The sequence below is a fragment of the Balaenoptera acutorostrata genome, chromosome 7 (assembly GCF_949987535.1).
Source record: "Balaenoptera acutorostrata chromosome 7, mBalAcu1.1, whole genome shotgun sequence".
In the NCBI taxonomy this organism is placed as follows: Eukaryota; Metazoa; Chordata; class Mammalia; order Artiodactyla; family Balaenopteridae; genus Balaenoptera; species Balaenoptera acutorostrata.
The window spans coordinates 18,838,275-19,126,632 of NC_080070.1; the positions used below are offsets into that span (position 1 = coordinate 18,838,275).

General features: G+C 39.6%; 2 protein-coding genes and 1 non-coding gene across 13 annotated transcripts in view; 1 reads left to right on the forward strand and 2 right to left on the reverse strand.

Annotated features, from left to right (window-relative positions):
• AGBL3 (AGBL carboxypeptidase 3) overlaps positions 1 to 39,718 on the reverse strand; it is a 133,076-nt gene extending 93,358 nt beyond the window's left edge. The window contains 3 exon segments of the mRNA XM_057550113.1: positions 36,577 to 36,637; positions 37,968 to 38,072; positions 39,056 to 39,718. Coding sequence (XP_057406096.1) covers positions 36,577 to 36,637; positions 37,968 to 38,027 — 121 coding nt within the window. The 5' untranslated portion in view covers positions 38,028 to 38,072; positions 39,056 to 39,718.
• A 5,624-nt stretch (positions 39,719 to 45,342) lies between these two features.
• On the reverse strand, positions 45,343 to 228,152 carry CALD1 (caldesmon 1). 11 transcript variants are annotated; one of them, XM_057550106.1, is made up of 15 exons: positions 223,284 to 223,452; positions 159,625 to 159,716; positions 137,775 to 137,886; positions 80,816 to 80,962; positions 76,385 to 77,345; positions 75,011 to 75,088; positions 69,698 to 69,840; positions 65,614 to 65,872; positions 62,914 to 63,054; positions 58,254 to 58,297; positions 58,074 to 58,155; positions 56,119 to 56,256; positions 55,555 to 55,650; positions 50,349 to 50,472; positions 47,808 to 47,902 (listed from the first exon to the last, which is right to left on the reverse strand). In XM_057550106.1, the coding sequence occupies exons 3-15, from the start codon at positions 137,843 to 137,845 to the stop codon at positions 47,823 to 47,825; spliced, it is 2,364 nt and encodes a 787-aa protein (XP_057406089.1). In that variant the 5' UTR covers positions 137,846 to 137,886; positions 159,625 to 159,716; positions 223,284 to 223,452; the 3' UTR covers positions 47,808 to 47,822. The 11 variants fall into 11 exon arrangements, with proteins under 11 accessions (XP_057406082.1, XP_007177185.2, XP_057406089.1 ...); XM_057550102.1 differs by lacking the exons at positions 75,011 to 75,088; positions 223,284 to 223,452 and adding an exon at positions 228,039 to 228,059 and having other exon boundaries at positions 76,943 to 77,345; XM_057550104.1 differs by lacking the exon at positions 75,011 to 75,088 and having other exon boundaries at positions 58,074 to 58,152; positions 76,943 to 77,345; positions 223,284 to 223,438.
• A 4,777-nt stretch (positions 228,153 to 232,929) lies between these two features.
• LOC114237060 (small nucleolar RNA SNORA67) lies at positions 232,930 to 233,079 on the forward strand. The gene has a single exon (XR_003622855.2). It is a non-coding gene; the product is annotated as a small nucleolar RNA SNORA67 (small nucleolar RNA).
• The last annotated feature ends 55,279 nt before the right edge of the window (positions 233,080 to 288,358 follow it).

Below are 288,358 nucleotides of genomic sequence, written 5' to 3' on the forward strand. Positions count from 1 at the left end.
TTTTGTTGTTTTGCCTTGCACATTTACATCTAGAATCCACTTGCATTGACTTTTGTGTACAGTATGAGAGTGGAGTGAGTTTTCATTTTTAAAATATGGAAATCCAATTATTCTAGCACTATTCACTGAAAAGACTACCTTTTATTCTTCTGAAGTTCCACTTTTGTTATAAATCAGGTGTCCATTTCATCACTTTCCAAAAAACCCTGTACCCTTTGGCTATCACTCCCTAATCCCCTAGCCTTCAAGCCTCTAGGCAACCATTAATCTACTTTCTGTATCTATGTATTTGCCTATTCTGCACATTTCATATAAATGGAAACATATAACATCTGTCCTTTTGTGTCTGGCTTCTTTTACTTAATGTTTTCAAGGTTCATCCGTGTTGTAGCATTGATCAGTACTTCATTCCTTTTTATGGACAATTAATATTCCATGTGGATATATAATACCACATTTTGTTTATCCATTCATCCATTGAGGGACATTTGGGTTGTTTCCACCTTTGACTATTGTGAGTAATGTTGGCATATTAACACTCATGTACTTTTTTTTGGACATGTGTTTTCATTTCTCTTAGGTGGAACTGCTGGGTCAAATGGTAGCCCTGATAAACTTTCTAGAGAAGTGCCAAACTGTTTTCCAAAGTGGCTGCAAGATTTGAGGGTTCTGATTTCTCATCAACATTTGTTACCTGATTTTGACTCTAGACAGCCTAGTGATTGTAAAGTGGTATCTCACTGCGGTATTAATTTGCATTGCCCTGGTGACTAAAGATGATGAACATCTTTTCATGAGTTTACTGACCATGTGTTTATCTTCTTTAGAGAAATGTCTATTCAGATCCCTTGCCACTCTTAAATTGGGTTGTCTTTCATTGTGAGTTACAATAGTTCTATATGTTCTTTACAAGTCCTTTATCAGATACAATCGTTTGCAAATATTTTCTCCAATTCTTTGGGTCATATTTTCACTTTTTTGATAGTTTCCTTTGTAGCATGGAAGTTTTAAATTTTGAAAAAGTCCAATTTATTCATTTTCCTTGTTTTTGTTGCTTTTGCTTTTGGTGTTATAGCTAAGAATCCACTGCCAAACCCAAGATCATAAAGATTTAGCTCTGTTTTTTTCTAAGAGCTTTATAGTTTTGGCTCTTACATTTAGGTCTTGATCCATTTTGAGTTAATTTTTTATATGGTGTGAGGTAAGGGGTCAAACTTATTCACATTGCAAGTGGCTGTATAGAAGTGGCAAAAGCAGATATCCTTGTCTTTTTAGATCTTACAGGGAAAGCATCCAGTCTTTAACCATTAAGTATATTAACTGTGGGATTTCATAGATGCTCTTTATCATGTTAAGGATGCTCCTTTCTTTTCCTAATTTTTTTTTTTTCAAGAGAAAGGGCATTGGATTTTTTTTTAATACTTTTTCTGTATCTATGGAGATGATCTTGTGGTATATGGTTTTTATTCTATTGATATGCTATATTACATTCATTGATTTCATTACATCAGTTACATTAGTTGATTTCTGGATACTAAACTAACCTTGACTTTTTGGATAAATTCTACCTGGTTATAGCGTATAATTCTTTTTATTTGTTGCTGGATTCAGTTTTCTAGTATTTTGTTGAGGAATTTTGCATCTATATTCATAATTGACATTGGTCTGTAGTTTTCTTGTGATGTCTTTGTCTGGTTTTGTAACCAGGATAATATTGGTTTCACAGAATCACTTGGGAAGTTTTCCTTCCTCTTCTATTTTTTGGAAGAGTTTGTAAAGAATTGGTAGGAACTGTTTGGTAGAACATTCCAAACATTAAATGTTTGGTAGAATTCAGCAATAAAATCATCTGGGCTTGGGCTTTTCTTTGTTGTAGTTTTTCTGTTATTAATTCAATTTCTTTACTTGCTATATGTCTATTTAGACTTTCTATTTTCTCTTCAGTCAGTTTCAGTAGTTTGTATCTTTCCAGGCATCTGTCCATTTCATCTAAGTTACCTAATTCATTGGCATTCCTTATTAGTCTGTATCTGGTTTTAATCTAATTTGATAATTACCATCCTCTTAGTTTTCTGGCACAGTCTTCTCAGCACAGTTACATAAGCTTCAAAGTTTAGAGTACTCAAGCATGTAGAAGTGTTCTCAATTATAGCAGTGATTGTGTTTTGCACTTGAGTCATCTGCCACAAACTTATATGATTTCTCCTAAACAAGGGTATCCAAAATGTAGGCATTCCTCCAAAAGGCTTCACAGCACATCAAAAAGTGCAGCAGTGCCAAGGAGCCACTTTATTTTCTCTTAAGTGGTTGATATCAAAGATGACTGTCTCATAAGGAATATTAAGTGACATTGTTAAGTAACTGCCAGGATAAGCCATTTCTACATGCAGTATCAAGTACTAGTTCAAGTTACTTCACTGTTACATGAATGAAAGAACATTTAGGAGTAGAGGGCCCTGCAAAATTACAGTTGTTGCATATACTGCTAGTTGCCCTCCCAACATTCATTCTGTCTTCTTGTTTTTACTAGCAAAAACCCGTCTTTATCAGGTTGGTAATGAGCTCCACTAAAAATCTCGATTTTTCAGGCATAGCTGTGGCTAGGAGTAGATACATAATATAATGCTAACCAATGATACGTAAAAAGAAAACTACTTGCAAAATTTTTGTGACATGTTTTTCTCATAAAAAGGGAAAGAATCAGGTAGCATGCACACTTAACCTTTGTTTTTCTTCTTCCACTTATATTTTCTTTCTCTTAACAGGATCTTTCATAAAGCAAAAGTTTTAAATTTTGATGAAGTCCAATTTATCAAGTTTTCACTTTATTGTGGTTTTTTGTTTTTGTTTTTGTTTTTTAATATTTTTGGCCATGCCACGCAGCATGTGGGATCTTAGTTCCCCAACCAGGGATCAAACCCACGCCCCTTGCATTAGAAGCATGGAGTCTTAACCACTAGACTGCCAGGGAAGTCCCTATTAATTGTGTTCTTGCTGACAATTCTAAGGACTCTTTGCCTAGCTCTAGATTGTGAAGAATTTCTATTTTAAAAAGTTTTATATTTTACATTTAAGCCTGTGATCCATTTTGAATTACTTTTTTGTATTCAGTGCAAGACTTAGATTGAAGTTCATTTTTTCATTTTTTTTTTCACCTGTGGTTGTCCAACATTTGTTGAAAATGCTAACTTTCTGCCATTGAATTGCTTTTGCACTTTTGTCAAAAATTACTTGGGCATATTTGTGTGGCTCTGCTTTTGGGTTCTCTATTCTGTTCCACTTATCTATGTATATATCCCTCCACTAATACCACAGGGCCTTGACCACTGTAGCTATATAAAAGTTCTTGAAATCAGATAAGCTTAATGCTCCCACTTTATGCTTCTTTTGAAAATTATTTTAGCTATTCTAGTCATTTTACCTTTCCATGTAAATTTGTCTATATCTTAAAAAAAAGTCTTGATAGGAATTGCCTGGAACCCATATATCAATTTGGGAAGAACTGACACCTTTACTAGATTGAGTTTTCCAATCAATGAACATGGTATATTTCTTGATTTACTTAGATCTTCTTTGATTCCTTTCATTAGCATTGTGTAGTTTTAAGCATTCAAGTCTTGTAGATGTTTTATTAAATTTACACCTAAGTATTTAAGTTTTCTGAGTGATTATAATGATAATGTATATTGTGGTAGGGGTTTGGATTACACAGATGTATGCATTTGCTAAAATTCACTGACTGATACACTTAGATTTGTGCATTTCATTTAATGTAGAATTTACCTCAAAATAGAAAAAGAATCACAAACAAAGACTTAACTTTAGAGGAGAAATGTAAGAATGTCTACAATTTACTTTGAAATAAATTGAAAGAGGTGTCCCTCTTCTTGCTCTGGGCTGAGAATGTGTGGGAGTTTCTATTCATGAACTTGATCAGACATCTGATTCTTACTTCAGGACCATCTCACCTAAAATACTCACTCTTTCCTCTTAAATAAGACATCTTGATGGACTAATGACTAATCAGCCCATGCTCACACATAACTGTGATTTCATGCATTCGGTATTTTTTAATTTTTAAGGGATGCTATGACTCAACTATGGCCGTCTGAGGCCTTAACACAGTCAAATAAATTGTAGCTGGACTTTAATTGAATATTATTTACCAACATCATCAACCATAAGGTGTTATTCAGTCAGTGGTTACAGGACATAAGGATAATTGCAGACACACATACATGTACACACATATGCATATGAACAGGTAAAGGACCTGTTTAACAAACCCCCTTTACCCCCCACTAAATCCCATGCTCTGCATCCCTATAATGCCCTGTCAAGCCCCCAAAACAAGGCAAAAACACACAAGTACATAGAGCTTAGCCATCTACCCAATAACATGGACAACTTAATGCCCAAGATTAGACAGACCTAGAAAATAAACCCCAGTCGTACCAATAAACTACTTATTCACCATTTATATAGACAGACATCTCCCTAGATCTACCGACCATTTTAATCAAAATTTTAACACTAAATCTAACATAAATCACATAAAACAACTATATACATGTTACTTCAATATGTGAAAACAACTTGTTAATGTAGCTTAAAACCTTAAAGCAAGGCACTGAAAATGCCTAGATGAGTTTACTAACTCCATAAACACATAGGTTTGGTCCCAGCCTTTCTATTAGTTTTTAATAAAATTACACATGTAAGCATCCACACCCCAGTGAGAATGCCCTCTAAATCATTAAGATTAAAAGGAGAAGGCATCAAGCACATTAACATTAGTAGCTCATGACGCCTTGCTTAACCACACCCCCACGGGAAGCAGCAGTGATAAAAATTAAGCCGTAAACAAAAGTTCGACTAAGTTATACCAACAAGGGTTGGTAAATTTCGTGCCAGCCTCCTCAGTCATACGATTAACCCAAATTAATAGAAATATGGTCTAAAGAGTGTTAAAGAGTTACATAAAATAAAGTTTTAATTAAGTCATAAAAAGCCGTAACTAAAATACAAGTAGACTACGAAAGTGACTTTAGTATTTCCTGACCCAAACTGGGATTAGATACCCCACTATGCTTAGCCCTAAACCCAAATAATTACAAGAACAAAATTATTCATCAGAGTACTACTAGCAGCAGCTTAAAACTCAAAGGACTTGGAGGTCCTTCACAGCCCTCTAGAGGAGCCTGTTCCATAATGGATAAACCCTGCTAAACCTCACCAACCCTGGCTAATCCAGTCTATATACCGCCATCTTCAGCAAACCCTAAAAAGGAGTGAAAGTAAGCATAATTATTACACATAAACACGTTAGGTCAAGGTGTAACCTATGGGATGGGAAGAAATGGGCTACATCTTCTACTTCAAGAATATATTTTCACCACATTTTAGTTTTAGTTTATGAAAACTAAAAACCAAAGGAGGATTTAGTAGTAAATTGAGAATAGAGTGCTTAATTGATTAAGACCATGAAGCATGCACACACCGCCCGTCATCCTCCTCAAGTACTATAATAACTTCCTATAATCTATTAGCAAATACTAATCATATGAGAGGAGACAAGTCATAACAAGCTAAGCATACTGGAAAGTGTGCTTGAATAAATCAAAGCATAGCTTAAAAAAAGCACCTAGTTTTCACCTAGTAGATTTCATAATTTATGAATACTTTGAAATAAATCTAGCCCAACACCCCTTCCCATTCTACTAGTACAAGCAAACTAAATAAAACATTCACTCAACATTCAAAATAGGAGACAGAAATTTAAAATATCCCTGGCGCTACAGAGAAAGTACCATAAGGGAATGATGAAAGAAGCATTAAAAGTAACAAAAAGCTAAGTTTACCCCTTGTACCTTTCACATAATGATTTAACTAGCGAACATTTAACAAAGAGAACTTAAGTTAAATATCCCCAAACCAGACGAGCTACTTATGAACAGTTTATTAGAACAAACTCATCTGTGTAGCAAAATAGTGAGGAGATTCAGAAGTAGAGGTGACAAGCCTAACGAGCCTAGTGATAGCTGGTTGTCCAGGAAAAGAATTTCAGTTCAACTTTAAAAATCACCAGAAACCTTTTATAAATTTTAATGTATTTTTCATTGTTAGTCTAAAAAGGTACAGCTTTTTAGAAATGGGTACAACCTTATTTAGAGAGTAAAAATAAGCAACACCATAGCTGGCTTAAAAGCAGCCACCAATTAAGAAAGCATTCAAGCTCAACAATAATTTTACCTTAATACCAATAACAAGCAAATCGACTCATAGATTTATACTGGACTAATCTATTAACCAATAGAGGCGATAATGTTAATATGAGTAACAAGAAGTATCCCTCCTTGCATAAGTTTACATCAGTAACTAATAATATACTGATAGTTAACAGCAAATAAATACAACTCAACGTTAAACTATTTATTAAACACACTATTAATCCAACAGCCATGCACCCAAAGAAAGATTAAAAAAAGTAAAAGGGACTCAGCAAACATAAACCCCGCCTATTTACCAAAAACATCACCTCTAGCATAACAAGTATTAGAGGCACTGCCTGCCCAGTGACAACTGTTAAATAGCCACAGTATCCTGACCAAAGGTAGCATAAACCTTTGTTCTCTAAATAAGGACTTGTATGAATGGCCACACAAGGGTTTTTTTTTTTTTGTAATGTCTGAAACATTTATATTAACATATTTCCATACATATTTCCATACAAATACAAATATAAGATTTTTAGAAATTTCATGTAATGTCTGAAACAATTATATTAACATACTTCCATACAAATAACCCAATGAAAGTTTAGTATTAGTTGTTTTGTTTGTTTTTTTTATATTGCAGGTTCTTATTAGGCATCAATTTTATACACATCAGTGTACACATGTCAATCCCAATCGCCCACACAAGGGTTTTACTGTCTCTTAGTTTCAATCAGTGAACCTGACCTTCCCATGAAGAGGCGAGAATAACAAAATAAGACGAGAAGACCCAATGGAGCTTTAATTTATCAACCCCCCCAAAAATAACTAAACCATCAAGGGATAACAAAAATTTATATGGGTTGACAACTTGGTTGGGGTGACCTCGGAGAACAAAAAAGCCTCCGAATAATTAAAGTCTAGACTTACCAGTCAAAACATATTATCACTTATTGATCCAAAGAGCTGATCAATGGAACAAGTTACCCTAGGGATAACAGCACAATCCTATTCTAGAGTTCATACCGACAATAGGGTTTACGACCTCGATGTTGGATCAGGACACCCCAATGATGTAACTGCTATTAAATGTTCATTTGTTCGGGCTTCCGTGGTGGTGCAGTGGTTGAGAATCTGCCTGCCAATGCAGGGGACACGGGTTCGAGCCCTGGTCTGGGAAGATCCCACATGCCGCAGAGCAGCTAGGCCCGTGAGCCACAATTACTGAGCCTGTGCGTCTGGAGCCTGTGCTCCGCAACAAGAGAAGCCGTGATAGTGAGAGGCCCGTGCACCACGATGAAGAGTGGCCCCCACTTGCCGCAACTGGAGAAAGCCCTCGCACAGAAACGAAGACCCAGCACAGCCATAAATAAATAAATAAATAAAAATAAATAATTAAAAAAAAAAAAGTTCATTTGTTCAACGATTAAAGTCCTACGCGATCTGAGTTCAGACCAGAGTAATCCAGGTCGGTTTCTATTTATTATACATTTCTCCCAGTACGAAAGGACAAGAGAAATAAGGCCCACTTTAAAAAGTGCCTTAAAACTAATTAATGATATAATCTCAACTTAATTAACAGATACAAAACATCTAACCAAGACTAGGGTTTGTTAAGGTGGCAGAGCCCGGAAACTGCGTAAAACTTAAACCTTTACAACCAAAGGTTCAAATCCTCTCCCCAACAAAATGTTTATAATTAATATCTTAACACTTATTAATCCCATTCTTTTAGCTATAGCATTCCTAACATTAATTGAACAAAAAATTTTAGGTTATATGCAACTTCGAAAAGGGCCAAGTATCGTAGGACCACACGGTCTAATACAACCCATTGCTGATGCAGTCAAGTCACTCAGTAAAGAATCACTACGACCAGCTACATCCTCCATTTCTTAGCAGAATACGCCAACATTATCATAATAAACTTTTTCACAACAATCCTATTTCTAGGAGCATTCTATACCCCTATATACCAGAGTTATACACAACCAACTTTATCATCGAAGCACTATTACTAACAATCTCTTTCCTATGAATTTGAGCATCCTGTCCTTGATTTTGATACGATGAATTAATACATTTACTTTGAAAAAACCTCCTCGCACTAACGCCAGCCCGATGCATATGACATGCTTCATTACCTATTACAATATCAAGCATCCATCAAGAAATATGTCTGATAAAAGAGTTACTTTGATAGAGTAAATAATAGAGGTTTAAATCATCTTATTTCTAGAATCATAGGAATTGATGATTAAGAATTCAAAATTCGTGCTACCACATTACACCATATTCTATAGTAAGATCAGCTAAATAAGCTATTGGGCCCTTACCCAAAAAATGTTAGTTTATACCCTTCCCGTACTAATAAATCCCATCATCTTTATCATCATCCTAACAACCATTATCTCAGGAACCATAATTGTAATAACCAGCTCCCACTGACTATTAATCTCAATCAATTTCAAAATAAATATACTAGCCATTATTCCCATTATAATAAAAAAATTTAACCCACGAGCTCTAGAAGCATCCACTAAATATTTCCTAACACAAGCTACCACATCAATATTACTTATAATAGCCGTTATCATTAACCTGTTATATTCTGGCCAATGAACCATTACAAAAATCTTTAATCCAACAGCATCGACAGTAATAACCACAGCCCTAACCATAAAACTAGGACTATCTCCATTCCACTTCTGAGTACCTGAAGTTACATAAGGCATCTCATTAATAGCAGGCTTAATCTTACTAACATGACAAAAACTTGCACCCCTGTCAGTATTATACCAAATCTCACCATCCATCAGCCTAAACCAAGTATTATCTATATCCATACTATCCATCATAATTGGGGGGTGAGGTGGATTAAACCAAACCCAACTAAAAAAAATTATAGCTTACTCATCAATTGCTCACATAGGATGAGTATCAGCCATTATACTGTAAAACCCAACTATAACAACCCTAAACCTTCTAATCTATATTACAATAACATATTACAGCTCAGCTACCACTATACTATCGCAATCACACACATGAAACAAAATATCCATTATTACAATCCTCATCCCCATCACCCTATTATCAGTGGGAGGCCTCCCACCACTATCAGGATTTATGCCAAAGTGAATAATCATTTAAGAATAACAAAAAACAACATTATTTTACCTAAACTAATAGCTATTACAGCACTACTCAACCTATACTTCTACATATGACTCACATACTCTACAGCACTAACTATATTTCCCTCCATAAATAATATAAAAATAAAATGACAATTTGATTTTGCAAAACAAACAATTTTCCTACCAACAATAATTGTAATATCCATAATACTCCTACCCCTTACACCAATACTCTGAGTAATGGATTAGGAATTTAGGTTACACAGACCAAGAGCCTTCAAAGCCCTAAGCAAGTTTAATTTACTTAATTCCTGCTTAATAAGGACTGCAAGACTATATCTTACATCAATTGAATGCAAATTGAACACTTTAAGCTAAATCCTCACCAGATTGGTGGGATTACACTTCCCAAGAAACTTTTAGTTAACAGCTAAATACCCTGGTCAACTTGCTTCAATCTACTTCTCCTACCACCAGGAAAAAAAAAGGCGGGAGAAGCCCTGGCAGAACTGAAGCTGCTTCTTTGAATTTGCAATTCAATATGTAAAATTCACCACAGGACTTGGCAAAAAGAGGACTCAACCCCCGTCTTTAGATTTACAGTCTAATACTTACTCAGCCATTTAACCTATGTTCATAAACCACTGACTATTCTCAACTAACCATAAAGACATTGGTACTTTATATCTACTACTCGGTGCTTGGGCTGGGATAGTGGGCACTACCTTAAGCCTACTAATTCATGCTGAACTAGGTCAACCTGGAACACTGCTTGAAGACGATCAGATTTACAACGTAGTTGTAACAGCCCACACATTTGTAATAATTTTCTTTATAGTTATGCCCATTATAATTGGAGGCTTCAGGAACTGACCAGTTCCACTAATGATCGGGGCACCCGATATAGCCTTTCCCCATATAAATCATATAAGATTCTGATTACTTCCACCATTTTTCCTACTACTTCTTTCATCATCTATAGTTGAAGCCAGTGCTGGTACAGGCTTTAGCCAGAAACTTAGGCCATGCTGGAGCTTCAGTAGACCTTACTATCTTTTCCCTGCATTTAGCAGCTGTTGCCTCAATTTTAGATGCTATTAATTTTATTACAATAATTAACATAAAACCATATGCTATACCCCAATATCAAACACCATTATTTGTATGATCAGTTTTAATTACAGCTGTGCTACTGCTACTATCATTACCTATACTAGTAGCTGGAATTACTATGCTATTAACAGACCGAAACCTAAACACAACCTTTTTTGACCCTGCGGGAGGGGGAGATCAAACCTTATACCAGCACCTATTCTGATTCTTCAGACATCCTGAGGTCTATATTCTAATTTTACTTGGATTTGGAATAATCTCACATATTGTAACTTATTGTTCAGGAAAAAAGAGCTTTTTGGGTACATAGGTATACTATGAGCTATAATATCAATTGGACTTTTAGGATTCATTGTATGAGCTCACCACATGTTTACAGTAAATACAGATGTTGAAACATGAGCATATTTTACATCAGCCACTATAATTATTGCTATTCCAACAGGAGTAAAAGTATTTAGTTGACTAGCAACCCTTCATGGAGGTAATATCAAATGATCTCCAGCCATAATATGAGCCCTAGGCTTCATCTTCCTTTTTACAGTAGGTGGACTAACAGGAATTGTCCTAGCTAACTCATCACTAGACATTGTCCTTCATGATACAGATTACATGGTTGCACACTCCCACTAAGTATTATCAACAGGAGCTGTATTCGCTATTATGGGAGGCTTTGTACATTTGATTCCCACTATTCTTAGGCTATACACTCAACTCAACATGAGCAAAAATTCACTTCGTAACTATATTTGTAGGTGTAAATATAACCTTCTTCCCACAACATTTCCTAGGTCTATCTGGAATACCACAACGATATTCCGACTACCTAGATGCATACACAACATGAAACACTATCTCATCAATAAGCTCATTCATTTTACTAACAGCAGTAATATTAATAATTTTCATAATTTGAGAGGCATTTGCATCAAAACGAGAAGTCTTAACAGTAGAGCTAACTAGAATGACTAAACAGATGTCTACCATATCACACATTCAAAAAGCCCACTTATGTTAACTCAAAATAGCTAAGAGAGGAGGGAATCAAATCCTCTTCTACTGGTTTCAAGCCAACATCATAATCATTATGTCTTTCTCAATAAATGAGATATTAGTAAAATTTTCCATAACTTTGTCAGAGTTAAATTATAGGTGAAAGTCCTATATATCTCCATGGCATATCCTCTCCAATTAGGTTTTCAAGATGCAACATCACCCATTATAGAAGAATTACTACATTTTCATGATCACACATTGATAATTGTGTTTTTAATCAGCTCCTTGGTCCTCTATATTATTTCACTAATATTAACAACTAAACTAACACATACAAGTACAACAGAAGCACAATAAGTAGAAACTATCCAGACAAACTTACCAGCCGTTAGCCTAATTCTAACTGCCCTGCCATCATTACGAATTCTTTACATGACAGATGAAATTAATAATCCTTCCCTTACCGTAAAAACTATAGGACATCAGTGATACTGAATCTAAGAATATACAGACTATGAGGATTTAAACTTTGACTCCTACAAAATCCCAACATCAGACCTAAAGCCAGGAGAATTATGACTATTAGAAGTAAATAACCAGGGGCTTCCCTGGTGGCACAGTGGTTGAGAATCTGCCTGCTAATGCAGGGGACGCGGGTTCGAGCCCTGGTCTGGGAGGATCCCACATGCCGTGGAGCAACTAGGCCCATGAGCCACAACTACTGAGCCTGTGTGTCTGGAGCCTGTGCTCTGCAACGAGAGAGGCCGCGATGGTGAGAGGCCCGTGCACTGCGATGAAGAGTGGCTCCCGCTTGCCGCAACTGGAGAAAGCCCTCACACAGAAACGAACACCCAACAGAGCCAAAAATAAATAAATAAAATTTAAAAAAAAATGGTTTCTAATATTGGTAAAAAAAAAAAAAAAAAAGAAGTAAATAACCAAGTAGTATTACCCATAGAAATAACAATCCGAATACTAATCTTCTCAGAAGATGTTTTACACTCGTGAGCCATGCCTTCACTAGGCCTACAGACAGATGCAATCCCAGGATGCCTAAATCAAATAACTCTCATATCAACACGACCAGGTCTGTACTACAGACAATGTTCAGAAAATTTGTGGGTCAAATCATAGTTTTATACCTATCGTCCTTGAACTAGTACTACTAAAATACTTAGAAAAATGATCCGGGGGCTTCCCTGGTGGCGCAGTGGTTGAGAGTCTGCCTGCTAGTGCAGGGGACGCGGGTTCGAGCCCTGGTCTGGGAGGATCCCACATGCCGCGGAGCAGCTGGGCCCGTGAGCCACAATTGCTGAGCCTGCGCGTCTGGAGCCTGTGCCCCGCGACGGGAGGGGCCGCGATAGAGAAAGGCCCGCGCACCGCGATGAAGAGCGGTCCCCGCACTGCGATGAAGAGTGGCCCCCGCTTGCCGCAACTGGAGAAAGCCCTCGCACGAACCGAAGACCCAACACAGCCAAAAATAAATAAATAAATAAATAAATAAGAAAATCCTTTAAAAAAAAAAAAAAATGATCCGCACCAATACTATAAATTCATTAAGAAGCTAAATAGGGATACTTGGCAAGATGGAGGAAGAGTAAGACGTGGAGATCACCTTCCTTCCCACAGATACATTAGAAATACATCTACATGTGGAACTGCTCCTACAGAACACCCACTGAACGCTGGCAGAAGACGTCAGACCTCCCAAAAGGCAAGAAACTCCCCACGTACTTGGGTAGGGCAAAAGAAAAAAGAAATAACAGAGACAAAAGAATAGGGACGGGACCTGCACCAGTGGGAGGGAGCTGTGAAGGAGGAAAGGTTTCCACACACTAGGAAGCCCCTTCGTGGGCGGAGACTGCGGGGGGCGGAGGGGGGAAGCTTCGGAGCCACGGAGGAGAGCGCAGCCACAGGGGTGCGGAGGGCAAAGTGGAGAGATTCCCGCACGAAGGATCGGTGCTGACAGTCACTCACCAGCCCGAGAGGCTTGTCTGCTCCCCCGCCGGGGTGGGCGGGGCTAGGAGCTGAGGCTTGGGCTTCGGTCGGATCGCAGGGAGAGGACTGGGGCTGGCGGCGTGAACATAGCCTGAAGGGGTTGGCGCACCACAGCTAGCCAGGAGTGAGTCTGGGAAAAAGTCTGCAGCTGCCGAAGAGGCAAGAGACTTTTTCTTGCCTCTTTGTTTCGCGGTGCGCAAGGAGAGGGGATTCAGAGCGCCGCCTAAGTGAGCTCCAGAGACGGGCGTGAGCCGCGGCTATCAGCGCGGACCCCAGAGGCGGGCATGAGACGCTAAGGCTGCTGCTGCCGCCACCAAGAAGCCTGTGTGCGAACACAGGTCACTATCCACACCGCCCCTCCCGGGAGCCTGTGCAGCCCGCAACGGCCAGGCTCCTGTGATCCAGGGACAACTTCCCCAGGAGAACGCAAGGTGTGCCTCAGGCTGGTGCAACGTCACGCTGGCCTCTTGCCGCCGCAGGCTCGCCCCGCATCTGTACCCCTCCCTCCCCCCACCTGAGTGAGCCAGAGCCCCCAAAGCAGCTGCTCCTTTAACCCCGTCCTGTGTGAGCGAAGAACAGACGCCCTCAGGCGACCTACACGCAGAGGCGGGTCCAAATCCAAAGCTGAACCCCCGGAGCTGTACGAACAAAGAAGAGAAAGGGAAATCTCTCCCAGCAGCCTCAGAAGCAGCGGATTAAAGCTCCACAAACAACTTGATGTACCTGCATCTGTTGAATACCTGAATAGACAACAAATCATCCCAAATTCAGGAGGTGGACTTTGGGAGCAGGATATATTAATTTTTCCCCTTTTCCCTTTTTTGTGAGTGTATATGTGTATGCTTCTGGGTGAGATTTTGTCTGTATAGCTTTGCTTTCACCATTTGTCCTAGGGTTCGGTCCATCTGTTGTTTTTTTTTTTTTTTTACTTAAAAAATTTTTTCCTTATTTTCTATTTTTAAAAATTAAAAAAAAGTTTCTTAATAAATTTTTTCATATTTTTTATTTTAAAAAATTAAAAAAATTTCTTAATATTTTTCTTAACAATTTTTTCTTCTTTTTTATTAAAAAATTAATAACTTTATTTTTAAAAATTAAAAAAAATTTTTTTCTTAATAATTTTTTTTCTTATTTTTTATTATAATAGCTTTATTTTATTTTATCTTCTTTCTTTCTATTTTTTCTCCCTTTTATTCTGAGCCGTGTGGATGAAAGGCTCTTGGTGCTCCAGCCAGGCATCAGGGCACTGCCTCTGAGATGGGAGAGCCAACTTCAGGACACTGGTCCACAAGAGACCTCCCAGCTCCACGTAATACCAAATGGCGAAAATCTCTCAGAGATCTCCATCTCAACATCAAGACCCAGCTTCACTCAACCACCAGCAAGCTACAGTGCTGGACACCCTATGCCAAACAACTAGCAAGAAAGGAACACAGCCCCATCCATTAGCAGACAGGCTGCCTAAAATCATAATAAGGCCACAGACACCCCAAAACACACCACCAGACGTGGACGTGCCCACCAGAAAGACAAGATCCAGCCTCATCCACCAGAACACAGGCACTAGTCCCCTCCACCAGGAAGCCTACACAACCCGCTGAACCAACCTTAGCCACTGGGGACAGATACCAAAAACAACGGGAACTACGAACCTGCAGCCTGTGAAAAGGAGACCCCAAACACAGTAAGATAAGCAAAATGAGAAGACAGAAAAATACACAGCAGATGAAGGAGCAGGGTCAAAACACACCAGAACTAACAAATGAAGAGGAAATAGGCAGTCCACCTGAAAAAGAATTCAGAATAATGATAGTAAAGATGATCCAAAATCTTGGAAATAGAATAGACAAAATGCAAGAAACATTTAGCAAGGATGTAGAAGAACTAAAGAGGAACCAAGCAACGATGAAAAACACAATAAATGAAATTAAAAATACTCTAGACGGGATCAATAGCAGAATAACTGAGGCAGAAGAATGGATAAGTGACCTGGAAGATAAAATAGTGGAAATAACTACTGCAGAGCAGGATAAAGAAAAAAGAATGAAAAGAACTGAGGACAGTCTAAGAGACCTCTGGGACATTAAACGCACCAACATTCCAATTATAGGGGTCCCAAAAGAAGAAGAGAAAAAGAAAGGGACTGAGGAAATATTTGAAGAGATTATAGTTGAAAACTTCCCTAATATGGGAAAGGAAATAGTTAATCAAGTCCTGGAAGCACAGAGAGTCCCATACAGGATAAATCCAAGGAGAAACACGCCAAGACACATATTAATCAAACTATCAAAAATTAAATACAAAGAAAACATATTAAAAGCAGCAAGGGAAAAACAACAAATAACACACAAGGGAATCCCCATAAGGTTAACAGCTGATCTTTCAGCAGAAACTCTGCAAGCCAGAAGGGAGTGGCAGGATATACTTAAAGTGATGAAGGAGAAAAACCTACAACCAAGGTTACTCTACCCAGCAAGGATCTCATTCAGATTTGATGGAGAAATTAAAACCTTTACAGACAAGCAAAAGCTGAGAGAGTTCAGCACCACCAAACCAGCTCTACAACAAATGCTAAAGGAACTTCTCTAGGCAAGAAACACAAGAGAAGGAAAACATCTACAATAACAAACCCAAAACATTTAAGAAAATGGGAATAGGAACATACATATTGATAATTACCTTAAATGTAAATGGATTAAATGCTCCCACCAAAAGACACAGACTGGGTGAATGGATACAAAAACAAGACCCATATATATGCTGTCTACAAGAGACCCACTTCAGACCTAGGGACACATACAGACTGAAAGTGAGGGGATGGAAAAAGGTATTCCATGCAAATGGAAATCAAAAGAAAGCTGGAGTAGCAATTCTCATATCAGACAAAATAGACTTTAAAATAAAGACTAATACAAGAGACAAACAAGGACACTATATAATGATCAAGGGATCAATCCAAGAGGAAGGTATAACAATTGTAAATATTTATGCACCCAACATAGGAGCACCTCAATACATAAGGCAAATGCTAACAGCCATAAAAGGGGAAATCGACAGTAACGCAATCATAGTAGGGGACTTTAACACCCCACTTTCACCAATGCACAGATCATCCAAAATGAAAATAAATAAGGAAACACAAGCTTTAAATGATACATTAAACAAGATGGACTTAATTGATATTTATAGGACATTCCACCCAAAAACAACAGAATACACATTTTTCTCAAGTGCTCATGGAACATTCTCCAGGATAGATCATATCTTGGGTCACAAATCAAGCCTTGGTAAATAAGAAAATTGAAATCGTATCAAGTATCTTTTCCAACTACAACGCTATGATACTAGATATCAATTACAGGAAAAGATCTGTAAAAAATACAAACACATGGAGGCTACACAATACACTACTTAATAACGAAGTGATCACTGAAGAAATCAAAGGGGAAATCAAAAAATACCTAGAAACAAATGACAATGGAGACACGACGACCCAAAACCTATGGGATGCAGCAAAAGCAGTTCTAAGAGGGAAGTTTATAGCAATACAAGCCTACATCAAGAAACAGGAAACATCTTGAATAAACAACCTAACCTTGCACCTAAAGCAATTAGAGAAAGAAGAACAAAAAAACCCCAAAGCTAGCAGAAGGAAAGAAATCATAAAGATCAGATCAGAAATAAATGAAAAAGAAATGAAGGAGACAATAGCAAAGATCAATAAAACTAAAAGCTGGTTCTTTGAGAAGATAAACAAAATTGATAAACCATTAGCCAGACTCAAGAGAGAAAGGGAGAAGACTCAAATCAATAGAATTAGAAATGAAAAAGGAGAAGTAACCACTGACACTGCAGTAATACAAACGATCATGAGAGATTACTACAAGCAACTCTATGCCAATAAAATGGACAACTGGAAGAAATGGGCAGATTCTTAGAAATGCACAACCTGCCGAGACTGAACCAGGAAGAAATAGAAAATATGAACAGACCAATCACAAGCACTGAAATTGAAACTGTGATTCAAAATCTTCCAACAAACAAAAGCCCAGGACCAGATGGCTTCACAGGCGAATTCTATCAAACATTTAGAGAAGAGCTAACACCTATCCTTCTCAAACTCTTCCAAAATATAGCAGCGGGAGGAACACTCCCCAACTCATTCTACGAGGCCACCATCACCCTGATACCAAAACCAGACAAAGATGTCACAAAAAAAGAAAGCTACAGGCCAATATCACTGATGAACATAGATGCAAAAATCCTCAACAAAATACTAGCAAACAGAATCCAACAGCAAATTAAAAGGATCATACACCATGATCAAGTGGGGTTTATTCCAGGAATGCAAGGATTCTTCAGTATACGCAAATCAATCAACGTGATACATCATATTAACAAATTGAAGGAGAAAAACCATATGATCATCTCAATAGATGCAGAGAAAGCTTTCGACAAAATTCAACACCCATTTATGATAAAAGCCCTGCAGAAAGTAGGCATAGAGGGAACTTTCCTCAACATAATAAAGGCCATATATGACAAACCCACAGCCAACATTGTCCTCAATGGTAAAAAACTGAAATCATTTCCACTAAGATCAGGAACAAGACAAGGTTGCCCACTCTCACCACTATTATTCAACATAGTTCTGGAAGTTTTAGCCACAGCCATCAGAGAAGAAAAAGAAATAAAAGGAATCCAAATCTGAAAAGAAGAAGTAAAGCTGTCACTGTTTGCAGATGACATGATACTATACATAGAGAATCCTAAAGATGCTACCAGAAAACTACTAGAGCTAATCAACGAATTTGGTAAAGTAGCAGGATACAAAATTAATGCACAGAAGTCTCTTGCATTCCTATACACTAATGATGAAAAATCTGAAAGTGAAATTAAGAAAACACTCCCGTTTACCATTGCAACAAAAAGAATAAAATATCTAGGAATAAACCTACCTAAGGAGACAAAAGACCTGTATGCAGAAAATTATAAGACACTGATGAAAGAAATTAAAGATGATACAAATAGATGGAGAGATATACCACGTTCTTGGATTGGAAGAATAAACATTGTGAAAATGACTCTACTACCCAAAGCAATCTACAGATTCAATGCAATCCCTATCAAACTACCACTGGCATTTTTCACAGAACTAGAACAAAAAGTTTCACAATTTGTATGGAAACACAAAAGACCCCAAATAGCCAAAGCAATCTTGAGAAAGAAAAACGGAGCTGGAGAAATCAGGCTCCCTGACTCCAGACTATATTACAAAGCTACAGTAATCAAGATAGTTTGGTACTGGCACAAAAACAGAAACATAGATCAATGGAACAGGATAGAAAGCCCAGAGATAAACCCACGCACATATGGTCACCTTATCTTTGATAAAGGACGCAAGCATATACAGTGGAGAAAAGACAACCTCTTCAATAAGTGATGCTGGGAATACTGGACAGCTACATGTAAAAGTATGAAATTAGAACACTCCTTGACACCATACACAAAAATAAACTCAAAATGGATTAAAGACGTAAGTGTAAGGCCAGACACTATCAAACTCTTAGAGGAAAACATAGGCAGAACACTCTATGACATAAATCACAGCAAGATCCTTTTTGACCCAGCTTCTAGAGAAATGGAAATAAAAACACAAATAAACAAATGGGACCTCATGAAACTTAAAAAGCTTTTGCAAAGCAAAGGAAACCATAAACAAGACCAAAAGACAACCCTCAGAATGGGAGAAAATATTTGCAAATGAAGCAACTGACAAAGGATTAATCTCCAAGATTTACAAGCAGCTCATGCAGCTCAATAACAAAAAAACAAACAACCCAATCCAAAAATGGGCAGAACACCTAAATAGACATTTCTCCAAAGAAGATATACAGATTGCCAACAGACACATGAAAGAATGCTCAACATCATTAATCATTAGAGAAATACAAATCAAAACTACAATGAGATATCATCTCACACCGGTCAGAATGGCCATCATCAAAAAATCTAGAAACAATAAATGCTGGAGAGGGTGTGGAGGAAAGGGAACACTCTTGCACTGTTGGTGGGAATGTAAATTGATACAGCCACTATGGAAAACAGTATGGAGGTTCCTTAAAAAGCTAAAAATAGAACTACCATACGACCCAGCAATCCCACTACTGGGCATATACCCTGAGAAAACCATAATTCAGAAAGAGTCATGTACCAAAATGTTCACTGCAGCTCTATTTACAATAGCCAGGACATGGAAGCAACCTACGTGCCCATCATCGGATGAATGGATAAAGAAGATGTGGCACATATATACAATGGAATATTACTCAGCCATAAAAAGAAATGAAATGGAGGTATTTGTAATGAGCTGGATGGAGTTAGAGTCTGTCATACAGAGTGAAGTAAGTCAGAAAGAGGAAAACAAATACAGTATGCTAACACATATATATATGGAATCTAAGAAAAAAAAAAAAAGGCCATGAAGAACCTAGTGGCAAGACAGGAATAAAGACACAGACCTACTAGAGAATGGACTTGAGGATATGGGGAGGGGGAGGGGTAAGATGTGACAGGGTAAGAGAGTGGCATGGACATATATACACTACCAAATGTAAAATAGATAGCTAGTGGGAAGCAGCCACATAGCACCGGGAGATGAGCTCGGTGCTTTGTGACCACCTAGAGGGGTGGGATAGGGAGGGTGGGAGGGAGGGAGACGCAAGAGGGAAGAGATATGGGAACATATGTATATGTATAACTGATTCGCTTTGTTATAAAGCAGAAACTAACACACCATTGTAAAGCAATTATACTCCAATAAAGATGTTTAAAAAACAAAACAAACAAAACAAACAAACAAACAAAAAGAAGCTAAATAGCATTAACCTTTTAAGCTAAAGACTGGGAGTTAAAACTTCCCTTAATGGTATGCCACAATTAGATACATCAACATAATTTATTACTATTTTATCAATAATTCTGAGATAATTATAATAATCATAAATTAATGAATTAGAAAACAGCACACAGAATAAATGTATTCAAACATTGACTCTTTGACAAAACAAGATAAATCCCACTAATATAATCAGGGAGAAGAAAATAAGAATGCACAAATACTTAACATAAAATATGAGAACAGAGAAAAAAATCTCAGGTGCAAAGGAAATTATAACAATTATAAGAGAATTCTTTGCCTAAATCTATGTAAATAAATTAGAAACTCTCCATGAAAAGCATTATTTTTCTAGGAAAATACAAATAACCAAAACTGCCCCTAGAATAGATAGAAAACCTAAACTAACAAAGAAGAAATATAAGTTGTATAATAAAAATATTCTTTGTAACTGTAAAACAACAATAACAATTATGTCCAGATAGGTTTAAGGAAATTCTATCAAACTTAAAGGAACAGTTAACTGCAGTATTATTCAAATTGTTCTAGAACACAGGGAAAGGACTTTGAGAAATGTTTATAACAAAACATTTAAAAGTATAAAAGCTAGAAAATTACAAATGCATCTTACCTATGAATATTAAAGCAAAAATACTGTGTAAAATATTAGCAAACAGAGTTCAGCAACACACTAAAAATAATACATAATGATTAACTGTAGTTTATTCCAATAATATTGACCTAAAGAATCTACTAGCATAATTCACCAAAGCAATATACCAAATGAGAATATTATGATCCTTTCTCCCCAGCGACGTTGAAAAACCATTTAATAAAATGTAGTAATTATTCCTGGTAAATTTTCTTAATATAAGAATAAATGGACACTTCCTTGATAGGATTGAAAGCAAATTTATTTCAAACTAGAAGCTTATAGTTTGCTTAGTGGAAAAACACAAAAAGCCTTCCCATTAAAATTAGGAATAAGATGAATGTAAAATTATTAAATATTTTTTGAAAGTACCAGTCAATGCATTCAGTCAAAAAAAATGTGAGGTATTAACAACTGGAAATGAGGAGATTTAATTACATTACTACTAGATGATGTATATCTAGCACATATATAATAATTCAAAAATTAGAAACAATAGGTAGGTAGTTTCAAAATTAATACACAAAACTTAACTTTCTTCTACAAAACAAATTAGAAAATAATACCTAACAATACAACTTAGAAAACATGTGGGAAAAAGATTTTAAACTATATTAAGGGAGATAAAGGAAAACCAGAATGGAATAAACAGTGAGACATACCTTGTCTTTGGATAGGTAGATGCAATATTGTAAAGATGTCACCCTTCCTTAAATTAATCTATAAATGTAATGTGATCACAATAAAGTTACCAATGTTAATTTTGGGGCAACTAGAAAAGCTTTTAAAAAATTCCATATAGAAATACAATAAGGCAAAAATAGCCAAGAAATTGGAGAATTAAAGAAAAAGAAAAAAGTTATGATGGGAAACTAAGTCATCATAACAAAACTTACAGTTTTAAAGCTATAGTAATAAAGGGTTTCATGCCATTATATGAATAGACAAGGTAATAGAATAGAATTCAAAATCAGACCTAGGAGTCTCGTATATAACAATTGTGGCTTTTCCAATCAGTAGAAAAAATAATAATTTACTTACTAATCTTGTTGGCACACTTGGCTAGACGTTAACAGAACTAGATTGGGAGCTTACTTCTTGCATCAAAATGGATTCCTGGGCTTCCCTGGTGGCGCAGTGGTTGAGAATCTGCCTGCCAATGAGCCCTGGTCTGGGAAGATCCCACATGCCGCGGAGCAACTAGGCCCGTGAGCCACAACTACTGAGCCTGCACATCTGGAGCTTGTGCTCTGCAACAAGAGAGGCCACGACAGTGAGAGGCCCGCGCACCGCGATGAAGAGCGGCCCCCGCTCGCCGCAACTGGAGAAAGCCCTCGCACAGAAACGAAGACCCAACACAGCCAAAAATAAATAAATAAATAAATAAATAAATAAAAATAAAATTTTTAAAAATGGATTCCTGATGAATAAAAATTGTCACAAAAAAATACAACTTGAAAAGTGTAAGAGAAACATGAGAATTTCAAAACCCAGAAGTCATAGAAAAACAGTAGATATACTGATTACATAAAAATTAAAAATTTCTAAATGACAAAGATAAAAGGTAAATGACAAACTAAGAAAAAAAGTATGCAACGTATACGACATAGTAAGCCAATCTCCTGAATATACAGAGAGCATTTACAGACCAAGAAGAAAACAAAAAGTACAACCGACAACAAAATGGGCAAAGTATTTTATCAAACAGTTCACATAAAAAAGTCAGTAAATATACCTGTTGTTCATTTGTATGTTTTCTTTAGAGAAATGTCTATTCAAGTTCTTAGCCCATTTTTAAATCTGGTTATTAGTTTTTTTGCTTTTCTTTATATATTTTAGAGATTAACCCCTTATCAAATATATGTTTTACAAATATTTTTCCCATTCTATAGGCTGCCTTTTCACTATCTTGATTTCTTCCTTTGCGTGCAGATGCTTTTTAGTTTGATGTATTCCCACTTGTCTCTTTTTGCTTTTGTTGCCTGAGCTTTTGGTGTCATATCCATGATATCATTGCCAAGAACAATGTCATGAAGCTTTCCCCCTTGTTTATTTCTAGCAGTATTACAGTTTTAGGTCTTAAGTTTGTCTTTAATCTGTTTTGAGTTGATTGTTTTGTATAAGGTTCCAATTTCATTCTTTTGCATGTTGACATCCAATTTTCTCAACAACATTTTTACAGACTGTCTTTCCCCCATTGTGTATTCTTGGCACTCTTGTCAAATATCAGTTGACATATATGCCTGGATTTATTTCTGGGCTCTCTATTCTGTTCCATAGGCCTATATGTGTGTGTTTATGCTAGTACCATACTGTTTTGGCTACAGGAGCTTTGTAATATATTTTGAAATCAGAATGTGTAATGCCTCCAGCTTTGTTCTTCTTTCTCAAGATTGATATGGCTATTTGTAGCCTTTTGTGGTTCCATCTGAATTTAGAGTTGTTTTTTATTTCTGTAAAAAAATGCCACTGGAATTTTGATATGGATTGCATTGTTAACATCAGTAATCTTCAGGGAAATGTAAATCAAAGCCACAGTGAGACATCATCTTGCACCTGTTAGGATGGCTATTATCCAAAAAATAAAAGACAAGTTTTGGCAAAGATATAGAGAAATTGGAATTGAACTGAAATGTAAGTATAAATACAGACCAGATTTTGAAGACATAATATTAAAAAAAATGTAAAATACTGTGATTATATTTGGATTAAATAAAATATATTTTGAAATCAATTTCACTCCCCCCCCACCCCCACCCCTTTTTTTTTTTTACTGGATGAATTCTATTTATTTATTTATTTATTATTTATTTATTTATTTGGCTGCGTCGGGTCTCAATTGTGGCACGCAGGATCTTTGTTGAGGCACGTGGGCTTCTCTCCAGTTGTGGCATGTGGGTTCTCTCTCTAGTTGTGGCGCAGGGGCTCCAGGGCACGTGGGCTCTGTAGTTGTGGCACGTGGGCTATAGGGCACATGGGCTCTGTAGTTTGCAGTACGTGGGCTCTCTCATTGAGGCACGTGAGCTCAGTAGTTGTGGCGCGCGGGCTTAGTTGCCCTGTGGCATGTGGGATCTTAGTTCCCCTACCAGGGATCAAACCCACGTCCCCTGCACTGGAAGGCGGATTCTTTACCACTGGACCACCAGGGAAGTCCCTTTTTTACCTTTTTAAATGTGACTACTAGAAAATTTTAAATTATATACAAGGCTCATGTTATATTTCTGTTGGAACACACTGTTCTAATACCATGATTCTTCTCATTGAAATCAAGTGTGGCAAAGTAAGTTTGCCAATGTTTGAATCCCCAAAACTAAGCTCAGCGGACCAGAAGAAGAGACACCATATAAATCTCGTGGTTCACGAAGACGAGGCACCCATCTCCCTAGCTGATATTCCAATAGTATCTGTGTAGTCCGGGGGAAAAATGGGTCACTAATAGAGTCAGCTGTAAAAGGATTCAAACACAATCATGAGTGATAAGAAGGAAAACCCCAATTCCTATAATTTTTTTACATAGTTTATTTTTTTTCCAATAACATTAATTTATGAATACTTGTGGATATTGTTATAAATATGTTATACTTCATGGCATTTAAAAAAATAAAAGTACTAATGAAATTTTGTAATAATTAGTTTTCACAACAGCTAGAAAATAGTTGTTGACCTCATATACTATAAATTTATGCTAAATTCTCACTGTTACCCCAAAGACATTTGTTTCTTGCAGCTTTTCTAGCAAACTGTCTACTGCTGAGCCTTCTTAAACTTAATCACACTGAGGCAACATTTGTCTAATGCGTTAAATGACACTCACTGACCATAATTCCTCACCACCTACTGGAACTATATTCTCAGAGGTTGCTAGTGAACTCTCGGTTACAACTTCTCAGTTCTCATTCTAGGGCCACTGTCTGACACAACACCAGGAACATAATTTGCATAGAATACAATGGGGTTGCCCCAAGTAGGTAATGCAGTGGCCCTCTTTCAATGGGATAATTGTGGGGCATCAATTTGATGTTGATAATCATCCCTCCTTAAGCTCATTTCCCTTGTTTTTTATGATGCTACACTTCCTAGTTTTCTTTCTATCTTTCACATACTTGGTTCTCCATTTTGTCTCACTGACTCCTCTTGCTCTTTCACCTCTGAAATGTGGCTTTTTAGCTAGATTTAATTCTTGGTTATTTTTTGTACAATAGCAGATATAGCAACTGGACTAAGAGTCAGACAAACTGAGTTCTATTCTACCACTTTGTTTCTATATGATTTTGGTTGGCCAATGCAGCCTCTTTGAACATAAATCTTACTATATGTAAATAAGGGGTAATATTACCTTCCCTTGCTACTTCTCAGGATTCTTATATAGATCCATTTATCCAACAGTTATTAATCATCTAGTATTCCATTATGTGAATAGAGCACATTTTGTCTAATTTACAGTATGACTCAAAAATGGCAAGGTAGCTATTTATGAGTTGGAAAATAAAATTAGATCCATACCTCTTACTATTTGTAAGTCATAGAGAAATTAAATACCAAAATTCAAACAAGTAGATAAAAGTACTTAAAGGAAATTTAGATGATTATATTCATGACCTCGGTGTAGGGAAGGTCTTTGTAGCTTAAACAGATATAAAAATAAAGAGCCACAAATGAATAATGATAAACTTAACATCAAAATAATTCTAAACAACAGAAGCAACAAAAACAAAGTTAATAATGGATTACTATGAATGGGCAGTTCATAACAAGGTGGAATATAAACAGTCAAGCATATGAAATAATTCTCAATTTCTGTAGCAATCAAGGAAATGTTACTTAAAATAGTGAGGTACCTTCTTTCTTCCAACAGACAGGCAAAATTTTAAAGACAAAAAAGTGGGCGAAGAAGTCTGCACAATACTACTATAAACTTTCTATGAATATGGGTATAGGTATGTGTATAAATGCAAAGAAAAAGGTCTAGAAGGATACATACCAAACTGAGAACAGTTGTTATCTCAAAAAGGAAGATTTGTTATAGGATGGCGGTGAAAATTATCAAAAAAAAAAAAGGATAAAAACCTTATCTTCAATTTCAGAATATCTTCAGATAGATATGTGAATATTTAGAAGAAATATTTTCATGTGTCTTTGAAAGTACTCTAAATGTATAAAATTTAAAAAATCAAGTATACATCAAAATGGCCATATACATATACATTCGCAAATGAATGACTTTATTAAGGAAACTCTTCACACAGGCATACTTCATTTAAATAAAGATGTACTTCCAAAACATTGTGTCCATAAAAATTTGAATCATACTGTAAATGCATTTAAAGAGCTAATTATTTAAAGAAATGTCAAGGTAAATTCTTATGTTAAGTGAAGTCCTTTATAATGACCACTTTCATTTAGTTTAATTAAAAATCAAACCTTAAACAAACCTTAAAAGTTTGAACTTTATGGGAGGGTCAAGAAGACAGAGTAGGAGGACGTGGAGCTCACCTTCCTCAACAAATACATTAACAACAACAACAAAAAATCTACATGTGGCACAATTCTCAGAGAAAACTAACTGGAAACTGGCAGAAGATCTCCTATACAACTAAAGCTGCAAGAAAGATCTCCATGTAACTGGGTAGGACAGGAAAAAAAGGCATCAGGTCAGGACCTGTGCCTCTGAGAGGGATCTATAAGGAAGAGAAGGTCCATATGGGCAGACCCTTACTCTGGGGAGGGAGCAGACAGACTCACAATCTGGGCACAATGTCCTGGGGTCCTGCACAAAGGAGACAAGCCCTCTCGCCTGGGGAAATCCACTGAGACAGAGAGAAGGGCTGGAGAAGCCTAGACTCTACTTGTGAGGAGTGCACGTGAGCTGGCTTGCTAATAATCAAGGTGGAGAGAGCCTTGCACTGGCAGCTGCTGCCTTCCTGCACTTCCCAATTGGAAGGGGTGAACGCCCCGTCTCTGCTCAAACCACACCACAGCCTGGTGCGAGATCAGGGCAAAGATTTGGTCTAACTGCACAGAATCAGTCCAGGGTGCATGCGGTGTGACCCAGGCATAGCTGTGGTGACCACTGTCAGCACACACACAAGGCAGTGACACAATAACGTGCAGCAGCTATGTGCTGAATCTTGGGCAGACAGGTCCTGGTGAGGAGTGTGAAGCAATCTGTTCCCCAGTGAGAGCGTGCTGGCTCCGCCCACTCCACGCTGCAGCTCAGCACCAGATACGTGGCAGACAGATCCAGGGAGAAGTGTGCCACAGAGGCAGCCCAGACCCCAGGCAGCAGCACAGCCACCTCAATTTCTGCAGCCACAATGCCCGCATCCTCAGCCCCAGCCTACTCTACACCACAGCCTTGTACTAGACCTGGGACAAACACAATGGAGAAAGGGATACGACCTTGGGCTGCATCTGAGAGGAACCGCAGAGACCTACACAGGCAGTGCATAGGTTTGCTGTGACCACAAGAGCCTCACTTCCTTCAGCAATCACCTCCTTTGGGGAAGGGCACGCACTCAAGGGCAATGGAACCTTACTGAACCCAACCCTCAGAACTTCTACTCCAAAACCAGGGAGCAGACCCAGAATCCAACGAGGCAATGACAACCACGGAGAAAGAGGAAACCCCACCTCACATCAAGCACAGACTCCAGACACTACAAAACAAATCACACCCCTTATCAAGGGGATAATGGCCAGCAAACTCTGAAGAAAGACGTGGCTGGTATCCATACCAAAACCAGCTCTCACACCAAAAATACTGAACTCACACAGTCTACACAAGGATGCTCCCACATAAAAACACCCCTTCAGGACCACAGTAGATAACTGTTTCTCCTAAATTCATAGAGACAGAGAAAGTTAAGTAAAATGAAAAAGCAGAGGAACTACTCCCAATTAAAAAAACAAGAGAACTCCCCTGAAAGAACAACTAATGAAACAGACCTCACTGGTCTTCTAAGCCCCAACTTCAAAAAGGAAGTAATAAAAATGCTAAAGGAATTAAGAAAGATTATCAATAGAAATGCAGATCATTGTAATAAGGAACTAGACTATAAAAATGAAACAGTCAAAATTAGCTAATTCAATTGCCAAGTAAAAAACCAATCTAGAAGCAATGAATAGCAGACTAAGTGCTGCAGAAGAATAAATAAGTGATCTGGAAGACAGAATAATGGAAATCACCCAATCAGAATAGCAGACAGAAAGACAACAAAATGAAAGCAACACATGAGGTTTACAGGATAATATAAAGAGTGCCAACCTACGCATAATAGGGGTTCCAGAAGGAGAAGAGAGAGAAAAGGGGATTGAAAATGTACTTGAAGAAATTATGGCTGAACACTTCCTAAAATCTAAAGAAGGAAACCGATATCCAGGTACAGGAAGCACAGAGGGTCCCAAACAAGATGAACAGAAACAGACCCACACCAAGACATTATCAGAATTAAAATGGCAAAAGTTAAAGATAAAGAGAGGATTCTAAAGGCAGGAAGAGAAAAACAGAGTCAGTTACAAGGGAACTCCCATAAGGCTATCAGCTGATTTCTCTGCAGAAACTGTGCAGATCAGAAGGGAGTGGCATGATATATTCAAAGTCCTGAAAGGGAAAACCCTGCAACCTGGGATACTCTACCCAGCAAGATTATCATTTAGAATAGGAGGAGAGATAAAGAATGTCTCAGACAAGCAAAAACTGAAAGAATACAGAAATATTAAACCTAACCTAAAAGAAATATTGAAAGGTCTTCTCTAAATAGAAAAGAAGCAAGTATCTATAGGAAAGGCAAATATATGAAAGGATTGAAGATCACTTAAATAAGTCAGTACATAAATTTTTAAAAATCCAAAAAAATTGTAAGTGATTATAACTACTATTAATGGTAAAAGGATAAGCATGAGGATGTAAAATAGGACATCAAAATCACAAAATGTAGGGGAGGGGAGTATAAAAATGAAGATCTTTTAGAATGTGTTTAAACTTGTATGACTATCAGTTAAAAGCAAGTAGATATAGTTATGGGTTAACATACTTGAAAACCAGGGTAACCACACATCAAAAAGATACAATAGATTCACAGAAACCAAAAAGAAAGGAACTCAAGCATAATACAAAAGAAAACCATTAAACCACAAAAGGGAAAACAAAAAGAAGAAGAAATGAACAAGAAAGAACTACAGAAACAACTAGAAAACAAGGTTTAAAATGGCAATTAAGTGCAGCTCTATTTACAACAGCCAGGACATGGAAGCAACCTAAGTGTCCATCGACAGATGAATGGATAAAGAAGATGTGGCACATATATACAATGGAATATTACTCAGCCATAAAAAGAAACGAAATTGAGTTATTTGCAGTGAGGTGGATGGACCTTGAGTCTGTCATACAGAGTGAAGTAAGTCTGAAAGAGAAAAACAAATACTGTATGCTAACACATATATATGGAATCTAAAAAAAAAAAGGGTTCTGAAGAACCTAGGTGCAGGACAGGAATAAAGACACAGATGTAGAGAATAGGCTTGAGGACATGGGGAGTGGGAAGGGTAAGCTGGGACAAAGTGAGAAAGTGGCATGGACATATATACACTACCAAATGTAAAACAGATAGCTAGTGGGAAGCAGCCACATAGCACAGGGAGATCAGCTTAGTGCTTTGTGACCACCTAGAGGGGTGGGATAGGGAGGGTGGGAGGGAGACGCAAGAGGGAGGAGATATGGGGATATACGTATATGTATAGCTGATTCACTTTGTTATAAAGCAGAAACTAACACACCATTGTAAAGCAATTATACTCCAATAAAGATGTTAAAATAAATAAAAAATAAAATAAAATAGAAGAAAAATAAATAAAATGGCAATAAGTACATACCTATCAATAATTACTTTAAATGTCAGTGGACTAAATCCTCAAATCAAAAGAGTGACAGACTGGATTAAAAAGCAAACACCAACAGTATGCTGCCTACAGGAGACTCACTTTAGGGCAAAAGACACACACAGATTGAAAGTGAGGCAATGGAAAAGGATATTTCATGCAAATGGAAACAATAAGAAAGTAGGAATAGCAATACTCATATCAGACAAAAGAGACTTTAAACAAAGGCCATAAAGAAAGACAAAGAGTAGGCTTCCCTGGTGGTGCAGTGGTTGAGAGTCTGCCTGCCAATGCAGGGGACACGGGTTCAAGCCCTGGTCTGGGAAGATCCCACATGCCATGGAGCGACTAGGCCCGTGAGCCAGCGTATCTGGAGCCTGTGCTCCTCAACAAGAGAGGCCGCGATAGTGAGAGGCCCGCGTACCGCGATGAAGAGTGGCCCCCACTTGCCGCAACTAGAGAAAGCCCTCGCACAGAAACGAAGACCCAACACAGCCATAAATAACTAACTAACTAAATAAATAAAATTTAAAAAAAAAAAGAAAGACAAAGAAGGACAGTATATAATGATAAAGGGAGCAATACAAGAAGAGGATATTATACTCATTTACATATATGCCCCCAATATAGGAACACCTAAATATATAAAACAAATACTAGCAGACATAAAGAGAGAGATTGACAGGAATACAATAATAGTAGGAACCTTTAACACCCCACTGACATCAATGAACAGATCTTCCAGACAGAAAATCAGTAAGGCAACAGAGGTCCCAAATGACACAACCAGTTGGACTTGATACCTACAGGACACTACATCAAGCCCCCCACCCCTGAATACACATTCTTTTCAAGCGCACATGGAACGTTCTCTAGGATAGACCACATATTAGGTTACAAAACAAGTCTCAACAAATTTAAGAGGATAGAAATTATCTCAAGCATCTTTTCTGACCACAATGGTATGATACTAGAAATCAACCACAGAAAGAAAAATGGGAGAAGAATGAACACATGGAGACTAAGCAACATGCTACTGAAAAAACCAATGGGTAAGTGATGAAATCAAAGAAGAAATTGGAAAATACCTGAGCACAAAGGAAAATGAAAACACAAACTTACAAAATCTATGGGATACAGCAAAAGCAGTTCTAAGACAGAAGTTCATAGTGATATAGGCTTTCCTCAAGAAGGAAAAAAAAAAAAACTAAAAAAAACAACCTAACCTACCACCTAAAAGAATTAAAAAAAAAGAACAAGGAAAAAACCAATGTCAGCAAAAGGAAGGAAATAATAATGTTAAAAGAAGAAATAAATAAAATAGAGATCCAAAAAACAATAGAAAAGATAAAAAACCCAAGAGCTGGTTTTTTTGAAAAGATAAACAAATTGACACACCTCTAGCCAGGCCTGCCAAGAAGAAAAGAGTGAGAACCCAAATAAACAAAATAAGAAATGAAAGAGGAGAAATAACAACCAATATCGCAGAAATACAAAAAACTGTAAGAGAATACTATGAGGAATTATATGCCAACAAATAGTTCCTAGAAACACAGAGCCTGCCAAAACTGAGTCAAGAAGAAACAGATAACTTGAGCAGACCAATCACTACAAGTGAAATAGAATCGGAAAAAAAAAAACCTTCCTGCAAACAAAAGTCTAGGACCAGATGGCTTCACTGGAGAATTCTACGGAACATACAAAGAAGAACTTACACTGATCCTTCTCAAACTATTCCAAAAAACTGAAGACGAGGGAACACTTCCAAACTTATTCTATTAAGCTACCATCGCCCTGATACCAAAACCAAAAAGGGACTACAAAAAAAGAAAATTACAGGCCAATATCTTTGATGAATATAGATGCAAAAAATCCTTAACAAAATATTAGTAAGCCAAATACATAAAAAGGATCATACACTATGGTCAAGTTGGATTCATTCCAGGTTCGCAAGGATAGTTCAACATACAGAAATCAATCAATGTGATACACCACATTACCAAGAGGAAAGCCCAAAACCACATGATCATTTAAATAGGCACAGAAATGCACGGATCATCTAGACAGAAAATCAACAAGGAAACACAGGCCTTAAATGACACATTCACCAGATGGACTTAATTGATATTTATAGAACATTCCATCCAAAAGCAGCAGAATAGACTTCCTTCTTAAGTGCACCTGGAACATTCTCCAGGATAGATCACATGTTGGGCCACAAATCAAGCCTCAGTAAATTTAAGAAAATTGAAATCATATCAAGCAACCTTTCCAACCACAACGTTATGAGATTAGAAATCAGTTACAGGGAAAAAACTGTAAAAAACACAAACACATGGAGGCTAAACAATATGTTACTAAACGACCAATGGATCACAGAAGAAATCAAAAAGGAAATCAAAAAATACCTAGAGACAAATGACAATGAAAACACGATGATCCAAAACCTATGGGACGCAGCAAAAGCAGTTCTAAGAGGGAAGTTTACAGCAATAAAATCTTACCTCAGAAAACAATAAAAATCTCAAACAACCTAAATCTTACACCTAAAGCAACTAGAGAAAGAAGAACAAACAAAACTCAATGTTAGTAGAAGGAAAGAAATCATAAAGATCAGAGGAGAAATAATGAAATAGAGACAAAGAAAACAATAGAAAAGATCAATGAAACTGAAAGCTGGATCTTTGGAAAGATAAATAAAATTGATAAATCTTTAGCCAGACTCAAGAAAAAAAGGGAGAGGGTTCAAATCAATAAAATTAGAAATGAAAAAGTAGAAGTTACAATGGACACCACAGAAATACAAAGGAACATAAGAGACTACTACAAACAACTATAAGCCAATAAAATGGACAACGTAGAAGAAATGGACAAATTCTTAAACGGGTACAACCTTCCAAGACTGAACCAGGAAGAAACAGAAAATATGAACAAACCAATCAGAAGTACTGAAATTGAAACAGTGATTGAAAAACTTCCAACAAACAAAAGTCCAGGACAAGATGGCTTCAGAGGTGAATTCTATCAAACATTTAGAGAAGAGCTAACACCCATCCTTCTCAAACTCTTCCAGAAACTTGCAGAGGAAGGAACACTCCCAAGCATATTCTACATTAAAAGGATCATACACCACGATTTATCCCAGGGATGCAAGGATTCTTCAACATCTGCAAATCAATCAGTGTGATACACCACATTAACAAATTGAAGAATAAAAACCATATAATCATCTCAATAGATGCAGAAAAAGCATTTGACAAAATTCAACACCCATTTATGATAAAAACTCTCCAGAGGTGGGCATAGAGGGAACTTACCTCAACATAATAAAGGCCATATAAGACAAACCCACAGCTAACATCATTTTCAATGGGGAAAAGCTAAAAGCATTCCTTCTAATATCAGGAACAAGACAAGGATGTCCACTGTCACCACTTTCATTCAACATAGTTTTGGAAGTCCTAGCTACAGCAATAAAAGAAGAGAAAGAAATAAAAGGAATCGAAATTGGAAAAGAAGAAGTTAAATTACCACTGTTTGCAGATGACATATTATACACAGAAAATCCTATAGATGATACCAGAAAAGTACTAGAGCTCATCAATGAATTAGGTAAAGTTGCAGGATACAAAACTAATACACGGAAATCTCTTGCATTCCTATACACTAACAACAAAAGATCAGAAAGAGAAATTAAGGAAACAATCCCATTCACCATTGCATCAAAAAATATAACCTACTAAGGAGACAAAAGACTTGTACTCCGAAAACTATAAGACACTGATGCAAGAAATCGAAGATGATACAAACAGATGGAAAGATATACCATGTTCCTGGATCGGAAGAATCAATATTGTCAAAATGACTATACTACCCAAGGCAATCTACAGATTCAGTGCAATCCTTATCAAATTACCGATGGCATTTTTCACAGAACTAGAACAAAAAATTTAAAATCTGTATGGAAACACAAAAGACCCTGAATAGCCAAATCAATCCTGAGAAAGAAAAACAGAGCTGGAAGAATCAGACTCCCTGACTTCAGACTATACTACAAAACACTGTGGTACTGGCACAAAAATAAACACATAGATCAATGGAACAGGATAGAAAGCCCAGAAATAAACCCGCACCCCTATGGTCAATTAATCTATGACAAAGGAGGCAAGAATATACAATGGGGAAAAGACAGTCTCTTCAAAAAGTGGTGCTCAGAAAACTGGACAGCTACATGCAAAAGAATGAAATTAGAACATTCTCTAATACCATATACACACATAAAGTCAAAATGGATCAAAGACCTAAATGTAAGGCCAGACGCTAAAAAATTCCTAAAGGAAAACATAGGGAGAAGACTCTTTGATATAAATTGCAACAATTATGTTCTTTGATCCACCTCTTAGAGTAATGAAAATAAAGCAAAAATAAACAAATGGGATCTAATTAAACTTAAAAGTTTCTGCACAGCAAAGGAAACCATAACCAAAACGAACAGACCCACAGAATGGGAGAAAACATTTGCAAACGAAGTGACCAACAAGGGATTAATCTCAAATTATACAAATAAAAACAAAAACAAACAACCCAATCAAAAAATGGGCAGAAGATCTAAATAGACATTCCTCCAAAGGAGACATACAGATGGCCAACAGGCACATGAAAAGATGCTCAACATCACTAATTATCAGAGAAATGCAAATCAAAACTACAATGAGGTATCACCATACATCAGTCAGAATGGCCATCATCAACAAGTCTACAAACAATAAATGTTGGAGAGGGTGTGGAGAAAAGGGAACCCTCCTGCACTGTTGGTGGGAATGTAAATTGGTACAGCCACTATGGAGAACAGTATGGAGGTTCCTTAAAAAACTAAAAATAGAACTACAGTGATCCAGCAATCCCACTTCTGGGCACATATCCAGAGAAAACCATAACTGAAAAGCTACATGCACCCCAATGTTCAGCACTATTTACAACAGCCAAGACATGGAAGCAACCTAACTGTCCATTGACAGAGGAATGGATAAAGAAGATGTGGTACATATATACAATGGAATATTACTCAGCCATAAAAATAATGAAATAATGCCATTTGTAGCAACACGGATGAACCTAGAGCTTATCATACTAATAAGTCAGACAGAGAAAGACAAATATCATATGAAATCACTCATATGTGGAATCTAATTTTAAAAAATGATACAAATGAACTTATTTGCAAAACAGAAACCGACTTAATAGATTTTGAAAACAAACTTACGGTTACCAAAGGGGAAACGTTGGGCAGGGAGGAATAAATCAGGAGCTTGGGATTACATACAGATACCACTATATATAAGATAGATAACCAGCAAGGACCTACTGTATAGCACAGGGAACTCTACTCAGTATTCTGTGATAACCTATATGAGGAAAGAATCTGAAAAAGAATAAACATATGTATATGTATAACTGAATCACTTTGCTGTACACCTGCAACTAAAACAACATTGTGAATCAACTACACGCCAATAAAATTTTAAAACCAACAAACAAACAAAAAACAACCCAGTCAAAAAATGAGCAGAAGACTTATTTAGATATTCTTCCAGAGAAGACATAGAGATGACCAACAGGCCCATGAAAAGATGTTCAACACCGCTAATTATTAGAGAAATGTAAATCAAAAGCACCATGAGGTATCACTCAAACAGGTCAGAAAGACTATCATCAAAAAGTCTACAAATAATAAAGCTGGAGAGGGTGTGGAGAGAAGGGAACCCTCCTACACTGTTGGTGGGAACGTGAATTGGTGCAGCCACTATGGAAAACAATATGGAGGTTCCTTAAAAAGCTAAAAGTAGAGCTACCATATGATCCAGCAATCCCATTCCTGGGTATATATCCAGAAATAACTAAAGCTCTAATTTAAAAAGATACATACACCCCAATGTTCATAGCAGCAGTATTTACAATAGCCAAGACATGGAAGCAACCCATGTGGCCATCAACAGATGACTGGCTTAAGAAGATGTGGTGTATATATATACATATATATATATATATATATATATATATATATATATATATATATAATGGAATATTACTCAGCCATAAAAAAGAATGAAATATTGCCATTTGCAACAACATAGATGGACCTCGAGAGTATTATACTTAGTGAAATAAGTTAGACAGAGGAAGACAAATATTATATCACTTATATATAGAATCTAAAAATGATACAAATGAATCTATATACAAAACAGAAACAGACTCACAGACACAGAAAACAAACGGTTATCAGAGGGGAAAGCAAGGGGGAGGGATAAATTAGGAGTATGGGATTAACAATCTACTATATATAAAATAGATAAGAACAAGGATTTACTGAATAGCACAGGGAATTATGTTATCTTGAAATAACCTATAATGGAAAATAATCTGAAAAAATATATATATACAACCGAGTCACTTTTCTGTATACCCAGAACTAACAGAATAGTGTAAATCACCTATACTTCAATTTAAAAAAAAGTTTGAAGTCCAAAATATTCTTATAAAAGTAAATACATATCTCCTTACCAATAACAGAATAATAATTCCCTATATTATTCACTGACTTTTTTTTTTCTAGCGCTCTCTCATTTTTCATCCACTTAAGGTACTATCAGAAAGAGAAGGGGGAATATATGAATAATCTCAAACCTGTTAAAAGTGCACACTGATGGATGTCTTCATTTACAAACTTCATAAAGGTATCCTCATCCTAAAACAAGAGAGTTTTAAATTATTTATCTTTTAAAAACCAGCGGTTTCCCAATCCAGAAATTTTTTACATCTACCTTAGTACTTAGAATTGAGTGTGTCTTTAATCTTTAATAAATGAAAAAATTCAAGGTTATTATTGGCTATTGGTCTCAAAGCACCCAACACTTCAAATATCCTGAAACAAAGTTTTCATCTTTCATTTCTCTTCTTCCACAAGGTAAGGTCATATTAATGATTATAGAGAAGGAACAGTTTAAAGATTCTTGGTAAACCTGGCAAAACAGGTTAAATTAGGACTAAAATTAACCAAAAAAAGAAGAAAAAAGAAACACAAAAAGCCATTGACGGGACTTCCCTGGTGGCTCAGCGGTGAAGAATCCGCCTGCCAATGCAGGGGACACTGTATTGAGCCCTGGTCCGGGAAGATCCCACATGCCGCGGAGCAACTAAGCCTGTGCGCCACAACTATTGAGCCTGCACTCCAGAGCCCGCGAGCCACAACTACTCAGCCCGAGTGCCACAACTACTGAAGCCCTCGCGCCTAGAGCCTGTGCTCCCCAACAAAGAGAAGCCACCGCGATGAGAAGCCGGCGCACCACAACGAAGAGTAGCCCCCGCTCGCCGCAACTAGAGAAAGCCCGCGCGCAGCAAGGAATGCAGCCAAAAATAAATAAATAAATAAATTTATAGGGGTGGGGGGAAAAAGAAAGCCATTGACTTAAAGGGTTATACATCATTTGGGGAGTTTATTTTGGGACCTTAACTTACATAGATAATTTATACTTTACTAAAATGTGAAGGAAATTTCTTAGAAATAAGTGCTGGGACCAGACAAAATATTTGTAACTACTGCATTTTGTTTCTCCCCTCCCCCCTTCTTCCTCCATGTACTTTCCTTTGTTACAACAGTGCCACATGAAACCTATGATGGTGACACACAGGAGGTTTAGAAATAGGTTTCACTATTATGATACACATTATAATGTAACATAGAATTAGTACACATAAGAAAATAAGTGGACATGAATTATAAAAATAAAACCCTAATAATTACTTATTACACACATTTTAATAAAACTCAGAAGAATCTCAGCCAAAATATTTTCTCAAAAAAACCCCAAAATTAATATAGATTCTCTTTCTAGATAGGGCATACTGCACACATTAATAGCTTTGCTTTCAATCAATTTATTTCCCAACTTCAGTGAAAAGTGATTTAAATATCCAACGGATTTTTACAGCCAACTGAATTTATAGTATTTTTACTGGGAATTTATATTTTATAACAAGTTTTATTTCTAAGTAGGATTAAGTTGAGAAAAACATACTGATTCATCTTTACTGATTGTTCTGTCTGAATAGTCTTCCTTTTCTGAATCCTCTGACATCTCTTCCAATATTTGGCTCGAAATTTCTTTTATTATGTAGGTAGGCTGTAAAACAATTTGTAAGGAACTTATTTGACAGTTTTCTTTTTAAGTACACATTAAATGTGTACCCCCAAATATATTCAATTTTATTTAATTAACAGTGACAACAGCCTTCTCTAAAAAGTAAATTAAGACACAGTTAATTAAACCTTTAATTTCAAAGATTTGAAGAAATTTTCCATTTTTATAAGATAGAGACAAGTCACAATAAGATAAATCACGTAAATAATTTAATTGAAAAAGGAATTTCCAGGGTACATAACCAAATCATTACATCCTAGATTTACAGTTAAATGCCACACAGCAATAGCGAGTTCAGAATGATTCTGAGGCATTGAAAAGATCATGCATCAGAGAAAAATTACAGTTACTTATTCAGGCAGTGAGTTGTAGCAATACAGTTAATTTTTTTTTTCGGCTTAATTTTCATTTGACCAAAAGTTCAAATGACAGAGGTTTTTTTCTCTATATTTTGGTTAATATTCTGTAGAATGTCTCTGTTCTAATATTCGATCATATTAGTCTTACTGGAATTTCAATAGTTATCAGAAGGTTGTATCGACAATGACCTCTCAAGTGGTAATTAAGACAATGAAATAATAGAAATTCCTTGTCAAGAGTCTACTGTTTTTGAGAGACCAAAGGAATTTACTAATTTCGAATCTACTAGTTTATGCTCCTCTCTACAAAAAGCGGGTTTTCGAGCGTGGACCACAAACAATAAAGCCCAAGCTCCATAGCGAATAACTTTACGAATGCCACAGAGAAGTCTGTCTTATGGGTGACACCTTCAGTAGTAAGAGACTGAAGTTTCCGTCTGGGGATCACAACTCCGAATTTGGAAAACTGGGCTGGCATAAATCTTGATTCTGTTTCCTTACTTGAGCGTTATGAGGCGCACCAACGTGCTGACCTGCTGCGGAGTAAAACCTGAGCTTCAGGAGCGGCACACACACAGATGGATCTAATAAGCGCTCCGTGCCTACCTTCCACGTCAGAAGCGAGAGAGGCCACAGCAGGCGCGGCCTCGCCCAGCGGCGCCGCGGCAGTCTCGGGGCAGGAACGATGACTTCCCTTCTTGGCGGGAAGGACGATGAAGCCACGATTCCTGGTGGCGAAGTCTTCCTCCCACACTCACTTCGCGACACGACAGTGGAGGGAGGGGCGCCTTTTCCGGGCGCGCTCGTTTCGCGCAGGGGCTTTCCCTCTCGGCACTTCACTGACCCGCCTCGGCCTCCTCACCCTCGCCTCGAGTCCCACGGCCAGGCCAGTAGTCCCTTCCGCGCGCCGGGAGCAGCCGTCCTGCCCGTGATACCTACAGCCCAGCGACTGGAAGGAACGCTACTGCTGCCGTTTAGCAGCCGCAGCCACGCCCTTCACCACGAAGCGCAGCACTCGTTACCAGGGCAACGGGCTCACCCTCGCGAGACCTCAGACGGGCCAGCTACGCGGGATTTCGGCTGAAGGAAAGGGAGATCCCGGAGGATGACGCGAACTAGCAGCAGAGGAGTGGGCGTCAAAGGGCATCCCGAGGGGCGGGAAGGTAGAGAGCAGGGGGCTGGCGGGAAATTTTAGGGGTGGAGGCAGGACAGCTAGCTATTTGTCCCTAAGGTTCTGCACATCGGTTGTTTGCCATGTTTGTCCCTTCGAGCAGACACTAGAGCAAACTGGTTAAGACTTTTGCTTTGTTGATCTTTAGTTGTATCCACAGCGAGTTGCGTTTTGCACAGTTGTGTGACTAATGATCTTTATTGGATTCGGAAAAAGAGACTTTTCTCTTTAAATATTTGATGGAAGAGTCATAGATTTTCTTGGGTGAGCTTGCAAGATTCTTATCAGCTCAGAGATTCTTTAAGTATAATAATCGTTAGCTAACGTATCAAGCACATCTTCGGGGACACTATGCAAATCACTTTACATGTATTGTCTCATCTAATTAAATATGATCTTCCCATAACAGATTTAGTCATTATTCCTGTACATCCCATCTTGATTTCCCCCTGGTCTGTAGCTTAGTGGATAATTTATTTGGAATAGTTTTCCAAGTAGAGCTAAAAAAAAAAGTCTTTAAGTGTTTGGTGCCTGCACGAGGCATTATGTGTCATGAGATTTGTAATACTGTAGAAATGGAGATAATGAAAAAGTAAAATAAAGGGCAAAGCAATAGCTTAAACATGAGGTTAATAGCCTCTGCTTAAATTTTGTTAGTTTCCGAAAAGTAACATGTTCTTTGAGGTCAGTGATTTAGAAAATTGGACCTTCCAGAAAAAGAAATAGAGCAGGTATTAGATCACACTTTCTTGAAAATTAATTACCCTTTATAATTGTACCTTGTTTTATGTAATACATATGTTACTAAAGGTGACATGCATAGAGAATTTTTATATATGGAATCTATTTTTCTGTTGGATTTTAGAGTCATGATTGCAAGCCATAGTGTCAGACACACAAGGTGAAACTCCAAGAAATGATCTAACCAGGTTACACAAATTAATGGCAGAGCTGGGACTTAAATCTCAAGATTTTTAGTCCAAATATTTACATGATCATATTTCAAGTAATCCTACAGAGAAAAATTATTTTAGTGCATAATAAAAATAGGAATTCAAAAAAACCTTTGAAAATTGTATTTATTCATTCTTTCATTAATTCAACAAATAATTATTCAATGCCTACTAATTGCCAGGGACTGTTCCCGGTGTAATAAAATGGACATTCCTTGTGGAGGTTATGTACTACTGAGAGAAGAAAGACCAATACTTGAAAAAAGCACTCAGGTGATGAAAATTGCTGTGGTGAGAAATAAGGGAAAAATAAAGAGCATAGGGAGTGCTCTGGTGGGTGGGCCTTGGTAGGGGTGGCTCTCTTGATGGAGTGTCCAGGAAAGTCTCTCTGACCAGGCTTTTGAGCAGAGACCTGAAGCAAGTAAAGGGATGAGCCACATGGATGCCTAGGGGAAGACCTTGGCAGGCAGGGGAAACAGCAAGTACAAAGGCTCTGAGAGAAAATCACGTTATGAATTATACTAGGCAGTACTGTTTAGTTGAAGCTTAGCTGGAGTCAGTACATTTTAAGAAAAGAGATTTCATTAGGACCTCTTTCTTCCCCAGATAAATTTAAAATGATTTTCTTAAGCACCTGTTCCTTTTTAACTCTTTTTTTTTTTTAAACTTACTCTCCTATTCTAGACAGAATACAGTGGAAATAAATTCTTTGCCTTTAAGTGCAAGTGGAAGGAAGACCTGCAGTAAACTTCAGCCAAGGACTTTGATGTCGGTCTGCGTTTTTGTTCTCCTTTTCTGTGATCTTATCAGAGAATGTTATGGGACATACTCCTTATGGAGCCAGCTTCTGCTTCCTGGGAAGGCAGCTTTGCCTGTGCAGCAACCTTTCCTCCTCCAATGTTTTGATGCATTCATCACCTCTAAGCCTGCAGTATAAAAGGCAATATAGTAAGAGTAAGAAAAGAGGAAAAGAAAAACCAAAACAGTACTCCAAAAGGCACAATTATCGGTGTGGGAATCAGGAGGAAAAAGGTCATGTTAGCAACATGGCCAAATGTAAATTGTGTTAGGAATGTGATTTATTTTGTGTGATTATATCATTTTGAATTTGTTGAGCAGAGGCTTACATGAGCATATGAGGTGACTAGGGAAGTCAAAGTTATTTATGACATCACAGAAGTTAGTGGTTATGTGGCTGTAGAGGCCTCGTCATAATTTGGCTGAGGAAGCCATACTGGATCCTGGGAGCCCTGGGGTCATCTAGTACCCGTCAGGCCTTCCTCAGACTATCGGGGTCTAGAATGTTCCAGTGTAAGGCAAAACCACTCCAACAGTTTCCACATCTTAAGATCTGTCCCAGCCAGTCAACTAACCAAGACTTAGCTCAAAGGCCATCCCCTTAGTGAAGTCTTTCCTGATCCCTGTATCATTGGTAGAATATTTATACTGTTAGTTTACGTACTATGTCTAAATTTGGGGACTATAGTGAAGCATTATTCTTCTGAACACTTGGAAATGAGGTAGTAAGAATGCCCCCAGCCTGTTCAACAACGAACAGATAGGATAAATCACCTCAAAAGAGAAAGTTGGCTCCCAGGCTCAGGGTGAAGTTTCATGATAAAAATCAAGAAATGGTACCCACCCCACTGCCACCAATAAGTGCACCTGAACTGTGCAATGGTGAAATCCCCCTTCTCATTAAGGATGTGTTGGCCAGATCCCACAACTTTTCAGCCACTTCCTTTCATTTTGGTATTTAAGATTTCGTTCTGGTATTTGGTATTAAGTAAACTTTAAACTTCAATTTCAAACTCGATTCAATGCCCTCCTTCTCGTTACCCCCTAGATCTGTCCCTAGCTCTGGTTGACTGAGGAAGTGGGAGGGAATTGGACTTTTGCTATTTACATTCATCCCCCCTTTCTTCTGAGTGCTAGTTCCTTGTTGTGTTAGGATGAGTAAGGGCTGGGGGGAAAAGGGCAGATATCTCCTTAACTGGGCCAAATTGAAGTCTGCATCATTGGTCTCCAGTGCTGCTATTGGTCTTTGTTCGTGTGCTTCAGGAGGAGCATGGTGGCCCCAACCTGCCCCCTGACAAGGGGCTGTCTTCAAGGCATGCTCCTAGGAAATAGCAATCTCTTGTGAGGAATTATGGGGAACAGAGGTTAGAATCTTTGATTCTTTATTTACTACCTTATAATTAATTTGGTTTGGATAAGGATCCAAATTTCTGTTTCCATTTACTTTTCTTCCAGCATTTGCTTATGTTAGTGCTTGGCAAAGGTAGTTTGTAGAAAATAAATGTTTTACTGAAATAGTAATGTTGATTTTGGCAAACACTTTTCTCATTAGGAAGGCAAAGCTAATAGCCATTGCATTTATCCATGGACTCTAGTCTAAATGGACCTGCATCTAAAACTAAAGATATACAAAGGTTGAAAGTGAAGGGGTGGAGAAAGTTATATCATATATACAAATACACACACACACACACACACACACAGATTGAAAGTAAACGGGGAAAGTAAAGTTATATCATGCAAGTGCTAACCAAAAGAAAGCCATGGTAGCAATGTTAAGAACAGAAAAAATAAACTTTAAGGCGAAAATCTTTGCTACAAATAGAGGGTCACTTCATAATATTAAAAATATTCAATTCACTTGGAAGATAAAATGATTCTAAATTTGTGTATGCACCAAAAACATGACTTTAAATATGAAAGCAAATTTAACAGAATTACAAGGAGAAATAGACAAATCCATAATTATAGAGGGAGATTTTCACATTTCCAATTCAGTAACAGCTAGAACAAAGGCACAAAAAAATCCAGTAATGATATAGAATGTTTGGACCACATGATTAATAAGCTTGAATACAAATAGACACAGCACTCAGATCAAGACCTTGTTAGGCCATCTCCTCACTCCTGTGGAAGAACACATATTTAGGGTCATGAGATTTTCATTTCTTAACCATCCTTCCATTTGGAGCACACATGCAAGCAAGAGTAGAAAAAACCCCTACAATACAGACCAGTTTCTACATCACACAGAAGACTGTAACATCTTTGAGCTCAAACCCTGAAGATGCACAAGATTAATGTTCATCCAGCCCTAATCCTATCAGTTTGGTATTAGTACTACAGATTGTATTCTTTTCATTACTTAATTTTGTGATTGACTTTGATGATAACATTGTCTAAACTTAGACCCCTTCTTGTTAGAATGTAGAAGTCAAAAGTATTAATTATTGGGTTGGCCAAAAAGTTCGTTCGGGGTTTTCCATAACATCTTATGGAAGTTTTTTTTTTTTTTAAGTTAATTAATTAATTTATTTATGGCTGTGTTGGGTCTTCGTTTCTGTGCGAGGGCTTTCTCTAGTTGCGGCAAGCGGGGGCTACTCTTCATCGCGGTGCGCGGGCCTCTCTTGTTGCGCAGCACAGGCTCCAGACGCGCAGGCTCAGTAGTTGTGGCTCACGGGCCCAGTTGCTCCGCGGCATGTGGGATCTTCCCAGACCAGGGCTCGAACCCGTGTCCCCTGCATTAGCAGGCAGATTCTTAACCACTGCGCCACCAGGGAAGCCCCGGAAGTATTTTTTAAGTTACCATAATTTTGTTAACTCGTCAATCTTTTTTTTTTTTTTTTTTTTAATAAGAATTTTCTTTTTCTATTTATTTATTTATTTATTTATTTATTTATGGCTGTGTTGGGTCTTCGTTTCTGTGCGAGGGCTTTCTCTAGTTGCGGCAAGCGGGGGCCACTCCTCATCGCGGTGCGCGGGCCTCTCACTATCGAGGCCTCTCCTGTTGCGGAGCACAGGCTCCAGATGCGCAGGCTCAGTAATTGTGGCTCACGGGCCCAGTCGCTCCGCGGCATGTGGGATCCTCCCAGACCAGGGCTCGAACCCGTGTCCCATACATTGGCAGGCAGACTCTCAACCACTGCGCCACCAGGGAAGCCCTCGTCAATCTTATGAACAGGATTTAGGGGACTGTTCAGGGCCTCCCGACTCACAATTTAAAACCTTTGTGAGAAAAGCCTCAGATTTCAAGTAGTGCTACATAAATAATATAAAATTACTGGGACTTCCCTGGTGGTCTAGTGGTTAACACTCCACACTCCTAGTGCAGGGGGACCGGGTTTGATCCCTGGTCAGGGAACTAGATCCCGCATGCCTCAACTAAGAGCCCGCATGCCGTAAGTAAAAGAGCCTGCATGCCGCAACTAAAGATCCCACATGCCGCAACTAAGACCCGCGCAGCCAAATAAATAAATAAATATTAAAAAAAATAAAATTACTATGAAAAAATATCTCTGGATTTAAAGGTAATCGCCAGTGCCTTGCAAATAGTAAGTATTCTACAAACAAACAGTATATATTAAATGGGTATTTCTACTGTAAAAGACAATGCCTTTGGGAAAACAGTACTGCCACCATAGGTGCCAGAGGGGTGACATGTGACTACACTGGGAATGAGAAGGAGGATGAAGGAACATTTGATAATGTTTTTTTGAATAAGAAGGTTTTCAATCCCTCTTTTCAACCTTTTCTATATATGTTTGGTCAGTTGTCTCTACCAGAGCAATTTTTAATATTTTGTTGGAAAATTGCCTGTAATAAGTATTTAAAAATATGAAATGGCTTTCCTCTTTAAAGAATGAAACCAAGACTTAATCTGAAATATGCATTTTGCTATACCATTATCTTTATTACATCAGATAGAACTCTTGTAATCAATATAGTACATAAAAATAAGTGAGGCAAAGACATTTGGAGGAATTCCATTTATTGTGGATGCATTTTCACAATATATATTTATTGCAGCGATCAATTATCAGTGAAAAATATCGTGTTTATAAAATTTTTAGGAATGGCAGATTCACAGAACATGCTAGTCACCTTGCAGTTTTACTTCTTAAAAAGATAACAAAGAGAATTGTAATCAAACAAGTAAACAAGGAATTTATTTTTCAAAAAATTAAATCCAAACTGAACAAAATTCTACCCTAAAACTTATTCCATCCAAATATTGGAATAAAAGTCAGGATTGATCGATATATTCTCTTCTTAAATTTAGACTTTCTAGAAAAAAATATATAATAGTGATCAGGAGAAGCTCTTATTCAAAAGTACAACAAAGAAATGTTATCTCGCCATAGGCCTTAATTCAAACTTTGATCCATTTCACTCGAATGCTGGGAGTCAATGCCAACTCAGGCACTGCATGTGAATTCTAGTTTATCTTATCATAGACTCATGTCTACTCTGTCATGGATGGGTGACTTGTGCAATATTGCTGGCTTTACTTTCTTTGGCCCAGATGTGCTAAAAGCTAGAGGATTCAACAACTCTACTGATTTATGAGGAAAATGGACTTTGGAAGGCACTGGTCACTCCTCATGCCAGCCCCATCCTGGCTAGCTCTCCCAGGGGAACACTGTGGATTAGAAAAGAGTCATTTGGGAGGCTCCCTCATTGTGGTAGGAATTGAGACTAAGACGATTTTGGTAAGTCATGAGGTATACGTTTATAGAACTACACTATATGTATATCTCTATGCTAGAACATATTGCCAAGACACTGGAGTACTCTTTTATCATCTATTGTGAAGAATAGATGAACGCTTATAAGCTAAAATAAGATCTGATACCTGGATTGTGTGTGTACAAATGACGAGTTGATAGACTCTTTGGGAAAAAGGTAAAACTAATAAAAATTACATATATTTTTTGAAAGTTCAACACATTATCAACTTATGGCAAGTGCCAATGACTAATAAAGGTAGAAAAGTTTAACTAAAAAGATGTTTCAGTATGTTAAAGATGGAAGTACTGTCATGACTCCTAAATATTGGCTTTTGCTTACTTTTCTGCTTCCAGAGATTAGCCAAAGTTGGTCGTAGTACACCTATTCATGGAATTCCAATCTGTACAACTTTGTCACTAAAATTCTCGTCTTTAAATTTTAGAGAAGGAAGAGACCTCAGACATCATCTAAGCCAACCAATTGTGAACTTGATTCTTAAGAATAAAGTTTGGAGCAAGCTTTGAGATTTAGTACAATTCACACTGGACTTCAAGACTGCTTTTAATTATAAACTAAATACTATGCTTTATAGAAAATGTCAATTCATTTTGACACTTCTAATCTCTTTCTTATAGGTTATTGGGCATTGGAAACATATCGATACCTATTCTGCCATGTTTCTATTGGCAAATATGAAATATTAATATAATATTGTGATTTTTAATTTTTAAAAAGCAGTGATATTGGCTAGTTACAGGGACATACTGCTAAATATAATAGCCTAGCACATAAAAAAGCTTTCTACCATTAGTGTGTTTGTATATGTGTATGCACATACATACATGATCACGTCATCTAAAATGTGGTTCACTATCACTACCAAAGAAATCCACAAAGCAACCAACCTAAAGAAATCAGTACCACTGTCAGCTAACATCAAAATCCAATTTAGATATTCATCAGCATGAAAAAAGTAATACCTTAACAGTACATCTTTTTTTTTTTTTTAAAGACAATCATTATTGTAGTATCTAAAATCTGAAATGGGTTACTTTCACAAAGTGTTATAATTGCCTACTAAGATAATTTCTTCCATGCTTTATTCTAAAGTGCAGAAACAACATGATTTCTGTATTTAAAAAACAAAAAAACAAAAAAAACACTATGGTTCATTTTTCTGGATACTGCACACATTCCTCAGGCAATTTTCAACTTGAATCTCCTTTTGTTGACTTCCGATGTGGTTGATATCACTGTTCAGACACAGAGTTATGATGATCAGTAGAAAAGTCTCTATTTCACAGCATGGGTTTCTTTAGAAACAGGCTCCTGTGCAAAGGCAATACTTTTACCATGAACATCTCTAGACCGTGATTATTAAATATAGTGATAATATACATGGGTTTACTGGGATAATGAAAAACAAAACAAAAGGAAATGAACCCAATTTAGTAAATCAACATAAATATAAAACAGAGCAAATTAGGCCTCTTCAACTGAGCTGGTCCAGCATCTTGAGCGGCTACTTTGGGTTCTTTCTTGAACTGTCTCAAACCTGCTAAGAGAAGAGAGCTTTAAGTCGTCAGGCCATGGTGTTTCAGCCAGACATTTTGTGTCAGAATTAAAAAAAAAAAAAAAGAATGATAATATGGCAGGAATAAATGTCTATGAAAGGGAGGATTATTTTTGGCATTCTATTCAAATATGCTCCTCTTCTTTCAGTCTATTGTTTCTTCTGTTGGTTTTTTTGCTTTCCTCTTTCTTTCTTCTTTATATTCCCCTTTTCATATCTTGATCTTGAGCCTTGCTCATGGCATTCAGGGTCAAGGAGGTTTTTTTTAAACACTACTTACTACAAGGGCCAGGACTCTATAATGTGTGTTCCAGGACAGGCACGCATGACTGAATGGCTGTCTCAGCCACATCAAGGCATGATGGTAAACTGGACTACGCTTATCTTTAGTTTTCTCCTATTTTTTCATTTCCTACCTCCTATTCTTATGCCCCTACCCTTGAAACTTATCTGACCAATGGTCTTATTGTACACCGTTTCTTTCCCTCAGCTAGCTGCTAAAAATTCTTGCTGAGGTATTCACAAATGTTAAAGTGTTATGAATCTGCAATTTCAAATGTGTTGTATAGTTTCATTTCAAAGGAATTACTGCGTGATACTAGTGAATTTGACATTTTGGACCAAAGGAGCTACCTACTTTGCTACCTCACAAACTCAGCTCTGGGCCTGCTGGTTATGTTATTATTATTACTGTAGAAAGAGTTTTGTGGTATAGACCAAGGAGGAGGGGACAGTATGTATGTGTATGAAGTCTCACCCTGTCACCGTCCCACATTGTACCACACACATTATTGCATAATTCCAGGGAGTACCATTCATGTTGTATATGAGTTGTGTTCTCTGAGACCTACCATTCCAGATCATATCTTTTTTTTTTAAATTTTTTAATTAATTAATTTATTTATTTATTTATTTATTTATGGCTGTGTTGGGTCTTCGTTTCTGTGCGAGGGCTTTCTCTAGTTGCGGCAAGCGGGGGCCACTCTTCATCGCGGTGCGCGGGCCTCTCACTATCGCAGCCTCTCTTGTTGCGGAGCACAGGCTCTAGACGCGCAGGCTCAGCAATTGTGGCTCACGGGCCTAGTTGCTCTGCGGCATGTGGGATCTTCCCAGACCAGGGCTCGAACCCGTGTCCCCTGCATTGGCAGGCAGATTCTCAACCACTGCGCCACCAGGGAAGCCCCCAGATCATATCTTTACTCTACTTCCTAGAACCCTGGTTCAGAGGAATGTTGTCCAGAGGGGATCTATTAAACCTGTGATGATGGCCTATGGACAGCTGACACCTCCTACTCAGAAAGGAGACTATATAAACATTTAGACTGTCATTTCTGAAAGGTCATTTCGCAAAGGGTCATAATGGCTTAGGCCAACAAAAGTTCATTCTTTGTTTAAAAAAAAAAAAAAAAAACTAAAAAATGATTCCCCTCCATTCCACCAGAAGAAAATTGTACAAGGAACTTTAGAACCTTACATTTTCTGCTGAATATGCAATCCTAAAAAAAAGCAGCATGTATAATTAAGAATGCAGGCTCAGAACAGACTGCCCGAGTTTAATCCAGGCTTTGCTCCTTATTTGCCGTGTGACTTTGAGAAAGGTACTTAATCTCTCTGTGCCTCATTCGCCTTAGCTCTAAATGGGGGTAATAATAATGGTGATTGGAGGGTCAAATGAGATAATGTAGGTTGAGAAGGCATATAGTGGGTGCTCATTACATGTTAGTGGTTTGTAATGGTGAAAATTATTACTGGTACTTTGAATATATTTAGAAAATTTAACTAATAGAGAAGATGTAACACACTCAGGAAGCTGCACCAGACTTATCAGCATGTCGTAGAAAGTAGGAAAGAGGAAGCAATTCTCTTCCTTCGGTGAGCTGTACAGATTCTTCAGTTGCCTTTGAGATGTTCTTCAGTCCTGAGTTTGCTTAAAAAGTGCTTCTGGGTATAGAGCTCTACATCAGCCCATAAGCAGTCTATTCTAATCTTACTTATTGTTGCTCTCTGATTTTTCCCTTTTCAATTTTCCCTCTACCAAGGGAGAAGACTGGAATTATTACTTGAATGGGGAATTAGGAGTTGAATTAGCTCCTTGTACAACAAGGGGTCCTATTTTTAGTTTGTGCATCATTTAGATATTGACCAGAGGCCACTTTGTCAAGGATGAGCAAAAGGCCAAAGAAAGACAAATCCAAGCATTCTTAGCCATTAGTTTTCATAGGGTAGCAAATTTTGCTAACTTTTGAATATTATTTCAATTTTTTTGCCATATCAGCCTTGAGTCCTAGGCTGCTGGCAATGTAACCCCTTAGAATGGTTCCAGAAAGCAGCTTTGAAACTACTCAAGGAGATAGACATTCTTTCCTAGGCGATCTGCAAATTCTGATTTCCAAGCCTGGACCTTGTAAGGAAATGTAGACTATGGTTATACCACACAGCCTTCTGTTTTCAACACCCCTACCACTATGGTGTTTCTAGAATGTCTTACTGGGAACCATCCCACGGATCTAGACTATTTACCTTGTATGACGGACAAACCTACCATGCTGAAGGCTCCGTGACATTGCCTTTCACTGTACCATATACAAGTCTTTAGAAACTGATGGTTACCCAGACAAGACTCTGTGGATCGGCACTATTTCTTTTTTGACCCTGGGACAGCATACTGCAGGATACAGCAGGAAAAGAACCTGTGAAAAACAAATCTTCGGTAGATTACCTTAGTGGGGGAAGTGACCTTGTCCACAGATTGCTTTTCCCAGAGGTTCCGCTTGCCAGATACGTCTCCTGGCCTCAAATCCTAATGAAGAGAAAGCAGACAAAATTGATGGGTGGCTCTTTATATTTTCTAGCCAGGTCTAAATAAATCACCACATCTGTTGTTTGTGTATTTGTGTAATACACTTTATCCTAGTCATCTGAAATGGGTTAAATCAAAAGGATCGTTAGCCATTGTCTGTTTTTATACGGACCCTGACCTATGCTGTGACACGAGAGTGGGCTGAAACTATCCAGCATTTAGGTCCTGTCATTCACCAAGGACTTACTGTTTATTGACCAGTAAAATTGGAATATAAGCATATTTAAAATGAGATAGCCAATTTTTAACTTTCTATGTCCTTAGAAGTGAATCGAGCATAGGTTAGTTTTAAATAATTTTGGGGGGGTTGGATAAGGACCTCACCCCTTGCCAATTAACTTTTCTTCGGTGCCTTGCCCACGGCCCCCAGCCCTTATGACTTTAATGCGTACCAGCTGGACTTCCAATGGCCAACACTGCATCTCTTTGCATGAGGACTTCCTCTGGCTGCAGATGCCCACTTTGCTCCCAGGAGGCAGGCTGGACATCCAGAGAGTTAACAACACCCCCAGGAGCAGTCTTCAACCACTCACCCATGAGATTTGGTGCAAGAATATTTCTCAGACTCTCTCACGCCTCAGGTAGGATAACTCGGAAGCATGTGTTTTGTGGTGGCTTTCAGGATTTCCCAGCAGGATTATGTTTAACAGCCCATGTAGTGAATTGCTTAATAAACATTCTTTATTGGCTGCCTCACTTCCTGTAGTGTTTTCTTCATGTCTCAAGTAAACTACTTGCACACGAACCAGTATTTTAGGGTTTGCTTCTGGACAGCCCAATCTAAGACATTTTTCTAATTGCACTTTCCTCAGATTAAAATCATTTTGTGTTTCCTGAGGAGCAAGGGGTAATTCAGAAGTGTATCAGGAGCACCTAGCTCCGTGAAATTAAACATTTACTACAAAGTGTACCCATAAGAGAAAGTGACAGTTGATGACATACGTGAGAACATGTAAAGATCTTGGGAAGAAAACACTAAAATATGGTCGATAACAGCTATATATCTTTGAATCTTTATTTACTACCTCATAATTAATTTGGTTTGGATAAGGATCCAAATTTCTGTTTCCATTTACTCTTCTTCCAGCATTTGCTTATATGAGTACTTGGCAAAGGTAGTTTGTAGAAAATAAATGTGTTTTACTGAAATAGTAATGTTTATTTTGGCAAACCCTTTTCTCATTAGGAAGGCAAAGCTAATAGCAACTACATTTATCCATGGACACCAGTCTAAATGGACATGTATTTTTTTTAATAGATACTATTGAGACTGCAACACTAGAAATGCACTGGTTAAAAACAGTACCATGTGAAGCAGTTCAGATTTGCCTTAATCTTACTGAATTTCTGGATTTTCACTGTGACATGGATTCCTGATATTCTATTAGAGAGTTACACCTATTTAACTTGGAACCAGTAAGCAACAAATCAGATTGTTTTTGAAGAATTCCACTACATATGCCAATGTAAGTAGAAGCTGCCAAATTGTCTGGAAGACTGTTTTAAAAATTTGGAAACTATAATTAGGAACATGCTAATGGAAGCTCTGGAAAGTGGCTATTACTACTTTATTTGATTCATATAAGAAAAATATTTTTCTTTCACATGAATACCCTTCTACTAAAGAAAATGAATTGTATTTTCCTTGAATCCTACCTATGAATCTTTTGAGATCACTTAAAGAGTTTAAAGAGTCCATTTTAAGAAAATATTAACATCTGAGTGGTAAATTGGCATCTTAAATCAAATGGGAAATATAAATGAAATTACCTGACCAGCCTACATTTTAGAGAAAGACCCACTCCAGAAGAAGAGGGAGAAATGAAGGCAGGGAAGCAGGTTTCCAGTCAACCAGAGATCAAAGAATGAAGCAGAAAATTCAGCTGAGAAAGACAATGCTGGGTTTTTTTTAAACAGAAAGAAAGACAAATTAGCATTTTAATTGCTGTATATAACATGTAGTTTAGACACAAAGAACAGACTAACCAGATACAACAGACATACTTAGAATTGAATTCCAGTTACAAAGTTACAGTGAAGTCCTATAAATTCTACCCACGAATAGCAATAGACGTCCCAGTAAAGAATCAGGTGTAGATCAATGTTTAAATAAGTTACTAGTTTTCAGAGACCCAAATAATATTGATTTGACAAGCTTTTGAGCACTTTTAACTCTAGGAAAATTAATGCATAACTAGTAGCAGAGGATGGGTTTTCTCTTCAGTGAATTTTAGAACTGGACACTAATCCCATGGATTACTCTTTTCCTGGTTCTTGAGGTTTCACTGGGTGAGCACTATTTTGGTAAAAGAATTTCTCTCTGATTTTTCCTTAATGGCCACATGCCATACATCGGCAAACACAAACCCAGGCTTTCCCTTTCACCCATACACGCCAAGGAATATAAACAAGGGGTTGAGAATAAATCACCTCTGGTCCCAAATTAGAAGGGAGCCTTTGGGAGCCTCCTATTTGCTGCTGTCTTTAGGTAATCCTCTGACATCCTGGGTTCAGGGTCAGTCTGACCAGAATCCCAAGGGTGTCAAACTCACATGCCTGCCATGAAGGGCCAGGCTGGAAACACATGCCTGAAGAGGCTGGTGTAAGAAAATTTTAAAAAAAAAGGAATCAACAAGTTAAAGAATGCATGCCTCCACACCTTAAAAACATGTTCAAATTATCATTTAAAAGAAGGAATATAAAGCACAATGGCCCTGACTGCACAGATCTTAGCTGCAGGCCGCCAGTGTGAGACCCCCCTGGACAAGACCTAGACAAAAATCTTTGCTTGACCTGTCTTTCTAAGCTGCCTTCCGGGACTTAACCTTTTGCCTGACAAGTTTTATGTATCTGCAGGATCCGTCCAGCCCTTTCCAGCAGTTCGGACATTTTCATTTCTTTTCTGCTGGATCCGTAGTGTCTGTGAGTTACCCTCCTGCCTTACTAAATTCCAAGTTATATCTTTCCCCAAAGAGACTGCCATACTGCTATTCATGACGGGGAACATTGCTGGGCCTACTGCTCTTGGGATGTGCACAAAGCTCAACGTTATATATTAAGTACGATCTACTCAAACTGCCCTTTTATTTACAACATCAATTACACATTGCTTTGTTTCAACCTGGCCTTTATTCAGGAAGCCACACTAGTCTACCAAATCCAATGGGACATGGGGAAAAAGAGATCATTATGATGTATACTACTTGCCACATTCTTCTTGCCTTTTCTCCTCTATCCTCTAGTAGACGGTCTAGCAAATTACTTACTAAATATTAGATAAAGCAGGCAATGATTTTGTAATTTCCCTGTAATGCCTTTTTGTCCTGCCACTTTTAGGAGGCCATCAATAACTCCAGAAAATGGGGCTTTCTGTGGAAACCTTGACTCATTTATACCTATTGTTATAATAACTGTATTGAATCTTTTTAACCCTCCCATTAGGGTGACATAGATGATAGGCTTATCAGTTAAAGTGTTGATAGAAGAGTATGGGTCAAATCCTGAACCAAATACATGAGTATAATCTGGGATAGAAATGAAACAGGTTGCAAATACATGTGAAAAAGTGACCATCTCCTTTAGCAATGTACCATACTCATCAAAGAAGAAAAACATATACCCTTTTCTCTTTATCTTTGCTGTCATAAGAAACCTTCAGTGTGTCCACGAACTTGCTGAACTTGTATTATATGCAGTGTTTTGGGGGAGAGGGTCTTTACATTTCATTGGGTTTTCAAAGGCGTCCATAATTCAAAAAGGTTAATAATCACTGATCTGGAACCACAAAACTTTATATAACTGCCATTTAAAAAATAATTTCCACTCTTTATGTCACCTGGGGTGTTGGGGAAACTTGAGGCACTGAAGATCACATACCTTGTGGGTATGATCCCTCACCTCGACTGTCTCCTTTTATAGGGCCCCTTTCCTATATCTACTGGGAGAGGAAAAAGATTTTCTTTTCAATATATTAAGACTGTCCAATTGTAAATTGGGTTTACATTAGTTTTATACCTCTTGAGAGGCCCGTATGCAGAGAATCTCAAGCTGAATATTAATTGACTACAAGGAATTGTACCGACGAAAAGTATGGAAATATTTCCATTCTTTTCTTTTTAAATTGGAAAAGTGATAAAACTTTAGTGAATTTGGAGATTAAATATAGAGCAAAGGGATGCAATTAAATGCTCAACAGTGCAGAGGCCTAGGATTTGGAAAGCTTTTCTTCTACCTCTGGAATGGGGTGGTTGTGACCAGAGTTTTTGCTGCCTTGGGCACCAGCAAAGGTATAAAAGCCAACTTCACAGAGAAAGTTCACCAGTATACAGTAGGGAGCTTAATAAGTTTTTGATTATAACGATAAATGCAAGGTAATGATCAAATACATTCAATGAAAAGGTTAAAAGAATATTTTTATAGTAAGATAGCCACACTTAATAAGAAAATTTTAAATTTCCAAAAATAACATTCATAACCAGATTTTATAGTTTCTAGTCTTACGTTTTTGTTTTTTTTTTAAATGGCTTTCCTTTGGAGGTGTTGACAAGAAAATTACAGCAATTATTTCAACAACTACCCAGTAACTGTATTTTTGTGTTAAGTTACAGAAATTAGGCAAATTAGAAAACATGGGTTCAAATAGCCAACATACACATTCTTCTGGGAATAAGTCTAGGGGTGCTCTTGACAGAGAAATGGCCAAGATAATTTGACATTTTCATTTTCAAATTCCTATCTGTAATTTATAGAATAGAAGCTAAACATGCAGACCAGTTAAGAGTGTAAATCTGAACTGCCTCAACGTTCTGGGTGGAGAGGTGATGGTCCCATTTTACCTTCTGGGTAAATATAGTGCTCGGGACTGTTCTCTCTCAATCTGAAGCCCTCCTTGTTTGTTATTCAGCAGTCACGACCAAGAACAGGGGCCTTGTTTTTCCCAGGCAAATAGACCAACAGCCTGTTTTCTTCTGTTGCTGGAAGCTGAGCTATGAGAGAAATTCAGAAGAACCTGGAGCTACTTACAGAAGGTTTGGGAGCAGGTGACTTGTTTCCATCTGGGGTTTTGGTTAGCCATTCATTGATGCGGCTGGAGACCCCCACCTTTAAGCCAGCTGTTTCCTACAAAAGGCCAAGCATCTAATATTAAAGAAAAAAAACAAAAAACCTACCTGGAAAGAAAATTTCAAAGCAACCTCAAAATATTATCCAGTATTGTTTCACATAACACTGATCAATTATTGATCATTATATTGAATATTTTGACAAAAATAAACCTTAAACCTGATATTTAAAGAGTATGTTATCTGGTGTTCTTCCCCCTGCACTTCTCCTACCCCCAACCCCAAGGTCAGTGATTAACTCCGGGTACCGTATTTAGAGGCCTGTAGCCAGAGCACAGTGCATAGTCTATTAGCCCTAGGAACACATTCTCCCTGAGCTTGCTTTTTGGTCATTGCAAAAGAAAGTAAGAATTATACCTTTTTCACTGCTTTTGTAATTAACTATGTGATTCCTAAAAAAAAAAAAGAAAAAAGAAAAAAGAAAAACCCAACCTCCAAAATTAAAAGACGGCAATCCTCTGCTCACCTTATTTGGCGTGCCTGATGCAGTGGGTGATGAGAACACATTGCCTTTCTCCCACATGCTCTTGATGTTGCGGACACCTTCGGCAGGAACAGGAAGGTCCGAGGCTGCTGGCTTCGTAGGTTTTGCAGTTTTTGTTCCCTGAAGTATATGAATTATTTTTAGGATTGGTGCTGGTAAGTTTGCACTCGTAAAACTATAGTAAGCTTGTCTTCTTCAACACTATCACTTAACAAATTCACTGTGTAAATGCCTTCACCAAAAATGAGAGTCATAATTTCTGTTGTGAAAGTACATTCTGATGACATCTCTACCTCCAAATAAACCATTGTATCTACTTCAGAGAATCTTTCGAAAGTGAAATATGCTTTTCATTGGGACTCCATTTCTTGTTAAGGTGATATGCTACTTCATTGCTACAACAGACACTTCTTGAATGCCTGCTGTGTGCAGGGCACTGTGCCAGGCCCTGGGGACGTGGTGGTACGCAAGACAGTCCGCTCTGTAAGCTGCAGTGGACTGACGTTAATAGGAGAGACAGTAACTAGTTATACACTATTATTTCACATTGCAGTAAGTGCTATGAAAGATGAGTGTGGTGCCGTAAGCACGCCAAGAGAGCACACGAGAGGACAACGGTACTTAGTTTAGGGGGCAAAGAAGGCTGCTCTGAGGATGTGACATTCAAACCCAGATCTGATGGAAGACTTGAAAGAGGCTGGTGAAGGAAGGAGAACACACCGTTCCACACAGAGCTAACAGTACATGCCAAGGACCAGAGACGGGGGTGTGCTAAAAGACTGAAAGACTGAGAGACCACCGCATGGAGATTGGAAGGAGGAATGAATGGGTGTAAAAAGAAAGGTGTGCATTCAAGATACTTTTCCAGCAGTAGTGATAGGCATACCCCAAATCATGCAGTTTCTCTGCTAGTCCTGCTTTGGGGCCTGTGGCATGTGTCATCAAGGTGGGCAGCCAGGGTGAGTGGCACCATTGCTGGACTATGTGAAGGCTGAAGCCACAGTTTTGGCTTCATTAACCCTGTTGGAGCTGTGATCAATTCAACCACAGAAAATAACTATCTGCAGTTTGTCTTATAATTTAGTGGCCATTTAATCTTCTGAAAATCTCCTCTTGAATGTTAAGACTTGATTATTCACTTGATAAATCATCCAGACCTCTCTCTTTCTTATTCCCTCTTATCATTTGCTGTGAACTATTTTATAGGTATCTCCACTCTGCAGTACAAAGGAGAGGAGAAATCAAATCAAACTGATCCAATTACTTCATAGCAGGCAACTAAAACCACTGACTAAAGTCTACACAAAGGAGAAAAAAACCAGGATCACGCCTTGATCAATGGCACCCTACCCTCTTAGTGCTTTGGTACTTGGAAATATAGTACATTATTTCTGAATAGAGTAACACCCCTAGGTCAACTGGGTAGAAAAAATGTTGGATTAGACAGAAGCATAAAACTATGATCCTTCATGTATAAAACAATTAATTTGAAATTCATTAAATTCCAGCTGGCTATCATCTTTATATTAATTTATACTACCAATTTATTTGATAATAAAATTTTTATAGATAAAAGAGGACTAATCATGGTTGTAAGGGACCTGTTTAAACTATATATGGGAACACCTTTTATAAGGAATTAAGAATATTGAAGATACACTTGTGAACACATAAATAATATATTTAAATAACAATAAACTCATTCTTTAAAAAAAGTAACATCTTCACTAAAGAATACAGGTGGAAAGTAGTAAACAATAATTTATTTAAAACTCTTCTATAATGTGTCTTTATTATTGTTTTCTCTCTAACTAGTTATAAAACATCATTAACATTCTAACACTACTGGACTTGATTATTGTCCTAAGTGTTTCTATGATTATTTATATAATCAGAGTTGATTTCTGTTTGACCATAACTCTGAGGACATCTCTCACCTCAATTGCACTGGTGTATTGCTCCAGTCTGCTGTCAATCTTGGAGACGACTGCTGCTTGATGAGTTGATTTAACACCACTGCTAAGTAAATAAACACACACATACATACATAAAAATGGGAGAATTTTTCCATACATATAATGGCTGATGATTCGCAATTCAACAATCAACCATATTACCTTTTCTGCACAGACTTATTCAAAAATTCTGCTCGCTCTTCTATCTAGGAATTGGAAAAAAATAAAACCAGTTAATATTTTCAGTTTATAAACAGTGTTTCTCAGCCCATACTACTATCTTCCCTGAACCTGGGGAATAAAAGTACCAGAGAGTGTCAAAGAGTATGAGGGTGCTGTGCACAGCCCCTCTGCTAGAGAGGAAAACTACGTGCAAGGTATTTGATAATGAGGTTTGGGAGACGAAGGTAGGACTGGAAGAAGATAGAGAAATATGAAGTTCTGGAGACAAAGACTAGACAAAATGGAATTAAAATGCCTCTGAAATAATATAAATCAAGGGCAAAATAATTACATTTCAAGACTAAAACAATTTTTTTTTGTTTTCTGATTACTTTAAATTTTTTTCCATTATTTTTTATTGAGGTATAAATGACATATTACATTACATTAGTTTTAGGTATACAACATAACGATTTGATATTTATATATATAAGAAAGATAACCAGGAACTGTGAACTATTCACTTACTGCTTAGCCTGATTTTCTAATTTGACAGCTGTCAAACCTATTGCTGAACTTAATTTGCCCTGAATATAGGAGATGGGGGTGGGGATGAGTGAAACTGGGGCTCAGCTCATCAGGAATGGCTGAGGCCTCTCATGAAGGCCCTATTAGTCCAAGTGGGAAATAAGGAAATAAGCCCAGAGAAACCGCTATGGATATACACCAATAGGCAGTTTAGTCATTTTTAATAAATTCTTTTTTTAAAAGCCAGAAATTTTGCTACAACTAAAGCTGCTAAATCAAACATTATATTTTACTGAAACTGCATCACTGAAATCCAGATGTTCTTTATAAGTCAGCAAATATTTGTTGACTCCTCATGATACCCAACTCCAGGCTAGAAATATCCTCTGCCACGCATCACCTATCATCAGCAAATAGTAAAAGCTTCTTTGCATATGACTACATGTGCAAAGCACACAGGTCCATTTTCTGCCCTGTTCAGGGCAGCCAAGGAATCTACTAGGCTACAGTTACCCTAGGCTGGTGTGGTTGACCGTCCCCTACAATCTTTAAGATGTCATGGCTTTTTCTGGACTGTTGGCCTGGGACTCATGGATTATTAATAAATACCCTTAAGCTTTTTGGAAAACATGCTTCACTCCTAATATCAGTCGAATAATACTTTTAAAGATGTTAGTTAGGGCACTTCATCCTTTCCAATGATTTCTTACAAAGATAAAATCAAACTCATTAAACATAAAACTTTATGCAAAAGAATGCTATAGGTATGCCTGAGTTTATGAGATGTAAGGGGTCTTAAATCTTATTTTTCTGATTTTAACATAAACTTAGAAGTGCATTTCTGGAGAAAAAGTTCCCAGTTGAATGATGTAAAACACATTAGAACCACGCAATGCACTGGCACTTTTAATATTATTCATCCATCTATCCATCCTGATTTAACCCTGCCAACCTGTCAGTCAAACAACCAACCAACCAATAAATTATATGTGAGTACCTATTATATAAAGTTGAACACCCAACGATGTATAAGACAGGGTTCCAATTCTTTAAGGAGTCAGTAGGGGAGACTAGTAGAACATATAAATGAAAAATTTTAAATTCAGTGGTAGGTACCATATTAAAGATAAGAAAATGGGGGAATTCGAGAAGGCTTTTCAGATGTTCTGGTATTTGAGCTGAGATCCGTAGTTTATAGTTTACACAGCTTTATAAGTGAGTTCATGAAAGTGAGGGTGGGAGTGCATGAGTTAGAGGGGGGAGGACATTTCTAGCAGAGCAAACACATATACAGAGATTTGGGGAACCAAGAGGCACGTAGAGTGGTGGGACTGAAGACTGGAGAAGCGGTCAGCGTGGGGGAAGGCCAGTGGAGACGGGAGGCAGAGGTGAGACTTGTTCTTTGTAGCACCTCTAGCATCATTCTGACTCGGGGATCATCTTAACCTTGGCCATCACATTTATTCTCATTACAGAGGCTCTCAGACTCTACCTTCTCCTTTTGTATCTACAATATTCAATACAGCTTGACTTCATTATCACATTTTATCTGGATTTACCATCCTTTACTGATGTACTCTTGTTGGAAAATTCCTGCCCTTAGTGACTCTGGGTAATGTAACAATTTGTACTAAATTTGTAAATTAAATCTCCTGCCTAAGGAGTTTAAAGGGGGAAATTGGTTCTTCTGAAGACCAAGAGGTGGCAGTGTTGTCCCAGAAAAACTCAGGGGAAAACCCCCACACATTTCAGCAAACTGGCGCTCTCCTTACTCCACACTCCTTCCACCACCAGTATATGAAAACAATAATAATAAAAACAAAATTCTAAATTTAAATTACTTAAAACTTATTCTTTGTATGTCTTATGTAAGAAAAATCATTCACTGCTAGCATAATTTAACCATGAGAAACCAGGTTCTGAGCTTCTCAGACAAGGAATATAAGTCATGAGAAATTAACAAAATACACCAGTTGATAATATCTTGAGGTCAAATATCAAATGTTTCTCCTCCCACTGGCATTTGACAATGTTAGCTTGTGACCATTTATAAAAGTTGCAGGGCCAAGAGTACCAATAGTTGCAGGAATTCAATTGTAGGACATGAAATTAAGTTCTAAAACAAGAGCCACAGCAGGTTCTTCAAGGCACATACTATGGAGAAAAGCACTAGACTGTCTGTTCTTGAAAGCATGTCTCTGTTACACAGAAATTAAAAATGTGTTTTTTCTTTTTTACATATCAACTTTGATTGCTCACATGTGCCTCTCTACCAGAGTGAGTAGACAAATGGCTTTCTGGGAACCCAGGAGTCTGGCTGATGGAAACACTAGAGAAGTTAAGTTGGAAACTTGGTAGAGAGATGGCTGGAGGAGGATGGGTTGCAGTTTCTTCGAAAAAAAAGAGTACAAATTCGAAGTCTAGATGACTACTACTTTCCTCATGTTCCCAAGACAGTTCAAGGAAAGCTTAGCTTGAGTGGCATTTGAAGGAAGGTTGAAAGAGAGAGAACATGGTTTTCTTTAATTATTGATGAGCCAGGAATAGAAGGACCCAGACTGAGGAGGGACCTGGTGCCTGCACAGAGATGGTCTGAACTGAGCAGGGTTTGCCTTTCTGCTCTTTCTCCTACAGCAGGGGTACGCAAACTATGGCCCATTTGCCCATGTCCTCCACCCACCCAAAAGCTAAGAACATTTTACATTGTTAAGTGGTTGGAAAAAAATCAAAAGAATATTTTGTGACATAGGAAGATGTTATGAAATTCAAATTTCAGATCCGTAAATGAAGCTCACCTACTCAACAAAGCCTCTCTCTCTTCCTGCTCCACTCAGACACCTCACTGAGCTGGTAGTCTGCACTTCATTACCTTTGTAATTCTTGAATTCTCCTGAGGCAGTCAATTATATTAGTGCCCTAGAGGCAGTGACCTTGCTTTGTGCTTCTCGCCTTCATAGCACATAGCGCACATTAGATTTGTTATAAATATCAAACATTAAATAAGAAAATCCCCCTGTGGTTTAGTTTGGAGTCCCACTGAAGCTGCTCTTGAGACGAGGGTTCAAGTATAAGGAGTTTATTTGGGAGGAGTTAGAACTATGGTGGACTGGGACCCAGACCATTCTAAAGACTAAGTGAAGTTATCTGGGGATAAAACATACTGTTTTTCATGTGAAACAGGTAATAACTGTAAAATGTAAGTAACTGGCTTTTGATCATTTTAGTGTGGACATTAGACCTCACACACAATGATACACACATGCACACATTAACCAGCTGGAGCCTGGCTATGATTCTATACTGGCTTTACCTGTTGTCAGTGCTTTGTAACCTAACTAGGTTGATGGAAAATGAGGGTAAAATAAAAATTGCTCAAAGTTCCAATCTCTGAAGATTCATTCATTCATGCATTCATTCAATAAATACTTGTTGAGTATTTTCACTGTGTCAGGTACTCAAAACATGCTAACTGTATAAGCAAAAATAAGTATTTGAGTCTGCGCTCTTGTTCCTCCATGGCAACCATCCCATCATCTCCCTGAGTCAGCTCCTTCCTGCTCATTCTCTTTTCTTTCAGCAGCACTTCCAAGTCACTAGGAATTATGCTCTACGAAGGCAGTAGTCGGACCAAACTCATCCTGGGAAAGGAGCCTATCCGAGTCACATTTCATCTCCTCCCATGATAACAGCTTTAAAATTTGACATGTACCATTTCCAGTCTGTGCTGCTCTTAATAATGACAAAGGAAAAAAATGAACATTAGCATGAAAAGCAGCTTAAACCTTTAAAATAAATTTGCCCACTTTATAAACTTTAAATGTTTCCATTTTTATTTGCTCAAAGTAATAAGGCATGTGGAGGGCGTGGGTCAGTGAGATCCAGAGATAATCACCAAAGGTCTTTTTAATGTATACCAAAGATCTAATAAACAACAGACAAAAATTTCTCCACTTTATTTCTCTCCTTTCCATATCTTGAAAACAAAAAGAAGCTGTGAAATTGCTGAAAGAAGGAGCAAAAAGATAAATGAAGCAAAACTTCAAATAATCAATAACTAAATCAGGGGCTAAAATCACATTTCTATTATATTTTAATAGACATATTATACGAAGGTTTTCTGGGGAAAAAATACCTTGAGAGATGACCCTTTAGGAGTGAAACACTTGAAGGGCTTCTTGTCGTCTGATAAGCCATCTTCTGGCATCTTTTGGCGTTTCTCAGCAGCTTCTGCCCTTCGCCTTTCAATCTCTTCCTTTAGCCTCCTCTTCTCTTCCTAAGAGAGAAAGAACAAATAACAAGGACGTCAATATCAGCTTCAAGCCAAAAGGAAAGAGTGCTGTAGGGGAAAGCATAGTCCCAGAGGAAAAAGACCCAGGTTCTAGAAAGGATGCTATCCCTTCCTCAAGGGTGGCACCAGAGGTTAAGCCTGAGCTTTTGAGTCTAACTGTCGACAAGCACTCTGGGCTGCCCCTTCTCAACTGTGCGACCTTGGCCATGTTACTCACCTGCTCTGTGCCTAGGTTTCCTCATCTGTAAAATGGGGATGATAATAATATCCACTGACGAGGGCTTCTACGAGGACTAAATGAGGAAGCCCCTGTAAAATGCGTGGACTAGCGCTCAGTGTGACGATCGGCATTGCCATCATCATCCTGTCAAGTCATCTGAGACTGACCTTCCATTTTGTGCATGTAAAATAAGTATCCCTTCTGCCTGCTTCCTAGGAGTGTTGCGAAGACAAATGAGATGATTTATGTGCAAAGTTATACAAATGTATGTTACTATATTTACTAAATTGTACAAAAGACAACTTCATGGTTGTCCCCACCTCAGTTGAGTAGATTATTTTAGATGGTTTGACAAACCTGAAATGGTGTAGATATTGCACCCTAGTGGTGAAATCACAGATGTTTACAATCTGTCTCATTAACCCCTCTGTGCCTTCACTCCCGGCCTAAAATACTCTCCCCTGTCTTCTCATCAAGCTGCATAACCTCTATGAACAATTTTCTGAGAGATTTATGTAGTCTTTGTAGTTTTCAAACTGGATGTTCTCAAGCAGGGACCGGATGTTCATCTCTCAGAGGATGTTGCAGAAAGATCCTGTGCGTTATGGACTGAATATCTGTGTCCCCCCAAAATCCATATGTTGAAATCCTAACCCCCCCAAAGTGATGGTATTAGGAGGCGGGGCTCTGGGGAGGTGATTAGATCATGAGAGTGAACATTTATGAATGGATAGTGCCCTTGCAAAAGAGGCCCCAGGGAGCTCTCTTACCCCTTCTGCTCTGTGAGGACACAGTGAGAAGACTGCCATCTGTGAACTGGGAAGTGACGTCTCACTAGACAGAGAATTTGCTGGACTCTGATCTTGGACTTCCTAGCCTCACAACTACAAGAAATAAATTTCTATTGCTTATCAGCCACCCAGTCTATGGCAGTTTGTTACAGCAGCCAGAACTAAGACACTGTGCTTGTAGGGGGTTAGACCAAATCATCTTCTAGGTCCAATCCACTTCTCAGAGTTCACATTTCTCTTCTGCTTTCATTGATATTCTGCTCCTCTAGATAACAATAATAACAATAATGATAACCATGACTTCCTGAGTGCCTATTATGTACAAGGCACCCTGAATATAATGATTTAATCATCGCCACAATCCTGAAAGTAGATATTTCACAGTTAAGGAAAAGAGGTCTCAGAGTAGTCCAGTGACTCTCCCAAGGTCCCAGCTTGCCAGTGCCAGAGTGTCTGATTCTAAAGCTCTATCATCCCAATTACTTCCTATCCAAAGATCATTGGCTCATTAAGAGCTGGAGTTGAAAGAGACCTTGAAATAATTTATCCAAACTTTCCACAGTTCAGGGAATGTTTGTATAGGGTCCATGTCGGAAAGTCATCTAAAGTCTTTTTACATATTTTTTAATGATGGGAGAGCACTGTCTCCAAAGATTTGTGGGAAAAGCTCTAGGCTGAGTTGGAGAAGCTGGGTCTCAGTACCAATTCTATCACTTATTAGTCAAGTAACTTCACACAGGTTACTCAAACTATTTGATTCCAAACTTCTTTGTCTATAAAATGAGAATAATGTACCTTAGGATGAAAGGAAAAAATGCACCTTGTGAACTGTAGCAATGCTTACAGTAGTTGGTTAAGCACTTGTTCAGTTTTCAAAATTTGCCTTCTTGTAACTTTATCTGTTGTTTTCAGTTCTGTTTAAAAAGACGGAACAAATTCATCTGTTGGTGATTACGGGGTTGCTGCTACATGCCTGGCACTGGGCTGGGCCCTGGGTATACAGTAACGAACCTGTGAAAATCTAGCTACTTACTCTTCCACTTAAAGCACCCCAAAACTATTTTTGAAAATCTTCTCTATAAAACCTCTTCAAATATCAAAAAAACAACTATCATGATTATGTGACTCGGTTCTTGTAACCAATCTGCAGACTTTTTCATCCTTCTCTGCTAACTGTTCTTTATTGGGGGACATTACAGGGTCATGGATTCAGACAAGTGGGACCTGGGGAAAATGACAAAAACCTCTCTGTGCCTCAGTTTCCTGATCTGTAAAATGGGGATGAGAAGATTACCCATATCAGAGAGTTCTTAGAACTGCATAAACTAATGTGGATAAAAGCTTTAGAACTATGCCTAGCACACAGCAAGCTGATTAACCTTCAAATGTATTTGTAAGAATTCATGTTCAAAAGAGCAGCAGCAGTTCACCTGGGAAGAAACTATTTCCGGGGCTGGAAGGGTCACCGGAGACACGTCCGCAGGGGCTTGGGGAAGACACGACGCCCGCCGGGCCGCGCTGCTCCCGCCTTACCTCCTCTCTGACCTTTCGCTCTGCTTCCTCCTGCCTCCTCCTCTGCTCCTCCTCCTCCAGGACCTTCCTCCGCTCCTCCCTCTTCTTCTTCAGCTCCTCCAGCTCCAAGGCTGCCTCCTGCTGCTTTTGCTTGAGCTTCTCGAACTCCTCGCTTTCAGTTTCCCCGCGGCGGCGGCGCAGCTCCTCCAGCCGCTTGCCGGCTTCCACTTGGGAAGCAGCTTCAGCCTCCTTGGCCTCGCTGGCCCTCCCTCCAGGGCGGCTGCAAAGGAGTTGGACACACGTCTGCCTTGCAGCTCCCCTCCTCCCGCCTTAGGGAGGGGATGTCGGTCTGCAGGCTTTGCATCCCACACCGAAATCTCCTCTGCCCTCACTGGACAGTGGGTCCTCACACCTGTCCAAGGGGTAAGTTGGGGTCCACCTGGAATCTCCAGGTCTGAATCTGAGCCCCTGCTCTGCCACTTACCCTGGGTTTCCTTGACTGAACAATGGGGGCAAACAGGCACTGTTGGTGGGATTCTAAATTGATGCAGCCACTATGGAGGCTCCTCACAAAATTAAAAGTAGAACTGCCATATGACCCAGCAATTCCACTTCTGGGTATTGAGCCAAAGAAAATAAAAACAGTGACTCAAAAAGATACATGCACCCCCATGGTCGTGCAGCATAATTTACAGTAGCCAAGGTATGGAAACAACCCAAGTGTCCATTGATGGATGAATGTATAAAGAAAACGTGGTAAAAATACATACAATGGAATATCATTCAGCCACAAAAAGAAGAAATCTTGTTTAAATACTCATTAACAAGTAGTGAAGGCATTCTTAACTGTATCTGAACATAGCCCATTTCTGACACTTTTGTAACAGATGAATTACTACAGTCTAGTATCATTTATTCCATGTAGAGAATGGCACAGTGTTTCTAGCTATGAAGCAAGAAGAATAAAACAGAAAATGAGTTCAAGATTACACAGTTACCAATATTGATCTTATGTGTACGTCTCATGCTTTTAAAATAATGAGGTACGTCTCATGCTTTTAAAATAATGAGGTAGTTCTGAATAAACTATGTCCTTTAGGACTATGCATTTCAAGCTGCAGGTTGGAAAATCTATTTAGTGGACTGTAATTAGTGTTTAAAAAATGAACTAGAAAACATCAGAGGGCATTGCATGGAACAAGGGAAAAGACCATTTCTTGATGTGCTTGTTTCGATTATAAATATATATGTAGATGTGTAATGGGTTATGATGTAAAATTTCTTACTAGAAGTTGAGGTTAAAAAGTTAAAGAATATTGTGCTAGGTTCTTGATGGCTAAAGATGAACTTTTATTTTTAACTCATTCAAGGTTAGAGCGTCCCTTAGAACTTGGTATTGCTTTTTCAGTCCTAAAGGCCCATAGGCCTGTGCCTACAGACAGGAACTCTCCCCTTTCAGTTAAAGTCTCTCTATCTTCAGAGATGAGTTTGCTCTCTCTTTGTGTTCATCGTGTTAGTGTCTGGTAGGACTGGCAAACACATGCCCAGAGAAACTTCTCTGGATTCCACTACGTGTCACTCAGTCTTTATATTGGGCATTCAAATGCCCATCATTAGGGACTGGTTAAATAAATCATGACCCATCCACCCAGTGGGACACTCTAACATTAACTGTAGGCTTATATTCACTGGTATAGAAGGCTAGCTAAGACACATTGCTATGCACAAAGCAAGAATCACTTTAAAATAGAGATTTATAATTATATACACATATACATACTATATGTATATGTGTGTGTGTGTTTTGAATGTATATACATAGAGAGCATCTGGAAAAAATGTTACTGGTGGTTTCCTTGGGTGATGGGTACTTAACTTGCTCCTTGAATTGAGATTTTCATGTCACGTTTTAGAGAAAACAATTTAGCTATAAGAAAACGGGTCTATCAAACGGAACAGTAATTAAATCAAACAAAAGGAGCTATGCTCAAAACAGGAACAAGAGTTCTGTCCACATCACCTCTGCTCAGATATGCAGGCATGCCCTCAGCATTAGGGTAGCACTAATATGGAAATTTCTTCCAGAAGGTTCTTTCCTCTATCCTTGGCTTCGCTAGGTGAAAGTTGAGATGAACATCAGACCTTTCACCATGAACACAGTTTGTTTTCAGTTAGACTATTAGGCACTAAGCTAAGGTAAATAGAGGCTCTTACTCCCTTCCTGGCTCCTCACCTTGTAACCATATGGAGCAAAACGAGGCGTCTCTGCTTCTATCGGCATCAACTTCTAATTGAAACTAAAACTAAGGTATGTTGGCAGCTAAACAAAAACTAACACTATGGTGGCAGCTTGTTTCATTTTTCTTCTGCCCAGACATAGAAAAATTAAAGCAAGAGTCCCATTTGCGGGTTCTCACTGCTTAATCTGTTGCCATCCCTTGTGACTTCTCTCTTTGAGTTACCCAGTTATCTGGATTTTCAAACAATGGGCATGTTAATTATTAATTTGAGCTTTGACTGAAGCTGGTTGACAAGTTTGCCAATTGTTAACCAAACTTCTTTCTACTGACAAATTTTTTTAATGTTATTTCTCTTAACAAAATTGTACTCTTATCTACAACACGTTTTAAACTATCAAGTAATTATACAATAATATTATTAGGTAATATTCTTTGAACACTTTTTATGAACCTGACACTGTTCTAGTGCTTTAACACATTAAACTACTGGCACTTCAGCAAGCTCTGCACTCAGCTTATCAGCCTGAATCAAACTTGATTTCTAGATTTTCTATGAATTCCTAATAAACTTCATTTTTACATCTACTTTTTTGCCAATCCCAAGTAACATCTATAGGTTCTACCCTTCTCACTCCTTCACACTTTATTTAGTCTTTGAATACACACCTTTTCTTCCATGTGCTTTCGGCTCTCTTTTGGATAATTGTGACTAGGTTTCTGCTCAAATTTTTGTGCAGAAAAATTGTTTGGGAACAACTATATTTACGTAACATCTTAGAGCAGCTGGAAATGTCCATCCTTAGTAGTTCCGTTTGCTTCTGGATATTACACATGCTTTGGTGTAAGGAGCAGTCTGACTTCTATACAATACCTACTTGGAACTTTCTTCTTTGAAGTGTTCCGAAAAACAGGGTCTACAGGCAAGGCGGCTGCCAAAGAACAACCCCATGGGAATCCATGATACAGGGACCCAAGACTCTTTTCCAGAACACCTGGCACAGCAGCCAGTGACATAACAGAGATTGGAATTTGGCACTAGCGGTTGGAGGGAGTGTGTGTGTAGGAATGGGGCACAGAGAGTTAGGTAGCCAGGTGTCCGTGGCAGGCTTCTGCAACTTGAGTCCTTCTACAAAGCTGATGGGGGGCTCTCCATAGTCAACGTACCTAGAAGTGAGGATTTGCCTGCATATACTTGTCTATCTGTCCTAAAATCAATCGCCATAATGGGGGAGGGGATAAGGAGGGGAAGCTGAAGCTCTGCAAGAGGGTTTTCCAAACTGGAGCATTAGTTGCATGCCCTCTTTCTCCCTCTTAGAGATTCCCAAGGCAAATTAACATCAAGGGCTCTCAAACTGGTAAAGAGATCTGACTCATTTAGTTTAACCCAATGTTTCCAAAGTATTTGGCCACAGGGAAATCTAAGTTTTATGCAGCAATTTATTTACAACCTTTAGAAAATACATTCTTTAAAATGGTACTGAGAAGGGTCTCTTATGAAGTTGGCTGGACCATACAGAGAATGAGTCAATGACAACTCCAGTCATAATGTTTTCTAATAAACTGATCTTACATGAACATATTAGATCCGCGAACAAAAACATGGATGCCAAGCATGATCTGCCTTGCCAAATAATGGGAAAAGCAGATCAAACCTTGTCTGAGCAATGCCTGCTGGTCTCCTGTTAGTGACTGATAGCCAGACCTGCTGACTGAGTATCTCTAAGACAATGGCCAATGACCTCACAACAAAAGTATGTTGCCTGTTAGCACATTTCTGTCTGGAAGCAAAGGGTAGGGAGACTGATTATTATTATTATTTTTTCACATATGAACACAGTCACTGTTAACTAGCCACAACTTCTTACCTGAAAGTATTCTCAGTGTGTTTAAGTTTGTGGGTCATGAATTCTCCATTCTGCGACTTCATTTCTGTAAATCCCTTCTTTCCATCCAAGAAGCTCTTAACTTCTTTGCTTTCTTTGTCCTTTTTAGTCTTCTCATCTTTGATCTAACCAATGGTACATATCAGGAAGAAACATAATGATAATAATCTTAATTAGGTTTTGGTTGGTATCACCAAATAAGACCCAACATCGTTAGGAAGCCAGAAAACTCAGAAGTAAAACAAACTACTGGAGAATGATGTGGTAGAGCTGGAATCAGAGGAAATTCTTAGAGCATAAGCTATGGTCCTCCAGCCTCAGAGCAAAGACCTTGACCACAGTTTTAGGAGGTCAAGATCATCCCTTATTTCATTGAGGTTTTATCTTCAAAAGTAGTGGAGGTGTTACCACTTAGAAACTATTGTGTTCTGGGAACTCCACGTAAGAGTGGTTGTTTTCAGTTCCCACTGGGAGGAGCAATTATTAGTGTGGCCTTGATGGGAGAATGGCCAGGTTGCTTGGACAGATTTCTTCTTGGATGAAGGGCACTTCTTTGAGAAGGACACAGATGTGTTGAGGAGGGAATAAGAAACCTACTGAGCCAGTTCTGTCAAGCCAATTTTGGCAGATGTCAGAGGAAGACCACCCTAGTATTTTAATCAAATGAATAACTAGGGTCCTCAGGATAGAAGACATAATAACCCTACCTTTAGTGGGATGACTCAGAGACCTATAGGGCCATGTTTGTAGTCATCTCAACCATTAAAGATAGAATGGAACAGGAAAAATTCCAGGGTTGACTTTGACTTCCATTGAAGGTAATAATTTAGTCTCTGGAAGTGGCTTTATGATTGTTGTGGAAGACAGAGGAAGGTGATACATGGAGAGCAGGTGTTAGCTTTAATATTTTTTTGTGGGTTTTGGGTTACAAGTTCCTCACAGTAAGTGAGACAGATTATTTCAAAGTATACTGAATTTACATAGCTTTTTTGGGGGGTAAAGGAGTTCAGATTACTTTATCATCTCACCCATTCTTAAAAAATGAGTGTGAAAACAGGTGAGGCTCATTATTTCTCATTTCAAGACAGTGACAAAGCACTAACCTTATAAAGAAACCTAAGGAGGAGGGTTTGGGCATAAGAACTCAGGGCTTCAGGGACTGCCCAGGATGGTCTCCCCTTACCTCATCACTCACCTCTTCGCAGCTGTTATACTTCAGATACCTAACCCCCGCCCAAGTGCATGTTCTACTAAGCAGAGGACATTTTTTTGCTCTTTACTGATGAACCTTCAGTAGTCCTTTGCCTGATTGCCTTTGTTGAGTATTATTTGATTAAATTACTATCGATGGACTATTCACTACCATGTTGCCCTAATCAGTTAAGACTTTAATCTTTCTCCGAGGGGCATATATCTAGGACATCCCTTGGACATGCTGAAGAGGGGGTTGTTATTTTGCCATTCTCTCTGAGAGCTTTGTAATCCGAGTTTTAGTTCTATTGCTGTCAACAAACTAGCTGTTACTTGAAGTCACCTAGCTGTTCTGGAATGCTGGCTCTATGTACATAAAAAGAGACGGGTGGACGAGACGATCCCTTCCTAATCTTTCATCCTGTCATTTCCCTCTTGGCTCCAGATTTGTCCTGAGAGGCGACAGAGAAGAGAAGGAAGCTCCTAGTCTGTCCTATAGCTTTAATAAGGCTCCTTGGTGACTATCCTTGCCTGATGGTAAATCAGTATTCATTGGGCAGGCAGGAGCAAGCAAAGTCTCTTCTCATTTTGACCTACCATTGGTGGGTATAGTTCCAGAAACTATGGACTGGAGTTTATATCCTGGTTAAGAAGTATCTGGGGATACACGTTTAAGGGTGATGGGGTCCCATTTCAGGGAACCCATGAAAGAAATTGTGAGTCAAATCTCATAGTTTGTGGAGCACTATACAAAGAGAAATTCCCTTTAACTCATTTCTCCTATTTTGGAGTCTGAGATATTTCCCAGATATCTCTCAAAATGTACTATCTAATTTACCATCCAAAAATGTGTATAAAATAGATTTGTAAAACAATACATGTCTAACAGAAGAAAAAACCCTTTTTTTCAAGCTCTGCCTTTATTGGCAAAGTTATGGTAGATGGTATGCTTATATTCTCTTTGGAAGACTTTCTTAGAAAAATTCCCAATGAAATAATGATAATGATGCTGACTGCAAATTATTTTTTCTTTCTGGGAAATGAATAAATAAGGTAATTCCATAACACTTTAAGAAGCACAGTGGGTTGGATTCTATAGCAGATTCAACCTAAGCTAATGGGATATTCTGAGCCCACTCGGAAAAGCATTAGAGCCTCTAGATCAAAATGTTACCATGAAGAGAATCTATGCTGATGGATTAATATGGGGTTATGTATCCTGAAGGAGCTAAAGTGCTTCCTATACAGATAACACCAGCATGCTCATATGAAAGGCTCTGGTCAAATGTGATCATTAGGATAACACTATGGGTATCTGGGATATTCAGTGGGATAACACATGGGTGTATGTGTGTGGGGTGGGAATTCCAGTGACATGCCCTTTTGCCAGAGAGACACTCAGAAGGTTGTGAGCAAGTCTGAAAGGACTGAGACGCCAGTCTCTGTGCTGTATCGCTTTGCATCATTTGATTCCAGAATAGTGATAAGAACTGTTGCAAATTACAGTTTTTCAGACTAAGTTGAATATACTTTTGTTAGGTTCAGAAGACTCAATTCCTTTTCCAAGTCCAATGTCTACCACATGGATATCCTTGCTACTTGCTACTGGTCCACAGACAACATGGATTTCACCAGGGAGCTGAGGCTCTACCCAGACCCACTGAGTCAGAGTCTGTGTTTCACAAGGTTCCCAGGTGATCAGCATGCACACTGATGTTTAGTGAGAGGCTCTGGCCTACGTGATATGAATATCAGTTTCAATATTATATGAATAGCTCTGCTGGAAACTGTTTTCCTATTAGAGGCCAGAACAAAAAAAGAGCTCTGGGGTCAAGAACTAAAAGGAGGCATTTTATAGCACAGGGAACTATATTCAGTATCCTATGATAAACTGTAATGGAAAAGAATATCAAAAAAAAAGAATGTATATATATGTATAACCGAATCACTTTGCTGTACAGCAGAAATTAACACAACACTGCACTTCAACTATACTTCAATAAAAAAAATTTTTTTTAAATTAAAAGGAGGCATTTTATAGTTGGGGAAGAGAAAAAGCTAAATTAGGTTTCAAGGTTGCTGGTCATCTGCGATCCATCACCACAAAGAGTCAAACTGCACTGGGAGAAAGAAGGTTTTTTGTAAGGTATTGGAGTGACTTCTGGAAATGTTGCTCACCTGACGTTTGTGTTTACCTATCCTGCGTAGTTCCTTGAATTCAAAGGAAAGACTTTTTTTGAGGGGGGGAACAAAAAGGTGGGATGCGGGGCGGGGATGGAGGAGGGCGTTTACAATGGCTAAATCATGTAAAATACGATTTAAAGTTATGTACATGAAGCAACTACACAAATAACTGGAGAGGGGGAAAATCTAGTCATTCAACTAGTAATTCATGTATGCAGTGTTAAAACAGGAATAGCAGATTTTTTTTTTTTTTTTTAAGCTTGGGTTGAGGAGCTAACCTGTCCTTGTGTCAAAAAGAGGCCAAGTTTTGGGACACTGGAATGTGCTGGAGGGCAAGCAGGGAAAGAGGCAGGTCTGAAATCATCATACCATGGCCATTATTGAACTGGGGACTTATCTGAAAAGAGGCAAAAGGATGATTGGATGACTGCTGATGAGCCCCTTCTAGCTCACGGACACAATACATGAACACAGAATGCCCTGGTCATTAAAAACAAATCACATCTTAGTGAACTGAATTAAATTAGGATGAATTCAAACAGTTATTCAGCCTCTCCTCCTCCACATAAACTTAATCACTGAGTTATGATTTCATGCCCTCTTCCTTCTGTACTTAAAGATATTCCCCACAAAACACTAGCTTTAGAGATGAACCCACGTGGGATATTTCTGTTTGAGTTTAGTCCCAAGGTAATTGTCATGTTTTGGAGATGAATTTGTAGGTGTTCTTCTGTTACAAAATGAGAACAATGTCTCCCAACATGTTTAACAATTTCTTTAGCTGCTTCATTAGAGCCAAATTCAATTTTCTAGTTATTAGTATTTACTCTTTCTCCTGCTTTTAACTGGGCAGTGTTCACATTCAGTTTTCACTCCCAAGCCACCACAAGTTCTATTAGAAACAGGGAGGAACACATACCGTAAAGAAAATAAACGTAACATGAACTAGGAGTTCTTACTTTTTACGTGAATCTTAGGAAAAAAAAGTTTAAGAAAATAACCATTCCCCTGTTTAATCTCATCTATTTGCTAAATATGGATTTTTCTGTGTCTTATTCTATGCCATAATGGGCAGAGAAATGCAGCAAGAGTCCATTTGAGTTGGAGCTCAATAGCTACAATTCAGTCCCACAGGCAGAGTAATTCAAGTCTTTTTACCTTTGATACTTTAATTTTACCATGTTTAAGTACTTTGAACTTGTTAAATACTGTCATAGTTTTTAGGATTGCTTGGAACTGACATAAGCATGATGGTTAAAACAAGGTCAGGCTTTCTGATGCAGCATTTTAATTATGTCGGGGGCATAATGACATTCTCTCTGCAGCTCTGGTCCACTGACTTGTTTACTTACCTACAGTCAAACACCCTGGCACCAGCTCCTGTGTGTGCCTCAGAAATGCAATGCAGAACACTGGGCCAAACTTTTCTTTTGAAAACCAAATATCATCTTCAGTTCATCAAATTTTTTACTGAGATGTGTGGGAGTATTTTTCCTTTGAAAAGTTAAATCATTAATCAAAGCCAGTTGGAAATATTTCATGATTGAAACGAAAAGTAGGATGGCTCAAGGAAAAAAAAATAGCACTTGGGAGAGTAGAAAGTGGGTAAGATTGATCAGAGGAGTGTTTTTCAAGCTTTCTGACTGTGACCCACAGTAAATAAAGACAATTTATATCACAGTGCAATACCTACTGGCCACGATGCCATCTGATATTTTCTATTCTATTTCATTTTAGAAATACAGATTGACACAGTTAGCTAATTTTGAGATGCTTTAAGCTGATTTCACCATTCAGTGGATCATGAGTCATGGCTTGGAAAACACTGGATTAGAGGTTACAATTTTCATCAGACCTGAAATGCCATGGAACGCTGCTCTCTGAGGCTTTATGACTAGGTTCTGTCTCAATGATATTTACCTCTTCTTTTTTGAAGGTAGGCTTGTCTTCTTGGGACTTTCCTCTTTTAGCTTGCATTTTAGCCCCCCTTTCTTCTTCCTTTTTATTTTCAAGAATGGTAAGGTCACTCATTTAAAAGAAGCCCTTGCTAGCTTACAAGAGTGAGAGGGTGCTCAGGTCACTCTGCATGTGGCGTGAAGTGACTTCTCTTTGGCTATCCCAATGCTCACATTCCCCCCATGCCAGTGGTCCTAAACAGCAACGTAGGACAGTTTCCTCCCACCAAAATCTTTTCTCATGAGCCTGCCATCGTGCTCACTGAAATCTAGCGTAATGTGGTGCATCTAGTGCGTGTTGACAAATCTTGGGTGTGGTCTGGTGCATCTTGTTCCTGATCATCTCAATGGAAGCTGTGTTTATGAGCCCCTTGTAAGAAGCAGGAGTGAAAGACAACTTCAGTGCAATGCAGACTTAGCGATAGAGAGTTCTCTCTGGAAACGTGGATACACAAGCATTTCTTTTTTCTTTTTCTTTTTTTTTTTTTTTTTTGCGGGGTAGATGGTGGTGGTACGGTGGTGGTGGTTAGGTATAGTGCTTTTAATGCAGCCTTGCAGACAGACGAAAAAATATTTCTTAGCTTACAAATATTCCCCCACCCCCAATTTCCACACTTCCTTGTGCTACATAAATTTGCGTCACCCAGATGGTAAAAGACGCAAAACGTGTGCTCTTAATTGCCAGTCAGTTTTCAGTGGATGCTACCCCAGATGAATGGCTTTCTGCAAGTTTACATTAAGCTCAGGTCTACATGATGGCAAATCAGGGTTTTGACACTTTTTATAAAAGGTCCAAACTGGCTCCTTTCCCTCCCTTATTACCAGTTAATTCCAAGGGGGTTATTTTGCCTCCTTAAGATGATATTTCTGACCATGATTCATCATGTCAGTTTCCCACCCCAACTTTTAGCATATTTTATTAAATTCCAAACACACAGATAAACTGAGGAGTTATGGTCCCCCTGCCTCATGTAGACCTGTGGATAGAGATAAGTTGTTAAAAGGAATGAGTTTAGATGCAGTGCAGAATCATAAGTCAATGTAGCACCACCACATTTGTCATCTTTGGGTTAATTCATTTTTTCTGGTATTCATAGCAACCAAGCACAGAGCAATTCACTTCTCTCTGGTTGTACCAGTAAATTTGGTTGGTGGAATAGTTAGCTATCAATTGATTGCTTTATGCTTGCACATTGCTATGACCTAAAAAAATGAGCAGCTTGCCAAATGATCAAGCACGTGGGGCTGTAGGAATGTGGGCTCAGTCCCAAATTTGATGTGCATTACATTTCTCGTAAGTTGCAGGCATCACACATTTGGTGCAAAATGTTTACTGTACCTGTTTCTTTTGGACAGCTGTCTGAAGTTTATCTTCTTGTACTTTCTTTTCATTGACCCACTTCCCTTCTGTTTTCTCCTCTACCTTTTCCCCTTTTATCTTTTTCTCTTGCATTTCCCTTTTTTTCTCTTCTAGTTGCTTCTTACGTTTTTGCTCTTCTATCTTAGCTCTCTCTTCTTCCTCTGCCTTTGCCCTCTGCCTCTCCTCTGCTGCCCGTCTCTCCTCCTCCTTAATCCTTTCCCTCTCCTTTGCCTCCCGTCTTTCTCTCTCTTGTGCAGCTGCTTTTTCTTCTGCTTCCTTTCTTGCTTTCTCCTCTGCTATCTTTCGTTCTTGCTCGGCTTTAATTCTTTCCCTTTCTTCTGCTTCCAACCTGGCCCTTTCTGCCTCAGCTCTTTCCCTTGCTTCCTGTTCCATCTTTTCATTATGGGGAATCTCATCTGAGCCTTTTTCCCTCTCCTCTTCTGTCTTAGGCTCATCTGTACCGATTTGCCCATTTTTCAATGACATTACTGTTTCCTCCTGGGTTTCTGCTGCTTTCTCTTCTGCCACCACCTCTACCTGATTTTCTTCAATGCTCCCTTGCTTTGGCTTCTCTTCTTCTTCATCCTCCTTTTCTTTTTCTTCTTCCTTTTTCTCTTCAGCATCCATCCACTCATTCTTCTGGTGGGACTTGGTGACTGTTTCTGTTTCCTCTATCTCGTATCTTTCTCGGCGACTTTCGCTTTTTTCTTCCTTCTCCGCCATTTCATTTTCTGCTGCGTTGTTTTGCATTCTTCTGCTGGGTAGCAACAAACTTGCATCTGCTATTGTTGGGTCAGAATCCTTCTGGCGCTCCAGTGCTTCCTGAAGGCGTTTCTGGCGTCTTTCCTCCCGCCGGGCCAGGCGCTCCAGGAGTGCAGCCTCATCGTCGGCCTCCACCTGAGTGTCTGGGGTGGTCGTCTTGACCTCCTCGTCGGGCACACTGGACAACAGAAACAACAGCAAGGACAGCTTGCTGATTAATCGGTCAGCTGGACTCGTGCTGTGCCCCATGGGAACTGTAGCAGATATATACATCTCCCCATATACAACCCCATATTAGTACATTCCTGCCTGGCTTTCAACTGGCAGCATATGCAAACCTTTGCCCATGGCCTTTCTCTGGCCATGGGGAATCTATTCTGTACACTAGAAGTGCTCTGAGTATTAATGCCACCTGGGCATTTTGCCTCAAGCAACAATTGATGAGCATTAATGCGTAAATACCTCAGCTCCCCTCACCTTTGGAATCAGATAGCGCTGAGGTGCCTATACCGCAGTGGATCTTAGAGTTCCCCGGTGGAATTAAGCTCCTGATACCCACAGTGGTAATTTGCTTGGTAATGAAACCTTTGTTTGGTTGCCTTCCCTTCTCTGTCTCACTTCCCCACACTGCTACCACTTTTTCCTGGGATCATGTTATAAGCTAACTGTGCTCAAATCTTTGTTTCAGAATCTGACTTTCAGGGAACTCAAACTAAGACAAGAACCAAACTGAAAAAATGAATTCCTCTTGTATCATGTAGTGTTCCCACATGTTGCCAAGTCATCTGGAATTCCTGATCTGGATTGCTGGAACACTAAGCACTTTGAGAGGATGGGGGTGTATGTTATAGTGCGGAGATGCTATACTCAGGCCAGTGACCTCCATGGTGGAGACATCTAACTGTCCACCACAATTTATGCTCCTCTTTCCTTAGTCACAGGGAAGTGATTGCCTGTCAAGGATTATATTTCCCACCCTCCCCTCTTCCTCGCACCTAGGTGGGGCCCCATGACCAATAATTCCAATGAAATGTGAGCAGAAGTTAGATGTCCAGACCAGGACAAGTAAGAAGCAGAGGTACATTCTCTTCCCTTTCTATCTCTATCTACTGGCTAGATCAGAGGACTCCAAAGCCCCTGAAGTTGACAGAGTCACAGGAGGAAAGAAGACAGGGAACCAGTTCTACCAGTCAGAAATACCCACACTGGACTAGTATGTGTTATTGCATCAAACTACTAAAATTTGGGGACTCATTGTTAAAGCAGCTGATGTTGCCCTAACTAATAAATATACCATCTCCATTCTTTGTCAAGATTTCCATGAATAAAGGGTCTCTTGCCCTTCTTTTCTGCAGTAGACAAAGAATAGTTAAATTTGATGTTTATAAGAAAAGAAAAGAAAATCTCTAAAAACCAAACTGTAGCATGTCCACCACTGTGCTCACTATTGCAGGATGCTGGACACTGCCCATGCCAGGGGTGCTGGTCTTCACTGCAGGAAACAACCAGTCATGTGATACTAGGACTGTGACCAGAGTTGGAAGAACATGTCTCGCAATGTTTAGAAACTCCATCAAATTTCATGGTTCATACCAACCTTGGCCCTTTTGAAGTTCAAGTTCACTTAATTTTGGAAAAACACATTTCACATTTAACAACAAGAAATGGCAGACTAAAGGCTAGATTCTAAACTTTCTTGGCCTCAGCTGCTGCTGTAAGATACTGTCTCCATGAATTAGACACATAAGGATTACATTTCTCTGAAAATGCAAATAGTTTAGAATTTAAGGGGGAAAATCTATATACATAAGGCATTTGGATCAACTGAATTCAAATAATTTTTAAGAGGTACCCCAAATTCCAAAATGCTAGCTGGCTTAAAGAACTCTTGAGTTAAGAAACAACAGACTCTACTGAACCTTTCTTTGCTATTTATAAATCAGGACAGCAATCAACAGGAGAAGCTGAGTACCAGTCAGTTGTTTAGCCGCAAGAAGAATACTTATTCTTCTGGTGGCTAACTAGTATGTCAGAGGTAAATCACATGTTATCAGATCTGAATATGCGCTACTAAAAAAAAGAATTTTGTACTCAATCAATGCATGAAATAACTAATAATAGTAAAATGTGAAAAAAGAAGAGAAACACAAGTAGGAGCAAGATTTTAAAAGCAAGAAAACTATAGGCACTAGTAATTTTTTAAGGCATTGTTGATTACTCACTAGTAACCAGATTCACAAAAGGCCTTAAAATGTCATTTTTAAACTCTTTCTTTCCCATGCCCTTCAACTCAGAAATAGAAAAGGCAGTGAAGACTATGCAGCCCTGATCTGTAAGACTCTGCTACCATCTTCCTAATAATGGTCAAAATTACTATGTGCAAGCACTGTGTATTTTACAGGTATTATCATCTCATTTAAATTTAACAACATTCCTAAAAGAAAGGTATGATTTTTACTTCCATTGGACTGAAGAAATACAGTTAGTGAAGAAAGGGTCAAGCTGGGATTCAAAGCCAGGTAGTGAACCCCAGAGAACCTCTTTGCTATACTCCCTCCCTAATCAGGAGCTACTTACTGAGGGACAAAGTCTGTTTTTCCACCTAACCAAGAAGCTTCCTGATTGAATCAGCCTGCCTGCCAGCATGTTCACTACTGCCTTCAGAAACCCTCTGTGTACCCACTCAAATTCACGTTAAAGAGGCCAGAACTCTTTCCCTTCAGAAATTTCTACACAGATTGAATGAAGGGGATTATCAAATACAGTGCCCTCCCAACACACACAAAATAGAAGAATCTAAAACCAAAGCCACACAAAAGATCTTACATGGTGATTTCATTATATTTAACCAGTCCACAATTTAAAAATAAAATTATTTTTTTTCTCCATTCCCCCTCCCCATCTTTTCTATACCTTGGGGCATATAAATGATATATACTAACTATTAGCGTAATGCACTGTGTGACCTTGTATGTGTGAACTTGTAAAAGCCCCTTTTGAAAAAGTTGAACTTATTAAGTATTCTCGACTTTCCTGATTTCTACCAGGACTGGTATAGGAAAAAATGTAGTACTAAACTCATAAGCTTGTTTGAATAATTACATTAAATTAAACAGGATTCTGCACCTTGTTGAATATTGTAGAGATCAAAGAATACTGGTTTAGGGTGTATATCAGGAAAAATAAGACATTTGCAATTCATGCCTATTTTTAAAATTCAAATATTATCTGCTACTGGTAGGTACAGAGGACTATTAAACTAATACATCTTCAGTTCAAAACAGATAACAATACCCTAAATAATGAAGGTAAATAGTTTTCTTTATTTAAGCATATAACCCACGATTTTTAGTAAATAAAAAATTTACTAGATTACAAAAGAAAATAAAATCCTTCAACTGGGGTGTGTTTAGGGGATGGGATGCGGGGGTGGGTGGGGAGAAAGGAGCATTGGTGTCCTAATGTCTAAATCAGATTGACTGTCCAATCTGGTTAGTTGCCTAAAATATCCACAGAAGAATTAAACAAGCTAGAAAGACGGAAAGAGTTGAATTGGGCTGAGAAGGGGATGCTTTGCCCAACACATTCCTTTCATCAGACAGGCTAAGAAGCAACTGGAAAAATTCTCCCTTCTGAAGAGGACAGTACCTGTTCTGGGTATTGACCTCCACTTGGTCAGTCACCTGTCCCAAGGATTCTTCCTCTTGCTTCTGCCGCAGCCTTTCCTGCCGGGCACGGCGGCGCCGTTCCCGGGCGGCCTCTTCCTCATCATCGTCGTTCCGCTGGTAGGCAATTCTGTAACATCACAAAGACAACTTCTTGAGCTTGCCAACTGCCCACCATCTTCACCAGCTTCTTGGAAGGATCGACCCTGAACTTGACTACTTACTGAAACATAGAGTTCTAAAAGGATGGTTCTGTTCCTTAAGTTTAGAGACCTGATCTGACTAGTTTTTAAACTTTTAAGTATCTGAAAAGCATTAGTCCAATAGCTACAGAGGATAATTTACAATGACCAAATAACAGCTTAAACTAAAAAAATTTACACAAAAGCAACTGCCTTTGGAGACTGTGGGTTAGCATATTTAGATTTCTTTACTCAGCTGATGATTAGCATGTTAAGATTTAGAAGCAGAAATCCAAAGAACTGAACTGAAAGTACTCAAAACACTTATTGAAAAGATTCAGCATGTTGTATGAATTATTTGTGGATATGTTGTCACAAAGGTCAGAAAAGAATCAAGTTATGTTACCAAACCAGGACTTTGGCATTAATAAGCCAAACAGCTAACTAAAATCCAGAGCAGGATATCCTCTTTGCTTGGATTTAATTTTTTCCTTTTTGTTCACTTTCACTGAAGAAAAGTGTTATTGACAACTGATACGAGGCTTCACAGTCAGTGCAGCGCCCTCTAAGGCCCCCTCTTTTGTTCTAAAACTGCTTTAGTGTCCCACTACCCACACGCTGGGCACATCTTGGGAGCCCACAGGTGTGTATTTAGATAGAAACCTAAGGGCTAAGGCAGGTAGAAGAGGCGCAGAGGGTTTCACATGCATATATGGTATTTAGCTTTCCTAGTTTATCGGAAGCAAAGAACTACTTAGGGAAATTATACAATCAATATCACTAGTTAGATACGTTTCCCCTAATATTTATTCCCCAGTAAAGAATCGGAGCTGGGGAACTCCAGATGCCCAGACTCATGAGGAGATAGCCTGCGTGGTCACCTGGCTGTTTTGGAAGGAGGACTGTGTACGGACATACGGAGTGCTGAGAAGGCATGGCAGTGCTGGCTGGCCCAGGAACAAGCTGGCCCGATGGATGCATGGAATGCAATGGAGCTGCACTGTGCAGCAGACTGCTTTTTACCTTGGAGAGTTAACATGCTTTTTTACAGTGTTACTTACATATCTACAAATAGAAATCCAGGTATGTAAACGTTTCATGCTTATCAATAATGACTAAGCTAAAATAATTTACAAATGAAAGAAAACAAAACAGCAGAATCATATAATTTATACCAACGAAACGAACCTAATATGACTGATGATGGTTTGCTCATGTTAGATTTACAAACTAGGTATTTTTAGATCCAGTACTTTACTTTACCTATCTTTTGACTTCAATAATACAAATGCTATGAATGTTTTTGACCTTACAAAAACAAGATGAACAGTTCTGAAGGTTTGTTGGTTTGTTCTTTGCTACTTAAGAAACTCCGACTTCATACTTGCTAAAATGTGCTAGTGTGCAATATTCAAATGCCAATATAAATAAACTGTCACTTAGTAATTCTATAAAGCTGACTGGTTTATTTCCACAAATATGGAGAGAAGGGCAGTGTGATATAGTTAAAGGATAACTAGGTTAATACTCAGAAAACCGAGTTTCTAGAACTGGTCTCTCCCCAGCTTGCAGCCCTTTGATTAGCCTGCATTAAACTGCCTTGTCTGTAAGTGGGTGACAATCAAATGAAATCATGGGTGTATTGTGGTAAGGCATACTACAGTGTAGTATTTTGTTGTTATTAGGAAAGTGCAGTGGAGGAGCTGCTTTGTGAGGAAAGATGAGTTCAATTTTAGACTTGTTGAATTTGAGGTGACAGCATGACATGATTTGAATGTTCCTTTCTAATTCAATCACATTGTAGTTTGCAGTTGAAAGCCCTTCCCAGTGGTTTGGCTTCAGTCTTCAGATTCTTGGCCTCATATTCCTTTGGCTTATTTCTCAGTAGACAGCTTTAACCACAGCAGGGAGAATGAGTCCTTAATGACTGCTTCCCAAGCTAATCAAACAGAAAGTCTTAATTTGCCCTTCTACGTCTCTGGATCAGCCATGAGGTCTTGGCTATTACTTGGGGCCTTCCTTTTCCAAGAGAAGCAAGACGCATAAAAGCTCCATATGGGACACCCTATGGCAACAACAAAACCCTCCCCGCTCCTAAATGGAATCTCATTTGAAGCCCTTAATTTCCCACTATACTTGAATATCTCAGGGGTGTTACTCTCCCTTCTCCCACCCACCCAATGTGCTTCATGGCGGATGCTGTTGGCTTTTAGTTCTGACACGACCTAGATATGCCATCTGTCTCGGCCAGGTCACGCTCAGTCTTCCTTCATCTTAGGTTTCTCATCGGAGGCGTGGCCTTCCACAACCAGATCGCTGCCCCTGTCTCTGCTAACTCTTCTTGCTTCATACTGCTTAAAATTTATCATCACTTTCCATGGGTGGACTCTTACCTAGGATACACAGTTGCCAGAGCTAGATTTTTGAGGACTTTTTATTGCTACTAATAAAGAAACATGTTAAAATTGTTTTCATAGTTAAAAACAAAAAAGGAGCCAAGATGTTTTCATGGCATTTTGAATCAGAACGTGCCCGGCTGCTGGCTCAATAACATATCAGTTGACTTTGTAAGTGAAACTGTGCCCATGCCAAATGACTTGATATGTATAGAAATTCTTCGAATGTGGGCCTCCCTACTTTAGTCCTCAGAGGGCAGAGCACACAGCGGTTGCTTAGCTTTCAGGCCTCTCCCACGGCAACTACCCTTCATACTACTACCAGAGGTTTATTACTTTTCTTTCAAAATTGAAAAACCTTAGTTGTTAAATTTTTTCTGATTCTAAAAGTAACATGCACTTATTATTTTCTTAAACCAGACATTAAAAAATGTACAAAAGAGAAAGTAAAAATCAGTTCCCTAATCCACCACTCAGATATGAACATGATTAACATTCAATGTATTCTACCAGAACTTTTCCTTTGCATACATAGATATTTTAATTTTTAACAAAGTGGGGTCATGTTATATATACTACTTTAGAAACAGCTTCTTTAATTTACCTTATTTATGACTATTTTAACACATTAGCAAAATATAATTTCCAACAGCAACACAGTATTCTATGACTAGATGTACGTAGTGGATGTATGTATGTGGATGTACTATAATCTATTTAACCAGATTTCTACTGATGGGCAGTTAAGATTTTTCCAAATTTATGTTCTTATAAACAATGCTGTAAAGGACATCACTATAGATATACTTTTACCAATTGTTCAATTACTTATCTAGGAAAAATTCTCAAAAGTTAGAATTCCTGAGTTTAAGATATGCTCATTTAAAGGCTCTTGTTAAACACTGACAATTTGCCCTCCAGAAAGGTATGTAACATCAGCAATGTATGAGTGCTAATTTCGCCATAACAAGAATTTATCCCAAAAGACAGATGAGAACACAACATCCTTAATACGTCCACATGATAGCACAACAACTCTGCTTTAGGCTTCAGTTAAAGACAAAACGTTAACGTTCTAACTTTTCACACACCAGACTTAAGTGTATTTGAAGTGCTGCTGACTAGTAAATCTCATACCTAACCACCCACTGGGTTGTAATAAAAGCATAACAATCCATTTGTTCTCTCTGTGAAAGTTCAGCAGATGCTGGCAGTAACCAGTCTACTGTATCGTACACTATAAAGGCAACTGATGTTCCCAGATGATTCAGAGCAGCGGAGGACTCGAAGTTCCTCTGAGTCATCTGAGAAAGATTAAACTATGTTTATTAGAGTTTTAATCAAATGCATTTTACTTAAAAAATGAGTAATCCCAAATGATATGTAAGGCACCTTTTATTAAATAAAATGTTCAATTGACTTTCCCACCCAGGCTGGGGGTCATCAGGTTTACTCTGGAGTATTATGCTTTGTTTCTGGGTAATTGCCTTTGCTCATCTCTTAGAGACCACTTGGAGAAAGGTATGATTGACCTTACTGCCGGAAGCCCAGTGCTGCTGGCAGCAAAATGGCTCATCAAATATTCGGGAGAGAGATGATCTTGTGTGTGTGTGTGTGTGTGTGTGTGTGTGTGTGTATGTGTGTGTATCAATAAGTGCTGAACAATCTCAGAAGTCCGTAATAATTACATGATGTTATTTGATTGTGTCAGTGGTATGAAAAAAGCAGAAAGGTCTGGCTTTTCTTCCATTCCCAGAACCACTGCCTAAATATCCTGGTGTTATATTATAAGAAAAAACAGGTCTATGCAATGGGAAAACTCTCTTGGAATGTTGTGGCTTTCACACCAAAGGCTTTTTAAGTCTTTACCACCAGACCTCTACTGCCTCAGTGTATTCAAGTAACACTATAATCATGTTACAAGCTGTGCCTTTTAGATAGAAAGTTCAAATAAATAAAAGTATTGCAGACATGGCAAATAATGAAACCACTGAGGACTCAGCGTCTTTACATTTGGCTGGGCCAGGGTCTAAATGTACCCTAGATGAGATAAAGAGGAAGTGGCAGAGGCTTCCACAGTAAGACACAGGAGCAAGGCACTAGCTGTCACCTTGCCCCAATGTCCCCCTCACCCCATCTTCTCCAATAAATATTTCTCAAGACTTGCTCAACACTGGCAAAATTCTCACTATGATTTCATCTACAGTACAGAGTTTTTTAACCCTGTGTTCTCCATAGTGTGAAGAATGTTACTCTCATTTCCTTTCATTTTGTCTGGTTATTTTTATTTTGCTATTTTCTGATTTGAGACTCCAGTACCTGATCCTTAAAGTTTTCAAGTAAAAATGCTGGCAATAACATTTTATTAACAAGACAAGATCTCTTATCAGGAAACCATGTTTAAAAATAGAACAAGAACAAGCAATAACCAGTTTTATGAGGGGGTTGATTTTATTACAAGTTTAAGAGCACTAAAGAAAAGATTTAATTTTCTATATCTTACAGCAATGGTTACTAACATTTAAAGAATGTGGATCTCTTTAAAATATCAAGAAAAATTAAAATATCATGACAGTTGCTTATAGTTTTGTTATTTATTAAAAATGTTTTATAAAGTCTATAAACTCAACACTGCATAAAAAAGGAATCTGTATCTTATAAACCACTGCATTTATACATATTTGCAGAGCAGTCTTTCATACCTGAAACAGTTATTTATCAGACTACAGAAAATAAATTTAGGAATCTCTTCCAATAACTTCACCACTAGAGAACCACTGGTATATAGAAAGAGATTACCAGAGTGCCACTGAACAGACTCTGACTTGTCCCCTTCAAGCTCTTTTGCATCCTTTAACATTCCTTGTGCTTGGTAAGCACACATAAACATACACATACACATACACAGACACACACGCAAACCCACAGGTTAAGTGAGGAAAACCTCGGAGAAAATAAAAGGCTCAAGGCACTAAAATGAGGCCCGTGTACAAAAGACTTATAGAGATCCCCATTCAGATCAAAGTTTCCAAGTCTCTCTGTTTTCCTTAATTATTTCTGCCACATTCCTATATTTTAAAAAGAGAATGTTGCACCTAAAATTCCAACAGAACAAATAAATTCGCTACCTGAAAGAAGGACTCCTACCAATAGTTCATCATCTGTGAATTCACAGTAACTTATAGGCCAGCAGACACTTAGCTGAACCCTAAGATCTGTTTTCATCTCCCTGCATCCCTTTGTACCTCTTCTTTCATGCAAGGAGTCATCCGATAGAAGGTGGTGCTGGTTGAAAAAGATTCCAGGTTGTAACTGTGACACTCAATCCCAAACACCATCCTGCCCCCAGCTTTCTGCAGCTGTACATTCCCCACGCAGGCCAGACTCAGGAGGAAGACTGACTGGGGTTCACATCTGCAAAGGACTTCTTAGTCAATTACATTTCTTTGATTTCCATCATTCTTGGTTCTGCCAATGTCATTGTCTTAGCCTGGGTCTTAATCTGGGATCCAACTTAGAGTTAAAGCCTCATGTGGGTTGAAAATGTGGTCATCAACTATTAGGAGGCAAAATGATTCATACATACTTTCAGTATTGTTTTTCATGTACCAAAAAACCCCAGTGATTTTCTTTCATAATATGAAATGCAAGTGATTCTCCAAACATATCCAATTAGCCCTGTGAATTGCTCAAATGCTCTTAGTAAAATTTCAGGCAATGCTGTGATCAGGAGGGAAAATCCTGGCCTGCTGAAATGAATCATATTTGCTCTGCAGATTTACTGTATATTTGAAAGTTAAAAGAGGTTTATAGATACATTCCAGGCTCTTAAATATGATTTTGTTTATATATATGTGGTGTCTGTAAAATGCTGTGGTTTCATTTAATGCACATAAGGTCCAATTCTGAATGTTTTTCCCTTGGATTCCTTAAAAGAAAGGCATTAAAAATTACAGTGGAGGAAAAAATCAAGAAAATAAAAATATTTTCAGGTCAAAATATGTTTAGAAATGGATTAATAGCTAATAGTCAATCGGTCTATTAGTAATTAATACAGGATAGAATGAAAGAAAGCCCCCCTCATTTAGAATATATGTATATATATATATATATATTTTTTTTTTTTCTGGTAGGGAAGGTAAAAATATGCTGAATTTCACTGAAGGATTCATTGCTATGTCAGGGGTGTGCCTTTTATGGGAGTGCAAGCATGCAAGGGGATACATTACTCTAAAGAAATTTACCCAGGAAGAGAGGTATGTCCCACCCCATCTCCCTGTACACACACACATTTGAGAGTTGCTAAGGTTTGCAAACCAGCCATAAATTTTGGTTCTCAACAGTAAGACACTGTGTGCTTGCACACTTCAGTGTTCTCATATATGTTATTCACCACAAGTTATCACCAGCAGCCTACCATATGCTTTATATAATGGTGACATCCCATAATCACATGAGTTTCTATAACCACAGACCATGGTGGGGAAACGTGTCGCGGAACAGAGTAGAAAGAAACAACATCAGGCAGTGGGAGAAAAACCTCTTCGCCTTGCCTCCACGCACTCTCATAGAAGGCTGGTTCTTAGTATCGTTATGACTGTGATGTCCTGGCAAACAAATAGGTCAGCTCTGGTTGATCATGTATGGTTAGAGGGAACTCTGGGAGTAGGGCGAGTTCTGATTCTGCCTCAGGGTTGTATGGCTGACTAGGGCTTACGGGAACACAGTTCTCAGGACGGTCCTGCTCTGGGACAGGCAGGCCCCTAAGCTTAGAGACTCATTGCTGAATTGATACAGATAATCATTTGTATCAGGAAATTTTAAAAAGATGAATTCTAACTGTTTCGGGTCAGTATTTTAAATTAAAAAGACGTTTAGCATGAAATATATTGTACCTATGAATGAGTGTATAGTATACCACCACGTAAAAGAAGAATAATGAACCAAACACCCAAGTACCTACTACCCAGCTTAAATAGCACCAGCACTTTGAAGATCCTTATGTGCCCTTCCTCAACCCCATTCCTATCTCTTTTTAAATGCCTCCAAATAACCTCTAACCTGAATTTTAATTGTTCTCTTGCTTTTCTTTGTAGTTTTATCCCCAAGGGATGCATTCCTAAACAATTCATTTTTTAGTTTTGCCTTCTTGAACTTTATAGAATCATACTATATGCATTCTGTGATTAGTTTCTTTCACCCTACATTATGCTTTTGCGATTCATCTATGTTTATATGAATAGCTGTAGTTTATAATGACAGAGGAGATACAGGATTTCCCAAACATTTCTTGAGATTATAGTTTGGATGAGATAAATGTCTAACTTTTTATTCAACTGGTGCCGTGTTCTTTTTTAAAGTCCATAGATATTCAGTAGAAATGAAATGAATAGAATCTGGATTATTTCTTACTGAATTGTTATTTTTTCACATTTATTTTTTAAAGGAATAATGCATCTGTCAAATCTACTAAACACAGATTTTGGAGGGATAATTCCATGGCAGTTTCCTGAGATAAACTAAAATCTATTTGTTCTGTCACAAACAGGACCGAATTTGCACCACTCCCACTATCCCACCCTATTCAAACGATAAGCTTGGTCAGATACAAACAGTTCAGTTTTTAATTTATAAATGTTTAGAAAGTGTAGATATGGAAAGAGAAGACTGATGATGGAGAAGATATATTTTACTCCTCACTTGATAAGTCAAGTTAAGCTTTGATTTGAAATGAATGACAAGGCGTAAGAGAAATGTTTAAGTGGCTAGTAAGATAATTAAAATAAAGTAACCAAACTTTCCTCTCCTTTAACTCTGATTTGAAATTCAACTGGTATAAAATGTGGCTGATACAGGATAAACCCAAATTACTACCTATGTTTTCATAAACATTACCTTTTCTTCATCCCCAACCTAGGATTCTTTGTCTAATAAGAAACTTAAATAAAATATGATCATTAATAAACTTGGGCTTTTAAAAATGTTGTCATTCAAAAGTAAAATCTGATTTGGGGTTGTTTTCTGACTGTTGTATCTATTAAAGGACAATCTTGGTTTAATGTGCATAGTAGATGTGGACAATGAACCTTGGGCTTAAGTAATTTATTTTCAAGTAAAACATGATAAAACAATTCATCAGACCTGGGTGCCTATGACTGGCAATGCTGCATTCTGCCAGTTCTTTCTCTTGCACGTAGGTCTGAACATGGATATACGGCTGATGAAAAACACTGCCTTAGAGCGGGGTGCAGGTAAACCTCCACATGTCCAGCGGCCGACTTGGATGCAACTGCATCTGACCACAGATATATAAACAAGCAGATTCTTTTCACAGTCAAAGACAATCTCCTAGAAACAGAAACTTCCATTGCCATCTTCAAATGTAAAAAAATGAAATCATTTTAGATGAGTCTTATACTTAGTGTGATCTAGAAATTAAAATATTACCCCCAAATTTGAAATATTTGTGTGATGCAGTACAAAGGTTCATAATTTCACGTGGTGGGGCTTTGAATTATGGTACTGCTATCACATTGCTAAACACTGGACAAAAGAAACAAAGTGATTGGGAAAACAAAAACAAGATGTCCTTAAGTGGAGATTATGAACCTGTGACTAATTAGAAGGAATTCCTGTAAGGGAAAGCGGTATTTCAGACATGCTGACGGAAATGGTACATGGCATGTGGGTACTGCTAACTGAAGTCACATGTCCTATGTCAGCTGAGAGGATTCTCAGCATCCTCTCTACACAGGCAGTGCTTAATGCAGGGAAATTTATGGGTAATGGATTTTCATAACAGGCCTTTTATGATCTTCTCCTCCCTCAAAAGTGCCCTCTGGAGCTTTCCTGCTTCCACTCTCATTTTTCTTAATTGGAAAAAGATTTAGTATTCATTTCCTCTCTCCCAGTGCTCTTTTGGCTCCATTTCCCTTGGGGTGGCATGGCCTCCCATCATTCCCCCCCACCCCACCCCCGCTTTTGTCCTTCCTCTCTCCTTCAGAAACAGAAAGCTCAAATATACTGATAGATATGACACTGGAGCATTGTTTCCAGCAACTGTGGTGAGTGATGGGACCGTTATTCTAACAAGAAAGCATATTTTGGGGTGATTACTACCTCCCCAACTCCAGCGGTATTACACAACCTTACCTAACATCCAGCTGGCTCATAGCTAGAACTGCAGAGTTTTGTTTACAAGTGGTAGCAAGTAGAAAGACAAACCTTGAATAGAGACAGGAAATGGAAAAATGAAAGGCCAAATCCTGAACTTTGGACCTATGTGAAGAACATTTATTCTTGTAGGGGACTTGGGAGCCAATGGCTGTTAATGGGTCCAACCTCCCTACTGTTATGAAAAGAAGTCAAGGACTCTGCTCTGCACTTGGTGGATCATCTTCCTAAGTCAACAGAAACCTTTCCTACGATGGGGCCTGCTCCATGTGGAAGGAATAAAGCAGATACCTATTTGTTGTGATTTGGTAAACAGCCAGCCTGACCAAACCAAACCAAACCAAATAAAGACCTCCATAGTTAAAGTTAATAGAAGACCCCTATAAAAATGTGAACATTTAAACAGATAAAGTAATATTAAATAACTAAGCTCCCACATTTGTGTGTGTGTTAACTGAATTAGATCACCGACAGCTGAAGAATCAGACAGCCGGGGCTCTGAGAGAGAGAAACATGGGCATTAGAGACATTCTTAGATAGCACTTAAATTGCTTGAGGTACCTGTCCTGCACCAGCAGATCGACACCCCAACAATAGAGTATAAACCAATACAGTCACTAGTTCTTTAAAATTGTTACCTGGTACAGGAGGCACTGCTTCAGTAGGGGAGATAACTGACTTTACTCTAAAAATATTTTTTTCTAGTTATAAATTACAAAGTTACAGCACTGGCATTGGTTTATCGGTTTCTGATCTTGTGTATATTCCTCTCTACAACCAAACCACTGATCCCCGTAGCACCTAGACTTTGAAGGGAGGACAGTTAAATTCAAGTGGGACATCAGAGTGATGGGCTCTGAACAGCCTAGATTCTGAGGAGGTGCTGGTGGCCGATGTGCCAGGTATGAATGTGGCTTCTTAACTTACAGAATTGGGTGCTGGTTGGTAATGCTACTCTAACACGCAAATTGACACCTAGGTGACTGGAATTAATGCATTCATCCAACACACATTTATTGAGTATTTACTCCATTCAAGCCACTGAGGGTGGAAGCTAAGGTGAAAACCCTGAAAAGAGTTTATAATCTGGTAGGGAAGCTAAGACAGGTGTAAGAACATAATAATAGATAGAATGCGGTAAATATCATAGGAGATGTTGATAAAGTGATCTAAAGTTTAGAGGAGGAAGAAGACGATTCCAGCTAAGGGATCAGAGAAGGCTTCGTGGAGAAAGTGGTACCTGAGCTAGATCTTTTAGGATTGGGGCCGGGGGGACAGAAGAGGATCTTTCCACATACAGAGAGCTCCAATAGCAAGGCTGCAGAGTCAGGAAATATGGACATGAGAAAGCAAACAATCCAGTCTGGCCGGTGCTTGGAGTACGTGAAAGGTATTAGTGAGGCTCCAGTTGTGCTTGGCACATACAGAAGGACAGCTTCCAGTAACTGGAAGAGTAAACCAACCATTTTACAAAGCTTAAGAGGGGTGCTCCTTCCATTGCGGTGGCCCTACAGAAACACACAGGGAGGATTTTCTAGTTTCAGTCTCCACTCCAGGTGTTTCATGTCACTCTGCAGCTTTCCCTGAGAAATAAAGGGCTAGCTACCCAATATCAAGGGCTCCATAAATCTTAGCTGCAAGAGGAGACTTCAGTTGAGCAAATCCTACGATCATTTAGAACAGAAGCACTGTGGAGGATCCTTCAAGAGCAATAAGCTGTGATTTCCAATTTTTCAGAGTGGCATTTTGTCCTTTTTTATTCTCCACTGTCTTGTACTCACTTTGCCCACATAGAGTAAATCAAATTTTTACTTATTCTGCTTGTTAATCAGATCCCAGGTGCAATCCACCACTGTGGCAAGCTGGCAAGATAGTAAAACAACAGAATCATTAAACTAGAAGGAATTTTGGAGGTTATTTTCAATCCATGCTACACATGGTGACCTGGGGTTGAAGAGGTGAAGTGACTCAAGCAACTACAAAATCAGGACTAGACCCAGGTCTTTAGATCCCATACTTGTTTTCTTTCTAACCTATGACACTGTATCAGCTTTCTTAGGGTGTTCTGTAGATTAACAAAGAGCTCCAGTCATCTAAACCAGGGATTGGCAAACTATGGCTCAAGGGCCGAATCTGGCCCACATTCTGTTGTTGTAAATAAAGTTTTGTTGGAACATAGTCATTCCCGGATTGTCTATGGCTGCTTTCACCCTTTAATGTCAGAGTCGAGTAATTATGACAGAGAGTGTATTTCCCACAAATTTGAAAATATATACCATCTAGTCCTTTACAAAAAAAGTTTGCTGATCCCTGATCTCAGCCAAAGGTCCTGAAATTTTTTTATAGTGTTACTATCAGTGAAAAAATTTAAGCATATATATATATGTATATATATATATATATATATATATATACACACACATATATGCACATATATGTATATATATACACACATATACACATATATAGTAACTTATTTATAAATTATATACATGTAGTGCTGTTTAAATGTTTATAGATTTCTAACACAGGAAAAAGATATGACAACAAAACAAAACATATTTAAAGTAAGTTTAATTTATTAATGTTCATAAAATCTTTTGTGAAAACTCTTAGTTTAACACACTGAGATAAGTAATTTGAAAATCTGGTTATAAGTTCAATTTATTTTGAAATTTGGTTTTAAATGACAGTAATAACTTAATTTTTTAAAAAAGCCCCTAAAAGATATGTAGAGACAAGTGGAAAGAACACATCATTGGCTTGGCATTTGAAGCATGATACTAATACAGCCAATCTGCCCCACCAACCATGCAGTTTTCTGTAAACTTTAGGAAATTTATGTCTGTCCTGATATCAACTAGTTGTTCGTTCAGAGTCATCCAAAGGCAGTTTTACATTTTTAATAAACATCTCCACTGAGATGTTTTACTTGGGAGATTTTTAAATAGATAAGAAAATGTTGGTTCCAAGGTGAGGTGTGAAGATCAGTACTCTTAGGTAGGTTACATGTTTACATCTGTTTGGACAAAAAAAAAAAAAAAAAAAATCACAAAGCAATGGGGTCATTTCCCGAAAGATCTCTCTGCTGCATGAGTTTCTTCTAAAAAGCAGTTCTATTCCCCGCTCTTTGTGGACAGCTCTCCTTTGCTGAAAGGCACAGGTGAAGCGCGTGGCTCAGAAGCTAAGCGCTCATACACACTCACAGCATTAGTGACAGCTCCACCGCGTTCTCAGAGCCTCCCTGGGCTCATGTGGTCAGTGTTCCCTTCAACCTGCAGTTTCTGCAGAAATCCTTTCAAGTCCAGAAACCTGAGTCCATTTCATGAAGGTTAGTTTACTTTAAACTAGATAAGCTATACCATCGGTATATGCACTTACCCAGTTACAAGTAAACTGCAAGGATGTGAAAGGACAGGGGCCGCCCTCCCCTCTGGGGGCGGAACTCCTGCTCTTCCCTCAGGACCAGTCACACATGGTCGGAAATATGGACTTAGTGAAGATGCCAGGGCCAGAAAGCATAATAAGCATCAGTAATGCTTCATTTCCTATTAGTTTAACTTCATTTATACTCTCTTGCCTTCTTTTCTTTGACCGTGCTCCTCCCTCCTCTCCATTTTTACCTAGAGGGCTCTTCTCTATCCCTCATGGCCAGCTCAAACCTGTGTGAGGTCTTACCAGTCGTAATGAAGGTCAACTGGAAGGAACTCTTTCCCTCCTGTGAAATCGTTGCTGTTGTTCCAGATATTTGTCAATATTGCCTTATTTTTTTTTTTTTTAAAGGATTTTCTTATTTATTTATTTATTTATTTATTTATTTTTGGCTGTGTTGGGTCTTCGGTTCGTGCGAGGGCTTTCTCCAGTTGCGGCAAGCGGGGGCCACTCTTCATCGCGGTGCGGGGACCGCTCTTCATCGCGGTGCGCGGGCCTTTCTCTATCGCGGCCCCTCCCGTCGCGGGGCACAGGCTCCAGACGCGCAGGCTCAGCAATTGTGGCTCACGGGCCCAGCTGCTCCGCGGCATGTGGGATCTTCCCAGACCAGGGCTCGAACCCGTGTCCCCTGCATTAGCAGGCAGATTCTCAACCACTGCGCCACCAGGGAAGCCCAATATTGCCTTATTGTTATTTGTGTATCATCCTATCTCTCATACTATGTCATATCTGTTGAAATCAAGAGTCATGTTTTATACATATTTTTAGCCCTCCTCCCCAACGTGTTTGTAGGTATTTGATAAGTATTTTTAGTAATGAATTCAGGAAAGGCATATGGCATAAGACACCGAGCAATGGCTAATTAACAATGATGAAGGCTAATTCAGTTCCCTGGATATGAGGTGAACTGCCTAAGTTCATATGGATTTAACTGAAACAGATATGGAAAGGGCAAATAGGTCAACATGAAGCCATTTAAAAGTCTTAGTGTTGGGGCTTCCCTGGTGGCACAGTGGTTAAGAATCCGCCTGCCAGTGCAGGGGACACGGGTTCGAGCCCTGGTCCAAGAAAATCCCACATGCCACGGAGCAATGAAGCCCGTGCACCACAACTACTGAGCCTGCGCTCTAGAGCCCGTGAGCCACAACTACTGAACCCACGTGCCACAACTACTGAAGCCCACATGCCTAGAGCCCGTGTTCCACAGCAAGAGAAGCCACTGCAATGAGAAGCCCACGCACCAAAACAAAGAGTAGACCCCACTCGCCACAACTAGAGAAAGCCCGTGTGCAGCAACGAAGACCCAACGCAGCCAAAAATAAATTAAAAAAAAAAAAGTCATAGTGTCAAATATAGGACAACAATGCTTCCCTAAAGGACAGATCAATGAAATGTGACTCAGTTTAGTGAATAGGGAAAGGCCAACAATTCTATATTAGGCGCAGGAGTATTTACTGAGAAAATGACATTTAAAGTTATTAGAGCATTGTCAGTGGGAGAAGCCACCCCCAAATGATGTCCCAAAGGCAAGTGTGTGGCGTACACACACAGTCATTCAGAAGCTTTGTAAGTCTCCAAGAAGGCAGCACTCCACACCGGCTTGTGAATATGAGTCAGGAAACCTGGCTGTGCCCACGGCCATACTGCACTAGCCATGGGCCTTGCTCTGACCATGAGTCCCAGGAGCTGAAGCCTGATCATTCACCATGGGAAGAAAGGACCTCTCAAGTCTGAACCTCAACACTACGAAGTGATGGAACAGAGCCATATTAATCCGACCTGGGAGTGCTAGTGGCAGCTTCCAGGCTCTGCTTGGAGATAGAAGAGGGTTAGCAAAAAATACAGGAGGTAGAACGTCAATACCTCACATTTCTCTCAATTCCTTCCCACCGGAAGTTGGAAACAGTTACTAGTCAAAGCCATCTTGCCAGCGTCTCTGTGGGTAGGTACCTGGAAAATTTAGCTCACTGGCCAAAGATGCCAAAGTTTTAATGCATTTATTGTAAATTTGTTTCTCATTTGAATGCTATTTTCTGTGTAGATGGCATTATGTTGCTACTACTTACAGAAAGTCCCCTTGAGTTTAGAGCTGGAAAATGTATGTTTTCCTGGGTAAGAAGAACCAAATGGTTATGGACAAGAAAGATATTTGACTTTTGAATATAGTCAATAATCAGGGACTAAAGTCAAACTGGGTCAACCAGTGTTTTCTAGTCTGTTTGTGGATCCTGGCCTGCTTCAAGAGCTTATGTGTGCGTGAGTAAGTGCACCTGCACACCTGCCATCAGCCTGTCTCTGTTCCTGTCACATGATTGGCCTTGGTGTGGCTCATGAACAGAGCAGAAACTCTTTGTTTTCCTGTTACTCTGGTGCATGCCTTTCCCCCCATAACTCTCTCTTGGATCATCAACCCTTATAAAGTCCTTATATCCCCCTATATTCTCTCTACTCTCACTGTCAAGCCTATTATTGGTTTGGGCCTTCTGCAATGTCTGTGGAAAGCAAAAATAATTCAGTACAAGTAAGTAAACTAAGCAAGTTTGACTTAGCTGGTCCTTTAGAAATATTTTCATGTGCTCTAGTCAAAACAGATTCTGTAATTCATGGGGTAAATCATTAAGATAACCAAAAATAGCTAATTTCACTGTATCATGGGCAGTCTTGTCATTTTTACTTCTAGTTTCAGAGTTAGGTTTCTAAATTAGTTTAATCTACTTTGTAGCTAACCTAAACTCACCTAGGGATGTATCCAGGAGTATGTACTGAAGTGATTTTATTTTATCTCCAGACATCTTAACCACTTGCCCAACTGATAAAAATATCCAAAAAGTGAACAAAAAATAACAGTTCAATTTGGTTACTGAATGTCTCAGAACACTAGGTTGACTATTTTTGATCCAAATGTTAGTAGCCATAACCCCCAATAACATTGTATTATGGGCTTGTGCTCTCTAGAGCTACACTTTGGAACAAAGTGTACAATGGCCCTTTTCAGACCGCATTTTATTTGACCTCACAGAGGTCTTTGACACTGTTGTGCATACCTTCCTTTGTGAAATTCTCTGCCTACCGTTTATTTTGTAGTTTCCTTTGTGTCTTCCTCAGGGCTAGTCTTTTCTTACTCAGCATACTTGCCTTGGGTAATCCCATCTATGTTTATTACTTGTTAGTCAATTTTTAGGTGATGATTTTCTAATTTATATTCCTAGCTCAGCCTGTTCTCCTGAATTTCTAAATGACCTTTCTTCTTTGGTAATGAAATTTCCAGTGAGGAAGTTGAGAGTAATAAGTTATTCTGGACATCTGATTTATCCATCACTCTTCCAAAATTCAAAACTTCTCCCCATGTTGGTACTACACTCTCAGATTTTCTTATTTTCAAAGATGGATGGTTTAAAATACTTTTTAAAAATTCCTCAGTCATATCATCCTATCCTTGCTACAGATAGCAATTTCACAGTTTCAGGATGTGAAGTTGGGTTAATATCAAAAGAAAAGTCAAATGAAGAAGCATTTACTAACTAAATTAAATATCAAGAGATGAATAGCTTGCATGAACACAGAGAAAACATTAAAACATTAAAAATTTAACTTCATTATTATTATTATGCCTTTGAAATGGAATCACTGTTTTTCGACTAGCTGGCAGAGAATTTCACTCTTTACATGCATGGAAAATAAAGTTCAAATAATACCCATGTGTCTAGAAGTAGATTTTGGTTGAAAGCACAATTCTCTGCTGTTAGGTTTAAAACAACCGAACTGAATTTACCAACCTGAGAATAAACCTGTCTAACTCGTTTCATATACATATTGTATTTTCTTTAAAGGTTTCAAAACGTCAGAAAGAGAAAGAGGCTGGCCCTGCCCACCGGGAGCTGGATGATACAACAGAGGATGCATCCAGAGCAGTAGTTCTCAATCTTGGCTACACGTTAGAATCATCTGGGGGAACTTTTAAAAATCCTTCTGCCCAAGCTGTGCCCCAGATCAATTAAATCAGACCCGCTGTGGGTATAATCCAGGCATTAAAGCTCCCCAAGTGATTCCAGTCTGCAGCCAGGTTGAGAAATACTGATTCATAATGAGTGACTGAGGAACAGTTCGGGCCAGATGCAGTCACGTTAAAAGGCAGCGTAGAGACATTCCGAAAACAGTGGACAGAGGAGTCATGGGCAAGTATTTAGAGATCAGAGTGGAAATAGATGAGGCCACTTGTCCTTATGATCCTAAACAGTCATTTTGTTTCTTTTATTTTTTAAAATTAGGGTACATCAATATTGGCAAGCAGAAAGTGAAAGTTGATATTTTTGTGCAGATAAATTTTTAAACTTATTAAACATTGGTTAAATACACTGAACGGTCTACCCCTTGTTCTCTCCATGACCAAATCTGACTGAGTCTGAGGTCACCTTCCTTCTGGTGGCAGCCCCTCAACCTCCTTTCAGGATGAAAACTTCACTTCACTCCACATTCCCATCTTTCCTCCATCGTGGATGGTCTGTGTCAAGATGATACTCTTAAAGCTCAGCTAAGCTTTAAGCGAGAAAACAATTCTTAGTGTCTGTTTCACAGAATTCAAACTGTAAAAAGAGAAAAAAAACTAGTTCGGGAGCCACAGCCAAACCAACGAGGTACCTGCCAAACCACACCTTATCCTCCCCAATCAGCAAAAATATCATCCGCCGCCTGACTCCTCTTACCTCACCAATAGGAGCTCCTTCATTCCCTTATTAGGACACTGGCAGTGGCGAGGGAGACTGCTCGTGTCTGAGTCCCAGAGTGGCTTCTACAACATGTGCAGTTCATCAGAAATGAGCAGAGGGTAACAGGCACTGAGGGAGGGGACTGGAAAAATTAAATCCTCGCTGTATGGGAGAAGAATCTATCTTGGTAGGCCACAATTATGGTTTTGGATGAAAAAAAAAAATTTTTTTTAAGACCAAACCAAAAAAACACAATCCTAATAGTTTTTTTTAATGCATTTTTTTGGAAGGGTATTTTTGAAACTTAGTAATGAAGTCAAGGAAATTTTAAGTTGAATGCTTCCAGGGTGTTGAATATGTATAATCAGTGAGTATCTGGTCTTAAGGTTAAGAAGGGCTGGGCTTGGATGGTCTGTCCCAGTTCTAAGCATACACCTGAACCTACAGATATCATTTGCTTTCTTTTGAACCTGAAGCAAAATAAAAGCCCTGCCCCCCCTTCTGTCTTTCTGCTTCTCACCTGTCTACAGGGGTCCCCTCTCCATGCTCTGACCCTTGTCCTACCTAGCTAACCACCTTCTTCCTTTGTTCACAATCTTCCACTGCTTAAACCAAGCTTTTTTGCTATGATATTAGTACAACTGGGAGCAGCTTCCAAGTCAGAATGAGATGCCGTCCTGTTATGATCTGTGTCAGCAGGGCTGTCCTGTTAATCCCATCCTGTTTAGTGGCTAAGCTGTTTTCAGAGCCAACTCAGAAACTCAGATCCATCCAAACAATAATTTGAATCACAATTCTAACTTTCTAGAGTTTATAAAACACTTCCATCATGTACATGCTCTAATTTTATCTTTAGAATGCCAGTGAGGCAGACAATACTATCATTCCTGTTTCAAAGTTGAGGAAATAGGCTCAGAGAAGCTGAGTGACTTATATTCAGAGTCAGGACATCATTACAATTTTGGACTTTTCTGATTGATGCTCTCTTCCATCTCAGAGAAGTCATAGAACTGTGGTGTTCTGCTCAGATGAAGCTCTGAAGCCTACCAGAGAGAGTTTAGGTCTTCAAGTTCCCCCAAGGACCTTTAAACAAAAGGTGTTTAGGCCCCTGGGAGACTGCAGGAGGCCTCAGGAATCACTTTGTCCTCTGGGGTTGGGCTGCTGCTAACAACCAACTCTGCTAAATTTGACTCTGTGTTAAAGTTGTAAGTTTAACATTTCTAAGACTAATAATCTAAATACAATAGCCATTGTCCATTTGAAATAATAACATTGGTGTCAAAAAAAGAGGAATGTACTAGACCAGCCAGCCTTGACTTTGAATGAGTGAAGCAAACATAGAGATTGTTTAAAAAAAAATGAGGAAGCTTATTCAATGGTGATAATTCCCATTTGTGCAGTCCAGGCATACCTCGGAGATACTGCAGGTTCAGTTCCAGACCACCGAAATACAGCAAATATCACAATAAAACGAGATACACAAATTTTGGGGCTTACACAAATTTGGGGGCTTCCCAGTGCACGTAAAAGTTATGTTTACACTATATTGTAGTCTATTAAGTGTGCAATAGCATTATGTCTAAAAAACAATTTATGTACCTTAATTAAAAATGCCTTATTGCTAACAATGCCAAAAAATTATAATAGTAATATCAAAGATCACTGATCACAGATCTCTATAACAAATATAGTGATAATGAAAAAGTTTGAAATATTGCAAGAATTACCGAAGTGTGACACAGAGATAAGAAGTGAGCAAATGCTGTTGATTAAATGGCACCAATAGACTTGCTCAACTCAACGTTGCCATAAACCTTCAACTTGTAAAAAACGCAGTATCTGTGAAGCTCAATAAAGCGAAGCACAGTAAAATGAGATCTGCCTGTACTGACTAGGTGTCAGGCAATGGGCAGGATGCATTCCATCTAATCCTTACAATAGCACTGAATAGACACGATGGTTCTTATTTTACAGTCTAGAGGAACAAACCGGGCACAGAGAAGTTGAGTAACTTGCCCAGGACCATACACATAGGATCTTAACTTGCATCTGGCTGGCCCCAAAGTCTGGGTTCTTTGCACAACAACGACATAGTACATCCCTTTCTTTCCAGGACTCAGTTCTCTAACTTGGACGGGGCAGGATTTAGAAGTTAAGATATGGAGAAGTTCAGAATTATTCGAAGAGTTTATTTCTTTAAATTGGCATAAGAAAGCCATGTGATTATTAATAACAGTGAAATGAGAGGAGTTGCCAATTTTATGGAAATACCTTTCCACTGTGGGGGAAAGGTACACTCATTGCCTCTTTGTAGGGCCCTTAAAGCTATATGTAGTCCCCTGGGCTGGTTATTTAAGGTAGAGTCATGAAAGATCAAAGACCCTCACTAGACCACTCCTCTCACCCTGTCCAGCCCTGCTCCACCAGGAGGAGAAGCTTGCTCATCAAGCAGGATCTGATGTCATATTACAATTGCTGCCAGATTCTCCCACTCAAAGACCAGAGGTTAGAGCCGTGAAAGCACAGGCTGGGAATAACATCCGTTAAGTGTTAGCTGGAGAAAGCAAGGGAGCCACCAGGAGCCAGCCATTACACACCCACACAGGGAGGAAGTGGGCTGGCGAATCAACCTCTCTGGCCTCATTTTCCTCATCTGTAAAATGGAGACAATGGTGCTTAACTTGTAGTGCTGTTGAAGAATTAAATAAACTCATATTTGTAAAGTACTAGTACAGTGCTTGGTACATTGTAAGTACTGTATGAGTGTTAACCATTATTATTATTATTGTTACTATTATTATTCTCTTCCTCCTCATCATCATATGGGAAATAGGTTCTGTGCTTATATGTCTTCTAAGGTATGCTGCTGTTTCCAAGCATGAAGGGGAGAACTGGGCAGAAACATTTTTCTAACTCAAGGATCTTAAACTCATTTTCATTGAGAATATTAACACCAGAGAAGGCTGAGACATGCAGAACAAATATAGGAAAAAATTCTTTTGTTGGTATTCCCTTATTCCTCCTCTGTTGACTACCCTGTCTCTGTCTTTTTTGAGCACTGGAGTGTGGAGAGGAAGAGTAGTGGCTAAAAATGTGCAATAAATGTGCAATAAATGGAATGCCCTTTATCTCTCATTTTCTCTGTCTCTCTCTTAGCCCATGTCACTTCTCATTAAAATGTGGATGGAAATTTACCATCAGACAGCTTTATCTTCCTATGCCAGAAAACACTCGTGTCCCAGTGGAAGAGGATAATCCCCTTTTCTATTCTTCTTTGGGGCTGGCTTAACACCCAAACTTAGTGGAGAATTGATGGTTCAGAACTCTACGCATGGAGGTTGGTTCTGAGTGTCACTGGAATGGCTTTAGACAGATGGCCTGGCACTGCCCCCATATCCTTCAGTCAGCTGGCATTTTAATTGTACTAGAAAATTATCCCACTTATTGCTTATGAATTAAACTATGCAATGTCACATTAGAGTATTTTAAATCTTTCAGTACTTGTTATGGGTTGAAGTGTGTCCTCTAAAAATGATTGGTTGGTTGATCACCTAATCCCCAGGACCTCAGAAGGTGTTCTTATTTGGAAATAAGGCCTTTACAGAGGTAATCAAGTTATGATGGGTCATTAGGGTGGGCCCTCATCCAATAGGACCGGTGTCCTTATAAAAAGGAGGAAATCTGGACATAGAAACAGACATGCATGGAAGGTAGACTATGTCAAGAAACACAGAGAGAATGTCATGTGAATACAGAGGATTGGAGTGATGGATCTGCATGCCAAGGACAGTCAAACTAAGAGAAGCTAGGAGAGAGGCCTGGGACAGATTCTCCCTTACAGCCCTCAGAAGGAAACAACCCTGCCTGTTAGTTTAAGGCACCCAGTATGTAGTACGTTGTTACAGCAGCCCTAGGAAACTAATACAGTACTCAATTTAAGGATCAAATGGTTCTACTTTGCTAATAATTTTTTTTCGACAATTATTAGCACCTTTTACTGTTTATTTAGGTGAGTGGTTCATTACATTGAACTAGTAGCCCATCTGATTTATTAAGATGCCTTCTGTTGTAACTTATAATTTTACTCCCTCATATGTTCAGTTTTCACCTTTGCTGTGTTCCTTTTGCTCCTCTGTTACCTGAGGATCTTGGTTTGAGATTTACCTGTAGCTCTAGGTGGGCTCATAAAACTAGACTTCTTAAGCTTCTAGGTGGAGGGAATGTTTTACAGGGTCTCCCTCCCAACCTGCAAGTCTTCAGATCTAAGAGAGTCAGATTTGTAATGTTTCCCAGGGGCAAACTGAATGTTTGAGTAAGGTCAGAAATTAAAAAATGTATACCAGGGAGGGAGAGTAAGTGGAAAGTAAGTCTTTCCCGTAATACTAACTTGCATAGGCCTGAGATGGTTCAATCTCTGACTTCAAGGCTGTTTCCCTTGGGGTGAGAAGAGACTGTACATACTTCCTGGGTGTCCTTCACTCACTGAGGTTAAAAAGAAAGCCCCAGTGATGCTTGAGTCTGAGGAGCTTTTGTGCTTTTGTGATCAGGAAGTATCCACTACTCAGCAAACTCATATCAGAATACCATTTCCACATTATGCCTCTCCAGGATGCATAAGGTTTGCTCAACTTATGGAGACCTCAGCAAACTTTAAAATGTAGAGGAAAGGGCCAGGTTTGTTGCATTTAATTCTAGGAACTCTGTATGCTAATATAATGGGTCAAATTGTGTCATCTCCAAAAATATGTTGAAGTCCTGACCCACAGTACCTCAGGATGTGACCTTATTTGGAATCAAGATGTAATCAAGTTAAGATAAGGTCATGAGGGTGAGCTCCAATCCAAAATGATTGGCATCCTTATAAAAAGGAGAAATTTGGACACAGAGGCAGACAGAGGGAAGATGATGTGAAGAGAAATAGGGAGAATGTCATGTGAAGTAATGGAAGCATTGGAGCTCTACTGCCACAAACCAAGCCCCAGCTGGGGCCGCCAGAATCCAGAAAAGGCCAGGAAGAATCCTCTCCCTATAGGATTCAGAGGGAGCATGGTCCTGCAGACACCTTGATGTCAGGCTTCTAGCCTCTAAAACTGTGAGACAGAGACAATGAGTTTCTGTTGTTCTAAGCCACCCAGTTTGTGGTACTTTGTTATGGCAGCCCTAGGAAATTAATACAACTCATCACAGTCACTCATGCTTTTGTGAATACCTGGAAGCTACCTCAGATTCATCCCCTAGACACCCAGTTAATGCCAATAATTATCACTGTTAATCACCCCACACATATTTTTTTGAGCACTTACTAAGTGCCAGGCACTGTGCTAACTACTTTACATATCTTTTCCTCATTTTATAGACAAATAAACTAAGAAACTCAGTGAGATTAAGTCATTAGCTAAAGGGCACATAGTTAATAAAATGATGCAACTAGGATTTGGGTCCAACTTTATCTGGATTTCAAAGTTAATATTCTTTATTTATACTCTCCTTACTTATCAAGCTTACCTAAAGATTGGTGGCATCGAAGTCTTTGGCAAACAAATCCCTACTTCTTACTACATCCTCCTTCACAATGTGTCTGGTTTAGGCCAATTTGGAAAAGTAGTAATTTTATATTTTGCCCCAAGTCTATTTTTAGCAAATTTCTTTTAACTTCAGAGTTATCCAAAGTACAGCAGTATAGGTTATCATTTTTAAGTAGGAAGTAAATGGAGCAACGAAAATCTGAGATGAAGAGCTCCTCTGATTTTTCTAGAGTAGATGGATTTTTTGAACACATGTCAATCACAAACTGAATTCATCTGCCTTTTGCCCCCGCATCAGTCGCTTTGTTGGTGTAAGATATCAAGCCATTTCTCTCCTGGGGTTTTTAGGAAAGGGAGTGCTCAGAGGGAAGGGGAAGGTAGAAAATTTAACACTGATTAAACATCCACTGTGGTTTACACACCTTCACATAACTAATTCTTTTAATTTTCACTAAACCTGCAAGACAGATACTATAATTTTTTCCCCCCACATATGAAGAAACTTAGGCCTAGTGAAATTAAGAGACCTGCTCAAGTCACACACTTAGCAATGATCGAGGTCTAAACACAGATGTGGGAGTCAGGATACCCGACTCTAGTTTTCATGTGCCAAGAATGGGACCATTTAGTGCTTTGAAAGGTGGGTCTGGTCAGTAGAAAGAGTATTGAGACACTTTTTCCCAGCCAACAGTGCTGTTTAGCTCCAGAAAGACTACTGGAGAAATGGCAGAGGTGAGCGATCAGTTCCTCTTTAAAGCCACCTCTTCTGTTCCAAAAGTTCAGTGTACCTAGGCCACCTTGGACCTTAATTTACTCATTAAAAGGTTGTGTGAACACCATTATTTTCAATTCAATTCTTAGGCATATCAGAATAATTCATTAAGTAGCTATGGAAATTACACAAAAGTTATAAATATCATGAAATCATATTAAAGGTAGGTTGAAAAAAATACTTACATTTTATGTATTTCATGTACTTTTCTCTGGAAACTATGCAAGGTAATTATGAACTATGGCCTTTGGTAGGGTATTGCTGATCTGTGTAAAGAATGTTTTCACTCTTTAAAGAGGAAACGTGGCAAATTTATTCTCTTCTTCTTGGGGTGAATATAGTCCTTATTTTACTATATTATTTTTTATATTATCTCAGTTGCATACAAAGTGAAAGGTACAGTGATTTGGAGAATCGAGTTCTAGAAAAGGTGAGTGTAGACATTCCTTGTAAATATCAGAAAGAAGTCATGGAAGTAAAAGACATGGAGAACTGATGTAGCAGGCAGAGCTAGCCTGGAAGAGGCAAATGTCTAGTGTGGGTTAGGCCCTAAATAGGAATTAATCAGCATAGAAAATATCAGCCTAAAATACCAGGCCCTAAATAGGAATATCAAGACTTGAAAGAAGCATTCTAATCAATGTCTGCATGAGATGAGGTTTACAATAAGGTTACAAAGAAAAAGTGAAAGATCAGTGAGAAAAGTACCATATTTTCTCTAGAAGTTTATTGTTTTAAACCCTTCTTAATAAAGTTATCTCCTTTACTGGTTACTTTTATTTAATGTCAGGTGTTTCTAATAAAAAGCAGTCTTAATAGCAGTGGAAATGAGTGTTTATAAATCCAGTGGGCTAAAGCAGATACTATCAGGCAAAGCATACTCCTTCATAAATTGGCTCATGAGTTAAAAACCCAATGACCACCTAGTTGCTTCCTTGATTTTACAACCAGAAAAAAGTATTTAAGGGCAGAGGAAAGAGGATGACCTGACTGAGCTTCTTAAATACAAACCTAGTTACAACATCACAAACAAATGCCACTCAGATTTTCATTTGTGAAGTTGCATAATATTACAGCCCATGCAAGGATCTTTCCACAACTCTGTAAAGAACAAATGGTCTCTCCAAGTTGTTCCTCTGATATTAAATTTTAATCGGGAAAAATAAGGCTATTTAATAATAACTTGCATTTGTTACGTACTTAGTTTTTTCCCGTATACTTTAACGCACGTCATTGTACTGGATGGTCTTAACACTCTGCAAATTACACCGAGCAGGCATGAGCATCTCCATCTTATAGCTGCGTTGCAGCGAGATGAAGTGGCTTCCTGGAAATCCCAGTGCTGATTAGAGAAGGAGCTAGACCAGAATCCAGACCCTCTGATTCCCACCTGAAAAGCCTCTCCTTAAACTTCCAGGCTGATCCCTGAGGCAGGCAGCCAGTGTGGTCAGGGTTACCAAGATTATGTAATATGTTCAGTCGTTTTCAAACTTCAGTTTGCAGCTTCTGAAGTCTACTTAGTAGTTTATGACTAGCATTTTTTAATGATATATAAAATATAGAAAATCAGAGGGCAAGAAACTAAATCACTGTATCAAAGAGATATCTGTACTCTCATGTTATTGCAGCATTGCTCACCATAGCCAAGGTATGGAAGCAACCTAAGTGTTCATCAATGGATGAATGGATATATATATATATAAAATATGGAATATTATAACATATATAATATATACAGAATAATATGGAATATTATTCAACCTTTAAAAAGGACACCTGAAACTAACACAACATTGTAAATCAACTATACGCCAACAAAAATTATTTAAAAAAAAGAAGAAGGAAATTCTGCCGTTTGCAACAACATGAATGAATATGGAGGGCATTGTGCTAAGTGAAATAAGCCAGACAGAGAAACACGAATACTGCATGGTATCACTTACATTTGGAATTAAAAAAAAAGTTAAATTGGAATGGTGGTTGCCAAGGGTTGGAGATGGGGGAAATGGGGAGAGGCTGGTAAAAGGCTACAAACTTTTAGTTATAAGGTGAATAAAGTCTTAGGATCTAATGTATAACACAGTGACTATAGTTGATGATACAGTATCGTATAACTGAAATATGGTAAGAGAGTAGAACTTAAGTGTTCTTACCAGAAAAGAAAGAAAAGGTAAGTATGAGAGGTGATGAATTTGTTAATTAACTTAATGATGGGAATCCTTTCACAATGTACAGATCTATCAGATCATCACATTGTGCATTTTAAATATATTATGATTTTATTTGTCGATTATACCTTAATAAAGCTGAAAAAAATCTACAGCACAACTTGAAAAGAAGAAAATATCAGAGGGTGTACATAGCAAGAGTGAGCACTGTTTTGTGAAATATTTGTTTCAAATAGATCTGTGCGTGTGTATGTATATATATGTAAAATACTGAGTCACAAAATAAACTTAAGTTTATTATACTTAAGTTTATACTTAAGTATAAGTTAAAAGACACTGGCATTTCTTTCGGAGGGTCAGAGGGAAAGAGAAAACAGGAAACACTGATGTGGCTAATGCTGACCGGGCGGCTGTGCTGCTCTGACGGCAGCCACGGCCCCTGACGGATCTGGGGATGTGCGTATGTTGGGTGATGGCTGTGCGAGGGCTGAAGAAAGATTCCTGCAGTGGGCGGGAAGTTAAAAGACTAGATAATCTTGAAGCCAGAGTCTGTGTTTTGTTCCTTTTTATGTTCTTAGTGCCTAGTCCAGCAGCACTAACTGGCACAGGAAACCCTCAATGAATATTTGTTGAATGAATGCATGGAAATGAGTGAGGTTTACAGATTTTTAAAGGCTCCTCTTAAAAATTCAATTAGGCTTGGAAATGAATTCAGGCAGTCCTACGTTTATGAAAAGCTTGTTTCCAAAACCTTAATTTGCAAATTGGTTTTTGGAACTTCAAACATTATTATACATGGCAGCTGGGATCTTAGGCCAGCCCACAGCTACCTTTTAAAACCCAGGATATATCTGAAGCTAGTAGCGAGAACGGAAGCTGCATTTCTACGGGATAAAGGCATCCTCGCTGGTCCAGCTAGGAATGCCAAGGGCAAACTGGCCTCCAGATGGCAGAAGAGCACCTCCCCAGCCCCCATTCCTCTTGCCTCAGCTGGCCCTGCCTCTGCAAAGCCATTTTGGCAGGACTGGGAGGGACGTGAGAAGCAGTATGAAGTGAGGGCTCATGTCAAGGATAGAAATAGGTCAAAGGTAAGGAGAGGGAAAGAGGAGTGAGCAATGCAAATTGCCTCAACCAGGAAGGAAAGACAGGCCTGTGGCCACCAGGCACTCAGCCCGTGTGCTTGAGGCCAGGTGGCCAGTAAGACACATGCAAAAAAGTCGAGACCAACTCCATAAAGATTTGGTGTAGTCACCACTGCAGGAGAGATTCAGCAATATCATTTATAGAGTGCCCCATACGTGAAAAGTACAATTGCCTGTTTTTCTGCCATTCTTTCTTATTTATTTATCCATTAACAGCAAGTAGTAATTTCACCCTTAACCAGAAGAGAGGTCCAGTAAAGTCAATCATTTAAAGCCAATCTTTGAACCCAAAAGTGATCAAAAAATGGCCAGTTTGGTATACAAACCAACAGTCACAAAAGGTACATGCCCTTTACTTTGTAATAGAGAAGGTGCCTGAGTGCTCCTCTGCCCAGACAGTTGACTTTTTCCTTGAACACAATTCTAACAAATGGGGCTTCCTGATAGCCTTGGCTACATCCAAACAGAGTGGAACCGCTAGATTTGGATGCATTAAGAGCAATTAGGAGAGATAAAATAAATAAAAAGATAGAGGACAGCACACAATAATTGGACAATTTCTGGATGAGAATTGTATCCACTGAGATACCACTGTTTCACAGCATGATTTAAACAACTATATTCAGGGCTTCCCTGGTGGCGCAGTGGTTGAGAGTCTGCCTGCCAATGCAGGGGACACGGGTTCGAGCCCTGGTCTGGGAAGATCCCACATGCCGCGGAGCAACTGAGCCCGTGAGCCACAACTACTGAGCCTGCGCGTCTGGAGCCTGTGCTCCGCAACGGGAGAGGCCGTGACAGTGAGAGGCCCGCGCACCGCGATGAAGAGTGGCCCCCGCTCGCCGCAACTGGAGAAAGCCCTCGCACAGAAACGAAGACCCAACACAGCCATAAATAAATAAATACATAAATAAATAAATTTATTGAGAAAAAAACCCACTATATTCATAGTGACAATTCTCAGCAATGTGGAAGTGTTTCAAATGTATTGTAACATCTAGCTTAAAGAAGGGAAAGACATAGTTTTCATTACAATTTTTTTTTTTAATTTAGCATGCTGGAAAATTGTAATGCTACATTCCCCAATAAGATTGAATAAACCAGGTATTTTTTCCTAAACTTTTTACAAATCTGAACATTTTTACGTGCACGTCTTCTGTATCTTATACAATTATGCCAATTATTGATTTCCCTGACATGTTTTTAACTTAGTTTCTTCAGAAAACAGTGGGATGAATGAAATAATTTCCTACGTTTCTTTGATTCCATGGTTTAAAAATTTATATACCCTTCCACATTTGTTACAAAATGTGACAAAAGCATGGCTGTTTATAAGAAACCCAAAATCTTGACTCAAGAAGACTTCACGGGGCTTTGGGAAAATGAGAAAGTAAGTGGTGAAAATATTACACTGCAAGTGACAGAATCTCTCAGTAATCTTACCAGGAACAAATTAAACAGCACCTTGAAATCTAAAGAACTGAACAGCCAATCACAATTGCCCCTGAAAATAACATGGCTCTGAATAGGTCCTGGCACTCAGGAATCTTAATGCACCTTATAAAAGAAACACCGCCAATCTCGCTCTGTAGGTGATGAAACTGAGATAAATTATCTAATGCAAATGCAAAGGAATTTAGAACTCATTTTGTTGGGCATCTGTTTTGGCATTTAACCTAAAACTTCTTCCAAAGCATAAGGCACAGAAGCTTTGTGTGTTCCAATGACTCCAATGAAAAGTGTGAACTTAGATGAACTGAGTTTGATTTATCCAGTAATGGGAAAGTTAAAGAATATTTTTTTGAGCATTGGCACTGTGCTGGAAGCTGAAAGTTCAAAGTTTCAAAATAGTTCCTGCCCTCAAGTGGATTACCATATATTGCATTGGCATTCTACTAGCCACTTTTGCTCACTTTTGGGTTCAGAGATTGACTTTAAATGATTGACTTTACTGGACCTCTTATCTGGTTAAGGGTGAAATTACTACCTGCTGTTAATGGATAAAAAATAAGAAAGAAGGGAAGGGAGGGAAGGGAACGGAAGGGAACGGAAGGGAAGGAACAGGCATGCTCACCACTAACTTTAGTTCAAGGTTAATAATAGAAGGGTGGACAAAGGATATGGAGAGAAAAGAAGAGCTGAGGAAGCCTTGTGGAGGAAGGTAGCATTTGATTTGGGCCTTGAAGGACAGGAAGGAAGTCAGGAACAAATGAGATAGAGCCCCTCATTCCTACTCTACTCCCCAGTCACCCTCCATTGCTTACCCCCCCCCACTCCCCATCTCTTCCCTACCCCACCTTACCCTACCCACTCCACCAAAACTTCCTTGGAATCCTAGGTCTCCATGGAACACTTCAGAAACCCCCATCTTTTTTAATGTCTCCATTTCAGAGGGGAAACTGAGGCACATAGAGTGTTCTCCACGTAGGAAATAGAGTGAGCCAAGGAATGGAGGTGGCTTGTACATGATGAGTTTGGGGACCAGTGAGTGATCTGATTTGGCCGGAGCAGGGGGAGGTCAGAATGGGAAGGGATATTAAAGGCAGACTATGGAGAACTTTGAGTGCCACGTTGAGGAGAGTGGGGTCTATCTTCAAAGGTGGGGGTGGGAGGACGGGAGGGGACAGGATCAGAAAGAGGACAGAGAATGAAGCCGGGACCAGATAGGAGGCAACTGTAATTGTCAAGGTGGCGGGCGATAACTGCTGAAATTCAGGAAATGAGAGAGTGATTAGAGAAGAGTGAGAGAGACATGGAGAAAGTAAACTGATAGAACTGTGGGCATGATGGAGCGGGAAGAAACTCAGAACCAGGAATTCACACACACACACACACACACACACAGCAGACTGGGCTCTTTGCCCTGCATTCCAGGCTCTATTGTTGACCAGCCGTGAACACTGGGCAAGCCCTTCACCCCATGTGCCTCAGTTTCCTCATCTGAAATGGTGGTATTAAATAAGATGGGGGTTTCTGAAGTTCCATGGAGACCTAGGATTCCAAGGAAGTTTTGGCGGAGTGGGTAGGGTGGGGTGGGGTAGAGAGGTATGGGGAGTGGGGTGGGCGTGAGCAATGGGGGCGGGGGTGACTGGGGACTGCAGCAGGGATGAGAAGCTCTAGATCCAAAACCACCTATTTAATCAGAACATCTCCTTTATGTAACAGGATTCCTTGTAACAGTAAATTTGCTAAAAAAAACAAAGCCCCCCAACCAGTCTGATAACCACAGGACCATATAGATGACCTCTAACACCCCTCTGTGCTCTCACACTTGAGTGATCACACTTAGGGAAACTGGTTATCCAAGAGATCTGCTAATATAGTGGATGTGGACCCCATTTTTAGGACCCCATTGAGTTGCTGTTTATTTGATGTGCTGTTGCACAAATGCTGGAACAAATGGAACAACAACTGTCATGCTGAATCGACGCCAAAACTCTCAAAAATGGGACAGATTTACTGAAAGGCCATCTGGTGTTCTTACTCTTGTGCCTTACCTTTTCCCAAGACCCAGCGAGTTTTCCAAACCTCATAAACACCAGCGTGAAAAGGGCCCTTGCCTGCAAGTACAAAGACACTGGCTTCCCTGCTACTGACTGTTATCTGGCTTTGGGTTAAGTGGAGCTGCCCCTCTGGGTTCCGTTCCCGTCTATAGAAGAAGAGGATTGCAGCAAACAGCCCTAGGGGCCCCTCTAGGTTGAACATTCCAAGATTCCAGGATCCTAAACTTTGGAGCCTGTTATCTGAACAATTCTCTGATCAATAGCATGTGCTCTGGGTCTTGTTCTGTCGCAGTCAGATGGTCAGTGTATGAAGGGCTTTGGGCTGTTGACTCTAAGGATTGGGCAATGTGTGCTTTAGCCAGAGTCTCCGAGCCCCGCAGATGCATCACTCCGAGCACAGGGCTCAGGTCTAAATTAACAGCAGATCTTTAGAAACGTGATGCTTTGTGGATCGGTATGTGGAATAAGAAAACCCGTGCCTTTGGTATAAACACCCCCAAATGGTCTAAGAACCACTACGGAAAAAAAAAAGGAACAGAGGAAAACCAATCAGAACCACCACCAAGTTGAGACCAAAAAGTTTCATACAGGGCTGATATTTACACACTCACTGCCTTCCTTTGCCTCCTGATTTCTCCTCTCGCCTCCCACTCCCACAACTAAAAAAAAAAAAAAATTATTTTATTTTATTTTTTACAATTCCTTTATGCTAAAGAAGAAGAAGAAGAAGAAAAACTGAAGAGGTGAAGCGAGCACTCACTGGGAGAGCACGGCCAGGCTGCGTCTTCCCTGCGATCCAGATCCCCCGAGCATGTCTGCAGCTGGAAAAGGGCTGCGAGCGAGCGCAGAGGTGCTGAGACCCTCTGAGCGGTCAGGGCGTGGACCGGGCCCGCGGAGGTGCCATGTTATCTGTGGCTGAAATGCAGAGTGCAGGATGCTCCCGGGCTCTCCCTTTGTGTTAACACTTTGGTCTGTCCCTGTGACGAAAGTCTGGGCTTGTCCTTTGCCAAATTTACTCCTCCCCACCCTTTCCCTTCGCATAGGATCATCAGAGAGCTGATTGTTATTTTTTACTGTAATCTCTCTAATAGAGGCCCATCGTGTTTAGATTTAGATTGTAAACGGCTCAGATTGCTTCGTGATTTCCAGAATGTTATTACTGGGCAGTAGGGGCCAGGATCCCCAGTAGCTTTCATGATGAAGACTTTCTATGATCAATTACAAATAATTCTTCTAAGGCAGAGAACTAGTTAAAGGAAAAGACACTGATCCACGTGCTCAGCCTTTCGGAAAATAGTCGACCATGGTATCACTTGCATGCACAATCCAATTCTGAAGAGATCAACGGAAATCAGCCCACCAAAAAGTTCATCCGGGTGCAGTTCTCAGGCCCTCGTTCTGAGCTCTGTTCTCAATTAGCATTGGTGTCAGTGGCTTCCAAAGCAAACAGTTCCCACTGAGAAATCAAATCTGGGAAACTCCTATTATCCCTTTTATTCAGGGGAAGATGCACGATATAAAAATGCATACAAAGGCAAAGGGAAGAGAGCCAGAGGATCAGTGATATGCTGTGTTATACAGGGTGTTTGGTGAAATGAGGGCAACGGCTTGACAAAGGAACATGTTGCAACAGTGGGCCCGGTCTGCCCCCGTGGCACCCTGGTGTGGTGATCTCATCTGCCAGGCCAGGCAAGGGAGCTTGGTCAGCAACAGCTTGGAAAGCAACCAGATTCCAACCCCTGTGGAGGGGGTGGTGTTGATTCTATCTGGAGATGACACTCTATCTAAGCTTGAGTTATGAATATGCTTCTTCATCGCTAACAAGGAATGAACAGATTGCTGCGGGGGCACCAAGATACTTATGGGACTGGCTTTCTGTTAAATAAGTAGAACAACCCAGATCTCCACAGTGTAGGGTTAAGATGATTCTTTTGGTAAATAGCAGGAGAAACAATCAACTTTACACATTGATTCACATCCTTCATACGATGAAAAACATCTTTGAGGTCTATGGCTTCATATCACAAACATGGACACAGAGGCGCAGAGCACTTCAAAAGTTCACCCAAAGTCATGGAGAGGAACCAAAGCAAGCATTCTTGTGCTCAACTTAAAGAAGTTTAATTTAGTTAGATTAAATCCTCTCTTCACTTTAACTAACTAGAAAATTTTGGTTGTTTTATTGCTTAAGTACTATGCTGTCCTCAAAGTCATAGTTTATAGAGTAATATAGTTTAATGAACTTCAAAATTAATTATCTCTACATATCATGATGAATATACACCTTTAAATATCCCTTTGATTATATATGTTATCACTCAACATATATTGACTATTTAAAGTGCATGAGACACTCATAGAGATCACACAAGAGGCTTTAATGAAATACTCACTGACTAGACTTGAGTTTATTGCTCCAAAACTGTGATAGATACATATATTGAGGCATTTTGCTATTCCTCTTTCTACCACATTTTTCCCATTTAATTTTTTTCCTTTTAAAATATTCAGTGATTTGCTGTGGCAAGCAGAATAATATTCCTCCCAAAGACATCCATGTCCTAATGCCCAGAACTTGTGAATATGTTACTTTACATGGTAAAAGGGATTTTCCAGATGTGATTAAGTTAAAGGCATTGAGGTGGAGAGATTATCCTGGATTATCCAGATGTGCTCAGTCTTAGTCACACAGGTGTTTAAAGTGAGATAAACCTCTCCCGCTGAGGTCAGAGAGAGATATGGCTATAGAATAATGGCCAGAGAGATGACCTTGCTGGTGCTGAAGATAGAGGAATGGGGTACAGGAATGTGGCAGCTTCTAGAAACTGGAAAGGCAAGGAAATAGATTCTCCCGTAGAGCCTCCAGAAAGCAATGCAGCCCTGTCTATATCTTGATTTTAGCCTAGAGAGACCTGTGTTGGACTTTGAACCTCTAGAACAATAGATAGGTTTGTGCTGTTTTAAGCCACCAAGTTTGTGGTTATTCGTTACAGCAGTGATAGAAAACTAATACATTTGCTTATGGGACTCAACTGACCTTGGGAATACGTTTCACCTCCTGATTTCCCCTGTTTCCCACCCCCACTCCAATTCTGAGGTGGCAAGTATAGTTTTGGCATATTTGGAATAAGTTCATAAAATGGAGTAGCCTGGAAAAACTTCAGTGGTTCTTCTAGGCCAGCCCAGACTCTCTCTCTTGCTCAACACACACACACACACACACACACACACACACACACACACACAGAGGAGAGCAAGAATTTAGTAATCTTCCACTAATATGCTGACATTCATGCACTGAAAGTATGCGAATGGCCAGCTGTATAAAAGATACCCACCAAGTTATTTTCCTAGTTGTAAAGATAGAAAGAGGGAAATCATGCACACTTGTAGTTGGCCCCTTGTTATTAATGTAATGTGTTTGGGAAGTAGCTGTCTGTCTTCAGTTTGTAAAACTAATGGATGTCATAACTCCTGCTACCTAATAGGGTACTGACATGACAACAGTGAAGAGAGGAGTGAGTTTTGGGCCTGGGTCAGACACCAGGAGGGAACAGGGAGAGCACAAAGGACAATAAGAAGGAGATTGGATGCATTTGGAGATAACTAAATCATGAGATGAGAGCAGGGCTGGAGTAGGCAAATGCTCCCAGGTAGCCTTCTGCGGTCCAGCTTCCTGGGGCCGGAGAGGCAAGGTGAGAGGAATTAGGAAGAACATACCAGAAGGTAATTTGTGGACAGTGTCTGTTTCTGCAGAGACCAGCAGGCACATGTGCTTTCACTGTGTAGCACAGACACGGGTACTAAGAGTCCAGCTTCCAGAACTGGTGTCTCTGAGAACTGAAGTAATGATCATTCATTGGCACCATGAACAACAGGGCCAGCAAGACAGTAGGTGTCATACATATGATATTTCCAGCCTCTTTTACTAGGGGAAACGGAAGTCTGGGCCACTCTCAAATTACTGATAGCACCCTTCATTTCTAGATACTTTGCTTAATTTTTCATCAAAGAGATTCTGGGCTGGGAAGGTTTGAAGGAGGTCAGTGCTATAGAATGAAACAGCTCCCACCACAGGGTGGTCTTTTATTAATAAAATATGATTAAAAGAATAACTTTACTTCATGGAGGTAGGATCTCCATGATCTCTTCCAGACTTTATGGTCTGCAATGGTTGTTTAAGAATAGCTTTTACCTTGGAGCAATTCCCTAGGGAAAAGAGAGGTATGTGGGAAGTGCCCCTTGTACTGCCTTAATGCACTTAAGACACACACACACACACACACACACACACACAGACACACACAGAGCCACTCACCTCCTACAGAAACACAACTTAAAGTCAAAGGAAATCTATTCACATGAGCGGCAACCGTTCAAGTAATTTAAAGGGGATGTTTAAAACATCTTGAAGAAATGTTTTCTTATAAAGAGATTCATAGACTCTACACACTTAGAATGAAGCAAAAGATCTTGCCTAGACAACGGCTCACCAAGGGGTGGACAGGAACGGAGAGGAAGGGGTTAACTACATATTTGTAGGCTGAACCTCTTTCCTCCTTTGCCTCGGTCGGTCGGTGCCTTAGAGTCTTTCCTCCACACCTGAGGGCGTCACCCTCCTCCTCACTCCCCACCCCCAAAAGCACCGAACATGTTCACTTAAACTACATTGTTTTGTATTTTCCTGTGATACTGCTTTTTAATGGATCTTCCTAAGAAATCTTCTCATGAAATACTTCTCCCTTTTTACATCTCCTTTTGCAGAAATTACAGACTCCTCTGCTTTCTTTCCTCTGCTTTCTACCATGCAATAAAGTCTTTTCCTCACCTCTCCTTCCCTATCGTGTCTTTGATAAAGTCTTCGTAGTTCCCACTGTGGAATGTGTGGTGGGCTGGGTGGAGGAGGGGGGTGGAGAGATGTATGTACTGTTATAGAAAGTCATCGTTTGCCCCTCCTGCTAGTCTTCTGTCACGAGAATCTTTATGGCCTTTGCTGACACAATTCTCTGAACTATTCTCTGGTCTGACTCCAGGCCTGTAACACATCTTGAGTTGCTATACTCTCTTGTCTGCCTTATAATGTTGGCCATATAGTTTCTGTCCCAGCATCTTCCCCCTATTTAACACTATTTGAATATTTACTACAAGCAAGTCATGGAGTTAAGTGCTGTGGAGGGCTCCAAAGATAAGAAGGGCAGTCCCAAAGGGAGATAAGATATGCGTACAAAAATATTAATGCAAGATGGAGAGTGAAGAGTATTCTGAAAGCAGCAGAGCTGAAGCACTATACTTCTAAGGTGACATCCTACGATCAAGGTCCCAGTGTTTAATCACTCTTATGCTCAATTTATTCTGTGATTGAACTAGACTTCCTGTGGCTGAAATAGAAATCCACTTATCTCTGTTAGGGCCACAGGTATTAAGTCATCCTTCAGTCTCGTCTTTTCTAGGCTAAACGCCAATGCCTATTTTCCATCCTTTTAATATCAGCTTGAAATATAACAACTCTTCAAACGGGAAACCAAAATTGGACATAATAAAGGCTTGACCGAGGCTGAATGTGGCTGGCTGAAGTCCCAGTGCTGCCTGCCACGTTCCTGTTAACACATCCTAACATTGTTTTCACGTTGATAATAGCATCTCTTATAGAGTTCATTCATTAATTTTTGTGCTAAATCCAGGGGGGTTTATTTTTTCTTCTCCAGATTTGTTGCTTAGTCAGTCTATCTCCAACATTTATCTGTTAAGCTATTTTTGTTGTTATTAATTACCCTTAATATAAAGAACTTCATACTCTTTCCAGAGGCTCATTTTCCAACTCTTTCAGGTTACTCTCTGTAGTATTTTTCTTGACCTCCTGCTTAAAACACAAAATCTGATTTCATGAAAGGAGAAAAAGATCTTTCAGAAAGCATATACCTGCATTTCAATACCTGGGAATTCTAATGATCTATTTGAGGCAACACAGAGTTCAAGGTCCTAGACTGCACTCAGGGTGTATTTATATATTTCTATCTCCCATTACTAGCTGTGAGCTCCTTGAGGAGGGGGACTGTGTCTTACCCATTTTTGTGCTCCTCCCCTCACCCCAGTTAGCACAATGTCTGGCAGAGATCAGCCCTTCTGTAATATGTGCTGCATAAGTGAATTAGGGCACCTGGCTTCATAAAGAGCAAATAATGGCCTTGACCAAGTTAATTTGTTTTTTCTGTCATTGAGTTGAAATAGGAGGATAATTGATTGGTGGCCCGGCCTCAAGTTCAGTTGTGCCTACCACTGGAATTGAGATGCGTCTGGGCATGTGTGACGGTGTGGTGAGGGAGGCCTAGGGAGCCGATTTGCATGGGGGTTTGGAGAGTTGTCTGCTATTTCATGACTTGGAACTGGTCCCTGAGCCGAGACCCATTGCCATATGTCTGTGCCCTGAAGACAGGGGTGGGCTGCAGAGAAGCGGAAGCTGCTTCCACAAGGCGTTTGCTGAGTCTAGGCCAAGCTTTGGTGGCCAGGTGACAAAGAGGAGCAGAGGAAAGTGTCCCCCTCACTACCTCTATATGAGCACAGCATGGTTTTGGAATTCCAGAAGAGTGAAGCGAACGCAGGGCCACTTTGGAACCTTGAAAGATTGTATCAAGGGCACGAGACAGCATCTTTGACATGGGAGCCCAGGGTCTCAAGTGAACCCCAGGGCAGTGGGAGAGAGGGGCGAGGGCCTCACTGGGGCAGGGGGCCAGCAGCAAGGAGCCATGGGAGGTTGCACATGGTGGGTGAATGCACCATTTGTGAGGTTTTATAAGACAGACTTCCAGAAACAGAAGGACTTTTTTAAAAAATTGATGGTGGGGTGGTAGTCCTGCATCAGCAGAGATCATTAAGAATTATATTACTAGTAAAGTGATTCTGTTGACATCCATAGGCAGATTCTGATTGAGGATATATAGGTGACAGTTATAAGGTTTCTGTACATTTTAAAAATTACATCTTATTCTAAAATCTTTTAGACAGACTAAAAGGAGTAAGAAACTATAATGAAGACCTGTGTGCTCACCATTCAGCTTAAGAAAGAAAACTTGCAAAGTAACTTCGCGCCCCATGCGCTCTCCTAGGATGGCCTTCTCTCCCTCTCCACCTGGAGGTAGCTATTCTTCCCCTCCCCTCCTCTCCTCCCTCCACAGCTGGCCCCACCCCAGCGGGCTCACCAGCAATGCCACCCTAGTATGTATTTGGTTCTAGAATGAAAGAGGATGGGTGCGTGGGAGTGAGACGTCATTTCACTCTGTCTTGATGCTTCTGTATTTTCATGGTGAAATGCAGGTCCTCTGGTCATGGTACCACTGTTCAGTTAAAAAGAGGGCATTCTTTCCTTCCCAAGGCCAAACCTTGAGCCCCAGCATTACGCTGCTAATTCTTCCCCTTAAGAAATCCTGACCCCCAGTTGTACCCCCCTGGCAATCTAACACATGTCTTCAGTGCAATGCACCCTAACATTGATCATAAAGGGGACTTTTGTTCAGTGAAAAGATTATTGGCATTTGCCACTGTTTTCCTGATATCTCCTGAAGCATTCTGCCTTTACCCAACAAAGCTATTCCTTCTCCTTTTCCCTAGAATGGCTTTTTAAACTCCCTTTGCTTCTCTGAATTCTAGTGGTTCTTTAAGAACCAGTGTCTGGCTCCACCTCTATAAACTCTTCCTCGTTTTGACTTTATTTCTTTGTAATTTATCATCTTAGGAGGAGAGATGAGAAAGTTTGAACCCACTCTTGTTTGCATGCATTTGAGAAATAGTTATGTTGTCACATGTGACTCAGCCCTTCCAGCTAACTTGCTGTGAGGCTCCATTTCTGTTTAAACTCTTTTGCAACAATTATTTAGGTCTAGTCTCTAAGTTCTTTTTAAAATCTGGGGGTTTTAGCCAGCTGGACTATTTTCATTTCCTGGAAAGAAAAGTTTCTATCTTAAAAAGATTGTGCTTCTAACTCCCCTCTGCCCTCCAGCTTGAAACACATCTTTAAAACAATAAGACAGAGCTTGGAAATAGTAGGGTTCTAACAACAGTTTCTTGAATGAATGATTGCTGGTGCACATCTATAAAACCCTGGTTCTGGTCTCAGAAAATAATAGTATATACCTTATATAATTCTAAGAAAGAAGTGTGTACATGAAAGATACGATTTCTGCCTATAGGAAAATGAATTTAGCCCTTGGTGATAATTTTAGAATACAGATATCTTGTACATAGATACAATTAAACTGTAAAGGAAATTAAGAAACTATCATGGGGACTCTGATGATGTAATTCTGGTGCAGGGAAAGTGTCACATCTTCAAAAGGTCACATCTTCAAAGGAAGCACGTTAGTTCATAAGCCACAGAATTCTCAGTGTGTATCACTCTTGTTCAAAGTATCTAAATATTTCCACACCATAAACTTATTTTCTGGTGTCCACTTTACACATCTGGATATTAAATTTACACATGGTTTTTATAGCTGGAATCAAATCCAGATTTTTTTCCAGTGATAGCATATAAGGTCTAAAAAAGTATTGATTTCTTTTTTAGGAGGTCAGACCTGGATTATATTTGTTCCTATTGCTAGAGAAATAGTCCAGTGTGTATTTTGGATACTTTGGATGTAGTGTTTATTATTGATATTACATAAATGACACTTTTTAAGGTACTGTCCTATTTTGTAATTAACAGATCACATGAATTAGTACATGCTTATGATATCTATCTATAGATAGAAATAGATGGATGGATACACAGAGTCTTATTTATTCATTGTTCATGTGTATATACCTTTTCTCACCTGTTTTCTGGCAGGGATGATTCCTAATACCTCTTTTGCATCTGATACAGCTTAAAATAGTGTTAGACATATGGCAGGTGCTCAATAAATACTCATCATTTGCTCTCTGGGTTAAAGGGGGGACAGCAATGGAGTAGAGATGCTGCATCAAGAAGGCCAGTTGGCTGGTCCTCCCAGACTCCCACGGAGTGGCCTTTTTTGGAGTATTTCTCATGGTACAAGCTCTAGAAGCTCTGCTGCCCCAGTCACTGGATCTTGGGAGTTCTCAGAATGGACAGGTCTCAGAGAGATTGATTGGCTCACAGACTCACAAGAAACTGATGTATACATCAGAATGCCAATTAATGCCAATTAATTAAGACAGAATGGATGACCTCCCTCTTCAGTGCCTGGGGAGCTCTCATTTCCCAACCAGGTTACCCCCATTCCCCAAACCAGAATGTCAGGAAGACTCAATCACCAGAGACTGCTTCATGATGTGGAGTCAGAGCAAAGGGAGGGAACATCATCACGAGGACGATTTCATCCAAGCCAAGCGGAAATGTGCGGAAACACCTACCTCAGTGGAGAGAATACTTATCATGTCACAGGACTGAACAAACCCTGAGACTCAAGGTCTGTTTTATCTGGATATTCCTAGATGACCACTGCCAACCCTGGACCTGGCATCCATGCAGACCTCTTCTACTGGCCCATTCTTTTTTCAGACTTACTAAGGCCATCAATGATGTGGACTGAATGTTTGTATCCTCCCAAATTCATACATTGAAATCCTAACCCTGGATGTGATGGTATTAGGAGGTAGGGGCTTTGGGAGGTAATTAGGTCATGAGGGTGGAGCCCTCATGAGTGGGATTAGTGTTCTTATTAGAATAGACAGGAGAGAGCTTGCTTTTTCTCTCTCTCCACTGTGTGAGGATACAACAAGAAGACAACCAATTGCAAACCAGGAAGGGGGCCCTCATCAGACACTGGATCTGCCGGCACCTTGATCTTGGACCCCCCAGCCTCCAGAGCTGTAAGAAATAACTGTTTGCTGTTTAAGGCACCCAGCCTGTGGTATCCTGTTACAGTAGCCCAAACTGACTAAGGCAATATATTACAGTTAGACTCCATTCGCTTATATCTGAGAGACCTAATGTAATTTGACACGCGTTGAATTTATTAGAAATGTTCTTTTGTACACTTTTTGGGTGCCTTTATGGTGGCAGCTTGAGACCAGAGGTTAGAAATAGACTAGGAGAAAGCCCTTCAGCTTTAGGACATTATTTTACTTTGAAGTTATTGAGCAATGAAATCAAGCTATTATTAAGATCAAGGCAGGAAAAACCAATAGAGATCCTTTTTGCTCATTAGTTCATAGAGTAGAATAGAACAGGGAAGGGGTTTTAGTGAAAACATTTAATTAAAAAAATCATATCCATTTTTCTTATTTAAAAGCCAAAAGCCATCTGGAAAGCTTTTTAATATTAAGACCTCATGAAGACAACAAAGAAAATAAAATGGATGATACTTACACAAAAAGTAGCATACAGTACACTTCAAATCTGAAAGCCAGTGACCTGAAATATGCATTCAGTTTTCTAAAATATGCTGCAAAGTAGAGAGAGCTGGGGTAATCTGAGATTCCCCTAGGTATTTTAGAACTCAGTGTCTTTCTAGGATAACTTCAAATTATCTTTCCTTTTGACTTTTTTTCAGTGGATCTAAGAATTAAAAATTAAATTAAAAATTAAAAGATACAATTCTGAGACTATTCTATAGTGCTTCCAAGCCTATGTGTTCTGGGTGTTCCAGCTCATTAACTTCATTTTAATTACAAATTTTATGATAATGAATTAACCAAAGGGTATACTTTTGTAATTAAGAAACTCAATGCCTACTGCAGAATGTGTTGTATCGTAGTCAATGTTTACTAAATTAATCTGAATCTTAGAGTTTTGACTAATAGCTATCTATAAATGCTTCTCCTCTTTCTTCCAAACAGTACTTTTTGAGGTGTATGAACTATTAATAAAAACAAAAAATTCTCCACTTCACCAAAAATAAAGTTAACCCTCCGTATCTTGGTTTAAAAGTCTTGGGTTTTCTAACATCTTTCTTTATTCTTTTTTTTCTTTTTTTCTTTTTTTTTTTCTTGGTTCATCCCAATACTAGAAAACAATGCACTATTTAGAGTCTAAACTTTAGACCCAACTTGTGTGCTAAACACTCTCTATTTCAGAAAGAGTGTTGGTAAATACTAGTCTGAGGTTGGCCCTACCCCTAATCTACTCCTGCCCATCCTCCTGGGATTAACTGAGGTTGTTTACGCCTCCAGACCACAAACTTCGTCTTTCATTAGAGAAATTTTTGATTATATAGTTTGTTCACTGTTGGACTCTTTGGGGCTTGGTATGAACCCTGTAATTCAATGATTATCTGGTATTATAATGCAAATGTTAATAGCAAATAACACTAAGAGCTTGAGTACTAGAGCAAATAGGCCAATTAAAGGGAATCTACTCTTACCATATGAATATCACTTGCCTCCATGATGCGACTAAATAAGCATAATGGTCAAAATTACATGGGGTAGAAAGTCCACTATCCTTAATAATCAGAGAAATACAGGAGGTGAGTTTCTTCATATCTCTAGAGACAAAGATAGGAAGTCAAAGTTCCAGTGGCTCATCAGGAGAGTGATGGAACCCCAGGCATGGTATGGATGGTGGCAGTACTCGGAAAATACCACAAAGGTCACCAATGTTTCTGCCTCCCCATAAATAGCTTATCGAAGTGAGCAAAGTTCTGCCTTGGTACACAGATATGATCTGAAGTATCTGTTTGCTCATTCATTTATTCAGCATTGAGTATGGGCCTTCGGGGAAATAAAAGTGAGTAAGATGTAGTTTTGGATTTAGAGTTGCTTTCAATTTGGTGGGGAAAAGAGACATATGAACAAACAAACAATAAAATGGGTGATGATAATTAACATACAAACAAATGCTTTGGGAAACCCAAGGTGGGAAATCAGTCACTTGATTGGGGACCTCTGGGAAGGTGTTTTCCAAAGGATGACTGTTGAGATAGGCCTTCAAGGTACGAGTATACCACTTACAAGAGCTTCAGGAGGTAAGGACAGTGGTGTGGAACAGCATAGAATCACTATAAGCCTGAGGACTTTTGCTCACTTAGATGCAAAACCAGACAAGTAAGTGACCAACAGTAGGGTTTAATTCTGATTGGGATAAAGCCATCATTTTAAAGTCTTTTGAATTTTCTCTTCAATTCACAACTAGGGGGAAAGGGAAGATAAAATGGCTGCTTCTAATCTGTATTTGAGGTCCTAAGCCCTCTCCAGGGGTGATAGGCTCTGGGGAGAGTGAGAGGTAACATTTTATAGCATTTTCTCTGAGTCAGATTTTGGAAAGCCTAGAATGCCTGAGGGCCAGTTAGATAGCATTAGATTAGCAGAGAGAGAAGTGTGAACTGTCTTTTGAAACACAGTATATGACCAGAATGAAACTTGCCACTACACACAGAGTTAAATAGAAGTGAACCCGATCTAAATGAATCATACAGGTACCCCTACCTGATAAGCATCTGTCATGTGCAGCTCCCTTACACTTTTGATGACATTTGTCCATATCTCATTTAATTTGCTCAGCCACCCTGAAAAGTGTTAGTTCTATTTTACTGATGAGGAAGCCCAGATCTTCTAAACTTTCATCCAGTATCCTCTTTCTTTTATCCTTGATCTAAAAGGTACTTTCTTTCATGGAGTTAGAGGCAGTTGTAGGGGTTAGCCGCAGCATAATGCAGAAGGAAAAGCACCAGAACTGGAGTAAATGACAAAGTTTCCAGATTTAATGCTGCCACTGACTATGTGCTCTTGGACATGTAACTCTGCAGGCTGGGTCCAATGATTTGGACTTCCAAACTCTTTTCTGAGAATGCAGGGAAGAGAGTCTTAATTTCTGACCACATAACCCAATAGGATACCAGGATATGTTTCCTAGCAGTAATTCCGCATTTCAATCAGAGTTCTTGTGGAAAACTAACTCCTTTCTGAAGGGCATGCCTCCGTGGTTCACTCTACCATTGCTCTGACAAATGTTTCAATGAGATAGAACTTATATTCATGCGCCTCTGAAGTGAGGCACTTAGAAATGAAAGGATTAGGAATTTCCATCCTGCCTCAGCCTTGAGTTTTATAAAAGCTTCATTCTGTTCAGTTCATAAGCCATGGAGCTTCCATAGCAATGATACTCCCTGGGTAGCCAGGATATACTCTGAGGGTGCTGGCTCAGGAAACATACATATATCTGGAATGTTTTGCTTTCATGGTTAGTTAGGTGGGAAGAGTTAAAGGCTCTTAAAAGGGGAGTATCAGGAAGGAAGGACATCAGATATCAACTCTTTCTATATCACAATTTTTGTCCAAGTCCCCTTAACAGTAATTTCTCATCCTCTTCATCAAGGAAGGAGAAATTGTGAGGGAATGTTAGATCTCCAAAATGGGCCCCCACTAAAAAAAAAAAAAAAATCAAGATATACACAACAGTTTTGATTAGAGAAACAGAAGGACTCTTCAAGGAAAGAGTGGGCAGAGGTATACATCTACTGCAGTTGCCAATAGTGCCTTGGGAAAGATGCAGTGTAATTATACCTGCTGAGGCTTCTGGTCTTCGAACCAGCATGATAACCCATCATTTCATCATGCTTGTCTGTTTGTTCACTTCCTGCTCAGTAATTTTCCATATTAGTCTCTTGATTTCCCCAGAAAGACCTGCCAACAGTGCAAGGTTTTCTGTGGGAATCAAAAATGGTTTGACTCTGTTATGCTAAACAGGCACAGTAGAGCTACTAGCTCCAGAAATAAAGGACTGTTTCATTACCTAGTTGCTGGGGCCAGCTCTGGAAGTTATCTAGTTTTCATTTGGAGAGCCCCTAATTATGCAAAATTCCCTCTGGACAATAAGACCCAGGTTACTTAAGAAAATAAAAAGCACACATTGAGCAATCTTCTGGAATCTAACAGTTGGATCCCTAAATGGTACAGGAAGATGGAAGCCAGTGAAGATGTGACACGGGGTAGACCATTTCACCCAGAATGGAAAATATGAACATCGGAAGAATTTCCTATTCTAAACAATATGCAATTTAAAGTACACTCTCTGGAGACTCTCCTGAATGTACAGGCTTATGGCTGCTATTTATAGTGGCTGATGTGTACTTTACCAAGATTTTTATTCCACCAAAGGAACTGTATGTGATGTAGGGGGTTACTAAAATGGAAAATAAACCCTCACATTTTAACTTAGTTAATTGGTACTAATCTCAAATGTAATGTCAAATCTCACTAATCTAGACTAACTGAAAGGAAGGTCTTTACAAATTATGCAATATTTTTAAAGAAATTCAGTTTTGAAAATATGTTCAAGTATATCTGGTGACTTCAATCAAACTAAAAAAAATTAGAAACTTGTTTAAAAATTGCATGAATAAAAATGATTTATAATTAGCAAATTAAGCTTTTAAATGCAGGTGAATGTTTCCAGTTTTTTAAAAAGTTTTAAAAAGTTGTGCTCTCAAGTGTTTTTAATAACTAAGCCATGGAATGTAAGCTTGCATATTTAACGTATTAATCAATTCCTTTACTTATAAATAGTTCAAATTTATACTCTTCTATAGTTTCATAAAGATTTTAAAATGGAAGAATCTGAATTAATGAAGATTTATGATAGACTAAAAACTGATTTTCCAGCTCCTGATGAACATTACTTATTATGTGGCAAACTAGTGAAAAGAACTGATTTTATTCACAAGGTATGCACATTATTCCTCTTTAACCTCATTCACGGATGAAAGAGAATCCATTTATACAGCCACTGTATCGTTCCAACATGCTCATGTTTCATGTCCAGTGGTACTTTCTCATAATAATGTTAAGAACCTTTGGGATAATAAAGGTCAACTATTTCCCTAGAAAACTTCAAAGCAATTGAGATAGATTTCCCTTGAATAAGAATTTGGAATAGTCTGTAATCAATCCTGTCTGCATTCCCACCTGGCCAAATGATAGCTACAAATGCAGATCTCTTATACTTGGCTGGTCAGTGAGAAAACCAACGGGCAGAACAGATATATACTCAACATACATATTTGATAGCCTTCATTACACTTTATTTGATTTTGATGAGCATTCTTTGCTTGTAGAGAATTCTTTGTTTGTAATACTTCTCCAGGGTTCCCAGCTGTGGACACAGAAGGACTCCTTTGGTCCCGTATGTTTAGAAAGGCAAATTTGTTGCCCTCTCAGAGAACAGTGGGCTCTCATTAACACTTTCACCTGAGTCTGGAGAGAATCTTTGGAAAGCTCTGGATCACAGGATCCTGGAAAAACTCTCACCTAAACTCATATTATCTTATTTAGAATTTTTTAAAAAAAATAAATGAATTTTTCAGAGTTCTGGTTACCTCTGAGGATGGGGAGGCAAGGGGGTGGGATAGGAGAGGGGTCTGCCGGGAGTTTCAGTGATATTGGAAATGTCCTAGGTCTTAAGATGAGTGATAAGTTTATAGTGTAGGCATTACAATGATTTATAACCTCTATATATATTATATAATATTCTTTTGTGTGTACTAGCTTTTTCATAATTAAAATGAATAAAATCACTAATTTAGAATAAAATGATTAGAAGTTATTCTGTAAAATTTAGGCATATAACTTTATAAGTACAGTCTTTATGTATGCTGTTGAGAGGCTTTAGGTTACTTCTTTATTTGTGTTGAAACCATAATTATGTAATATGAAAAAACCCCTGTAATTCCACAAGGCAAAAAAAAAACTATTTAGAATATATGATTAATTGAATATTAGATACATAAATTATTGAGATCAAAACCTTGATATGTTAGATACCAGACTACCCTATATCTTTATCTTGATTTCAAACCAGTATGGAAGATAAAAAAAAAAAAAGACTCTTTAAAATAACGAGGTAGATTTTCTTTTCAGCATGGATACTTCATATCCATAATTCTCCCATCACTTTCAAGGTGATGGCTAAAACAGATTTGAAACAGAGTGGAGACTGAACACCATACTGTCTGAAGATGTGGGGACCGTGCACATGCTCAGTGATTCAGAAACCCCAGAAGGCAGCTGGAGAAGTGCCGAGTTTCTTGGGAGATGACTCTGCAGAGGGCTTTCCTGATAGCTCCTTCCTTACCATGTCCTCCAGCCAGCCGAAAAGTAGCAACGACAGGGAACATTCACTGTGCACTAATCATATATACATACCATATATATCATATATATATTCTATCTATCATCTATCTGTCTGTCTGTCTATCTATCTATCTATCTATCTATCTATCTATCATCAGTCATCTATCTACCTAGTGCTTTGTAATCTATATGAACCTTATGAGGCCATTTTCCTGATGAGGAAATGGGCTCAGTGAGGCTAAGTAGAGTTATCCTTGCTAACCCAGCCAGGAATCATACCCAAGTCTGCGTGATTCTGCTTTCTGGGAGATATCATTATGTCTGTGTCCCACTCCAATCTTCCCCATTCTCCCAAAAGATAGTAGTTATAAAGATGAAACATGAAATCCTCTTTAAGGAATTGTATCAGTTCCTATCTCTCTCATATTTAGAGAAGAAACTCCTTTGATGAGTCTGAATTGCTAAAATGAAACTGGTAAGGATGGAGAAATCCTACATAGTAACTTAGTATCATAATTAAGGTTGGTGTAAAGAAATCTTGCCTAGACAACATATGCCAAATAAAAGACTTCCAAAATTGATGGCAAATGGGGTTCTCTTTGGAAAATCACCACAGTTTTCTTTTCCTTCTTGACTAAGACGGCAAAGTTCGATTCCTAGTTCCTAACAATTAACGGTTTTCATTCTGTATATCTACTTATCTTTCTTTGCTTTTCATCTTACTCACCATGAAGTAATCTGACCAAGTCTCCTTTTATTTCGTAATATTATCCATAAAATGTTTTTTAAACAAAAAACACCCTGCATGCAATACAGTGCAGTATACACTATTTTCCCAAAAACATGCTCTACTTTCCTAATCAATAGCCATGGCATTTTCTATAGACAACTCCATTTATTCAGGGGTCTACACTGTGCCAGCAGGCTCTGCCTCAGCTTAGCAGGGTGATCTTGAGGAGGTCGGCATCCCTAGACTTAAGACTCTTCATATGTAAAATGAACTTTTAAAATTCAGTAGATCAGGGATTCTTGGCCCAGTGTTCATGGGCCCCGTGGAGGTCTGTGGATGGAGGTCCATGACGCCACTGAAAGGAAGTGACAAGTTTTGTGGGTGCACATGTACATTTTTCTTGGAGGAGCATCTATAGCTTTCATCAGAGGCTCAAAGTAGTGTGTGGTCCAAAAATGGAAAAGTAACATTCCACTACAGCAGAGTATCTATAAGGTTAGTGACAGCCTTATGATTTCATGAGTGATGATGTGACTAAGTCCCTGTTCTAATGGTGAATACAATCTTATTGAAAAAAATCCAGAGAAAAGTCAAGAAGAGTTATGCCAACAGCCTCCTTTGGCTTGAGGGAGAAAACTTGATCTTCTCTGTTTCTATTTTCCTGTGAAATGGGAATAACACGGGAGATTTTTTGAGGGCAAACAAAGCAATGACTTTGTCTACATATGTAAGCAATTTACCTGAATAAGCATAAAGAGCAGTTCAATTAAGCCCAATAGCCTCATTTTGTCTGTTGCCACATAACTGCTTTGAATGATTTCTCCCCATCTTAGGGAGTTATTTTGGCATTGTAGAGACAATGGACCTTCAGCCAAGACAACCAGTTGAAACATGAAAAATTATATTGATTGGGGCTTCCCTGGTGGCGCAGTGGTTGAGAATCTGCCTGCCAATGCAGGGGACATGGGTTCGAGCCCTGGTCTGGGAAGATCCCACATGCCGTGGAGCAACTAGGCCCGTGAGCCACAACTACTGAGCCTGCGCGTCTGGAGCCTGTGCTCCGCAAAAAGAGAGGCCACGATAGTGAGAGGCCCGTGCACCGCGATGAAGAGTGGCCCCCGCTTGCCACAACTAGAGAAAGCCCTCGCACAGAAACGAAGACCCAACACAGCCATAAATAAATAAATAAATAAATTTTAAAAAATTTATTAAAAAAAAAAAAAGTGCCCTGCAAAATTAAAAAAAAAAAAATTATATTGATCAATTTGTTACAGTGAAAAGGTTTTGAGATTTGGGGCAGGCAGAACCAGACTGTACTCCACAGCTGTATGAAGTTGGACATGTAACTTAACCTTTCAGACCTACAGTTTCCTCAACTACAAAATAGGGATAATAATATTCAGGTCTGCTATAGACTGAACGGGTCCTCTCCCCATTAAATTCGTATGTTGAAACCTAATCCCCAATGTCATGGTATTTAGAGTTGAGGACACTGGGAGGTAATTAGGTCATGAAGGTGGAACCCTCATGAATGGGATAAGTGCCCTTTTTAAAACAGATCCAGAGAGCTCCCTCACCGTTTCCGCCATATGAGGACACTGCAAGAAGACAGCTGTCTATGAACCAGGAATTGGACCCTCACCAGATACTGAATCTGCTGGTGCCTTGATCTTGGACTTTTCAGCCTCCAGAACTGTGAGGAATAAATTTCTATTGTTTATAAGCCACCCAATCTATGGTATTCTGTTATAACAGCATGAACAGACTAAGATAAGGTCATAGGGTTGTTCTGATAATTAAATGACATAAGGTATATAAAATGCATCACCTAGCCTGGCACTTGGCTGATGCTAAACAAATGATGGTTCTTTTTCCTGTCTAACACTGGATGAAAAATTTGGCTGAAACTTTTTTCTACTTGAGAACTATTTTTGCTGAATTGAACTTTTCAGGTAAAATTCTAAGCTATGTTTTATATGTTATATTTAAAATAAAGACATATAATTAATGAATTAGAAAATTAACTTCATAGCTACAATATGTGATTTTAAAATCCTCATATAGCAATTATATTTGTGTGGTAGACTTATTTGTGACTACAAGTTTTATTTCTTTCCCAACTTTAATAGAAACATCTTAGCAAATATTCAGATCAGTATAGGAAAGAAGCTTTGCAGAAAGGATGCAACAAATCGTAATGACTGAGCTGACAGATGAATGAAAATTCAAATTCAGTAAAATATTATTTGGTACCAAAGGCCTGCCGAAACATTAATATGATTTTAATAATAACATCTAACATTTACTGAGTATATACTGTGTGCCTGTAGTTGTGTTAATTTCCCTACATCAGTTAGTTAGCTTAATTTTTACAATGATTCTGTGAGGTAGAATAATTATCCCCATTTTTATACATAAAGAAATTGAAGCACAAGATGTTTAAGTAATTTGTAATGAGGTTACCCAACTGGTAGTTGTCAAAGTCAGGATTCGAACTCAGGTCTGTCACGCTTCATCACCCACATACTTAACTACAACATTGTCCTACCTCTCCCCAGGTGAGCAAAGACTGGTAAATTATGAGTCACATATACAGACTGTAAAAAAAATTTCAGCACTATTTTAAACTATAAGTGTATTGACTCATATATATGCCACATTTTTTCCAGCTAAGAATGAAGTTATGGGTCAGCATGTGAGGTCCTTAAGAATCTAGATTTTTAATTTTTATTGAACAAGTGTCACATTGGGTAGATCCTGGACTCTTGATGTTCTACTGATCATCATAAAGTGGGATACTTTTAGGACCAGAGGAATTGTTAGGTAAGTGGAAATTGGTCCAAATATGCCATTTTCACTGTTTATAATTTGACCGTTTATAAATTGACAGAGGTAATAAATAATGTCTATTTAGAATGAGTGAGAGAGAGAACAAGAGAGGGAGCATATGAGTATGTATACATATATTGATTCTTCATGTGGCTGGACACAAATAAATAATTAAAAGTCCCTTAGGTGGAAATTATCTAACTCATTTTCTCAGTGCCCCTCCGTTCAAGTTAGGCTGACCCTAAACAATATCAAATAAACATAAAACCCTTACAGCAATATTTTTAAGTCTCTTTCAAATGAATTACTTGAAAAAAACCTTTTAACTTAAAAGTAGAAATGTAGATACAAATCCTAACATTTTTTTTTGCCCCCTGGAGTGATGAATTTTCTGAGAGACCTAAAGGGAAGTTTTGAGCAAATTTAGCTCCTCTAATAATTTAGACTGTTTCCAAGGAATATTTTATTTAACTTCCAAATGGAAAATAATTTTCTGATTACAGAGTAACAAAAAACTGCATTTGAAAAGATTTTGATTTGAAATTTCAAGGTCACAATGCTAAGCATTTTAAACAAAAGTGTTTTTGTGTAATCGTTGATTGGCCATGCTGTAAAAAGTTTCAGTGATAGACTCCTGGGAGGCAACTACTTAGACTCAGAGGACTTTAAAAAATTGTTTGCTTTTTTAGTGAAGTAAAAATATTTACTTTCAAATGTCTAATCATCAGTATATTTCAGAGGCCCATAAAAATGTATGAATGATGACAACAGCAAGAGTGCTTTCATTCCCTTTATTTATGTCTATGAGCCTCCGAATCTGATAACAGCTGTACAATAGGGTCCTTTCTTCTGATCAGAAAGAGGAACTTACATTTGGGTGTGGAAAGCAGGAGCTGGGAATGCAATGAGTTCACATCTTGAAAAGTGAGAGAGCTGCTCGTGAAAACAAGCCCAACGTGGGGAAAAGTACGTCTCACTGAAGATCTCTTCATGGATAAACCATCACTGCAGGTTTCTCAGCAGATACACCAAAGCTCAAAATCCTTTGGGCCAAATATAATAGAAGAGCTCAATTTGAATTGGTGTGAATTCTTCTTGCTGAGACAGTGTGATCCTCCCTCAGACCTTGTTACCAATCACGTCCTCAAAACTCTTCACTCAACAGCAAATTCCTGCTTCTCACCTTCCTAAGGTCACCTTCCTAAGGTTCCTGTATCCTCTGAGAAGTGTAGAAAGAAAGCATTTTTGGGGTACTTGTTGAAAAGGAAGAGAGCTGAATTTGACCTCTTTGAAAATGCATCCCTTTCCACTACATTTTCCCCTTTGAAAATGCTGTATTCCCCGATGATATAAAAGGACATGCATGCATAATCCAGGGTAGATGATTAGGAGGAGATTGGAATGGAAACAAGTGGATCAAGTGTTGATGAAGATGCACATGGACCAGGGGAAAACACATTAAGATGCACTAAGAAATACAGAGACAAAGGTAGAAAGGGACTGAAATAAAAGAAACAGAAAGGGAAGCTGAATATACCCATTCATTTTGTATTCCCATGAGATAGGTGAAGAATAATAGACAGCAAAACAAATTATTTGTTTGTTCAAATAAGTAATTGATTCAGAAATACGGTTTAATTTGAGATGTGTACAAATAGTATCTTTTGCCTAGAAACAAAGCATTTAGGATTTTCACTGATTACCTGCTCCATCCATTCTGCCTGCTGAAATTTTTTTCTTCCCCTTTTTGTCAAGTTGGCTCTAAAGTTACTAATTCATCTATGATACAAGCTTTGTGACTATTGGGACACTGCCTAGACTGGTGAGAACTCATCCCTATGGTTCAGTTTACTATCTTGTACCTATTCAATACATTTTTTGGATGACAGAATAAAAGATGCATAGGATAAGGAGCAGGACAAAGAAGGGAAGTATATTTTTGATTTAACTAGGTTCCCAGTCTAGGTTACGGCAGGCTAGATGATTTGAAATGGACTGGACTGCAAACCCTTAGAATGAGGTGTGTGCACAAGAGTCTCAAGGCAGCTGTGATGCAGTGAATGATTGCCAGTCCCAAACCCAGGAAAGCCAGCATGGCCCAAAATGTACAGTTAGCTTTTTCAATAATCTTTTTAAAAGCTCTATTTCTGAGGAATAAAATGCGTAAGAATCTGGTTTACTTTAATTTGTGGTCATAACATCTGGTGAGAGTACAGGTTTTAAATTATTTATCATTGCAAAGTAGAACAGCACCTGCTCGTCAAACTCAATAACAGCTAATTAAAATAACAGGGTATTTTTATTTGGAAAGGCTTTGTGGGTAAGAAGTGGACAAGTCAACAGCCTCTTCTCTGTGTTACCATTTCCCCCATGCCCTCTGCAGGGGTACAACATACAAAGGGCATAAGCCATCTTTAAAAATTATCAGTGAACATCAGAGTACATACTACATTTAAGGATGTAAAAGTGTAGTTGCTTGATACAGTGTAGTTGCTTTTATACAGGTTGAAAAGCATTAAGCACACTTTTCCCAATTCTGTCATTCTGCTTCTCTGTCCTTGGTGCCCCAAAATAAAGTTTGAAGCAGAGTAGAAGCCCAATAAAATTTTGTTGAATGAGTGACTGAATGAATGAGCCTGCAGCTCTGAGCTTTGGGGCCACTCCAGATCAAGGCTGAGTTTTTTCTTTTAGTTGCATAAATCCAAAGGAGAGTCCGTTTTCGCCCCAGGTATTATGCATAAAGCCATAGAATCTCATTTTTCAAAATGGAAATCTGCCTTATTGTTTTATTTGTTTTTAAATAAAGTAATACATGATCATTATAAAAAATCAGACAATACTAAAAGCAAAAGGAAAATAAAAATTATCACCAATCCCCCACTCCTGTCACAGATGAAGAAGCCAAGTTCTAAAGCTAAAGGAAGAGGGACTTGCCCAGGGTCTTATATGCCCTTTATCTTCAGATCAAAGCCACGATTTTAGATGCTTAATTTCCAGTTCTGGATATCTGCTTCCTGTACACACCCTGAAATTTCCCAACAAAGTTGGCTGGACCATAAAGCCTGACCTTCACTATTCCCATAAATGATCAGATTTTACAAAATCCTAAAGGGTGAACATGGACTTGCTTAACAAATTCCAGAATAACAGAACTAAAGTGTTCATCTTGAAACATGAAAAGGTAAACTTAGTACAAAATATAAGGAAGTACTTAAGTATTTCTCTTAAAAAAAAAGAAAAGAAAGAAAAGGAATCGAATGAAATACAATATCCCCAAAGAATTAATACAGACAGAAATGTAAGTTAAACAAGTGTATTATAAATTTGTGTGAATTTATTTTAGGTTATTAAGGGTACCTAACTAAGCTTCACTGGGTACATTTTTTTTTAAGATTGACTTTAAAGAGAGACATATCCTTCCACACAAAACAAAAGACTGGAAGGAATGAACCATGTAGATGTGTGGAATATTCTTAGGCAAAATCCTGGTTCTAAAAGAACCTAGTTTATTCCCTGTAATTACAGTATGGGTATAACCACAGTAAGTTAGTTCTATTATTCCTCTCAGGTTGAGTCCCTGTTTCCCAATTCACATAGCAAACAAAGAAGCTGAAGATACTGATCTAGCCTGATGCCCAATTTCCTGTCCCTATTCCTGAGTCCCCCAAGCCCCAATTCTGTTAGGCCTGCCCCTACACTCTGGCCTGGTCTGTTCTCTGATCCTGCTATACTTTGGTTTTCTAGCACACCATGAGGGACATAAAGACAGAAACTATGTCGATTTATATTTCCCCATTTTTTGTCACTGTTCCTAGCACAGCGCTGATGCTGAATAAACATTTGTTGGGAACAGTATTTTATAGACTTTCAGGAGAAACTGAGGTCACATAACACATCATTGGAAAGGATAAGAGGTATGCTCCAGTGGGCCTGGACACCACCTACAAGGCTACAATGTACGCTCAGCAATGGGTGCCCCATACTCTCCCAGGTTCTCCCCACTCCCTGAGTTTTTGTCTCCTTTGACAGTTTCCATTATGTCTTTATGACCTCTCACTCTCTCTCTCTCCACTTGCTTTCATGTCACTATCACTACCATCCATTTTCTGCTTTTGTGCTACCACTGCCACACTGAGTGTGCCCAAACTGACTTCTCTAATAATAATTTTTCTCCCCTTTTGAACAAAGATTGACAATTTCTATCTCCCAATGCCTGGAGGAAATCTCCAATTGGATGTGGTTTCTACCTGAAATTGAACACTCTCCCCATGCCCACCCAAGAATGGAATACTTCACGGTTTCCCTTTCCAGCTCCTCAGACTTACATTCTGTGGGAGAGTCTGAGTTTCTCCATCTCCTGAAAGATTTGCTAATTCTCCCTCTAAAGACGCTCATATTTGATCTTCATTTCCATATTTGCTGCCCTGATTCAGTCCTCATCACCGTGTGTTCAATACTAACTCTTCCAGTACGCCCACACTCTAGCCCACTGTAGATAACGTTCCCCAGTACGCATAGGTCCCCCACTAAGTCTCTGTCTGTCGCCTTTTATATGAAACAGAAACACCCAAGATGTACGAGTCCAACTCATTCTTCCTTAAGCACTTAACAGTTTCTTGCACCGGGATTCTTATTTCCACCTCTGAGTTTTGCAGATGTTACTCCCTCCTCTACATGGCTCCCCTTTTACCCTTTGTCATCACCATTGTTACTCCCTCCATGGCCCTCCACTTCCAGGGAGCTTTTCCTGACTGGTTTCATCACAGGATGATAACTGCCTTTTCTTTTCTTGGTATTAATTTTTAGTTCTGACTATATTGCTCTGTTGTTTCTTACTTGTTTAGCTAATGATAATGGTTAAAAAAAATAGTAGCGTACCATTTATGTGTCAGGTACTAGGCTAGGCCATTTATGTAGTTCAATAATCTTCACAACAACCACAGAAGCTACATAGATATTATGCCTATTTTACAAATAAGGCAGCTGTGGCGTAGTGAGAAGTCACTTGTGCATGGCCACACAGCTCATAAGTGACAGTTGGGATTTGAACCTACAGAGCCCAGGTACCGTTCATGGTACCATGTGCCATATAGCAGCCTACTCTGACCAAGTTAATCAAAGGCAGTAATTTTACCTTCTTCTTTTGAATTCTCCATACAAATAGGTAGATCCTATGCTTCAAATACTTTTTGTTGGGCTTCCCTGGTGGCTTAGTGGTTAAGAGTCTGCCTGCCAGTGCAGGGGATACGGCTTCGAGCCCTCGTCCGGGAAGATCCCACATGCCACGGAGCAGCTAAGCCCGTGCGCCACAACGACTGAGCCCGTGTGCCGCAACTACTGAAGCCCGCGCCTAGAGCCCGTGCTCCGCAACAAGAGAAGCCACTGCAATGAGAAGCCCGCACACCGCAACAAAGAGTAGCCCCCGCTCGCCGCAACTAGAGAAAGCCCACGCGCAGCAACGAAGACCCAACGCAGCCAAAAATAGATAAATAAAATAAATAAATTTTTTTAAAAATTTAAAAAAAAATACTTTTTTGCTGTAAGTGTAAGTTTCTAGTTTTCTGCTACAGGATCACTAAGGGGTCATCTTACTACTATCTTTTCACTTGTGCACTGGAATTACTGAGGCAAAATTGATTTGCTTTTAAGATCATTGTTTAACATTTTTCTTCCTGTGAATGCCTACTCTGCTTTCTCAAAAGAACATCTGAGTTAAGTCACATTAAATGCCACTGTCTTTTGCTCTGAGGCCTAAAGTTTTAAAATATGCATTTATACCCCTTGCCCCACACGTTACTGCTTTATTTCCCCAACCTGCCCTTGTAAGCCACCACAGCAGAGGCCCCACACGGTATAGCAGCTTCCAACTAGACTCAGCATCTCCACAGCACCACACTCTACCGGCTATTAACCCATAGTATGTGAGTTACTGGATTTGGCGGCTTTTCTAACAAGAATAGAAATTTGTCATAAGATCCATCTGGGTCTTATTGCCTTTATTCTTTTAGAGTGAAGACTTCCATTTCCAGAATGGTTTCAACATCCAATATTTGTCATTTTTCTGTCATTTCAATATTGCAAGTGCTTTTAAAACTTTTATCCATACATTGCTTTTGTCATTTAAAAATTCTAATATGAAAGACAATGATTCAGTGCAACTATTTGATTCTTCTCCAATCTCTCTTTTTCTTGATGTTTGTTTGTGCAGAATTTAGAGTCTTAACAGTTAGGAACATTTTCTATAACTGCTTTTGCAAACAGTTCAGTGTGCAATACGTTTGGCCCTTGAGGCTGATGATCTTTGAGGCCTGAAACCAATATTTTGGATAACAGAATAGAGATACCTTTGAACCCAGGTCCTTACCTTTCTGCTTCCAGACGCATCTCTTCCCGCTTTTGCCTCCTAAGTTCTCTGCGACGTTCAAAATCATCCATGGTATGGGTTCAGATTTAGCGAGACCAGATAATGTCTGGATCTAAAGGGGAAGAAGCAGAATCAAGATCATAGATGAGTTGGAGGATTATTTCCCATAGTCGCCTCAGCCCCTCACCATTTTTTCATCCCCTTTTTCTTTACTCTTAAGAAAAACACCTTAGAAGATGAGTGAGGTAGCCAGGAATCAATTTCTGCCTCCCAAGCCAAGCCTTGTCCTTTACGTGTTAAATTCAGTCTCATTCATGTAACTATTAGCGACAAATAAGTAAAATTCCAGGATCACAGTTTAAAAAAAAAAGGGGGAGACAGAGAGGTTTGAAGACTTGAAATATTGCTGGGATCACTTGAGAGCTACTGAATGGTTTTGTTCCTTGTAACCTGCTGAACTACAGAAAGAAGTTATAAAAAAGTGAACAAAGAAAGAGGAAAGGAGAAAAAGTGAAAAAAAAAGAAAAGTGGCAAGAAAAGGAATTTGTAAGAACTAAGAGAAAAGTAAAAGTAAAAGAAAGAAATAATATAAGTATCCAGGCATAATCTGCATATCCTAAAAGAATATTAATATCAGAATGATAATAAATACCACAGCAATAATACCACGAATAAACATAATGCAGCAGCATTTTTAAAAGCAGTTACATATGATCAAACTGTTTTCAGAGCTCAAAAGTAGCAGCTCTTTGTAACCCAACCATTTTATCCTTTCCTACCTCCTCCGTGATAGTTTTAATCCCAGAAAGATCTTCCCTTTCCAGCTCTTCAACTGAGGATTCCGCTTTTCCTGCGTTTCTGTGCCATGGAGTCAAGTATTCCAGAATTCCCCTGCAGCCCCCAAACCCAAAATGACTACCAGAAAAGGGGAAGCGGGCTCTTTTTGTCCTTGCTTTGTTTACAGAGCTGTCAGTGGTTAGTTAAACTCGGCCTGGAATCTGGCATTTAAGGCCTGCTTGAAGATTGTTTCCTGTGTGGAGCGGGAGGCCTCCACTTCCTCTGGAATCCTAGACTCTCTGCTGCACTCAGATCACAAAAAATATTTTCCAGCCCTTTCTGTGCACATGAGACGAGCCATTTGCCCTGCGTAAGAAAATAGGGAGACGTGCAAAACCTGAAGCCATCCCCTAATGGCATCTTTGTGTGAGGGAGTGAAAAGCAAAACTTAAGACTCTGAAGCCTAGTTAAGAAACCTTCTTAAATTGTCAGATTCTTTTATTTTTCAAGCATTTTTCCCCTTAAAAACCCCACAAAAACAAAAATAAAATCTCAGCCAACCAAAACAGAATTATACAACGTTTGAATGTTCCCCCCCCCAACTTCTTATTCCCTAGGGTATTATTTATACTGCTTATAAATCCTTTACAAATTCAAATTTGGGTGTTTATTTGGGGTTTTTTTATTTTACAGTGTTTTTCTATCTTACTCTTAGAAAGAGTACTTTCCAAGTACTTTGTTAGTTATGAAGGAAAGAATCAGTTTTCCTTTTTTAAAAATTATTCCATCAACCATGAAAAAATTTCTTTCTATTTTCCAGTCTGATCTCTCCATAGCTATCAGAATGAAAAAAAAAAAAAAGTGATTTGAGGGTCTCCTGAGAGGCTGTTTGTCTTCCTGGGGTGGGTTCCTGTTCTGGGCGCAGTGCAGGGTGCATGAGGACAGCCCTGGGGGCAGTGGGACCAAACCTCGCTGACTTGAATGCTGGGTGCAGTGAGAGCAAAGGCTTCTCGTTCCTTTCTTCAGTAAAGTCTTTTGTTGTATATAAATCACTTCTGGAATAACTATAGCAACAGCAAACAGAAATAGGAGAAAGAGGTCTGTCTATAAGCAAACAATTTCACTTTTCTTAATTTATCCAAGTAGCCTGAAGAGTAGCCTCTAAGCCTCTGGGTCTCGCTCCAACCTCATTAAGCCGAGGAGTCATGCTGGCTGCTTGGTAGCAGTGGCAGCTGAGTTTCTCAGCCTATACCTCTGGTGCAGGTGCCAATGAGCAGTGAAACAAATATCCCCAAGCAGGCCGAAGATGCACACGGCTGGCAGAGCCCAGCAGCATCTTGGAGCACTCAGGGGAAGTGAAGCTGAGTAACATTGTGTGGCCACTCTGGCCGGCCATCCTCACTGGCTCTCTACCCACGCAAATTCTTTCCCCCTACCCGTTCCCTCCTCCTACTCCTCACCTTTTATTACTTACTCGGGTGTTTTTTTCCTCAACCATAAAGAAACTCTACCTAACCAGTTATTTACTCATGGAATGCTGCTGAGTGTGTATGTGAGGCACTGACAGGGAGAGAGAGGGAGTGAGCGCTATATGAAGCATCTACACAGACGATGCCTTTCTGGGTTCTGCTTGGTGGACATGTGGTGGGTGCACCTGAGGGAGAAGAGAAAGCACATCTGTGTGCCGTGTGGTGTGGGATGACTCTCTGTTGGGGGGGGGGGTGTTGTGTCTGTGAGTGGGAAGATGTGTGTGCTTGTGAAAATGGCTCTCTGTTGGTCTCACACTAGGATGGAGCAGAGGTCTTCCTTAATCCTCACACCCTTCTATCACAGAGCTTCTCTGCACCTCCCTGGCACTGTTCCTAAGTAAGGCGAGCCATGTCTGGGGAGAATTGTAAGTGATTTTCCCCCCTCTTTTGGGAGCAGCAGCTTCCATGGCCTCAGCTAGTAATCTCTCATTTCCTCCCCGACCCCCAGTCAATGCTGAATTCCTTCCAGTAACATTGGATAGGAAACAAACTCTCCATCAACCAAGTGATGAAATGTCAAGGCAGAGAGCTTCTGTAAACAGTAAAGCTCATGAGTGTCACAAGTGGGCAGAGTAGCCTGAAAGAGAAACGCAGGCAAAGGGATGTATGTATCAATGAATGTGACAGATGGGTTCTTGAAAAGTTGTATGAAAATCTAAATGTTTGTGCTGGGGTGATTGTAGTCACGCTATTGAAAGAATCCTGATGTGACTCCTTTTGTCAAAGGAAGAGAGGCGCTTTACAACGGCAGTTGAACAATTACCTTCTGATATACCTGTCTTTTCAATATGGGTTCTCAAATGCCAGATTTTCTTGAAACAGGGCATACCTATGTTACTGCAATTAAGTAATATGTCGATGTTAGAGATTTCAAATCACTTAACACGCTGCCCCTCCTTTGGGTAATGACACCACCAAGCCCGTGGCCCAGCTGAATGGCGCTGTGAGTGGGCCTCCTGGGTCTCACCTCCACGCCAGGACACCCTGAAGCTTCCTCCCTTCCCTATCCTTCTTGCTGCTTTTCCCGCTCAACTTCTTTTGGGGGGAGGGGGAGATACTTATCAATATTTCTTCTGTTATTTCCCTTTTTATTTGTCTCATTCTCTGACACTTTTTTTTTTTTCCTTCTCCATTTCCCTCCTTCTATTGGGAATTAAAGTCTATTTATTAAATCCAATCTAGGATTCTTAAAAAAAAATTGAGTTTAATTTCTGATGTGCATCTTTCGATCAAGAATTCTAACTATTACTATGTTTTACATTCGCAAAGATTTTTTCTTTTTCCTTTATGAGCATGTGGCCCTCACTAGAGTTATTTTCTGTGACAACTTTATAAGGAGACCTACTGTTTCTGCTTTTGTTTGGGACAGGGTTGGTGGCAGGTAAGAAGCCCTCTTAGATGTGTATTTGGGTGTGCATGTGTGGGTGGGTGTGTGTCTGTGTGTATATGTGTGCATGTGTGTATGTGCATGTATGTGTGGGCATGCACATGCACACAGGTGTAAATACAGTCGAGGCAGGAAGTGGTGGCATGCAGGCCAGTACTCTGTTATTGGGGGGAGAAATTTGTAGAGAAAGCTAAGCTCTAGCTATCTTCAAATCATCATAAACTGAATGGTGAATGGGTTGGAGAAAGTCCTTGGGATTTCAGGGCAGTGCCAATATTGGTCTTGGAATGCATCAAGAATAAAATCTATTCTGTCAGGGACCCTGAATAAGTTAATGCAACTTCCAAAAGTAACCAACATTAACTGAATATGTGCTATGTGCTGAGGCATTTTTTTTAAACCATTTAAAAAAAATTAATGGGGTTTATTTCTTAGTTTTAAGTTCAAGGAAATATTGAACAGAAAGTACAGAGTACCCATATATTCCCTCTCCTTTACCCTCGCCCAGTTTTTTCTGTGTTTGCATTGAACTGTGTATTCCCCACCAAAAGATATGTTGAAGTCCTAACCCCCAGCACCTCAGAATGTTACCTTATTTAGAAATAGGGTCTTTGCAATGTGGTCAAGTTAAGATGAGGTTATTAGGATAGCCCTAATCCTGTATGACTGGTGCCCTTATAAAAAGGGGAAATTTGGACATAGAAACAGATATACACAAAGGGAAGATAATGTGGAAACACAGGGAGAATGCCATGAGAATATGGAGAGCCAGGAACACCTGAGGCTACCAGAAGCTGGGGGAGAGTTGTTGAACAGACCCTTCCCTGGGGTCTTCAGAGGGACCCTGCTGACACTTTGATTTCTAGCCTCTGGAACTGTGAGATAATAAGTTTCTGTTCTAAGCCACCCAGTTTGTGGTACTTTGTTACAGCAGCCCTGGCAAACTAATACAGCCTATTATTAAAATCTTGCAGTGGTACATTTGTTACAATTAATGAACCAATATCAATACATTATTATTAATTGAAGTCCATGGATCACATTAAGTTTCACACTTTGTATTGTACATTCTATGGGTTTTGCTAAATGCAAAATGTCAGGTATCCATCATTACAGTATCAGACAGAATAGTTTCACTGCCCTAAACAGTCCCTGTTCTCCTTCTAGGCATCCGTCCCTCCCTCCCCCACTCCAGCCCTTGGCAACCATTGCCTTTTTTAAAACTGTTTCTATAGCTCTGCTTTTTCCAGAATGTTGTGTAGTTGGAATCATAGAGCATGTAGTCTTTTCAGACTGGTTTCTTTCACTTAGCAATATGCATTTACGTTTCCTCCATGTCATTTTGTGGCTTGGTAGCTCTGCTGGGCCATTTAAAAATACGTGTTCTTATTTTATCTACATAATAAACCTGTGAGGTAGCTATTATAATCCCCATTTTAAAGAATTTCAAAGTGTGTGCTCTTAACCACAATAATATTCTTGAACTAACCCACTATTTCCCTCTAGGAATTGTTTTCCCTTTCAGGAAGTAGGTAAGGGTGCCTCCCTCCCCCACCTCCTACTGAGAAATTCTAAGACTACTGTCAGTGATCTCCAGCTTAATTCATTGGATCATTTAAACTCAGGTAAGAAGTGATCTTAAAAATTATTCAGGGGGCTTCCCTGGTGGCGCAGTGGTTGAGAATCTGCCTGCCAATGCAGGGGACAGGGGTTCGAGCCCTGGTCTGGGAAGATCCCACATGCCGCGGAGCAACTGGGCCCGTGAGCCACAATTACTGAGCCTGCGCGTCTGGAGCCTGTGCTCCGCAGCAAGAGAGGCTGTGATAGTGAGAGGCCCGCGCACTGCGATGAAGAGTGGCCCCCGCTCGCCGCAACTAGAGAAAGCCCTCGCACAGAAACGAAGACCCAGCACAGCCATAAATAAAAATAAATAAATAAATTTAAATAGCACTTGGCAAACAAAGAGAGGGAAGAAAAATATAGTTATATATATATAAAAAAGCCCTCAGACCTATGATTCTTCAAAAAAACAAAAAAAAAAAAACAAAAAATTATTCAATCCTCTTCAATTTCAAACCTATTTGGTTTAGTTCAGAGAATTATCATGTCTGGGAGATAATTAAATTAAACCTTGCAAATGTTTATTAAACTTCTGTTATTTTATTGTTACTTCTTTGTAAGATTCTTAAACTAGGATGATCATATCTGGACCGCTTCACTGCATACTTTTCTTTGAAATTTTAGTGCTTCTTCATTTTATACTTTCCTGCTCTTATCCACTGTGCCCTCATCTCCAGCATAAGAATTTCTCTGTTATTGCAAGGAACCCTAGTCTTTCAACACTGATAACTGTTATTAGATCCCTGTTTGACTAGTTATCATTGTATACCCACTGTAAAATTACATGGACCAACTACTTCCATGAAGCCCCACAAAAACATTTATACCATCAATTTTCGATGAGCATTTACTGAGCATTTACTATGTGCCAGGTTCTCTTCTAGGCAATGGAGATATAATGGTGAAGAAGACTGAAAAGGTTCCTGCCTTCCAGGAACTTTTATTTCAGACTTTCTTGCTCTTTGAAACTTCTACCAGGCTGATCATAGCCATCTTCGACCTTGGATCACACCCATCATTTGCTTTCTGGTTTTTGTTCTTGAGATTCAAGGCTTTGTGGGAGAAAGTCAGGGATCATGTTTTGTCTATCCTAAAGGTTTATGTTAACTTCAGTTGGGCCATCACTGCAACTCAGTGATGCCTCTCTTCATCCTGTATGTACAGGGTGATTTCTGGGTATAACACACGCCAGCAGATTCTCCACCTCTGCTCTTCAAATTATCTTCCCTCACCTCAATCCTTAAATTGCCCACTCCACAAACAGTGACCTGGACTCGGACTTAGGAGACATGGGATGACCCTCTCTGAGTCCTTCTTCTCTGTAAAATGAAATGGTTGGACAGGTAACATCCAAGGTTTCATCCTACTCCATGTAATACTACGGTTCTGTATCTGCTCTCCAATCCAGCAAAGATGGATGCATCACACATGGCATGTACATGTTTCCTTCTTTCCACATTTGAATGTTTGGATACCTCTGTGCATTCTCTTCTAAATTTTCTGATTTAGAAAGCATTAACCTTCCTTTCAAGCTGATCATCCCATGGCACCCTAGATAAAAATATTTTATTACCTCTCAAATGTGTCATATAATTTTCTACCTCTGCTCCTTTATTCATACCATTCCATCCATCTGAAGTGAGAGCCCCTATCCTCTTCATCGTCCATATTCTACTCAGTTGTGCATTTCTGGCTCAGATTTCACTGCCTTCATGTCTTTCCTGAGGACTCTAGTTTGGTAGTGATATCTCACTACTTGAATATCCATCATTCATTTTGGTAATTAATAATCTACTGCCTTGCCACTGCTTATTAGTTGTTCTAACTACTACTTAAATATGTTACCTATATTTTACTTTCCACATGCTTTCATTCTTAAGATTCTGTATCTCATGAATAGATACAGTCTTTTAAAAAATCTTTTCACTCTTGGGACATAGCAGACTCTCAGGAATTGCAGCTGATTTGAACCGTTGGATTTTTATTCTCGATTTTACCATTCTGAGAGTGGAAAATGTAACTCAAGCTGATTCATCTCTGTACTTTACTGACTGATCAGTGTTTACAAAGTTAATTAAAGACCTTGGTAATAGACTATATATGAATCTCAAAAATTATATAAACCCACATTTGCAGTAGTGGCAGTAAATCTGGCAGTGTTTTCTTTCTGACTATAGAAAATGAACTTTTGTCTTTTTCAAAAAAAATCAATTTATCAACCTGCTTTGCTCTTTTCTCAGCTAAACTGTTCATTTGGGAATCAAAAACCAAATAAACACATGGATTCTAACGTACCATTTGGACTTAACTTTAGCTCAACCTTCACCACTTTGTTCCAAAAATCTGTGCTACTTAAAAAAAATGCAATCACTGAGACACATGTGTCAAGACCAGCAACATAGAAATAAGAATGAATGGGATCAACCTGAGGAGCTCTGCCTTCTCAAGCTGTTTCTTTTCTCTCATCATTGGAATCTAGAGCTCAGTGCCCTACTAAGAGCAGGTTAACAGGTTATGGCTTGTTTTTTCTTTCCTCCCCTGCTCAGTCTTTTATCATTACTTTTTCTCTATTTGTATTTCTCCATTTGCCAAACAGGAGAACGGAAAGACTTAATGTTACAAAAGTCAATGTCTCTGTGGCCTCTCTTCCACCTTAGGAGGAGCAGGTACTGGGCATGTTAGATTTGTGAAGGAATGGTGTTTGTCTACACTGGTTTCCATACTGGGGAAGACCATGCACTTAGGGATTTTATGTGTCATCTCCAAGTGTTACCACCCATTTGGAACACTTTAAGTTGTTCAAAACCCCATGGCTATCACTGACCCTCCTAAGTAAGAAAAGTAGATTCACCTCTATTTAAAGAAAGGAGACTGAGACAAATAGGACTTTGGTATCAGTTCCTTAACCATGACCAATCAGTGGAAAACCAGGACTGATATTTAGGCCAATCTCTAAGCCAACCTGAAAAGTTTTCTTAGAAGAGCAAGAGTAGTGAAAATTTGGAACACAATTCCTTTGGCACCCTTTTCGAGAGTTTGAAATTCTTTTCCTTGGCAAATTCCAGGAGAATTAGGCCGAAAGACACAGAACAGAACATATCAAATCAGAAAAGGCATGTGGTCACTGCTGCTCTCTTGGTTCCTAAGGAAGAGAAAAAGCATCAAAAGGCGTGGGAGCGAATCCTACCACAGACAGAAATTCTACACCAATCTGTAAGAAATTTCTTACACCCAGGTAAGAAAATAAATGCATAGTTATGCTTAAAGAATGCATAAATGTGCTTTCTAAATGCATGCCTGATAACAGAGGTTAATTCTGATGTCACATCAGGGTGGGATCCTGACCACAATGGAACTATTCGACAATAGGTAGGGCTGCTGAGAAAATGTGAACCCCTATTACTGGAAATAGTCAGGTAGAGGTGAAATAGCCATCTGTTTAGGGCTGTAGTGAAAAGATATTTTTTGAGATTCTCAGGCTGTGCTGCCCAATATGGTTGTCAGTTGTCACATGAGGCAGTTTAAATTTAAATTAATTAAAATTAAATTAGAAATTCAGTGCCTCCGCTTCACCAGCCCCATTGCAAGTGCTCTGTGGCCACATGTGTCTAGTGGCTTCCATGTAAGACCATGCAGAGAACATTTTTGTCATCACAGAAAGCTCTATTGGACAGCCCCCCTGTGAAGCCTTCCAACTCCTAATACAAAATGACTTTACCACGGAAAGTAATGTTATGCAGTTCAGAGACATGAAGATGTGTAAGACATGGTGTCTGTCTTCAAAGACCTTACAATCTCCTAGAGAAGATGGAATACAGTGAGGGGTATGGTACGGGTCAGCCTTTCAAAGCATGGATGTGCTCTTTTAATCCTCTCATTAGTAACTTCTTTGTTCTCCTATGGAGGGTCTTTTGGGTCTGCAATCTTGCTGTTCTGAGCACACTTGCAACTGAGAAAGTGAAATGAATGCTCAGTGAATGCAAAAGAAGCTGAGATACTGTCTGAAGAGAGATCCCACTTCGAATTGCATAACAAGGCCTAAGAGTGGCTTATTTGGAACAAAAGATCAGAGGCCATGGGTCTTTACCAGTTATAGACATGGTACAGAGGTCATTATATTTTACATAACAGTAGTTTTACTTGTGCATGACTCTCTGGCCTTTCAGGTCTACTCGGCTATAAAAATATCAGCAACCCATGAGTCTGCTCTTTGTGATTGGTTTTTCATCTAATATTTCCAATTTAGTGATCAACAAGAAGATCCAGAGCCTTAGCCAGATATCCTGCTAATATAAGACATTAGCAAGGTGACAGAGTTTAGATGGCAGGACGCAAATCCATTTACACTGCTGGGAACAATTCAAAGGTATGTCTTAGAGGTACTTTGTTACTGGCAACATTTTTGCACATGGAGGACATGCTATTACAATCAGGGACTATTTATTCCCTAGTAAGTTATGAAACATCTATTCATCATGATCATCAAATGCATTTATTGTGTTCTGGAATTAGGAAGCGAGTTAGAGACTATCTTCTGGGAGTTTATAATCTAAGATGAAAAGCTTTGAAACCAAACCAAGGGACATTATCCATTATGTCTTTGGACATAATAGATACACAATTTAAACATGTAAATCTGCAAAGAAGTTAAATAATAAATTGAAAAGTGCCTAGACTGCTTCCTCCTTCCTTTCACATGAATCATTTACATGGTAGTTTCACCCATTTGTTAGTTTGGGAATTTCTGGACTTTCCTTCAAGTAAGAAATGGCTCACAGTGCAGGCCTGCTTAAGACTAGCATGAGACTACAGGATCTCTGAACCTTGTACTCACTGGTAAGAGTTTGTACTGATACCTATATTATTAGAGCTGGTATTTTAATTACTAAGTATATATCTGTCTTCCCTAGAAGATTATAATCTCCTTGAGGTTATTACTCATTTTTGTGATCCCTCAAAGTTCTTAACTGTTTTTTCTTATAGTCAGCACTAAGTTCACACCTGAATTAAAATGGATTCCAGGGCATTGCTTATTTTTGGATTTCACTGGTAAACAGATGAACTTGGCTAAGACATGATCAAAAGGTCATGCCTCCAGTTGAGCTCTTAGTAACCTTGGGGATGGTGGTTCACTAGGAAGCTCTATTTTATATTGTGATTTGTAGTTGTAGTTGTTTTCTTCTAGTGGAAAAGAAACTTGTCTTAGAAAGACATTCTGTTTTCAGGAAAGAGGGGTATTAGACATTTGTAACTGAGGGAATCAGTCTGTTCTGGGACCTTCAAAGAAAAAGAAGGACAAAGAAGACATATGTTGAATAAGAAAAGAAGAGAATTAGGGTTGAACTGAAACGCCCCAAATTTCCAAGGCCTTTGGAGATGCCTTGCCACTCCTCCATCATAATTAGAAAACACTGACATTCAGAGCTGATTTAAATGCTTCCATCAGTCTAAAAAAGTGTTGCCTGATTTTACTCTGTAACCATGCTCAGTAATTAGAAACATAAGGCACTGTTCTGGATGTTTTCTTGGGAACCTACCCTCCCAGGCCTGGTGTCACTACCCATTGGCTACAGGACCTTTATCTTTTCTCACCATCTCTCTCAGGAGCCCCTGCCCAGGTCACAGGAAGAGTGTGAGGTTGACATGGGCATTCCTGGAAAAACTGGAGACCTCTGGCGCCACTTCAGACTCTAAAATACATGGAAGAAACTCATTTTGCCTGCCTCTTTCCTTGCTGAAGCTCTATAAATCTGTATTGCACTTGGAAGGCAGTAGTTAAAGTACAGTAAGAAAAGTGTTCAAATCAAAAGATGCAAAAGAAGGATCTTTGTGATGACCGGCTTGAAATGACATCTTTGTTTCTGAAAACAGAAAAGCTATTCCAATGGTTGATTCTAGAGTTCCTCACACTCTTGCTGGGAAACATGTACTTTGCAAAATGTAGGATTAGAATACGATCTAACAAGCAGCAGCAGCAGCTTTTTACTTCTGACAAAATCCACAAAGAAAATGGAAAAATACTTGTAATCAAGGACTTCAACTCAACAGTCACCTAACTTGTCAAATTAAAACATGTGGCAACCACCTGCCAAGCATCTTGAAACAACTATACCATCTTATTGTTCTACCTGACCTGTAATCTCTTTGGAGCACATTTGCATTTCCCAATTTTTCACACTTAAACAATGCTGTCCACACCATGTATAAAGATGACTAAGCAACTTTGTATTAAGTAACCGAAGCGAGTCCTGCCAATTTTAGAATAATTAAGTTTCTGCAATCTAATATAAACAGTTCCAAGAACTACTTGCGGCCTACCAAAAGTATATATTACAAGTAGTCAACACTGAGGCCAGCTGGCAGACAGATCAACCTATTAAAGTAGAATTGTTCAGAATTCAGAGTATTATTTTTCTTTTCTCCCATTATTTTTTCTGCATCCAACTTTGTTTCTTTGGGAATGTTTTCAAGTATACAAAGCAAGAAAGTAATGTGGAATTGCACCTCTTGTAAATGAATGAGCATTTCTCTTGAGATTCTTTAGAACCAACAAGTCAGTCCCATTTCAACGCTGTCTACACAGGCAGCCAAAGTTAAATAGAGCAAGTGAATCCACTTTGTTCCCACTCAAGCTAAAGTGTTGGTATTTTGCTTGACCATCAGGAAGGTCAACAGTGACCACCAGACAAGCACATTAAGTTATATGCTCATCAGACACCTAAAACATCTTTCTGACTGTAGATCCTTGTACTGCCTCTATCACGTAGCTTGCTGGATCAAAATTTATTACTAATAAGGCTAATGTCATAGGTTTAATTCTACCAGGAATGAGTTAACTATTTGAGAGAAAAAAAAAATCCTAAACTATTGCCATGTGCTTTGACATTAATCTTGGCCAGCTACATGGCAGATGTGGACTGACAACTTTCACTTGAGAACATAGAGATGGTTAGACCAACCCATCCCACCATGACCTTCAAGAGAGTGTATGGGACCTAGAGTCTGTCATACAGAGTGAAGTAAGTCAGAAAGAGAAAAACAAATATTGTATGCTAACACATATACATGGAATGTTAAAAAAAGAAAATGGTCATGAAGAACCTAGGGGTGGGACGGGAATAAAGACGCAGACCTACTAGAGAATGGACTTGAGGACATGGGGAGGGGGAAGGGTAAGCTGTGACAAAGTGAGAGAGTGGCATGGACCTATATACACTACCAAATGTAAAATAGCTAGCTAGTGGGAAGCAGCCACATAGCACAGGGAGATCAGTTCGGTGCTTTGTGACCACCTAGAGGGGTGGGACAGGGAGGGTGGGAGGGAGATGCAAGAGGGAGGAGATATATGTATATGTATAGCTGATTCACTTTGTTATACAGCAGAAATTTACACACCATTGTAAAGCAATTATACTCCCATAAAGATGTTAAAAAAAAAAGAGAGAGAGTGTATGGCCAAATGAATGGGAGTGTGTCATCACACAAAAAGCCTCTCCACATTCAACTGCATTTTAAGCCCTAATGTCTTCTTCACTGTGTTTAAATTCATATATATTCAAGAGTGGTAAAGGCTCTACAACCATCATCACAATGATAACTTCAATAAAAAGATTCAACAAATATTTATGAAGTACCATTTGCTACCTTACTGGGTGTGGCAAATAAGTTGTGAATGCAACTACTCTGCCCTCACCATGCTTATAGTCTGATGGTGGAGACAGGCAATAAATAAATAAAATACAAACTGCAACAAGGGTTAGGAACGAAAAATACAAGCTGCTATGAGAGAACTACAGGAGTGACTAATGGTTTTCTTTGGGTTAAAATACGATATAAGCAGTAATAGCTTTTTCAAACAAGAATGATATTAATACACTACAGACATTCATTCATAAAGGGAACATAAATGTATGAGACTGGAGTTTGTATTTATTAAATATATATCAACATCTATTATGTGCCAGGCACATGCTCTTCTAGGTCCTGATAAATCGAACTCTTCTCTACTTTTCTGTCCTAAAGAAGGGAATGAAGAGTAAAGTAGCTAGTCAGGTTTGAGGGATGGTGAACTATTCTCACCCTTTCTCTCCAACCTCAGATCCTGTGTAAGTAATGTACAAATAATGACCTATGAGATACTGTCTGCTGGAATTGATATAGACACAGGGAATCCACTTAAGATATTAACTTCACACGGCTAAAGTGGAGGGCATCCTTCTAGAAATCATCCAGCTCAGTGACCTTCTGACAACAAAAGCATGTTTCTCACCTGCCATCAAGCAGAAATTTGTTGATTTAAATGTAGCTGGTCCACTTTGTTTCTTCAAATTTTGCTTCATGATTCCAAGAAATGAACAGCCCGTAATAAATTTACTCCAGTGGCAGAATATCTCACGACCAGCTTTTCTACTTTGAATACCACAAACAGACCTTTAATTTGTTGACACACAGCCCCTGGACATTCATGAAAACAAGATGTTCTCTTGCTGCTTTTTAAGTTAATCAGATTTAAGTCAGGGTCTCAGCTGAATTTCAAAAACAGATGTTCCATAGCAAAAGGGCTGAACTGACCCCAGCAATGAGAGGTTGTTTCACTTGAACTTGAATATTCTTTGTTAGCAGGATGAGTGATCAAAGATGCCTGAAACTGGAAACAGGAGCGACCCAAGGTTTACTACTGTCTCCATTCAATGACTGCCCTGGGGATCTGGGAAGGTTGGGCATCCATGACTCTTGGTTTGGGGAATAAGCTGATGCCTGGAAGGTTTAGGTGCGTAGGTTACGAAGGGGGTTAGTGAGGAGGGATGATCTTCCCCCACACGCCACCATCCTGTTTTCCTGTCGACCTCGGAGGCCCTCCATGGAATGGCTCCACTGTACCCAACACCTCTCCTGACTCACACTCACATGCAAACACAACTCACAGCCAGGCCAACTCCTTAGTTCTGCTACAATCCAGCTGGTATTTCTGCCTCTGGGCCTCTGTCCCTGTTTCCTCTCTCCTGTAACCTGAAGTGCCCTCCACTCCTTCTGCAAATCCCATATATTTTTCTAGAGTGTAGCTCAGTCGTATCTTTATTCCAGAATCATCCTCGCTTTCAACTTCTGCAGCATTGTTAGCCCTGTTCTTTTTGATGGTCAATACTATATGACTTTGTTATTCAAATGTTCTATAACCTCTCTTTCTCTTGAGCAAGTGTGAAGCTGCTTAATGTCAGGGCCTGCCGTCTCCTTTGATATCCCCTCACAGTGCTGGGTGTTTTGCTCTGCCTTTATAGATGCATGGGAGTGGTTGCTGAGTTGAACTTATTGAAAAGCTTCTGGCCTAAAAATCCAAGCTCCAAAAATTCCACAGCTCTGGCCATTAGTGCTGTTTGCCCTGTGTTCCTGTTTTACCCCTTCTGGGCACCTTATAGAACTGTACTTTTGGCCTCCTTGTGGTCAGCTGGGGCCAAGTGACTAGTTCTGGCCAATGAGTTGTGAGCAGAAGTGTCATGTCACTTCTGGGGCAGACCATTTAATTGTTGATATTAGACCCTTCAGAGTTTTTTTTCTCTCTACCACAGTAGCCAGCAATATTTCCAGATAGTAGCTCTCAGCCGGCGTCCCCAAGTAAGGATGGCAATGATGTGGACCAGAGACCCCAGCCTATCCAGGGTGAGAGACAAAGCATGAGTGACCAACCTTTGTTGTTTAAGTCACTGAAATTTTGAGTTGGCCCTGACCCCAGCATAACCTAGCTGGCCATGGCTGACATTGCCTTTGTTAACTCCGTCCGTGATGAAAATGATCTTGCGGTATTAGGCAGTGCCCATCTCTGCTTCATGAAGGTACTTATTCAAATTATCCTGTTTTCTATTTCTGTTCTGTGACATCTAGTATATGAATAGGAATGGGTAGACTAATCAGGTAGGGCCTCAGGGAGTGGAAATGGCTCACTGGTTCCATCTGCCTGCTCCAATGAGCCATAAAGCTGCCGCTAACTGCAGGAGTGCTCATGTATTATGTGTTCACTCATCTACACCAGGGATGACAAACTTGGGGAGTGGTGGCCTACGGAGAAATGGAGAATGCATGCATCCCTAAAAGAATTCAAATTCAAAATTTTAAGAAAACCACGCTGGGCAAAGGAAGCACATTTGCAGGTCAGTGTGGGCCTCAGGTTGCTGGTTTGTGACCCCTGATTTATACAGTCCTTCCTTAATGGCTATCATGTGTCAGGCTAGGCACTGTGAGGAGTTACAAGAATAAACTTACAAGTGAATTCATATTAGCGTACACTCTAGATGGAGCTTATTTAGTTAGCCAACAGTTATACAGCACGCACTATGTACCCAGCACAGTTCTCAGAACTTTATAAATATCAGTTTAAATCTTTATAACAATCCTTATTGTCTCCATTTTACAGACAGAAAGACTAAGGCCCAGAGCAGATGTGTCATTTGCCCAAGGTCACAGAGCTAGCAAATAGTAGAGCTAGGATTTACATCCAGGCAGCCTAGCCCTAGAGTCTGTGCTTTTAATCACAGCACTATACTACGTCTCACAAGACCTGTAAATGCATAATATTTACGAGGTAGCTTATGGCGAGAACCTCGTTGATGAAATGATCATGTGATTGCCTGAAGGATCTATGCTCCTCTACAAATGCCCCTGACTAGAAGCTGTTTCCTGTCAGGAGGATTTGGCTTGCTTGATGTTAGGGTGAGTCCATATTTGATGTTTATTCGTGAAATAAAAATCAATCTCCTGTTTATGTTCATTTGGGCTTTGGCAAACTGATTTATTATTTCATTTAAGCGAGGTTCACTTTAGAAAATAAGCTGAATTTGTCCTAAAACCTTAAAAAAATAAATTACATCACTTCACACTTTGACTATTTCTTTGTTTTTTCATTTAATTAGTTTTAGACAGGAAGCAAAATCATCTAAGATTATATGTTTGTGTCAATCTTAGGGCAGACTCAGATATTGTAGGACCTGAAAATTACTTGGGAGGCCTTTAAGAAAGAGAATACAACGTTAAATGTAAAAAATTAGGCAGGGGTGTGGCAGAGGTCTGTTCAAGTGAGGGGCCCTGTGGCTTAAGGGCCACTGGTTTCATGGTGAATCTCCTTGGGTCTCTCACCTTTGATTCTTATGAGCATTCCAATAAAAATGCCACAAACCCTTACTTTGCTCTTAATTTTCAATTATTTTGATACTACAGTTATGATCACCCCCTAAAAAATTTTTCATGAAAACCAGAATTTAGGAAACAAATAAGGAGGGGAGCAATTAAGCATCATTCTTCAAAGAGATTTTCAGAAAAGTAGAATTACAGATATAGCCAGTGCACCGCAGTGTTTTGCCTATAAACCACATAATTAGAATGATAGGTGGATGAGAGGGCAGAGAAATTTAAAATATTATGACTCTTTGTCAAGATGAGGACAATGAAAAATAAAGTATCAGAAATCACAATTTACGTCAATGAATATATTATTGGAGTCACTAAATTTTCATTGCATTGAATACAAAAAAAAAAAAAAAAAGAGTCCGTTTTATAGGAAGGAATGGAGGAACACCAGAATTGTTAATGCAGCCCATATCGAATACAGCCCTGGATGGAGAAGTTCCAATTCAACATATAGCTGTAGAGTGAATAAATTAATGAGTGACTGAACATGTATGTTTGAGGAACAAGAGAAAGGACAGATGGTGCTAAAGTGGTCACAAGCCTCCCCCATCAACCCCAACTTACAACTGCACGTTTTACTTCTAAACCATTAGCCAGCAATCTGGGGGAGGCAGTAGATATGTCCCCAGAGTCTCTCATTATAACAAATGTCTTTATGTTTATAAATCTTGTGAGTCTGTGATGGAATCAGATTCACAATCATGGGTATAATATACTTATTGGAGGAATTCTTTGAAGAACTTGCAGAAAATGCTATTAGAAGAGCTCCTTCCTTCAGGCCCACCATATGTTTGTATTCACTCCCTCTCTGCATCCTCTGGATATGATAAACACACTTTTCCCCAAACTCAGGATGCCCCATTCCACAGTATGTCATTCTTGGTCATTAAATAACAGGACTCGATATTAATGTTGGCCGTCTCCATCCCTCTTTAACAAAGTGTTTTCAGCCAAAGATATTAAACTAGTCAACCTCTCTTTTCCCCTGTCAGAGAAACAGCCAGCAGCCTGAAATCACAGCTCATTTGTACCATGCTGGCGTGAATATTCAGACTCCATTTGTCTCCAGCTCTTAAAGGCTGGTGTTAGCGTGAATGATAGACATTTTGTTTTGAATTAGCAAAAAGAAGGAGAAAATCCCCCAAATAATAAGTTTGGCCTTAAAATATCTGTTTCAGGGAATGCAGCTCTGCCTTTTCCTCCAGTAAAAGTCGATTTAAAAAAATCTAGATTTAATTTGGCATTAAGTTGGACTTGGGACACAGAGAATAGTAGGAAGGAAAATGTCTCAGTCTTTTCCCCCAGATTGAGCCTTTAAATCCTATTGGAGGACTGTTGCGTGGACTAGTGCAAGATGTTTACAACTTTGTTTTGTTGAACATCCCAAAGCAAAGTTTGGAAGTAGCTGAGTCTGTGTCCTTGAACTGTACAAATCCTGTCACAGTTAGAACCTCAGACTTCTGATAGTTTTGTTTGAATGCTAAATAGCAGGATCATTTTTTTTCTCTTTACTGCATACTCACTCATGCTTTTTGGAATAAAAGTCTGGAAAGGAGTTCTAGACAAGAACTCCTGGCACCATTGTTTGTTTTTCTCCCTGCTATCTGTGCCCTGATTTTGGCTTGCCCACCCTGACACAACCTCTTTCCATCAATAGCTGTGCTAGGCAGGAAGGTGTTCTCCATGGAGGTACCTCTTAAGGCCAGGTGCAATTCCCTGGCCAAGGAAACACCATCACTTGGCCAAACTTACAAAATCTGCACATGGTGATGCTGGAATGTCCTCTTACCTTCCTTATCATGAAAGTTTCCAGAATTGGGAAGACCATGAGAATCCATGTTCCTTGTGTCCCCTCAATTCCTAACCAAACTTGGGCTCACGGTGTATTTTCCTCTTTATACCCCATGACAAGGACCTGAGAGCAGTCTTCTCAGGGTGAGATGAGGTGGATTCAAGATCTTTTCACATATGAGCTTCATTCTACAGTCACTACCAGAAATCTGTAGAAAAGACTATTAGTGTAAGAAAGACCCCTTCAGATCCTGCTGTAACAAGTATGGGCACATTAAACTAAACAGGAGACTGAACACTTTGTCAAGGGTGTCCAGGGAGGCTTGTTCTGCAAAACTCAAGAAAAGAGGAAGGGAAAAACTCTTCTCTTTCCATTCCATCTGGAGCTTCCACTGACTCCAAAAATATTGGCCCACAGTGGTTATAAAAACACCCATTTATGCTGTTCTAAAACAGGGCAAAGCCTGCTAGGTGCATACAACTCAAAGCACTTCTTTTACATGCTCATAGGAAAATTATCTTTCTCTCCAAATTCTATGGCTGACTGAAATTAATGAAACACAGTCGGGAGGCACCTCTGCTGGCCACTGGCCACCATTCATTTGGAACACCCCACTAGGCCATTCATGGATTGCAGCGCTGTTTTCTCTTGACTTCAGAATTTCTCCTTTCTCATTTTATACAAATAGCAATTTATGTAAAAATCACTGACACGGGTGTCATTGGCATTTTAGGTAACTGAGCGAAAAATGGCATTTTTTTCCTGGCAACTTGAAGAATATCAAGAGGAAAGTATGGAAGTGGGGGGTACTTGAAAAAATCTGATATCTCACAGTTCATTTTTAAGAAATGGAAGGGAGTATGCAGAGGAGGAGGAAACTTACAGACCTCTGATAGCCTCTTCCGCTAATAATCAGACAATCCAAAGAAAGATCAAGGGTTTCTGCTAAAGAAAGAGAACCAATGAAAGAGAAAGAGAAAGAAAAAAAAGCAAGGAAAAGAAATGACACTTTAGAAAATAAAAGAGAAGTGAATGACTAGCTTTCCCCCTTTTGTTTGCATCACACTAAGCAGGAAAAAATTGGGAAATTCAGTGCTGGGGTAAACATGGCCCGATTAGAAATGACATTTGATAGTGGGGCCCAGAGAGGAGAAGCTTGTTATGGCCACCACAACTCATGGACTGGCTTCTCCATGCCTCATTAGCCCCCATTCTGGCCTGGGCATGAAACACAAAAATACCACCAATGCCTTCTTGAGGGCACAGGAGGTATGGGGTGACCAGCAGGGAACAATAGACTAAGGAGGGGGTTCAGTGCAAAGGAGGTACACTCCCCCCGACTAAGTCCTTTACTGACTGTCTGGACAAGATGATGTTCCATGGCAACGGAGTCCCAGCCTCCTGACCCTAAAAAGGACCCGCCTTCTGTCTCTTTGGACATTAAGGAGTCTAATCCTGGGGTTCCCCCACTGTGCAGTCTGATCAGCTCTGATTGTGATGAAGAAAATGGTCCTAAAGGAGAGTGTTGATGTATGACATCCTTGGGCATGCAGCTGGGGAGTCAAACACATGCTCATGCATGGAGTTAGCTAGAGGGGAGCAAAGCTGGGTAGGGCAAGCCCCACAGGAATGGTTTGGGGCATAGCCCCTAAAGGAGAGGACAGAAGAAGGAATAAAATAGGACCAAAGGAATAAGTGGAGAGAGAAATAGATAGATATCCACATTAGCTAATACACATGTTCTTACAAACCCTCATTAGAAGTAGCATTTAGATTTCTTCCTCTTGGGAGGGTCCTTCTCCTGTTATTTAGCAGGAAAACTTTCTACACGCAATTTCTGGTGGCATTTTTACACCACTGCTCCTCTCCCTCCACAATCTTTCTGGGTGGCGTCATCCACTCTCATGGTTTTAATTCCTATGTATAGGTTATGACTGTGAAAATCTCTATCTCTAGTTCTCACCTGGGCTTCAGACTTGCATATCCCTTGTTTTCTAGACACACACCCTTGGCTGTCCCACAGGCCCTTAAATTAGCAAATCCCAATCGAAACTCATTGTCCTTCCCTCTTGGCTCCCCAAACAGTGTTCTCACAGAAGAGTGACTGTATCTGGAGCAGGTTCATGCTATTTACTGTCTCCTAACTCTTTGAGGAGCGAGGTAAGTCTCCTGCCATCAGTTAATCATATCTTTCTTTCAGTCCCTCTCTCCAGCTTTGACTTATTTCCACCTCTGGGGGGCCGGGGGGCAGGCAGCAAGTGAGGAGAACGCACCACTAATAATCATCATTTGGAGGTAGTCTTAAAGCAAATAAATTATAGATTCAGAGACTGAATCTTCTCATCTATCCATTCATGTATTCATTCAGTCATTTAATAAGTACTATTAAATGCTTACCATTTACAAAACCTCCTCTAGTGCTGCCAAAGATGTAAAAGGCACACTCTTCAACTTCAAAAATTATATAATGTAATAGGGAAATGAGAGATGTGTACAAAGGACTACAACACACTGTAGGAAAACCAAATATTCTAAGAGTGATATAAATGCTAAGGGAGTTCAGGAGAGGAGAATCAGAGAACAGTCCATATGCAACAAACTAAAAATCAGCATACTGAGAAAAAAAGATGATGGGGTATTATGGACTGAATTGTGTTCCCCCCAAATGCATATGTTGAAGTCCTAACCCCTAGTACCTTAGAATATAACTAAATTTGGAGATCAGATCATTAAAGAGGTGATTAAGTTAAGATGAAGTCATTAGGGTAGGTCTTAGTCTGATATGATTGTTGCCCTTCGAAGAAGAGGAAATGTTGGAGAGAGAGAGAGAGACACCAAACGTGTGCTGGCAGTGGGATGGCCATGTGAAGACACAGGAAAAGATGACCAAGAAGAGAGGCCTTAGAAGAAACCAAACCTGCTGACACCTTGATCTTGAACTTCCAGCCTCCAGAACTGTGAGGAAATAAATCTGCTATGTACCCAGTCTGTGGTATTTTGCTATGGCAGCCATAGCAAAACTTTTCTCCCTACTAGAGCCAACCTCGGAAAAATTGAGAATGAGTGAAGTTTCCTTTAGCTTCTCCATCTACCTTCTGAAATCCCCTCTTTCTGTTCCCCAGGTAGACCTTCTGCTGGTGGAAGTTCTCCCAGGTGAGGAGGATTTGCTGAGATTGAGGGGTATTTCCTCCTGAAATCATCGGTGTCTGTTCAAAGGTGAGCTTCTTCACCCTGAAGACTGACTCATCATCTCTCTATTCCCTCAAGTCAGCAACAGTCTTCTTGGGAAGTGAGAACTTCACTACTGATTGGGGACAGTTTTGCTTAAGATATTATATATGCAGGAAAAAATTTAAAATAAAGCAAAAAATCAGATTACAAAGCAGGAGAACAATTCCTTCCAAACTTGTTAGATTACTTGGTAAGTAAACTATGAGGAGCACAGCAGAAAGCTTGGTTTCGCACAATGCATCTTTAGGTGCAAGAATTTAGAAAATCAGGCAGAGAGGCTATGTAACTGCTAAGATCAGAGCCCCTCCCCAGTAAAATCACATAAACTCTACTCACAGCTAAGCAATCAGATGTCCACTTGTGAACCTCTGGTTGATCACCAATCCCTATGAATTCGATTGGATGATCTTGAAACTTTTTAATGATACCTGGTATAAAAGGAGGATGGAAACATAAGTGGAATAAATTTTAGTTAACGTGGAACTACATATTTTAAAATACAATTTCTTCCTCAGGTACTGCTGTTGGTTAGGACCGTAAAGGGGAAATAAAGCACAGATATAAATAGATATTGTGCATTTGCATTTTAAAGAAAACAAATACAATTATTACAGAGTCAATCCCTGAATTCTTCTAAATAATGGAGGGGAGAAGGTGGTATAGTTAGTACAAAGCGGGGAGTACTACCAACGCCAACGATCAAAGACAACAGGCTTTAGAACATAGTCAGAGACACTGCCTTCTCTAAGCTCATGCTCAAAACCTTCTAAGCCTCAGACTCTCAAAGTCTTTTTGGAACCTTTGTCCAAAGTTTTCTGCTGTTGATGGTCAGGAACTTGGCTAACAGGTAGAAGAGGAGGCTCTGGAGGATTACAAATAATTACAGAAAAGTACTGGTAGATAATCTAGAGTTAACTCTTTTGCACTTGAAACACAGCAATAAATATTAAATATAAGAAGGGCCAAAGAAATAATTACCTGGGACAGTAAATCACCATCACACCCCTAAACCTGCCCCAACACGATGTAACAAGGGATGCTAATGGGTATGAATATGGAAAATGCAACTCTGGGTTTTAATGTTTGCCTTTCATTTAGTAGAATAATGGGCTCAAGTGGACCTTAAGAACATACCTTGCTTTCCCCCGCCCCACCCTTTGCCATTTCACATTGGAAGAAAATAGAAGTTCATAGAGTTTAAGGGACTGGCTTGGAATCACACTGCTGGAAATTGATCCTGGATTCCTAGATTCTCATTTCAGTTTTCACAGGTAAAAAACAAAACAAAAACCTGCCTAGCATGTTATCTATGGTTTGTATCCATCTGACGAAGGCTGGTTTGCAAACTAGGGATTGGGGAACCTCGAGGGGCTTGTAAATTGGTCAGCAAGACAAGGTGCCATCCATTTCCTTATTCCTGAGCAGTCACTCAGGCTGTCTTCAGCTCCCCTCCATCAACCTCAACCACCTCTTCCTACTTGTCCCAAATGCACTCGTCTAAACAACTGTTGTATTGTCATGCATCTAGAGTACCTAGCTCAACCTAATCAGGATTTGGGGGGCTGGGACCCAGGCATATGTGTTTCTCAACTGTCCCCGGTGAATCTACAGTGCTGCCAGGTTGAGAGTCACTGAGATAAACATGCAGCATTCTTTTCCAAATCACTGAGCCCTGGGCACATATGGGGGTCAAGTAAGAGGGCTCCGCTCCAAGTCCTGCTCCTCTCTATGTGCCAGGAATATATTGGGGATATGCCAATGGACAAATAACCATCGTACCTGGCTTCATGGCACTTATGATGCACTGTCTCCCTAGAACAGAGGTTCTTAGGCTGGCCACCTATCAAAATCTTCTGGGAGAGCTGTTTTAAAAAATATGACATGACCTCCAGAGAGGTGCCCAGGAATTTGCACCTTAGAAGAAGTTCCCTACATTCAGTTGCTGATGTAGATTATAGTACCCATCCCACGGAGGCCTCCCATTCTTGACTCTTAGGCTTCAACTAAGGCATAGACTAGAAGAAAGCAAGGAGTTACTTGGCTGGATTGTAAATGAACAAACCAAGAGATTTAAACTTGCAGGGAAAAAAATTCACAGTACCTTCCCCAAACCCTCTGGCAGAGTCAGTGTTTATTTGCCTGGTTTCCCTTTCCCTGGTCCCAATTCCCTCAGTTTTTTTTATTTTTAAAATTGGGAATGAATAAAGAAAAAATAAAGAAATCAGGGATCAGGGGAAAATTTTTTTGTTTGGTCTGTAGAGTCTCTGCGTATGTTTATGAACTATCTTGTTAGTGAGAAAAAGACAAAAAGGCTTTTGAGAGAAACCATAAAGTGCATAGCAGGGCTTCCCTGGTGGCGCAGTGGTTGAGAATCTGCCTGCTGATGCAGGGGACACGGGTTCGAGCCCTGGTCTGGGAAGATCCCACATGCCACGGAGCAGCTGGGCCCGTGAGCCACAATTGCTGAGCCTGCGCGTCTGGAGCCTGTGCCCCGCAACGGGAGGGGCCGCGATGGAGAAAGGCCCGCGCACCGCGATGAAGAGCGGTCCCCGCACCGCGATGAAGAGTGGCCCCCGCTTGCCGCAACTGGAGAAAGCCCTCGCACGAACCGAAGACCCAATACAGACAAAAATAAATAAATTAATTAATTAAAAAGAAAATCCTTAAAAAAAAAAAAAAAAAAAAAGTGCATAGCAAAGTGACTAAATGTAGAGTTTGTCTTCAGATATACTTTCTATTTTCAGGTTTACGATGGAAGGGCAGAAAGTTGATGAAGCTCTCACTCCTTGTTTTAAAATTTTTCTCTACTGTCAGCTACCTTGCAACTTCAAATAGATGCCTGGGTGAACCATTACTCACTGGATCCCTTTAAGCTTTTTATTCAGTGCCCAGCACATAGATTCTGACTGACCTGGCTCAGAGGCAGTTGCTGAAATTCTCTGCAGGCAAAGCTAAGTCTAGACCAGACACAGTTAGGAAAGGAGCGACCCGAGATGAAGGAAGAGGGGCTGGGAGAGAGAGCTGGACGGTGTGAGGTAAATGAGCCCGTTTCCCTACCGCAGTCCCCTTCCCAGCCAGTGGCAAACAGCCAGGTGCTATTTATTGCTCCTTTGATTGAACTGTCTGCTCAGGCATGTGGGGGAATTTGGGTTTTATATGAAAGCATTCACTATGGGAGAATCAAGGTGTAATAAAAAAGGAAGGAGGAATTTCTCTCCTTTCAACAAGCTTTCTAGTCCTCCAAGAGGAGGGATTTTCTTAAAACCCTTAGGAAACCTCTATCTAACGCCATTCAGTAGCATGACAAACAGAAACTAGCCCCTTCCTAGGTTACACAAATGGAAAAATATTGACAGTACATACTTGAAAAAAGTGGTTACAATTCCACTTTAAAATTCCTACCACAAGCGTTCACAGAAAGATGCCATTTTTCAAAGGGACACCAAGGCGTTGGATAAAGGGGAGGGTCTCAAATGATAACTTATTATAACAGGGAGTTATTGCAAAGGTTAAATTAGGGATCCTTTATAAAAATGAATAACTTTATGGAGTCAGCAGGAAGAACCAGGTTTTCATTTATTTATAATTTTGTCTAGTACAGTCGAGCTAGGATCCTTTGATTTGAACATGAATATTTATACTAAAAAAATCCCCCTTGACTCTTTTATAACATGCCCTTCTCTCATTATGGAGATATTAATAACTACTATGTAATAAGGGCTTTTAGTGCCAGGCCCTGTGCTAAGCTCCTTGCACACATCTATCTCATTTATCACTACAACAACCTAGTGAGATACATGTTCTTAACTTAGGAGAAGCACTGAGAAGTTTGTTGTGTTTAAGACATTTGCCTAAATTCACCCAGCTAGTAAGTAATGAAGCCAGTATTCAAATCCAGGGGCTGACCCAGCCTGATGGGCGTATGGGAAGGATACACGTCCACATTCATTTATTCATTGAGTGAGTTCTCTAAGCCAGGATGGGACACACGGTGAGGAGCAAGGACTCTGCTTTCATGGAGCTTACATTTTGGTGGAGTACAGACAGCATACATGTTTCCAATAGTGAGTAAATGAAAGAGTGTGATGTGATAGAGGGCCACTGGAGGGCCACTGAATGATGAGGGATGATCTCTCTGAAAAGGAGATATCTAGGCTGAAAACATATTTCTAAGAAAGAGTCACTCATGTGAAGAGTGTTCCTGGAGGCGCCCTTGAGAACCCTGGTGTGAGGTAGAGGGTTTTATGAGATGACCGTGTGCTCTGTGATCATGAAACTCTTCCAAGTTGTTCAGTCCATATGGGATTCAAGCTTATCTGTGTATTAGCAGAACACACAATGCTGAAAGATGTGCTGAACAAAGGGACTTACCAAAAAATTATTCTCAAAGTACCACCTTTGCCAGAAAGCATGAGGGTGGTAGAGGTGCTGGTAATCTGTCCCTACCCATAGGGGAGAGTGCCAGGGATACACATGGTCCCCTGTGCGTCCAGTGTCCAGAACAATAGAGGTCCCCCTGTGCTCCTGTTCACTTGGTAAACCTGAAGAGAGCTGCCTTCTGTGGGTTTACATGAGTTCCTTTCAGTCTTGCGCATTGGAGGATAAGGCAGAATATTTCTTAATAATAGAAGAATGAAACACTACAGGATATAATCCTTGGAATGGGAAAGGAATGGTAAGAAGCTATTTCAGTCTTAGTTGGCAGGAAGTCACATAACTTGTGTAGGGATAATTGAAATAAAATATTTAAAAATAGATCTATGGGTTTTAGTCAAAATGTATCAGTAACAATAAAACATTAATAATTGTCTCTTGTGAATTGTCTCTGTTTTGCATTTATAGCTGAATATGGGAGCTAGGAGTATTTTAGAAGAGAATAAGTATGTGATCTCAGGGAATTTGGGTCATTTAAGTAAATACTAATGAGTGAATTGACCTTGACCAAGTCATTTAAGCACTCTTGGCCCCTCAATTTTTTCATCTGTAACATGAAGCATTTGGAATAGATTTTTAAGATCCCTCCAATTCAGATGGTTTATGTAGAATTCTATGGCCTTTTAAGGGAAAAAATGTATTGTATATGTCTTAGTATCTGTGAATGACCTTCTTATGGTTGTGAATAAAATAAGTTCAATCACGTTCACCCTTTTCAGCATCTAATGGGTTTCCCAGAGAAAGGTATTGCTTTCCAGGGACCACCTACCCTACCCCTTCTCCATTATTTCTAAGAGATGAGTATATTTTATAGCTCTGAGAGAAAGGATAATGTATCACATAATAATATCTATAATCTGTTGAACACCTACTATGTGCGTGCAAGGTACTTTATATGTTATCTAATTAAAAAGAAAACTGTGAAAATAGTTGTTCTTAGTGTCCTATTTGAAAGTAAGGAGATGGATTCAGATTCACTGTCACATAGTTAACAAGTAGCAGAGTTGAAATTGCAGCCCAGATTTGTTTGACTCCAAAGCTCTTTCCATGACTGAACACTTGGAGTAGAAAGGACAAGAGTATATAAGAGAATAAGAAACTAAGCAGAATGTTTCTGAAAAGCACAGCAGAGTTTTCTGCAGTCTCATGGAGCTAAGTAGGAAAAACTCAAAGTTCAAGAAGGAAGAACCATTCTGGAGTTGATATATCAATATCTTAATTGTGATGGAAGTTACACAACTATCTGTATTGTCAAAACTTACAGAACTGTACACTAAAAAGAGTAAATTTTACTGTATATGAATTACACTTTGATAAAAAATGGAAGCAAGGGAAAAAAAGAGGAAAGGGTCTTGGGATACAGTCTCAGTTAGACCTTTGGAGAGTTCATCCGTGGAGAAGGGGCAAACTAGAGGTCAATGGAGGTGTACAAAATGGCAGATGAGTTTCAAATCACCTCAGCCCTAATTCAACTAAAGTGAACTTCCCCATCTCTATCAAACTACCAGAAGATAGAGTAACTCAATTTGGAGGAAAGTAACGTCACCTAGCACCTCAGTTGGATATCCACATGGACAAACAGAAAACCAAATCTTGACTTTTATTTAACATCATACGCTCCCCTCCCCCAATTCGATTGACTGTAGCTCTAAATGTGAAAACTTACACATTAAAGCTCTCAGAAAAAAGAAGGTACCTCCATGATCTTGGGATACGCAAATATCTTGTAAACAAGATGTATAAATTATTAACCATAAAGGAATAAAATGATAAACTGTACTGCATTAAAATTAAGGACCATAAAGAGAGTGAAAAGGCAAGTCACAGACTGAGAAAATATATATTAGTAAAACATATATCTGACAAAGGATTTGTATCTAATATACAAAGAATTCCCACAAATCAATAAAAAAGATAGATGACTCAACAGGAAAATAAGTAAAGACTTTAATAGGTACTTCACAAAAGAGGCTATTAAAACAGCCAAACAGACATATGAAAAAGTGCTCAATCTCACTAATCATTAGAAAAATTCAAATTCAAATTACACACCACTAGAATAACTAAACTTTAAAAGACTGACAATTCAACATTTTGATGAGAAACTATAACTCTTATGCACTGCTGTGGGAATGTAAATTGGTACAGTCACTTAGGTAAAATATCGATATTTGGCAGTATTTGCTAACGTTGAATATTTGTAGATCTGGAGACCTCAAAATCTTACTCCTAGGTGTATACACGGCAAAGATCCATGCATATATTCATCAGAAGACGTGAACTAGAATGCTCATACCAGCACTATTCACAACAGCCACAAACTGGAAATCAACTCAGTGTCTATCAATAGTAAAATGGATAAATTGTGGTAGGCAAACGATGAAATACTGTATTGCAAATTAGAATAATCTAAGTATCACTCAGGCAATGAATCTCAGAACAATTTTAAACAACAAAAGTCGGACACCAAAAAAAATTCTATAGGATTACATTAATATTAAATTCAAAAACAGACAAAACTAATACTTGGTGTTAGAAATCAGAATGATGGTTCTCCTGGGGCAGTGGCCAGGGGTGGTGGGGAGGAGGCATGACTGTGGAAAGGGGCACAAGGGGGGGCTCCTGGGGTGCTAAGTAATGTTCTGTTTCTTGATCTGGGTGCTGACTACATCACTGTGGTCATTTTGTGAAGATTCATCATGCTATACAGTTGTGATTTGTGCACTTTTCTGTATGTTACACATCAATAAAATGATTATTTTAATAACGTGAATAGAAAAAGATGAAGCCTCAATCTGGAAAAATGACAACAAAAGGGAATTTATGGGCTCGAAATACATAAAATCATGAAAATTCAATATTCCCAGTCATATATTACACTAGTAGGAAAATAAAATAATAAAAAGAAAGACAAACAATGAGGGAAAACAAAAAGGTAATACAAATCAATGTACTCTGCAGGGGGAAAATTGTAGTCGGGAAGGCTGGGATCAATTTGGCCAGTTATTTCTAAATTAAAAGTCAACACTGGATTATTTACCAATGACTTAGTGAACTTTCCACATATATATTTTGGCTTACTATATCTTAGAAGGGAAATATTGAATGTTTTTGCAAGTGGCCCATACCAAAGCTATTCAAATACAGGGACTACTTATCATCTTAAGATGTTGTGAAACCTCGCAGTGCATTCAGCCCCTTGCTTACTAACCACAGTTTCCCCTCTTCACTTTCAAACACCACTCTTCCCAAATCTATCTCCAGTGCCTCACATGTGCATTAAGTGCTTGCACTGCACAAAGTTTCCTCTTCACTTGTTTCAATTGTATGTTTCCATTTAAGCTTTTGCCTGTGTATCTTGAGCAACACTTGTCTATAGTTTGCTTGTATTTCAGCGTGAATTTTTACATCTGTGGGAGAATCTTTTGATTTTCATAGGATGCATTTTTTCATATTATCATGGAATTATGCATACGACCATACACAGATATTTGTATAAACTAGTAGATAAGAGAGACAAGGTGTATTAATAGGATACTATGTTAGGAATTTAGCTACCAGGCAGACTAAATAAAGCGAGAGACTAAGGAAACTGCTCTTATAATTCAAGAAAAAGTCAATTATCCAATGAAAGTAAGAATTCTCTTGGCATTCTGCAACAAACAGATTCACTGGATTGCTAACAAAGCTTTACACTATTCAGTTGGGTTGGACATAGGTCTTTCCCTTGAAAGCAGCATGGAATTGTGAAAGAAGACAGGCTGTGGGGTCATAACAGAGGTATGACCTTACGGAAGTTCTTTGTGGGATGTCAGTTACTTATTTAAAAATGAGGATAATAATAACTGCCTTGAAGGGTTTTTACTCCTCTGTGCCTAGGTAGTTTTTTGTTAATGCCTCTATGGAGGCATTGCCACAGCGTGCTGTCATTGTATGAGCATGGGCTTCTTGATGGCAAGGACATGGTCTTACCCATAATTCTATCCCAAGCATTTAGCAAATTCCATGACATATAACACGCTCCATAAAAGTTTATTGGTAAGTGAATGATTGAATACATGAGATAACATATAACCTAGAATGCTATAGGCCCCCAATGAACATTACTCCTCTCTTTTTCTCCTCCTTTATTATTCTCTATCTGGAAAGCAGAATGAATCAACCCTTAGCTTATTTCTATTAGGTGGCCAGGACTAGCAAAGGTAGCCAAGGAAATTTTTCTGAATTCCCCTTAAAATTTCATGGGAAGCCAAGGACATAGCTTATGTTTTTGTTCACAGAGGAGCCAATTTTGCACAAGTATGAAGTTGAAAAAACATTCTTATTAGAACAGAACAAGATCACATAATAGTACAAAAGAAGGGCTTTGATATCTTAAAACAGTGCCTATTTGCTGCAGCCTTTCCTATTTTTTCTTGGACAGTTTTTGAATTAAGAATAATCTATGATGCTGTTTGCATTGGCCAAGATTTTTCCATTGTTAATAAAAGAATCTGAATAGATTTTTAGAGGTAAGATATTTTCTGATCAGAGAAGCATTAAGAATGTGTCCATGGCAGGGTGAGGGTCATATGTTTATTTTTAAGCTGTATGAGAAGTTCTCTACTTCTCTAAAGCAAGTCGGAAAGTGAAAGTAATTTATGGTATTATGAAATTTCTGGACTTCTCATGGGAAAGTAGCTGACCTCAGTGTTTGATAAGCTTCCTGTGGCTACAAACATACAAGCCATTGACTCCTAAGAAAAATGTAACATTTCTCTTTACAGAATCATGGTGTGCCTGCAGCTGGAATTTGGTTTAACTGCCTCACATCAGGAAAAACCTAATGTAGATATTTTTAAATGTCCAAAGCTTGTGGAGACGCAGTTGTAATTGTCTCTGTCACCATCATCATCATCATGAACATCAGCATCACCACCACCACGATCATTATCATTATCAACAAGCACTGATGTTTGTTTGTATTATCTGTAAGGCACTGTGTTAAATGCTAGGGTTCCAATGAGTGATAATAAATGGTACAATTAATTTTTATGTATATTAAATTTTCCAAAGGATATAGTCTTCATGGCACTCTTCTGCCTATGTGGCTATGTATGGCTTCTTTATTTTTTAAATTGAATATATAATATTTACCATGTATTATTTTATTTTTAAATAACAGTGTTATTAAGATATAGTTCACACACTACACAATTCATCTATTTAAGTGTATAATTCAATAGTTTTTAGTATATTCAGAGTTGTGCAATCATCACCACAATCTTAGAACATTTTCCATCACCCCCCAAAAATCCCTATACCCTTTAGCCACCTCCCCCCAACCGCTGAAATAGCCCCTATATCTCCCAGCCCTAAACAACTACAAATCTATATTTTATTTCTATAGAGTTCCCTGTTGTGGACATTTCATATGAATAGAATCATATAATATGTGGTCTTTTGTGACTGAGCTCTTTCACTTAGAACAATGTTTTCAAGGTTCATCCATATGGTAGCATGTATCAGTATTTCAATCCTTTTTATGGCCAAATAATATTCCATTGTATGGATATATCACAATTTGTTTATCCATTTCATTTGTTGATGGGCATTTGGGTTGTTTCCATCTTTTGGCTATTGTGAATAATGTTGCTATAAACATTTGTGTACAAGTTTTTGTGCACACATATGTTCTCATTTCTCTTCGGTATATACCTGGGAGTGGAATTGCAGGGTTATATGGTAATTATTCTATGTTTAATTGTTTGAGGGACTATGAGACATTTTTCCAAAGTGGGTGCACCATTTTATATTCCCACCAGCAGTGTATGAGGGCTCTGATTTTCCTACATCCTTGCTATGCAAGATGAATAACTTATAAATATCTCCTGTGCAGTAAACTTCAGGCATATAGAATAAGTTTGATAATTGTAAGTTTAAATAAATCGAACCCATTAGTTCCAATAGACTCTCAGTTTATTAAAAATCTCAGTACTCAGGAGTTTTGGATATTCACAAAGAAGCAATGCCCTAATTCAGTACTTTCTGGTTGAGACTACAGGTAATCAAAGCAATTGGATTATTTATTCAGTTCAGTCAACTCAGTGGAAAATTTGAGCACACTTTATTGATTTAGTGAATTGATTTTCTTGTTTCTGTTATATAATATGTACTTTGTTTAAAGTATTCTTAAAACTTTTTCTAGTGTTAGCTTTGACTACTGATTAAAATTTAAGTACCTGAGAACAGGGCTGTATATTATATATTTTTTATGGCCAGTTGCTTAAGATGAGCAAAAACACAAAGCAAAATAACACTGAAAGTGGAATGATCCTGTTCCTCTTCTCTGCCTTCTAACCAGCTAGCACTGCCCAACTTTCTCTTCCATTCCAGGGCTGTGTGCCGAGACCTAATCCAGTCATTGTGAAGCACAAAACTCTGACACGGAATCTGAACAGTGGTAGGGCTGTGGGCTCAGGTCAGAACCTAGAATCACCTTGTCTTACCCATGTAACAAAGGCAAAACCATCAATGTGTGTAGCCCTGAAAAAAATTTGCTGGTTGATGTCATTCCTCAGCATTTAAAAAAAATCAGTCTCTGCATAATTCATTTGCACATTTAACTCAAAGAGTAGCCAGTGAAGGCTGTAATCCCATGGATGAGATACAGAGGCCTTTACACTAGAAAACTGGTAAAACATCACACTCACTCTGTCTCTGTTCATCATCACCCAGTTATCGGAATGTTTGTGGTCTTGGAAACTGGACATCGGCAAACACAGCAAAATAACAATGCACAGGGGACCATTTTGTGCACAGGGCCCTGGGAAGGGCCAGTGGAATTCCTCTGATCAGTCTCCTTTTGACTTTTTCCCAGAGACCTTGTTTCTGCACTGAAATGTCTGGAATGCTTGGTAGGGACGAAGTGGGTTGGTCACAGGGCAATTATGCTACTATCATCAATGAGATCAGCCATTTGTGGACTGATTTCCAAGTGACTAGTGGTATCACCAGTGGGTTAAGAATACAAATGATAGCAATTTTACAGTAAACAGAACTTTCACATTCCTTTTCCCAAATGATTTTCATGTCAAGCCTGGAGATCAGTAAGACAAATATTATTGGCAACATTTTATAAATGGGACCTAGAGAGTCCTGGAGAGGTTAAATGGTTTACCCAAGGCCTCTCAGCTAGTGGTGAGTAGATCCAGGTCCCCAAATCTGTTCTCTTTGCAGAACATCATTCTGCCTCTTGTTGGTTACTTAACAACCAAGTTCATTCAGCAGGAGCTGGTTATTTTTTATTTTAAGACAAATCAATCACTCCATTTATTTTTAGAAGACAGATGAATCCACTGATTTGATTCCCAACTGCTATCATGGGATAAAAATTTTCAAAATGACAATCCTGAGAACTGATTCTTTGTGACCCTTGCAATTTGCACTGTCTTTGCAGTAATAACATAGTGGGGGAAGTGTTACAACTGATAAATCCTTCAAGTAACCATCCTAACCCCAAAGCATCTGAACATCAAAATAGATCTGTCAAGGTATGGTGGCCCACCACAGTGGCTTTCCATGTGAAGTCTCGATCCCAGCATCATTACCTGTGAAGTGTATCATCAGAAATTTGAGGTTTCATGTGATTTACTCTTTTTAAACACATTAGGAAGGATTCAAGGTTATCTCTATAAACTTGCTTCTCACTCAGCTTTATTCCTGGAATCTTTCTTGAGTGGAAGAAAAGGCTTTCCTATGTGTGTTCCCATGAGTGAGGCTTCCCTGTGAATATCATTCCGCAGGCATGACACGTGGAGAAAAAAATTTCGAGATCTGCTCTTCTTCTATTTCTATATCATGAGACAAAACATCAGGCCCAGTTTGAGATTCTATTTCCAGTTAAGAAATGGAAGTTGCTAAGGATGTAGCAGAGACAGAGAGCAACAAGATCTCTGCCCTCACAGAGCTAACTCCCTAGTGAGAAAATCAATAAATATTAAACTATTTATATCTTATTCACTTTTTTGTTGTTTTTTGGCTTGAGTTCTTTTTTTTTAATTTTTCTTTGTGGTAAGAACTGTTAACATGTGATCTACTCTCTTAACATCTTCTTCACTTCTGTATCCCCAGTGCCTTGCGCAGTTCTGAGCACATATTAGTTTCTCGGTAAATATGTGTTAGTGAATAAATAAATGAAGTCTCCAGATGTTCAAACTTTTCCATTTCTAAATCTTGATTCATTATCCAGTGTCATTCTTTCTGGGACCAGATTGAAAGTGGATACAAAGAGGACAATCAGAATCTCGCTGAAGCCTGGTACTAACAATTTTATTGGCAATTATATTAGATGGTTGATGGTAATGTGGACAATATCCCAGCGTCAATCTGTTATAGCCACAAACTTAAACCCAGGCTGCTATCTTTTAAAAAACTGTGTGTGGTTAAACAAACGGAGCATGGAGTGAAGACACAGATGGATCAATAAAACCCATTTTCACATTAATACAATATTTCAAATTTAACATCCTACAATAAATTTATCTTTAAAGAACAGCATTTTTTAAACATAGCATCTGTCTTTATTCATATGCCAACAAAAATACCAACAGAAGCCTCATCAGAGACAACATTTATAGCTGAGTTGATTGAATTAAGTGAAAAAGATAAATTAGTTCAACAAAACCTTTTGGGCAACTGCCACCAAATAATTTCACATTGGGCAGCTCTCTGTCTTTTGAAATGGCAATTCTGGCATTACGAAGGCACATGTAAGCTGAATAGAGCTGACATATATATAACTGTAAAACATAGGAAAATGTACTTTTCAGAGACAAGACAACAATCCTTACATGTTTGGAACATAAAATGTGATTGTGACAAATCACTGCTGAAGAATGAAAAACAAGTAACGACTGTAACTCAAAACAACTAAGCTTACATACAAATGCCATCCTAGAATCTTGGATAGAACTATAAATACATTATGTGAAATATACTACAAGTGTGAGAGAGGAAAACATTAAATTTAGCCAGAATTTAAATGGTATCAAGGCTGCACAGATACTTAGGTTGTTTGGGCAGTGTTTTTTTTCTTCTCTCTCTCTCTGAGCCCTTTCATTTCCTGATGTGCCTCAAAAGGAAAAGCTCAGAGATGAAAATAAAAACGGTCCTTATTATGTTTTCAGGCTATTTGAATCCAAAGGAGGGAAATCCAGGAGTGCAGGCACTTGATCATAAGATCCCTGAGTGAGCAATCACATTTTTATACCATTTACATCCCCATAGCAGCTCATGCAGTACTCATCAATTATTTACAGGCAGGCTGAAATACTGATGCTTTTCAAGACTACTTTTGTTTCTATTCTACTCTATTGCAAAAGGTTCCAGATCATTAAATCTGTAAAGTCAGACCTATCTCTGAAAGCTATTAGTTATACATCTTATTATGGAGAATATACAAATATGAATTTCATTATATTATAGAAAATTTAGAAAATATAGAAATATATGTAGAAAACAATCTTAAAGTCTCTTAATCCTTCCCGCCCTAAGATTACTTTAAAGTTTAAATATATCTCCTTCTGGTTTTCTTCGTTAACATATATGATCCTATTTTAAAAACAAATTTATCATGTTATGTGTTCAGTTTTTTCACTTATACATATTTTCCTACACCATTCATTTAACATGATTAATAATGTCATGGTTTATATAATCATTCCCCTATCACTGGACATATATTTCAAGTTTGGGCTATTATAAGTAATGCTGTAATGGACATTCTTGTACATAAATCTTTATCCCTAAATCTCGATCACTTTGTTTTTAACTACTAAGTAATGTAGAGGGTGATTCCAAGGGATCAAATTGATCACATTTTCTTTATGTGAATTCTTGTTTTCAAATAACCAACTGGAGAAGTTGGGACAGTAATTACAATGTCACCAAAATATTTGTAAGTGAGTTACAGCAAATAATATAGCAAGACAAAATTGTAAAGGCCTCTGGTATCATCCATTCACTGCCAAGATTATAGAAAAACTCCCCCTAAAAGTTGTCTTTAAGAACCTAATTTTCAAGATTAACCAGTTTGGGCCTTGAGAAATGAGATAATTCAAAAGTGTAGCAAATTAAACTATTATAACAAACACATTATATGTAGATACACACAGTGGAAGGGAAGAGAAGGAATAAGTCCTAGTAGTGAGGTAACCCAGAGCATCATAGGAGAGCCACTGGTGGTTTGAGAAGGTCTGGTTAGGAAGTGTCAATAGTGGGCTTAATGCTTAGGGTGCAAGTACTCTGAAGGTGGGGTTTATACTTTACACTTTTGTTTCCTCTCTACAACTCACAGAATATTCAAGAACTGCTCCTTTTTCTTTTGGCAAAAAGAACATAATTGAACATAGTCGATAATCCCTGAATTGCTCCCATCTTCAAAAATGGCACCAGCATTCACTGGGCCGCTTGAGCCCTGACTTGGGAGCCTCTCCAGACATTTCTTCCTCACCAGCTATTCTCCGCCACTCCCCACGCAATAAATTACTAAGTCTAGTGATCCTCCCTCCAGAATATTTACTAGAAACAGTCCATTCGTCTTCACCATTGTTGCTACCACTCTAATCCAAGCCACTTTATCTCATCTGGGCCATTCAGGAGATGCCTTACTGGTCTCTTTATTCGAATCTTCTGGCTTTCTGCAAATAATGATCTTTTTAAAAACGTTAATCTGATCAGATAACTGCCCTGCTTAAAATACCTCTATATCTTCATAGTGCAGTTAGATTATATATTCAATTATTTATCACAACCCACACTTTTGTTTGTGATCTGGCCCAACATACATCTCCAGTTTCCTCTGGTACCACAGTTTTTGTGATCTGGTCGCACTAGCTTTCTTTCAATATCTTGCATGGATCCAAATCTTGCAGGCCATAGAGCCTTGGGTCATGCTGTTTTCTAAGACTAAAATGATTCCCCTACCCTTCCTTAGTAATACCAGCACATTTCTCACCTGGATAATCCTTAGTTTTCCTTAAACCCTCAAAGTCAAAGGTTTTGCAATACTCACAAAACACTGATTTTTGTGTTATAGCACAAGCACAAGATACATGTTAAAAGCTTTAAGTATCCTATCCATTTATTGCCAAGATATAGCAAATTAAAATTATTGTATTAGATATACAGATCTTTAAGATTTTTTTCCTTCGTGTTATTCTCTTTCATGGCTCTGTTATTTATCTTCATGTACAATTACAATTTGTAATGACATTTATGTTTGGATATCTGTTTATTTAATGTTTGTCTTTCCTACCAGGTTGAAAGCTCCATGAAGGCATGTCTGCCTTTATTTTTTAAACCACTGATCCCCTAGCACTTTGCAATTACCTAAGATATATTAATCACTCAACAAATATGTATAAAATGAACAAATGGACAAGAAACAGTCAAAATATTTCAAAGGAATATCTAGTGACAAGACAGTCAGGGAAACTTTACAGGTTTATCACCTATTTTCAGAGAGGATATTCATTAAGAGCTTGTCATTGGCTAACTGCTCAATTAACCCAATAAATGAAAGACTATATGGGTGAATTTTTATCAGCTGTCAAGCAGAATATGGTAAGTTCTGAATGAAAGGCAGATACCTATACCAAAGCAACCAGTTAAATAACCTGCTGCTACCACTTTCCTCTAAAAGTAGTTTGAAAGAGAAAGCATGGAAAGCACACAAATACGCTTCCCATCATAATAGCTGAATCATGCATTATCTTATTTGATTCTCATAAGAACGCTGTGAGATACAGAGTATATCATCTCCATTTGACAAAAATGAAATTAAGTCCAATGTCTACGATTACTCATAATGCAGTGGGTCCAGAACTCAAACACTGAATTTCTTTTCTTTTTTTTAAAATAAATTTATTTATTTATTTATTTTTTGGCTGCATTGGGTCTTCATTGCTGTGCGCGGGCTTTCTCTAGTTGCGGCGAGTGGGGGCTACTCTTCGTTGTGGTGTGTGGGCTTCTCATTGCAGTGGCTTCTCTTGTTGCAGAGCACAGGCTCTAGGTGCATGGGCTTCAGCAGTTGTGGCACATGGGCTCAGTAGGTGTGGCATGCAGGCTCAGTAGTTGTGGCGCATGGGCTTAGTTGCTCTGCAGCATGTGGGATCTTCCCAGACCAGGGATCGAACCCTTGTCACCTGCATTGGCAGGCGGATTCTTAACCACTGCGCCACCAAGGAAGCCCCAAACTGAATTTCTAACCCTAGAGACTGAGTAATAAGCACAAGAGTGGAAAATCATGAGATAGCTAATGTGATTTTGTTCTGATATCCTCCTCTGCATCGGTGATAAGTTTGGTTGGGCTTTTAATAAATTGATACAGACTTTCAATAAGAAACAAATAAATAGCCAAATCTTCCCAAGTCTTCCAGCTTAAAAATCTGATTTTGGTCTCAACTGCTATTCCTAATAATTTTGAGATTGGCAAGATTTTATTTTCCTTTCCAGTCATATTTGAAAATATACTCTGAGCCACATTTGTCTCTATTCCTTTTAAACCAGTGAGAAAAGGCTCCCAAGAAAACTGTCTTGGTACAGAAACCTACTCATACACCAGCTGTGATATTGGCTTATTTCCATATACCCTAATATGGCTAAGAAAATGTTTGACTGGAACAGAGTGAGGATTGCCAAACTCAACAACTTTTTAGTAAGAAAATTGCCACAGAGTCCTCTGTTTAGACATCGTGTAGTTGCCGTTCAGATGCTAACGCTTATCCATTCACATCAACAAAACTGTAACAACATTTATGCAGTAACAAAAATCAGATACCTGCCCCTTTTGCCCACTCACAGGCAAAATGAATGAAAAAAAGCTGCCCCAAAAGGCTCTGGATGATAGTATATTGAACCCGTTGCCCTTCTTGGGTTATAAAGGCCCAGTGACTGGGTACACCCAATTCAGATTCTGCAGGAGGTCCTCTGAGTTTGTGTAAAATCAAGTAGCTTCAAACAGAAAAAAGGATGAAAGAAAATTCACCTCCACCATCTCCTATCATGGATTTACCAACATCTTCCTCAAATAACATCTCTGACTGACATTCTTGCTTCTTCTTACTTCTGGTACTCAGATACAGATATCAATATTATCTTAAATTTCACCCCTTCTCTCAACACAAATACAATGAATAGTCATCAAATCCGAGGATTCTACTTGGGCTGTTTCAGTCATGAGGGCTTCCTTGCTTCCATTCCCACTATTGTTTTTGTCGTTCATATACTTTTGTGCCTAGACCGTTACTATTGTCATCTGGCCAGGCACTGCAATTTCTTTAGTTGTTTTGAGGCGTGAGCAAATGTACAAAGTCACACAGATCTGGGTCTGAATTTCAGATCTGCCACTTATTTGCTGGATGACTTTTGCAGATTGTTTAATTTCTCTGTTAAAATGGAAAGCATCTACTTTGCACGGCTGTTGTGGGAATTAAATGAGGTACCGTGCAGTAGTATGGCACCTGACATGAAGAAAACACTCAGTGAATGTCAGCAAATTCCCATGTTCTGCTTCTATCCTCTTCCTAATCTCATTGCATTCTGTATACTAGTGCTGGATTATTTTCCTAACTATGTATGCAGAAATTGAAGGTGAAAAATATACCCATTGACCCCTGAAATTTGCCTTGGTCATTGAGGAAGGGAGCACTGCCTAAAAATTTAATCTGGACCAAGTTAAAGAAAAACTAATGTCAAAATGTTTGTTGTGTCTTAGAGTTACTAGGGGCATAAGCCTAGGGCAGATGACTGGTTTTTTTGTTTGTTTGTTTGTTTGTTTTTTACAAAAACCCTGCAGCTAACAGGACACCCTCATCCCTTTTCCTCTTACAAATCTTTTTTTTTTTTAACATCTTTATTGGAGTATAATTGCTTTCCAATGGTGTGTTAGTTTCTGCTTTATAACAAAGTGAATTAGCTATACATATACATATATCCCCATATCTCTTCTCTCTTGCCTCTCCCTCCCTCCCACTCTCCCTATCCCACCCCTCTAGGTGATCACAAAGCACAGAGCTGATCTCCTTGTGCTATGTGGCTGCTTCCCACTAGCTATCTATTTTACATTTGGTAGTGTATATATGTCCATGCCACTCTCTCACTTTGTCCCAGCTTACCCTTCCTTCTCCCCATGTCCTCAAGTCCATTCTCTAGTAGGTCTGCGTCTTTATTCCCGTCTTGCCACTAGGTTCTTCATGACTTTTTTTTTTTTTTTTTTAGATTCCATATATATGTGTTAGCATACGGTATTTGTTTTTCTCTTTCTGACTTACTTCACTCTGTATGACAGACTCTAGGTCCATCCACCTCACTACAAATAACTCAATTTCGTTTCTTTTTATGGCTGAGTAATATTCCATTGTATATATGTGCCACATCTTCTTTATCCATTCATCTGTCGATGGACACTTAGGTTGCTTCCATGTCCTGGCTATTGTAAATAGAGCTGCAATGAACATTGTGGTACATGACTCTTTTTGAATTATGGTTTTCTCAGGGTATATGCCCAGTAGTGGGATTGCTGGGTCGTATGGTAGTTCTATTTTTAGCTTTTTAAGGAACCTCCATACTGTTCTCCATAGTGGCTGTATCAATTTACATTCCCACCAACAGTGCAAGAGGTTCCCTTTTCTCCACACCCTCTCCAGCATTTACTGTTTGTAGATTTTTTGATGATGGCCATTCTGACTGGTGTGAGGTGATACCTCATTGTAGTTTTGATTTGCATTTCTCTAATGATTAGTGATGTTGAGCATTCTTTCATGTGTTTGTTGGCAATCTGTATATCTTCTTTGGAGAAATGTCTATTTAGACTTTCTGCCCATTTTTGGATTGGGTTGTTTTTTTTTTTAATATTGAGCTGCATGAGCTGCTTGTAAACCGTTTTGTTTTGTTTATGTAAGTACTTTGACCTTTCTTTGCTTCTGTAAAAGATGAACAACACCTCCACCCCCAAGTCGCTTGGGAGAGAATTAAGGCAAAGAGCTAAAAAGCTGATTTCTTTCTCATATACCAGTATAATGTAACTTCTCATTTAAAATATTTCATTTTAAACTGTGATCCAGTCTGGACTATACTGTAAGGTCCCTCTACCACTTCAAACCATTCATCAGAGTCTGTTTTAAACAACATAGCTTTGAGGAATGAGGAAAAAAGGAATTTTTCCATGCTCAGGGTGAAGCCGAGAAAGACAGGAAGGGATGGAAAGCTGTAAGAGGGTGACAGGAATTTGGAGCAGGAGGTGACGGAAAAACATAGGCATTCCCACCACTCTGTCTCTTTCTTGGGGATTCCCAGAAATATGGAGATGGAAGCCCTAATAATTTTACTTGGAAAGGAAAGAGTAACCCAGGAAGAACTTTGTCGTTTGCAGGTTACATACTTGTGAACAATTAATCAACAATCCAAAAAATATTATAAGTAAAATGTCTGTTATCATGATTAGTTTAAGTAATTCAGACAACTGTTGCTGCATAATGAAAAGTACTGGTTAGATGTGAAAAGACCTCAATTTTAGGTTCTGGTGACACTCCTAACTAGCCATGTAACTTTGGGCAAGTCACGAACTCTGCAGACCTCAGTCTCCTCAAGGGTAAAAGGATGAAGGGTGGAGTGGAGGAGCCCTGCTATCTGTGGATGAGACGGGCTGCAGTACTCAGGAAAGGCTTCACGGAGAAGATGGCTCTTAGAGAAGTGTTAACATTCAGATAACTAGCAAAAGAAAGGAGTGAGGACATTTCACTCTTGCTCAGGGAAAGAGCAAAGCCGTTTGAGCAGAAACACACAAGTTGAATTCATGAGTGAGCATGTTCAAAAGCCTGGCTGGGAGGGTTTGGGGAAGTGGGTTGTATTGATTATGTCCTTGGATGTCCATTTCACACTTTATTCTTTGGAGTAGACAGTAGGGGTTAGGATTTTTTATATAAATGATAGTTTGGGAAGATTGAGGCGACCAGCTAGTATGGAAATAAGTTTGGAGATTCTTGAAACCTGAATTAAAATGGTGATAATGAAACTGTGGAGGAAAAGACAGTCAATGAAGAATCGAGAAATATGCATTTATTTCCCCCAACATGTCTCATCTCCTCTGGTTAGTCTGTAGAGGTATCCCCTCTCAGATGCAATACTTAACTCTGACCCCTGGGTCTAAGTACTGAGCTATTAATGACTCATAAATCATTTGGGAGATTAATCTACAGGAAGGGCCAAGATCATTTTTTGTTGTAAGTATAAAATGACCTTGGGTTATTTTGCAAGTAGAGGTCTTTGCATTAATTGTATAACTGAATATGATTTTGTAAGTCTCACAAACCAACAATCAACTCCAATTGACTTCACTAAAGGAGAAATCTCCATATTATTCTGAAAGAATATACATATTATACACTAAGCAAACTTAGGCCTGCCTCTGTCTTATAAAGATTCATTTCCTGCTTCTTACATTTTTCTTGAAATCCAGCTAAAAGCAAGAGGTTAGCTCAGAAAGAATGAGAAATTTCACCCTGAGGAAGCCCTGCAATGTAGAAAACCTTGATGCTCCCAATCACCTTTCCCTTTTCTTTGACATGGGAAGGTTTACACCACTTGTGCACAACTTGAAACCTAGCTCTTGGGGTTTGATGCTTATCTAGAACGTCATACCACCCTAGTGGTCCTCAAGATGTAGTCCCCAGACCAGCAGCATCAGTGTCATATAGAAATTTATTAGAAATTGTGAAACTTTGGGGCCCCTTCCCACAACTACTGAATTAGAGACAGGGGAAGGGGCCTGGCAATCTGTGTTTTACAAGTTCCCCGGATGATTCCAATGCTAAAGTTTGAGACTCACTGTGTTAAAGTAGTATAGCAGGTGCCCTCAGCAATAAAAATGGTTAGCAATAAGTAAAAGCTACAGGGAAAAAAACCAAGAATATACATATTATAAGACTTCTACAAATCTGAAAGTTAGATTATGAAATTATCCTTACAAAGAGAAAAAATATACTAATTTATCTCCCTCTTTAATACTTAGATATTTTATAGCAATTTAAAGACCTTGAACTATCCTAATTACTCATTAAAATAAATGATTTGAAAGAATAAATCCAAAATTAATTTTCTAGTAGCATTAACAAATTTGGCAAAGCAGATGTGCTTTAGCTGGGTACACAACATCGTCTTAACAGCTCTACGAACTAGAATGAGACAGCTGGAATCGAAGTCCAAGTCTACCAGAATGTATGACCCCATTCATTTTCTTTTTCTTTCTTTCTTTCTTTCTTGGCTGCGTTGGGTCTTCACTGCTGTGCGCGGGCTTTCTCTAATTGCGGCAAGCGGGGGCTACTCTTCGTTGTGGTGCACAGGCTTCTCACTGTGGTGGTTTCGCTTATTGCGGGAGCACGGGCTCTAGGCACATGGGCTTCAGTAGTTGCGGCACACGGGCTCAGTAGTTGTGGCTTGCAGGCTCTAGAGTGCAGGCTCAGCAGTTGTGGCACACAGGCCTAGTTGCTCTGCGGCATGTGGGATCTTCCTGGACCAGGGCTCGAACCGTGTCCCCTGCATTGGCAGGAGGATTCTTAACCACTGCACCACCAGGGAAGTCCCGACCCCATTCATTTTCTATTCAACTTTGCTCTCATCTTACAAATGTTACTTGCCTTGCCCTTTTCCCGTCTCCCATTCCCTGCTTTATCTCAATCTTGATGCTTTGAAATGACAGTTTCAGGCCAAATAATAGAAGAATCTCTTCACATTATGGGTAGTAAACACTTGGAAAACATTATTTGCAGTGCTGGTACTGGGAATATAGGTTCAAGAAGAGTTTAGAGACATTATCGGATAATAGATTTAAAAGGGCCTCTGAAGGAAAGGAAAGGAAAAGAAGGCTTTAAGATAACATTAAGTTCTAGAGGTTTTAAAAGTTTCAAGGTATAAATTCCCACAATGGTCCCTTCTTGCCATCATCAGAGACACTAGGCTCTAGAATTCAAATTTGACTAAGTGAGATACATCTTAGATTCTAATACTTATAATAGTCTAATGACTTGTATATCAAATAGTCTCTTCATTTTTTTGTTGAGAAGTTATCATTACAATGGAAAATGGAAAAAGCAGAAAACTCCATGTGAGCAACTGAATGACAACTGGGAAGAAATTTATATTTATTATATACTAAGTGTGTGTCAAATGCCACGCATCTCTTTTTTAATGTTTCAAACAAACCCATGAGGAGAGTGTTTTTTCTCTCCATTTATAGAAGAGAAAATACAGGCTTGAGAGGTTAAGGAACCTGCCAAGCATCAGAGAGAGGTGGAAGAGTTGGAACTAGAATGCACATCTTAATCTAGCCTCTTGCTACCGCTCCAAAGGGAAACACTCGAAACAAGAAGGAAAGAAAGAAAAGGTTGTTCAGTTACCCAGTTATTTCATTCACTGTTGTTTGAACAGAAGCAACTGATGTCTTAAATCAATCTGATCAACTGCACAAAAACAGGTTGTTCGGATTTTTTTAAAGATTTGATTGAAAATCAGTTGTTTCAGTGGCCATATGTAGACCTGGACTTAATAAATGACCACCTTTGAGTCCCCCAGCTGGAAGAGTACAAAAGAACCCGGAGGCAAGTCAATGGCAACTTGCCACCCCAAACAAATTGCAGCATGTAAGCTCTGAAACTTGAATTACCCTTCAAGGATTAAAGTTCAGGACTGTGAAAAATTAAAAATGTTGCCTAGCCTAGGAAATAGCATATGAATCAAAAATATCATTACTAAGCTTAACTGCACTCCTAATCTTCCACTTTCATGACATCTGAACTGTTTTGTTATTCTTAATGGACCAAATCCCCTTTCTGGTAATGTTCTGGAAATTCTATTTTTGTGGTAATTTAAAAAATCATATGGCATGTTCTTTATATTTGGTTTATGTAGGAGTTAAGACCACTTCAAACATACTTTTCATTTTTATTCTGATGGCTATTTAATATTGTGTCATTCACTGGTTGAAATAAAAGTAGGTTAATCTGCAAAAATACATGAACACCCAAAAAGGATTGAATTGTATCTTTGAGAAATGATTTTTTTTTTCAAAGTCAGACATCAAAGGCTGCATATTGCAGAAAGTTTATTTTGAGAAGCTTCAGTCAAAACAGTTTGGAAACTATGAAATGAGTCATTTTTTCTTAAAGAAATGTAACTTTGTCTATTCCCACTGCATTTTTGGTTTGGTAGGAGACATCTTTATTCCACAGGATTTTAAAAGCATGTTTAAGATTCCATAGGTTTAGTATTACATCACTAATGGTTTCTAATGAGATCCAGGCAATAGCAAGAAAGGGAAAAAAGAACAGCACAAAAGCTGAATTCTACAACACCAAGTACCATGTAAAATGTGGAAAAGTCCATGCTTTATCTAAGGCTGAAGCCTTCTGGTAAAAAAGGGGAAAAATTTCCATTCTATCAACCAGATGTGGATGACAAGATACCTAATGTTTGGCAATTTGGAATCAGTTATCTAAGGGGCTGAATTTTTTACTTTTCATGCAGATGTTTGCTGCCCTGTAAACAGTGAAACATGCAAATATCTAGGTACTGTATTCATTCTATTGAGTGCTTAAGGGCTTAGTTACTTGTTTGATTTTGTCCTCACAAACACCTTTTATGTAAAAATTATGCAAATTTTTCTTTTGAGATTATGTCAGTGTATACATAGGAGGATAATGTGAAAAATAAATTTTCTCCAAGCCTTCAGCAACTCTGGCATTTCAAGAAACATAGATGAGGAGACAGTTGGGGTGGGTAGGATGATCCACAGAGGAGATTAGTTTATTTGGTAAAAGATAATGGGTAAATGAGATAAATGGAGACTCTAGAATTTTTGCTTAAGGGCTCCAAGTTAAAATTTCCAACCTATGGATGGGTGCGATAATAACCACTAACACCAGTTTAAAACTTCATAGTGTCAAAACTTTCACTGTCATGATCACATTTGATCCTTATCACAAGCCTACTACATAGGAAGTTTTCTATGAAACTACCCGACAATTTCATCTCAAGGCAACTCAACAATTATTGACCTGAGTCCAGAGCTTCCATGTGTAAAGTACTGTACTAGTCACAGTGGAGAGGGAGGGAAACAAAGGTAAATGAAAGCATAGTTTTTGCCTTCAAAGTACTTACAACCTTGTCAGGGAGATAGACACGACCAACTGTATCACAAAATAGAAAGCTGAGTACAAAAAATGCAATAAAACATACCTAATTCTCTTCAAATGAAGTAGCACAAGTTGCTTTAAGGTGGGGAGGAAGTTTGAAAAAGTGATGGTAAGAGGCCCTGTTTTAGAAATTTGAAATACTTTTATACAAGGAGGTATCAATGTCATAAATTATTTATAGTGTTAGCTTTCATTCATATGACAATTATCGAACACCTACAACATTCCAAGAGTATGCTAGTTAGTATTTTTCTTTTAAAAAATGATAACATTAAATTTTGTCAAATTTCTTATGAAAATCACCACATTATGACATTCAACTGAAGAATAAAATCTCCATCAGTCTACTAAATGTCTTGTTTGTACCATGCTGGGGAACAAGTTTGACAAGTGAACTGATCAAACTCATGTCTTGTTTAGACACGTGATTCTAGAAATTCTAGAAAGTCTCTCTTCATTCCATTTACTCATTGTCATTCACCAGACAAATTGTCAGAACAAAATAAGGAGGTATAACATTTTCCCACATACCTGGCAAACCTCATTTTGGGCCCAGACATTAGCACAGTAAAAGATAGCTATTGGCATCTCATTAAACAGAAAATTCTAAAAATGAACATTTCTGATTTCCCTTCAAAGTATAACTTCAACTTGGCAAGCAGTAATCTATCTAAAATAATACAGAGTTGCCCAAGGATGGGCGCCATCTTGAGCAAGAATTTGGTGAAAAGTCACAAAGTTGTCAGTTGTTTTGTGATTTTAGTCTTAACTGTTTTGTTAATAGTTTAGGACTTTCCCCTATAAGTGTCTGGCCAATAGGAGAATTTGGTGTGCTGTAGTTTACCCATTTTTATAAGACTTATTTCCTAAATCTTTGAAGGAAACAAGGAAATGATGGATGGATGGATGGATGGATGGATAGACAGACAGACTGGGGTTATAACTGTTGTTGTTTGAACTACAGATGTCATCTTTAGACATTACCTGACTCTCTACTATAAGACATAGGGAAATTTGTACACTTAACTTTTTTTAACAGTCCCTCCTTTCCCTATTTTAAAATAATATCATTATTATTTTTAGTTGTTAAGGTATAATTTTTAATCATAATACTGACAGTTGTTTAGCCTTAGTTTTATATTTAAATTAATTATAAATGTAGTCTAAGATTAATATAAAACAACATGTTACATTATTAGTCTTCTTTTAAATCTTTCAAAATAATGGGTATGCTCACATATATTTTAAAGTCAAAACTTCTATAGTTCTCCACCACCCCCTGCTTCTTCCTACCCCACCTTCCAGGAAAAAAATATTTGGCCAATATTGCAAAGTAACACATATTTTTTTTTTAATTGGGCAACTGTGGACATCTAGTGTTTACAGAGAATCTCATTTTAAATTATATTAATCACTAAAGGTGCAAGATAGACCTTCAGATCATTTAAACATTTCTAATGGATAATACGATCAAAAAGTCTTCTTCCAGTAGCTGAGAAGATGATTTTTCTCTATACTATACACTACATTCTATATACTTTGTACTATATAACATTTCCTCCAATATTCTGTATATCCCATAATGGTAACTGAATAGGATCATCCAACATCTAGACTTTCATATATCTTTCAGCAATCTTTTAGTCCCAGAAGTATTTTATCTGGAAGATTAAATAAATGTGCTCTACCTATTTTTACCTGTGACAGATTTCTCCTAGATTTTATTGCTCTTCTTTGCAAAAACAGAACTGAGGACTTCCCTGGTGGTGCAGTGGTTAAGAATCCGCCTGCCAATGCAGGGGACACAGGTTCGAGCCCTGGTCCGGAAGATCCCACATGCCACGGAGCAACTAAGCCTGTGCACCACAACTACTGAGCCCACGTGCCACAACTACTGAAGCCCGCGTGCCTAGAGCCCGTGCTCCGCAGCAAGAGAAGCCACCGCAATGAGAAGCCCACACACCCTCACTCGCTGAAACTAGAGAGAGCTTGCAGGTAGCAATGAAGACCCAACACAGCACCCCCACCCAAAAAAAAACAGAACTGAATATTTTCCTGTGGAAACCAACAGACTTGGGAGTAAAATGGCTAAAAGGGCAGCTCTATTCATAGCTTTCAGATTACTGTCCATCTGCACAGTGTTGAAATCATCAGATCAGTTTAACCTTACTATAGTGTAGACAGACCACCCTTATCAGTATGGACTGAAGTTACACTTAGACTATGCCTTAGAAGTTTCTGGTTACCACATATACAGACATGGACTCAAAATTCCTTTTTTAGATCCAAATTCTCATGAAAATCAAACTGAACTGAGTAGAAGGGTGAAACATAAGCACATTAACAAAATTATAAGACCATGTCTGATTTTCACTAGATCCATTATTTCAGTTCCTGTTCTCTTTTAGGGTATATTTTCATGGCTATCTTAATCTTTTCTTTAAAAGCATGTGTTTTATGTGTAGTCATTGTGGGGTTCTACAATGATTCTATACAATAGCTTCTTAGCCGTTAACTGAATTTTACAAAACTTGACAGAGATGATTTCAACACTGTTGGGCTGGGTTGAGGTTCTGAAGGTAAACACTTTTGTTAAGCAATCTGTAGTATCCCAAACACTAAGGGTGTGGATATCATTTGGGCCTCATGACACCAGCTCAAAACAACACATTTATAGTATTCACTATGTGCTAGACACAGTGCTAGGCAAAGAGAATAAAATTATAAACATGAGAGACATTGTCCCAGTCCTATTAAGTTTGCAGTCTAGTAGGGACATGAAAATCAAATATCACAATGCAGTGTGATAATCTTGCTCTAGAGAAAGAATCGGGCATTGTCATAGCACAGAAAGAGGTTATTAGCCAAACTTGAATCTGTTAAGCTTTCCTGAGGAAGTGACATCTAAGCTGAGACTTAAGGTAGCAGAGTGAGAGGGCATAGAACGGCGTGGAGAATCCTCCTTAATTTCCCAGAGAGAGCCATTTATGCCTCAAATGTGTTCTCCATGCTAGGCCCTTGGTTCTTTCTCCTGGGCCTCATCTGGGGTCACTCCTCGCCCTGGTCAGATTCCTTGTCCTCAGTTCCTCTTTCTTTTAGCAGCATCAGGAGAGCTCACAGAGGAGAGAGGAGTAGAAGACATTTGTCTAGGATTTGGATCTGGATTTACTGCCTTTCCTTTCAAAGAAAGGCCCTCTTTAGAGTGGCCAGTTCAGATTTTCCTCAGTGATTGAACATGATAGAAATCTCTACCACATACCTCTGGCACCCAGTCTCCTGTTCTTCCCTCCTAAAGTTTTCCATTACAAATAAACAAAAATGTTGGCATGTGGACTACTGCCACTGGTTGACTGCTTGGTTTCGATCTTGGAGTGTGTCACAGACACCAACTTCACGTTGCATCCAGCAGCCTCCTGGAGCATGGCTGTGATCTGACCTGCTTCTGTGGTAACCCACAGAAGCTCTGGCACAGCAGTGGGTCATTCAGTTACATTTTCCAGAGAGGAGTGATAATTGCAAGATTTACTGAGTGGAGAAATATGACCCATTAGATTCAGCCTAAAAATAATTTTTGCTCTGAAAAAGAAAATCTAATTACTTTGCTCTTCACTATGAAAAACTGGGTTCATCTGGGTACAGAGACATGGAACCTTCCTTTGAAGTAGACCATACATTCCAAAATATCTCTGGCAGAGTCCGGGGTCTGCTTCTGATTAGATAATTGATATAAACCTCCCTCCAATAAACATTGACTCCTTCAAAAACAGAGGAACCCAAGAATAAAACGTATCTACGTTTTGAGTAGAAAGCCTTCTGTAATAATTAGTTATCAGAAAGCAGTTTACTTTTCCTTTTATCAACCAGCATTAAGACCTAAGAAGCAAAAAGTATGCTGGATGAAATTCTAGTTGAAACTTCAGATCAGTCTTGGATCTATTCTAGACAGTATCAGGCTTACTATTAACCTTAAGGTAGTACTTCCACATTTATGGTGTTCCATCCTTATCCCACAAAGCTAAATTCATTGCTAATTATAAGTAATATACTTATAATTATAAGTAATACTTATAAGTAATATAAGTATTTACTTATCTTCCAGTTGTAAGATGAGTAAATACTAGGGATATAACATAGTTAACGCTGCTGTATGATATATAGGGAGGTTAAGAGAGTAAATCCTGTAAGTTCTCATCACAAGGAGAAAATTTTTTTCCCTTTATTCTTTTCTTCTTTCTTTTCTTTTTATGGTATCTATAAAAGAAGATGGATGTTAGCTGAACCTACTGTGGTAATCATTTCACAATATACGTATGTAAATGAAACCATCGTGCTGTACGCCTTAAACTTATACAGAGTTATAGGTCACTTATATCTCAATAATTTCTTGTTGCTAATAAAATATAAACTTTGGAAAGTAAAGCATTGTTTTCACCTCAGAATATTTTGGTCTTGGGACTTCCCTGGTGGGGCAGTGGTTAAGAATGCGCCTGCCAATGCAGGGGACACAGGTTCAAGCCCTGGTCCGGGAAGATCCCACATGCCACAGAGCAACTAAGCCCGTGGGCCACAACTACTGAGCCTGCGCTCTAGAGCCCTCAAGCCACAACTACTGAGCCCACGCGCCACAACTACCGAAGCCTGGGGGCCTAGAGCCCACGCTCCGCAACAAGAGAAGCCACCGCGATGAGAAGCCCATGCACCGCAACGAAGAGTAGCCCCCGCTCGCCGCAACTAGAGAAAGCCCACGCACAGCAAGGAAGACCCAAAGAAGCCAAAAATAAATAAATAAATAAATTTTTTAAAAAAGAATATTTTGGTCTTTACACTCAAAATAGCATAAGTACACCATGAGAAGAAAACAAAGCAAAACAACTCATGTGAGTGTGTGTGTGTGTGTGTGTGTGTCTTGCCTCCTTCTACAAGAATTGTGATCCATATATGTACAACTTGAAAACAGTTAACCAGGAAAAAGGGGAAAAGGGAAAACTCCTGTGGTTTCATTCAGATGAGGTTATAACTCAATGGGTTGAAGGTTACTCTGAGGAAAAACATTGTTTGAAAATTCTAGTCTTGCTGCCACATACCTGTGACTTTTCAGGCAAATCTTATATGAGGAAATAAAAAATAGTATCTTCTGTCTTAAAAGGCCTCTTAAATAATGAAACGAGTAAGAGAACTCCTGCCTCACTCAGCTTTCTAAATAATTTGTGCCAACTGATTTCTGCCTTCCCATATGGTTTTACCATTTAGTTTTTGTATACTTCATAAAATGAAACAATAACTTTGTTCTGTCCTTAACAGGTTGGACTTTATGAAGATAATCTTTTAGAAGAAATGTAATTTTTAAAAAGAGCTCAGTTTGGACTTCCCTGGTGGTACAGTGGTTAACAATCCGCCTGCCAATGCAGGGGATACGGGTTTGAGCCCTGGTCTGGGAAGATCCCACATGCTGCAGAGCAACTAAGCCCGTGCACCACAACTACTGAGCCTGCACTCTAGAGACCATGAGCCACAACTACTGAAGCCCTCATGCCTAGAGGCCATGCTCCCGCAACAAGAGAAGCCACCACAATGAGAAGCCCGTGCACTGCAACGAAGAGTAGCCCCCGCTCGCCGCAACTAGAGAAAGCCTGCGCGCAGCAACAAAGACCCAACACAGCCAAAAATAAATAAATAAATAAATTTATTTATTTAAAAAAAAAAAAAGGCTCAGTTCCAGGTGAGTTTGCCCTGAAAAGTGTGGAGAAGTGCTCAATAAACAACACTCAGGTACTTCCCAGTAAGAAGGTCAGGTTCTAGAGGAAGACTGTGGTTGTTCGGAATTATTTCTTGTTTTAAAAAGTCCTTCCTACATGAATAAAGTCTGTGGGTTGTACCAATGTCGATTTCCTGGATTTTGATATTATATTGTAGTTATGTAAGATGTTACCTCTGGGGAAAACTGAGTGAAGGGTTCTTAGGACCTCCCTGCACTATTTTTGTAACTTCCTGCTAATCTATAATTATCTCAAAATAGAAAGTTAAAAAACGAAAATAAATGTCAGCGGTCAAAAAGAGCAAACAAAGAAAATTGTCCTTTCTAGCCAGGTAAGTGTCTGTTGAGACAACAACTGTTTGTTAAATGGAACCCTTCCTTTGACATAGTCCTGTAGAAGTCCTCCAGCAAACTTGTCTACCTTGTACTCTTCTAAAGGTACACTCTTGACAATTTTGACCCTACATAAGACTAGTGACAAAAAATGAAAATAAAAATAAAACAAACAATCACAATTTCCTAGCAAGTGTAAACAGCACTTCATTGCTCTGGTTATAACATTAACATTCTCTACAACAAATAATCCAACTTGTTGAGTCCTGTTTCTACTCCTCTAACATCCACTCTTTCAAAACAAAATGTAAATAACTATTTTTAAAGCCAGGAAGAAAACAGATTTCATCAGGGAAGTGTAAGGAAACTTAAGTTCATTGTTCTACCTTCTGACTCAGCAAAACCTCACCTACTAAAGCCATGGGATTGTCAATGAAATGTGACTTGCATTGGAACCAATGGAATTATATTCTCCTGTATTTGGCGGAAAACATTGATCATATGACTGCACAGTTCATTTCAAAGTGTCCTTACTCTCTAAATTTTACCCATTCATTTGGAGACTCCAAAAATCCTCCGAAATGCCAGTTCAGTCAAAGCAGCAACATAAACATAAATCTTCCAAACTCATTGATGTTGTATATACAAAACAGCCCACAGCTAGCTTAAACTGGCTGAATAGAGAGTTCAGGAATGGTTTTGTTGCTGCGAATATACACGTGATCTAAGAATGACATCCTAAACGGTTTTAAATATTTTGGAGTAGCTTTTCAAATGCAAACTAAATATAATTAATCAAGTTCCCCCTAGCATATGAAAATTACCAAGTGGAAAATGCAGGAACTCCAGTAATTTCCTTCAATAAATGGTTGTTAACTGCGATAAACTCTGAGGCTCCTAGACCGAAGGCGATGGCAGGATCCTCCTGGTCCTCAGCCTCATCTAGCTGTGCTGGGAACACAACTGCAGATCTGACGTAAACATATAACCAGATGCTGCTACATCGGACTTGAGAGAACATTTTGTTTTACTTTAAAACTCTATAGTTTATGTTTGTGCATATAAGCTTTTGCACTTTTCCAGAAAAATAAAATATTAGGACTGAAGGAAGATCGTCACTGGAAGGAAATTATCTATCTGAACGAAATTATCAAACCCTTAGCTAGGCTGGGAGAAAACAGGACAGCACTAGGCAAAACTAATATTCTAGATCTGGTCAAGAGAAGACTAGATGAATTCACAGCTGAATGACCCTGGTTAGCACAACTACAATTAAAAGGCAGATTCTTAAGCAACTGATATTTCGCAAAAGGAATATACTCCAATCAGAGAGGTTTAAAAAAATATTAATAGACTTTGTTTTTTAGAGGATAGTTTTTAAATGTTTTATTTGATAAAAAGTTCTTTTGAGAATGTCATATGTTAATCATATTAAGTATTTTATCTCTACTTTCATTCTTTCTATGCATTTGGTTCAAACACCAGATTTCTCTTTTTTTAAAACATGATATAATTTTTTTGAAAAATTAATTAATTTATTTATTTTTGGCTGCACTGGGTCTTCGTTGCTGTGCGTGGGCTTTCTCTAGTTGCGGCGAAAGGGGGCTACTCTTCCTTGCGGTGGACGGGCTTCTCATTGCAGTGGCTTCTCTTGTTGTGGAGCATGGACTCTAGGCACGCGGGCTTCAGTAGTTGTGGCTCATGGGCTCTAGAGCCCAGGCTCAGTACTTGTGGCGCACAGGCTTAGTTGCTCCGCGGTATATGGGATCTTCCCGGACCAGGGCTCAAACCCGTGTCCCCTGGATTGGCAGGTGGATTCTTAACCACTGCACCACCAGGGAAGCCCCAAACACCAGATTTCTCAGTCCAACTAGTTCACTAAAGTTGTTCAGCCTAGTCAAAACCCTAGACCCTGTCAGCTTCTAGAAGCTAAAATAAAACCCTGGACTGGGATCTCATAGTCCTAAACATTCCCTCAACCTTAAAAACCATAAAAAATGGTGAGCGTCACCCCTCCAAACCAATGATTAGGATACAACACTGATGACCCTGAAGGAGTTGGTGAAGATATCACAGCAGCTGACTTGAGGAACACTGCTGGTGATCATGAAGAGCCAGGAGAAGCTAGGAGAACCACAGAGTGGAATGCAGGGCTGACCTTCTTGAAGGAGGGAGAGAAGGCAGGTAGGTAGGTAAGAAGAGTTTTATACTAGAGCGCAGTTCTAAGAAAGTCAGGCAAGACCCAGGGGAATCCTCAAAACAAAGTTGTCCGTCAGAGGAGTCCCACATCTCCCAGGAACAAGCCTACTTTCATACCCCTGTCAAGCTCCATGGGAACTGTGGCTTCAGTGAGAACACAGATTTTAAAGTGCAGCTGCTCAGGCATCGGGCAATTACACTCCCAACAGTAGAAGAGCTGAGAGGCCATTTCATAGCCACTGCTGTGGACTGAACTTTACTTTTCATTATTCCTATACGTTCACTGTCCACAATCATCAGGTCAGTAAATTCTCCATAAAGTCTTACAATAATGTCTGTATTGTTGCATTTCAATATAAATACCTCCATATGACATATTTTTTTCTCTGTCTTAATCCTACTTAATCTTCAAGGCCCAGTTGAAACCCCATCTCCTCCAAGAAATCTTACTAGATCATTACGACTTCCATTTAACCTCTCCTTCTCTGGCTGGGGTCTGACCTCTACTTTCTATCATTTAACTACATACCATTTTATCCTGTTCTCTGTGGTTTTACGTGTGATCATTTAGCTTTTACCCAGTTTCTAACAATCTCAAAGTCCCTGACTTTACCCTTCTCTATAATCTTCTTAGGGCTCACCACAGTGTGACAAGAAATATGGTTAATTGAAAATAAATATCATTCTTAGAAAGACAGACAATTCTAAATGTAGATTTTAAATTTTATAAGTAAATCTCAGACACATCAAATTCCCTAACCCACCCATCTTATTCCCTAAAGAGGTCTCAAGTTGAAGCCTCCTGAAGCTGATTAGAATAACCATTTCCTTACAAAACAAGATGGCACCATTAACTAAGTATACTAAAGGACCAAGAGCAATCATGAATAATGATTGCTTCAGGTTGAGGGGATGCAGCTGGATACTGGTTTTGAGGGCCACTAAAGTTAGACCAGGTGTCTTACCAGGTCATCCTATACACACCAGTGAAGGGTCAAAACTTGTGCTCAGTCAAAGGGCTCTCTCAGAATTTGGCAAGCAGTGAGGTGAGTCAGGAGAGTTGGGGCTTGGTCACTCTACTCATGTACTGGAGTTATACCCAGTTATAGATGATGATAAAGTCCAATCAGAAAGACGGAGCATGAAGGGCTGGGCTAAGATTGCAAGTGAGAGTCAAGAGTCTAGTGAGTTCAAGACTCAGGAGGGAGAAGTCAGTTGAGGAAATATCTTGGGTGGGAGCAGAAGCTGCTTCTCACTTTGTTTGCTTATTTTTTCCAATGCTAAATATTTAAAGAATTATCATTCACTCAAACCCTCATTCATTCATTCATTTGTTCATATTCCTGAGCTTATTACAGGAGAATGCTAGGACTAGGAACACAGACAGAAGCAAGGTGAAGTTCAAGTTTGCAGAAGACTGTGAAGTAAACATGTTATTAAACCTTGGTGAGCTAAGGGCTGAAAAGAAGGAACAGGTATTATGCAGGCGTAAACGTGGTCTCTAGAGCTTTATGTGCCCCTAGTAAACAACCCCTCCACAAGCCTCCACTGAACTCTCAGTAGGATTGAAAAAGAAGCCCCAGAATTCTGCATGTTCCTGGAAAGAAACCCCTCCCTCCTCAGCAACAGTCCCAGACTTACTATTATAGTCTGCATGTGAGACCATCAGGACTGATTGTATCGTGCCCTACATTCCTCAAGGCTCCCAAGACTTTCAGATCCTCCTACATTACCCATATTCCATGCCCAACTGGCTCTGTACATCTCCTGTTCTGATCCCCTATCATCCCCCTACCTGATTTCTCTAGAACTCAGGATCAGTCATCAACCAAGACTCTATATTGAAAACTCTTTGATTATTCCCTCCAACTTCATGCTTCATATATCCCCTTACAATTTACAGTCCTTCTGACATCCATACCCTCGTATCACAGAGCCTGGAGGTGGAGGAGGTGTCCTCCTTACTCCTCTTTGCCATTTTTGCCTCGTTTCCCCCTAAAAATACTACCCACTACCCCTCCTTGTTGCAGTCATCTACTGATTCCTGCATTACTCCCCTCTATTTCTAGAAGACTTTAGCTCCTGGTTGTAACTCTTTTCAATACTATGCCTGCTATAATTCTCAGAAATTTCAAATTTCATGTATGTGATCCTTCTAATACCCTGGCCTCTCAGTTCCTTGTGCTCCTTTCCTCCAATGGTCTTTTGCTCCAACATATCTCAGTCTCCCACCTCCTTTCACAGATGACACCCCCTGATTCATCACTCTAAACACTACTTTCCATTTGCAGGCAGGCAGCTGAACCCAGCTGGAGGAAACTCACAGCTAAGCTGACTGGTTTTACTTAAAATTGATTATTACTAATGTTGAGTGGATCCTTAGTGCTACCTGGCAGTTCTACTATGTTTCCCAAGTCTAAACATCCTCTCTTCTATTAAAACCCCTCAAATCTCCTCTTCCTTTCTAATGCTTAGCTGATAAACTTGCTTCCTATTTCACTGAAAAATGGAGGTAATCAGATGGAAACTTCCCAGGCTCCCACCACCATATTTCCCAATCTACTTATAGCTGAATCCAGATAGTCTGCCTTTCCTCCTGCAATGATGCCTTATTTGTCCATGTTCCTATCTAAGGCCAAATCTTCCACTTGTACTCTGGGTTCCACCTTTTTTCACCTACCCAAGAGCATTTTTCTAGCAACTGTTACTTCTCTTCTGCATCATCAATATTTCTTTCTCCACTGGATTATTTCCATCATCAAACATGCTTAAATATATCTCATCTTAAATTAAGAAAAGAGAATCTTTATTAAACTCACCTGTCTCTTCAGTAACTATTCCAATCCTCTGCTCCTCTTTCAACAAAAATTCTGAAAAGAGTTGCCTCTGCTCACTGTTCCTACTTCTTTTCCTCCCATCCTCTCTTGAATCCATGCTGATCAGACTTTTTCTGCATTTTTTTTTTCAGGGTCATCAATACTTCTACATTACTAAATTCATTGATCAGTTCTCAGTCATTGTCTTACTTAGCCTATTAGCATTTGACACAATCACTTCCTCCCTTTGGAAGTTCTTTCTTCACTTGGCTTCTAGCACATCACACCCTCCTGGTTCTCTTTCTACTCCCACTAGCCATTCTTCTTATTCTCCTGGGATGGCTCCTGGTCTTCACTCTGATCTTTAATTGTCGGAGGACCCCAGAAATTGTCCTAAGACTGTGTTCCTCTATCTAACTCATTGCCTTGATCTCATCTTGCTTCTTGGCATTAAATATCATGCAAATGCTGATGACTCTCACATACATATCTTCACCCAGGACCTCCTCCCTGAACCCCAGACTTGTATATCCAACTGCTTATTTAACAGTTCCAATCAGATGCATAACTGTTATGTCAAATTCAAAATGTTCAAAACCGAACTACTGATTTCCACCCTCACAACTCCTTCTACATCTTTCCTGAACTTGGTAAATGAAATTCCATTCTTCCAGTTTCTTAAACCAAAAACCTTAAGCTCATTTTGACTCCTTTTCTCCAGTGATTTGCTGGTAAACGTGTAACAGCAGGTTCTCAGCTCTGAAGGGTGGGAGGTAGAGGAAGGTCCAACTTCTCTGTATAAATACTCCCATCATTATCCATTTCTAGCTACAAATGTCACATCACTGAATACTAAGTTGGTAGGAGATGTATAGTGGCTCTCCATTATGTAGTATTTCCACCATATAGACACGAAAGATATAAAAAAGAACATAGGTAATTGTAAAATGTAATAAGATAATTAGGAAATGATGAGTTTTTTAGTATTCATTACTTTTATTTTAATATAACATTTAATTAGAAGTTTATATAATTAATTTGTTATATGGCTTGTATTTAATAACTGTCTTACAAAACTCCTAAAAATTTAGCATTGGTTCTCATGAGCTCTAATGAGCTGGCTCCAGAATACCACTGCCTGTTTCTCTTTCACTCTCAAATTCATTAGCAAATCCTGATGGCTCTACATTCAAAATAAATATCTAGAAGCTGATCACTTTTCACTATCTCCATCACTGCCACTCTAGCTCAAGCCATCATTATCTTTCAGCTACATCAGCTTCCCCACTGCCCCACTCTCCTCATAACATTCTGTTCTCAACACAGGATTCAGATGTAAACTCTAAGTCAGTTCACATCACTCCTTTGATTACAACTTTCTAATTGCTTCCTGTTTTATACAGAATAAAATCCAAAGTTCAACAAATGGTCTACAAGGCACTACCTGAAAGAATGGGGAAAAAAGAGGAATGGAAGAGAGGTAGAAGAAAGGAAGGAAGGAAAGAAAGGAAGAAAGAAAGAAAAAGAAAATAAATGATAGTGATATGAACAGGTGGTGCTGTGAGAGCAGAGAGGTACATAACTTAGATAGGGGTGAGGTAAATTTTCCTGGAGGATGGAGCCCTTAAGTGGCACCTAGGATACACAAGTAATTGAGCCCCGATTTTGCATTCTGCTTGTTCAGTCATTCTGTGTAGTTCCAGATTTGGGAGAAGCAGAACTAGAGACTGCATTCTTTTTTTTAATAGAAAATAAAACAACTTTCTACTATACCAACCTAGATTGCTAAAGAGATAATCATAAGAAGCAGGAGAGTAATGGTGGCATGCTACTTACCAGGAACACCGTCCTGTGACATTCCCACTAACAGTCTGGTCTCAGAAAAATGGCTAATTGCAAATATTTGATAAGTGCTTAAAAGTTTTCCCCAAAGCTCCAAACCCTAGGGGAAGATAGAGTGTTCCCAGGCCAGACTAAAACCTTTTAACCTTAAGTCCCTTAAACATAAATATGTTGCCAAGATGCCGAGTGGATATTTAAATCATCCACTTCCTGTTTCAGTGCTATCTCTCTGTTTTGGAGAAGGACCAAAAATGTTTCATTCCTTTTGGCACTGTTTTCTTCATTTAAAAAGGATTTATACTTCAGGGGTTTTGACTCCAGAAAAAAAAAAAAAGGGAAAAGAGCACATATTTTGGATGTCAGATTCTGAATCTTTTGACCCTTTCAAACAAGAACGTCCTACTCTGTAGCCAGTGGGGTGAGACAATTAGATCAGGGATAGAACATGTCCAAATGGGTTTCTAAAATGACAAGCAAAGAGGGAAAATTGGCCCACCTACAATAACTTGTTTAGGAAACATTAAAAATAGCCCATCCAAGAAGTAGATTTTTTGTAAATAGTTTTGTTTAAATGTAACTTAAGATAATCTATCTAAGCATTTCTATCGTGCCCAAGCTATCAGTCAATTAAACTTCGAATATGATGAAAACACATCCATGGCTAGTTTTATGAGGTTTTCATTAAAATGAATACGAGTAAATAGAAAGTGCTGAATGGTGTATCTTAGACAGAAAGGTTCTTTGAAGGTTCTCAACCAGGACTAGGGCTGGCGAAGAACGGGCAAGGATAATTTCAGAATGTCCTGAGTAGCAGAACAATCCACACTATCAGCCTGTGTAGTTTGAAAAAACTCTCCAGCCAATTCTGACTGTACTTGGCAACCCCTCTCCCCAGTTATGAGTCCCCAGGGAGACAGGATAATATCAGAAGTATTAATAGTGTCAGTGAACATTCCTGTCTTCAATTAACTGAATTCAATTCAGCATTTGTTGATCTTCTACTTTGGGCTTGAAGTTGTGATTTGCAGTGGAATTGAGGGTAGGATATACAAAGATCAATGAAAATTGTTCCTGCCTGATGGTGAAGTAGAGAGAAAAGAACAGTAAACTCTTTTGGTCAGATATAATACACAGTGGTTTAAGTCGTGGGAACCTTCCCCATCCACTCTGACTGGGGCAAGAAGGAGGTGGCGGTATAGGAGTTGAACTTTGGATTATGGATTGACTTTCAACCAGTAGACAGCAAATGGAAAAGCACCCAAGGACCAAGGAAACATTCTTCTTAGCTGATGGCTTGTGTTGATAGACATGTTCCTGAAAAATTCTGCATGTAACCTGGGTGGTTAGTCATTCCTCTTTGGCCCAGGAGCTGCCAGGAGGCTTGCCCACACACAGCTAGCAACTGCACTGTCAGCTGGAGGGGGATAGGAGGTATTCTCAGACAGAACGCAAAGGCTGAGAACAGAATGAAGGCCTGAGCAAACCTCACAGATAAACTTTGGCTTTCAATAAACTTCTACTCAATTCAAAAACTGGCACACACTTGGGTGCAGGGAAAGAGAAGGCCTTCTGCCACCACAAAGAGGAACAAGAATGAAGAAGTCAGTGGTTTGATCCTCTCAATGGCCAATTCAATGCTTGCAGACTGTAGCTCTCACCCCATGGAGCCATTGCAGGGGGCACAGTTTTGACCCACAGTGCTGGACAAGAATATATTGACTACTGGAAAAACAACATGCAAATATCCTACCAATAGTGTGTTCATAGTACATATTCTTATAAAAAGATCACGGTATAATTACAACCAACTGGAGAGAAGGAGAATAGACCCTCACCAGGCATAATCTGGCAGTTCAAAGATGTATCAGAAACTGGAAAAATCTAGAAAACACTGATCAAGACAGCTGAGGATAACCCATTGGATGATTTGCCATCTCCAACCATTTGATTCACTTCATAAGGGCAGGATCTGTCTATTCGCTGAAAATGCAGGATTAGGCCAATTGAGTTGATTATATAGCAGTTGGCAATTAGTCACAATATGTTCACTTTTAGTAAGCATTTCTGATTCTTAGGTTTATGCTACTTCTGAGAATAATATTAATCAATTTAAATACTTTTATAAAAATTCCATATCTGCTAAGTGTTTTGGTGACCTTACTATGTCTGTAAGCTATCCAAGATTCCTTTTAAAAGTTTATAGCCTTTGGTTTTCTAAATATTGTCAAGAGATGGGGAAAAATCTTTAAACTTAAGGGTGTTCTTGTGGAATTTGGCTCCCATGTCCCATTTCTGTCTGTATAGCTTAATTTTTTTCTAGCAATGAAAATATGTTCTCATCACCTCTACAATACAAAGCAAGATGTTGGCTCACAGCCTCTTGCAATTGTGAGTAAGCTGTCAAGGCATTAATATTTTCATGGCTCCAAAGTTGATTTGAGGGAATTTTAATCTTATTGTCTTTGTTTTCCAATGTGACTACCCTAAAACTCTCTTTTCATGTTGGAAAATAAAAAATGACAGACATGACTAAAACTGACAGTCAAAATATAGACAACTGTACCATGTTGAATGTACATTTTGTTCTAGATGAAGTGTTGTTCTCATAGAAAAGACATGAGCTGAAAGTAACATATATCAGCTTGGTAAAAAAAAAATCATGGCTATAAGAGGAGGGAACTAATATTTATTGAACCTCTACAGGCTCTGTGCTACATTATTTATATTATTTCATTTAGTTCTTATAACTCCCAGCCCTGCCTTTTTACAGATGAGTAAATGAAAGCTTGAAAGGGTTCAAAATTTTACCTATAGGTTTTACAGCTAGTATAGACCCCATGCCTTTTGTACTACACCAGGTTCTCTCTTGTCTGTCAATTCTAATCTATCAGCTTCAGCTGCCTAGAATACTGCATTGAAAAGAATTCTGAAGCCATGAGAAAGAATGCTAGGTTTAATTAGCAATGTCAGTCAAAGGCCAGGAGCAAGACTGGTGGCAGGTGTATTATTTGCACGCCCAATATTATACATACCTTGTATTGGTAATTTTAGCTTGAAAGTAGGGGCTTGGAGGAATATATTATCCTCATGGATTTTAGCCTTAATATCATTTCCTTAGTAAACATAGATTTTTCTATAAGTTAGTCTTTCCCGTAGTTGTACTATTTTCTTACCATCCTAAACTCTTTAAGTACTTTTTTTTCATCCCTTGGGAATGAGTCTTTAATCACTTATTTTCAAAGAGTTTGCTCAGAGTTATGACCAATGTTCCATTGTTGAAATTTTATATTTAAATACTTCAGTGTATACAGTGTAATCTATACATGTGTGTGGAAGTTAACTCTAACCTGTACCCTAGGAGCTGTTGTTTGTTAGTATATGAATGACCCTAGTCAGGAGTATACACACCAGAAAGCATATAAGACTGATGGTTTAAATACCACTATCTAAATTCATACCTAAAGCCTGTAAATTAGCATAAAGGAAGTACTGAATAAACATGGTTTTTCATTTGGCAAATGAGTGGGTGTTCAATACATGTGATTGGGTTGCCTAGAAAGACTTACACGGGGATCTCATCCTAGTGTGTACAGGTATCAGGAATCTGGCAAGCCCTGCATTTGCAGAAGTGCCATAAATTTAGGATTCTGTTCAGGCTTAAAAATTTGGGCCTGGCTAGAAAGGAAACTGATCCTGTCATCAGAATGTTGTAACATTTGCCAGGGAGTAAACCTTTTGTATAAGGTGCTTGTCAGAGCAACTAAGAGGACAGAGAGAGAACTTCTCCAAGTCTGCAGGACAGATTCTGTAATTGTTTTTATGCCTACTGTCTAAGGAATGTTTGCATGTGTGCAGAATTTAGTCTCTGAGACTTGTTTCCATTGTAACATACCTGGTTATCTGGGAGCAAGCAGTGCCTACATCTAATAATTGGAGACTACTGACATTAACCATAAAGAGCCAGGCAAATTAACGTAGGTCTTTGTACAACAACCAGTTATTGTGGCAAGTCCAGTAGAGACCTCTTCCTCCTTCTCTCCTCTCCCCACCCGCCAGTATTCCAGAGTTATTCACCAGGATGAAGGAGGGGAAGTTGTTCAGGAGCCTCAGCCATACAACTCTAAGCCACTAGACTCTATCCTGGGAGTAGAGGTGGGAGCAGAGCTTTGAATCAGATAAGATATGAGATTTAAATTTTAAAATGAACATTTATCTTTCTTGAGTTTGGATGCTGGGCAGAGATGTATTTAAGGGACCCCTCTACTCTGTGATAAAAGGAAGTTTGAAACAGAACAGTTAGGGGTACTAGTAGAAAAAAACATAAAACCATGTTGTCTTTATACCTGCAATGATTTGAGACTTCTTAATAAACCAGGCATTCTATCATGAAAAGAATTTTGTATAGTTGGGCTAATGCTTTAATGTATGTTAACATCTCCAGATTTCATATTCCTCATATCATAATCTTCAAGGTGCAAGATTTATATTTCTCCCTTTAGGAGAATCACCTCTGTTTAAGAGGTTGAGCATGGAAAAACAGAAATAAAGAGTAGGGACTAGCTCTTCTAACCATCATGACTGTTCTCTACCTGCACACAAACACAGAATGTTGCCATTCTAAGTATCTTCCTCCCATCATAGCTATCTCAGAGGAGGCAACAAATTTCCTTTTAAAATATATTCAAGGCTAAATCTCCAATAGGTTAATTTAATTTTACTCAATTAATAATGCAGACTGAATGAAGAAATAGGTGAAAATTTGAAAGTTAAAAAAAAGTGACAATGATTATTAAGATATTCCAAAGCACTCAGTTTCATCTATCAGATCTACTGTTTGGGAGCCAGTAGAGGGAATTCAAAGACAAAGAGGTTAGCCTGGACTGAAGGTGTGACAGATTTCATTGCTAACATGACAGAAAAACTATAACAAAGCTCCTGGAGAAAGCCTGGAACTAGGAAGATGGTGCTCCATCTGTGAACAGGAACAGGAATACTCTACCCATGGTAACCTACTAATGGGGAAGCAATCTATCAGCAAGAGGCAAACCCTGGACTGAAAGGGGGAAGACCCCTTTCTGTGTGAAGGAATGGGATCCAAACCTGAACTACCTGCATAAAACTTCCAGCCAAGAAACTGAAGTGAAACATGATCTAAAACCAGTGAAATTGACAGGGACCAGTGAAGGCAAATGGGAAACTACCCCACGCAGATGCCTCCATGATCCAGTCAACGCCCTAAAACTTCTCAAAATGCTGGAGCTGTGCTTACAACTACCAGGAGGAGATTGTGAAAGTCTTCTTTGGATAAACTTGTTCAAGAAAAAGATCTAGAGATATTGGCATTTGATGATTGCCCATTGAAAAAAACTGGTTCATTATCTGCCAGTGGGCCCATCAGTGCCCCTGTACTCAGAGCTTCCAATCAGTTTTTTATTGTCTCACTCCTATATATGGACAGCCAGCCAAGGATCACCAGTATTTTTAGGAAAGAATTAAAGACAGAGACCAGCACAAACAACAAAAAAATAGGAACACAGAGGAAACATAGATGAGATAGGAACAGAAAAGCACTTAAAAGTATAAATGATATTTCCAAGGAGATAGAAGAACTAGTGTATCTCTGAAAAAAGATCAGGATGTTATAGAAAGGAACATCCAAAACAACAACCAAAGAACTCTTGGAAATTCACAAAGTTTCATGGTTAAAAACAAGGAATATAAAGCCAAAATTAAGGAAGCCTCCCAGATATTAGAATAAGATACAGAGAAGTAGAAAATATTTGGGAAAATATAAAATCAGAGGATCAGTGTAAGATATCCAAGAGACAGAGAGAGAACATGGAAAATGATGAGAAGGAAATTATCACCAAAATGATATAAGAAAATTTCCCAAAGATGTGTTTTCTAGACTGAACAGGCCCACTAAGTAGTCAACAGAATAAATAAAAATCCAAATAATACTAGGGCACGTTGTCATAAAATTTCAGAATATTAAAGATAAAAAGAAAATCTTAAATACTTCCACAGAGGAAAAAAATCAGGCAACATACAAATATTCGGGATTCAAAATGGCATCAGATGTAAAAAATCAATATTGGAATCTAGAAGATAATGCAGGCACACTGTGAGAAGTTTTAGGGAAAATGATTTCCAGCCTAGAATTCTATGTCCAGTCAAATAATCAACCAAGTATGAGATAAATGAAAGACACTAAAAAATTTTTGTCTCTCCTGCATCCATGTTCAAGAAGATCCTAGATGATCTTCTTCATCAAAATAGGAGTATAAAGAAAGAGGAAGAATGGGATGCAGGAAACAGGATTCAAATTTCAACCCACATGCAAAGGAAATTCCTTTCAATCCTAGGAAGGAAATTCCTAAGGTGACTGTGAAGTGAAGATTTAGAACAGCTAGCTGTGCAACAAACCTAGAAAATTCCAAGCAGTTTCCAAGAAGGATACCTTTAAAGAAAAAAAAATTGACAAATTACCTGATGTATTTGACTGTATTGAAAAGTTTGATGTTTGCTTTAATGATAGAAAACTAAGCAGGTAAAAGAAATAGAGTAATTATTAAATTATGAGGAGTGGGGGAAGAAAGGTACTAGTATATGAAATAAAAAGTAATCATAGTATATACTATCAGCTAGGAGCAATATTTATACAACAATAATATTGGAAAGATGGGGAATATGATGTCTACTTCTGTAGTTTCTCTTGTGTCTCATAGATCTATTTGTTTATTCTTACACCAATACCAAACTGTTTTGATTATGGTGGCTTTATTAATGTTAGACATCACTTGTTAACTTTCTACTATAGGAGGTAAGGATTTAGCATGTTTATACTGCAGGTTAGTTACATTTTCAAATAATATGTGCAATATATCTTATATAATAAATACACCACATAGGGTCTAAAAATTCTGGAAACCCAAGGAAAATAATGTATATACTGTGCTTTTTTAAGATTAATAATTGGACCCATTACTTTAAATTTAGAGATACTTCACTTGAAATGTTGTCTGAAGCTTGAAGAAAAACATATTGAGCAAATTACTTTAAAATGTATCTAATTTATTATTTAAAATTAAGTTTGTCCTATGTTTTCAGAATTTTCAAACATCCTATATATCATCAATAATAACAAATATAATGGATTTATCTCATACATCAAATGATAAAAATCTCTGACTATACTTAGAAATTTATCTATATGCTATTTATGAAAGATCCACTTTAAAATAATTACACAGGAATACTGAAAAATGAAAGATTTAAAACTTATGTAATAAGTAAATAACCATAGAAAGAAAGACATTATAGCAATATTAATAGCAGGCAAAATAGAATTTCAGGTGAATTAATGAAAGGAACACTCCATCAGGAAGATTTAAAAATTATGAATGTATATGTATCAAATAACACAGCCTTAAAACATATGAACAATAACAATGACAAATTTTACAAGTAGAAGTAGACAAATTCACAATCACAGCTCTCTTGGTAATTAATGGATTAAGAAACTTTAAAAAATTAATAAGATATAAGATAGTTGAAAAATACAGTTAAACTCAATCAAAAAAGCTTTAAGCATATGAGAAGTGTTAGAGTGTTCATTTTTGCTTCATTAGATAATCTAGCATAAAAGCACCCAGTTTTTAAAAAAATCAAAACATTTGTGCTAATCTATTGACACAAAGTTAACTAACCAGCAACATTTTCACTCTCACTGTCTAGAATTTTCAAATCCTCTTTTTGTGTATAATTATTAAAGTGCTCTGCAATTTACCAGATTAAGGTTTTTTTACTAGCTCTGACTTTCTGTACTATTTAAATAGGATATTTGCCTTTTTAGTTTAACTAATTCTACTCATTTTCATCAATTCTCTTGTGTTCTATCTTTTTTCCCAGTCCTCTAATCATTTTCATCCTTTGGCCCTTTCCTATCAGATGCTGAAAGCTTTACAAATACTTATGACCTGTTCCTTGTCTTTCCTGATGAAGAAAAACACATATACACCATTTCCATCTATTCACCAGTTTTTCCCTCTGTGTGCAAACTGGAATGACTTCGCCTGATCACTGTGATGGTATTTGCTACCAAGTCTTCTATAAATACTAAATGGTGCATTTTTTCACGTTGTGCCCCAAGTGAAGCAGGTTCTCTTTGTATACCAGAAGGCCAATCCAAATGATGCATGTTTGCTTTATCAACCTCTGTAAAAGTCTAGTGGTAATTTATATTGATTACATAATAAGAAACTCCATCCCTGGTACAACATGTTCTTTCAGCTGCAGAGCCACACCTGTAGAAATGCTAACTCACATCTGGCTCCATAAATCTGCTCTTTCTGATCCTCTGGAGAGATACTTTTATGTAAACTATATAGCTACATGTGGAACAGGAAAGACCAAAGCAGATGGCTAAACCCAGTAACCATTTCCATCCCATGGCTTGAGCTCTTACTCTCTTCCTTGACTTTGATGTCTTCCTATTTGAGAGTCAGTTCAATCATTCCTTTTATGGAAGGTGTCTCCTACCAGCTTTATTTATACGTAGATAACAAACTCAGAGTGTGCTGATAATGTTGCTATTAAGAAGTTTTAAGGGCTACCTCTGAGTCAAGAATATTAGTTTCACTCACTGATAAGTAGATTCCTTCAATTAATTTTTTGATATGAAGATAACAAGAAGATACCTACATTTCCTCATCATCATCTTTTTTAAAGTTTTTTTTTTTAAGATTTTTTTGATGTGGACCATTTTTAAAGTCTTTTTTGAATTTGTTACAATATTGCTTCTGTTTTATGTTTTGGTTTTTTTGGCCATGAGGCATGTGGGATCTTAACTCCCCGACCAGGTATTGTACCTGCACCCCCTGCATTGGAAGGCAAAGTCTTAACCACTGGACCGCCAGGGAAGTCCCTATATATTTTCATTTTTATTGTTTCCATTGCATGTAAGTGTTATATCTCCACACAAAATCAACTTTAAAAGACAAACCAACTGTTATAAATCAAAAAACTGGTTACCTTGAAAGCAACTCATTTGTAATTACTGTTTGACCTAAATTTAGCTTTTATTCCCCCTTTAAAGTGATTTGCCAGTAAAAGTATAACAACATTAAAGAAGTAACCTTGATAGAAAGGACAATAACAAGCCTTATGAAGGGAAGTTATAAAGCCAAAGATCTAAACAACGTTAGAGCTGGGAGAGAACACACCTAGTCCAACCCCTTCATTACAAGAATTGATGCCCCAAAAGGTTGAGTCCCCTGCCTGACATCATCAAGTGGCTCAAAGGCAGAAGCTGAATTAAACGGATTCTTTCTGCTATTATCTGCTGCTAACTCATATTTCAGAGAAAGTTTGGAAGCTCAGTATATGGAAGACTATTATTGGGATAACTTCCATAAAGCAAGCCCCTCCATAATTTATGTTTTAGTAATAGGTATTTTTCATAAATTGTGGTGTTTTTAAACTGGCCCAAACCTATAGATTTCAGGATTTCGGGGATCTTGGATCAAGTCTTTTTTTCCTTTGTTAGTGTCAAAGCTCTTACAAATAACTGTGATATGACACAGCTAAAGAGCAGAGAGTCAGGAGCTGAACAGCCAGGTAAATCCTTTCACTCTAATGCTTCTGCTTAAAACTGTAAAGTGGGAGTGGGAGGTGCTGCTGGATGTTACCATTTGTTTGGGATGACCAATCTCAGTGAAGCAGAGATGGGGTTCCAGCACCTGGCCTCAGGGTGGAGCAGGCTGAGGAATCTGCTATCAGCCTCAAGGGAAACAAACCAGAGACCAGAGGAGGCCTTGGCTATTTCAGGTGGAAAGTCCTCAGGGGATAACACAGTCTTCACACATACAATAGAGTTCCATCAATATCTCTAATTATGTACATATAAAAGTTTCACTATATAAAACATTATTCTGTTTTAAGGGGCTTAAAAAATAAGTAAAGGACATTAGGCAAAACCTAAGGTGATCCAAATAAAGTATAGAGTTTTATTACGAATAACGTTATAGACAGTGTTTCATCTGTTGTGAAAAATGTGCATAGCAATGTTAATGACAGAGGAAACTGGGGTATGGGTATATGAGAACTCTGTAATGTTCTTGCAACTCTTCTGTAAATTTAAAAATTATTATTCTAAAATAAAATTTTATTTTAGAAATAATAAAAATAAACAGTTTGACCCACCCATATGATTGCTTGTACAAGCTTGGCCCAAGCACACTTGTTAGGATCAAACATGCTCTTCTTCTACCCTTCCCCTTAGGTTCCTGGAGCATTTTTAAACTTTAACGTATTTGGCTATAGATATTATAATCACAGACATTATAAAGCACAGCACTTTCACATATGTGATCTCATGTGTTAGAAATTTAAATGCTGATGAAGACAATTTTAGTGAATCTGAGGGTGACAAGATTCTAAGATCTGCAATTGTTCACTATGTGCTTTGGTTTCAGAAAAGCTTGTAAAAAACTTTTCTGATTACAGTAGAGAAAAGGCTCAAATTGGATATTAATTTGTCTTAACCATCCTTTTTCAGCACCTTGGGGTTTCAGAGTGTCTCCAAACAAGATGATTGTCAATATTGCTTTTAAAGGCAAGGGTAAAGGAATGTGCTTGCCCCAGAAGCCTTAAAAAAAAAAAAAAAGGAAAAGAAGAAAAGGCTGAAACTGGGGTTGGGGCAGCTTCTCCAGAAGAAGGAGTAAGCTGAAGCTGTCCGGCATAGAATAATTTTTGGAAAACTTCAAATTCTGAACTTTGAATCTAGAAAGTTTCCTTTATGAATGTATGACTTAACATCTTCCCAGAAAACCAACCAGCAAAAGTCTTTATATTTCAAAGGAAAAATAAAACTATGTACTAAAGATACTTTACCACCTAAAGAGCCTTTATATTTAAGATCTCATTGCTCCCTACCTGGGTGTTATAGAGAAGGAAAAAGGCTATTGTCTGTTTCTAATTAAGAAGCCTGAGGCACAGAAGTCTGTTCAAAGTCACACAGGTTATCAGCAGTAGACATGAAGCAGGAAATGGGGCCACTTTTCTATTAGACCACCCACCTGTAATCTGAGGTACCCACAAAATATAAGAACCAAGATATCAAAAACTTAAACCTCATTGCAAATGCTCTCAGGAAAAAGAATTAGCAAGCTAGAAACTACTCCCAGTGGAAAGAGTAATTGTTTTGTTTTAACAGCATATCTAAGAGCAGAAATATGGAAAGGCATGAAAAATTTTTAAAAATTCTCAAACTCCTATACTTCTCATTTCCTATTTCCTCAAACACAGGTGGGTCAGCAGCTCCAGGCTGGCTGATATAATCACTCTATGCAATTTGGGGGCACTAGAGAGCTCCTTGGTAGATATTTCCATTCCGTCATTGCCATAACTATATACTTATCCTGCAGAGTGTGTTTGAAAATTTTATTTTTCCTTTTTTTATCATCAATCTTTTAACGAAGATATATCTAAGCGAGAGACATAACGACATCATGGCTAAAGCATATGGCTACCCAACGGCAATAGAACATTTCCAACTGAATAAATCTCAATGGGAGAAGAAACAACAACAACAACAACAAAAAATAGAAGAAGGAAATCAGGGAGGGGCTGAGCGCTGCCTTGTCGGTGTTGCGCCCGCGCTTCCCGTGGAAAAAGCCGCAGAATTGAGTGCTGAAGGTGTAGCCCACCCTGTGATCCACCAGGAGAAGTGCCACAACATGACTAGCCGCTCTACTCATAATCGCCAAAAGCCAGAAACGACCCGAATTGTTCACCAACAGGCAAACTGGCATATAATCGTTCAATGGACTGTCAGCAAAGCAAGGGAAAGATCGAACAACACGGCAGCCAGGGTCACGGGTGAACGGGGGATCTTTCACAGACACACAGGGTGCCACTTCATGAAGTCCAGGAACAAGTGATGGAGGCGACAGAGGCCAGAGCAGTGGTTCCCTAGGCCTGGGTACAGCGATGGGGAGAGGGGCTCCAGGGAGCCTTTTGGACGGAATTCGTCTCTGTCTTGATCTGGGGAATAGTTATATGGGTGTATACATATGTAAAAATTCTTCCAGCTGTACCCTTAAGATTAGTGCACTTCATTGTATGTATATTACAACTGTGTGTACATTACACCTCAAAACAAGTGAAGGATGTAACAGTTCATCCTGAGTCAGCCTTTCCCATAGGCTCCAAAATCAAACCAGAAGGATTTAGTGGAAATTCTCTACTTTTGCTATAATGAAATCTCATTTTCGAATAAGTTACTCCCCATCATCTTCAAAAAAGAAAAAAAAAATAGAAGAAGGAGGGGGGAGGGGAAAAGGGAAGGAGGACTAGGAGTGGGAGGAGAAAGGAAGGAAGGAGGGAAGGAGATACTTCCGTAAAGTATCTTCTTTCACCGTTTTTCCCCTCATTTATTAATTTTTAGAGTACTTAAAAAAAGGAGAGAAAATTATGATCAAAACTCTAAAATAAGTAAATAAATAAAAGGACAAGAACGGCTTTTTCCAGCTGACACAGTGGTACACTGTCAAGTATTTCAGACATCTAGAGCTTGGTTTCCAGTAATTCGCAAGAGGAAACTATTCTGTCTTTCTCATTTTAGAGTTGACGAGGAGCTTCTTTGCATGACCCTGATTGATAACTGAAGCGATTTTTCAGAATGAACCATAAATTATGACTTAATCATAAAAAGAACTACATTTGAACGGGATTTAAGTCACTGTTTATTCTATCTTGTTATCTCAAAGTTTATTTCTACATATGTTAAGCCTATAGCAGCCATTACTAGGCTTTTGGTATATATTACTTTAGAGGCTAAAATAATCCAGATTACTGAAGTCATAATGAAGGCAACACACAGTCAGCTTTGACTAATTTTTTTTTCAGGCTATATATTTTCAACTCTAAAAGGGTATACACGTACACACATTGAAAACGTGTCCTGTAAGATCCCAGACACATATACAGAACATGTCTATGTGATAGTTCTAGGTATGGCTGCTTATGTAGTATAGAGACTGTTCTAGTCTCTGAGCAGAGGTGCTGAATGGGTGGACAGTCCAATAAAGGGCTCATTTGAGACCCATGTGATGGTCGTGGTGGTTGCGTAACATTTGATAATTGTGGTGGTGGTTGTGCGTGTGTGTGTGTGTTTTCAAATATGCAGGCAATCTGTCCTGCATGTATGATGGCAGACAAATGTGGCCTCCCTGAGGTGTAGTCAAGATTGTACCAAAACAAAGGGAAGAAGAGGAACTCAAGTGGTGAGACAATACCTGGAGTAGAGTGGAGGAAAGAGAAGAAGTGAGAAGAGGATAAGGGAAAATTGAAACTCACAATGACAAAAATACAAAAAGGTTCTTGGGGTGGAAATAAAAAGAAGAATCAGAACATAAATGGTGTTGCTGTCTCTTTAAGATCCAGAAACAGAGGGAGTTGTTGCTAGGTGAAGTAGGATCTATGGGAGACAGAAAACAGCCATGGGAAGGATAACTGTCCATCCCAAATTACCCCGGATAGTCTCCATTTAGAACCGCTTTTTTAGGAAAATTATTAATAGCTCCTCCTTTCCCTCTCAAAAGTGTCCTGGTTTAGATAATAAATGATAGAATCACCCTCTCTGTAGACCACATCTGGCCTAAGACAGAGAGTAGCTGTAAGCGGGACTGAAGCTGGGAAATGGACACCAAGAAGAGCTTTAAGGAAGGGGTAAAGGGAAACAATGGCTAAAGAAAAAAGGAAAAAAGGAGACCAGGTATAACATATGGACAATTTGTAACCAATTATGCCAAACACAGTTAAAGCTAGAAAGGCCATTTAGAGGAAAAAGTGTATTAAAAAGCCAAGGATGGATGGGGAAAAGATAGAAGAAAACAAAGACAAAAGACGAATGATTCAGAACACAAGTATGTGCAGGCTCCTATATCTTCCCCTGTATTGGGGGATTAGTGGTTATGATCAGCATGTATAAAAATGACTTAAAATGGCCATCCTGGCTTTCCACCCGGCGCAGGCACACACAAAGTCCCATCTGTTGTTGCCTCCCAGCCTGCTGCTCCAAAGCTGCTCACCTCCTCCTAGCGCTCTGCCTCTGAGCCGTGCAGGCTGCTTCGACCAAGCCTTCCCACCAAGCCCCCTCCCCCACTTCTGATGGCCGCATACCAGACTGTCTGCCACTGTGGTTTCACAGGCTTCCACAGATAGGCCACAGTATGTGAAGCTGCATTTCACTGCGTCATTTCAGAGACCTCTTTTGACTTTTTCCTGGATCAGAATTTTGTATTGCGAAAGGCAGAAAGTAAATGTCAAGGGCAAGTTCAAAAGGCCAAGTGATTTCTAGCTAAGCATTCCCTACGCCCAGAGGGAAGATGGGCTACCACCAGCAAGTGGGCCTTTCGCACTTAGAGTTTCAGAAAATACGTCTTATAGATTTCCACCACCATTTTGAATTGGGGCATTCTGTGGGTTGAATTTTGTCTCCCTCAAAATTCTTATGTTGAAGTCCTAACTCCTAGTACCTCAGAACGTGACCTTTTTTGGAAATAGGGTCTTCACAGAGGCAATCAACTTACAGTGAGGTCATTAGGGCGAGCCCTAATTCAATACAACTGGTATCTTTATAAGAAGAAGAAATTTGCATACAGAGAGGACGGTATGTAAACATGAAGACGGCCATCTATAAGCCAAGGGGAGAGGCCTGGAACAGATCCTTCCCTCACAGCCCTCAGAAGGAACCAACCCTGCTGACACCTTGATGTTGGACTTCCAGTCTCCAGAACTGTGAGACAATAGGTTTCCGTTGTTTAAGCCACCTAGTTTGTGGTACTTTGTTACAGCAGTCTGTCCTAGGAAACTAATATCCCAGATGCAGTCTGGTCACAGATGGGAGTTACGAGAAGCTGACCAGACTAATTATAGCTTTTCCATTTCCCTAAGAAGACTAAGTAATGCTTCTTTGGTGTATCTGAAAGAATGGGCACTCCCTATGGCAAGATGGGACTGGACGATCCTGAGGAAATAATTTCTACTGCTCATGCCTCAGTTTCTCCTTCCATGGAGTTGGTTATAGGGCCTGTGGTCTGAAATCCCCACTAGGACTGATTGGTATGGCAAAGGGTGATCACAGAAATATTCTGAGTTTTGGGCAGGAAGATCAAACTTAAACTGTGGAGCCTTATTAATAAATACACTGAGAATGGCTGGCACAGCAAGTAGATCCTAACTTCTTTAGTCAATCACTGAAGTGGAGGACTTCCCACCTGATCCTCATTGAATCAGCTCTGTCTTGGCCTTTTGAGTAGCTAAATTTGACATAATCGAACACCAAAACGGCTTGCCGTATTCAGACAAACGGTTTAATCCTTCAGTACGTAGCTCCAGACTATGTCCCCTTGAGTTAGAGAAAAGGGTGTAACCTGCTTGTTAAACTATCTCTGCTCCCAGAAAAAGAAAACACAAAAATATTTCTGCACGTTTCTTTTCTTTTCTTCTTTTTAAAAGCTGCTATAGGCCTAGGTTCTCATTCTGTCGAACACTCACTTGAATAACCTCTTGAGTCAGTAGTGAAAGCAATGGTGTTTAGCCCCACTTCCTTATACGGCAGGGAAAGACAATGTGCTTGTCTACTTGAACTGCAGTGTGGCTCTCTGACAAATTATAATGACTGGTTATGGAAACCTCCTGCTCTGGTTTCCATCGCTCTCCCCAGGACAGACACAGAACAGACAGCTGTAGGGAAATGGAAAGGGTTGGAGTCAGGGAACAGTGCTGAATTTAGCTCTGCTCTTTGCCAGTTGTGTGACCTTGGGCAACTTATTTAATTTACTTTACTGCCCTGAGGTAGTTACCTTCAACCAGAACAGTGCTTGTCATCTAACAAGTATGCCAGCAAGGTAGTTGAATGAGTTAGCTTACCTTCCCAACCATCTCTAACCTAAAAGGCTTGGGATAACTATAAATCATTTCTATTTGCTCTCCCTCCTAAGTTCAGTACGTTTTTCCCTAGATAAGTCTCAGTCTTCTCCCCTCTCTCATTCTCTCTTCTTTCCTCTCTCCCTCTCTCACTCCACGTCTAAAACACTGAAAACCTACAGAACAACACAGCCTCGGGAATAATAAAACCCTTTAGCCATACTAAAGATGATTTGGAATATTAAAAGCAGCACAGGGACTTCCCTGGTGGTGCAGTGGTTAAGAATCCACCTGCCAATGCAGGGGACATGGGTTGGAGCCCTGGGCCGGGAAGATCCCACATGCTGTGGAGCAACTAAGCCCACGCGCCACAACTACTGAGCCTGCGCTCTAGAGCCCGTGAGCCACAACTACTGAGCCCTCATGCCACAACTACTGAAGCTGGCGCACCTAGAGCCCGTGCTCCACAACAAGAGAAGCCACCGCAATGAAAAGCTTGTGCACCACAACGAAGAGTAGCCCCCGCTCACCACAACTAGAAAATGCCCACACACAGCAATGAAGACCCAACGCAGCCAAAAATAAATAAATAAACAAATAAATTTATTAAAAAAATAAAAGCAGCACAGATCCAATGATAAGGGTAGGGGAGAAAACTCTGCGGTTGAAAGGGATGGTGGAGGTTGTCTGCCTCTGCAGAGCAGGGTTGTCCAAGTTCCAGAGACTGATCTAGTTTAGAAAGTGCTTATGCTGACCTGAAACAGGGTTTCCTGTAACTGTATCTATTGGTCCTAGTTCTACTTCCTGGAGAACCTGACATTAAAGAACTTGACATGACTTCATGTCATGGCGCTCCTTTTGCTCCATCTACATGATGGCCGTAGAGTAGGCAATTGGGGAGAGTGGGTGGCTAAGGGCATGGGGACTAAAAAGAGCCGCATGCCTACAGATAGCCCCCACAGGAAGCCACAGCTGATAGCTGACGATTTTTAACTTAGTGCCTATCATGTGCAAAGTAGTTTAGGGGTATTATTTATAGTCCTTGTAACAACTACAAATGGAGGAACAATTATCTCCTTTGGTAAATGGTAAATTTGAGATTCAAACTCAAGTCTTCCTGATTTCAAAGTGTGTTCTCAAATAAGTCACATCCCCAGAGCCTCGCACAAAATCAAATGGAGTAATTAGGCAGCACGGTGTGGTGGTTGAGTACGTGGACTATGGAGTCAGGTTTGAATCCTGACCCTGCCACTTACTAGCTGTGTGACGTTAGATGTGTTACTTAGCCTGATTGTAACTCAGTTTCCTCATCTGTAAATCTGATTGTTATGAAGATTATTTATTTGATTTGCTACTTGGCCTGTGTCAGGCGCTGCTGTAAGCACTCAGTACTGATACAATTAGAGAGGAATCAATGAATTCAAACATGAATATTGGCTTCAGCTTTCTTATCAAGAAGAAATTATGGACATTTATTCCTTTACTCATTTAACTCACATATGAAGCATCCACTATATGTGGGTCAAGGCACTTTTTTAGGCTCAAGTCACAGCACCTGAAAAACGCAGACACAGTCTCTGATTTCATGGTGCTTATGTTCTAGGAGCACAGGAAATAATAAACGAGTGAAGAAATAAATAGGCAGTCATAAGCATACGTTATGAATATGCATGTAACTAAACAACAAAGGTATCCTGATTGGCTCTTCAGGGTAGAGGCTAATTTTACTGACTTGATACCTTAGGGTCAGTGGTGTGCTAGTAAATATTTGATAACAAGCCTTGGGAGTTGGCAGGTGAGGAGAGTCTGATTTGTAGCATTTGCTAATTTCCAGAGTGTAAATACTTCCATCGTGGTTGATCTCAAGCTCCCAACATGACATCCGTGAATGAAGAACTGGGAGAAGAAGCTCTCTTGCACAGCATTTGGTAGTATTTCCATCATATGGATACAACAGATGTAACTAACCTTGAGAGCACAGATAATAGTAAAACGTAAAATAATTAGGAAGGGATGAGTTTTGAGTATTTATTACCATGGTTTTGATATAATTTATTTAACCGAAAGTCTATATAATTTAATTTTTAATAATGACAGTGAGTAACAACTAGTTCTCAAAATCTTAAAAATTTAACAGTTGGCTTTTGGGAGCTAGTGTGAGCTGGCTGCACACACCACTGTGTAGGGAGCATGGAGAAGGGAGACAGTTCAGAGGCAAAGGAGACTGAGTCACTGTCGTGTCATTATGCAGATGTGGGTCCTAATCTAATTCCTTTTTAGCTGCTCTTTTCCAGCAAGCTCTGCTTTCCTGTACACAGTGGAAGCGCTGCTCTGTAAACCAAATACCATCGGTATAAATATAGCAACAATTCTGGCATTCTTATTGGACCAGTTTGCTCATGCAGAGATAGTTTTAGCCCTACAATCCTTAGTGAACATAATTTATGTACTCAGTGCTCTAAATATGGTAGATTCTTCTGCGCAATACAGAGGATGTAACTCCTGACTGTTGAGTAAAGGAAGACCCTAGAGATGGATTTTCTGTCCTGCAAAAGCAAATTATTCCCCTTTTCCATGAACCTGAGGTCTCTTGTCTCTTAGGGCTCACAGGCTTCTGAAAGGGCCACCCAGGGAAGCACCTAAGGCCCCAGCCTCAGAGGAGATGGACAGTGGGAGTGGAGGAAGCTTCTCCGCTATTCCCACACAGGATTTGTACATTCTTTACCACAAAGTAGAGAAGACAGAAAAACATTTTCTGTTTTTCTTGGTAAGTTAAATATCTAAAGCAACCAATCTTCAAAACATCCTAAGGACAGGAATACTTAAAGAGACAATTTTTCCTCAATTTACCCCTCCCCCGAAGCCTAAATTTCACTTAGTAATGGTGGCTGGAACAGGAAGTGGAAATACCATGAGAAATTTTATTCTTGCCACATTTTCAATGCTTTACAAAAGCAAACACTGGAAATCTCATCAGAAAGCTTGACCTTGCAGGGTTGATAACTTTGCAGCCAAACCAAGAGTACTGGAAGCTGGAGGAATTTTCAGATAAATATTCTAGTGCTTCTGGAGGGACTCTTCATCAAAACTGATTATTTGGAATAGACAGCTGTAACTTTTAGAAAGAAATTATTTGAAACTAAACAACTAGGCTTCTCAGCAATAAGTGACTCCATGAATCTACTATAAGTTATTTTAAGCATAGATGTGCAGAACTGTTTCTCAGTCAGGGTGTTTTAGCAGAATCATCAGGGAGTTTTCACAAACTGGACCCCAGTGGATGGGTCTCAGGGATGTATGTTTTCAGAAAACCCTACAGTTGACTCCAATTAAGACGCTGGTTAAGATCTCCTGGATTATAGGCAAATCAGGCTGCACTGTACAATCCAAATCCGTACACTGTTAAAATGGCACATTCGTGCTGTCAGGAGAAACAATCCGGTGTACTGAAAGGTTAACAGTGTGGGACTCAGGAGATGTGTGTTCTGGAACCACCTTTGCCACTAATTAACTGGGCGACCTTGGTCAAGTCACTTGGTTTGTTCTTTCATTCAACAGATATTTACTGGGCTTCTGTGCTGTGCCAGACACTAGGTGTATATTAATGAAAAAAATAAATGTTTCCTGCCCTTACGAATCTTACTGACATGAATCAAAGAAACCTACAAATACGTGTATCATCTTACTCGGTGTGGCTAAGCTTTAGTTTCTCATCTGGAAAATGAAAAATAGATTACTGGTTCATTTTCTTTTTAAGAATTTCTTCTCAAGATCCCAAATTTCTTGCCCCAAACTTCCCACACACAATATAATTACATGTTTTAGGTCCACTGATTGAGAAAACACAATACCAAAAGCTACTATAAATTCAATAACTATTTAAAATAAATTAACATTTGTGTCATCATAACGCGTCTATATAATTAGAAAAATAGTAGCACACATTGTTTACTCAGTTTGTCAAAATCATTTGCTGCATATATGGACTTGTTTACCTATTGCAATAATTTAGTGGCCTCCCAGGGATCCAAGGTGCAGAGGTTAGGAACCTACAGACCATATCAATCACATGAAATACATGGTACTTGAGTAGCAATGGCCCTTTTCTTCCACAACAGACGTCACTATCAATGACAGCGTTTTTTGCCCACAGAGAGTTTAAACTCAGCCTCAGAATCCTTCTCAACACAGTATTCCAGATGGTCACTACCAATTGTTTAAAGCTGGCAAACAGAGGAAAAATTATTGGCACTCCCTGGGCTAAATGACTCCTAAGGCCCTGCACAGCTTTAAAAAAATCTATGAATCTTATGTATTCAGTTCTGCTATCTTGAGAAACACAAATGCCTTCTCCCCTCTCTACGTAAAAGTTCTTCAAATGTTTGAAAGACATCCATGTGGCCGCTACATTTTCTTTCCTTTGGTATAAACAGCTCCAGATCCCTTATCTGTTCCTCATATTCTGTTCTCTCGACCACCTCTGGCCTTTGATGCTCACCCCTGTTTGCATATTTGTCAATACTTCCCTGAAGAACAGCCCAGAACTTCTCTCACTCCCCTTGACAGACACTGAGACATGTGTTCAGTGACTGAAAGATTACATTGCAAACATTGCCGAGAACTGAAATGTCCTTGATTGAGAGTATACTAGCTTTTATGCATTAAACTTATTAAGTACTGTGATTTACATTGAGATGTAGTTCTTTTCATTTATTAACATTATTAAGTCATTACATATTTAATTTTAAAGATTGCCTTACTTTGTGGGAAGCCATATCACACCTATGACTCATATGAAAATACTCAAGTGTTTTTCTTTAGAATCTTTCTAAAATGGATAATTCTTATCTTTTCAATTATCGGTGGTACAAGCTTCCAGGCCAACTCCTTCAAGATCGGTTCATCAGGCCACGCCAAAGTGATCATCAGGAACTGTATGACCCTGACAGTGGGTGTCTGCCTCTCTAGGAATTCAGTCACATAAAAATTCAAATGATATTCATTGATAGCTGTTGGATATTTCAGCTAATTTGCTTTCCATGCCTAACTTTCTCTTCTAACTAAAATTGCCCACTGGGCTTTTTGTCCCCCAGGGGTGACTACTGCAGCCAGACACACTGGTAATTCATCCATAGGCATGCCAGTAACCCTTGATGTTCCCTCCACTAAGGGATTTGCCAAAGACAATAGTTATTAGCTGAACCAATCAGATTTCCTCTCTCAGAATTTAACCAGGAAGCACAGAAGGAATTTTCCAGTCTGCAGAACAACAAAAAGCAGCAGCCACATGTGCTGCAGCTGAGTTACATTAATGGCAGCACATAGACCTCTGCTGAGACTTTTTGACCCACCTTGATTCCAGCCCCATTCTCTTTGGACTCTGGCCCTGTCTTGGCTTCTATCCTTGGATTTCCTTGTGATTCCATCCCTTTATCATTCCACATGTATCTTATAGTTCTGCGCCTTTACTCAAGCTACTGAAGCGTATTAATATAAGGGTCTATTTGTTCCGAACACAGTGTCAAGAGCTCTCACATATGTCACCGTACCTGTCTGTACACTGCCTTGCTAAGCAAGCTCTTGGTTTTTAACCTCCTGACTTCTGATTTTTGCTGTTTCTCTTTTTCTTACCCGTCTATAATTCACATGTTAGCCCATGGGTGTATTTTATGTCCATTCTGGCTTAGACCCTCCTGACACCAGTGGAACTAAAGTCCTCGATATTTCTGGCCCTTGGGTCCCTGGTTGGGGGTTCCGGGCTTGCTCTGGTCCTGCCCCTCTTTAGCACTCAGGTGAAATCTGCCTAGTTCCCCTGCTTGAGACAAGGGAGAGGGAATGTTACATGTGGGTGTAAAAGGAACTAATTACACGTTCCTACTTAATATGTCTTTCTCCAAGTGAGATGACTTCCTTACAGTCAAGTGCTTTCATCCACGTATTCACAAAACAATGCTAGAAGCCTCAGGAAATGATTAAAAAGTAATTTATCATCAAGTTAGCCATCGTTGGTACATATATATTTTTTAAAAGGAAAGCCGTATACCAAAATGAGTGCTTAATAAGAACACCCTATTCACCTAAAATATTCCCCCCAATATTCATTTTCCTTCAGCCATTCCCTCACTGCTGTTTAGCAATCCTTTTATTAAGCTCTCAGCATACACTTAACAGCAGCCGTTCCTGAATTCCCCAGTCCCTAAGCGCCCCACAGAAAGCTGCTTCTCTAGAGATGATCTCCTTTTCTTTGAAATGGAGGCCATATGAGGTAACCTCCTTCTATATATGTGTGTATTTACACCTTCCTGTCTTCCTTCCAAAGAATCTGGGAAACAAGGAAGGACACCTCCTCTCGTGTTCTGGTCCCATCCACCCGTGTCTCCACTGGGGATCAAGACTTTACCTCACTCCCCACCCCCGACCTCCCCCGGCTCAAGGGTTTCTCACAGGTCGGTCAGAAAGGTGGGTTCGCAAAGGACCTTGAGGGGTTAGAGTTTTTATCAGGTTCTCAAAGACGTCCATGGGAAAAACAACAACAACACAGGGAAGAACAGCTGACCGGGCAGCCCCACCACCCCTGCCTCACAGCCCCCGGTCACCCTCTCCTTCTCCCCTCCGCTCACAACACTCACCCACCGCCAGCCAGCTGTGAGTTGGGGGTGAGAAGCAGAGTGGCTCTTTACCACAGAAATGGCTCTACCATCTCCTCTGTCTGCGCTAACCTTTCTCCCTTGGCCTAAAAATGTGACGAGGCGTCCCCCTGCCTCGAACGTATCTGGGCTTGACCCTTCTGCTTTCGTCTGGACCTCATCCTAGAGCCAGGCCACTGCAAGTTGCCAGTGTGGATCAGGAAAACCCCCTGTTTGGACCGCGGGTGGAAGAACTAGAGAATCTGGTAGAGGCGGAGGCCTGGGGGAGGGAAGTTAGTTAGGGATGCCACCCAGGGTCAGTTACAGGCGACCCAGTTGGGGGTACTAAAGACTGAGGCAAACAGAGACGAGAGGGCAGATCCAGGGAGCAGTCTGGTCTCAATACCAACAGGAACCACAGCCAGGTGCTCCTGATTACCTCAGCCTCCTTACAAGGCCCAGGCTTGACATGCTGGGATTAGTTCCATGCTTTTGGCTGGAGGCAGAGAAGCTGCCTCATTTACTAAGGCCTTTCTGTTGTCAGCACCTTGTCATTGGTCTTCCATTCAACTAGATCTTCAGGTTCCTGGATACGGCCTTACACCACTGACGACCCGTCTTATTCTCCTCCTGATTCCTGTGTCCTCCTGGTCTCGGATTACCAAAGCCAACATTTAGACAACATTGGGGTGGACCAGTATTCCCTAAACTCTGGGTTCAGGGTTTTAGAAAGAAGTAGGATCTAGAAGGTGTCACTCAAGGGTCCTCAAATATGAGGAAGGAAGGAGCAGATAATTAGGGAAAATAGATAAGAAGTGGAGATACCAGCCAAGATGAGCATAACGTCCAGAGGACTCAAACTGCAGGCAGTGGAGTATATAGCCGACAGAGAAGAGGGGGCGGACAGCTTCATCTCATTTACACATCTTAACCGCCGGGAGGTGCGAGAGACATTAGAACGCCCATTCTACAGATGAGGTCAAAGAGTTGATGACTCCCTTCAAAGGTTTGGGCTTTTTAAATAGGGGAAACAGTACTGGGACTGACCTCTCTTGAGTGAAGCCAGAGCTACAAGTATCTCTTTAAATTAACCAACTACTCAGAACCTATAAGCCTCTCTCCAATAATAAACTTGGATTAACTTGATGGATGAAGGACTTTCAGTAAGGAGCAAATGGTTCTATTTTGGGGCTTTGAGAGAATTTACCCAGAAAACTCTTTTTTAAAGTTCGAAAATTCTTTGGCAGCATCTTTCTAACCTCCTCCTTAGTCCTACCATGCTATTTGCATACCACTTCGTCAGCATTTTCCCCTGTCTCCCACCAGGGCCTCACCCTACCACGTTTCTGAGACATGTGATAGACTGCAGGCAGATGGGGAACCAGCTAATCCCTCCTCATGCCCATGTCTAAGTCACTTTTTTGTCTTGCTAAAGAATGACTAACTAGTAACCATCCTACCATGAAAATGACAAATGGAGACAACTACATGTGTTTCTAAGAAAAGGCCTACTAAGGTACATTTCACTTATCAGAACAGAAAATATGTAGGCTGGACTCTGCAACTTTCCACGGCTGAACACAGGACCACCCTATACCATCTGCCCCAGAGCAGGAGATCCTCAGGCCAATCATAGGAGCCAATTAGAATTGCTAATAGCCTCACTGTCAGGGCATACTTATATGTATCTCATTTCAATCCTTTAAACTTCAGTTTGAAACTTCTCTTAACTTTAATGTAAGAATTGTGTATTTATTTAAAGCAATCTTTTGATCCTAATTATTTAAATTGTGCATTCTACTGGTTTTGAACAATGGAAACAATCCAGCCTGTTACCTATGGATCAATTCATAGTACATTCCTTGTGTGTGCTAAGATCAACTTTTTATTAGTGACTTTTTATTGCAGACTTTTGCCATTGTATTTCTCTTTATTGAATGATTTTAATAAAATGAAAATTTTTGCACCATGGTTTCACTGTGCTCCGTTTACCTCCCTATTTGGGGAGATGTGTTCTAGCTAATATTCAACAAGAGGAAAGTAGCACAAAGAGTGGCCTAAAGTCCTACATAAAGTAAAATATCCAAATCCCCTTGTTCCATCACTATGTAGAGTAGAACACTTAAAGCATTATTTCGAAAAAATGTGTTTTTCTGGTTGTTGGGGGTGAGAGAGCACACGAGGAGGACGGGACAGAGAGCGGTGGTAGCAAAGTTTGAACTCTCAGGGATTCGGAGATGTTGGTTTCAAAATGGAATTTATCCTCAAATCCCAAGATTATAGATTTCCTTCCAAATTGCATTCCCTACACGGCTTAGAGAACAGTTGAAAAAGAAATTGCTCTCCATATTTTGATTGACATTAAAAACACTGTGAAAATAGTTTGGAACTTGATCTCTTTGAGGGAAGGACAATAATCAAACTATAGCTTTCGCCTGCAGCCTTTCTTTCACACTTACTCAGAACTGTTCCAGGAAAAGAAATTCACAGGGAATTCTGTACTCATATATCACTTCTAGAAGGAGAGGGAGGCATTCTCAAGAAAATTATCCCCAAACTTTTAAATACAAAGAGAGAAGATTACTTAATGAATCGCAGCACAAAACCACCTCTATCCATGGAATAAAATCAAACTGAGTCAGTCATTTGGAGCTGGAAACCTTTAACATCCAGGTTTATTTTTAAAAAAAGATCAGATTTGCCCTTCTTGCTACATACCACCTAGTCTTCACTTAAGTTCTAGACATCCATGTCTGGTTTTGCCAAACACATTAGAAGGATTTTACTATTTCAGTTTACAAGTCCATCTGCATAGCTCTATTAACCGAAGGGATCCATGAATACCAAGTACTTTGTTCTCACCCATTTTTTTGACCATGTATTGCTACAGCACTAAAATTCCCCCACCCTTTACAATCAGCTCTCTCTAAAAGGAATTCCAGGCTACTACCAACTAGCTGCCTTGTACTACTGTTTAAGATGCCCCAATATGTCGGACTATCTTGAAATGAAAGGCTGTTTCCTCCCTTTTCAGAACACACTTGCAACCTACACCTTTTTCAAATTCTCTAGTGACGCTCAGGCATGCTTTCAAACAGAAAATAAGATTTCTTAAGAAATAGTTTGGTCAGATGTTAAATGCGATTTCTAAAAACACACCCTCTAGCACATGCATTCTCTCATTATTAGGTTTTATAGGAAACAGATCATGGGAGGCATCTTCTGTCTCAGCAAATATCAGATCAGTTACATTAACCCAGCCGGTGCTAAATGCCAGTGTTCTTCCCCCCTCCGACCTTATTTCCTTGCAGCTCTAGAAGTCTAGTCTTAAACACTGGTAGCAGAATAAAACGTAAATGACTTTGGTTAAAAATTATCACTTTTTGGCTTCTCATCAACCTAAAAAGTTATTGTTCTTTTTAAAGCAAAACCTCTTTAAATCTCTGATAATAAAAGATGCAGGAGAGACTGCTGGTATGAGGCACAGAACGGCTACTGACACTGACCTATGGCTATCAGGTATAACCCCCATGACACTCCTGAACAAAAGGCTATCTTATCAAAGTTGCCAGTGGTCCCTGAATGTAAGTCTCTATATAATCTCTCCTCTCGTCCCAACTCTAAGAACAAAACTTGAGATCTCATCCTGTTTGTCTTCCGGGAACATCTGCAGGGCAGCAAAGCCCGGTCTGGCTCTGAGAATTTGCATGGTTTATTGGCATTTACAATCTTGCATCTCCAGCTACATTGGCCAGGAATGTTGACTGAAACCCGGAGAAAGTCCCCATACTCTCTGGAGGAGATTATAAGAAAGCCCTCTGTGCCTTACCTCTCAGGCTGAAACTTCTTCCCAGGGACTAAGTCGGAAAGGAAGGACTGATTTCTTTAAGCAGGAGCACAGCAAGAGGGCAGGCAGGCAGGCAGCCTAATACACACTGCTCTATTCAATAAAACTCCAGACCGCCCTTCCTTAGCCCCTCCCAGAAGTCCATGCTAAGTGAACACATATCCCCTATGTTTACAGTCGGCATCGGTGGTATGCATTGTCCTGTAGTTTTTCTAATAGGCAGCCAATGACGACACCCCAGCCGAGGTGGATGCAGCCTGCCTGTGGAGATGCCTGTCATTCCCTAGGCATGCTCAGGAAATCACTCATCAGAAAAACCAAGACCTAAAAAGCTCTGAAGCTGCGTGCAGGCTGCCAAAACCAGCCTGCTACATGCCCTTTTTTGGTTATCCTTAGCAGGGCCTCTGGAAGTGAATCCATTGTCAGGAACAATCATAAGAAATGTTAATCTTGGAGAAAGAGGCTGTCTTGTAGAACACAAATGGAACTTTAAAAAAGAAAGCACGGTCCATGAAACTTAAACTTAACAGTCCGTAAGTTTACTGGGGTGGAGGTAGGGAAGGCTTTTTAATTGAGGGATCCTTGATAGCGTATTTCTTTTAAAAGTAGTTGTACATACAAAATGAAGTTTAATTGTGTATGTAATTTTAAAGCCTGAAATGGCTAGGACTCAGGTCTGACGTACAGGCTAGATTTCAATGTGAAAGAGGCACAGCCTCCTAAAATACGTCTACGTGTGTTATAAAAACAACTAATAAAAAAAAACTTAGGTCTTTTTTAGTAGGTAATGTTTGCCAGAACAAGTGTGCCAGAAACTCAGCCAGGCAGGGTCCTATGGGCTTGGCTATCCTCATTGGTTTTCCACATCACCTTTCTCTCTCCCTCCCCCTCCTCTTTGTTTATTCAGATTTGGCAACGGAGAGATATTGCTAGAAACTGAGCACAACAGAGAGGGTATGAAGGAACCCAGCACCTGCTTTGGAGCTGGTGTAGACGGATGCATATGCCCACAGAGATGACACTGATGTTATAGTGACTTCTTGAAAGGACTCCACCCAACTCTACCTTGCGTAGGATGTGTGCTATGAGAGGGTCAGAATTAGGAGATGCTGAATTAAAATGAAATTAACTAGCCCATGTGTATATATACTCTGTGGTCTTATACTTCTCAATATAGAATTCACTCAATTAGTCGATCAGTGCTTAATTCAACAGCAAGAGACTATGAGCACTTCCTATTTGTCAGGCCTGGGTCTAGGTGCTCTAGGTGCTCTGCCTCATTCATTACTGCTCTGTGTTTGGAGACTGTTTCATCACTGACCAAGAGGAGTTCAAATATTTTCCCTGGCTAATTACAAGTCCAGAAGCATGGTCTTCAAAAATCTTAGATTTTGCCGTATAAGCCTTTCCCTATTTATGAAGATCCAAATTAGAAATGATCTCTACTTAGGAAAAAAGTCCCTGCCCTTTGTGCCTCACTCAGAAGGCTTGGGAAGGGATTGATCCCTATGGTGGCTTCCTTCCTCAGGCCTGAAGCACTAACAAGTTACCCAGAGACATCTATATCAACCTACACTCATCTTTTTTTGGGGAAGGCTACTCTGTCCCCTCTTCCCAACTGCTACTGCATTACAGACTAAAAAAAGCTACAGCAAAGGCTGCCAGGCAGAGGGAGAGGTGAGCTTCAGGCATCCCAAGTTAAAACTCAGAATGCACTTTCCCAGGGAAGCAGAATAAATAATGGCTTGTGGGAGTAGGACAGTCAATGCTACATTTCAAGTACGCTGTGGTTCAACCAGGCATGTGTGGAACACCACTGTTTATAAAATTGTTCCTATGGGAAAATGTTTTCTGATCCCAAATAAATGATTTGGAAATAAACTTCGGGAACACAACCCATTTGGGCTGCCGGGGACAGGTTGTAAAGATAGAATAACACTTCGCAGTCTGGTAAACTGCTGAGCTTGAAGACACTGTAGGGCAGACATCAGTGAGTTCTGAAAACAACTCAGCTGGTGAAATCTGTGTGAAGATATGACCTGTGTCCAGAGATGTTTGGCGCCTGTGATCTCTAGGCAGTATGGACCGTAACTCAATGCAATGAGGCCTGTTTTAATGTGCTGCTTTCCATGGCCACTGCTGATTATATCCTAAGCAGCATTCTCCCTGCTTGTTTGAGTAATACCCTTTGGTTGAGCAGCATCAGGGCATAATTTGCCACTGATGAATAAAATAAGTACCAGCTTTCCAGAGGAAAGAAAAGTTGTGCTATGAATGGGGAAAATATTATCAGCAGGAAACATGGAAAGGACATGCATTTTGCATGGTTTTTAGGAGATAAATGGCTAAATATTTTTGGATTATGTCTTTAGAAAAGAGACATATGTTTCCCTAGATAAATTCTGAATACAGGGTTTTGTGGATGAGCAATCATTTAGCCTATTTTGTGTATTTGAAAATAGCCTTATTGTACAGGAAATCTATAGTTGAAAGAATAATTTAACAAATTTCATGTAATATACACCATGATACAGAAAAATTCTTTTTTCATTGTCCTTTTACTTTTTAAAAAATAGGCAGGAATAAAAAAGAAATGAAAGGGAATAAAAAGAGAGAAAAGAGATATATGTTGCCAATCTCTGCCATGGGAAACTTTACTTGAATTCACTTTTTCCAGAAGTCATTTGTAAATGACACTAAACATACAGGATTTATATAGGAAATTTCTGTGGAATTTATTTCCCACTTGGATCATCCCAGATAAAGAACAGCTTGCCTAGCATAGGATATATCTACCTGATCAAACCATAACAAATCTAAAAAGACATTTGGAAACATCTGGATGATTCACTGTATTTTTTCAGTTCCAACTGAGTATTTGCGATCATGTAGATCAGTAGTAAGCAGTTTTATTTTGCTAGTGTGTCAATTTGGGAAAAGTAAAAGCAGGCCATACTTTTTTCACTCAAAATTAAAATCACTTCATTGAGTTCCATGAAAAATATACATTCTTCCAGCTTAAAATATCTACTTTATTGAATTGAACAGATACTTCAAACATTTTAAAAGACAGTAGAACAACGCACCCACCACCAACACACACACCTTCTGTTCCTCAAATGAAGTATGTCCAGAGACTCAAGTTTATAAAACAATCAGATCAGACTGGTAGATTGTTGATACCAAAATTGGACAACAAAAACAGTAAAAAAAGAAAAGAAAAGAAAATTAGACTAAATGTACTTATGAACGTAGATGAAAAAATTAGCATATTGAATCTAACCGTGCAAAGAAAAAGAAGACAAGCCCAATGCTGTGATGGTCAAAATCTGAAAATCTATTGACATGTTATACACTACTAGCAGTTTAAAAGTTTTTAGAAAAATAGAAAAAAGAAAAGAGAAAGATCATCTCAATAGATAAAAAATAATACTTGGTAAAATTAGTAATCACTTATAGAAAAAAAAGCTCTTAATAAACTAGCAATAGAATCTTTATAAACATAATGAGAGACACTTAACCAGAAATATAGAGCAAACATCACGCTTAATGATGATATTTAAAAGTATTCCCGGTACAATCAATGAAAAGACAAGAAGGAATACTATCTCTTTTACAATTAAAAAATGGGCTGGAAGTCCTAACCAAGACAAAGAAATAGAAAAAAAGAAATAGGAGCTACTGGAATTAGAAGAAAAACAAATGTCTTTATTTGCTATGACATGATTATCTATGTAGAAATTTCAAGAGAATCATCAAATATATTAGAACTAATAAAAGAGTTTCACAAGATTATTGGAATCAAGTTCCGTATGCAAAAATCCAGAGTTCCTGTAACCAGCCATCTTTCATTTTAAAATATACTGGGAAAATATGCTACTCATATTACTAACAAAAGTGTGCACTAGCTGGGAATAAATGTAACAAAACATGTGCAAGAATATTACAAAATTTTTATTTCCTGGATTTAAGGACATAAAAGGCCTGCCTAAATGGTGAAATATATCACTTTTATAAATGGCAAACCTAAAAACTATAAAGATGTAAACTCTCCTCAAATTAACCTATGCAGTTATTATTCCAACTAAAATCCCTAAATGATATATTTTGTAGAACTTGACAAAACAATCCTAAAAGTCATATGGAAAAGTAAAGGTCTAAAAAAAAGGACTAATATATTTATAGGGCAATTCTAATTAACACAAGACAAATAGACCAATAGAATAAAGTAGAAAGCCTAAAAACAGTCCCAAGCATTTATGGAAACTTTTAAAAATAATAGTGAAGGCATTACAGATCAGGCGGGAAATGGTGGACTATTCTATCCATGGTAAGGTTACAGTTGATTATGTGAAAATAATAAAATTAGATTCAGAATTCCCACCCACACCCAAAGAAACTAGACTATGTGAAAAACAAAACTTGAAAATGATTAGGAAAAATTGTAGGAGAATATTTTTAAGATAGAGTATGGCAGGATTCTTAAATCATAAAAAACAAAATGTACAAATGAAAAGACTGAAAAATTTTGAGGATACGGTTAAACTCCTCAGATCAAATGCACAACCTTCATTTATTTCTGCCTCTTTCCCAAACCTCATCAAAATAATAATAAAGAAAGAAAAAGTCATAAATAAATCCTACAGGGCAAAGACTGCTGGAAAGGAATCAACATAGTCCGATGTCAGCCAAATTCTGAAATATGGAAAATGGATGGATGGTTGATAATTGACTTACCAGAGATGAGAAACTGAACTCTGGCCCTGTAGAGCGGAAGGCCGATGGACAAGAAAGAAGCCGATTCAAGCCTCAAAACCAGGAAAAACTCAGGATTTGGAAGCTCTGGGAAACTCTGAGGGTGAGGGATGGAGCAGAAAAGAGGTTTGGTTGAAAATCTGAGTAAGGAACAGTTAGAAGCCCAGATACTCCTCTCCCCACCCCACCCCCCAACCCAGATGCACACCCCTCCTTCAACCAGACAGAAACTGGAAGTTTATTTTCTGAAGAGAAAGGCTGGCCTCAGAATGTCAGGCAAAGCAGTGGACAGAAAAGATGCCATGTGCTGAAAACAGACTTTGAAATGAACGTCTGCTCAAGGAACACTGAGCCCCGACCCCTCACTCTGCGGGGCTCCAGGACTCTCACAGTCAGGTTTGTACTCCACAGAAAGGAAACTGGGGGATTCCACTCCAGGGAAACTGGCACGCTCACGGAAAAAAATCTAAAGGCACAACATCTGAGGAACTCCGGAAATGTCTGTCTTAACACCCAAGGCCCTTTTGTGAACTGTGCAAAGGAACTTTCAACTGGCTGTTTAGCATCTCACTCTTAAATACGAACATCAAGTTAAGGAAAGGCTCTGAAAGAGAGATTAGGACAACAGAAAAAGGAAACTCAGAGGAAAAAGAGGCAGGGTGAGAAAGGGAAAAAAACTTCAAGAAAACTATAATTACCATATAACTTCAAGAAAACTATAATTACCATTCTCAGAGAGATAAGAGAAGATGCTGTAGCCACAAAACAAGAGAAATGTGCTGTAAAAAGGTATTTGCAGGGAACAGGAAAGAACTGTTGTAAGTGAAAAATACTATGAGAGAAATTTTTAAAAATTCAATTCAAGAAATGGAGGATAAAGTTTAGAATAATCTTGCAGAAAAGCAGAAGAAAAAGACAAGACGGAAAAAAGGAGAGAAAAGATAAGAATGTTAGAGAATCAATCAAATATCCAACATCTGAGTGTTGCAGAAAATTGTAGGCATGACATTACGAAAGAAATAACACGTTAAAATTTCCTCAAACTGAAGGGCAAAAGTTTCCAGATTCAAAGGGCCCACTGGGCATCCAGTACAATGAATGAAAACACATTTCATTCTGAAGTTATTAAGTTCTTGAGATTATATGCTTCAAAGGGGGAAAAAAGTTGGGGTTGAAACTAGAAACCAAGAAGCTTCGAAGAGAAGGATCAGAAAATAGAGGATGCAAACCCATGACACAGGGGAAAGTGGTCCCATGATGATGGTGAAAGAAAATTCCAGGACAATAGCTGCTCAAGAAAACAATCAGTAGAGGTTGGAGCAGAGGACTCCAGGAAGGATATTTTAAGAAAAAGACAAGTAGATAGATTACCTGATATATTCTTGGGGAAAGCATTTATGATAGGTACATAGGAAATAAGTAAATATAAGATTGAGGTCATTATAATTTCAGGAAAAATAAAATATTTGTATGAGAAAGGAAAAGTGGTTATTGTACACTATATAGTTCAACTGTGAGAAAAAATTTACACAGTCATAATTATGTAAACACTGCATATTGATTTCACCAAAACAATGATGATGTAATTAGTTTCAGAGGAGAATGAGCAAGAACATATTAGTAGGATGGATGATGGTAGACAAGAGAGCTAAATCTTCATTTTGCTTAGCAGGAAATCAATAATAAATGTCTACTATTGAAATTTTAATAAATAGTAGAATTAGTATATTGTTAGGAATATGAAAGTAAATACCAACTCCCCCCACAATAGTTCATTCATTCACTGAACAAATAGTTATTGAGTGTCACCCACATGCCAGGGCATGTTCTAGACATTCATTGTGAACAAAATACATTTTGATAAAGGGAGACAGATAAACGCATTAGCTAATACATAAATATGTAATATCAGGCAGTGGAAAGTGCTGTACAGGAAAAATAAGAACGTGTAGAGGAAGAGAGGAAATCAGGAAGTCCTCTTTGAAGAAGTTTTTCAATAGAGAGGTGAATAAAATGAAGGAGCAAGCAGTGAGAATATATGAAGGAAGGACATGCCCAACTGCAAGCATAGCAGGTGCGTACTAAAGAAATAAGAAAGATTTCAGAGTAACTGGGGAGAAGTGACCACCAATGGCAGATCAGATCATCCAGAGCCTTATAGCCATGGTAAGGACTTTGGGTTTTGCTCTAAGTCAGATGGAAAGTCATCGGAAGATGTTCAGCAGACAGAAAAAAGTCACTCTGGCTGCCCTGTGCAGACTAGGCAGAGAGACTGCAAGGGTAGAAGCAGGAGGGAGTTGTTGCCTCCTCATAGGCAAGAGGTGCTTCCTTGGACTAGGGGAGTTGTGGTCAGGGGACTGAGAAAGCACTGAATTTTTGGACACATCAGGACTCACGGATGGTTTGGATGAGGGATGTGAGAAAAAGAGAGGAATCAAGGATATCTCCTTTCATGGTCTGAATAACTGAGTGGTAGTGTTGTTTAATGAAATGGGGACCACTGAGGGAGTTATAAATTTCAAGGAGGGGTGGGAATCATACTAGACATATGTTAGGCATATTAAGATGAACAGAGGCTTCCAAGTGGAAGTACAGATAGGTCGTGGGATGTACAAATCTGGTGTTTAGGGGAGAGGATGAGGCTTGAGATATACCCCTGAGAGTCATCCGTTTATAAATAGTATTTTTAAACCAGGAATAAGTTACCTGAAAAAATGATGCAAACAGTGAAGAGAAGAGGTGTGGAAACTGACACCCCACTTAAAGCCCAGAAAAGGAGACTGAGAAGGAGTCATGGAGAGTCATTGCTTAGCGGGAGGATCAGTTGCAGGAGTGCGTGAGGTGGATGATGACTGCTTTTTGTTAAAAGCCACATGTATTATTTGACTTCAAAAATAATGTAGTTTGTAATAGGTTGGATTGTTGTAGCCAAGTATTCACTTCCTCTTTGACTGGGATTAAATACTCATGTCCTTTGCCTTGTGTTGTTGCAGTGCTCTCAGTAGGAGGACTTGACCTGGGATTTGCTGTGAACCATGGGATGTGGCTGAAAGTGATGATGGGCCCATCCCAAGTGGAGGCTTTAAGAGGCATCACATTTTGCTTTTACCCTTGAGTGTCTGCCCTTTGCCATGATAACAATGGGTCCCATGGAATGGGTTGAATGGTGTCCACCCTCCTCCCAAAGATATGTTCATCCAGAACCTGGAAATGTCACCTTATTTGGAAATGGGGTCTTTGCAGATGCAATTAAGTTAAGAATCTCTTGATGAAATCATACTGATTATCTAGGTGGGCCCTAAATCCAATGGCAAGTGCCCTTATAAGAAAAAGGCAGAGGAAGATTTGAGACGTACAAGTGACAAAAGAAAAGGGGCTGTGAAAGCAGAGGCAGAGACTGGAGTGATACATGTACAAGCCAAGGAATGCTAAGGATTGCCAGTGACCACCAGGAGCTAGGAGAGAGGCATGGAACAGATTCTCCCTCAGCACCTCCAGAAAAAGCCAACAACCCTGTCAACACCTTGATTTTGGACTCCTGGCCTCCAGAACTGTGAAAGAATAAATTTCTGTTGTTTTAAGCCACCCAGTTTGTGGTAATTTGTTACAGCAGCATAGGAATCCAATACAGCCCAGATCGTGGCTGCTCTTTAGCTTGAGTCCCAGAAGAGGAGACACAAAGAGCTATGTTGGGCCAGTGAGCCCAGCCAGGACCAGCAGAGTTGCTACTGACCAAGGAATAAGAAATAAACGTTGTTATAAGCCACTGAGATTTTGGAGCATTTTTGTTTACCAAGAAAAAGCTAAGTAATATTTCTATAGAGTAAGAATTAAACTAAAGAAATTTAAACTAAAGAAAATTTGGTTACTTCAAGATGTAAAAATTTCTGTTCAACAAAAGCCACCATATACAAAGTACAAAGACAAGCCAAGAGAAGATGTGCAATGTATAAAACAAAGGATTAGAATCTAGAATACCAAAGAATGCCTGAAAATCAATGGAGGCGGGTGTGGAAGGGAGAGAGAGAGAGAAAGAAACACACACACACACACACACACACACACACAAGCACACAGAAACCCAGTGAAAAATGGGAATAGGATATAACAATCCACAGAAGAAAAAATGCAAATGCCAAAAACCGTGAAACAATGCTCAAACTCATTAGTAACCAGGAAAATGAAAATTAAAACTTTGACACCAGTTTACAGCCGGCAAATTGGTAAAGGAAAAGACATTTTTTTTAAATTAATTAATTGATTTTATTTTATTTTTGGCTGTATTGGGTCTTCGTTTCTGCGCGAGGGCTTTCTCTAGTTGCGGCAAGCGGGGGCCACTCTTCATCGCGATGCGCGGGCCTCTCACTATCGCGGCCTCTCTTGTTGCAGAGCACCAGCTCCAGACGCGCAGGCTCAGTAGTTGTGGCCCACGGGCCTAGTTGCTCCGCGGCATGTGGGATCCTCCCAGACCAGAGCTCGAACCCGTGTCCCCTGCATCGGCAGGCAGACTCTCAGCCACTGCGCCACCAGGGAAGCCCGGAAAAGACATTTAATTTTGAAAAACTAAATGTTGTTGATAATGTGTATACATTTGGATAAGAAAGTAAATTGGTACATTCACTTTGCAGAGTGATTTGGCAATATCTAGTGATGTTTAGCATATGCATTCCCTGCCTAGCAATTCCATTTTTAGGTATATCCTCTTGGGAAGCTTTCATATTATTTAGCAAGGAGACACATAAAAGGCAGCTCTTTATACAGTATTGTCTGTAATAGTAATATCATTGGCAAAAACCCCAGCAGCAATTAGTGGGGGAGAGGCTATATAAACTATAGTGTAGAGTGGAATACTACATAGCAGCTAAAATGAATGAACTAGGTGTATTTGATCTCAAAAACAAATTGCATAAAAAAAAGCAAGTTGCTTCAGGAAAGTAGCAACTTGGAATAAAATCTGGCACGCCTCAGGTTTCTGGGGAGAGGAGATGTTTGCTTCCTTGCCTTCCTTTGGCTGCCTACATGTATGCTTAAGTCTCTTCTGGATAGACTTACGGTGTCCTCTCATTCACACACTGAAGCTGCCTTCTTTCTGGACATAGGCCAGAGGCATCGATGTGCAGCAGGTTTCCTTAGTCATCAACTATGACCTCCCCACCAACAGGGAAAACTACATCCACAGAATCGGTCAAGGTGGACGTTTTGGCCGTAAGGGTGTGGCTATTAACATGGTGACAGAGGAAGACAAGAGGACTCTTCGAGACATTGAGACCTTCTACAACACCTCCATCGAGGAGATGCCCCTCAACGTTGCTGACCTCATCTGAGAGGGGCTGTCCTGCTACCTAGCCCCAGCCAGGGCTCAATCCTTGGGGGGCGCTGAGGAGCAGCAGGAGGGGGGAGGGAAGGGAGTCAAGGGATGGACATCTTGTCATTTTTTTCTTTTTTTTTTTTTCTTTCTTTGAATAAATGTCACTTTTTGAGGCAAAAAAAAAAAAAAAAAAGCAAGTTGCAGTTGGAATGATTCTATTCATATGAATTATTTATGAATACATGTAATGGTAGACTAGAACCACACCAAATTCAACATAGTGGTTGCCCGTAAGAAGGGAGAGAAAATGGTACTAGCCACAAAATAAAGAACTTGAAATTTATTGACAATATATAAAAGAAGATCTGAAGCAATTATGACAAAATTATTACATTTGTTAATTCTGCAAAGCATGTACACAGGTTTTGTACTATCCTTAAACTTTTTTTTTTAAGAAACTGCTGTACAGATGAGAACTCTCTCCCCAGGGCACTAGTATCCGGTCACCTATGGGACACTGGGAAAGGCTACTGCCCCTCTTTGTCCTCAGACCAGTGGTGCCCTTCACCAGGGTCAGCCTGACTAGCAGGGAGAGGGGACCTGCCCTGAACGTGAAGTCCTCAACTTAGTCACACATTTGTATTAAGGCTTCGACACTATAGAAGCAATAGTTACCCTTAAAGGGCTAACACCTTAAGCCATAGCCTGCCTTAGTGCCTTAATGCCAATTTTTTTATGAATAGGGTGTGGCTGAAGTGAGAGCCTGCAGTGCTGGGGCAAAGAAGAAAGAGGCGCTGGTCTCTCGGGGCACCAGGTGGAAGAAGAGGGTCATGGTTGTCTGGGATAAGGGTGAGGACCTGACAAAATGGAAAGAGTGTGTGATCAGAGAAGATCCAGTGTGGATGGAAGAAGGACCATCTGAGACAAATGTTATCTTTCTCTACTTCTACCCAACAGGACTGGACAATTCCCTCCGTCTCCCACAAGAAATCTCTGTCTCCCTATTTCTTGAGCTTGGGAGGATAATTGATGGCTCTATGGTTTCCACTCTTCCCTCAGTCATTTCTATTGGATTTGCTCTACCCTCAAAGAAAGCAAAAAGGTTACATTCAAGAGAAATTCCTCCTGTCACTCAGAGCTGTAACTGGATTTTTCTCAGATAGTTCTTCATTCATTCATTCATTTATTCAACCAACTCCTGAACACCTATTACCTGCAAGGCTTAGTATTATGTTCTGTGTCTTCTATAGTCTTGTAAAAACCCTGCACCTGCCTTTAAAGAACCACCGTTCTGATGGGGAAGCTCAGACAAGTACACGAGATGGACGCCCAGATGGCAAGTTCTAAGAGAGACCCCCTTGCTCCGCATGTGTTTATTCAGCTGTATGTGTTTCCTCTTCCTGTCCCAGGCTTACTGAAGACTGTCTGAAATCCAACCAACACTGTGTGGTGAGACCTGGTGTCCTCTTTTAACCAGAAAACATATCTTCTCTCGTTTCAGGAAAAAATAAAAGCCAATCTCATAATTGGCTTTGCATTGCAGACATACTTGTGAGGGGTGCAAATAAGAAAATATTTAAAATATTTGATCTATTTTGGGTGAGGTTTTGTAGCTTTGGCCCGACAGAATGTCATCTGAGAGGCAGTGATTTCTCTTGGGGGGCAGACTATTTTTAAGATCCAAAAAAAAGAGAAAACATATTTTCAAAGAGATAGTTGAGTCTGGTACTACATGGGGAAAGATGGCTGTTTTGAACAAGCAAACTAGCTATGTAGCTTAGATGCATCTAATCACTGATCAAGCTCTGCTGGGGTTTGATCTCATTGTACCACCGAGAGGGCATATGTGAGACCTGAGATGTCTTTGCAGCCTCACACGTCTCCTTCACACAGGCTGTCCAGCCACACCTCACCTCATGCTCTCTCGTGCTCTCCTCTTTCTCCACTGGTCAGTGCCCTCTGTCTAAAAACATGTCCAAGCCTTGGGGGAAAATCACCTTTGGGTCTTGCTTCTTTCAGCTTCACTCCTCTCTTTTCTTTCGATGTCAAATTTCTCCAAATAATTAATTTATGATGCAGTCTCCCTCTGCCCCAACTCTTCTTCCATGACTTCCCTTCTTCTTGGCCCCTGGACATTTTGACTTCAGCCCCCCCCCCCCTCTCTTCTGAGCAGTCCTGTCTGTGATCCCTGAGGAGCTGAATCCTGTGCAGTCCCCCCCCTCAGCTCCCAAGCCCTCTTGGCTCTGTCTTTGATAGCCCCTGCCACTGGTGTCCTGACTGGTGTCTTACCTCTCCAGCCTCTCTGATTTTCCCAATTGGTCTTTCTTTTCCTACAACGTGGACACTCCTCCATACCCAGGCCTGATCTCTCTCTTAGAGAATAATAATATCTACTTCACAGGGCAGATGTAAGAATTAAATGAGATAAAATGTTTATGAAGTTGCTTTGTGAACTAAATGCTCATTTATTTATTCATGAAGTACCTTCCCCATACTGAAACTTTTCTCAGTCCTGTATAAGGTACTGCACAGCCTCTTCCCGTAAAGGGGTTTGCCTTTTGCTGGCAGACACAGGTTCTCACAGAAACAAAGTAAAGTGGGCAGGTATTGTCAAAAAAATTCTGTACAGTGAGGGTCACACTGAGCTACCAGAGAGGGAGAGGTCATTTTTATCTTAGTGGTTTTTTGTTGTTTTTTTTTTTAATCTCACTTGTTCTCATGTTTTCAACAATTACCTCTTCTGATATGAAAAATAAAAATACATATTTAGCCCTGAACTTTTGCTTTCATCATGAATTTCCTTGCTCAGAAATCTTCAATATCATCTTACCACTAAAAGGATAAAGTCAAAACTTGGCTTGGCATTTTACAGTGATCCATAATCACCCTCTTCTTGCCTCTCTGCTGATTCTGACACAAACCACTCCCCCTCCCAGTCTGACCTGCACCTCCTGTCTCAAGGACTTCAGTCATCTTGCTTCTCCCCCTTCACACTTACCTGAGCCCCAGACCCACCAGAAAGCCATCTCTAAAATCTCAGCCCTCAGTCAATAGCCCTCCTCAAATGAACTACAGAACCTGCTGTCAGACCCACTCATTTTCTGTTTATCCATTACTGACTTATTTGATTTGATTTGGATTTTTACATCCTAGATTAATTAATGACTGATTAATCAATTAGCTGTTTAATTAATAGTTAATTAATTCATAATGAATATTTCTAGAGTGCCTGCTATGCCTTGTCAACTCTATTAGGTCTTAGTGATGTAGTGGTAAACAAGGCACAGAATTTTTAAAAACAGGGGCCATATGTAAAATTATGGGCCATATATTATGCTCATTTTTATCTCCCCTCCCACGCTGACTTTGGGGGCCAGAATTTGGAAGTACAAGCAAACCAAATAGTAAGATATCTTGACAAAAACTATTTATGTTCAACTGTATACAAACTCAGGGTCAAAACTGAGAATTCAAGTCAGTGCTTGGGGTGTGGTGAGTGTGATTGGGTCCAGGCCAGGAACCCTGGAGTCTTGCTGGGACAATCCTGATTAAGAGGTGCAGGTGGCTGGGGGAGGGGAACTCCCACAGGTACATGAGTACCAGGCATACCTCAAACAGAACTATCCATGTATAGAATTTTGGGGACACTTGGTTCTCATGGTTCTTCTGGAAGGCAGGGAAGTAATAGTCATAATAAAAATTACAGACAAATGCGTATGACTAGAGTTGATTTAGAAACTAGGGTACCAACTTACTATCTTAAAGTTAAAATATAGCCTGAGACAGAAAACTGAGGTGGCCATTTGAACCAAGGCTCCTTTCCAATGGGCAGCTCACCTCAGGACACAGAAGGTAGGTATTAGGGAAAGTTTTGACCCAAAGCCCAAGAGGCTGGCCAATTTGGAGGGATGATCTCACTTCATCTCTGGTGGCTGATAAATATTCCTAAAGAGGAATATTTCTGTCTGAAGAATAAGACCCCATTGCTGGGAGAACTTCTCCTAAAACAGTACTGGAGGAATACTGGCATATTCTTCTTTCCAAAGCTCTAAAACACCAGGCTTCTCTTTGCCTGTCCTACCATCTACACTGCATTCTTTCAACTTATAGATCTCAAGTTTATGTATTATTTTTAATTGACTATCTCCTCATATTCTATAGGAATCTATGTTCTTAGAAATTATCTCCAGAAAATGACCACCTCTATATCTGTTAATCACTCTGTTGAATGGATAATTTCTGGAAAGTTTTCATTTAAATTGATTATTCACAGTCTGTCTCCTTCTCTTTCTCTTTCTCTGTCTCTGTCTCTCTCTCTCTATATATATATATATTTATACACACACACACACACACACACACACACACAAGCAAGTACTCATCTCTGTATCCCAGTACATAGTATAATACCTAACACAAAATGTTATGGAATGAATGAATGAATTTTAGAGAATTCAACTTCCTATTATCATTCCCAATTTTTGGGATTCTTCTTACTTTGGAAACTGTTAGCTAGGAGAGAGTTCAGCGACTCTCCCAAGCCAGCACTCTAACACTCTTCCCTTCCCTTGAAGAAAAGCCACGTTAGGGATTGGTCAAGTTCAAGCAGACTGATTGGGCTAATTTTCTAGACACTAGGAGCTAAAGCCTTAGAGCATATCTATTTGGGGTCAGATGCTCCGGCTTTTCCAGACCGGAGTATTAAGGAGAGCTGGGGATGTCCTCAGGAGAACACCCAGCCATTCATCACCTCTACTCCCTCTTTACATACTTCCTCTCCATTTTTCTGGCTGGTGGGCTTCGGGCTAGCCTTTTTTCCTCAATGGAGTGATAAAATCCAAGATTCAATTGTAGATTCAATTGCAATCCAGCCAATCTCACTTGGCAGTTATCCTGAATTTGGGGCCAGGTCTCCAGCTGACAGGTGAAATGCTACTTCACCCGACACTGGATTCTGTACATCATTTCCTTTGAGAAGCTCAAAGAGATGGCTGCCTGATGGTGGGGGTCCAGTTTGGGTATTCCCAGGCACCTGCTAAATACCATCCCTTTAAGATAGCGTATAAGCTGCAAAGACCTGGTTGCAAATATTTCAAAAGTAGTAATAAACCAAAGATGCAAATAACGGTAACTATCTGTATCTATCTATATACAAACATAGATTATGTATTAATTTATTTACACATAAATAATGTATTAATTTACTTACATATAATGTATGTACTAATTTAATACAATATTATATTACTCAATTTAATACATCTATTATGTGTTAATATATTTAATGCTTGAATATTATAAGGACATTTTTAATACATTAAATATATTAATTTATAAAACAAATTATTTATTATTCTGTATTAATTTATTTAGCACTTTTATTCCAAATAACCATTCCACCCATGTTATCATCACTTTTATACATCTGCACAAAGCTAATTGGCAAATGTTATATTTACTTATGGGAAGCAAAGACAGGTTAAGAACCTGCCCTCAGAACACAGAAAGAGTACAAATCACAAGTTAAGCAATCTTAATAAGGCATTTAAGCTGTGTGAGTTTTAGTTTTCTCATTTGTAAAATAGCTGCCTTGAAGAGTTGATATGAAGATCAAATAGATTAATAAATGTGAACATGCTTTATAAACTGTTAAAGAAGTACTTAGCTATGAGTGATTATCATTATCAGCACAAAACTGAGATTAAAACCCAAGTGGCCTCCTGGTTGTCAGTTTTATTTTTTTTTAACTTTGAGTTAATCTACTGCAAACTTTCTTCCTATGAGATCTTGACTCGTGATAGACTATGGAACAGTGATTTTAGCCGCCGCAGAACTTTTTCTGATACTTGTCATTCCAAAGAAATTGGTGAAATTCCACTGTGTGAAGAGAGAAAAACACTTAAGTTTTTCTTAAATGTCGGAATAAGATATCTTTTGGAAAACTGGGTTGGGGAGAGGGGTGGGGGTGAGGAGAAGCAAAAATAAAACTTGGTGTTGTTCTCACAACATCCTATTATTTCACTTCTCCCCACTGAAGGCAATGATCCTCTTCTGTTAACTGTGCATTTTTTGTATTACATGCCTTCTTCCAAAGTTTATAAGTATCATTTTGTGTGCATGTATTTCCAGCCACATGGGGATATGTCTAATCCAGTGTCCCATGGGGACTTTTAAACAACCCTTGATTTGGGGAATTTCCATTAACATCAGTTTCATCTGTGTGAAAGGCCCTCAGGCTGGAAGAGAAGGGACTAGAAGAGGGTGCTGAGCTGAGTGACAGATAGCTGACTGTCTTGTGGGTTATTTTAAGTATATATTTCCAGGAAGAGAATGCCAAGCTCTATGTGAACTCAATTTTCTCACATGTCAACATGAGAATAGCAATAAAGGCACAATCCTTCCCAGCATCCCTTTAAGAAATAATAAATAAATGTGATAAGAAACTGTTTCACAAAATAAAACAGACTTTGAAGTAAAAAAGCAGCCAGCCAGAATTCCACACATAGCTGGAAATTGTTCCACATTTTAACCATTCCTGTCAGTCTAATGGGTGGCAATCAGTAACCTTTCCACCCTCACATTCTTACAATTGCACATACACATACACACACGCACACACACTCAATAGGTGCTATGGATATTTTAAAGAAAGGAGAGCTAACTTCATGTGTTTATAAATATATTTGGACTCTTATCCCAAATGATCAGTTCATTTAAAGTTTAAACTTATGTTAATTTTCATTTATATATATTCATTTATATATATAAATAAAATCAAGTCACGTCAATACGGCAGTCATCCCAGTTCTAAAATGAGATGGTTAGACTAGAAGATCTCAAGGCATTTTCAGTTCTAAGAATCTATGAATCCAGGATTTTTGACTTTGACCTTGCATTATCTTACACATGCTTTAAGAAAGAAGAACAGAGTTGCACATGACAGTCTGAATAAGCCAGTATCACTCAAACACAACAGCATATGCAATAGCCCGTAGGGCAGTTTCTGGTTGGGTAAATGCAGGCTATGCTTGCACACTGAACAGATCTCTGTGCCACAAGTTTGACTCCAGAAGCGAACCTTCCATTGTCATCAAGTAGATGATCATGCATTGTCAACAGTCCTAAGCCTTGTGAGTGAGCAGGCCATCATCCTATATGGCCTTTCTAAAAGAGTTTTAACTATACTCCATATTTTAAAAATAGTCACAAAGGAGACTATCTGAACTCTTTTAAGAAAAGTCCTGATAAGAACTCAGATCTGGAAACTGCTAGAAGTCTCTAGGCTAATTTAATGAATAACGTTTGCAGTATGTGGAAGCAGGTCTTCAAGGGACACAGAGCTGCAGAGTCTAGGCATCTACAAGTCAGTATATAGCAGATAGCAAGGTAGTCAGAGCCAAGCAGCTCTTTCTAATTAGAAAACTATAAGAGAATGGGGGTTGGGGTGGAAGGAGGACAGTACTGTGTACTGCACAACTCCAGAGGGAGTCATCCCCACTCTATTTCATGTAGATAGTGCTATCTGGAGAGAAGGGAGAATAAAGTACGTACAGTTTTCATTACATTGGTCCATATGGAAAGCAAATATGGACAATAAGATTTATACTTCAGGTTGTTTATTCTTTTAACAAATAACCAAATAACTAAGTCTTGGATTTAAATAAATCCCAAAGAAAAGAATTAAATTGACTCAAAGTTTTCTGGCTAAGAAAGCCAGATTCAAGCCAAGTTCTAATATCATACATTGTAAAGCAATGAGAGCAAAACAGCAACTCTGAAGGAAGCAAATCAGTAAAGTGCCTGGAAAAAAGTAATCATAATAATGCTTTTTAAAGTTAAGCCTGGTATTAGCTTCATTCACCCTGCAAATGTGTATTTAGTGCCTACTATTTGTCAGACTGTGCTATCAGATGCATCCTGCATTTAAGGTTCTCACAGCCCCATGGAAAACTCAAATGTTTTTATCTTTGCACTTTTGTCCCAAGTGATCAATTCATTTAAAGTTAAAAGATATATTTATTCATTTTTATTAATTTACTATGTATGTGGTTAAATCAAGTTAAGAGTTTTCAAGTCAAGCACAGTACTCAGGAAGAAAAAAACAGGTTGGCTGCTTAGCTGGGCACCAGGATCTTGTGTATAAGCATCATGTAAGATCCACCAGTTCTAACTATATATTTATAAGCGTATCTAGACAGGGGTCTTCAATGTAGGGGCTTTATAAAGATGACAAACAAATTATTGAGATTGATTGACACTCCTTTCAGAAGTGGGAACTCCATATAATTTATAATACATAGTTTACTATAACATCAAGTTGTATACTATGAATTAAAGCCAGTATTGAGTGGATTTTTATTTTAATCTCAACTTCTCAGTTATGAATAGACAGTGATAACCCTAGTGTAGCTAAATGAATACTTTCTCCAAGTATTATTTTAATCGTAAGAACAGAATGCAGAGCCCTCAGATGGACTCAGGAGTATAGGAAAAAATTGGTATATAATAAAGGTAGTATTTTAGATAAGGGGAAAGGATAACTATCAATAATTTGTTGGGACTATTGGTTATGGTTATCCATTAGGAAATAGTAATGTTTAGGTCCCTATTTCATGTCATTTACTAATAATTTTCAGATACATTAAAGATACAAGCATAAAAAGCTATGAAAACAATCAGAGGAAATACAGGAAAATGTTTTATTACCTTTGGTAGGAAAGACCATTTTAAACAAGACTGAGAAGGCAAACAACACAAAGGAAAAGACTGATAGATAGGACTAAAAAAATAAATTTGCTACTATGAAAAATAACACAAGCAATGTTAAAAGACAGGAGACAGATTAAGGATAAAATGTTTACATAATTCATCACAAACAAAAGACTAAGAACTGCCGAGTATGACTGTGTAAGCTGTACACTGCACACCACCAGGGGAAGCCATTCATGTAGACTACAATGTGAGTGGTGTCCCTGAAGTTGCCTTGATCAAAATCCATAATATTTAAAGCACTCCTTATCAATAAGAAGAAAAGATCAATAAGTCAACCAATGGAAACGTGGGCAAAGGATATGAAAAGTGAATTCATAGAAGAAGAAATACAAGTAATAGTAAACATATACAAAGATGTTAAATCTCACTTGCAGTCAAAGAAATGTAAATTGGAACAATAATGAAGCATATTTTCACCATATCAATAATGAAAAAACATTTCACACCAATAAAGAAATACCATTTCAGATTGACAAGATTTAAAATATCATTGTTGGCTAGGACATAGTGAAACGGTATTCTCTTGCATTCCTAGTATGAATGTGAAGTATGAATGTGACAATACCCATTTAAATTAAAAATGCATATACTCTATGACCTAACAATTTTACTTCTTCTGATCTAAAGAAAGCTTCACTCACACATACAACCTATTCATTGCAGATTTTTTTGTAATCACATAAATTAGAAACATCTCATTTGTACGCAGATAGAGTTTAATAGTTGAGTAGAATGAGATAGATCTATATGCAGTGAAATCAAAGATCTCCATTACATACTGCTGGGTGAAAGAAGTAATTTTCATAGGGATACATATGGTAGGATACCAGATATAAAAAACACACTCTCATATACACACATTAATCAACTTTATAATATATTATATAATTATGTGTATTATATAATTATATGTATTATATAATATATACATATGTGTTTGTATGTGAATGCACTAGAAGGACTATACCTCAGTTAACAGAGGTACTTCTGGGAGCCAACTGGGATTAGGCATGGAAGTCAATAGTGGGTTTTAGTTTACTTTTAATGTTTGAATTGTTGAAAAGGAGGATATATGTGTTATTTTATTGACATTTTAAAAAATTTACACTTCCAACAACGTTTGAGTAATTGCCTCATGTTCTCCAGCAAGTTGTAAGACCAACACTGAGTAAGGATATATATCAAAAATAGAAGACAGCAAATGTACTTTAGTGGGTAACCTGAATAGATGGAGAGAAGTCAGGAGAAATTAACAGTGATGCCTTTATTGGTGACATTTTAGCAAAGGTTATCATAATATCCTACCCAGCAACATCTGTGACTGATACTAGTGCCATGTTTGTAAATGTAAAAAGTATACTAGTAAAGAATGCAAAACAAGAAAAAATAAAAATAAAAAATAAAATAAATAAAAATAAAAAATTTACACTTCCATTCTGTGCTTGTATCTTGAGACAATGGTACTATTAAAAAGTCATGAAAGGGCTTCCCTGGTGGCGCAGTGGTTGAGAATCTGCCTGCCAATGCAGGGGACACGGGTTCGAGCCCTGGTCTGGGAAGATCCCACATGCCGCGGAGCAACTAGGCCCGTGAGCCACAACTACTGAGCCTGCGCGTCTGGAGCCTGTGCCCCGCAATGGGAGGGGCCGCGATAGTGAAAGGGCCGCGCACCGCGATGAAGAGCGGCCCACGCACCGCGATGAGGAGCGGCCCCCGCTTGCCGCAACTAGAGAAAGCCCTCGCACAAAACGAAGACCCAACACAGCCAATAAATAAATAAATAAATAAATACATAAATAAAGTAGCTATAAAAAAAAAAAAGTCATGAAAGAAGACATGTGGCAGTACTTTAAAAATGACAGTGGCGGTTATACAAGCTAGAGTAACCAACATTTCCTGTGCACTCCCAGATTTATCTAAAGAAGACTGTATTACCTGTCATTCATTTTTCTTCCCCTCTTCCCTTTACAATGTTCCTCCTTACCACATCTCAGGCCCTCACTCAGGAACCTGGCTCCTGGCCACCTGGGGTTCTCGCTCCCTTTGTTGTGACTTTCCTGGCCAGGATTCAAATCCAAGCTGGTCTGATTCACAATTGCACCACTGATGTCTCCTACAACAAGAAGACTACTATCTACATGGATAGGCTTGATCTCATCCCATCCCATCCCACAGAAGTCACATGCTGAACAAATTTATTCAGGACTTAATACCTGTGGAGAGGTCCCAGCCTCCTGCCCCAACTGGGAAAGCTGAGTCAGACGCCTGCCTCAAGTCAGCGCAGCTAGAGGAGCTTGCAAAGGCAGCTGGGAAATCAGGAGGCTAGAGTATGCAATAGAGGGGATAAGCACTCAGAAGGAAAATACAAATTTCTAGAGTCAGAGTAGGCTGGGGAGAGACTAGCAGGCACTTGGGAATTAGAAGCATGAAATTAGAGGCAATAGATTCAAGATGATTTATAGTCAGGGGCTAATGCTACAAGGCAGGAGAATAGAGTGTGAGAGGAAACAAGGCAGCAACAATGGGGAAGAGCCTCCCACTATGGCCCTATTTCACACTGTTGCCAATGGACTATGCAATAGCTCTCATGAGGGAGGAGCCACTCTGGGCAGTTGACCTGAGCCAATGCTTCTCACCTGGTTTGCTTTAAAAAATAAAAAAAAAAAATCTAGCAATGCCTGGGCTCCATTAACATTTCCTGGGTAGAGTCAGACATCAGCAGTTTTCAAATCTCTCCAGGTGATTCTGCAGGACTGAGATGCATTGCCCAGGCCCTACAAACTTGGAGTGGGTAATTGGTGGCATCTGGCACAGGTGAGGGTGGAGATTCCTGGGAATCCATTCCCTACAGAACAATTATTTCATTACTCTAGTAAATGAGATGATACACCCATTTTTTGGTGGAAGCATTAAGATGCCTTCTCTCATTATTTTCTCACGTGAGAGTTCAGGCCCAAGGTTCATAACGTCATCATAATTTCTAGATCCTAAGACTAAAAGTTCTCTTTTCAGAGCTGAGGCTCCTCTGGACACACTCCACACCCAACCCCCACCTCCAACAGAGTTTGCCTCATGGACTCAACATAACGTTCCATCCTTTATTTTCTCTCTGAAAATAATATATTCAAGATTGCAAAGTGTATTTTTGATAATTGGTGCGAAGGTTGGATCCATCCAGTCTTACATGTCAGGCTCAAAATTTATTGGCAGAAATGTAAGTTGCGTAATTACTCGGCAGCAGTTACACATTCTTGACACATTTATTTCTGGAGCCTGAATTCTGTACATGCATGGACACATATGAAATTCCCCACTCCTGATGCCTCTTCTCTGGCTCTTGGAAGTAGATTTATGAAGGTATCACTGTACAATATATAGTTTTACTTTTATAATTTGGATGGTTTGTGGTAGCCAAGAGAAGTAACTAAACCTTTACATGATGAAGTAATAATTTATTCCTTTGAGAGTTTTGGGCTGGATGTACAAATACTACCACAAAATGAAAAATAAATTAACATGGAAATTATTTGGTTGTTTTGACTAGATAACAGATTTCTTTGGCATTATGCAGATAGACTCATTTTCGGACAGTCTCAAGATGCCCTGCTTAACCTGTATGAAATAAGCATTCTGTCCAAGTTGAATACCAAGTTGATCACCAAGCTCTTGAAATCTACTTCCTTAAGCTCTCAGGTCTGCTCTCATGATTCCTCTGCCACTTGAAGATTCCTATTAACTTGCTCCTGGAAATCTCCTCCCGGCACATCTTAAGTTTAAAATGCTGCATAAATGACATTAACTGAAAAGAAACTACGAGGCCTTGGACAAGGAATCAAAGGACTCTATAGGGGAAGAGATATGGGAACATATGTATATGTATAACAGATTCACTTTGTTATAAAGCAGAAACTAACACACCGTTGTAAAGCAATTATACTCCAATAAAGATGTTCAAAAAAAAAGGACTCTACAGCATAGATCAGGAGTCCCCAACCCCTGGGCCGTGGGCCATTACTGGTCTGCGGCCTGTTAGCAACCAGGCTGCACAGCAGTAGGTGAGCAGGAGGCAAACAAGCGAAGCTTCATCTCCCTATCGCTCCCCGTTGCTCCCCATTTCTTGAATTACTGCCTGAACCATCCCCTCACCACCGTGGAAAAACTGTCTTCCACAAAACTGGTCCCTGGTGCCAAAAAGGTTGGGGACCGCTGGCTTAGATGATGGGCTTATTTTCTCTACCAACAGTAAAGGCTTGGAATAGAAAGGAAGATGTGGAAGTTGAATGTCCCAATAAAGAGAAGGTAATGAGAAATGAGATTTAAAAGACAAAACTATGGTGTTAGGTATTGGGATGAATGATGGATTCTTGGCCAGGGAAGTATATATAACCAGAGTCTGACCTGATTGAAAAACTAAATTAAATAAAGGAGGAGAGGGAGCCAGTCGCCTTGATAAGCCTATGAAAGTGGTACCTATCGAGGACAACAAGTATAAGATGAGAAGATGAATAAGAGTATGGGACTTGGTGTTTTGTACCCCCAAAATATTAGAGAGGAAATGGAAGAAGGAAATAATAACTTATAGCCTCAACATCTTTATACTAATAATATCTGTCACTGATTATTTACTATCTTCATATCACTATTAAACTTAGGAACAATCCTATAAAGTACCATTATTACTTCCATTCTATAGATGGAGAAAATAAAGCTTATAGGAGCTAAACTTATAGACACTTAAGAAGCCATGTTCACAAGGACACGCACAGCTAGTTCTTGTGGGAAAAGGAGGATTTAGACATGGGCAATATGGTCGAGAGCCCACACTACATCATACTGTCTCCCTAACCTGCCGAGTGTATAGTGTAAGCAAAGTGAGCTTGAGATTATACCATACTGTGATTTTTGAGACATGGTGGAAAGAGATTCCATATTGAAATGCATTGATGGAAGAGCAAGTCCTATTCCTGAACGATAGGCCTCTAATAAGGGGAGACTGAATGGTACTATATATCAAGGAGCTATTCACATGAATAACCTATGAATGGAAACACTGTAGAGTGAGGATGAGTTAGAGAAGAAAAGATATGGCTTGTTCTGGAACTATGTTATGGGCCGCCTGGTCAGAAGGAGAAAATTAATTACACATTTCTGACAGATAAAACTAATACAGGAGTGGGAATTCCCTGGTGGTTCAGTGGTTAGGACTCTGTGCTTTCACAGCCGAGGGCCCGGTTTTGATCCCTGGTTGGGGAACTTGGGGAATTAAGATCCCCCAAGCCACGCCATGTGGCAAAAAAAAAAAGAACTAGTAGTATAGGAGTGAGATCTAGAATTGATCACTGAATATATATTATGTATGGTGGTAGACCCATTCTTGACTTGTCTTCACCTTTCAGAAGAAAGTGGAAGTAATTTTGTTTGTTTGTTTTTTACTTTTAATTGCTAGGAGTAAAAGAATAAGCATAATCAAGCATATGCCTTAGACTTTAGGAAGATAGAATTTTTTTAAGCCTAGGGAAGAAAGGCATGGTTCTCCCTTCCAAGAAAAGGTACTTGGAAAGGCCTCAAATATGATTCCAGCGTAATTAATAATACATGATTATAATAGGAAAGAACCAGGTGTTTTCCCGAGGCTCTATCAGGAGAGTGTGCCAGTTATTAAGGTGCTACCTCTCAACTCCAGATCCACCCTCCTCTATTCTGCTTTGTGATGCTGGGACTCTGCACAGCACATTTCTGCTTTGACAGCAGGCGCCCTGTTGGACTCTGCCAATAGGGGGCGCCACAGGGAGACTACAGGGCTGAACGGAGGAAGGGAAGGGTGTTGCCTGTTCCTGTATGCTAGCAGGTCTTTAGGTCACCCCAGCAATGTTGTGTCACCCCAGCAATAGCAGTTTCTTCCTGAAGCGGCAGTTGAATCTAATTTGCAGTTTCTCCAAACACTTGCCATATCAACCCTCCACCCAGTCCCCCCAAGACATCTGATCCATGCTTCCTCCTCAGAAATCTAGATTTCCTGAGGCCTCCTCTCCTCCAAGTTCAGAGATACCAACACCAGCCAAGCAGCCTCTTCTCCTCAGAAATCTGAATTTCATCTCTGTGGAAGCCCTCCCTTTAGTTTCTAAATTTTAATAACCCAACCTCCTCTCTTTGTTCTTTCTATTTTAGGAGTGCTTCCTGCTGTTGCTTCTTCCCTGATACCTTATTTACCCTTTTAGTTACCTTGCTAGCAACTCTATATCTCATTAACAGGCTTTAGAAATATATTAAATTCTCTTTGTTCAAATAACTAGTAGGGGTTTTGTCCCCTGCATGGACCCTAACTGGTAGAGAAAGCATTGGGAATATCAAAGCCCTAAGTAAGCAGAAAACAGCGAAAAATATTCCCGGCAACCAATGGGGTTTTTAAAAGGAATTTCCTGATCAAGAGGAAGATCAAAGGAAGGCCAGATGTTTGGAGAGGATGGTAAAGTGGTTGGTGTCATTTTATTGGAGGATTTAGAACTTAGGCTGGATCATCAATGGGCAGAAATGTGCCAGAGGAAGTCATCAATTGGAGAAGTGTTCACTCAGAGGACTGTTAGGTCTCAGGATTCTGAGAGGCAGTTCCCAACCCGACCCAGAGTTCCCAGTGTTCTCACATTATCAGAACAGTTCCTCAGGGTTTCTGAAGGGATCATTCTCTATTTCTTCCCCTTACTTCTCTAGTTCTGGGAGACCTGGACCTATTGGTTCCCTTCTAGAGTGTTATTCTTTACTATGAATTGCGTTCCCTAAAGAGGTCCGAGAATCTGCTCTTTCTGTGAGATCAAGAACTTCTTTGGTCTAACCCTGAGCTCTAGAAATTTATGTGTTCTCTAAATTAAACTCCAGAAATGTTACCCACTCTTGCACCTCTGGCACCTCAGAAATCTGTGTATTTCCTTGGCACTACTCAAACTTCTGCTGTCTTCTGGAACTTTGAAAAGCACCCCCTCTAGGGTTGGCTAAACAGAAGCCCTTCATAAAGTTAGAATGACCACCTAGGTCCCTGGCTGTGGGTGCATCATGCCCTTCTGCATCCAGAAGCCCCCCGAGGCTAGATCCACCCCACATCTACCCGTTATCTCACTCTTTTGTCCTTGTCCTTGAAAGTCCCACTCCTTGCTCTGCACTATTGTGTCACTTCCATGGTTGGTGCCAGGGCTGACAGGCATTACTCTGTATTTGTGAAGAAAAATAAACAAGCCTATTTTTTCATTTCTCTGGCCTCATTAGACTAATCTCCAATTCCTCAGATATTATTCATCAACAGCTTCTTCCTTCCCCAAAGTCCAAATATACAGAACCTAAGCTCTGAGCCCCAAAAGTACCATTGCTAGAGATTCCAGCCCAATTAGGCTCTTCGCACGGACCGCCCGCAGAATCTCTCCAGTCATCCCAAACTAAGAGCAGTTACTTCATCAAATCCACACAACCATGACAGATAACACTACCGTTACAAACTGAAAAATAAATTCCACCATCACCACACCAAAAGGCTTCCCAAGTCTCCCAAAACTCTTGGACACTGAGAAAAAGGACAGGAATTATCTTACCTACTTTCTTTTTTTCTTCATATAATTCTACCAATTGCTCCTCATCTTCTCATTACTTACATATTAAGAACACATCACACCAGGTATTATATAGAACAATTAGGAGATGAAAAGCACTAGGACACTAATAGGAGACAGTATATTTAAAAGTGCTGGGCTTCCCTGGTGGTACAGTGGTTAAGAATCTGGCTGCCAGTGCAGGGGTAATGGGTTCGAGCCCTGGTCTGGGAAGATCCCACATGCCACAGAGCAACTAAGCCCGTGTGCCACAACTACTGAGCCTGTGCTCTAGAGCCCGCGACCCACAACTACTGAGCCCACGTGCCACAACTACTGAAGTCCCCGCGCCTAGAGCCCGTGCTCCGCAACAAGAGAAGCCACCCAATGAGAAGCCCGCGCACCGCAACGAAGAGTAGCCCCTGCTTGCCGCAACTAGAGAAAGCCCGCGAGCAGCAATGAAGACCCAACGCAGCCAAAAATAAAAATTAATTAATTAATTAATTTAAAAAATTTTAAAAGTGCTATTTTAAGGAATGGCAAAGCGACACCCCACCCCACCCCCCCTTTTTAAAAAAAATATAACCAGGGAAAATTTATCAGAGAAGATAGGTCTGAGGAGTGAAAGCTAAGTGGCAATTGCCCCTTGGAATTTAGCTTAAGTTCACGCTTCATGCATATGTTTTGATTTAAAATAATTACCTTTTGTTCAGCTTAACTCTGAACTCCCAAATCTTTCTGCTTTCAATTCTTCAAGTAAGGCACCCCTGCATACAGTGTGAGGGAGTCAGTTTAATCCAGACTTCTTGAAAACAGCTTGGTATTTTCGACTAAATCCAGTAGCGGAATGCGGGCTTAACGGGCCCCACCCAATTTCTCCCACCCAGATATTTTTCCTTTTTGTCCAGCAAAGTGTCATCTATTCCCAAGGAAGAAAGAAAGAGAAAGAAAAATGTTTACTTAAACTATTACACTCTAAACTGCTCAATTGATTCTGACCAAATTTAAGATGCTTGATACTGAGTTAGAGAAAATAAGGGAAGTATTTATTTGAAACTTAGAAAGTGGAGATTTGACTTTCTTTATCCTCACTTGTAAGAATATTTAGGTTGCAGCTGTGTTACTGCTGTGCAGTAGAGCTGGCTTTGGATGCATTTATTTTATTGCTAAACACACACTGTGTGCCTTTTAAGTACGAGGTACTGTGCTAAATAGTGTGAAGACACAAAGCATGATGCAGATCTTCCTTGACTTACCATGGGGTTATGTCCAGATATCGTAAGTTGAAAATGCGTTTAATACACCTAACCTACCAAGCAGCCTATGTTAAATGAGCTCAGAACACTTACATTAACTTACAGTTGGGCAAAATCATCTAACATAAAGCCTATTTTATAATAAGGTGTTGAATATCTCATGTAATTTATTGAATACTGTACTGAGAGTGAAAAACAGAATGGTTGTGTGGGTACAGAATGGTTGAGAATGTATCCATTGTTTACCCTCGTGATCGCATGGCTGACTGGGAGCTGTGCTCACTGCCACTGCCCAGCATGAGGAAAGAGTACTGGACCGTATATCACTAGCCTGGGAAAAGTTCAAAATTCAAAATTCGACGTATGGTTTCTACTGAATGCGCGTTGCTTCCATACCATCGTAAAGTCGAAAAATCGCAAGTTGAACCATCATAAGTCGGGAACTGTCTATATATCAGAGATCTTGCCTTCCAGGAGCTTACAAATCAGATAAGTAGAAGGGATAAGATGTGAACATACATTGCTATGATGTGGCACAATGAAATAAGTGCCATGAAGAGGTGCAATCAAAGTTCTGCAAGAGTCCAGAGAAAGGCGAGTCACTTCTTTTCTCCAAGAAAGTCTTCCTGGAGGAAGAGGTGTTTCAATTGCCCTTTCAAGAGCAAAGAGAGAAGGGCCTTCCAAGGCTTAGGAAGGGCGGGAACTGAGGGGCTTGTCAGGGGAAGGGAGGGGCTTCTCTGGGGAAATGAAGTGATAGTGACCAGGAAGATGCAGAGATAATGCCTTCTGAAGAATCTTGTTCTGGCAAGCTTACTGGGATTGGCTTACTTTGATTTTGCCTAATTTCAGAGTAATTCAGTCAGTGTCTGCATATATAGGTGAACTTCCTGTGCTTTCAATATCTCCAGAATTTCTTATAAAAAATTATGCAATCAGTCTTGCTCTCTCCCTCTCATACCTCCCCATCCCCAAATACAAATATTTCCTGATGGAAGAGAATAGAATAAATACTTAAAGCCAACTCTAAAGAGGCAAGGCCTCTAATTTTCTCCATTAAATAACTGACCTGAACTCTGAGCTACACACTCATTCTCATCAGAAACATCTGGAGGTCCCTGGTCTTGCTTCCTGGGAATGAGGTCAAAAGATTTTGGGCCTGAGAGCAGGCTTGATACTTCTTCAGCACTTTCCTTTGCCTAAAGGTGGCAGTTTTGGGTAACACCACCCTTGTCCGCTTTAATAAAAATACTTCTCATTACTATGAAGTATAATGAACTGCTACTAGAGAAAAAGTTTCCCATTGGCCAAGGGCTTAACCATGGGGCTTTGTTCTTTCATCTTTCTGTCTTGATCTTCCCCTTGTTAAAAGATAAACTGAGGCATATCACATTTTTAAGAGTTTATTTGAGCAAAAATCAATTTGAATTGGGCAGCACCAAACCAGATGTGGCTAGGAGTGCTTCACCACTTATAGAAGCTTGGGTAGAGACTTGATAGAGAAAAGGCAGAAGCAAAGCAAGGAAATTATCTGACTGGCTATAGTAGTTGCCTTATTTGGGAAAGTTTACTTGGTTATTTGTGATGGTTTCTCCTTACATTCGATTTCTTAACCTTGAGATGTCTACAGGTTTAGGTTTGGGTTTGCTTAGGTTTGGGTTAGGTTAGGCTACTAAGGCATTAAATCCACCTTAGTCTAACAGACTTCTTGTTTAATTAACTCCCTCAAACATGGGTGCTGCAGGAAAAGAGGGGCCCATTGTTTTCTAGACCTTAAAACATCCTATTGCTTTTTAAAATGATAGCAAACAACTGATCTGATTGGCTATTTTTCATAAAATTTATTAGAGGACTGTAAGCAGATAAGGAAGGGGTCCCCAGAGAAAGAAAACCAGGCATAGCTTTCTTGACATAAGTGAAGCCATTTTTGGCCTAAGCCATTTTGTGATCCAAGCCTGGCCATGCCCTTGAACAAGTCTCAGTAATTAATGATCTCAAGGGAACAAAAGAATCCAGAAACAAAGACTGTTAAAGCAAGAGAGGTAACACTAGAAAAGATAATATATCACGTGTAAAGACTCCCAGTTCTGTTTCAGTGGTAAAGACTAGCCTGAAGTGCTCAACCACCAAATCAACTGCAACCTAAGGGATGATGGTGTTGACATTTTCGGACCCTCCTGACTTCAATCAACTAAAGCTTGGACTCTGCCTACCACCCAAGCCCTTTCATGAATATGTGTGTACCCTTAGCTTAAACTTCCCCAGTTTTGCTATTCGGGGAAACACAGCTTTAGGAAAGATCCCTGATGTTCTTCTTACTTGCTGCAGGTAATAAGAAATCCTTTCTTCTCCCGATTTTTGGCTTGGTTGTGTCTTTTGGCTCGACACCCACCAAGAGGTTGAGCCCAGTTTTCAGGTAACAGGACTGCACTGAGGAAATTAACCAACTGCTTGAGGATCATATAAACACTCAATTTATGGGTATTCATTCTTCTGCCCAAGGGAACAGTGATTTCTGCCATGCCATAGCATAAGCAAATTAGATTTGAATCCTGTATTTGTGAGATGCTGTATGACTAAAGTCATGCAAATGTCAAAAGGTGAATTCAACAAAAGGTAAGCAGAAATTAGGCTACAGCACTGTTGCAGATTATATTAGGATGCAGATATTTTAATAACCATTAGAGCTTTCTGATCAGTTCCAAGTTAATATTTTCCAGCACATGCTTGTTGCTTGTTCATTGATAAAATGCTGACTTGAATGATTGCACAAGCACAGAACATGTCCCTTTGGAAAGAGATGAACAACAAAACAACAAAATCATTTTACCAGGCATCAAAGAAAAGAAGTTAAGTATTTGCTGAGATCTCAGGGAGGGAAATGAACTCCAATCCTCACTCCCCTTAGATTTGCACAGGATTGTCAAGAGCTGAAGAACTTCAAAGTATAACAAACTGTGGCTCAATTTTAGAAATATGAAGCATTTGGAGTAGCTAATTTGGCCAAATATTTATGTTTTGGTGCATAGTTGAACAGCTTATCAGACCTTCAGGAATTCTTTGTTTTTCATTTTTGTGCTTTTATTTCCTCTCCTATCTCCTCCTCCACTCACTAGAAGAAAAACACCCTTGGGCAATGAAAGTTAAAGATGCTTCTCCATAGAGGCACCAAGCCAGGGCCTAGGGGGCTGATCCCCAAGCCACTGCCAACTGCAGTCTAAGCAGTAATTTTCCTTCCCCCTGACTCTCTTCTTGGAAGTCCTGGAAAATGTGGAAGTCTCTAAGGCCTTCTAGGAGAGAAAAAGAAACCTTTCCCCTGATGAGCATTCCAACTCTCCTTGAAAGATCTTTTATTGACAGGACTTTAAAAGGCTGCTGCAGAGGGGCTGGCCTTTGTGTCTGCACCAACAGGCAGAGGTAAGGCAGGAGAGTTCCCAGGAACTTCCAGGGTTGAAGGACCAAATACTTTGCCTCTCTTTTCACTACCAATACTCCTTACCCTTCGCTACCTGGGTCCACAGTTTCTCTTCAGTCCTAACCTTAAAGAAGACTGCTCATTTACAAGGAAGAAGAGTAGGTGATACAGAATTTCTAACTCTCCGTGGACACAGGGGCGAGAGAGGCATTTCGATAACCTCTGTTGGAAATTATGCTGACATGGTGGATTTTTGTAAGAAGGGATAGAGGAACCACTATCTTCCTTCAGCTCCAGCTGACCTCTGCTTTCAGGGAGGCCTGCAGTGACAAGTTCTGCATTTCCTATTAGTTTCTTCACCTCCCAGCCCTAGGGGCTGCTGAACCACACCAGAGATCCCAGGTGGGTCCAGACCAGCCCCTGCTAGCAGAGCCCTACAGCTCCCAGGCTCCACGGCCCACGCTGATTGGAGCACATTCCAGGACATTCCACAGCTGGGAGGCTGGGAGCCTGGGATGTCTGGAACCCACAGGCGGAAGGTGTCCCAGCATGCGTCCCCACGCCAACCACACTTGCCCAAAGATCCCAAAGCACCTTCCAAGGGTGATCTCATGTTCTAACAGGTGTTTATTTCAAAATGTTCATCCCTATGATGGCGATGACTCTCTTGCATGAATGTCACTTTGATTTTTTCACATAACCTATCTCACAGTAAGAACATCATATTGGAAACCAAGAGCTCAACTACTAATTAGATATGGAAACCCCTTTCCAACACATAGGGCTGTGAAATTTAACAATGAGGAAGAATGACCCCTCCAATTCCAACCTTTGAAAGAAGACTATATAATGTGGGGCCCAGACATATTTCACACGTATTATCGTGTGTGTGTGTGTGTGTGTGTGTGTGTGTGTATCTCATAGTGCTAGTGTTGATGCAGTCTTCAGGACTTCCATTTCCTTATCTATGAAATGGAGATAACACCTGCTTTACAAAGTTCTTATGATCTTGTGGTATTGCCTGGCACATAATAGATAATAAGTGTTTGTTGATAAATACATAGATGGATGAACAAATGTAGTCTTTCTGGGCTTGTTTCCTTAAACTTGCCATGGTTAATTTACAAAGCAATTTGTAGGATTAAATGACATCAAGTGTTCTCAAAATGCTTTTGACACCTGAAACTAATGTTATGTTGTATGTCAATTATACCTCAATAAGAAAATAAAATGTTTTTGAAAACTAAAATTATATAGATTATTATTCATGAGGCTACTAGGTTTCCAGGTATATCAAAACCTCATGAATGGACTTCCCTGGTGGCACAGTGGTTAAGAATCTGCCTGCAAATGCAGGGGATACGGGTTCGAGCCCTGGTCCAGGAAGATTCCACATGCCATGAAGCAACTAAGCCCGTATGCCACAACTTCTGACCCTGTGCTCTAGAGCCCGCGAGCCAACTACTACTGAAGCCCATGTCCCTAGAGCCTGTGCTACGTAACAAGAGAAGCCACCGCAATGAGAAGCCCACGTACCACAATGAAGAGTAGCCCCCGCTCGCCGCAACTAGAGAAAGTCCATGCACAGCAACAAAGACCCAATGCAGCCAAAAATAAATAAATTAATTAATTAATTAATTTTAAAAAAACAACCTCATGAGTGTATTTCTCTTCTTATATGCAGTGGGCACTAGACAAACTCCCAGTAGTTATCAGAGAAGAGCTCTGCCCCTCTTGGTTCCTTCTACAACTTGGTTTCTATGTACCACTCTCCTCTCTCTCATTAAAATTATTGATCATGAGTGCTTAAGGTTGGAGAGTTTCAGAGCTTGATCAGATAGATAGCATATGGGTGAAGAGTAGCAGTCCTGGAGTCAAATTGCCTGAAATTGTGCCCTGATTGCATCATTTACTAAGGAACTTAACCCTACTATGTCTTAGTTCATCCACAAAGGGGAGTCACTAGTAGGATCCATTTCATAGGGCTGCCATGAAGGTTGAATACGATAATATATGCAAAACATTTAGAGAAATGCCTTGCACATGGGAAAAACTCAATCAATGTTACCTGTAACCATTGTTGGTGCTATAATTATTAAGATCCCTTTGTTAATGGAGCTTGTCTAGTGTATGAGACAGACTATAGTGCAAAGCTGGAGAAATGACACAAGCACTAAATAGGTCACCAGTGGTATGCTATGGGTGCAGAGGCAGCAGACATCTTTATTCACCATCCTCATCACCTCCTCCATGTAATCTCTAGTTTGTCACTGTTCCAACATACACAGAATTTTAAAATTATAATTAAAAATAATACCCCAGATTTCATCTGAGGAGCACAGAGCCTAATGTGTCTCATGATGGTCACACAATTCTTCCATTAAAGCAGCTCAGTTTGTGAAGCCATATCACACTGTTGGCTCAAATTGAGCTTTTGGTTAAATAAGACCCCCAGAGCCTTTTTACATCAACTGCTGCCAAGTTACATGTTCTCCATCCTGTATTCTTATAATTCATTTTTGGACCTAAAAACAAGACCTTGCATTTATCCTTATTACATTTCATGTTGCTGGTTTTGGCCCAGCACTGCAGCACATCAAGATAATGAATCTTGATTCTGTCAACTATCTTATGTCTTATTTCTATCCCCTCCAGACTTGTGTCACTAGCACATTTGACCAGCACACCTACTACATCCTCATGCAAGACACTGATAAAAATGCTGACCAAAACAAGGCTAAGAGAATAGCCTAATATTTCAATTGCAGAACTCTCTGCATACTTAAATGTGCCCACTAATCACTTGGGGTATGACTGATTAAGCAGCTTTGAACTCATTGAGTGGTATCCCTATTTCACCATTTTATTCAAAATGCCTTGTTGATATCAAGACACACTGGGTCTACAATATTGTTGAATATCATTTTAAACTTCCCTGAAGTGCTGCTATCTCCTTTGAATTTGATGAGAATAATCATGCTTATATCCAGATTATCAAAAAAGAACATGGGGATATAGTTTAATAGATTAAGAATAAATATATGCCATTTAATTATCACTCTTGTAGTCCCATTTTAGGCTTTAATTTGAAGGGTGCATTTGTTAGGGTATGCTATCTACTGTAAACAAAACAAAACAAAACAAAAATGTCTCCCAAATCCCAGTGACTTAAGACAATAGAAATTTATTTCTCACTCACAAGAAGTCATACTAAGTGTTCCTGGTTGACAGGCTGCTTTCCATGTGTCATTCAGGAAATGTTTCTTCCATCTTATGGCTTCACCTTTTCTTGGTCTTTGGAGTCCTCTGCATTCAGCAGCTAATAGAGAAAAAGGAGAGATTATGACAGGTGCCGTGTTTCTGTGGTCCAGGCTGGGAAGTAGTGCACATAACCTCTGCATATATCACCGGTTAGAATTCAGTCACATGACCACCTCTACCTGCATGGGAAGTTGGGAAATGCAGTCTAACTATGCGCCCACCAAAAAGAGGAAATGAGTGAGATGAACAGTAAATCCAACTCTAAAACAGACAGCAAACATAATTTAGGTGGGACCCACATATTATTCCAGATCAAGTATGGGGCTAAACCTGCCAGTAGAGGAGTTCGATGAATCAAGAGTTATAAGAACTGGGTTCTTATACCAAGTCTACCATTTATTGGGTAAATATAGACTTGGACAAGACACACAGAACTGTAAGATTTCTGGGTCCATGAGAGCACAGTCTTAGCTCATTTTATCCATTGCTGTACCGCCACCCCTAGCCCAGTGCCTAGCATGTAGTTGGTGCAATAAAGATTTGCTCAATTGTTGAGTAAATTAATGAGTAACCTTTCTGGACTCTTTTCCTTATTTCTAAATTTGCTCTACCTACCTTATAGGTTTTCATAAAGAACAAATGTACTGTAGCTGTAAAAATGCTTTAAAAACTAAGACACTGTAAAAATATAGACTATAACTATTACTCATATTAAGACTGCCATTTGGGCTTCCCTGGTGGCGCAGTGGTTGAGAGTCTGCCTGCCAATGCAGGGGACACGGGTTCGAGGCCTGGTCTGGGAGGATCCCACATGCCGCGGAGCAACTAGGCCCGTGAGCCACAATTACTGAGCCTGCGCGTCTGGAGCCTGTGCTCTGCAACAAGAGAGGCCGCGATAGTGAGAGGCCCGTGCACCGCGATGAAGAGTGGCCCCCGCTCGCCACAACTAGAGAAAGCCCTCGCACAGAAACGAAGACCCAACACAGCCATAAATAAATAAATAAAATAAATAAATAACATGGAAAAAAAAAAAAAGCAAATGTGTGGAGTAAAATTAAAAAAAAAAAAAAAGACTGCCATTTGTGTCATATTCCATGGACTGACCTTCTCTGCATTGTTTTCTCTTATTGTACATGGTAGAAAGTAGACAAGCTCAAAAAACCATTTAAGCTAAAGCTCTGCCCACTTACATTTCTCCTATGACTTGAAGTCCAATCACCAATGTTCCTTCTCTGATTAAATTTAGGAAGGAGGCATTGAATTCCTGTTGGTCAGGACATGTGCTAAGATTTGGGGTAACACAAGGACTAATACAACCCATACTAAAATAGATAAAAACACCAGTCCTATAGTTGGGCATCCATCTGACAGTTGTATATACCAGAGAGTACTTGCCTAATTAATAAGAATGGTCAACAGAGAAAAATGAAAAACTTCACTGAAATCAGTAGAAATTATATTTAATTGGAGGCCAGATTACAGATGATCTTATATGCAAGGACAAGGGAATTAAACTTTATGCAACAGGTCTCATGAAGGCCATTGACTGTTGTTAAGCCGGGAAATCACATGGTCAAAGTGGTGTTTTAGAAAGTTGCATCTGAGAGATGGTATCTTACACCACTTGGAGGGTAATGCATTAGAGGGCTACTGCATCAATCTTAGCATGAGGACTTAAGAGTATGGGAAAGAAATAATAAAGCATAGATGAAAGGATTTCTGATTATGATAATATGGCAGGCTAACACAACTTGAAAACTCTTCCTTCAGGTATACATAGGATTTCAGGATAAAATATAACAAAAACAATTTTAAAAGCAAACTTGGGCTTCCCTGGTGGCGCAGTGGTTGAGAATCTGCCTGCTAATGCAGGGGACACGGGTTCGAGCCCTGGTCTGGGAAGATCCCACATGCCGCGGAGCAACTAGGCCCGTGAGCCACAACTACTGAGCCTGCACGTCTGGAGCCTGTGCTCCGCAACAAGAGAGGCCGCAACAGTGAGAGGCCTGCGCACGGCGATGAAGAGTGGCCCCCACTTGCCGCAACTAAAGAAAGCCCTCGCGCAGAAACGAAGACCCAATACAGCCATAAATAATAAATAAATAAATTAATTAATTAAAAAAAAAAAAAAAAAAAAAGCAAACTTAAGATCATAGGAAAGAAGGGGAAATCACAGAGGAGGAAGAATAAAACCAAATAAGTTAGCATATGAACTGATGCTCCATTTGCCCTCAGAATTGGAGTCACAAATCTTCATAACCCTTGGAACTTGGGTCTTAATGACCACAGGAGATAAACCTGCACAAGATGGGGTGGAAATGAGACTCCCACAGGAAGCCAAGACCCTTGTAGACTTGAACCATCCGGGAGAATAATGACCAGAAAAAAAATTCCTAACCAGGACAGCAAGATTACATGAAAATTCATTTGTCTCTCTTTGTGGAAAAAAGTCCTTCCTGAGAATTTGAAACCCTGGACCTGGTCTACACATGAATTTGTTTTTTTAAATTGCCCTACTGGAATGGCCCAGAAACTTCCAAGCCAACAAATTAATGTAAAAACTGGTCCCTGACTAGTAATATTTTGGGAGTGTCTGGCAAAAGCAATTACAAAAACACTCTAGAGAAACATTCCACAGTCCAGAACACAGGTAGTTTAACAAAAATACGCAATCCCCACACGAGATGAGCTCACAATAAAAGAAATTACAAAACACTGGAGGGACAAATCCGTCATGGGCAAGAGTCAATAGAAATTACAGACAACAGAATTCACCTCCATCACCTCCCACTTCCCAAGGAACTGAGCTACTAAAACAACAATCTGAAAGAGAATATAAAATAAGTCTGTTTAGAATGATTATAGACATTACAAAAGGAAATAAATCTATGGAAGAAAGAAAGAAAGAAAGAAGGAAAGAAAGGCAGGAAGGCAGGAAGGCAGGAAGGAAGGGAGGGAGGGAGGGAGGAAGGGAAAAAAGACAGATTTAAAGAATCAAGTAGAAAGTCTAGAAACAAAATACATAGTTATTGAAATTAAAAACTCAATGGATGGACAGTACATTAGACATACCTTAAGAAGAATTACTAAATGAGAAGACCAAGCTAAAGCAACATACCAGAATGCAGCCTAGGGAAATAATGAGATAGAAAATTTGGAAGGGAAGTTAAGATAGAAAAGGTAGCAAACATGAGAAAGTTCAATTAAGTCTAAAAGGATTTCTAGAAAAGAAGAGAGAATGGAGTCAAGGTAACACTGGAAAAGGTAATAGTGAGAATTTTCTAATTTGATAAAAAACATGAATCCTCACAGTGAAGCAGCACATATAACAATGTGCCAAGGACATCATCTTTGTGATGTACCCTACCTACCGTCAAGCACCATCAGTGAGTGTTCTCTGGGGACTTAAGGCCATCTGGACAGAGCTGTCATTAGCCAAATCAGATGGCCTTGGCCAGAGGACGTATTGTTGAGCTTTGTTCTTTGAGGAATGGATAGTGGCACTCATTTTGCCTCCCTGTACGAAACACATGATTTCTCTTTGAAGTGTCTGAGACATAAAAGGAAAGGGAGGGACCCTGCTGCTCAAAGCCTCCACTTCCCGGGATCAGTCTGGGAGCCTGTAGCACGCGGAGCAGCCTGAGGGGAGCGGACAGGGCCGGGTGCACCTCTAAGCGTGTGCAGTTTTCTGGAGCTCTACACTCTCACGTACATATGCATATGTACAATGAGTTGTGTGTTTTTTTGAATTTCTGAATTTTATTTTATTTATTTTTTATACAGCAGGTTCTTATTAGTTATCTGTTTTATACATATTAGTGTATATATGTCAATCCCAATCTCCCAATTCATCCCACAACGAGTTTTAAGTACATAAATGTGCTGTCCTCTTTGCTGGATCACATCCTAAACTGGAATTTGAGATTCTTTTCACAGGCTTTCACTGATCTTACACCTCCATTAAGAGATTTTTGGACTTCATCCTATCTGTTCAGATATCATTCAGTTATTATTCTCTGCATTTAAGGGAGACGTTTGGTTTGGGTTTTTGATGTTGGTGGTGATGGTTTTTACAGCAGAAAGTGACCTCTGCCTTCACTCCTTTTCCTTTAATAGGCACGTCAAGGAGAAGGATTTACGTTACCATTTCCCATGGCAGGCACCACCATATGCAGGAAGAATCAAGGGCCAAAACCCCCTGAAAAGGGACTTTTTAAAAAGTACTATCACCGACACACCCCATTAACAATTCCCCGGGAAGTAAAAATAGAATCTTTGTAATAGAGTCTGACCGTTTTTTTTCCTTTCTTTTCCTTTGTGCTTTGTCTAGCTTCACTTGCTCATAAGGTGCCGCGTACAGAGACCTCTCACCCGGCACTTCAGACCAGAACTCCCAGTGCGAAATGACCGCTCGGACACCTCAGCTCACGGGCCGCGGGCCGAAGCTCTGCTGCTCGACACTGCAATTCAAGATGGCGGCGACGGGGGCGGCGGGCTGTGCGCAGAGACGATGCACATGCGCTGCAATCTGGAGGTGAGCAGTGCAGCTGAGCCAGGCCCCCTGAGAGCTCCACCCCTCTCCCGGCTGGCGAGATCCCTGTAAAGCGGCCCCGCCCACAGCCTGCCCCGGGAGTGTGTGCTCTAGAGCGTGAGCTCGCACCTCTCCATGCTTTGATCAAAGAATAAAGCTTTCCTTCGCTTCTGAACCGAACTCTGCCTCGTTCTACTGGCTCCAAGGACACAGGACAGGAAGACCCTTGTTGGGGCCCAACCTGAAAGTGTCGGTAACAGTACGACACCACATCTGGTCATTCCTCTCCATTCTGGGGTTTTGAGTATGAGTAGCTCTTGTAGATTTCTGATCCGTGTTCTGCTGGATTTTTTTTTCCTTTTAGTGGTACTGTCATGAGTTTCCCAGACGGCACTCATCAGTGTCCCCAAAATATTTCTCCATAGGCTACTGCTCAAGGACTCCATCAGACCCCTCATAACATGGACCCCAGCTGTGCTCTCAGGAGCCAGGTTTCAGAGAACTGTACAGAGCTTCCAGGTTTACACGCAGCACTCCCCCAGCCTAGAAGCTCACTCTCCCCTGGGTACCACACTCCCCGACCAGGGAAGCAGCACAATGCCCAAGAACACTGTCTTATCTCAAGTGACATTTCCTTATTATTCAGTGGTTTCCTCTGAGGGGCTTGTTATATATCCCTACCTCCCAGCAGTGCTCAACCTCAAGCAGCCATGAAATTTTACAAAAGGTTTTAAATTCAACTTTAAAGCCCCTTATGGCAATAGGATGTTGTGTAAATTAAGTCCCAGGAGCAATCCTAGGGACCCCCTAGTACTTGGAATAAGTATATAAACTTGTTTCTGCTAAGAGAATCAAGTTCCACCTAGACACACACACACACACACACACACACACAGAGAGAGAGAGAGAGAAAGAGAGTGAGAGGAAAAGAGAGACAAGCCATTCCTTTAGGACTGTTTGACTGTTATTTAAATAAGTGAGCTACATGATATGCACACACTCACCAGATTATATGCATATATGGTATTACCACCCAAGTTTAAGTTCTAAGGTTTACTTCAATATTTCACCCCTCTGAACTCAGTTATTCAAATATACTGAATGGTGTTTGTTAATGTGCAATGAGTTTTTCCATCAAGACTCTCCAAATAGACTAATGTGTCTAAATTTTGAATTATGTGCTGTGACGAGGTGACATATCAATATTAAGGCACTTCAAAGAGATGCATTTGTGCTGCATCTATGTGACACCAAATATCTTGATGAAAATTGAAAACAGTAATCTCAAACACTAATTTTCTACATATCCAGATGGTTGGCATTATATGAAGTGTCTGGGTGATACAAAATGATTCACTCTTAAAAAATAAAATGAGTAAGTTTCCTCATGAATTTTGGAAAGAAATAAAAATCTGGCCACTTTGATAGGATTTTAAGAAATAACTCCTATGAAAGGAGACATTATTTTATCTGATGATTACCCTTGAACACAGAAAGCTATAAGTGTGTCCATTTTCTCTGTGAGCCTCCCCTCATGCTATGCAGGCTCAAGAATAATTTGTTTCCCTGTGTAATAACCAGCTTTGCTTCTGTAAGTCTCTGGTCATGTCACCGTTGCGTATTAGTAGCCCTTTAAATTTTAACAATTTAAAATAAATGATTTTATATAATATGTTCTCTATATGATATTTTATAAGATTATAATCTACCAAATTTATAATATATAAATTATATAATGTAAAGTATTATATAATTACTGTCACTTACATGTAATAATTATGTCATATAATTTAATATTATGTAGCAGACATTATTAAGCACCCAATATATGTATCACCTTAAAAGATGTACAAAATCTAGTCCTTGACTTCAAGAAGTCTATAATTTTATCAGAGAGAGCATTTTGAGTTCTTCTATGCTTTCTGAGAGAGATGTTTTCCCCTAAACACCACTTCGTTCTTATTCCTCCCTGCAGAGGAGTGAGTTACCCGATGTAATTTACAGAGCCCTGGCTGGGATGGGCCACTTACTTCTTGCCCACTCGGAAGCCCTGTGTCTTCTAACCCTGCCTGTGACTGGACAGGGGTCTGTCACATGCTGGGGTTTCATGTATTAGGAAGACTGTTGTTGCAGCACAGCAAAGCACCTTTCTTCAGAACCAGTTTTATTAGTAATAAAATGTTGTTTCGATCTTACCTGCCACTCTCTCCTCTCTCGCCTTTGGTTCAGAACTCAGGTGGAGAGGAGAAGGGTGTAATTTCTTGGGGCCGCCTTCCATCTCAACAAGGGTAAGACTGGTAACAGGTAATTCTAATACAAAGCACGCTGTAATCAGTGCGGTGTGAGTTCCACCTTGGAGGACGTCCTTAGCAAAAGAACAGTCACTTCTGTCAAGAGGATTGCAAAGAATCAGAATCAGAGCGGGGACATCCATGCCAGGGGCCTCCTGCTGCAGAACTTCTTGTTATAATTTTATAGATATAGCACATAATTTAATCAATAAATTTCATTATCAATAACTAAATCTATACATAAATAAATTGAGTTAGAGTTTTTTGTTTCTTGCCACTGGCTGTAAAAATTTAGCATATGATTGTGTGGTGGTCGCCAGAGTAAAGAACTGGTGGAGAAAAAAAAAAAAAATGATGGGAAATAAAACTAGAGATATAGTTTGGGGATAGAGGCAAAGGATCCTAAATGTATTGTGTGTGTTTGGGTCTTTATGCTTTAGGCATTGGGCAGTCATTAAAAGTGTCTGAACAGGAAAATAACCAGCTTTGACGTGTGCTTCAGGAAGATTAATGCGGTAGTGCTGTGTCAGGATATCAGGTGCTGCTCAGTGGGGTGAGACTGGAAGTAGGGAAACCTATTAGGAGATTATGGCATTAAATAATGAGAGAGGAAGTCAGATCTTGAACTAGAGGGTATCAGTGTGTATAAAAAGGAAAGAAGAAACACAAAAGATACATGTTTTCAACAAAATTGACAGAACTTGACTGCTAATCAAATGCGGGACAAAAAAGAGGGAAGAATTAAAGATTCTACCAACATTTTGAGCTGGTGGGATTAGAAAACTCTTAATTAACAGAAATAGGGAGAAGTAAATGTTCAGGAGGGAAAAGAAAAAATTTAGATTTGAACCTATTAAGATCAACACACTGGGAGAGCATATGGGTGGAAACTTCCAGCCAGGAGTTGGTGAATCCAGATGGGAACCATGAGAGTTGTCAGGGTGAGAGAGGAGGCTTCAGAAATGAGTCATAAGGACAGTAGAGTTAAAGCCATGAGACTGAATGAGTTTTCCAAGAGGACATATAGAAGAGAGGATGGAGAAGAGGATCAAGGGCAGATTCTTAGGGAAAACTTATCTTTGGAGCTGGAAAAGAAGAGGAAGTGGAGGAGACACAGGGATAAAAGGGGGGATAAGAAAAGTATAAAGGTAAGAATTGCCCAGGCATGGGGACACAGTTGGGGGTGGGGGGAACAGGCCCAATCATATAAAGTGACTAAGCAAAATGAAAATAAAACAAAAAACACTGCATTTGGTAACCGGCTGACTATTGACCTTTAACAAATTATTATGGAGGGATAAGAGCTGAAGCCTAATTGCAAGGATTTACAAGGGAGCTGGTGGTATCAGAATGAAGCAGTTGACAAAGACGACTTTTTAAAGACGTTTTATGTTGGAGAGAGAGTGAAGGCACTTGCCCCAGAGGGGTGGGCAGCAGACTGGAGGGCCAGTGGTTTTGTTTATGTTTGTGGGGTTGGTTTTTTTCTTTTTTTCTTTTTATTCATTTATTTATGTATTTTTTGGTTGGTTGGCTGATTTTGGAGAGGAGAAACTCGAATGTGGTTACAGTCAGGGAGCAAGATCCAGTGGCAGAGCCAAAGAGAGGAAAGTAAGAGAGACAGCATGTGAAACAGGGCAGAGCTTTAGGGCAGGTGGAGGAGGTCCAGTCAAGAGACTACGATGGCAGGTCAGCCTAGAAGGAGGCTGCCAAAGGGGCAGGTAGAAGCTGGCGAGGTAGCATCAGAACCAGAGAAGTCTAGGGTGGACAGATGGAACGATGGGGAGACAAGGGAAATGGACCAGATGCTGGAGGTGACAGTGGATCAACAATGCAGTGGGACAGAGCGGGTAGGATAGGCGGGTGGGGAGTGGGTAGGAGCAGATTTCCTTTGGGTCTATCTACCTCTGGAAATCTCCCCACCCTACCCCCCTCAGTCCCTCCCCCACATAAATACCAACCTGTCTGACATATAAAATCCTATGAATCATGAAAGCCAAATGTCTCATTTAATCCTAAAATTACCTTCTACATTGCTACTTTGTAACTTGTGTTGTTCTTAATTACGGTATTAACCAGTCAATGTTTTAACTTTTTTTTTTAATTCTAAAAGATGGATAAATCCAAAACATATATAAATAGACTAATCTGCATTGCTAGTTTCTGTGTTTCCTCAAAAGAAAGTTTGCCAGATAGAAGACATTTTTGAGATATCATCTGTTATCAGTCTAAGTGCCCTAAGTCTGGGTCTTCTAAGAAGCTTAAATCATGGTGCGGTGCTCGCGCTGCTACTTGTAAAGCCTATTCCTGCTGATAGTACCTGACTCTCCCGCTGATGAGGGAAGTACTGGGAAGTTGGAGTCATTGCAGGATGGTTTTGGCAGAAGCTTTTCTGTTTTTCTCCACCATTGCCTGGCCTGGTTGGGAAAACTGAAGGATTGCTGGATGCTCTTTTGCTTTAGTCCTCTTTACTTATCTTCTGATGTTTCTGGTTGTGTGATTTATATTTAGAATCAGACGCTTTGGATGCTGGGGTGGATGCAGAGGGAGAAAGAGACCAAGAGACTAAGAGAGAATCAGGATAGGATTTGAATGGGGTTTGGATTCTGGGCTTTTCTGTGAAAGGGACAGTCCCCCAGAACTAAAACTCACTATTTACTTTAAGGGTAGTAAAGTTCCCAGCAGAAACAACAACAGCGACTTCATGGCTTCATATCTGGGAATATTTCTGCTTATGTGGTGCTTTGTGAATCTGTCCAGCGAAAATGCTGGAGAGTCCAGAGAGCCTGCCATCCTGGTCATAAGTCTCCTGTCGGACTCTCCATTCAGATGTCTCGATTTAATTATGGCCCCAGCAGCTTTCATTTCTCTCATCAGCAACTTGCCTTACTGTTATGCATGTTGCTGGCTTTGCTTCCAGGAGGCAGCAAATCATTTTCCATATCTCCTTAAGCATCGCTCATAGCTCCGCTTAATATCCCCCCTCCCCCGCTTTGTCCTTGGGCCTCAAGGTGGCAGACAGAGTTTGAAAGTTTTATCAGGTATGAAAGTAACTGGGGACTTCTTCAGAAGGCAGAGCCTTGAAGTCAGAGCCATTGGCACAAGAGCGCTAAGGGCGCCCAGCCAGGAAGAAGGCAGACCCTTGGCCAAGGGCTGATTTGTGCTGTGCCAGCCCTCCAGATCTTTCTCACGTGTGCCCCTCAGAGTCCCCACCTGGACTCAGGACTGCCCTGCGTGGGCTATGTGCTGTGCCCTGGACCTGGGCTCCCTTCTCCCTTTAGCAGCATTTACCTGCCCTGTGACCTGTTCCTGTCACCACTCTCTTAGGTGAGAAGCACCCAAGGACAGAGGCTACACAGGGAGCAGTTACAGAGCAACTCGGGATTTGAATCCCAGCTCTGCCGTTCACTGGCTGAGTGACCTGGGGCAAGTTATGTGACTTCTCTGCCCCTCCCTTTCTTCATCTGTAGAAAAGCAGTAATAATACCCCTATGAATAGGGCTTTATGAAGAATAGTGACTTAAATTGCACGTGAAGCACTCTGTAGTGCCAAATGTGTGTGTTAGTGCCTGAAAAACTTACACCTTCAAGGTGTTAAAAGTGGTCATTGTTTTACATGTTGTCCCTTCTATTTTCTTTTTTAGTTAATTAATTTATTTTTGGCTGCACTAGGTCTTCGTTGCTGTACGCGGTCTTTTTCTAGTTGCGGAGAGCGGGGGCCACTCTTCATTGCAGTGCGTGGGCCTCTCAGTGCGGTGGCCTCTCCCGTTGCAGAGCATGGGCTCCAGAGCGCAGGCTCAGTAGTTGAGGCACACGGGCTCAGTAGTTGTGGTACACGGGCCCAGCTGCTCCGCGGCATGTGGGATCCTCCCGGACCAGGGCCCGAACCCGCGCCCCCTGCACTGGCAGGCGGATTCCCAACCACTGCGCCACCAGGGAAGTCCCCTTCTATGTTTTTGTTTGTTTTTTGTTTGTTTGTTTTCGTATTTTAATGAGAGCCTTATGGAAAGGGTCCAAGGAATTAACTTTAAAGGACAGAACAATAGATACAAGGTAGAGATCCTCCCATCACTCTTAAATCATACTAATGCAGCTGTCTAAAACATTGGTCCTTCCGGTCAGATATTCCCTACTATTGATACTTTCTTTTAAGCAAGTAGAATGGAGGCTGGGGGGTTGGGGGTTAGGGCTGCTTAAGAATCATCACAGATTAAAGACTTAATTAATCCAGGAAGCAAGTTGGTCAGAGCTAAACCAGGGTTACAGTCATTCTCTACAGTAAATACGAGAGTACAAAGGAAAGAACAGTGCATCTAACTACCTGCCATTCTATTTGTAGATTTTATTTTTCCCATCCTCGATACAAAGGTTGGTAGCCAATAGGATGTCCATAAAGTAACAAATGTTAGTAAAGAAAATCACCAAGAATGGGACATTAATCACACTGACTTAGATGATTTACTTCCGAATGATCCCTCACACATCTCAAATATGTCTAAATATGACTAAAATGTATTCATTAGGAATAAAAAGCAAAGGCAGGCTTAGATGGGTGAAAGCTGGCTTCTGAAGAGTAGAAGCTGAGTCACTAATGTTAAGGTCTCCCCTTTGCCCTGCACTCATGGCTCACCAACTTCAGGAGAATCTGAACTCATAAAACGGACTTTGTCGGTGATTACTATTATTATTCCTACTATCATGATTATTTGGCTGTTCAATTTCTGCACCCTTTTCCAGTTTTGAGAAGATTTCTTTTCCTCTTGATGTTTTCTGGGGCAGAAGCTGAAAACTCCCTCTCCCAGTCTTCCTAGCAGCTGGGACTCACGACTATGACTGAGGCTCTGCTGTCCGGTGCACCCAGTGTAGCCTTTAGCTAGTGGTGCAAGGAAGCAAAGACAAGGAGGAGCCCCGTTGGCAGTTGGCAACAGCAGTGTCAACAATGTGGACTTTCTAGCAGCAGCAGTGGCTGGGGAGCCCCAGCTGCACATGTGCAAGGTGACTTCAGAGGGCAAGTTGTGATGTCCATCCAGCAAATGTTACCCTCACTAGATGAGCTCTGGAGCAAGATTTTGGCTGTGGTCCTGGCTGCTGCCATGCCTCATTTGTTCCTGCTCAGTTTCTAAGCCTGGTCCTGAAGTCTATGAAATACACAATATCCTTTTCTTAAATTTTTTTCTCACTTAAATCAACCACATCTCTTTCAGTTGTTTGCAACTATAAAACGCTGGCTAATACAACTGGTGAGACAAGTTTTTACTATGATGGCTGGGACTGCCAGCCATCTGCCAATTTTCTCCGTTTCATCTTTTGGTAGTAGAACTCCGGATTTTCGCTTCATGCATAGCAGCATCAGGTCCTGATCTTAAAAAGAAAGGGTGTATGCTAATTCTATCATCTGTGTCTTTTCTGGGTCAGTTCAATTGATTGATTTTCTTTCCCCCTCATTATGTGTTGTATTTTCCAGCTTTTTGGCATGCCTGGTAATTTTTGGCTGGATGTTAAACACTGTGAATTTTATCTTGTTAGGTGCTGAATAATTTTGTATTCCTGTAAACATACTTGAGTTTTGTTATGGAACGCGATTAAGTTACTTGGTATATTAGTCTCCTGAGGCTGCTGTAACAAATTACCTCAAATGTAGTGGCTCGAAACAATAGAAATTTATTCTTTAGGCCAGAAGATGTCAGCAGGGCATCTCCAGAGGCTCCAGGGAAAAATCCATTTCTTGCCTCTTCCAGCTTCTGGTGGCACCCAGCATCCCTTGACAACATCACTCCAATCTCTGCCAGTTATTTTCCCAGTGCCTTCTCCTCTCTGTGGGTCTGCTTTGCCTTTGCCTCCTTCTTACAAGAACACTTGTGATGGCATTTGGGGCTCACCTGGATAATCCAGGATGACCTCTTCATCTCAAGATCCCTAACAGTCACATCTGTAAAAATCCTTTTTTCAAATCAGGTAACATTTATAGGTTCCAGGGATTAGGACTTTTATCTTTGGGCCACCGTTCATCCCATCACACTTGGAAACAATTTAATCTTTTTATGTCTTGTTTTAAGCTCTGTTAGGTGGGACCAGAGTAGTGTTTAAGCTAGAATTCATTTTGCCCCACTACTGAGGCAGAACCCTCTGAGAATTCTACTTGACATCCCATGAGTTAGGAGGTTTTCTACTCTGGCTAGTGGAAGAGGAACTATTCTTGCCTCTGTGTGAGCTCTAGAGAATTTTCTTTCTAGTATTCTCAGGTGATGCTTTCCCAGGCCTTGGCTAGTTTCTTCACACACATGCAGTGATCAATGCTCAGATGAGACCTGAGGGTAGGGTTAGGAGGACTCTGCAGATCTCCAGAGTTGTCTCTGTGAAGCATTCTCTTTCCCGGTACTCTGCCCTGCAAACCCTAACTACCTGGGCTTCCTGGGACTCCCAGCCCCATTCCCTCAACTCTGGATTTCCCCATCTTGCACCACACTCTGGGACACCTTCAGGGCTCACCTCATTTGTTCTCTTTCTCTCAAGGATTGTTGTCCTTTGTTGCCTGATGTCCTACATCTTGAAAACCATTGTCTTGTGTTTTGTCTTGTTGTTTGGCGTAAGAGGATAAAACCAGTCCCTATTACCCCATCTTGGCTGGAAGGAGAAAGCACTGTTTTTTAAAAATAATAATCATGACCAAGTGTGCCCTCCCCTTCCCCTTTCTCCTTTCTTGCTCACTGGAATATGGGTATGATGGTGGGAGGTGGAGCAGCCATCTTGGACTATGAGGTACAGCCCTGCACTGCCTGCCCAGACTCTTACATACAGAGAGATACATTTTTATCTTGTTCAAACCATTGTGCTTTTAGATCTCTCTGTTTCTCTGGCTTCACTGGTACCCAATTAATAGAATTATTTACAAAACATCGTAGTATCATCTCTTTTTGTCCTTTCTGGCTGAGAGACTTGAAAAATGATCCTCTGGGCCACAACAGCAGTCTACAGATAAACCCTCCTCAACAATTCAAAAATAATTTCTAATGGGAATCAGTGCATATGCGAGTGTGTGTACCTTTGTGTGTGTGCATGTGTGTGTTGCATAGATCAACAGACATTGTAGCTTATTTTTCTTTTAACAAAATTTCTAAGCACAATAAATAACACTTAATAGCATTATGACGTCTAACTTCTAGTCTAGGTGCCATGAAACTATGACCTGTGGCCTAAATCTGGCCCTTCACTTGGTTTTGTACAACCCACAAGCTAAGAATGGTTTTTACATTCTTTTAAATAGTAGAAAAAATCAAAAGATTTTTTTTGACATGTGAAAATTATATGAAATTCACATTTCAGTGTCCATATATAAAATTGTATTAGAACACAGGCATGCTCATTCATTTATACTTGTCTACGGTGGCTTTTATGCTTCAATGGCAGAGTTGAGTAGTTGTGACCAAGACCGTGTGGCCAGCAAAGGCTAAGGTATATACTATATGGCCCTTGCCGAGAAAGTATCCTGACCCCTATTTTAGTCCAAAGAACACTTTTTTAAGCTTTATCTCTATCGCTTAATAGGCATTCGGATGGCATTGGTATGTGATATAAAGAGGATCGTCATGTAGAGCAACAGCAAATAATAGGCACGAAGTTCACTCACAGTTCTGGGGCATGTAAACAATAGTGCGTTCACACATCACAGTCAATAGCTGTTGGGCATTGCTGTTCCCCAGGTATTTCAAATCACCATGGAGCACACAGCCTAACCAAGGTTTGCTACTCACTCAGCCCACCAGATTCGGAATTAGACTATTCTTGAGGTTTCCTCTCACGCCTACCTCCAGAAAGAAAAAGGAGATTCATATTTTTAAAAATTTTGTTTATAAATTGAGTATTGAAATATTTCAAATCTTCAGAATTCAGATTGACCAACAGTGCAACCATACTGTAATGATATATGTGCCTCTCTCTTTGACATAGAGAAGGATCTTTCTTCCGTCTCATGCTTTATTCCACGGGTCAAAAGTTTCAGAGAACTGTTGACTAATGAGAGAGGGAATGCTCACTTTATTACTGATTCTAGTAGGATTCTAAGTTAAAAACCCCTGAACTGTATGATCTCTCAGGCTCTGTTCATGTCTGAGGGAGAAGTAACATTTGTCAAGCACTAACTGTTAGATATAGGAACACGGCCAACTCAAAGGGTGACGTTAATATCCTGTGGTCAGGAAATTGAGGAAGAGTGGAATATTATCCTAAATCTCCCACTTTTGAAGACCTCCCTGAGAGAGATAGGAGTACTGATTATGAAACCAGATAAAGCAATATGTTCTCAGCAGAGTTTGTATCCCATATGCAATGTAGGATCCAGGGAGCCAGGCTGAACCCAGGGAACCCTCCTTTTGTTCCATGGAAGAGAGGCCTGAGGAGGTGTATCTGTCAATCTCTGCATCAAGGGTCAAAAACACTGGATTGAGCGAAGGCTCCACCCAGCAGAAGCAAGACTTGCTTTGAGGCTTAGACAGGAGCTGGCTTGGGCTCTCCACACAGGTGACCGGGTCAGGCCAGTGGCCCTGGAGGAGGGTGTCTGAGGAGTGAGGAAGAGATGACAGGTCTTCCCAGCTCTGAGGAGCAAGATGTGGACCACCTAACCCCATCAACCTCAGAAGTGGAAGAGAAAAGGTCGGGAGAGGGAGTAGACTGCCTCCACCCCTGAGACTCCTTAGTCAAAAGGAGCTGGGGCTTCCCTGGTGGCGCAGTGGTTGAGAATCCGCCTGCCAATGCAGGGGACACGGGTTCGAGCCCTGGTCTGGGAAGATCCCACATGCCGCGGAGCAACTGGGCCCGTGAGCCACAATTACTGAGCCTGCGCGTCTGGAGCCTGTGGTCTGCAACAAGAGAGGCCGCGATAGCGAGAGGCCCGCGCACCGCAATGAAGAGTGGCCCCCGCTTGCCTCAACTAGAGAAAGCCCTCGCACAGAAACGAAGACCCAACACAGCCATAAATAAATAAATAAATAAATAAATTAAATAAAATATGTATGTTATCTCTTTAAAAAAAAAAAAAAAAGGAGCTGACTGCAGCTTCAGAAGAGAGAAAGAGGCGGCAGGAGCCAGATTCCTGGACAGGCATGGGACCTTTATCTCAGCTCACTGATGTCCCCCACAGGCGCAAAGGCTGATAAATGTCCTTAAAGCTGACCAACCACGGCTGGGGGCGGAGGGGTGCGGGGGAGGAGAAGGGGGGGTAGACAGGAGGGGTGTTGAGCTCCCCCTGGAGGCCACAGCCAACTGCAGACCAGAGGCATCCAAGGTTGTTTCGAGCTGACCTTAACAACACTCCTTTGAGGTGGTCTAACTGTGTCCATTTAAGCAAGGAAACTGAGATTAAAAAGGCTCAGAATTTGGGGAGACAATGGGGCATAGTGGAAAAATCATAGGCTTTGGAGTCAAACAAACCTAGGTGACTTATCCAGCTATTGACTATACTATGTAACCAAGCTACTTTGAAGTGTTTATGTAAAAATAAAGTGAAATCATATTGCATGTGCAAGACTAGCATTAAGTCTGGCATATGGTAGATGTGCGGTAATTTTAGTAATTTCTTTCTTTGTCCAAGGTCACAGGGTCAGTAAGCAGCTACAGGAGCTGGGGTCGATACCCTGGTCTTCCTGATCCGGAACCCCAGGCATCCTGCCCTCGGTGATGACTTCCTCTCAGCTTCCTGCGAGAATAAAACCCAGGTTCCCCTTTAAAAGACCTTTCCCAGAGCTTCCCTGGTGGCGCAGTGGTTGAGAATCTGCCTGCCAATGCAGGGGACACGGGTTCGAGCCCTGGTCTGGGAAGATCCCACGTGCCACGGAGCGACTAGGCCCGTGAGCCACAACTACTGCGCCTGCGCGTCTGGAGCCTGTGCTCCACAACAAGAGAGGCCGCGACAGTGAGAGGCCCGCGCACCGCGATGAAGAGTGGCCCCCGCCCGCCGCAACTAGAGAAAGCCCTCGCACAGAAACGAAGACCCAACACAGCCAAAAATAAATTAATAAATTAATAAATTAAAAAAAAAAAAAAGACCTTTCCCAGTTAAGCTGGTTCATCTTCACATCTAAGAAATAAGATGGTTCCCAAGCAACCCCTTTTTAGGGCTAGAGTGCTGTTCTTCCCCACAACCTCTTCACTCTCACCTCCGGGGAAATATAAACACTCCTTGGTGAGGGGCTGGAACTCAGAAGGCTGGCCAGTCTTGCCTTTCCCAGTGATTTTTTTGAGCTTGCAAGGGAAACCCTTGAAGGGAATCCCTCTGAGCAGCAAAGTCCATCCCTTTTATGGACAGATTCTCCTGCTGCTGCATAGCAAACCCTGAGCAAATTGTTTTGGCATGCACAAGGCTACAGATCTTTTTGTCCAAAAGGCAAACATGTTTCTCTGAATTCATAACAGCAGCTCAGTTTTAAAGGTTTTCCAATCCCATCGAATGCCTCCTCTATCCAGACATTTCTCAAACTTAATAAATAGTAAGAGGCTAAAGCTAAAAAGGGTCCCCCTATTTACAAAAATGATTTGTGCAACTGGCTACTTCTAAACTAGGGTCTTTCAACCTCAGCACTATTGACATTTTGGATAAGGCTTTTCTTGGCACTGTGGAAGGTTCAGCAGCATCCCTGGCCTCTACCTATTACCTGCCAGTAACACTGCCCCCTCCTATCCTCTCAAGTTGTGACAATCAAACATGTCTCCAGACATTGTCAAATGTCCCCTGAGAGTTAAAATCACCCCCCACCTGGCAACCACTGCTCTAACAGACCTGGTATGACATTTAAAATGGGTTTTAAGACTCTGGTTTTTAACCCTTCCTTCCGCACTGGACAACTCAAGTCATTAGTGAGCCAAATGGGAACTTGGGGGGATGCCAAGTATGAATGAATTTAAGGGTGCTGAGAACAGTGGGGCATAGCATACTACAGAGATGTTTGCCATCTTATTTCTAACTCACTTAATGTCAGGACAAGGGGACCAGGGTAGGGCACTGAACCAAATGGACCCTAAACTACCCATTAGATGAACAAAGCTTTTCTGAAATATTAAAATCCCAGGCCAAGATACAGAAACTGCATAGGAACTTCAACGTACCCTGAATGCACTTCACTTGAGATCTCATTTAATCCCTGTTAGTAATAAAAGATATAGGTGTCATATCTTTTTTAGAGGGAACCAAAACTCGAAAAGGTTAAGTAATTTATCCAAGGTCAGTCGGCTGATAACTGGCAGGGAGGGGCTTAATACTCAGAGCTGGATGGGATGATAGTTAATATTAGAGATCAACGAGTGCTCATGTTTGGCCAAAGATTTGAACACATCAATTCTTTTAACCATATTGTTTGGGTTACTCTTAATGTAATATTGGGACAGAGGTCAATTTGGCCTTTCTCATTTAGCGATTTTTCCCATCCTTTTGGGTCAGGCAGCCCAGATGCTGGATTTGTCTTTTGGATCAAACACAACGCCTTACTCTTCTAACTGCAGTCACTCTGACTCCTTCTTCCCTTGATTGGTTAGCATCTAGCACCCCTGGAGTCACTACGACCCCAGACAGTTGCTAGTTCTCGGCCTGATGTCTCTACATCCAGAGCGGCTAGGTTCTCTGACATGAGCCATCCTCTGGAAATTCAGTCCCAGGAGTTAACTGCAAGTCCCATTTCCTACATTCACAATGAAGTCCATCTGTCCTTCTCGTACTTATCTTATTGAAAAAGTCCCGCCCCCCCCCCCCCCGAAGGTACTGTGGATCAATGGAAGTAAAACTTTAGACAATAAAAAGGAAAGGAGGGCAGGGATGGAATAAGAAGTGGTAATGCAGTAAGGAATGCAAAATACTGAAGATTACACAACACAAAACTGGATAGAGGGGAACACTAAAATCAGAAGATTAGGAGAAGGAAAGCAAAGAGAGGGAGAGTGGTCAAAAGATGGGAAGGACAGAGATGAGAGAAACTGAGCCAGAAGAAAGGAATATTATAAAGAGAATCTGCCCCAAAGCCATCTTCTTGACTACTGATTTCTGGTTACCTTTTTTTTTTTCCCCTTCAATTGAAGTGTGGTTGATTTACAATATTGTGTTAGTTTCAGGTGATTTTTTTAAATTGAGATAAAATTGGTATATAACATTATATAAATTTCAGGTGTACACCATTATAATTCGACACCTGTATACATTATAAAGTGATTACCAGCAAAAATCTAGTAACCAGCCATCACCATACAATGGACCGCCTTCACGCATTTCACCTGCCCCCCCCCCACCCTCTTCCCCTCTGGCAACCACCAATCTGTCTTTCCGTAACTATGAGTTTCTGTTTTGATTGTTTGTTTTGGTTTGTTTTCTTCTTTTAGATTCCACATAAAAGTGAGATCATACCGCATTTGTCTTTCTCAGTCTGACTTATTTCACTTATATAATACCCTCAAGGTCTATCCATGTTGTTGCAAATGGCGAGATCTCATCCTTTTTCAGGCAGTGTAGTATTCCATTGTATATATCCACCACATCTTTGTGCACTCATCCATCGATGAACACTTAGGTTGTTTCCATATCTAGGCTATTATAAATAATGCTGCCATGAAAATGGTTAGCTTTTAATTTGAGCATTTACCTGTGAATAAATGGCAAGATGTCTGTGCACAACTCATAGAGTAAAAACTTCCACTTATTAGATCCTGACCTTTTTAGATTACTAAATTAGCCAGAATGGTTTAGCTATACTCTAATTTTAGGAGAAAGATGCACACAGAGTAAAAAGCTACTGTTAGGGGTTCAAAGAAAAACGCCATGGTGGATCTTCAGTATAGATTCACCCATACGTAGTGCCAAATGGAACCCCCATCACAAAGTACTGAGGTTGCTTTCCATAAACCACACCAGACAAGTGGCCCCACTACTATAAAATCCTACTTACATGATCAAAATAATCTTCAAACCACTGACTCAAAATCCATAAATATATAATAGTTACCATTTATTGATCACTTACAGTTATTCCTACAGCAATGCTGTAAGGTGAGGACCATCGTCCCCATTGACAGGGACGAACACATAATGGCCAAGAAAGGTTGAGTAACTTGCCCAAGGTCACACAGCTAGTCACTGGGGTTGGCTCTAGACCCCTCAGTCTTTCCCCCAAGCTGGGTCTACCCCTCCCCCTTCCCACTTCCCCTCCCACAACACTGCCATCTGGTTACGGTCAATGCACAGTTTTTGCTAGAGTAGACCAGTAAACTCAGACATTTTTATCCACAGAGGCTGAAACAAAATCATGCTTTGTGCTCAACTCATAGAATTGTAGAATTCCAGGGCTGGCAGGGACACCAGGTCATGAAGTCCCCCTCTCTTTTTTTGCAGATGAGCCAAACCAGGCTCAGTGAATTGAAAGGTCCAAAGGCACTACAGCTAACTAGAAAATTAAGTCGAATTCCCTATTCTTTAAAAATATCCTATTCCTTTCAGAGTTTCCCCTGAGGGCACATTCTTCTCTCCCAGAGGGCTGCTTTGCTGCTCTCACGCCAACTGTGGGCGCTCTGGAGCCTCCCAAAGGCACTATCTTGCGTCCCTCCAGGGTGGGTGGGGCTACAGTAGGAGCAGCCCCCGGGGTTGCTGCGGTGCAGGTTGGGAGGAGCCCCGAGGTCTCTTGGCAGACCACAGCTTTGCTCAGAAGCTATGCGGCAAAAACAAAATCAGCAGTTCCCAGCTCCCTGCTTGATACTATTACTTTTATAATCTATGGTTCCCTTTAAATATCGTGTAACATAACAGGCTTATAATTCAAAACACATTTGTACAAAATGTAAAAGACGTACTCTACAAGTCCATGAATACAAGAAGCAATGTTCCCTTCGGGCCTCCTATTGAAAGCCGACAATACTTCTTCAAACAATCTGACATTTTTTTGCCTCTTTGCTTTCACACTCCGCATTATCCACTCACTGTTGTTTTCCTATCGATCAACTCTTAAGTTTCGCCTGGGTCCTCTTGCTGGTATGTGAATGCACGTTAAGCGCTTGTTTTCTTTCAGGACAGACATTCCCCGCTGTGCTTTTCCTGGATTTGGACTATTTTTATTATTTACTTTATGTTGCCATGGAGATGGGGAGATCACAGATGTTCCGAGTTGGAATCTAGGGCCACAGGAGACATTTATCACTGTACTTTGGATGAAGTGGGCTCTTGTTCCCTGTTTCTGCAGAGCCAAGTGTTTATTTTGTAAAGAAGTTACTAATGAGGACTCAAGCCTAATGAATAATCCGAAACTCTCCTTCACCTCCACCGCACAACAGTGAGTGATCTTACTAGAATGCAAGGTGTGGTTCTTGACAGTACAGAGATGAGCAGCTGTCTGTTTCTTCCCTTGTAGGAAACAGAATGATGCCTCAGAACAAGGGACCCATTCATCATTGTTTCCCAGCCCCCCGAGAAGAGAAACTGTCCCAATTTATTTCAACCATGCTCTGCCAGGAAACAAAGAACCGGGGGGCTCACCAGGATGCTGCCATCATCACTGATGAACATTTGCAGGATATCAGTGAACAAAGTGTGAGCCTGAACAAAATAAACTATGGTGGGCAATGCTTACAAGGCTACATGCTAAAGCCACACTGTTTAGTTACTACCCAGAGTGGGGGTAGTAACAGCAACCTTTATTATTTTCAAGGCTCTGCGGAGCTCTAAGTACAACTGAATTGAACTAAAGATAAAAATAAGGACACAAAAACTCACTGCAGGTGAGCTTTTTGGAGACTGAGCCCCAACATTTTAGCTTTTAAACAAGTACCTTATAGTGTTCATTCTCCTAAGGGCCACCCGAGGTAAATGGTGGTTATCGTCTCTCTGTCCAAACCAAATCGGGGTCCTTAACAGTTCCCTTCTGCACACCGGAAAGACCACTGATGTCTAAAGAAAACAAAGGAGATAAACACGATAATGGCAAAAGACTGTCCCCACTTTATAATATTCCAGGGCGTCAAGCAATCACTCCTAGTTGCCCTCTCCAACTACCAAGACCTCTCACTTGATCCCCTTCTCTCACTTTTTCTATGGGACTCTGATGACTGCCCCATTTTCTTGGACTCTTGCTACTTGACTTTTTGGCTCCCTCCAGGCTTTACCTGGGCACTGTGTTTGAGATTTTCCACTGATCTACACCAAGTTCCCTTAACCAGCCCCATAACCTCCTCCTGCTCCCAACCCTTGTTTTAGGGACCCCAGTTCAACATTTACCCTCTAAAAATATTTGGACCTAGTTTTTCATCCTTTCTATCGCTCCTCTTTCTTTTTTTCTTTCACCCTCACTCTTTCTCCACCTCTCCCTTTCCTTCTGGTTTGAAGCTCACATTTTCTCTTTAAACAATCATTTTTTCTTTCCCAGTAGCTTTTGTAATTTGGTATGAAAATTAACACATCTATAGCTAAAACATTAAAAGAGGCAATAGTGGCAGAAAGAATGTTGGACTAGTTTAAGGCTTTAGTTCTCACATTTACTAGCTGTAGGGTATTGGGAACGTACGTAATGTTCCTAAACCTAGGTTTCCTCATTTGAAAAATGAGAATACTAGTCTACACTAAACAGAACTGTGACGCTAGCATGGAAGAAAACCCCTGGTAGAGTCTCACTAAAAGGTGATTCATTCATTCAACTGAACTCAAAGATTCATTTGGCAAGTGCTATTCATCTAGGTATGACATCTAGGTAATGGTGATGATATTTTCAGAAAGTAAAAAAATCCAGGTACAGTTGTCAAGAACTATGAAGAGTCTGAGGTTTTACCCTTCTTATAAGCTAGTAAGTTAACCTGGTACAGTTGATTAAGTGCTGGCAGAAGACACAAGACTACTGCGTCAGAGACAAAGGACTTTGTTATTCACAACAGTAACAGTAGTTGTGTTTTGGCATTTTTCTTGTGCCAGATTCCTGAATCACGATCTCCATTGGGCAACATGAAGAAGGCCAGGTGACACCTGCACACACAGTGGGTTGCTTTCCAGGAGAGGAACCCTGAGCTAAGGGAACCTGAACCCATAATAGAGGTCCATAAATCATGCCTGCTCTTTGCTCCTGGAGGTGACGCCATCTCTACCTTCCAAAGCTGTTTACTATATAAATATCACTGAAAAGATCATCTAGAAGAAAGTCAGTGCCTCTGCTTATAGAACATCCAGAAATGCAAGAGACCCATGGAGAATTGTCTCCAAACAAGAGCAAACTGTCAAGCATCTGCCTAATCCTAGTGACAAATGGACAGAATATTTGAAATTTGAATGTAAGTTCAAGTCTTCTAGGTCCATCTGCACTACAACAGAATCTATATTAAACAATGGAAGACTACTAATTGTGACATAAGTCTGAACAGTAATTTACTACAATTTAAAAACAACTAAGGCCAGGATTCATGCATTTCTAAATACAGAACAAGTCTTACTGACCATCTTTATTTGGCCACTTATCTCAGTTCCCATCTGAGATAACATCATTATATTAAGCTTTCCTTACTTTCCCATTAAATAAACAGATATAAATATGTAATTTATAGCAGTAGTAAGAACTCAAGCTCAGGAGTCAGCCTGCCCAGGCTCAAAATTCAGCTTAACCACCATAGAGTGACCTGGAGAGTTATTTAACTTCGCTGCTTTATTTCTGCTTCTAAAATGGAGATAATGATAGTGTTTTCTTCGTAAGATGGATGAGCAGATAAAATGTTATAATCCATGTAACATGCTTAGAACATGCTTAAATAAATGCTAGCTATTTTTAATAGTGAATATTCACACAATCCTTTGGATATAATATTCTTCCTCAAGTGCCAGACTTTTAAAAATGTATTCAATCTAGAACCTAGGATTTCAGAATATATCCACAGGCACTTATAACCAAAACTGCTCTCCCTATTTTCTGCTCCTCACCACTAACCTACTTAAGTAGGGTTCTATGTAACTAAGAAGAAAGACAAATCGGTACCAAATAAAAGGTCCACCTTCCCTGAGCATTCATACAGTTAGTTTCAAGTTTTATTTCCATTCCAAGAAGAATGTTCTTTAATAAACTTTATTCATGTACTTAAGGGAGATGAAGAGAATAGCATTTATGGATTCTTATCTGGAAATAATCTGAGTTAGTATTATTGTCTTTTTGTTTTAGCTGTAGCCCAAACATTCTATTTAATGACTAAATTGGTAAAGTCCTAAATAGGAATCTGTCTATTTATGTTTTCTTAGTCTTTTTAATTCTTGAATTCTCCAAAGGCAATCAGCACAAGAAATCCTGGGGCTCAAGGAAAATGTTTTCCAATCCACTAAACCCATACTACCCTAGTTATAATTATCTGTGCCCTCTTTCAGTTGGAGCTGGAAGGGCCTTTGCAATCATGGCTTCAAACCCTTTGCTTTGTGGACCAGGAACCCAGCCAGCTGAGGCAGACGGTTCGCAGTCAGGGAGTGGCAAAGTAGTGAGCTGGGTTCCAGTGCTGTCTGATGCTCTGCATCATACCTTTCCTTCTGCCTCACCACTTTCTATCCCCTTATGTTTCCTTCATTCTCAGCATCAAAGCAGGTAAATTTAGTTCGTATTGCATGAAATGTGTTGAATGAGGTGTATTGAATGGAAACGAAATGTGTTTCATTTTAGTTGCTGGTGCTTTATTCTGCAGTTGTGAACAAGGTAACAAGGTTACCCTGATTTCCCAGTTGGGCTCTTTCAGCTTATTAAAACTACAGTGGTCCTCAGGGTGGTGACACTATCTGGTTTGACACTGTGATGGCAGACACATGATATTACCCACTTGTCAAAACCCATAGAATGTACAACACAAGGAGTGAACCCGACTGTAAACTATAGACTTCAATTAACAATACTGTATCAATATTGGGTCATCACTTCCAACAAGTCTACCACAGTCATGCAACATGCTAATACTAGGGGAAACTGTTGGGGAATAGAGAGGTATCAGGGAACTCTGTACTCACTCCTCAGTTTTTCTGTAAACCTAAAACTGCTCTAAAAAAAATAAACCCTGGGGGCTTCCCTGGTGGTGCAGTGGTTGAGAATCTGCCTGCCAATGCAGGGAACATGGCTTCGAGCCCTGGTCTGGGAGGATCCCACATGCCGCGGAGCAACTAGGCCCGTGAACCACAACTACTGAGCCTGCGCGTCTGGAGCCTGTGCTCCGCAGCAAGAGAGGCCGCGATAGTGAGAGGCCCGCGCACCGCGATGAAGAGTGGCTCCCGCTTGCCGCAACTAGAGAAAGCCCTCGCACAGAAACGAAGACCCAACACAGCCAAAAATAAATAAATAAATATTTTTTAAAAAATAAAAATAAAAAAATACAGTCTGGGAACTCCCTGGCGGTCCAGTGGTTAGGACTCCGTGCTTTCACTGCCGAGGGCGTGGGTTCAATCCATGGTCGGGGAACTAAGATCCCACAAGCTGCGAGGCCAAAACTAAAATAAAATAAAATCTATTATATCTATTTTTTAAAACCTACAGTGGTCCAACCTTGTTATATTTGAGAGATAGTGTGGTAATGGAGTTTCTTTACCAATAAAAATAGCCACAAACAAACAAACACCAGTAATGTCTTATCTCATTTGGCCTCTGCCTTTGGTATGAAAAAGTCAATTCTAGAACTCATTAATCATATTGTTTACATCCAACATGGAAATATACAAGGTAAATATTGTTTCTTAATAAAATTGACAATTTGTATGGCACTATTCAATGTGGTTTTGAAAGAAACTGTCATCTTATCAATAGCTGGTGCACATCTGCTCAACGCACAGTGAACGCTGAAATGAATTCTGTTAATGGTTTTGAACTGTTCCTTCTGAGATTTTTCCCTGCCATTGTTTTCGTACTGTTTGTACAGCTAGCTTATATTTTTGCCAGTTTCTTTGATGGCTTGTTAAAAACTGATCTAAACACCTTAAAATTTCTTCTTCTTTGTGCACATGTCAAAAGTTTTCAAAAGTAATAAATCTTTCTCATATTTGTCTGCATGAACTTATAACACAAAAGCAAGCAAAGCAGAGTGTTGTCCACCAGATCCGTGAAGATTTTGAAAATCTTAGCCTTTGAATTAATTCACCAAGCACATTGGGTAATAATTCTTGAATTTTTCACTATACTCTTGTCAGACAATGGTAGTGGTTGAATTTTTATAGTAGCCAGTTGCCTTGTTAGTAATGGAACGTTTAACGAGGTTTTCCCTGATGGAACATTCCATCCTGTCTCCCAGAGCCCATCTACTTTGAATGATGCTGCGTGTGAAGTTTCATTGTCAGATTTAATTTTAGTTCATATTCAGTTTTCTAGGAACAGTAATCTCAAGACTATAAGATGTAAGATGTCAATAGCCTTCTTTTTATTCTCACTATATTCTGTTTCAGAATACCACTGTAACTTGGCAGGCATTGTAGAACTATTTTGCAAATTTTTACTGCATGAAGTACATGCAGTAACTCTTAGCACCATAAAAGGTGAACCCCAGTGACAAATAATAATTACTATTCTTCTTGTCTTTGCATGACTTTATGAGATACTTTTCCACACATGGCCTTCGTTTTCTGGAAAGATGCTTCATTCTGGTCAGACTTGTCATGATTAGCTTGATCCTTTTCTTGTTATAAACATAATTATTTCATCTTACAATGGGGGGGGATAAATATAAATATAAACATAAACTCTGTCACAGAGATAGATACATATATATGTATTATATCTGTAAATAGAAAGATTGAAAAGACAGAAAAATTAATTCATTAAAACTACAATAATATGATACTATCATAATGCAATGCATTACATGTCCATTTGATATTGTACAACTGATTTCCACTCCATGAGGAGAACACGTGCTAAACACATGCACCCAAGCCTTGCCCAGCATTTAATGGAGCGTGGTCACTCCCATGTTAATGGAGGGTATGCACTTGTAATAATTTACCCAAGGGGACATGCACAGGCCTGAATTCAGGAACAGAGCGGAGCAGAGCTACAAGCTCTGTTCAGAGGAACATCTATCCATAAAGCATTCAAATATATACACAGAGACACCAAGAGAAATGCTATTTCCAGGTCTGAATTAAAGCAAGCTCACCCAGCAGTACAAATAGTGGTGGTCCCTAATATGCTAAAATCTGGTGCATGTCAAATTAGAGTGTGTATTTATTGTCATAGTTTCTTTTTTAAATAGTTGAAGTGTATATATTTTAAAAAGAAGCCAGAGTTCTACATTTATGGAATCTTTGCAAGCAGGCATAGGCTTGCTCCGTGGATAACATATGACAATGCAGGAATGGAACGGAGCCAAACAATCAGGAAAATGAAGCCCCCTCCCCTCCTTAGGCAAACATGAAACCACAGCTGATGCCAGCATGTAGAGGTGCAGAGGAAGAAATGGCCTGAGAGAGGGAGAAGCCTGAATACAGCAAGATCTTCTCCACAGAACTTTTCTGAGAAGCAAACAGAGTCTGGCAGAGGAGGGACCCAAAGGGCTGGACAGACCCTGCCAGAGGAGGAGCAAGTGGTGCAGGAGATGTAGGAAGACGTTGACTCGCCATCTCTGTGGTTGTGCAGAACCGTGTCATGAGGCTGGAACTTCTTCCTCTCCTCCAAACAAGCCCTCGCAGTTCAAGACTTCCCTTGTCTCTGCTGTTTGGAGTCATCTGAAATCTCTCCATCTCCACTTCTTTTTTTCACTTCATTAGCTTGGGTGTGTGCCTCTTCCAAACTAGTGTTCTGTGGATCATCATTCCGTAGGAAAAAAATAATTTTTCCACCTGGGATTATTATTAAGTTAAACTAAATTAAATGAGTTTCTTTACTGCAGAATATCAAGCCTTTACTTATACTAATGTTTCCTGGGAATGCCCAAGGGAGGTTATCATATGTCATATTTCTCATGCTCATTCAATTGAGAAACAAATTCTTTATTGAGTACTTGTAAATATCTCCCCAAACTCATGTTCCACAGAACACAGTCTGAGAAATACCGCATCTCCTGGAGGCCTCTGCTCTCAGTCACATACACGGTCTGTCATTCACCATCCTCTCCACATCTGGGGCAACTGGATACTGGGGAGCCAACCACACTGTCAACTAAACCCCTTAAAAGGAAACTGTGCTGTGGTTATTTTCCAGGTGAGAAGAAACAGGACCCAGGTCAGGTAAGTTTGGATTGGAGTGGAAATTAACAAGTCAGTGTAGACTCTAGGCAAGCATTCAATAGAACTGCCAAAGAGGTGTGTCTACAGGGTGCCCAGGGAATGAGGACTAAAAAGTGGGAGAGCGGAAAATGAACACAAATGTCACTTACTTCCCTGTGTTGACTTGCTTGGCAGTAATTTTGGGAAATCTCCAGGACTTCATGTGTCAATGTAAAAGGTGGGCTTAAAGTTCCTCTCCCATTTTGTACCCCTTGTGATATATCCCTGAGTGCCTTGCATGTGACAGACTCTTGATAAAATCTTGAATAAATTGCACGAGTGAGTGAGTGAGTGAGAATGATCCTAGGCCAAATTAGAAAAAAAACAAAGTTTATTTTCAGGTGTGTTTTCTTGTGTCTTGGGTTTCAATGCCTTCTCTCCCTCTATTATGAAAACTTCACACTAAGACATGCCTGATTCCACCTTAAAGTGCTCTTTTTTCAGGGGTAGGTTTTTGTCTTGATACAAGTCAAACCTTAACTAAAGGACTCTGACGCTATGGTGCGGAGGATCTCTGAGCATCAGTCTCCCCAGACCTTTGCAGTACCACCACAAAAGAGAAAACCCACTCTTAATGGAGTCCCGAGGATCCACAAAATGAAGATAATAAAATGATAACCCATCACCTTTTGTTTCTACTTCCATTCCAAAATATCTTCCAGGTACTGTGCCTGGTGGGATGTTTTTCAGAGGACACAGCCCCTGTGCCCTGGACAGGAATGTGGCTGCTTTGTGGGTGACTCCAGAGCATGCCAGGGACGGAAAGCAATGCATGTATCCAATTGAAACCACAGGGGGGAATTCTGGTGGTCAGGATGTAATTACCCAGCAATCTGAGCATTCATCTTCCCTGTGCCATCTCTCCAACCAATCCATAATCAAAGCAGAGCGTTATGGCTGTGCCACAACAGATTTCAGACTAAATACTTTAATTTAAAAAGGGGATATTGTTGGCCAGACCTTCAAGTGATATAAATGAGAGAGGTGTCTGATGAAGCAGAAGTTTTGGGGGGGGACATGGTAAGAGATTTGTGCTTGTTGCTTGATTCTAAAGTATGCAGAAGAGGAATACTTCAGGCATTATTTCAAGGATTAAAAAGAGAAAAGGACAACTAGAGCAGTCTTGCCTCAAGCTTCCCTTGGGACTTCATTCTCTCCCTCTATCCCTCTCTCCTGTCTGCCCTCACTTCTTTCTCTGCTCCCTTCTTCTCTCCTTCCTCCCTCCCTCCCTCCCTCCCTTCCTTCCTTCCTTCCTTCCTCCCTCCCTCTTCCCCTCCTTCCTTCCCTTCTTTCTCCTTTCTTTTATTGGTACTTATATACCAGGACTTGTGTAAAGGCTGCAGAGGTAAATAGGATATGGATTCTGCTCTGAATATATCAAATAACCACCCCCCCTTTCCTCTTCCACTGATCTTATCTGAGCATTCACCTCTGTTTACCTTTCTCTATTTTTCCTTACACTTTAGATAACAACCTATATTAGTTATGGTTCTCCAGAGAAAAAGAATCAATAGGGTATATATATCTGCATATGTATGTATATATATATAGCTGACCCTTGAACAAACCAGGGGTTAGGGACACCGATCCTCTCCACAGTCGAAAATCCATGTATAACATATAGTCAGCCCTCCATACATGAGGTTCCTCTGTATCCATGGCTCTGCATCCACGGATTCAACCAACCTTGGTTTTTTGTAATACCATATTATTTACTGTTGAAAAATATACACATATAAGTGGACCTGCACAGTTTAAACCTGTGATGTTCAAGGGTATATATATATTATATATATAATATATATTATATTAAATATATATTTTTTATATTAAAACATACATATTTTTTGTTGGAAAGAGATTTTTAGGAATTGGCTCACATGATTATGAGGGCTGGTAAGTCCAAAATCTCTGGCAGGCTGGAGATCAGAGAAGAGTTGATGTTGCAGTTCAAGTTCAAGGCGGTCTGGAGGTAGAAATCCCTCTTCCTGGAAGGAGGTCAGTCTTTTTTCTCTTAAGCCTTCAACTGATTGGATGAGGCCCACCCACACTATGGAGGGTAATCTGCTTTACTCAAAGTCTACTGATTTAAATGTTAATCACATCTTTAAAAAAAAAAAAAAGAGGGCTTCCCTGGTGGCACAGTGGTTGAGAATCTGCCTGCCAATGCAGGGGACACGGGTTCGAGCCCTGGTCTGGGAAGATCCCACATGCTGCGGAGCAGCTGGGCCCGTGAGCCACAACTACTGAGCCTGCGCATCTGGAGCCTGTGCTCCGCAACAAGAGAGGCCACGATAGTGAGAGGCCCGTGCACCGTGATGAAGAGTGGCCCCCGCTTGCCGCAACTGGAGAAAGCCCTCGCACAGAAACGAAGACCCAACACAGCCAAAAATAAATAAATGAATTAATTTAAAAAAAAGAAAAAAAAGAAAACCCATCAGAGTGACATTTAGACAGGCGTTTGACCAAATATCTGGGTACTATGACCTAGCTGACATATAAAATTAACCATCACACTGCCCCTCCCACCACCATTGCCAGAATCCTTCCTACATTCTTCCTTCTTCTGAGTCATCTCTGTACCTTATCCCCTCTTGTTTTCCCATCAAACTTCCCCCACCTTCACAGGGACACTGAGGCGACAATGATAATGGCTAACATCTACTGAGCTCTTATAATATGCCAGGCA

Excerpts from the sequence above, each read along its gene's own strand:
- CALD1 (XM_057550106.1), bottom strand. The coding sequence starts at position 137,845 with ATGGATGATTTTGAACGTCGCAGAGAACTTAGGAGGCAAAAGCGGGAA. Across the intron at positions 77,346-80,815 it reads GAGGTCAATACCCAGAACAG|TGTGCCCGACGAGGAGGTCA; the intron begins GTACTGTCCTCT and ends TCTGTTGTCCAG. Across the intron at positions 63,055-65,613 it reads AGCGAAAGGTCAGAGAGGAG|GAAGAGAAGAGGAGGCTAAA; the intron begins GTAAGGCGGGAG and ends TTTCTCTCTTAG.